General features: G+C 40.2%; 9 protein-coding genes and 2 long non-coding RNA genes across 19 annotated transcripts in view; 6 read left to right on the plus strand and 5 right to left on the minus strand.

Moving 5' to 3' along the window:
• Positions 1-7,824: 7,824 nt before the first annotated feature.
• LOC124271318 (uncharacterized transporter slc-17.2-like) lies at positions 7,825-21,348 on the minus strand. The gene is made up of 11 exons (XM_046706413.1): positions 21,303-21,348; positions 15,756-16,006; positions 14,420-14,662; positions 13,378-13,465; positions 12,425-12,520; positions 11,579-11,706; positions 10,966-11,115; positions 10,160-10,289; positions 9,827-9,977; positions 9,346-9,436; positions 7,825-8,295 (listed from the first exon to the last, which is right to left on the minus strand). Exons 1-11 carry the CDS (start codon positions 21,346-21,348, stop codon positions 7,825-7,827), a joined length of 1,845 nt encoding a protein of 614 aa, XP_046562369.1.
• A 19,081-nt stretch (positions 21,349-40,429) lies between these two features.
• LOC124271330 lies at positions 40,430-42,767 on the plus strand. The gene is made up of 2 exons (XM_046706424.1): positions 40,430-40,616; positions 41,888-42,767. The coding sequence occupies exons 1-2, from the start codon at positions 40,493-40,495 to the stop codon at positions 42,559-42,561; spliced, it is 798 nt and encodes a 265-aa protein (XP_046562380.1). The 5' UTR covers positions 40,430-40,492; the 3' UTR covers positions 42,562-42,767.
• Positions 42,768-46,853: 4,086 nt separating this feature from the next.
• LOC124271380 lies at positions 46,854-49,829 on the minus strand. Its single transcript, XR_006897028.1, has 2 exons — positions 49,370-49,829; positions 46,854-49,245 (listed from the first exon to the last, which is right to left on the minus strand). It is a non-coding gene; the product is annotated as an uncharacterized LOC124271380 (long non-coding RNA).
• Positions 49,830-53,775: 3,946 nt separating this feature from the next.
• LOC124271381 (lipoma-preferred partner homolog) lies at positions 53,776-65,066 on the minus strand. The gene is made up of 9 exons (XM_046706517.1): positions 64,936-65,066; positions 63,315-63,471; positions 61,644-62,240; positions 60,126-60,227; positions 59,509-59,576; positions 58,802-58,849; positions 57,483-57,613; positions 56,437-56,557; positions 53,776-55,857 (listed from the first exon to the last, which is right to left on the minus strand). The coding sequence occupies exons 2-9, from the start codon at positions 63,463-63,465 to the stop codon at positions 55,726-55,728; spliced, it is 1,350 nt and encodes a 449-aa protein (XP_046562473.1). The 5' UTR covers positions 63,466-63,471; positions 64,936-65,066; the 3' UTR covers positions 53,776-55,725.
• A 10,814-nt stretch (positions 65,067-75,880) lies between these two features.
• On the plus strand, positions 75,881-80,733 carry LOC124271331. The gene is made up of 2 exons (XR_006897009.1): positions 75,881-76,037; positions 80,520-80,733. It is a non-coding gene; the product is annotated as an uncharacterized LOC124271331 (long non-coding RNA).
• A 29,355-nt stretch (positions 80,734-110,088) lies between these two features.
• LOC124271384 (short transient receptor potential channel 6-like) lies at positions 110,089-175,468 on the plus strand. Of its 8 annotated transcripts, XM_046706518.1 has the most exons (13): positions 110,089-111,501; positions 131,477-131,668; positions 144,112-144,279; positions 145,071-145,254; positions 150,472-150,738; positions 151,775-152,036; positions 153,206-153,437; positions 154,475-154,678; positions 157,143-157,163; positions 166,354-166,440; positions 168,544-168,613; positions 169,244-169,252; positions 174,223-175,468. In XM_046706518.1, exons 1-13 carry the CDS (start codon positions 110,794-110,796, stop codon positions 174,666-174,668), a joined length of 2,850 nt encoding a protein of 949 aa, XP_046562474.1. In that variant the 5' UTR covers positions 110,089-110,793; the 3' UTR covers positions 174,669-175,468. The 8 variants fall into 8 exon arrangements, with proteins under 8 accessions (XP_046562474.1, XP_046562475.1, XP_046562477.1 ...); XM_046706519.1 differs by lacking the exon at positions 169,244-169,252; XM_046706521.1 differs by lacking the exon at positions 166,354-166,440.
• A 6,036-nt stretch (positions 175,469-181,504) lies between these two features.
• On the minus strand, positions 181,505-198,245 carry LOC124271387. Its single transcript, XM_046706527.1, has 5 exons — positions 197,828-198,245; positions 193,504-193,773; positions 191,182-191,197; positions 189,390-189,492; positions 181,505-182,652 (listed from the first exon to the last, which is right to left on the minus strand). Exons 1-5 carry the CDS (start codon positions 197,904-197,906, stop codon positions 182,197-182,199), a joined length of 924 nt encoding a protein of 307 aa, XP_046562483.1. The 5' UTR covers positions 197,907-198,245; the 3' UTR covers positions 181,505-182,196.
• Positions 198,246-198,612: 367 nt separating this feature from the next.
• Positions 198,613-210,692, plus strand: LOC124271319 (clumping factor B-like). The gene is made up of 11 exons (XM_046706414.1): positions 198,613-198,866; positions 202,585-202,872; positions 205,500-205,643; positions 206,161-206,304; positions 206,811-206,954; positions 207,336-207,479; positions 207,740-207,904; positions 208,152-208,295; positions 208,830-209,100; positions 209,840-210,037; positions 210,644-210,692. The coding sequence occupies exons 1-11, from the start codon at positions 198,725-198,727 to the stop codon at positions 210,690-210,692; spliced, it is 1,833 nt and encodes a 610-aa protein (XP_046562370.1). The 5' UTR covers positions 198,613-198,724.
• LOC124271385 lies at positions 209,437-225,887 on the plus strand. The gene is made up of 8 exons (XM_046706526.1): positions 209,437-210,112; positions 210,644-211,096; positions 211,983-212,115; positions 213,152-213,270; positions 214,195-214,329; positions 219,525-219,618; positions 219,955-220,010; positions 222,534-225,887. Exons 2-8 carry the CDS (start codon positions 210,706-210,708, stop codon positions 224,405-224,407), a joined length of 2,802 nt encoding a protein of 933 aa, XP_046562482.1. The 5' UTR covers positions 209,437-210,112; positions 210,644-210,705; the 3' UTR covers positions 224,408-225,887.
• Positions 225,888-234,144: 8,257 nt separating this feature from the next.
• On the plus strand, positions 234,145-246,794 carry LOC124271389. Its single transcript, XM_046706531.1, has 3 exons — positions 234,145-234,259; positions 239,552-239,679; positions 246,194-246,794. Exons 1-3 carry the CDS (start codon positions 234,185-234,187, stop codon positions 246,309-246,311), a joined length of 321 nt encoding a protein of 106 aa, XP_046562487.1. The 5' UTR covers positions 234,145-234,184; the 3' UTR covers positions 246,312-246,794.
• Positions 246,795-268,316: 21,522 nt separating this feature from the next.
• LOC124271388 (phospholipid scramblase 2-like) overlaps positions 268,317-274,460 on the minus strand; it is a 16,274-nt gene continuing 10,130 nt past the window's right edge. For both annotated transcript variants that reach the window (XM_046706528.1, XM_046706529.1), the window contains 7 exons: positions 274,139-274,215; positions 273,665-273,795; positions 272,118-272,238; positions 270,781-270,883; positions 269,945-270,003; positions 269,145-269,186; positions 268,317-268,440 (listed from right to left, as the gene is read on the minus strand). In XM_046706528.1, coding sequence (XP_046562484.1) covers positions 269,145-269,186; positions 269,945-270,003; positions 270,781-270,883; positions 272,118-272,238; positions 273,665-273,795; positions 274,139-274,215 — 533 coding nt within the window. In that variant the 3' untranslated portion in view covers positions 268,317-268,440. The remainder of the gene's footprint in view (positions 268,441-269,144; positions 269,187-269,944; positions 270,004-270,780; positions 270,884-272,117; positions 272,239-273,664; positions 273,796-274,138; positions 274,216-274,460) is intronic.

A 274,460-nucleotide genomic window follows, 5' to 3' on the forward strand; every position in this document is an offset into this window, starting at 1 on the left:
CAATTTATTCGGGATTCGTTGTATTCAGTGTAAGACTCACTTAGTCGAACCCATTAAGAACTCTCCTGATCTGATTTGTGAGGACAGGAGTGAGTGAGTGAGTGAGTGAGTGAGTGAAGGTTTTACGCCGCTTTTAGCAATATTTCATAAATATCACGGCGGGGGACACCAAAATGGGCTTCACACATTGTACCCATGTGAGTACAGGAGGAATAGCGGGGTGACCGTCGACTGTATAGATGGGACGTTACTGAGGCATTCAAAAACTGATCTATTCTGCGTTTCCCGAATATTTGCCGATTACTTTGTTGTCGAAGGGTACTGATTTGTTTGTTATGGGTGTGCAAGGGTGAGAGCTTTCGTTCTCCCATTTTGTCATAAATCACAACTGCGGCGGGGGAAATTGAGGAAAGAATATTTCTTTTATAAATTCACGTCGGAATGGAAATTCGGGCGGGAGAGTGGAAACACCGAAAAATACAGAAAAATAGACCCCTGATTCCGTATAGCAAAACAGATCTTGCAGTCTGAAAGAGTGAAAAAGTAACTGTCACCAATGTTCCTGCTATTTACAATCTGCAAACACACTACTCTTGCCAAAAGACCAGTATGGTTTTTATTGATTGCATGGTCAAGGAACGAGGATGATCAAATTGATCCCTTAAAGAAAGCTTAGCTCCTAAGCACAAAATAATTTTCATCCCGGAAATGCGGATTGCCTCTCCAAAGAATAACAAATTCATAACTAATATTCTCATATTTTATTTGAAATATTTCGGCACATATTGATGGGTGTAAACATTAAATCAATATTATTGATTAGTTAATACTAATGCTGATACCATTTTGTTCACCTAGTTTCTCATTCTCTGTTGTGTCGAATTGATTGTTACGTCGATCAGGTTCATATATACTTCATGTATGTGGAAACAATTTCTAGAAGCGCTAGAAATATTCACATAAATTAAACGATACTTTAACAGCATGATTCTAATTTGAACAGAATTCCAACCATTGCCCATCCGTGTATACATTCACACAGAAATGTACAAGATCACATATATGGAAGCGACGAGGTAAGTTATATCTATATGTATGTCAATACAAATTTTATTACTTGTCTTGCCACTCCCCTTGTGTAATATACATCCGTGCAGAAAATGGGCACCACCCTGTATTTTTACCAATAGGGCCCGTAAGTAGGTCACGGCACTTCGCGAGAGATTACGTAGTTTAGAACTTCCGGTGACAAACAACGTTTTTCGGCAATGGCGATAACACTGTTACATGGGGTATGCCGTGGATAATCATACTCGACACTCGCTGTGTGAATCAGAAACCTATGCCATGTAACAGACTATGGACTGCTAAAGCACTATGGCAATGCTGCATAAATAGCACGTGAATATTTGCCAAACAGACGCAGAGTTGTCACAGCGTCGTCTTCAGGCTGGCCCATTCATTAATCGAGGTAAGTTTGTTACATGGATTTCTTTGTTTTCATTTAAAGGCTGGTATTGTTTAAGCATGGCACGCACAGTAAGGGTGGAGTTGACATGTGTGCAGATTGGTGAATCGTTTGATTGCCTTTGATATCTTACAGTGGGATTTTATTGTCCCCCGGAGAGGGGACCTAATAAAATATGGCGAGGCAGGTATCCGGTATAATGCATGTGTACCCAAAAACTGTGTCAATAAAGTATCTTGCCGTTGGAATTATCAGAAGATAGTTTAATGTGCAATGAAAATTCAGGTGTAATTCTAAAAAAATAAATGTAATGAATTAAATAATAATTTAATAGCGCGTAAACAATGATGATTATATCCACACTTTGATTGATACCAATAGCTCTGAAACACTGAATAGGTGTCTCTCACAAATGTATTCTAATATGAGCTTGATTAATATGTTATTACAACCCCATTTAGCATTTGGTTATGGTGCAGCATGTTCAGTTAAACATAACATCCACATGCTTAGCAATGTATCAATAATATCTTGATGTCAACATTGTAAGGAACTGTTTACATTTTTATTAAGTATATCATACTTGGTCTCACGTGTGTTGTGTATTTTTTTCAGTTGGAACAGATGCACATCTTTAAGAGGAGAAAGAAGGAGGAATAGATTTCTTTATCACCACAATTACCATTGACATCAAGAGCAACACAAACTGAAACAGATCTTCAGATTTCTTTTAACATCTGGTGGTCAAGCAATATACTAGTACATTGCAAATGAAGAAACAGCAAGTCATTGAAGTGTTGTATATACAGTTATAAAACATATAAAAGCCCTACACATCATCCTTTGGACACTTGCTGGAACAGGAATGCTTGTAACCAGCAAGGTGTTGCGGAAAAGTCTTGTCACATCTTGGGACTCTCAGATAATTCAGTGAGAATTTAGATGAGTGACCATGAAAAGAACATTTTGTATTCCAGATGATACTGTTACAGTATTTTTTCAGGTTTAGCATCTAGGAAATGCGAAGAATGTTTGATATGTTATGAGTAATTATGTCTTTGGAATAAAATTGCAGAATAGTTATAAAACTTGTTTATTGTTTTAAGTGTGGATAAAAGCAAGCACAAACTGAATGGTTTGGAAGATTTCTGCTTTAGCCATGATATTGATTTGACAGTAAATATACAACGATGGATGTAGGAGATTAGATTTTCAGTGTATATAGCAAAAGGTTTCCAAGTGAGAGAGTTGGGTTTTACACCGCTTTTAGCAATATTCCAGCAACATCATGCTGGGAGAGCAGCTAGTGGGCTTCACACTTTGCACATGTGGGGGAATCAAACCCGGGCCTTCAGTGTGACAAGTGTCAACAGTTTAACCACTAGGTTACCCTACTACTCCAGTTTCCATGAAAAACATGCTTACCAATGAAAAGTTAAAGCTTAATCAATGGCATAGGCATGTGATTCTACATGACATGGAATTTTGTTGAAATATGAAATTCTTTGTTTTTATTTGCTGTAAGATTACAACACTGGTTCACTGCATAATAACCAGTACATTATTCTTTTCCATTATTTTAAAACATATTGGTCTAACTGTATAGTGGAAAATATGGAATGCCAGTTACCAACCTTGGCCTCATTGGCAGAATATTTGGAATATATAAGTTACTAAAATGGGTGAAAAACACTATATTACATGACAAGTAATCATACTCATGCTGCTGTCAGCCAGTGTCTGCAGAATCTACAGTCATGACATAGTATATATGCATTTGGTTTCCCCCATGTATTGATCAGTATATTTTGCAATACAGGAAATGTCTTTGGGTGATTACTCCATATTTTGAGTGTATTTGGTCTTGCATTTTTGCCAATTGTGACTTGAAGGTGCTGTGTGTTAACTTGCTTCATATTTTGCTTACAGCATAGCAGAACCTCACCCCTGCATAACCCAAGAACTAAGTAACACTCATGTACTTTAGATCATAGTACATAGTTCACTCTCTCCAAGACATCTAGGTACAAAGTGTAATAAATATTGTCCAACAACCAGTTTTATACATCACCTCTAAAATGATGTTTACATAATTTGATAAATAATTGTTTCATGATGAATATTCATAAGGCTGAGGGTTTTCACATTTTTGTTTTGAATATCTGACAGTAGTAACCAAATAATTGTAACCATGCCATCAAGGTTATTTGTCGAGCTGTTGATTGATTTGTGACACTATGATTTCTTGTGTGAATAAAAACGTCACCATAAATGGGAAAATTCATATATTTATAAAAAAAATTATAATGTTACAAGAACTGCTGTTTATTCCAGGCATTGGAAAAGACAGGCCATTTTGCACATTTGAATAAAAATGCCCCGTTAAAATTTTGAAGTTTACTATTGTTTTTATTTGAAGTTATTTTTACAATTACACTGCGGGTTTTGTCAGCACGAGCATTATTATTGATGATGACCTCGTCGACGTGTTCGTTGTTTTTGTTATTGCTATTATTTTATAAATTAAATTAAATTTAATGATAAATACAGCAAATAAGGCGTTCTTATGCTCCTCATCATTGCTCCATCCGCAGGCCAGATACTGAATAGGACTTCTCCCTGTCTCGCAACCTCGACTAACATTTTGTTCCAGAAGCTAAACGATCATATATAAAAATACATAATACAGTAACATCAAATGGCACCCTGAACACTACCACATTACAACCTTGCAATTTATTCGGGATTCGTTGTATTCAGTGGAAGACTCACTTAGTCGAACCCATTAAGAACTCTCCTGATCTGATTTGTGAGGATAGGAGTGAGTGAGTGAGTGAGTTTAGTTTTACGCCGCTTTTAGCAATATTTCATCAATATCACGGCGGGGGACACCAAAAATGGGCTTCACACATTGTACCCATGTGCGTACAGGAGGAACAGCGGGGTGACCGTCGACTGTATAGATGGGACGTTACTGAGGCATTCAAAAACTGATCTATTCTGCGTTTCCCGAATATTTGCCGATTACTTTGTTGTCTGAGGGTACTGATTGGTTTGTTATGGGTGTGCAAGGGTGACAGCTTTCGTTCTCCCATTTTGTCATAAATCACAACTGCGGCGGGGGAAATTGAGGACAGAATATTTCTTTTATAAGTTTACGTCGGAATGGACATTCGGGCGGGAGAGTGGAAACACCGAAAAATACAGAAAAATAGACCCCTGATTCCGTATAGCAAAGAGATCTTGCAGACTCAAAGAGTGAAAAGAACTGTCACCAATGTTCCTGCTATTTACAATCTACAAACACACGACTCTTGCCAAAATATCAGTATGGTTTTTATTGAATGCATGGTCAAGGTACGAGGATGATCAAATTGATGCCGTAAAGGAAGCTTAGCTCCTAAGCACAAAATAATTTTCATCCCGGAAATGCGGATTGCATATCTAAAGAATAACAAATTCATAACTAATATTCTAATATTTTATTTGAAATATTTTGGCACATATTCATGGGTGTAAACATTAAATCAATATTATTGATTAGGAAATACTAATGCTGATACCAATTTGTTCACCTAGTTTCTCATTCTCTGTTGTGTCGAACTGATTGTTACGTCGATCAGGTTCAAATATACTTCATGTATGTGGAAACAATTTCTAGAAGCGCTAGAAATATTCATATAAATTAAACGATACTTTAACAGCATGATTCTAATTTAAACAGAATTCCAACCATTGCCCATCCGTGTATACATTCACACAGAAATGTACAAGATCACATATATGGAAGCGACGAGGTAAGTTTTATCTATATGTATGTGAATATAAATTTCATTACTTGTCTTGCCACTCTCCTTGTAAAATATACATCCGTGCAGAAAATGGGCACCACCCTGTATTTTTACCAATATTTTGTCTGAAATGAAATTCTAAAGTATTTCCAAAAATATCCTCCATAACTACAACAGCATTTAACATTTCAAAAAAGAAAACATCATTAAAATTACCATGTACCTTAATTATGATAATAGCCTATATTTAAAACAGGTTTTGTTCTGTCCTAAAACAAGTTACCTTTTATTGAAAAGTGACAGTAATAATAATTGATTGTTGTGTGGCCTATAAGTGCGTTATTTATTGTGAATTGATGAAAGTAAAACTAAGTAAACTGAGATTTAGGAAAAGTTACAGTCAAATTTAAAAAAAAGTAAAATTTTAAAATGCAGTAAAAGTTCCTTTACAAACAAAACAAACATATTTTAGCTGTAATTATCATTATCCGGCAAGGAGAAGTGTTTATTCAATACAATAAACTCAAAATCATAAAAGATTTATTCAAAAATCTTATTAATGTGGCCTTTTTGAGTTTTGGTGAATTAGCAATCTGAATTGTTGGAAACAGGTCTGAATCTTTGTCATTCGGGTTCTTCCTGATTATGCATAATTAAAGCTTACTTGATGTGTAAATGTCATCTTGGTATATAACAGAATTGTTATTCTTAGACAAAACTTAATCAAATTGTGTAGTTTGAGCAAGAGAGGAATAGTTATTTTGGGTAAAAATCCAGTCCCTACATGTTTTCATCAACATATTCTTTCATAAAGAATAGATTTTGTTTTTAAAGGTTATGGTATTTGTAAAACTGTCAATGGATAAAGCATCTTTAACTACAGGTTGATTAAATTGATGGCTACACCCTAACTTGTCTGTAGCACCACATCTTATTTTCAAAATAGGGTGGTGCTTAATTGATGCACGGGTGTACATTAAGTATGGAATCCTAGAAGGGACATTGTCGCGTTGTCGCATCATCGCTCTATGGTTAATTTTGCCAGTTTGTGCTTGAAAGGACGACAATGCGACAACGCGGCAATGTCCCTTCCAGGATTCAACAATAAAAATATAACGATCGTAGTTTGGTGTTCCTTGTAACTTCACAACTGTCTGGATGAATGTAACATTGCTTAGACAAAAGGGGGCCGCTGTAGACCTTTGATTGTAAAACATACAATGTTTTGAACATGCATTACTACAACAAGATTCCAAAGCAAATGGACATACAATGATATCATAACTGGGCTACAGAGCACAACTGACAAGATGTTGAGGTCGTCAGTAAACTGTACAAACTACATGTATTGCCAGAGTGTTGACGACATTAGACTAGTATAAGGGGACAAGTGGCAGAGTGTAGAGGGGGCAATTGGTTCGTAGTTGGACACAAACTACAGAGTGTTAGGCCATCATTAGACAAGGGCACAAACGACAGAGTATTGGGCCATCATCCGACAAGGGACACAAACGACAGAGAGTCAGGCCATCATAAGACAAGGGACAAACGACAGAGTGTCGGGCCATCATTAGACAAGGGACACAAACGACTGAGTGTTGGGCCATGATAAGACAAGTGGTCCAAACAACAGAGTCTTGGGCCATCATACGACAAGGGACACAAACGACAGAGAGTCAGGCCATCATAAGACAAGCGACACAAGCGACAGAGAATCGGGCCATCATAACACAAGGGACACGAGCGACAGAGAGTCGGGCCATCATTAGACAAGGGACACAAAGGACTGAGTGTTGGGCCATGAAAAGACAAGTGGTCCAAACAACAGAGTCTTGGGCCATCATTAGACAGTGGGGCACAAACGACAGAGGGTCGGGCCATCAGGAGACAAGATCGGAAACGACAGAGAATCGAGCCATCATTAGACATGGGGCACAAGTGACAATGTGTTGAGGTCATCATTAGACCATGGGGCACATTTGGAATAAGGTTCCGTAACTCAGGGTGCGTGCCTGCTTCTTCCACAACGCCCAGTCTCCAAGGAGACAAATTCAGCATCTTGGCCTTGCATGGCGCTACAATGATGACACCTCGCCCAGCACCATGGACAGCATGAACCACGAAGAAAGAGGAAATATATACATTGTCGACAACAGACTGAGACAGTCTAATCAGCTGCAGTCTGGATCTCATGGAGTATATGGACAGTATATCACATCTCCTTGGTGACTAAGAAATAAATCTTGATTCTTGTTTTGTAAATTATGTACATTAGTAAATAAAGTATAAATTTTGTATCATATTTGTTTGACATTTATCCATCCAACTATGTTTGTTTATTTATCCATGTATATAATAAACCATTTGTTAATCTATATGTCATTCAATCTGAGTTTGTCGTTCATATATTCTAATGATGAAATTGGCACACTTACTTACATCCACCTGAACATAATTTAAGGACTCAACCATACCCAGATCACCCCGAACCACCCAGGCATAACATATCACCTAATTAGTTCTCGGTACAAAACGGGAAATGATTAGGTGAACCGGGAGGACACCTTACAGACGGGTGTTCTCCTCCTCGGTGTTCACGTCACCAATATACCCGAAATTAACACTCCCGTCCTTGATGTCTGTGTTTCTGTGGTTAACCTCATTGACAAACACGTCATCGTCTTCGTCATTGTCATCGTCCAAGAAATACGCCGACTTCACCACAACAGGAGCAAGGATAGCAGATGCGTTCGAATGGATGCTTCTCAAAGAATGGGTTGAAATAACGCTAACTTGTCGCTCAATGAGAATTCTTGCCGGCCCTTTTTTTATGGCGTCTTGACCGACAATTTCGTTTGCTGCACCATCCGGGTTCCGTTTGTCTGGTGCTCCCTCTGGCGGCTTTATTATGTCAACAGAAAGGCTCTTTCCCCAGGGCTGCAACTCGGCACTTCCAAATACGTCAAAAACTGTTACTCCGACAACATAGCACCCAATTATCATGAAGAACACAGATCGCCACTGATCCAGGGTACCCTGAATGCAATAAAACGTACATTATGATCATCGGTTCAAGTTGAATTATTGTATTCCATGTTAACATTTTTCAATAAAGATGTGATTGTCATTGGAAAAGTCGAAGTGAAGTGGAGTTTAATGCATTTGGGGTTGTCTCTTCTACTTCACTAAGGACAAATGATGCATTTTAGTTTTTCTCGTCTACGATACAAAGAATGCATTTGGGGTTTTCTCATCTACTTTCATCAGGACAAAAATGCATTTTGGGTTTTCTCATCTACTTTCAACAGGACAAAAATGCATTTTGGGTTTTCTCATCTACTTTCATCAGGACAAAAATGCATTTTGGGTTTTCTCATCTACTTTCATCAGGACAAAAATGCATTTTGGGTTTCTCATTTTCATCAAAAATGCATTTTGGGTTTTCTCATCTACTTTCATCAGGACAAAAAATGCATTTTGGGTTTTCTCATCTACTACTTTCATCAGGACAAAAATGCATTTTGGGTTTTCTCATCTACTTTCATCAGGACAAAAATGCATTTTGGGACTTTCACAGGACAAAAATGCATTTTGGGTTTTCTCATCTACTTTCATCAAAAAATGCATTTTGGGTTTTCTCATCACTTTCATCAGGACAAAAAATGCATTTTGGGTTTTCATCATCAACAGGACAAAGAATGCTTTCATCAGGACAAAAATGCATTTTGAGTTTTCTCATCTACTTTCAACAGGACAAAAATGCATTTTGGGTTTTCTCATCTACTTTCATCAGGACAATGAATGCATTTTGGGTTTTCTCATCTACTTTCATCAGGACAAAGAATGCAGTTGGGGTTTTCTCATCAACTTGAAGAATACAAATGATGCATTTCGGGATTCTAATATACTTTCTTAAGGACATGGAACGCTTCTGGGCTTTCCTCATCTACGTTAATATATACAAAGAAGGCATTTTGGGTTTTCTCATCTACTTTAATAAGGACTAAATCAAACGTTGCATGTTACGATATTAAAATGACCAGAACGTGTGATGTTAGCTTGTCGGTTCCGGATAACAATACTTACATCAGGTGTCAAACTGGACACGGTTATGGGAGCAAATATCGACACAAAGGCTCCCACCCCGACAAACATACCCGTGATAACGCTCGCTAATCTGTAATTGAAATAAAATATCTACATGAATTCGTAACATGTAGTTATCTTTCAAATGTCAGTCATCAAATAACTAACAGCGGATATTGTCAATAATGGAAACAAATATGTGTATACGTCATAACTGACTCGTCATAGGATTCTGTTGGGGTCAAGTCGGGTGACTGTTATGTACGCACTTCATGACGTCATAATGTGTGATGTGACGTCATTTGCTTCTTACGTCACATTTAACTAATAATTTTTCAACCCGAATTTCAATCTCTCATAAAATGATTGTGAACGGCCAGCCTCGTGTACGTGAGTTTATCGTGGTCAAATGATGATGATACAAGGTGATACGGGTAGACGCGAACACACTGTTGCCTGGGAGTGTCGACTGAATACCTACCTGGGTGCCATATCAAGTGGGACTATGGAGGATGCGGCAAAGGTGCAAGACTGGAAAAACATGGTGATAACAAACAGGATCACGCCGGTTACTTTCTTATCTTCGCCGATGTAACCAATACCCACAGTGATAACAGCACACGACAGAAATCCTGAAGAGGAACACGAGAGTATAGTCACCGATGGGCGTTTCCTGGAGACATATTATCCAAACACTGACCAGTTCATGTCAGTGAGTGAGGAGATCATAAAGGTCAATGTTCATCTCAATACAAGATTCAAAGTTGTTATATCTTCTTTTACATATTGAATATAAAGACCGGAAGTGTCATACCAACTGATTGGATGGTTTTCCTGTTGACCGTGGTGCTTATATTCCGTTCTGACATCTTGTCAGACACGAAGCCCCAGAAGATGACTCCCATAAACCTCGATGCGAAGGGCACAGAGGAAACGATGGCATTCTGGGGGGAAAGCATCTCAATGAGTCCAACAGTCACAGAATTCCCTGCCGTTGTGTGTAATATTGTGAGTAAGACAGTTATATTCTAGCTATTTGATGCAATGTCGTCGTGTGATGCTCTGGCAAGTAAATGAATGAATGAAACGCAGGCGAAACATAAGTAAAAGAGAGCATATCACAATTTCACCGACATCTCTTCCGAAAACACGCTCGCACACACGCACACACGCACGCACATTAAAAAGACACACACTAAGAAACACACCGGCACCCACATCACTATATCAGTACAATGATACTGAATGCGAATTTGAGTCGCAATTCTCTCGAAACTCGAAAGAAACTTCCATGTGCCAATGGAAGGCTGTCTGACGATCATTGTTTTGATGGATGGAATTTGGGATTGAAATTAATAAGTTAACTATGAACACAGTCAATGGTGACACACACACGTCGCACGCGCGCACGTACGCACGCATGCACATTTATCCATTTGTCTCTCTCACACACCCACGAACGTCGCCATAGAACAGGAATGACCTTGAACGCAACGTTAAGCCCATTTTACCTCAGATCACCCAACCCATTTCCCAAATCTGTCGTTACTGGTGTCAAACTTCTATACTGAAATGGTCGCTGAAAGAATTAGACTTCGACTTTATGTCCAACATACTTACTTGTTCTATGGGGAACCGGAGGACATCTCTCATGTACTTGGGAAGGTACGTGAAGAAGATGGTTGCACACCACATGTGTACTGTTTGGATACAGATGAACGCCCACAGAGGAACTGATGTTATCAGGCTTTTATACGGGATGAATGTGCTCTGTTTGCAAGATGTAGTACATTCATAACGACATCGGCAAATGATTGGTTGTTTGTTGCTGATTTAATATTACGTCACAATGCAATCCAGTGATCAACAACATGAACATCGATTTACACAATTGGGATGCGATGACATGTGTCAAAAAAGACAGCGAGCCTGACCACCTGATCCCGTTAGTCGCCTCTTACAAGCATGGGTTGCTGAAGACCAATTCTAACCTGCATCTTCACTGGTCACAATAACGTTTAAATAAAAAACTAACGTATATAACGAACTGCTGTATAGTTTAGCTGAAATTCCCATAACCATCTACAATTATAACGACATACACTATTTTATGGCCACTGTGGGTTCGTTATAACCCTTAAGTGTGGAAGGATAAAAATCATCACAACCAATAAGCTAAGGTTCAATCATTTAACTTCGAGACAAGGATGTTCGACTATACTTGAGTCATTACCTTATCTGGCACCGTTCTGATATTATCTTTGATATACTTCTTTTCGGTGTCCGAGATCCACTTGTGTTCGGCAGGAGTGTCGTAGACCACCAGCCACCACACCAAGCACCACAACAAGCTGACACCTCCTGGAACACATGGGTGAGAGAAAGATAGTGGGAATAGGTGTGGAGAAGAAAGAGGAGGGCGAGTGAATGAGGTTTTACGCAACATCCCAGCGTAAGCAGAACTTCGCTTCAAAGAATTGTAAAGATCGTCCCAATGTATTTAGCTATTACAACTGCTGCATGTTTAATCAGTTATGAACGCATTACTGTTACTCATCGTAGATATTATTCGGAGCATTATATATATATATATATATCATTAATATCATATATTAGGAATAAAAATTGTATTATGCGAGTCTTTGGCAGTAACGACTACAGAACCTCTGTCATCAATTCTTACAGAATCACCAATTTTGGGATTGGGGGCAGCCATGTTTGTTTACAAACAATGTAAACTCGCGACGACGTCGTCAATGAAATGTTAAAACGTTTTAGGATTCGCATGGAGTGTATGGAGTTTTGCGAAAGTAGTTCGTGGAATTACGTAATTTGCATAGTTATCAGATTTGGATACCAAGTTTATCAGATTGCTTTATTGCACTGATAACACCCTTCATTAGATGATGATATATGCATATGAGTATTATGAACGATGAAGTGGATTATCTTCAATGTATAAATCCAGGTATCGTCTTCCATTCATAATCTGTACATTATCCATTATGCATGATATTTTATTATATCAGTGTAACCTTTAAACTGATTTTAGTTATTGTGTACTTAGTGCGGGCATTACCAAACACATAGAAGACGAAAGGCCATCCATTGTCTATTGGGATAGTGCAGAGGAACCCGGAAATAAGGGAGGACACCAGACTCCCTATGTTGACGCCTGAAACAGATAACTAGTTATCAGGGTATTAGTACAAAAGGTTGTCGAGGTATAAGTGTCACTAAGTGCCAGGGTATTAGTGTAACTCGTCGTCAAGGTATATTATAATAGTGTTACTAGCTTTCTGGGTATTAATATAAGTAGTTATCAGGGTAGCAGTGTAACTAGCTGTAAGAGTAGGAGTGAAACTTGTTGTCAGTGCATGAGGGTAACTAGTTGTGGAGGTATTATTGTTACTAGTTGTCAGTATAGGAGTGTTACTACTTGTCTGGGTATTAATGTAACCAATTGTCATAATATTAGTATTACAAGTTGCCAGGTTAGTAATGTAACCAGTTGTCAGGGTAGTGCATGAGTTATTCTTTTTGTGCCATAATCAGCACTATCCAGAAGGTATGAACCAGGCAACTCTGATTTTAATCGTGTCATACTGGTGAGTGTGAGTGAGTGAGTTGAGTTTCACGACGCACTCAGCAATATTCCCGCTATATGGCGGCGGTCTGTAAATAATCGATTCTGGACCAGACAATTCAGTGATCAACAACATGAGCATCGATCTGCGCAAGTGGGAACCGATGACATGTGTCAACAAAGTCAGCAAGCCTGACAACCCGATCCCGTTAGTCGCCTCTTACGACAAGCATGGGTTACTGAAGATCAATATTTTAACCCGGACCTTCACGGGTTGTCATACTTGTACCTGTGTATGCTGCAATTGGAACCTAGAAATAACCGGATTTGAAAAGCCAAGTGACATGCACTTGAGAAACCCGTTAAATGATAATCAGTGACTGCAATAGGTGGAGCGGGTGCTTCTGGAATCAAGGCTTCATGGCCTGAATTGGTATTTTCCTTACCGGACAATGTCCAGGACACAAGCTGCACCTTCTCCTGGTCAGGGGCCCAGTGACCCCACAGCTCCTGGGTAGCCGGCAGAATCGTTCCCTGTAACACACAAAGTGTCTCCAGCAAGATCCCTAACCAACTTGTCCTAACCAATACCAGTGTGTGTGTATTTTCCATTACTTGATATACTTATTGTGTAAAGTAATGTCACTGAGACGTGGACTCAAACTCGAATGATGTCGATTTAGAAATAAACAATATCGTGGACAAGAAATTCGTTTATATTATTTAGACTAAAATATGCATTTTGAATTCATTGGGTCTTGGCGTGTGGTCCTCTGCATAGCGTTGAGTTCACAATCAGTTGAAGTTAAGCAACGTTGGGCGCGGAGACTCCTTAGATGGGTGACCGTGTGTGACAGCTTGACTCCTGAGAGTTTCTGGACTTCAGTGCTGCCCCACAACAAAGCACATATGATACATGTCATTTCACCCGAGGCAAGTGAGTTTGTTCAAAATTCGCCTGTGTTCATCCAGCAAGAAATGGGTACCCGATAAAATAAGTCGTGAGACAATTAACCTTCTAGCGCCTAACAGTAGGCTTGGGTTATCCGGGGTAATAATGATAAGAGTGTGCGCTTTGAGCAGGATATCTATAAATATTCTCATTACTATCAGAATAACTGTATCTAATCCAGAACGTTATTGGCTATGATTAGATATCTCTCTAAATATGGTAATATCTCTATAAACTTATGAACAAGGGACGCGTTCCACAAAACGATCATTGCTGGATGAAACCGTTACATAGGGTTTATGGAAGGCGTGGTCGCATTTGAGTTGAAAAAGTGAATGATTAATTTCTTCGGATTCTACTTTATTGTAGTTTCATCACTGCAGCAAAGTTTTAGCGTAGTTTCATCACTGCAGCAAAGTTTTAGCGTAGTTTCATCACTGCAGCAAAGTTTTAGCGTAGTTTCATAGCCACACCAATTCATTTACCTCAATCCGTGAAAGAGATCAAAAGTAAGAACCAATCATAAATCAGTATACCGAAAAGCAGCCAATGATGACCCGCATGCCAATGAGCAGGTACATGTGACCTCGGGCACCGAAGGGGGTGAGAAGGTTCATCACCGAACTGATAGTCATGCTGATTCCCACAACTCTCTTGGCGCCGAATTTCTTGGAAATGAAGCCACTGATGGCGGGAGCCAAGAAGCCAAAGTATAGGACGGATGAGAGGATGATGCCCTGGGTGGATTCATCCCAGTCGAACTCGCCTGGGGGTGGGATCTGTGGCAAAGAACGAAGAGTCATGTCAGTATTGATATAGCTCAGTATAGAGTATAGTTTTGCGTCATCTGTAGCAATATTCCAGCAATATCACGACGGAGGACACCAGAAATGGGTTTCACACATTGTACCCATATGGGGAATCCCATACTTGGGTTCCCCACCACTCCCAGTCGTCAAGGAGACAAACCATGGGTACATGAAACATTAAACATTGTATCACTAATATACATAGAACGGTAGTTCACTGTGGTTGGCTAGACAATTCGGAGCCCCAAATAGAAGGAATTAGCGTGCTCATGAGAGTTTTTATTATGGACATTAAATGATGCTACAAAACATCCACAAAGCATGGCTCATTTGTGAAAATTGTTTCTGAGGTTAATAAATGTAAGTGTCTGTGACCTAACAGACTACCTTGTGCAGGATGCAGTGATCGGGTATTTGCAAAGCACCAACAACCCGACAGAAGATACAGCTATAGCAACAGGGAAAGATGCCCTCAGCTATGTTAACTAGGTGAGTGAGTGAGTTTAGTTTTACGCCGCTTTTAGCAACATTCCAGCAATATCATGGCGGGTGACACATTGTACCCATGTGGGAAATCGAAAGCGGGTCTTCGGCGTGACGAGCGAACGCTTTAACCACTATGCTACCCCACCACCCAATGTTAGCTAAGAGGTGGATTTGCATTTTAAGCGGTGCAGGGAAAGCTTAGAAAAGTGCCAAGACGGCCTGAGACATCATCGTCCCACATCGTTACCAAACGTCCATCTATATGGAATGGGAATACATTGAAACACTTAGTAGATGTATATAATTTAGATGATTCCACGTAGGACTTTCTTCAACGTCAATCAAGAATATATTTAAGGACAAGGAAGCTTTTTGAAATGGGCATGTCTCCTTCTGTAAAGTAGCCAAGTGATTTGTCAATGTTTTTATTAATTTGGATACATATATCAGCAGAAACAACATTTACCATCTTTCTTGTTTCCTTTTTGCAATTTTGCAAAATGCAATAATGAATTTATGATGAACAGGTTTTGAATTGTTTTTTGTTCAATACATTGAAATAATAAAAGCCATTCACCGATTCATTTGATGTGTTTGATGTGATGTTCGTGGTGTACATCGACTGTTGGGTTATGTTCTCTCCCTCTCGGGGTCGGGGTGTACTTCCTGTCATGCACACCAGCGCCATGTTGAACGAGTTACGCATGAGGGTACTGGTGATGAACCCGAACCAGACAATCATGGCCGTCATCCATCGCCAGGACGAAACTTTCTGGCGGAAGGGCAGGGGAGTCCTTTTGGAGTTTTTGGCATGGTCTTGAGGACCGTCTGAAATGCATCATACATACAGTAAGTTTGTAGCAAGTAACGAAGTTAATTTGACTTGAAACTATCAAGATGTTTCCCCTGGAGGTCCCACTTGGTGACCAACTGGTTTTGTTTGCTTGTTTGTCGTTTAATGTCGCACTCAGCAATATTCCAGCTATATGGCGGCGGCCTGTAAATAACCGAGTCTGGACCAAGCAACCCAGTGATCAAACAGTGTCAAACAACTCAGCAAGCATCACAATCCCATCCCGTTAGTCGCCTCTTACGACAAGCATGGGTTGACCAATTGGGATTCTTGTTATACTTGGTCCACAGCAACCAGTGCGTGTCTTAGGAGGTTCCTTATTGGATTGGGTGGCCATGGTTTTGGAATTTGACGTTGCCGCGTCACCATTCATATTGTAATTTGTGATCTTTTGTAACATACTCAACCTACTAAACCACGCATGACAGTACATCCCTTGTTTCACAGAAATGTCCCAAGATACGGTTTCTTTTTGTGAAGAATTATTTTTTGCCATTGTCAACTCGCATAGTGTAAGGATGAATTACAAGTATTTTTGACATTATGTGTATTTCGAAATAATAGATTGCATAAATATATATTTTTAAATCTTCTTTTTGTGGAAAAAATATTTTTGCCATTATCAACTAGCTAGTATAAGGCTGAGTTACAAATATTTTTGACATTATGTGTATTTCGAAATAATAAATTGCATAAATATAATTTTTAAATCTTCTTTTTGTGAAGAATTATTTTTTACCATTATCAACTCGCATAGTGTAAGGATGAATTACAAGTATTTTTGACATTATGTGTATTTCGAAATAATAAATTGCATAAATATATATTTTTAAATCTTCTTTTTGTGAAGAATTATTTTTTACCATTATCAACTAGCTAGTATAAGGCTGAATTACAAGTATTTTTGACATTATGTGTATTTCGAAATAATAAATTGCACAAATATATATATTTTAAATCTTCTTTTTGTGAAAAAAATATTTTTGCCATTATCAACTAGCTAGTATAAGGCTGAATTACAAGTTTTTTTTGACATTATGTGTATTTCGAAATAATAAATTGCATAAATATAATTTTTAAATCTTCTTTTTGTGAAGAATTATTTTTTACCATTATCAACTCGCATAGTGTAAGGATGAATTACAAGTATTTTTGACATTATGTGTATTTCGAAATAATAAATTGCATAAATATATATTTTTAAATCTTCTTTTTGTGAAAAAAATAGTTTTGCCATTATCAACTAGCTAGTATAAGGCTGAATTACAAGTTTTTTTTGACATTATGTGTATTTCGAAATAATAAATTGCATAAATATAATTTTTAAATCTTCTTTTTGTGAAGAATTATTTTTTACCATTATCAACTCGCATAGTGTAAGGATGAATTACAAGTATTTTTGACATTATGTGTATTTCGAAATAATAAATTGCATAAATATATATTTTTAAATCTTCTTTTTGTGAAAAAAATAGTTTTGCCATTATCAACTAGCTAGTATAAGGCTGAATTACAAGTATTTTTGACATTATGTGTATTTCGAAATAATAAATTGCATAAATATAATTTTTAAATCTTCTTTTTGTGAAGAATTATTTTTTACCATTATCAACTCGCATAGTGTAAGGATGAATTACAAGTATTTTTGACATTATGTGTATTTCGAAATAATAAATTGCATAAATATGTATTTTTAAATCTTCTTTTTGTGAAAAAAATAGTTTTGCCATTATCAACTAGCTAGTATAAGGCTGAATTACAAGTATTTTTGACATTATGTGTATTTCGAAATAATAAATTGCATAAATATAATTTTTAAATCTTCTTTTTGTGAAGAATTATTTTTTGCCATTATCAACTCGCATAGTGTAAGGATGAATTACAATTATTTGTTAAGTAATGTGTATTTCTAAATAATAAATTGCACAAATATATATATTTTAAATATCACCCTGCGCGTTCGTTAACTTCATTGTCAGGTTTGTCTACAGGCGGAGAACTCTGTGCAGCTTCTTGGCAAACAATACTTCCATCTTAGGCACATTTTGTGAATGGCGTCTGCTACCGGTAGGGCAAGACATGCTCACCCTTTTCGCGAACAGTTGTTGACATCACTGATTTCCATTGATCCATTCGTATAAAGTTCACAGCTATTTTCCCTTTACACCAAACGGAATTTGTTACTGAGGACAGTCAAGACTGGGTATTGGTTGCGCTGACTTTCTATGTTTAGTCAATCCAGGCTAATCAAATGCATCGATTAACCCGACGAGATAGCAAATAGCTTTAGAAAATGGCATATAAACATAACAGCAAACACTGGAAATATAAGTAAGAGTGACTAACGTATATTTAGTTTATTGATATCCAGAATGTGATTCCAGGTCTTTCTGTATGGTAAAGAACACAACTGAAGAAAGGTCCACCTAGTTTCGAGACATGTATACATGAGTTACACGTATATATTTATGCAGGGACACATGTTTAATTAACAAGGACAGTGAAAACCGTCTGTAGAAATACAGCACAGAGTTAATGAGGATGTTAATGTCACGGCTGATGTGAACTGGTATCCAACTAGCGTATGAATAAGTGCATGTACATGTGTGATCATAAACTCTAATAATCCTTTTTTTCTGACTGTGTGATAAATATATAGAGAATACTACACGAGGTCTCATTACATACGAATTATACGAAACGAGTGTCCTTACTATTGTATCTGACCTCGCTTTCGTATAATTCGTATGTAATGAGACCGAGAGTGGTATTTTATGTATTACCCACGTCTTACGTGCATGAAATTGACAAAAAATGTATTTTTGTTAATATTTTGGTTTCAAACCGAAACCGGTTTCATAAAGAGGTTTCAGAAGAGTTTTGTACTGCAGTACAATATTTGCATGACGTCACTGTCTTGGTAACCGGCGTCACGATGCATGTCAATTGTCATCGCCTCGTACAGCCTCCTACAGTAAACTACTCCGTAGCACCCCGTTTCTTGGTTTGCAGTTGCTTCATTGGGCTAACATCACTGGTGGAAACATTGCGTTTATGTTTTTCGACGGATATAATGTCTCAGTTCGACTCACAATTAAACAGCGACACGGCAACGTTCGCAATGTTTACATTACCACAATGCATTTTTAAGTTGTAGAATGAATGAATTCGCGTGTTTGGTATGAATGAAAAAATAGTTACGTCAGAATGTGACCTAATTGAGATGTCATCGGTTATCCAATCAAATCGTTAAAATCTCAGGTCAAGTCGTTACGACACAGGTCAACGCGACACGACACTCGTGTGACGTACGAGATCAGTATGCAACTACCCATACGCTGACCTCGTGGGTAATAATAGTCAATACTAGAGAATAACCAGTGCCAATGTTTCAAAGAGGGATTTTCCGTTTAGTGTGTTAGGCATCATAACATGAACATAATATGATTTCATCACTGACAATCAGTAACGACTCAAGGTAATATCGAAAGGGATAAGCATTGTCATAAGTTTGTTCATAAGAAAATGCAAAACATTCTTGACTCTTTGATGAGCACATAATTATAGCAATACTGAAGAAAGCTATGACAAACTAAAATTACCGTTTTACAAATTTGAATACACTACAAAGCTCGACCCGTGAACATCCGGGTTAGTATTGGTCTTCAGCAACCCATGCTTGTTGTAGGAGGCGACTAACGGGATCGGGTGGTCAGGCTCGCTGACATTTTGCGCATGTCATGCTATCCTATCATAATGATAATGATCATAGCTGCAACTGTGAAAACATAAACCTGTCACTTTTATGTGCGCTTATTTCAACCAATATATTTTGTATTATGGGCCTTTGGCCTTTATACTGAATAAAATATCTGTCTGTCTGTCTGTCGATAGTCACTGGGTTTTCTGATCTAAACGCGATTATTTACCTATCGACGTCATATTGGTTGGGGGTATTACTTACAGCGCTGTTAAACAACGAACATTGTTCAACTAAAATGGCAGCTGAGGGTGCATAATGATACGGAGATTTGAACAGGGTGTGGTTTGATAGTGAGTGAGTGAGTGAGTGAGTATGGTTTTACGCCGCTTTCAGGCAATATCACGGCGGGGGACACCAGAAATGGGCTTCACACATTGAACCGATATGGGAAATCGAACCCGGGTCTTCAGCGCGACGAGCGGACGCTTTAACCATTAGGGTACCCCACCGCCCCTGGTTTGATCGTAGCCACATGCCACATGATGCAAATGTCCAAAATTGGCCTAGCAGCAACCAAAATGCTTGCCACTGTAAATGTTTGTCCGTTTAATTCTAGTACCCTTGTTTGTTCAGTGCCTTTGCGTTTGTGAGGGATGCCATCGTGCGGCATGACGCGCTAACCCTTCCGCGAACTATCTGTTATCATCTTTATTTGATGGCGATTCACATACGTGATTGTGAAAAGGGGAGAGTCGTTTTTAAAATTCATTTTGCAGATATGTCTTAAGAATATGGAATGGTTTTGTTGCATGTATTACACGTGGTGATCTTAATGAATTTATTGTCGCTTCCATTACTCCTGGTAACCTCAATGAAGGTCATGACGCTTTCATTACTCGTGGTGACCTTAATATACCGTCTGACCAACATTCTTGACCAGTGGCAATGGGTATGACTGACTAAATGGACTAATGAAACTCACATTTCTAGTATCATTCATCTTAATTTCATTATACATTTTCTTCGATGTTAAATATTTGTGTTTGTTTGTTGTTTAACGCTACACTCAGCAATATTCCAGCTAAATGGCGGCGGTCTGCAAACCATTGAATCTGGACCATGCTACTGATCACTGGATTGTCTGGTCCAGACTCGATTATTCACAGGCCGACGCCAAACCAAACACTGCAATGGGTCCCCAACTGTTTCTTTAGTGCTATTGACTAAACACTTATAGTGAGTGAGAGAGTATGGTTTTTACGCCGCTTTTAGCAATATTCCAGCAATATCACGCCGGGGAAACCAGAAATGGGCTTCACACATTGTGCCCATGTGGGGAATCGAACCCGGGTCTTCGGCGTGACGAGCCAACGCTTTAACCACTAGGCTACCCCACCTCCCCCTAAACACTTATAGTGTCTTTAAAGCATGTTTGCCGAAATGTTAAACAAAAACTATAGTGTAGGGCTAAAGCGTACAAATGTTCAAAATCCTTTAAACTTCAGTCTGTTTCCTTAAATCATTATACTTTAAGTCATTATTAACGATCATAAGCATTGTTTGCATACTTTCCCGTGTCACGTCCCGAATCCCATTCTCTTGCTTGGAAGCCATTGTAAGTGTAAATCAGCGCTGAACGAGGAGGGCCGTCCTGTCAGGTTCATGCTAGTCCAGTCTTTGACAAGCTCTATCTGTGTAAGTGTATAGTCCAAACTTTCAGGTGTGAGGATGCATACTTGAACGACACTCTTCACAACACTACGCGTTATTACATGTACATCAGAAACTTAAGAAGCTTTGCACGTGCCGATCCTTTCAGCTGTTCGACTCTCCGCTTAAGAATATGTGACTGTGAATGTTTATATTGCGTTACAAGTTTATTTAAGGTTTCAACTGTGTGACGTTCTTGGCTTGAGATACGAACATCAATTTGGCGTGAATACTTGGTACGCCACTCCCTCCTAATAGCAGCAATTTGTGTGATATAAAGTTAGGTCCAAATACAACAACGGGGCTTTTATTGAATACTTGGTACGCCACTCCCTTTTAATAGCACCAAATTTGTGGTAATATAAAGTATACGACGACGGTGCTTTTATTGAATAAATTCACCATAAGATAACCGTGTCTAGTTTGTTTCCCTCTTGACCACTATGACTGTGTACATTATTTTGCCTGTTTATATGTATAGGTCTTATGTATTTTAGTCAAGTCAACTTAATTTTTAATAGAAGCAATGACTCATATCCCACTTATATGACGTAAAAGGGAATTTGACACCTTTTTTAGGATCTTTTACTCACATAGCGCCGTGGAAGTACGTGCGTGTGCTTTGTTGACTTACGCCATTTTTCAGTCTTTGCTCACTGATCCTGAGATACGATTCCGAAGTTATACCTATGTCCGGCGCATTGGACTTTCCCCGAAAGTAGTCCTTGTTTCATCCCCTTAATGGCGAACAGCATTTGCAGAAATTAGGATACTGTTCTCAAAAACATGAGACAGTCCAAACTACGCAGGTGTTCCGAAAGTTTCCTAGAGACACACACACACACAAATACTTATGCATGGTATGGGTGTGCGATGAAAATGTGAATAAGTGATTGATGGTAAACTGTTCATACAAGCTGCACCTGGGGCCGTATTTATAAAAATTCTTAGAATTGGTAAGAATTCTTAAATCAATAAAGTTCTTAGAATTCCATTATATTTACACTTAAGTGTTAAGAATTTCTTAAGTCACATTTATAAAACTTTGTACTCTTAGAATTACTCCTAAGTATAACACATATTTAGGAGTGCCCCTATGGTACTCCTAACTAGTTAAGAATTTTCTTAGCTTGACAAACATGGCCGCTCGTATGCGTCGCTTGGGAGATTTTAGGTTAAGAAGAGATGTACTGGCAGTACAATACGGCCCCTGGTCTGAAAATAATCGAGTCAGGACCAGACAATCCAGTGATCAACAACATGAGCATCGATCTACGCATTGGGAATACGATGTCATGTATTAAGGAAATCAGTGACTCCGCCCACCCAAACCCGTTAGTCACCTCTTACGACAGGCATGGGTTGCTGAAGACCAATTCTAACCCGGATCACGTACGGGTACGTTGACGAATGTACAAGTCAATCGACATCATCGCTAATCTAGTGTAACATATATCTTACCAAATGATAAGTGAATAAGTATAGTTTTACGCCGCTTTAGGAATATTTCAACAATGGGGGGACACCAGAAATGGGCTTCACACATTGTACCCATGTGAGTGAGTGAGTGAGTGAGTGAGTATGGTTTAACGCCGCTTTTAGCAATATTCCAGCAACATCACGACAGGGGACACCAGAAAGGGGCTTCACATATAGTACCCATGTGGGGAATCGAACCCGGGCCTTCGGCGCGACGAGCGAACGCCATAACCACTAGACTACCCCATCGCCCCTTGTACCCATGTGGGGAATCGAACCCGGGCCTTCGGCGCGACGAGCGAACGCCATGACCACTAGGCTACCCCACCACCCCTTGTACCCGTGTGGGGTACCCTTCGGCGTGACGGGAATCGAACCCGGGCCTTCGGCGCGACGAGCGAATCGCCCCGCTTTAACCACCACTAGGCTACCCCACCGCCCCTTGTACCCATGTGGGGAATCGAACCCGGGCCTTCGGCGCGACGAGCGAACGCCATAACCACTAGACTACCCCACCGCCCCTTGTACCCATGTGGGGAATCGAACCCAGGGCGTTCGGCGCGACGAGCGAACGCCATGACCACTAGGCTACCCCACCGCCCCTTCTACCCATGTGGGGAATGGAACCCGGGCCTTCGGCGCGACGAGCGAACGCCATAACCACTAGGCTACCCCACCGCCCCTTGTACCCATGTGGGGAATCGAACCTACTTAATATTAAGATTAATGAATATCCAGTCCATATGGCACAGTTATGGTGTAGGCAAGATTCCGGTGATCACCTACACTTATGTCAAGCGACTATTACAGACATTACTAAAAGTCAGTCAGCAAGCCTACAGAATGGGATATCCCAATTGTGTAGATCGATGCTCATGCTGTTTATGGGGGCGGTGGGGTAGCCTAGTGGTTAAAGCGTTGGCTCGTCACGCCGAAGACCCGGGTTCGAATCCCCACATGGGTACATTGTGTGAAGCCCATTTCTGGTGTCCCTCGCCGTGATGTTGCTTGAATATTGCTAAAAACGGCGTAAAACCAAACTCAGTCAGTCAGTCAGTCATGCTGTTTATGACTAGATTGTCTGGTGCAAATTCGATTATTTACAGACCGCCGCCATATAGCTGGAATATTGCTGAGCGCGGCGTAAAACTAAACTGACTCACTGATGAAGGTTATTGCGGCGTTAAACAACAAACAAAACAAACAAGCACAGAATGTGAACATTCGAGAAAATGAAGCGCTCCATAAATGTCTGGGGCACAGTGAACTCCGTTTGTTGACGCATCACAGTCCTCAAAGCAAACAAGCACAGAATGTGAACATTCGAGAAAATGAAGCGCTCCATAAATGTCTGGGGCACAGTGAACTCCGTTTGTTGACGCATCACAGTCCTCAAAGCAAACAAGCACAGAATGTGAACATTCGAGAAAATGAAGCGCTCCATAAATGTCTGGGGCACATTGAACTCCGTTTGTTGACGCATCACAGTCCTCAAAGCAAACAAGCACAGAATGTGAACATTCGAGAAAATGAAGCGCTCCATAAATGTCTGGGGCACAGTGAACTCCGTTTGTTGACGCATCACAGTCCTCAAAGCAAACAAGCACAGAATGTGAACATTCGAGAAAATGAAGCGCTCCATAAATGTCTGGGGCACAGTGAACTCCGTTTGTTGACGCATCACAGTCCTCAAAGCAAACAAGCACAGAATGTGAACATTCGAGAAAAAATGAAGCGCTCCATAAATGTCTGGGGCACAGTGAACTCCGTTTGTTGACGCATCACAGTCCTCAAAGCAAACAAGCACAGAATGTGAACATTCGAGAAAAATGAAGCGCTCCATAAATGTCTGGGGCACATTGAACTCCGTTTGTTGACGCATCACAGTCCTCAAAGCAAACAAGCACAGAATGTGAACATTCGAGAAAATGAAGCGCTCCATAAATGTCTGGGGCACAGTGAACTCCGTTTGTTGACGCATCACAGTCCTCAAAGCAAACAAGCACAGAATGTGAACATTCGAGAAAATGAAGCGCTCCATAAATGTCTGGGGCACAGTGAACTCCGTTTGTTGACGCATCACAGTCCTCAAAGCAAACAAGCACAGAATGTGAACATTCGAGAAAATGAAGCGCTCCATAAATGTCTGGGGCACAGTGAACTCCGTTTGTTGACGCATCACAGTCCCTCAAAGCAAACAAGCACAGAATGTGAACATTCGAGAAAATGAAGCGCTCCATAAATGTCTGGGGCACAGTGAACTCCGTTTGTTGACGCATCACAGTCCTCAAAGCAAACAAGCACAGAATGTGAACATTCGAGAAAATGAAGCGCTCCATAAATGTCTGGGGGCACAGTGAATTCCGTTTGTTGACGCATCACAGTCCTCAAAGCAAACAAGCACAGAATGTGAACATTCGAGAAAATGAAGCGCTCCATAAATGTCTGCGGCACAGTGAACTCCGTTTGTTGACACATCACAGTCCTCAAAGCAAACAAGCACAGAATGTGAACATTCGAGAAAATGAAGCGCTCCATAAATGTCTGGGGCACAGTGAACTCCGTTTGTTGACGCATCACAGTCCTCAAAGCAAACAAGCACAGAATGTGAACATTCGAGAAAATGAAGCGCTCCATAAATGTGTGGGGCACAGTGAACTCCGTTTGTTGACGCATCACAGTCCTCAAAGCAAACAAGCACAGAATGTGAACATTCGAGAAAATGAAGCGCTCCATAAATGTCTGGGGCACAGTGAACTCCGTTTGTTGACGCATCACAGTCCTCAAAGCAGCACTCAGTATTCCCTGGATAGATAATACACCTACTCCTGTTTGTAAGCTATCGTTGGGCACGTGTTGTGTGGCGTAATTTTTTTAACTGAGAGTTAAATAACAATATGTAAGGAAACAGAAGAGAATATTCAAATATCTGTTCCTTAGTCGACAATACAGTTTTCGTAAACGAACCAAGGATATTAGACATAACCTAATTGTCACCTTTGATTCTGGATTACTGCAGGGACTCGTTTCACAAAGCTCTCGTAGCGCTACGACTATCGTAAGTCAATGTTACAGTATATGAGGTAGGAATGCTACGAGGAAAGTTACGAGATCTTAGACTTACAAGAGCTTTGTGGAACGGGGCCCTGGATGGTACAAAAATGAGTGTCAACCAAGTGAGGTGCAATGTCATATCGGCACAGATTTTCAACGAAAGGTCTAAGGAGACTACTACTACTACTACTTAATGTTTAAGTGCAATGTTTTGAGAAGAGCAACCTTTCAGAGTCCTTCGTTTGTGATGAAGTCGGCTGGACTGAAAAGTGAAGCAGCAGAACCAGTCGCTTACAATTCGAAACGGTTAAAGTATGATGTTTTGAAAATACAAAATTATGTAATCATATGTAATTATATGTGACAGTACTTTAAGACCCGTTCGCATGGACCCATTTGCACACCATGTAAATATACATACGTATGCAAATAAAATACACATGTGCAAATTTGCATGGTAAGCAAACTGGCCCATGCAAACGCATAATAACTTTACACGTGTGCAAAATAAACATATCTAGAAAGCTAAACTTTCATAAAACTTATTTATAGGCCAGAATTGCATAAGATCTATTTAAATTTTGGCGGGAATTGTTGCCGTCACTCTCATAGTGATTCTCTGTGCATCAGACTCCCAAAATGACAGAGAGGGTAAAGGGGCGGGGCGCGTCCTGGTCAGACGATGAAACATTAGCCTTGTTGAACATCTGGTAAGAGATGCATGTGGAGGAAAGCCTCGATGATCCTAAAACCAACAATACAAGTATTTACAAGACTATTTCTTCAGCACTTGAGAACTATGGATTTCAAATGACACCAGAACGCTGTAAGGTTAAAATGCACACCCTCAAAAGAAGCTACAGGATGTGTAAGGGAAAACTGAAGAAGAGTGGTAGATGCCGATCACTCGGCAAGCATTTTGAGAAACCTGATGAAATACTGGATGTTGACCTGCGTCCAAGCCTGTGAAGATTATTGAAAGCTCTACAATAGATAAAATCCATGATGACATAGATACTGACGTCTCTAGTGATACAGAAGTTGGTCCTGATGCAGAAGTGTCTGGGGTTACTGGTGATACAGAGGCTGATAAAGAGGATCATCCTCTTCCTTCTGACCATGAGCAAGAGCAAAGTCCTGGAATCAGTGCAGATAACCTTGAAAAAGAGTATGCTCTTCCAAAGATTCCAAATATAATGAGGAAAGTCAGAGTTCACAGAAATGGAACAAGAAAGCTAAGAAAAGCAAACTTGAGGTGGCCATGACAACTGTAATGTCTGGATTCACGAAAAGCAACGAGAAGATTGAAGATATGTTTGTCAACCTTGAAAATAGAACAATTGAGCTTGAAATAAAAAAACTAGAAATGGAAAAGTTGAAAATCGAAACGGAGAAAAGAGTGTTGATATATTTGATGTCAGAAGACACGAGGGTGACATTCTATTTATTATAGAAATATCAATCTTCATTAGTTTTTAATGAAAAATGTACATCTCTGAACACTGTACTGCTATTAGACTTGCATTGCAGTGATGTCATAGCATTGTGACGTCATCAAGTTTTATGGAACACAGTTTTGGATGATAGAAAATATTTACAGATCGCCTCCATTTAGCTGGAATGTTGCTGGATGAGACGTGAAACAACAAACAAACGAAAAACAAAACACACATCATATAAACATAGAAAGTAGATATATTCTAGATTCAGGTAATACAGTACACAGGCATGTGCTGATTTCAAGGTCATGCTTCAAAATTTGCAGGTACTTACCAGTGCTATATTTGGATGTTGAGGTTGTTTGGCTACCAGGTATTCATAGCTTTGCCAATTTACACTTGTTAGAGGGGTACACAAAGTAGGTGATCTGGACTACCAGTTGTCCGACGTCCATTTTTGTGGAAGCCTCGAGGGCTGAGTGGGTTAGATGTTTAACTTTGTGTGCCGTCGACTAGGTGCTTGACTGTGGGGCTCAACCTAACAAAAGCACAAGAATCTTTACTTTACTGTGAACGTAAACTCCCAAATATAATACATGTTATCTCAGATGTTCATAAAAAAACAAGTTGGTTATCATTTAAAAAATGCTTACAAGATGCGAAGGTTTTCTGAAAATCAAATGAGACCCGGGGTACTTCACGTCAACAAGGTAACCAGATTCTTTTGGTGTATCTACGGTATCGCTCTCAAACTGCCATTGTGAGTGAGTGAGTGTGGTTTTATGTCGCATTTAGCAGTATTCCAGCTATATCAAGGCGGGGGACACCAGAAATGGGCTTCACACATTGTACCCATATGGGGAATCGATCCCAGGTCTTCGACGTGACGAGCGAACGCTTTGCCCACTAGGCTACCCCAACGCCCCAAAACTGCCATTGTAACTAGCAAAAGAAACGTCAGTTTGGAATTTTCCTTCGCAGAAACGGATAACTGTAAACTCATCTAATGTTTTGATTGTATATTTTTGACAACATCTCCAACTGTACCTGAGCAAAGACATTCCTTCCCAAACTGGAAATGGAACCCAGGAAATGGTCTCAAAAAACGCAAACTTATCTCGGAGATGGTACGGTGTTCTCCATGTTTTTCATGCAACTCATGCTGCACGTGCTGTTAAAAATGTTCCCTTTGATAAAAATGTTGATTTTGTTGTAAAATTTGGATTTCATAGTAATGCTGACTTTATAACGTGTTAACGTAAATGGCTGTAAAATCTGATTTAAGAATAGCCCGACCCCCAACGACCGTCTGAGACACCCGTCCTGATTTTGCTTTTGAGACGACCCCTCCTACCTGTTTGATTTTATAGTGATAGTGAGACTCCATGGTAGCTAGTTTCAGTATTAAAGTTATCATTTGTATAGTCATCTATCGTTTATAATGAAGCTAAGTCTCATTTCAAAGTGGGCATTTAAAAAGTGTCCAAGTAATACAATATCATCGCACAATAATTTGCATAAAGCAATGGTCTGTTCGAAATAAGTCGCTTTGAATTTAGAAAAACAACTAAACATTGCTCATTTCTGCACAGATCTCTCCTCAGTAAAGTCCTTTTTCACGTTTGCTATCTCCCTACCACTGAGACTGTAGCTAGGCCGAACTTAGTTTATCACATTTTCACATATTAACTACATACATTGTAGATATAAATGTGTAAAAATCACAGCTTTTTCAATTTCCGACAGTACTTTAGGATTAGATCTGGGTTAGAAATGGCGTTCAGCAACCCATACCTGTCGTAAGAGGCGACCAACTGGTTCGGGTGGTCAGGCTCGATGACTTGGTTGACACAGTCATTGCATCCCAATTGAGTAGATCCATGCTCATGCTGTTGATCACTGGATTGTCTGGCCCAGACTCGATTATTTACAGACCGCGGCCATAAAGCTGTAAATACGAAGTACATCAAATGAACCAACCAACCAAACCAGACAAATCTGATGGTCGTACAATGGTCTGCAAGTGTCCGGGAGAACGGTGCAGAGACGTTTACGTTACTCAACGTTATCAGATATGTATTTGGAATGGCGTGACATCACGGGGGTTGTTAATGAGTGAGTGAGTTAAAATCAATGGGTATGACATTTCAGTTACGCTGCAGCATGAAAATTAATTGCTGTGACAATAAATTTCGAATACGTGTAACATTGCTGGACTACCAAAGCCAGCTGTTTGTATAACATAGATCATCTCCAGGATGAGATGGTAGGAGTGACACAACAGTACCGGAATCTGCCGGTAACGCTAAGTGAGTTGAAAAATCTTCGTTTGATACTTGGAACGATATACCCAAGACTGTTTTCAATCAGCTGGTGGCTTCAATACACCACTGGTGCCTCGCCTGTAGCAATGCAAATCGTCGTTACGTCAGGCGCTGTATCTTCTTATTGGGCACATCCTTTTGCATATGGCATTGTTTTTTAAGTTGCTATGACAAATGATTGATCAAACGACTGACCAAATATTACATGGTTAAATATCAATGGCATTTTTGGTCTTTGTTATACAGAGAAAGGATAGAACATTGTAAGAAATACACTGAACAAACAATCAACAGGCAACGTAACCTTGCGTGCTGAATTACATCGCCCTAACACAAGCCAAGGCAATAAATCGATATGCGGCTTGAATATGCCTATTTAATTCGTCAACAACAATCACATTTGCAGAAGCAATATATGGTTAGCATGTCAAAATATCACGCGGAAATGGATTCTACCCCGAGCAACCAAGGTCAATCAAAACGTGAGAAGAACAGTGGTGGCTAGTTGTACCCTTGTCGTACTCAATATCACACATATACACTGAGGGAAACAAATAAAGGAACACGGGAAAATTCAAGCGTTCCATTAATATTTTCCAATTTTCATCACCAGCTTTGAATAACAAGAAAAAATACTGCCATGAAGTGGTGTTCCTTAATTTGTTTCCCACAGAATATGTACAGATTGAGATGCATGTGTAGATATGCAGGAACTCTTTACTGTGATTTTCAATACTTGGCAACATACTAACGAGGATTAGTCAAACAATTCACATTTCTGGAAACATTGTACATACGCCTTGCATTGTAGGGACAAAAATAATTTGCTTTCCTTGCAAATGGTGTCGAAAAATACAGGTTGTTATTTCTATTAGGTTATTGTTGTTGGTTTGTTTTGTTTTAAAAAAGGAGATACTTTTTAGGCCCTGCTTATCTTGGGAAAACATCTGTCCAGTGGGTTTACACATAGTGCAGTAATGGCTGGAAATGGAAAGGGAAAATTGGTGATATCTAAGGACAACTGTTGATATACGAATCAATGGAGTGTCTGTGTATTTGCATTTTTAAACAGAGTCCATTACAAGATCGCCAAAGCATGAGCCTATGTCAGAGAGTGAGTGAGTGAGTTGGGTTTTACAACGTTTTCAGCAATATTCCATCAATATCACCGCGGAGGACACCAGAAATAGCTTATGTCAGTGAGTGAGTGAGTGAGTTGGTTTTACAACGCTTTCAGCAATATTCCATCAATATCACCGCGGCGGACACCAGAAATAGCTTATGTCAGTGAGTGAGTGAGTGAGTTGGGTTTTACAACGCTTTCAGCAATATTCCATCAACATCACCGCGGCGGACACCAGAAATAGCTTATGTCAGAGAGTGAGTGAGCTGGGTTTTACGGCGTTTTGAGCAATATTTCATCAATATCACGGTGGGGAAATGGCCTATGTCAGAGAGTGAGTAGGGCTTCATGCTGCATCTGGCAATACTCCAGCAATATCAACTGAACATAAGGGCTTTATGGAAGGTATCCACATGGGTAATCAACCGGGAAATACACATCTCTGTGCGAAGGCCACGCTTATGACATTGTTGGTTGGTTGGTTGGTTGTTGTTTGATGCGGCACTCAGCATTATCAGATATGTATTTGGAATGGCGTGACATCACGGGGGTTGTTAATGAGTGAGTGAGTTAAAATCAATGGTTATGACATTTCAGTTACGCTGCAGCATGAAAATTAATTGCTGTGACAATAAATTTCTGAATACATGTAACATTGCTGGACTACCAAAGCCGGCTGTTTGTATAACATAGATCATCTCCAGGATGAGATGGTAGGGTGACACAACAGTACCGGAATCTGCCGGTAACGCTAAGTGAGTTGAAACAATCTTCGTTTGATACTTGGAACGATATACCCAAGACTGTTTTCAATCAGCTGGTGGTCAAGCACCACTGGTGCCTCGCCTGTAGCAATGCAAATCGTCGTTACGTCAGGCGCTGTATCTTCTTATTGGGCACATCCTTTGCATATGGCATTGTTTTTAAGTTGCTATGACCAATGATTGATCAAACGACTGACCAAATATTACATGGTTAAATATCAATGGCATTTTTGGTCTTTGTTATACAGAGAAAGGATAGAACACTGGTAAAGAAATACACTGAACAAACAATCAACAGAGCAACGTAACCTTGCGTGCTGAGATTACATCAACCATAACACAAGCCAAGGCAATAAATCGGTATGCGGCTTGAATATGCCTATTTAATTCGTCAACAACAATCACATTTGCAGAAGCAATATATGGTTAGCATGTCAAAATATCACGCGGAAATGGATTCTACCCCGAGCAGCCAAGGTCAATCAAAACGTGAGAAGAACAGTGGTGGCTAGTTGTACCCTTGTCGTACTCAATATCACACATATACACTGAGGGAAACAAATAAAGGAACACGGGAAAATTCAAGCGTTCCATTAATATTTTCCAATTTTCATCACCAGCTTTGAATAACAAGAAAAAATAAAGGAATACTGCCATGAAGTGGTGTTCCTTAATTTGTTTCCCACAGAATATGTACAGATTGAGATGCATGTGTAGATATGCAGGAACTCTTTACTGTGATTTTCAATACTTGGCAACATACTGACGAGGATTAGTCAAACAATTCACATTTCTGGAAACATTGTACATACGCCTTGCATTGTAGGGACAAAAATAATTTGCTTTCCTTGCAAATGGTGTCGAAAAATACAGGTTGTTATTTCTATTAGGTTATTGTTGTTGGTTTGTTTTGTTTTAAAAAGCAGATACTTTTTAGGCCCTGCTTATCTTGGGAAAACATCTGTCCAGTGGGTTTTACACATAGTGCAGTAATGGCTGGAAATGGAAAGGAAAATTGGTGATATCTAAGGACAACTGTTGATATACGAATCAATGGAGTGTCTGTGTATTTGTATTTTTAAACAGAGTCCATTACAAGATCGCCAAAGCATGAGCCTATGTCAGAGTGAGTGAGTGAGTTGGGTTTTACAACGTTTTCAGCAATATTCCATCAATATCACCGCGGAGGACACCAGAAATAGCTTATGTCAGTGAGTGAGTGAGTGAGTGAGTTGGTTTTACAACGCTTTCAGCAATATTCCATCAATATCACCGCGGCGGACACCAGAAATAGCTTATGTCAGTGGAAGGAGTGAGTGAGTTGGGTTTTACAAGGCTTTCAGCAATATTCCATCAATATCATACGACACAAGCATGGATTGTTGATGATCAATCCAATGTCAGAGAGTGAAGGGCTTCATGCCCTGGATCTTCTGAACATAGAAGGGATGGAAGGAAAGGGTCGGTCATATTATTATCAGAAATTTTACATCCGCCACAATATTCACCGGCGGTCTTAAACAACAATAGCATTAGGGGCGGTGGGGCCTAGCCTATCCCGTAGAAGTCGTTAAGGATTGTTGATTCGCTCGGTCACACCGAAGAAGCCCGGGTTCGATTCCGCCATATTCACCTTTTAAAACAACAAAGCAATAGGGCGGTGAAGCCCATTTCGTTCGCTCGTCATCCGAAAGCCGGGTTCGATTCCCCTCCGTGAAGCCCTGTTCTGGTATCCCCCGCTGTGATATTGCTGGAATATTGCTAAACGCGGCGTAAAACCAAACGCACTCACCTTCAATAATAACATTAGGTATTTGTGGTCCGGTTGGTACGCCAGGTAGTTGATGAATTTTCTTTATACTCTCATGTCTATCAATCCCTACATTCCAGTTGCTTACAAAATAATCCAACTAATCAGACAGTCGATGGACTTATAGAATATTTCAGGGGATGTATTACATATCTATCCAGTTGTAGTAGCCGAAGTAAAGCCTTTTCGGCACGTTGACACTCAAGGTAGATCAGTGATGAATTCACTTAGACTCAACGAGTAAAGGGGCGGTGGGGTAGCCCGGTGGTTACATCGTTCGCTCGTCTCCCCGAGACCCGGGTTCGATTCCCCACATGGGTACAATATGTGGTATTGCTGGAATGTTGCTGAAAGCGGCGTAAACTGAACTCACTGTAGATAACTACAAGTAATATGAAGGCTAAAAGGCCTGTAGATAGCAGTCTCCTGAGTCTACTGACACTGAGTTTGGTTTTACAAACCTCTAAAAGGCATCACGGCTATAAAACCAGAAATATTCTCCTGAGTGAAGACTGATCCCTATATCTCTAAGTATTGACAACCTGTAAGACACCTCTACAATATATTTCTTGAGCTTATAAGTTTCCTCCTCAGTAACATCAGAATGTTGCAAATTTTGCAGAATGTCGAAATGCAGATTAAGCTGTAAATTCCGACCCCTTCAGAAACTTGTAGAAGTTTGTAGATGACTCAAAAAGGTGTGTACCCTAAGGCTTATACAAATATCACATATTACTTTGCTCGTAGGGTTGATACGGGTAGTAATTGAAAGTACTCGAGCACTCGCCTTCAACTACTCGCGAGTAGTCGAGTACTCATCAGGTGAACTGAGATCGCGTAGCGATCGAGTCTACTAGGCTCGTCCGGGGCTCCCTCCTCCCCCACCCCCTCCCTCTCCTCTAAAGCGTGTTTTCATGTTGACGTACACGTCGAGTTCATCCTATATAGTCCGTTTGTCTCAAAAGCGGACCGATGAATTGCAATCTAACGCGAAAACTAATAAACATAAAATACTCAATGAAACACTGATCATAATCAAAACGTCAGACCAACTCTGTGAAGCTTTTGCAGAATTTATGTCCTAAAAATAAAAAAGTTGTTTAACAAACTGTCATTAAAATATTGACACAGTTCACTATTTGTTACGAGGGAGGAGTGCAGAGAAAGGGACAGTCAGGTGTGCGAGAAAGGATGGAGACGGCACAGCACAGATTAATGAATCAATAGCTTTGTCGGCACTTGTGCATGTGCTTCTCGAACACCTGGCTGTCCCTTTCTCTGCACTCCTCCCTCGTAACAAATAGTGAACTGTGTCCAAATTTTAATGATAGTTTGTTAAACAACTTTTTTAATTTTAGTACATATATTCTGCAAATAAATCGCAGAGTTGGTGAGATGTTTTGATTATGACCAGCGTTTCATTAAGTATTATATGTTTATTAGTTTTCGATTTGGATTGCAATTCATCGGTCCGCATTTTTGAGCCAAACAATGGACTAAGGTAAGTCCAGGGGTCCTCCTCCCCACCCTCCCTCCTCCGAATTTTTTAGACTCTTGTATTTTACCTCCCGAGTAATGCTCCTACCCGCCTCGTACTCGAGTACCTAGGTAACCGTTTCAGCCCTACTTTGCTGTAAACTCATGAAAGGAAAATACGTTGTTTTTTGTCTTTATTTTCAAAGACAAGATTTCTAGATACCCAACTGTCGTGCGTTATGCGATTCATAAAAGTTTATTTCTTTCAAAGGTGGCGTAACATGTGAGCAGACACGCACGATTCAATGTTAATAAAAAGTTATGGTGTAAGTTTACAGATTTTATCAAGACCAAAAAACCTTCAAGGACGCGATGTAACGATGTTGTGGCACAACACATCAAATATTTTCAAGGTTCTCATTAAAACCGTCGAGATTTATACAGCCCTATAATGTATTATGCCACGACACTGGAATGTTATAAAAATGTTATAAATACCCACCGACCCATGTAGTTGTCGACGTTGCCTTCAGAGCAGCTGTGGTGAGTACCTTGTTTGTTTGTTTGTTTTTTTGTTTGGCGCAAGAATCTTTAGAGGGTAGAAATTGCTTGATTTTCGGAGGGAAAATAATTTCAGCTTGACGATAGTTAGTTTTTCCGAAAACAATAATACTGCCACTGTAAAACATGTACTTTTTCTTTATCAGTATTATATTTTTAAACCGTGCGGCATGAAGCAACGAGTTTCCATGACAAAATTATATGACACTTAAATTTACACAGAAACTGGTTTTAACGTGATAGGTATCGTTTCCAAAAACAATTTTGTTTTCCTGCATTACGTTTTATATTGACACAATTCGACCCAAAACTGCGAGTTTCCACGACAAGTTATTGTATACAAAACATTACGAAAACAATGAAATCAAGGTTCAGCGTGAAAATATGACCTCGATGTTAAAATAGCTTGGCCTTGTTATATCGACGTGGGAAGGGTGGTCAAATCGTCTGTGCAGAGTTGCGTCCCTTACGCGTGTCAGGGTCTCATGATTGTGGGTTCGAATCCCGGTTCGCCGTAGTTATGATTCCAGATTTGTCAGTACTTATGAGGTCCATCAAATAGTAAACATGCAAGAACGGCATCTCTTAGGGCTTTCCTACGATATACGTCTGACCTGCTTTGACTTGTTGGGGCGGTAGGGTCGCCTAATGGTTAAAGCGTCCTCTCGTCACGACTAAACACCCGGGTTCGACTCCCTACATGGGTTCAACGTGTGAAGCCCATTTCTGGCGTCCCCCGTCGTGATATTGCTGTGATATTGCTAAATGCGGCACAAAACTATACTCACTCACTCACTTTGACATGTGAATATTGAAGTGTAGGTGGGCTGGGTTAGTGGTTCGAGTGTTCTCTCGTTACGCCAAAACCGCGTTCGATTGCCAGTGGGTATACTGTGAGTTCAATCCTTTTGTCCCCCGCCACTTTAGCTTCCTATTGATACAATAAAATACTTATTATCTCTTACGACTTGCCTGAAATCGATAATTGAAACTTCGAGGCGAACAGCTTCCAAAGAGAGAACACTTCCCATACATGGAAATGTAAACAATTGCTCCGTACATCGAAAACTGTCGCACGCGGCGTTGTCGCACAGGCCCTCGTGTCTTTGCGAGGATTAATGATTAAAGAAATGTTGTTTTTGAGATGACTGCCGACTCGAAATGCTTCACAGTACAATACACCATAATGTATTATACTGTGAAGCATTTCGAGTCGGGGGTCATCTCAATTTTCTGTATATATTTTATACAATCTTTAATGCTCGCAAAGACACGAGGGCCTGTGCGTTGTCGGTGTTTGCCGAACTGGTTTCAATCACAAGTTGTGCGTATGATATTCGTAAAGAGCGCTCCAAGGGACATAACTATATGGGGTTCGCTTGAAATAAAGTTCGGCCGGTAGAGGGCGTTGCAACGTTGAATTAATTCATTCGAACTTTTTATTTTAATTTTGTAATCTAAATACGTAATTTTCTTGGGAATAAATTATATGGTAGCTTCCCTGAGGGCTGATAGTTAGTATTATTGAGAGAAATGCAATATTTTGCTGAGAGAAGTGCGGTGTGATATGATGCCTTTAATACTGAAAACCAAACGACATTAATCAGAACTCACTCTGACATTCTGCATATTTGAGATCATGACACCCTTTGTTCATTTTCGTTTTCAGTGACAATGGAGCTTCATTATCTGGCGCTAATGGTTGTGGGGGTCTGCCTTCCTGTACACGTGGTGACGGGAGGACAGGGTAAGTTCCACTACAACAATATTGTGTGACTTAACCACGGGTGGCTATTGTTCATTGTACGGCTGTGTTAATACAGACCTTTTTAGTTCGAATCCGAAATTATAGCTCTTAGTTCGTGAGCACCTCCAAATGAGGTGCTCACAAACTAAGAGCTTTAATTACGAGAAATAATAAAAACAGGATTGGCAACTTTCATGCTGGTAGAATTCAAGGAAATGTCAAATGTCCATTGCCTGCATCACGTTGGTCTATACTGCTAACAGATTCTTTCACACTTCTAAGGGTTTCCACTAAGGGTGGGTATTGCAGAGAATTTTCATATTGCGATGAATTGCGATGCGGAAGCATATATTGCGATATGTATTGCAATATATTGCAAGAATTATTTTTTTAACAAAAACTATTTATAATCGAGTTAATGCTTGATTATAAAGCAAAAACACGACAAAATCACTATGATTGATTAACCTTTAACAAAAACTTTTAATCATGACAAAATAATAATGTAAGTAACATTTGGCACTAATGAAACAGGGAAAAGAACAATTCAAAAAACGGAAATATCCGAAGATTTCCGAGTGTTACGAAGTTTTCCGAATGCATGTCAAAATACCGGTTTTCGATTAGCGTATCGCAATACGTATCGTTTTCATGTCTGAACCGGTAAAAACCGGTAAACCGGTTATATTGCGCAGCCCTAGTTTCCACGGGTACTCGAGTACTCTAGCACGAATCGGGTTTAGCTGGACTCCGAGTCCATTTTCCATTAAATATGGTGAGATCAAATATGGGTGCTATCAAATCTAATTTTAGTTGCCATTTTGACAATCTGGCGCTCATAGATAAAGGAGAATATACTCGAAAGACACTCCAGCAATTTTGCTGGGAGTATTAACAATTTTTTTTAAAGTTTGTTTTTGTTGCGAGCAGACAGACCCCCATACCAACAGAGAAAAAATTGTAGGTCAACACACTTTGAATAAAGGTTTGATGAAAAAAACGGTCTTTATGGCTTTGTCAATAGACACGTTTCTTAAGCGGCGGAGGAAATAAAGTGACTGTCGCTGTTGGCCTTTTTTGTAAATGTGATCGATATGTTTTGAAAACGAAAGTTTTCAATCTAAAATGACTTCGATATAATTGTAATTGTCCACTCTTTCATTTATTACATTATGAAATACTAGTATATAAGTGGGTGTAGAGATTCCTTATTTCTCTGAAAATCAACCACCATTAGTTTTAGTTTTCTTTACATTCAGAAAAAGAAAATCGTCTTTACATTTTTTAATGCCTTGGCGATAATTATGTTCAGAATCAGAAATTAGGCCAACAACAGCGGCGTCATCTGAGAATTTCACAGTAAACACGTCTTTTAATGACAAGTAACAGTCACTGGCATACAAAATGAAGAGTAAGGGTGAAAGAACACAGCCCCATGGAGCTCCTGTAGAGGTTGAGAGAAAAGACGATTAATAGCCATTGACACTGACATGCTGAGTTCTATGTAACATGAATTCTTTAACCCATCTGATAATGCTGCTATGAACATCTAGATTAAACAGTTTACTCATCAAAAGGTGTGGCTGGATGGTATTAAAGGCGGAAGAAAAATAAAAAAGGGGATTCTTACATAGTTGTTACAATTCTGCAGATGAGAGTAAGTATTATGCATCGTTTGAAACTTCACTTCTCAAAATGACTAGACAACTATCTTGACAATTGAACTGAATCCCGTGAGTGTTAAGCAAACATACTAATGTAGCGTTTTCGAGTTTGTCTCAGTAATTATTCAGCAGCCGTCCTTATAAATAGGTTGACAGACAGACAGGTATTTGATTTCACTTCAACAACACGGAGAATGCATAAACCGATTTAACGTCGGATACATTGTTATTTGCTGTAGTGAACCACAGAACTATTGAGTCGATATCACAAAGTACTATTCCCACCCGATTCAATGTTGGAATAAGTGTGAAACAACATACCTTTTGATAATCAAGGAAGGATACTAACAAATGGTGTCCGCGTGCGATTAACAATGGCCGTGACCTTTCATTAACTCAAGAGCAGATAATTTTAGTTTATGGGCAAGATGGGAGTGGTTTCTGGCCCATGCCGTTGCCGTAGAGTCTGTCATGCCCAATCGCAGAGTTCAAGATATTTTCTTTTCGGTGATGGAGTGATTTTGTCTTAGTTAATCATTAAAGTAATCAAAAATTAGATACAAGTTAACGTGCAAAATCAAGATTCAATTTTTAATTTCACTTTAGAAAAATATTTATCAACACAATAGGGTCATATCATTAATATACTGTGAATGAATATTTAACAATCGATATATTATTTGATATTCGTATTTCCCCGTCATGAATTTTTTTACAACACTTCTGTAGCCATATATTACATTTTCTTGTTATATTGTGAGAAAACCAATACTTCTAGGGTATATTTAGGATTTTACATACACAAAAAAAACAAAAAGGAAAAAAACCAGCTGTGCATTAAACAATGTCTCATTGACAACCAGTGGCAAATCGTGGATTTGGGTGTTATATCACCTAAATAAAGTAAATATTGTCGATATTTGATATATTATTATAATTTTCATAATTATTAAGTCACTAAATCTAGACCCAAATTTATGAATGTATATTTTCGCAGTTCAATATTTTCATAAAACATGGGTAGGTATTTCCGTGGTTGAAATATCACATTCTCAGTTCATAAATCAAGACAGTTAAAGTGTAGAAAAATATATGCTATCGTCCACGTAATCGTTTCCTTCGAAGATTTCTTGGAATGTTTTTCATGAAAATTCTGCAAAGTGCGATTGAGGGTGTAACTAAGATTGCTCTGTGCAAGTGGGCCCAGGTCGTGCAGGACATCCTTGATCTTTTCGCAAACACCTGGTGTCATCACAAACTGTCACTGATCCATTGATATGATATAATTCACATATTTTGCCATTTGCAATCTGCTTCTTCAGATAATCGGTTTGCATATTCTTTGGTGTTGTCATGTTATATGTATGCCAATCTGTAGCTCTCATATAACTGATTATGAAATACTCACACGAAATACAAAATAGCCCCTTAAAGCATTTCTTTAAACAAAATGACAATTCAAAAAGCTAATGTTTTTCACTCTTTTCCTCGAGGTCGTTGCTGCAATTTCTTTGGCACATTATCGGCTCCGTGTTTCAGATTCGTCTTGCTACTATGAAGACGCCGGCGAATGGTCTGTGTGTTATCCAAGAACAAAGCAGCAGACGATGGCTCAGTTCTTAGTTGATGGAGAAGACACCTGTGCACAGACAAAAACCAAAACAAGGCCATGCACACCAGAATCAGTAAATGAGGAAGAAACTGACGAAGAATCAAAGGACGAATCCAAAGGTGAGGATGGTCCTAAAGTTTAGAGGGTCAAAAACACGGACACACTCGGTCGTTTGTCTCAATAAATGCTCAGAACATGTCCTGATGCAGTGGATCCCAGAGTGTCTCAGTTATTGTTCAGGACACACAGTGATACACAATGCAGTGAATCCCAGATTGAGTCAGAAATTGTTCATGACACACAGTGATAAACAATGCAGTAGTTACCAGATTGAGTCAGTAACTGTTCAGGATACACAGTGATAAACAATGCAGTAGTGTGGGGTGGCATATCTGTGTTAAGGGCAACGCCCCTCTGTGTATTTGAAGGGAATATGAACAGTGAGCTGTACATAGATATTCTCGAGGGACATTTACTTCCATCTGCTCACGTGTTCTATGGAATTTTGTGGATATGACATTATTAGATATAGCCCTGACCTAAATCCAATAGAAAATGTTTGGTGACTTATGAAGGAAAGTGTCAATAAGAAAAATCTGACAAATATTGCTGAAATTAAAGAAGAGGTGGTCCGATATTGGGACAGCATGGACCACGACTTTCTAACTTCTTTGATCAGTAGTATGCCCCGCCGCATTGAAGCCTGCATTGCTGCCCATGGTGACTTGACAAAATACCAACTGTTCACCTGTCTTTGAATCTGGAGTTATGTTCTGCTAATATTCACATTTGATACGTAAGTACTGAGTGAAAAAAATATAAACAATACAATCTTTAAATTCTCAATGATTTCTGGTTGTACTGTATCTCTATCTCCTCAACACACGTTCCGATACCATTAGAGTGGCTCAGAGTAGTCCTCCTCCTTCTCCTTCTCCTCCTCCTCCGACAGTCTCACACAATGTGCAGTTTGAAATTGGCAAATTGTACAACATATTTTTCAGGAACATATATGCCTTTTTAAGAAATTCATATCGATCGAGAACTATCGGCCTTGCAGGACATTCTTACACTTTTCGCGAAAACACCTTGTGTCATCCCTAATATTCACTTATCCACTGATGTAGTTTTAACTGCTATTTTGTCTGTTGCACCTAGTACAATCTGCTTTTCCAGGTAATCGGGGCTGTATAGTTTTGGCGTCATGTTACGTTTAGGCTAATGTGTAGCTCTCATATGATTAATTCTGAAAAATTCCTACAAAACCTTTCTCCAACAAAATAGAAAATAGCCAATTAATGCATTTTTGAACGTAGCTCATTTATAAAAATTTTACTCGGCCCTCATGGTTGCAGTTTCCTTTGGCACCTTATAAGTTTCGGTGTTTCAGATTCGTCTTGCGAATATGAAAATACCGGGGAATGGTCTGCGTGTTATCCAAGAACTAAACAGCAGACAATGGCCCAGTCCTTAGTTGATGGAGGCGACACCTGTCCACAGACAAAAACGAAAACAAGATCATGCACACCGGTGACTTCCGAAGAATCAGATGACGAATACGAAGGAGAGGGTGGACTTGACGACGAAGGAGAGGATGGACTTGAAGACGAAGGAGAGGATGGACTTGAAGACGAAGGAGAGCGTGGGCGTGAAGACGAAGACTCAGACCCTCGACAATTTAGAAGGTCAAGGAGCAGGTTACCCCGGGACAAAAATATGAGAATGAGCAGTCATGGTAGACGCAATCATCATACAGGAACTGAGGGAGGTCAACATCCTCAAATAGAGTTTACACGTGAAGGTTTGTCGAGTATAATGAAATCATTGTTTAGTAGTAGAGGAAATGGAAACAGACGACGTGGACCTCAGAGACCCAGCCCTCAACATCAACATAACGATTGGTGGACTAGTTACAGAAGACAGAGAACCCAACCTGTATTACAAACACATCGTGGAAGTGAACACCACCATGGAAACGAACACCACCGTGGAAACCGTCGTCAACACAATCATGGACATGGAGGCTATGTTGGATATCATGGACAAATAAATTATGGAAAGTAGACTCCCCATACAGTCATCTTCAACTAAACGTACAGTCACTTTCAGCTAATAACCTGACATCTCAAGCCAAAGAAGATTACATAAATTGATAACAGATAGATATTTACAAATGAGACAAGAGACTGTCATGTGTCAGAAGGATTCGTGATGCAGACATACATATACTAACAGTCTCGTGTACGCTGGTAAATAATAATAAAGTCAGAGGTCGCAGTGTTTCGCCTTCTTTATTTCTGGAATGAAATGAGATCCTATCTGATAATAAAACTGAATGAGAACAAGCGGTAGGTGGGTTACCAATGCTTAAGAGGTAGCTAAATTAGAAAGCCATGGTATTCCTGGTGCGAATGCGGCCCCAGCAACCCTCGCCAGACGTGAGGTTCAACTTAAAAGATTTGGTTGTCGGGAACCTCTTGGTTTTTAACTAACAGAGAGTCTCAGACCTTTCCCCAAGACGCTGACAAATCCAGAAACATGATGGAAAATATGGGATTTGAACATTTGAACCTGATATCATAGGAGTGAATCTCACCACAGCCATGTATTATCAATATAGCCTTTCAGCACGTATGCCCCAATGTTTCAGCAACGTCACCGGTGTTAAAACACTTGAACATAATTTGTATTTCATCTACTACTTTTCCCTGGGTCAGAATATCTCCACAATATACCGGGTTAGAACTGGTTGAGATACATGTCATCGTTTTCGTAGATCGATGCTCATGATGTCAGTCACTGGATTGCCTGGTCCAGACTCGATTATTTTCACACCGCCGTCATATAGCTGGAACGTTGCCGAGTGCAGCGTGAAACAACAAACAGAACAATGTATCTTCTCTTCCTATCAGGTTGTTTCGAACTACTTGTCATGACAGCGCACCTGCTCAATTGTATTAGCGCAATATGTGCCGGTATAACATCGGAGATGAGTTATGATCATGGTCATAATAAGGACCACCTTAAATAGACTTCATCTCTTGTTATAACTTAAACAACTATTACTGGACCTTGGAGTCACCTTTGTGTGCAGACTCTTTCAGTGTTGTCACAACCCCTAGTGTACAGTACACAGCCCTGTGCACTTAAAAGAACCCACGAATCCGTTGGTAGATGACCAGATGGTGGCCACATGAATACGTGCAAACACCTAGTTGCGGGTACAGATAAGCGTTGGACAAAGTACTGTGACTAAGCGTCCCAGTCCACCCAGCTGTGAATGGGTACCTCGTAAGGATGGAAAAGCCACATTAACTTCTTTATTGCAATGGGTGTGATGTTTCGGTGTAGGTATCACTTGCTTGATAACGGTTTTAGTACCTACACCGAAACGTCGCACTCATTGCAATAAAGAAGTTCACAATACTATTACTGGTGATTGCTCGGCAACAAAGGTAGCGCCAAACATATGAACAGAGCCTCCAGTTAGTACAGTTAGAGGCTTAATTTGAACTCTCTACGTGACTGGCGTGTGAAAAATAAGAGTTATTATTAAACATCTTCTTCTATAAAAGCCTCACACCTGATCCAGGTATCTTCAGACAAGACTCCCAACAGTATCTGCATCTCTACAAGCAGTAGTCGCCTTTGAAAGTTGATCTCAATCATGCCAAGTGGTAGTACCAACGAAACATTCAAGATCGTTGTTTTGGGTGCTATTGGAGTTGGGAAGAGTGCCATCATCTCTCAGTTCCTACATAATGAATTTCTTGATTTACACTGGCTCACCATTGAGCTTGAATCCCAGACAACTCTGATAGGTGAGGAAGAACGACAAATGCCTCTGGAGATCGTGGACACGCCAGGTGGATACAAGAAGAAGGATGGCAATTGAGTCGGGTGATGCATTTATTCTAGTATTCTCTTTGGACGATGAATCGTCGTTCGAGACAGTGGCCATGATCAGGGATGATATCATTCGTATCAAGAGGAACAACAAATGTCCGATCCTTTTGGTTGGAAACAAGAATGACACGGAAGTTCATAACAGAATCACGGGGCAAACTGGTGCTGAAAGTTTCGCCAGACTAGAATGGAAAACCAAGTACATGGATGTTTGTGCCAAGGACCTCAACGGCGTAAAAAAGACATTTCAGGAGCTCCTTAAACTGGCCAAGTTGAAGGTCAATGTCAGTTCCAATGGACAAAGAAAAAGGAGAAGGTTTAGTTTGAGGACAGTGATAGAGTATGTTGGTACAAACTGTTGCATAAATGTTTCACATGCTGAAGGCATATTGAGAGACAATAGTGGTAATTTAATAACTCTTCAGGCAAGGCAATTGTTGAAGATATTACTGTCACAAATATATATTCGTTCTGCACCACGGGTACAGAAACATCTGTGTTATTTCTGTGTCCATAACAGATGTTAATCTAATTTGTCGGGAGTCGTCTCATTTGAAGTATGAACACATCATTGTATAGGTAAACGTTGACGATGTTGCAGTAAGATTTGATTTTGTGTACTATATCTGCATCAGTCACTTGTTTCTCAATCCTACAATAAAGGCAAGATGCTTTTCACTTATTCAGTGTAGTATGTTGTGACATTTCTATACATATATTTTACTGGTGTCAAGGAAGAGAGTCGATCGATATTACTTGACAACGGTAGAATGATCTCGCCAATTTCTGCTGAGGTGTTTTACACTGATGAAATAACTCTAAACATCTGACTGCCGCTCAAAGTGGATTACGTAACACACAGGGATATGTGGAAGAGAAAACGGTCTCGACACTGGCGGTACAAAATTATCAAAATTACATTGGATTAAAAATTCTGGATTGACATTTTCGCATGACGAGAGAAATCGGTTGATACATTCTGGGTTGATAATTTTTCAAATTGCGAAATAAGCATTTTATATTCTTTGCCAAGAGAGCCATGTTTTCTGGCACAGGAGGTTCATGTGAGGGATTCTGTTGAGTTTGATCATAAGGTGGCCAATCTATTACTAGTAACTTACTTATTATATGTACATGGTTCTGTATTTCGTTGAACATATGCCTCTTGAGTCTAAAATTTTGAGGTCACCGGAAGGATGACGTCATAGCGTCCCCATTCTGTAAGCTGAATGGTAAACGTATTTATACCCTGTCAATGGAAGTTACACATCCATATTTGGACATGTAATTATCCGGACTCTCTGACGTCACGGGTAAAATTCCATGATCGGGGATGACGGATTTGTTCGGGTTTACCGGTCACGTGGGGACGCTATGAGGTCACGGGTAAAACAAGTCAAAACATTGATTACACAACAGTCTCGTTTCCTGCTGACTGGGTTCCGTCCTCTTGCGCAACTTAGTACAATAACCAGTCCAGAATTTTGAGACAAATTCATTTCCTCACGTAATCCGATAATCCCATACTTGCAGGGTCTCTCTTTTAACTCGGTTACAACCCGGGAAAGCCACATTTAAGAAAAACGGAGTTGACAATGGTGTGGCTTAACTGGCAATGGATATGGTTGAGTGGTCGTGTGAATGTGGCTTTCCCGGCAATGCGCTATTAGCTAATCCGTGTTGCCGTAAATAATGTGAAATTTTCATTATGTATAATCTAGAAATCCAGTTGAATTGTTCGAGGAAAAAAGTCCACATCACGCACACTAGCTTCCTCGCAGTAGGTATACTCAGACCCCTTTTACGAATTAGCTATGGTTGCCTCAGTCAGTATGTTTACATTCATGCTAAAAACTCAACAACAAAAATGACCAGCTTGCTCGTAGCAGTGTCTCAAATGATTAGAAAATACTTGATTTTATGGTAAAATAAAGTTAACCTTTGTCTGACATGAACATATGTAAACGTGTTTTCGCTCATGTGACTATATATACTCTATGTGTAAATTACACACATATGTATATATTTTGTCCATATAATGGGGCTTCGGATCTGCATCACTTCCGCCTTTCCTGCCACATTAAGCTGACAAGCCGTGATGTACGTCATTATAACCTTGAGGTGTAGACACACGTGTTGATACCACGAATGAGTGAGTGAGTTGAGTTTCACACCGCACACAGCAATATTCCAGCTATATGGCGGCAGTCTGTATATAATCGAGTCTGGACCAGACAATCCAGTGATCAACAGCATGAGCATCGATCTGCGCAATTGGGAACCGATGACATGTGTCAACCAAGTCAGCGAGCCTGACCACCCGATCCCGTTAGTCGCCTCTTACGACAAGCATGGGTTACTGAAGATCAGTTCTAACTCGGATCTTCGCGTTTAGTATCCGGCAAAAGTAACAACGCAAACATTTTATAAAACGAAACACAAACTATGAAAACAGTTGGGTATATTTATTTGCTGTGTAAAATATGCGCTAAAGCACCAATGATGAGATGTCGATGTATAAACACTATGAGACGCATACAAATGTAAACACGTAGGGACTTGTACAGAACAGATTTAACACACAGTGAGAGAGTATGGTTTTACGCTGCTTTTAGCAATATTACTGCAATATCACGGCCGCGGACACCAGAAATGGGCTTCACACATAGTACCCATGTGGAGAATCGAACCCGGGTCTTCGGTGTGACGAGCCAACGCTTTAACCACTAGGCTACCCCACCGCCCCTTTAACACAGACAGGACCACAACGAACAAAGGAGAAGGACCTCACACAATATGCTGTACTAAAATGACAGTGACTTTTAACAGTTTAATAGACAATAGTATGAAATATGACACGGGGTTTGTCAGTAGCCATGACAAGTCCAGAAACACAACAATGATGATGACAGATAAAGAACTTGGCAAATCATTTTGTCAATCGTCAGGGGCTTGGTTCTTTGAAGGGAACACACTGTCACTATTATTTGCAAGTAATCTGGAAAAGAAATGGATTCAAGTAAGGCCGTGACTCATTCCATTCCGTTACCAGGCAACATTTTGTTTGAATTAGTTTGATTGTTTCTCGTCAGATTGCCTTCCATGAGGGTGAGAACACAATAAGATTTTGTCGATGTTGGGAAAAGAATCCACGTCACTGCCATCCAAGCCAAAATTCAGGATGCATTGTTCACCCAATCCATTTTGCATCCAATTCTTTTCTGGTAGACTCCTGAAGATCCAAGTTAAAACTGGTATTCCGCAACCCATGAGAAGTGAGTGACAGGATTGGGTGGTCTGGCTAGATGATATGGTTGATGTGTGTCATGGTATCCCAGTTGAGTTGATCGATGCTCATGAAATCAGTCATTGGATTGTCTGCCAGCCTTGACTATTTTTGATTGCCTTCATCTAACCGGACAATTTCGATCATGGCATTAAAAACCCCAAACATTTCTCATTAAGGTGCGTTCTCAGGGTGCAGCTTGCAGCAACAACTTGAAGCATGCAACACAGTTGCAACATGAGAACACCCAAATCGTAACGATTTGAAGTCGCAAACTAGTCGCAGCCGAGTTGTAATACATGGATTTGTCCTAATTCCTACTACAAGTCGGACCAATCAAATCGCGGAGAATCTGTGTCCACCTCAGAGTGACAGGTACGAGACACGACTAAAACAAAATGTCAAAATTTGACTTATCCATACGGAGAAAATTCTTCAGTGACCATGAATCTTCCTGATAAAGTTCTCGAAAAAGGCAATGATAAGCTCCAGCCGTGTTCCGCCGAAGAATCCAGTCTTCCTGCGAAATGTAAGACTGACATTAACGTCAGCGTTTCTTCTTCGCTCGACGGTTCCATGTTATCCAGTCATATGTGAGAATATCGTGAGATGTAAGTTGTATGCGACTTAAAAAGTACACAAATGCAGTCGTTACGATCTTGGTTGTTACTACAAGTCGTATGCTACAAGTTGTTACTACAAGTCTCACCATGAGAACGCACCTTCACAAAAGAGACACTGGTCATGCCTTTAACGCAGCTCCTTAGTTAGTGTCCAAACTTGTAAACTACTGTGGGATTTGTGACAGAAGGAAACGAAAGAGTGTTCCATGCAACCAACATCATTATTAACCGATCCACATCATGTAGTTGGCATAATAATGTCTGCAACCAACACTCCAGTCATCAAAACTATCTGTGTGTCATAACAGATATCAAAGGATATTTCCCAACATGTCCCTCAAAGCCTTGTGTCTACAATCTCAAAGTTTGATGGTATTTCAAAGATGAAAACTTGGTAGGAATTACACATGAGGTTTATGACATATATACAATGGATGGATAATGATATTTGCATACACTGAAATGATGGCAATATAGCACTATATACTTCTACCAGAAAAGCTAAAATAACATGTGTCCATTATATAAGTCCTTTACAAAAAATAACACATAGCACCTAGATCTCAATAGACTATTGTTGGGGGCATTTGAGTCGCTCCTACCGGTATATAAAATCTATTGTCAGTGACAAGATATGACTATATTTAACCAACACTGTACACATTTTTCCACTATCATCCCTATCTGAACATAAATGGATGTGATAACAGTGATACATGCACACCACACCACTGTAAGAACCACTGTTTACACTGGTCTATGCCATATTGGGCACAATTCGTGGAGGCCAGCCAGTGTGGGCAATCACAATCATGTTACAATTTGTTGTCAGTATTTCCCAAATGAGTGAGACATGAGTGAGCTTGGTTCAGTACCATATTTCAGCCAGGATAATGAGAAACCCGGAAACAAATCAGGAGGGTGTTGACAGACCTAGAAACACATCAGGAGGGTGTTGACAGACCTAGAAACAAATCAGGAGGGTGTTGACAGACCTGGACACATATCAAGAGGGTGCTGACAGACCTAGACACATATCAAGAGGGTGCTGACAGACCTAGAAACACATCAGGAGGGTGCTGGCAGACCTAGAAACACATCCAGAGGGTGCTGACAGACCTAGACACATATCAAGAGGGTGCTGACAGACCTAGAAACACATCAGGAGGGTGTTGACAGACATAGAAACACATCAGGAGGGTGCTGACAGACCTAGAAACAAATCAGGAGGGTGTTGACAGACCTGGACACATATCAGGAGGGTGCTGACAGACCTAGACACACATCAAGAGGGTGCTGACAGACCTAGAAACACATCAGGAGGGTGTTGACAGACCTAGAAACACATCAGGAGGGTGCTGGCAGACCTAGAAACACATCAGGAGGGTGTTGACAGACCTAGAAACACATCAGGAGGGTGTTGACAGACCTAGAAACACATCAGGAGGGTGTTGACAGACCTAGAAACACATCAGGAGGGTGCTGACAGACCTAGAAACACATCCAGAGGGTGCTGACAGACCTAGAAACACATCAAGAGGGTGCTGACAGACCTAGAAACACATCAGGAGGGTGTTGACAGACCTAGAAACACATCAGGAGGGTGTTGACAGACCTAGAAACACATCAGGAGGGTGCTGACAGACCTAGAAACACATCAGGAGGGTGCTGACAGACCTAGAAACACATCAAGAGGGTGCTGACAGACCTAGACACACATCAAGAGGGTGCTGACAGACCTAGACACACATCAAGAGGGTGCTGACAGACCTAGACACATATCGAGAGGGTGCTGACAGACCTAGACACACATCAAGAGGGTGCTGACAGACCTAGACACATATCAAGAGGGTGCTGACAGACCTAGACACACATCGAGAGGGTGATGACAACCCCAGGACCTAGAAACACAGACGGGGTGCTGATAAACCTAGAAACACATCTAGAGGGCACTGGCAAACCTAGAAACAAATTGACAGGGAGCCGACAGACCTGGAAACACTACTTAAGCTGAAGTAAGGATCATAAATGCATTGTGCGCAAAGTGAACATCATAACTGTAGCATATAAAAATGAGAAAATCTGTCAACTGCCTTAGCCATACAGCCCAAGACACACATGCATGTTCAAAAGGACTTCTAGCAAACATGACAATGAAATATCACGAGTCGACACTACCAATTGTATGTATAGTGAACACTTAATGCCAAATCAACATCCATCACATGTGCATCACCAAACTCTTCTGTGCCCAAAACATTCCCAAATGCAATTCACATTGCACAGCTTGTTACTATAGCACAACAATCATGGTTACATATGCGTGATCAAATAAATAATTCATACAAGGTATACATAACAATTTTTCATGGCAATATATAGAAATACCTTCCTGTGTGAAAAATGTTACATGTGTTTGGGGATGGGGTTAATGGAGAAAATGGTGCAGACCAAAGACCAAATTCTCTTCTACTGTCTACAAAAAATTACCAGTCCTTGGCCATGAAATTTTAGTGTTTTTGTTGATTATCGCTTATGATCAACAACATCAACTCTAGTCAGTATTGTCAACAACATTACTCCAACCTAATCTCTAAAGCCTGCAAGCAATGAAACTTTCTTCATTATATGGCTCACACAGTTTCTACTCGCCCGGGGCTCCTTTCATGATGCAACCTTTACTAAGGTTAACCTTAACTACCATTCTTTAACATTGCACTAAGGTTACCTTTGTGACTTAAATCACCTTAGCGCTTTGTCAAAGGAGGCCCTGGTCGAAAATTATTGCAATACACACATTCTTATTTGTTTCAGAATGCAGTCATTTGCTATTGCAAAAGGGAAAAAAATGCAAATTATATGGATAATGTTTACAGTGGACTACTTGCTCTATGCGATATGCAGCAGCCTCATGCAATTATTACTTTAAGACAGTTTCTAGATTTTTAACAAATTTGCACGGATTCTTTATCAGCTATAACGATAAAAACAATATCAAAACATGACTTCAACAATAATCATTAGACTGTCTTTTAGGATGGCACCAATCATGTGCCGGACTATGATGCAGTGAACAAGACTGAGGTTAACCCAGCAAAATTGTCCATAAAAAATGGTTAGGATTCATGTAAACTTTGTCAATACATACTGACTGACTGACTGACTGACTGAGTTTGGTTTTACGCCGCTTTTCGCAATATTCCAGCAACATCACGGCGGGGGACACCAAAAATGGGCTTCACACATTGTACCCATGTGGGGATTCGAACCCGGGTCTTCGGCGTGACGAGCCAACGCTTTAACCACTAGGCTACCCCACCGCCCCATAATACATACTGAACAAAATAGTCAGCTATCATGAATATTTTGGGGAAGATACTTTTATTGAGATGACTGTGCACACAATTTCATCAAGATTCATAAAAAGTTGGGTTTTTTTCGCAAATAGACTTATCTTGGTCAGCAAAGAACTGGCAGATGGGATAATAATATTTTTGAAGTACAGCAATATAGCCAACATTTTCATGCATGGTTTAGCATCTAATCATTCAGTGTGATTCTGTGGTTTGTTGAACAACTACAGTACCATTTCATTTTTGCTGATTATGCACAATCTGAGAACACAGGACGGAGTAACTAACACAGGGAAATCTTCTAATGCCCAGTTTGAAAATAGGATACACTGTCTTACATATTAAGGTCCAGTCAACTCACTTCTTTTATGGCCATAGCATTGAGTTTTATGCTGCTTTTAGCAATATTCCAGCAATATCACGGTGGGGGACACCAGAAATAGGCTTCACACATTGTACCCATGTGGAGAATTAAACCCGGGTCTTGCGCGTGACAAGTGAACACTTTAACCACATGGCTACCCCACCGCCCCCACAAGGACCATGCAGTATGTCACTTCTTGAGGTTCAGTATCATCAAATAATTTTGTTACAGCCAGTGGACTGATTCCAATGCCACCTCGAACTGGATTCCACTTCTGCCGTTTCAGCTTAATGTGGGGCGGTGGGGTAGTCTAGTGGTTTAAGCGTTCGCTCATCACACCAAAGGCCCGGTTAAATTTTCTGGTGACCCCAACTGTGATATTGCTGGAATAACACTAGAAGTGGCATAAATCTACACTCACTCACTCACTCAGATGTGGGAGGACAGACCAATGTGATGTAAGTCTTTAGCATTTACCATTTGATGAAACCCACAAATATGGGTATGGGGAAATAAATCTAGAAAACCAATTAACTGGGATTTCAACCTATCATCATTTTGCATATTCAAAGGGATGCACAACACAGCAAATTGTCGTGACTTTGCCTGAGCCACCCATGCCGTAACCATAAGAATTATCTCCCTTGGACCTGTGTAAGAGTGAGTGAGTGAGTGAGTTCAGTTTTATGCTGCTTTTAGCAATATTCCAGCTATATCATGGCAGGGAACACCAGAAATGGGCTTCACATATTGTACCCATGTGGGGATTCGAACCCGGGTCTTCGGCGTGACGAGCAGACGTTTTAACCACTAGGCTAGCCCACCGCCCTTACTTGTGTAAGAAACGAGGAAACGATGAGCTAATGCTTCTAAATGTACAGTTCAAGTATTCTATAATCCAGGAAAAGAAAATACCAGATATTGCAAAGGATGGAATATTGCCTTTTCAATTCCTTCTTAAACAAATATATACATTCAGAATACTTCTTACAAAAACTAAATGAAAAATTAATAAAACACGCCATACCACTTTTGTTAAGGATATGTTTTGTCTATCCTTGCTTCTCAAAACTAATTCTCATAATATGTCAAGTGTATATCTGTCTGTTCCCATCGAAACATCCATAAAATCAGAAATCAAAGTTTTGTCATTTGTATCTGGACAAGCACATTTATAAATAGGTGTATAAAATATCAATTGCTGAAATAAAGTACCTGGTAAGAACGTTTGATATGTCTCCATCCACAAGAATACCCACTTTCAACATCATTTCAACCCTATATATTATCAAAGATAGAAACAATATTTGAGGCAAAGAAATCTGTATATCAAGCACCCTCATTATAGGATATGGTCATTTGCAAGAATAGTCTCTGGCCATACAATCTCTTAATAAATGATATATACAATCTGAAGATTTTGATATATCTTTTTTGCAAGTAAATAATCTATAGATATCTGCATCACATAAATCAATCAGGATCATCTGTTTAAGGCCAACATCTATAATTTGCACATTTGTCATGAAATAAATCTAACAATGTAGATCTACTAGTCAAATCCAGAGGCTTCGAGTGGTAGTAGTGAGTTTAGTGTTATGCCACACTCAGCAATATTCCAGCTATATGTCGATGGATTGTAAATAAATGAGTCTGGACCAGACAATCTGGTGATCAACAACATGAGCATCGATCTACACAATTGGGATACGATGACATGTCAACCAAGTCAGCAAACCTGACTGCCCGATCCTGTTAGTCGCTTCTTACGACAAGCATAGGTTACTGAAGACCAATTCTAAAACGGATCTTCATGGGTCCAGAGGCTTAGATATTTGTATGGATGAAATATCATCTTCATAAACAAGGAGTCAAAATCTGTACATTACACCAAATTGACATCATCATATTTTAAATATTTGTTTTGGTTTTTTAAAGGGAGATTCAGGTCAGTAATCCCAACATGTTTGCATAAAAAACATTAAAACATCACTTTTCTTGTCTGCAAGCTCCAATTCCAGTTAAGGACTAAAAGAAGCAATGACTACACAGCGACAATATTTCCAGGACTCCCAGCGTCAACACCAGAATGAGAAACTTAAACTCTGAAACATATCTCTGGTTAAGTAATCTAAAACAGATCAATATTCTGTTAATACCAGATAATTGATCCACTGACCCCACAAATATATTTTTTTCCATTTCTGTCAAGTGTTAAAAATGGTTAAAAAGTCCAATAAATGAAAACCTATTTTTTACATGTAAAGGGACGTAACTCTTTCACATTTCAAATTAAACATATTGTATGCTACCACAAGGCTAACAATATATCAACATTAATATTTGTTCCAATATACTTGCACTAAACAAATGAGAACAAACAATGAATCTACAGACTACAGCAAAGCTTTCATTTTGTATACAGCATCACTAAGAATAAATATATGTAAGTTGCAAGCACAACAGCTTGAGCTATCACAATAATACGTCATATTGCATCAAATGTTTGGTAATATGCATACCAGGAAATAAGAGAAGAGCTACCACATTCTACACACATCACACCTGACGGTGAATAAACGTGGCAATTATAGTAACTTTGCTTGAGACAAATCGCAGAACAATTTCAATGAATTTATAAATTATCCATTGGGCATTTATGAATCCAAATGCTGTCATATTGGCTGACTATCTGTCAGTGCCCTAGAAAATTATCCAATTTGAAACCCTGTGATGGGCTGTTATTAAAGCAACCTTTAAAATTCATGATGGTCAGCTAGCCTGAGACTACCAGTTCTCACAGGGTCAATTTGGTTACCAACAGTAACTGTACAAAACTGAGAGAAAACATACAGTGAACAATTCTATCTCATTCCAATTGGAATAACTACAAACCCTTGGGGCCAGTGACTTGAGGCTTCCCCAATAGTCCACTGATTTTCAAAAAGCATATTCAGATTTGTCTGAATTACTCTGCAGACTTCTTCTCATGAAAATACTTGAAATTGTGTTTCAGTAATATGATAGAGGCAATAATGGTGTCGAATATGGTGTCACATTTGACAATTGCAGACTTCTTAGATAATGTCGGGTGAACATTTCTTTCTCATATAGGCAAATGTCATGTTATCTTTAAAAAGTCAATAAAACTGAAATATATTCGTTACATTTATGAATAACAAACATGAACATCATAATCATATTTGAAAATGCTTCCATATTTGTCCACACATCAATATCTTCAAATTGAACATTATTGAAAAAGAACACACTATACCTGTTCCTTAAATTAAGCCTGAAAATCAAGCTGTCCTTGTTTACCTAATTGTTAAATATTAAACATTTAGCGAGTCAAATGCTGACTGGGGCCTGAGCCACAAAACGATCTGAGCACTACAACAGTTGTAAATCTATGTGAAAGTATTGAATTATCAGAGCACTTTGATCAATTTAGGCATCGTTGAGGAATGGCACATAGTACCACAGAAAACCCCTCAAGGACTCCAGGACAACGTTCAAGTCTCAACACTACAAACACATCATGTGCCTCATATATTCAATTTCAATCAATTCTCTTTACTGTCCCTGTGAAAATGTTTGGACATGAAGATTGAACAGCAATCTGACGTAAACATCTCTGAACTTCTATCTGATGTTCTTCTAACGATCTCAAGCCTGTTCCAGCAGTCCTGATGCTTAAAGTTCGGTGGCCATCTTTGTTGTCATCTGTTGTATGCGTTTGGCGTTACAGTTTTTACACAGGATGTGCTCGTCCAAGGGGTAGCAGCCCCGGCCCTCAGCCTCCGAGGACAGCTGCATTCCACAGTCCTGGGGAAAAGTACAATAGTCATGAGTGAGTGTGTGATGTCTAGCAGGGATTTACATGTAGTCCTGAATTTGTGGGTCCCTGGGACTCATACTCTTAATTTTCAGGGGTCCTGGACAACAAAAACAATATTATTATTAATACTGTTGTTGAATTGTGTATCATGATCATCACATTGTTACAGTAATTAAATAATACCATAACCCAGCTAGTAGCAAACTCATTGAGAACTTATTGTCACTTGATTGGAATTTTGATACCATGACATGTGTCAACCAAGTCAGCAAGCCTGACCACCTGATCCCTGTTGTCGCCTCTTACAACAAGCATGGGGTGCTGAAGACCAATTCTAACATGGACCCCAACAGGGTTGCTAACAAGAGTGAATGAGTTTAGTTTAACGCCACTTTTAGCAATATTCCAGCAATATCCCAGCGGGGACACCACAAATGGGCTTCACACACTGTACCCATGTGGGGAATCGAACCCAGGTCTTCAGCTAACGCTTTAACCACTAGGCTACCCCACCTTGCTAACAAGACAATGAAACAGTGAGAGAGATCTGCCCCAACTGTTCCTACCTCACATCTGTAGCAGTCAACATGGAAACTCCTGTCCATGGCAACAATCCTCACAGTTTCGTCTTGCCCAGTCTCTGGCATTATCGGTAACTGGCAGCTACAGCAACGTGGGGCAAATTTCCTGCAAAAGTCGAGGTGTAACAAACTAATTGTCACATGACAAGACTAAGAATCATTGGCCAAAACAGGTAAATGGGCTTGGTTTCAGCCTGACAAACATTGCTCCAACTGTATTGTAAAGACAGTATCTAAAACAGGGACACCATGACATGGAGCCTCACCTATATATATAGTGAGTGAGTATGATCTTATGCCATTGTAACCAATATTCCATATAATGTGACCCCACAAACGGGCTTCACACATTTTGCCCATGTGGAGAATCTAATTTGGGTCTTCGGGATGACGAGCAAATGGTTTAACCACTAGCCTACCCGACAGGGATGACTGTATTTATAGTGAGTGAGTGAGTAGGTTTAGTTTTACACCGCTATTAGCAATATTCCAGCAATATCACGGCGGGGGACACCAGAAATGGGCATAACACATTGTACCCACGTGGGGAATCGAACCCGGGTCTTCGGCGTGACGAGCGAACGCTTTAACCACTAGGCTACCCCACCGCCCCACTATGTATTTATAAATATATAAACTAAAAACAGGAAATTAAGTACATTTGGGGACATTTTTGTGTTTAGTGAACATTGCAAGAACTGAGTATACAAGAAAAATGACATATTTAATTCATTAATTTAAAATTTACGAAAAATATCCCTAAAATATTAATGATCCCTTGCTATTTATGACCAGTATATATCAATATGTCACACATACTTGATATATCAATGACCAACAGATGTTTAAGGTCTTGAACAACAAACTGACTTCACAAATGGAGAACTTGCTCGACCATATTCACATCTTCACATGACAAATTGAATTTCATAGTTTCCCCTTTGGAATCATATTTTGTTCTTTGGAATCACCTAACTGATAATCGCCACATCTCAAAACCATACAAGGAAAAGTGTCAATATGTCTCTTACTTGTGGAAGTCCTCGATGCAATGTATCTGGTTTGTTGCGTCTACAGTAAAAGGGACACCATCTAGACTCTTCCCACAGACGACACACACAAAGCAGTCAGGATGGTATGGTTTGCCTGTTGCTCGCAGTAGCTGGAATGGAAGGACATTCGGAAACATTCTTAATATAATAATAATAATAATAAGCGTAATTTTATAGCGCATCATATATATCACTCAGGGACATGCTCTAACTAAGCGCATAACATATATACAGGTTCTATGTACAGGAAAGTTGGCGTTTACAGAGATTTCTTGAACAGATGAGTTTTAAGCTTGGACTTAAAGACTGGCAGTGATGGGGAGGTTTTAAGATCTGATGGTAGAGAGTTCCAGAGAGTGGCAGCAGCATGAGAAAATGAATTTGCACCAAAGGTTTTGAGTTTGTACATGGGGACAACTAGCAAGAGTTGATCACTGGAGCGGAGAGATCTTTCCAGTTTGTACAGTGTTATCAAGTCCTGGAGGAATGCTGTATGTAAATATGCAATGTTTGCAGTATTTTCCATCATGACATGATATGGAACACCAAGAAAGAGGTTTCAGCCCTGTATCAACATAGAGATTCAAACCTAGTTCCTGCAGGAGATGAATGATCACTTTAACCACTGGGCGAACCAGTCTGTATTGGAATATATTGCTGTATCAAGACATTTTCAAAACTAAAGTGTTTGACAATCATTCACACAGATTTTATGGCCGCTACATACATACATCCTACTTCCAACATACAAAAGTATATGTAAGGACATTTCATAATTTATGTGTGTGTGTGTTATGGAGAAGCATGTACAATGTGAATGACCCCCCTAAAATTTATGTGCAAAGTAACTGATCCCCCCTGCATGTCATGTACAAAACATTGAGATCCCCCGACCCCCTCCCATAATTTTTAAGCAGTTTCTTTTATATATTTATTTACAAAATTGCTGACACCAACCCAGTTCATGTGTTCAAAATTGACCCCTACCTCCCCAGAACAAAATGGGTGGACATCCCCCACCCATCCCCTAAAAAAAAAAACACAACAAACAAAAAAAAACAACCCCAAAAATAAAATAAATAAAATAAAATAAATAATAACAAAACAAAAACAAATTAACAACCAAAACATCATCACACCGACCCCCACACTGAAATCAACCCTATATATATTTTTTTGAATTACTTGTCCCAAAGTAATAATTAGTGCAAAACAATACATTGATATCAATACAATATGTATTAATGCTCAACAAGCAGTACTTCTCAAACCCAAATCTTGTGTGGTACACAACTTACCCTGTCAGTGATTGGCTTCGAACAGATAGAACATTTTTCCAGAGTATTCTGAAAGAAAAAACCCCACCAATATCAGTACAGAGATAAATACTGTTTGATACATGGGTTGTGAAAAATCCAAGGGATGCAACTCTGCACAGAGGATTGCAGGAGCTGTGACAGCATGGTTAGCATGGCAACATTGTCAGTATTGTATTTGTTCACTGAATAAAATATTTTGAAAAAAACCCCTTTTTTTCTCCTAAAATGGTACATTTGTGAGACAAGAAAAACAAGAAGACAAAGTCATCAATATCCCCCGCAATGGCAAAATACTCTTCATGAATATGTCTACGAGTAGCCGAGGCTCTCGTGTTGCAGGGGATAAAAAAACAGGAATAAAACAGTCAGGAAACTGTTTTGTGTTTCTTTGTGTTTTTATGGTATTTAACATCACCCTCAGCAATTATCCAGCTAGAGTTCTGTAAATAATCAATTGATGACCAGACATTCCAGTGATTGACTTCCTCTGGATCAATGTACTCCTTGGGATGAGGAGACATACATCAGTCTATCTACCCCATCATCTGTATGTGCCTTCCAAACAATTATGGGTAGCTAACAAATTTTAACCTGTATCTTCAGACATTTTTACATATAACAATCTTAATAAGTTCGATGTGATATGAGCATTAAACATGTTCAACACTGAAGCTGAAAACACTCACCATATAACAGATTTCACAGTATGGCTTGTTCTCAAGTGCAAAGAAGGATTTGCCTTGTAATTTCAGATCTGAAAATATTTTTGAAAATTTTAATATAAATTGTATATTTATATACTTATCCTATCTCACGGTATGCACTTCTCTCTCTTGATTCCACACTGAGTGGATCGATGTAAACTTTTTTCCCTCTGCCTCTCTTTTTCATCCGCCCAAGCACTCCATGCTACCCTCACTATAAGACAGCTTCTTACGCCGCTTTTAGCAATATTCCAGCAACATCACGGCGGGGGACACCAGAAATGGGCTTCACACATTGTACCCATGTGGGGAATCGAACCAGGGTCTTCGGTGTGATGAGCGGACACTTTAACCACTAGGCTACCCCACCAACCCCACTGACTAGGAGTGTTGACTATTAACTAGCCCGAATCCGATAGTTTCCATTCGCATACATGTATCTCAAGTTGATAAATAACATCCAAGTTCAAGTAAAATCACTCCTAAAATTAATGACTATTTTATTGTAGTGATTGTGAATAATGAATAGAATTTATAAAGTTATACATTCGATTCACCGAATACGTGAGTGAATCATAACAGTCCTAGTATCTACTTACTGCAGTTGACACAGGTAAAGCAGTTGATGTGAAACACCTGGTCCATGGCCTTACACCCGTTGATATCACCCACAACTTTCTTGCTGCATTTGGAGCACATTCCTGGAAAACATGATCATTTAACAAAAGCTGATTGATAGTTAACCAAGTTTTGTTTGTTTATTGTTCAATATCATACTCTGCAATATTCCAGCTATATGACAGAGGTCTGTAAATAATCAACTCTGGAACAGACAATCAAGTTTATTGAGGTGAGGTGAAATTGGGTTTAACGTCGTGCTTGAGAATATTTTGCTCATATGACAACTTGCATGCGTGTGTATGTGTATGTGCGGCTGCTTGTACTAGCCCAGACTTGAGCTGGTTTTATAGTGCTAGCCCACTGAGATACCATGCGGCAGTGAAACATGAATACCCCACTCAGACCCATTATACTGACTCTGAGTCGACCAGTCCTTGTTGTACCCATTAATGCCGAGCGCCAGGCAGGGACCAACAAGTACCATATTTTAACGTCTTTTGGTATGACGCGGTCGGGGATCGAACCTGCGACCTTCCGCTCTCCGGGCGGACGCCCTAACCACTACACCATGGAGGCGGTCATCAAGTTTATTGACATCATGAGCATCGAGCTACGCAATTGGGATACGATGGCTTGTGAGTGAGTGAGTGAGTGAGTTGAGTTTTACGCCGCACTCAGCAATATTCCAGCTATATGGCAGTGGTCTGTAAATAATCGAGTCTGGACCAGACAATCCAGTGATCAACAGCATGAGCATCGATCTGCGCAATTGGGATACGATAGCTTGTGTCCAGGGAGCATGACTTACCACAGCCTAATATGGATCTCCAACAGAGAAATGTTTAACAGGAACAATTTTTTATGGAAAGACAACTTCTTTATTGCAATGGATGCAACACTTATGTGTAAATGCTTACACTGTTATCAAGCAAAAGCAGGGGCGGGCCAGTTGGTCATAACATGTCAGTCTATCAGAGCTCGATAACGTTTTTGGTCATTGAGTTAGGTACTCGCTTGTGTGCATTTCAATTGGGTATCCTAGTTTTCTTTTGAGTAACCAAATAAATTGTACCCACCTTACTCGAACTCAGTTGGGTATTTTGCCATTTTCCAATAATTGTAAAAATATAATAAAGTCTAAATGTTGATTTACGTGTTTGTTATTTATATTTTGATCTGTAACATAAGAAACAATTAGAAAGACTGCAAGTTGCCAAGTTCATGTGTTGAAATCGAACCTCTCAATGTATGTCAGTAATTTCATCTATCCACCAGTACACAAGCTAAGATTTGACATTTTTGTGTGTGCTTTTAAGATCAAATTTATTGAGTATTTACAAAAATTCAAGCATACTTGTATGCAATAGACTTAATAGGAATTGAGTTTTTACAAAAATATGTGCATAATTTTAGAAGCTTATCTGCACCTCTGATGTATAAAATGAAATGTTTGGATACTTAGAGCATAATCAGTAAAGAATTCTGAAGACATTTACCAAAATAGTCGGGATCCCCTGAGGATTCCATGCTCTGCATGAGGAGACTTGTGAGAGCATCCACCTCCGCCTCCTTCTCAGAGGGTGGCACAGTACTGACCATCTGTTCAGATGAGGAGGGCACCTGTGGTCCAGGAACTGGCCTATCCTGGCGGCCCGGAGCAGGCTCGGCGCGGTAAGTACTGGGGGAAGCTCGTCCATAGTCATGTTTGCCCGAGACGATGTTTACGTTAGCGTAGTTGCTCTGTCCTGACATGTATGGCGAGTTGCGTCCCTCGGAGCCCCGGGAATATGCTCCAGGGGATGATCCGTACTCGTTGTAGGGTCCTGGGGAGTCCCGATACCCTACTTGGTTCATGTAGTTGGCAGTCTTTGGTCCTCCCCCATACTGGTTGTCCCTGTATTCGTAGCCTTGAGATTGCTGGGGTGGAGGTGGGGGAGGGAAGTCATCAAGTGGTTGTTGGTACATGTACCCCCTCACCTGTTCTGGGGGCGGAGGGGGTGGGTAGGCATGATCCTCGGAGTACCCTGTCTGTGGTGGGGGAGGAGGGAAGTCTTCGCCATCATGATAAACCTGTCTGAATGCAGCCTGGCCTCCTGAAATACCAGCACCGAGTGATCTACGTTAAATTCTTGGTACAACCATAACAGTGTGTGAGTGAATTTAGTTTTTTGACACTTTAAGCAATATTCCAGCAATATCACGGCAGGGACACCAGGCTTCACACATTGCACACAGGGAATCGAACCCAGAAAGTACTTTCAGTTACAAAACCAGCAAAGTCACATAAGCTCATGAATATATTCAGAGAACATTCTTTAGAAGGCTGAAAAAAAACATTTTTTTAACATTATCAACAATTTATTTCATTAAATCTACCTCCCAAGATTTTTCAAACAAACCACACAGTATTTTCATATTGAAAAAATATTAACTCAGACCGAAACCTGCCTCCAATAATTTCAACACGCAAGTCAATCTCAGATTTTAACTTCTAAGATGCCTAGCGGTTAGAACAATAAAAAAACACCAACATTATCAGACAATAAAGGTATAGTTTTTGATGACGTAACAATTGAATGACGTTATCCCGTCACTGCGCCATTCTAGTGTGCCCCCTCTTAATCGAACCCTTTTACATTACGTCACGATGTAAGCGACGTCACGATGCATGTCAGTTGTCATCGCCTCGTACGGCCTCCTACAGTAAACTACTCCGTTGCATCCCGTTTCTTGGTTTGCAGTTGCTTCACGCAGCTAACATCACTGGTGGAAACATTACGTTTATGTTTTACGACGGTTAAAATGTGTCAATTCGACTCACAAGTTTTCAGCGACACGGTAACGCTTGCCATGTTTACATTCCCACAATGCAATCGTGGAATGTCAGCTGACTGGATCTAAACTTACGTTGGTAGTAGAAATGCGACGTTCATATTGCCCCATATGGTAATGGTTTACGTTAATGACAGATGTAATTAAAATAATTCAGAGAAGATATTTAATCCGAAAGTGTGCTTTATTACTAATATTACACTATACATTGTGGTAGAGCGCACTGTACTCTTAATTCAAACACTTGTTACAGTCAAGATAGAGAAAGGTAACAAGCTAGAGTAAAAGAAGTAACCTAAATGAGATTGACGAGCAGGTGCTTGTTATCATCTCACCTTTCTGTTGTCCCTGGGCAGGTCGGTATGGCGCTGGGGCAGGGTTGTAGGGTTTGGGCTTGGGTGCGAGGGCAGGCGGGAGATGGATACCCCCTCTGTCCTGTACATGAATCTGAGCAAAGTCACGTTCCAATCCTTGCTGGTATGACATCTTAAACTGGAAAGAAAGATCTAGTGTTGGGAATTGGTTAAAATCTCATAATTGATGATTGGTTCATTACTACCGATCAATCATCGAAAATAATTGGTTAGCGTCATTTATGAAATTTGTTAATGCACATTAAAATAAGGGAAAAAAATGTAGTTCTTCTGGGGTTTTTGGCAAAATTTCACATCTTTAAAGGATGACTAGTATGTTAGGAACATAAATTTCTTGGAATCTTTAAGATAAATTCAATCATGACTTGAAACAAGCTTGTAGTGCTTACGAAATGTAACAGACAAAACCAACCATGTGAATAATATTGTTAATGAAAACAAGTGTTCCAGAATTGTTTGTGTTCGATTATGAGAAATTATGATCGATTGCTTGGTCGTTTAGTCACTCCGACCAATCTTCGATTATTTCAATTAATCGGACCACCACTAGAAAGATCATCAGTGGAAGTGTACAGAGCATGTTGGACGTTAATTTGAAGCAAGTTAAGTTTATAAGCAAGTTTATTTAATAAGCTTATTGTCATAGAAATCATTAGTGGCTGCACCCCTGGTACGGGGCTGTAACTAGTGTAAGCCATGAGCTGTGATGAAGGGTCATGTCCTAACATAGTCCAGCCAGCTAAACGTCTTGTTCCTACCAAGGTATACACCGACGTTTATGTTAAATTCTTGGTACAACCATAACAGTGTGTGAGTGAATTTAGTTTTATGACACTTTTAGCAATATTCCAGCAATATCACGGCGGGGACACCAGGCTTCGTCAGTGATACCTTGGTAGGAACAAGACATTTAGCTGGCTGAACTAGTCCTAACTGTATGGGACAGCATCGCGGCTCTCAGATAGGGTGGTGTCTAATTGGTCTAACTAATGAGCTTCAGTGTTCAAACTGGCAATGCAAGCTTGATGTTTTTATTTATGTGGTGCTAATTGAAATTCCACAAAGTTCGCCTGGTAAAAGGCAAAACTATGAATTTTTCGTGGGCCAATATTTAAACATGATAGAATTCTGAAACAAATTCACATTTATTTATGAATAATGTATTAAAATTGTGTTTCCCAATTAAAACAATTTGAAAATCAAGTGTACTACGCATAGGACAACCACAATCCATACTTGGGGCGAGTGGGGGGCTGAGCATGGTGAGTAATATCATATCACGAAATTACATGCACATGTTCGGACAACCCGGTTAACTAACCAGCGCCTGTCGACCCGACATACCATGAGCCACAGCTCGTATGATAATGAAAAAACAATGAACACAGGCTGGTGACAAGCAGATACTAGGCTTCTTTGTGCCGAGAAAGCACAGGCGCACGGGTCGACATGACACGGTTTTCGATTCGCGTCAAAACAAACTGCTGCTCAACGTGAAACTTTGAAGCTGGCGACTGGTTCATGAAAGTGGGTCCCAATCTCTCAAACAGGTGACGTTTTCAACACAGAAAAAGATACTCACCCCTCTTGGTTATTCTGACCGACAAGTGGTCAAATTGTTTCCGAAAGTGTCCTTTATTGCGTGTTTGTCAAGATTTTCTTCGCTTTGACTGATAGATGTACGAGCAACCATAAATGGAAATCACCACTTCCGTGTCGTCACTTCCGCCTTTGCACCCGGCACGCGAAATACGACATTCCCAACATTGCAATGCACCTTTGCACCCACGGAAATCTGATTTGAATCTGATAAAATATGAATCACACGAGTGCTCCTTAATATAAGATTATTTATAAGCAACGTGACACAATTTACGTTTTATAAATCTATCGCCCATCGTCTCTTATATGCTCTTTATATGAATAAAATATATTTTCATTGGATATTCAAAAGTATTTGACAATTTTATAAAATGTTAAAATCAAGATATGATGAATTGGTTATGATTCATATTTAAAGAAATGAACGATATTGGAGACATAGTTTCCCACTCCTTAATTTCCATTTGTTGATGAAAACAATGGCTCGAATCATTTTAAGCAGGCTGAGAAATTGAAATTAGTAAAACCATACAACATTATGTTTGTTAAGATATATACAATACACCTTACGTTCAAATTATGATTAAAAGTACAGTAGGAAATGAAGCATAATTAATGAGTGAATATGGTTTTACGCCGCTTTTATCAATATTCCAGCAATATTACGTCGAGGGACACCAGAAATGGCCTTCATACCTAGGTTACCCCACCGCCCCTGTCGTAGGACAAAAATAAATTGATAAAATAGTGTCATGATCATATGCGCATGCTGTTGATCACTGGATTGTCTGGTCCAGACTCGATTATTTACAGACCACCGTCATATAGCTGGAATATTGCAATTATTCGGCGTTAAAAACAGAAGTAGCTCAGTGGTTTAATTAAGCCTAGTGATTGATGCGTTCGCTCGTCACGCCGAAGATTCCCCACATGGGTACAATGTGTGAAGCCCATTTCTGGTGTCCCCCGCCGTGATGTTGCTGGAATATTGCTATAAGCGGGGTAAAACATAACTCACTCACACTCACTCACTAACTAAAAAAAAAAAAGCAAAAACAAACATGATTAGTATTTCTTTAAAAAAAGGCTTGGCTTGGCAAGGCTTTGAAATCCGCCTGCAGCAGAACTCGTCAACGTATTTCTCCATTCGCTGTATTTGTTGCCTGTTATCGTTCCACCAGGCCACGCTGCAGTATCTACACCAGCACAGCATGTTTTAAAACTTAATTTCGGAAACTCCGAGGTCGTCTAGTGACTCACATCAGAATTATCTCATCTGGTTCCGTAAACAGGACCTCGGCTGAGCACTGATAACAACTACAAAGAGTGTTTGAGATGTTGGGGCATAGCGTCACATGAGGCAGATGCGTTTCCTATCTTTATCACAAAAATATATTTAAAACTGTGAATCGAATTTAATCTTTATACATTCAATAGATATAATCCTGATATTTTGAAAGTTGTTTAAAAAAATGATTATCTAGTCGCTGAACTGAACTTATTTTACATATAAAGACAGTGTCTAAAATATATTTATAAAATATAATAAAAGGTGCTCAGATGCATGAACACTCAAGACCTTGAAACTGTGGTAATCTAGACATGACACATATTCTAGTGAGTGAGTGAGTTTAGTTTTACGCCGCTTTTCCAGCAATATCACAAAGTGAGTTTACTTCTACGCCGCTTTTAGCAATATTCCAGTAATATCACGGCGGGGGACACCAGAAATAGGCTTCACACATAGGGAGTGAGTGAGTTTAGTTTTACGCCGCACTCAGCAATATTCCAGCAATATGGCGGCGGTCTGTAAATAATCGAGTCTGGACCAGACAATCCAGTGATCAACAGCATGAGCATCAATCTGCGCAATTGGGAACCGATGACATGTGTCAACCAAGCCAGCGAGCCTGACCACTTGATCCCGTTAGTCGCCTCTTACGACAAGCATGAATTACTGAAGGCTCATTCTAACCCGGAACCACGGGTAACACATTTTCTAGATTGCATTTTCTAGATTGCATTGAGCGTATTTGTCTCAGGGTCTGCATGGCACGCCATTGAGGGGCGGGTGGGTGGGCGGGGGTTGGGTGTCTTGCCATGCCTGTAAATCAGGGGGTCATTTTAGGAGTAATGGAATAGGGTCTTCAATATTTAGCAGCATGTAAGCGGATGCTTGTCCAATGGCTCGACCAATCAGATTCCTTGTCGCAGGGTCACGTGATTGCCTCACCCAGACACAGCTCACTGACTCTCAGCTGACCATAGGTCCTTGTTTCATCCCATAGTGAGCGCCAGGCAGCGTAACAACAAGTACCATTATTAACGTGATTTGGTGTGATGCTGCCGGGGATCAAACCCCGGCTTTCAGTTCTCTGGGAACACGCTCTATACACCGTACCACATTGACCACAAGTCTCGAGGGCCCGATTTCACAAACCAATCGTAGCGCTAAGGTGATCGTAAATCCCATACTTTAATATAGACCTACGACAGTCGCAGCGCTTCGATCGGTAAAAATATGAAACGGGCCCCTGTGTTTCAAAACGTCCGATTACCAGTATGTCATGATTGTTGCCAAAGGCTAGGATGACACGCACTCGTCTAGGTCTTACATTGTAACCATCCGATACCCATTTCAATCGACACCTGCGCCACGTATCATACGTATTAACGTTGCATAGTCTTACAAATTAAATACCCACAAAGAGATAGAAACATATATGCATACATGATTAATATCATGAACTACCATGAAGATCCGGGTTAGAATTGGTCTTCAGTAACCCATGCTTGACGTAAGAAGCGATTACCGGGATCGGGTGGTCAGGTTCGCTGACTTGGTTGACACATGTCATGGTATCCAGGGGCGTAGCTACCATTATAAAAAAAAGCCCTGGCTTACACATGATTGTTGCTAAAAAGGTTGGGCAAGTCCTCAATACTATCTAAACTAAAAGCTTTGCAACCTATCGGGCTTACACGAAACAAATGGCTTGCTAGGCGCCTGGTATCTCATTTGCGTAGATCGATGCTCATGTTGTTGATAACTGAGGTGAGGTGAAATTGGATTTAACATCGTGCTTGAGAATATTTCGCTCATATGACGACGTGCATGCGTGTGTGTGTGTGTATATGTGCGGCTGCTTGTACTAGCCCAGACTTAACCTGGTTTTATAGTGCTAGCCCACTGAGATACCATGCCGCAGTGAAGCATGGATACCCCACTCAGACACATTATACTGACTCCGAACCGACCAGTTCTTGTTGTACCCATTAATGCCGACCGCCAGGCAGAGACCAACAAGTACCATATTTTAACGTCTTTTTGTATGACGCGGTCGGGGATCGAACCCGCGACCTTCCACTCTCCGGGCGGACGCTCTAACCACTACACCACGGAGGCGGTCTGTTGATAACTGAATTGTCTGGTCCAGGATTATTTACAGACCGCCGTCACATTACTGGTATATAGCCGAGTGCGGCGTTAAACAACAAACAAATCGCCATAAACCATGAAATGTTACCTCTACAATGTCATTTCATCACAAACCCGTAATGATCCGGGTTAGAATATTGATCATCAGTAACCCATGCTTGTAAGAGGCGACTAACGGGATCGGGTGGTCAGGCTCGCTGACTTGGTTGACACATGTCATCGGTTCCCAATTGTGCAGATCGATGATCATGCTATTGATCACTGGATTGTCTGGTCCAGATTCGATTATTTACAGACCGCCGCCATATAGCTCGAATATTGCTGAGTGTGGCGTAAAACTAAACTCACTCACTCACTATTTCCACACAATTAGAATCTTGTAAGATGATATATTTGACAGTAGAGCACAGAGAGCAATATGTCCCCGCCCATGAAAATTAGTTGCAGGTCCAGCCAAAGGTCAAGGTCCTAGAAACGGGTGATTTCGCTTCGATTCACAGCTTTACCCATTGTGATTTCCCGGGGTTATGACCCAGACCCATGCTTTGATTTCTCAAAATAGGTAAATGTCTACGACATACGCTATGATTACACAATGCCATTTAGAAAGTGGTAAAATGTCACACATGTTATATTTGGGATTACATTTTCTTAGTAAAGTACAGATTCTAGTACTTTTGCTGGGTTGAGTCCCATCCCATATTGTAGGTTGGTAGAATACAGTGTAGGATTATATATTGAAACAGCTGAAGATTTATGTGGCTTTAACAATGAGTGAGTGAGTTAAGATTTATCGTCACATCGGCAATATTTCAGCCATATCGTGACGAGAACAATTAAGTTTATACATAGTAATTAATGGTAAATTTTAAAAACCTGTCAACGAAGGACAGTAAAATAACTAGATTATCACAGGTTCGAATTTAAAACTAGTAATAAAATCTAAAACAGTTTAACTATAGATGACAATACAAGGTAAAAACAGGCTATATATATTGCCAACAACTGAAGGTAGATCACCATACTAGGGACCATGGGGACTTACAGTACATTTGCTTCCTGCATGGACCCTAGCTGGATTTACACCATCCCTTCAGCTATTGGCAATTTTTGATAATCTTGCCACAAATTAAACGAACATATATTCTACGATTAAAAAAGGGGAGAGTTTAAATTTACTTTGAATGTTTTGGGACTTATGTATCCTCCTTTAACAATGACATGGTATAGTTGTATAGCTGCCGCGCTTGTGATGTAAAGCATCTGGTACCAACTGTGTAAATATAAGATCGTGTAGTAAAACAGTCATGACATTAATTTGTAAAAGTTCACGAGATTCTCTTTTCATTTTAGATTTTCTAATTCAGAATTATTTGTGGAACGCACTTTTAATGAACGTTACATTTCCCATTACTCCAAACAGATTTGTTGCTGGATATATTCGGGACTGTGTGTACTGTTGTTGCTGATATGTATCTTTTACTGTCAGCCATGATCAATGTAATAAAGGGTAGTAACTCTGCTGGCTAGCGACCAGTTATCGCCGCGTACCAGTTATCGCCAACACCTGTCTGTAGCGCTTGCACAGACAGCTTGACTTGTATTTCCGTAGTATTTCACACATTGACACATCATACAAGCGATAGGATACGAGAGTTAAAATCAAGCTGTCTGTGCAAGCGCTACAGCCAGGTGTTGGCGATAACTGGTACGCGGCGATAACTAGTCGCTTGCCAGTAAAGACTTTAAAAGATGGCTGGAGCCCGTAAGGTCACGCATGTGACGTACGTATTTATGACGCACAGCATTAAAGAAATACAGCTGGCAGGCCAGTTTGAATGCCAACGAGGACACGACCAAGATTCCGATGTAATCACACCTCTATAAAGCTATATAGAAAAGGGAACCTCTTTGTATTGACCTCGTGCGAAAGTTAATATTGTGCTTGCGCTCCAAAAAGGATATCGATAAAAACATTAACAGATGTATGGCAACAGCCGGCACTGTAGCAAATATTGCATTTGTGTCGAGAATAAGGACATGTGCACCCTTTCAATGTCACTGAAAAAGAAAGAAATATTTGACGCCTTCAATATACCGCCTGTCAAGATTGAACAAGGGAAATGCAGTATTGGCATAAAGTAGGAATACTTATAGCCGACAAATATATACTAAGCAGCAAAAGAAACGTCAGTTTGGAATTTTTCTTCACAGAAACGGATAACTGTAAACTCATTTAAAAAATGTTTTGATTGTATATGTTTGACAACATCTCCTGAGTAAAGACATTCCTTCCCAAACTCAGAATGGAACCCAGGAAATGGTCTCAAAAACGCAACCTGATCTCGGGGGATGGTACGGTGTTCTCCATGTTTTTCATGCAACTCATGCTGCACGCGCTGTTCACAAGGACCAGCCCTATAAAATGCACCCCAAACCTGGTTGAAACATTCACATTAGAACGTCAGCAGGATGCCGCGACTCACGACAGCTCAGAGGTACCTGGGGCTAGGAAGACCACACTGCACAAGCCACTGCTAATCACTTTCAGGTCAACGTTCGGACCATCTACAGGCTGCAGCAACGTTTCCGGGCCACCAACACCACAAATGATCACCCCCGTACTGGCAGACCAAGGGTGACCACAAGACGACAAGACCGCCACGTTGTGCGACAGCATGTACAAAATCCCTTCATGCAGGCATCCGAAACAGCACGCCAGACAGTGGGAACACACGGAAGACCAATCAGTACTGATACAGTACGCCGACGTCTTAACAGCGGGAACCTCCATTGCCGCAGACCTTACCGTGGACCTATCCTCACCCCTCGTCATCGGCGTGAACGTCTACAGTTTGCCCTACAACACCAAAACTGGCGATACAGGCAATGGAGAACTGTTCTGTTCACAGATGAGAGTCGGTACTGCGTATCAACTGCAGATGGCAGAACAAGAATATGGCGACGACGTGGCCAGCGTTACTCAGACCAATGTGTTATGGAAAGAGACTCATGGGGAGGTGCAAGCATCATGGTATGGGGTGGAAAAGGCCTGAACCAGAGAGTGGGTTCTATGGTGTTCCAGAACCTTGGTCCAGGGAGAGGAGGCGGCATCACAGCGGTGCGCTCCAGCGCACCCTAACCAAGCTCTCATACCCCACGTCCTACCACATTTCTCACGTCACCGAAACAACATTTTCCAGCATGATAACGCCCGGGCCCATATTGCCAGAGCTACACGGGACTTCATACAACAGAACGGTGTCAACATTATGCAGTGGCCAGCCCTTAGACCCGACTTAAACCAAAATGAACATCTTTGGGATGAAATTCAGAAGAGACTGAATAATGTCATACCAGGGCCGAACACAGCCGATTTCTTGCGCCAGGCCTTTCTCAGAGTGTGGTTCCAGGTGCCAATGGCCTTCACCAATCGGTTGGTGCACCACATGCATAGACGCTGTGCTGCAGTTATTGCCGCTCGTGGTGCACGTGGTCACACTAGATACTGTAGTCATGGGTCCGAATAGACTGCAAACGTTAATGTCTTGAAATTGTGTTGAGTTATTCAATAATGTGTCAAGATATTGTACACAAAAAATGTTTGTGATCCGCTTATTATGTCCATTTCTGTAATGATTTAATTACAGTGCCTATCTAATTTTGAATTCGTACTGACGTTTTTTTTGCTGCTGAGTATATGTACACACCTGCTACCAATAAAGTACAAGTATACACAAAATACATAGTCTTGCTCTTTTACAACATAAAAGTTGTATCAATTAGTTTCACAGCCAAAACTTTACAGATACATATACACGAAAATAAACCTTTGGGTCTTGTACTTTTACAGCATTAAAAGTATTTACCTAGTAGTTTCTTAGCCAAAGCTTTACAGATATCACAAGTAACTAAATGTACGTTTGCATTATATCGATTCATGTTTTGTACTTTTCTGAGAGTCCTATTTCCATTTGACCTTAATTAACCCCCTGTTGACCTACCTCCTACCTAGTGTCTGGCCGTCAGCTGGTTAAACGCCGCCAGCTGGATAAATCTTATGTACCGCTCAGTGCTCCACTGTGATGACATCGCGACATCAAAAACGTATACATTGCACAAAATGTGTTAACTGTCTTATTTCTGTATACAGTGTAAAAAATTGTTAAAATTGTAAATTGTAAAATATTCATGATGAGTCAACTGTCTTTCTAACAGTTTCTTCTTTGTGAAAATCCAAAACATACATGTGTACGCACTGTATCAACATAGTCATCGTTCAATCGTACCAAAATTCCCCCTTCTCTTCAATCCACACCGTGATATCAAAAGAGGTGAGGTGAAATTGGGTTTACCGTCGTGCTTGAGAATATTTCTCTCATATGACGACGTGCATGCGTGTGTATGTGAATGTGCGGCTGCTTGTACTAGCCCAGACTGAAGCTGGTACCATAGTGCTAGCCCACTGAGATACCATACCGCAGTGAAGCATGAATACCCCACTCAGACACAGTATACTGACTCCGAGCCGACCAGTCCTTGTTGTACCCATTAATGCCGAGCGCCAGGCAGGTACCAACAAGTACCATGTGTTAACGTCTTTTGGTATGACGCGGTCGGGGATCGAACCCGCGACCTTCCTCTCTCCGGGCGGACGCTCTAACCACTACACCACAGAGGCGGTGGTATCAAAAGAATATCTAAATACATCACGAACATATGTGCACTTCCCAGTTTCGAATTCTGTGGGAATTCCCTCTTCTGTAATGTCATTCACATATTGCAAGGAGAGCAAATTTAGTAAAAACTGCATGCATCGTAAATCTTGCCATTTTTAACACGGATGAATTACAAAATCACCATTTACGGCATTATTTAGTGTATGTTTGAAATCTAAATAGCGCATATCCACCCGGATAACTGAATAACAGAACAAACAAAACATATCAGTGATCACGGGTACTTTGTATTCTTCATATCTCCTATGATATACTGAAACGTTGTCGACGTTTAATACAAAAGCATGTAATTCTAGTACAAATTAGCAGTGTTGTAAGAGTTTTAACCCATATCTAAACATATCATGTTAGTCCCATTGATCCAATATCCACTTCCAGATAAACCTATTTAGCTGCATCAGCATGAACCAGTAAACATGCAGGTTAATTAGGGAGCCCTGCCAGATAACTGGCTCATAAAGGAAACACGTCAAAACACTATCACTTCCTGTTCAGGGTGCCGTTGTACAAAACAACCTTAGCGCTAAGGCTGCCTTAAGTCTACGTTAATGAATGTGAGTTACGGTAACCTTAGCGCTAAGATCGCTTTGTACAACGGCACCCAGGACGTCACACGCCACGAACTGACCACATATACATATCAAACAAACCACAGAACATCAGGACAGTGTCTTTTCTACTGGCATAGTTTTCTTTTTATTTCATTGTTAAATATATTTTTTTATTCAAACATGGTAAGAGACATGCAAGAGAAGTCAGTACACAGCAATGAATACACAAGGCCACAGCACCTCAGCTGTTCCCATCAGGTATTATTGGATAATGTCCGAACGGGATGATGAACAGTTAATGCCCGATATCAGTTTACCACACGGACGACAGTTTCAGTCAACGTTTAACGCAATGTCAACGTCAACGTCATTTTTTTCGATTGGCATAAAGGCCACTGACCCAGAAACAGAAAAATTTGCAGGTGTGCATATTAATGTGTTATCCATGTACGCGTATGCTATATTTTCTGGCATGTATACTGAGGGAAACAAATAAGGGAACACCACTTCATGGCAGTGTTCCTTTATTTATTCTCAAATTTCCTTCAACAGCGCAATTCAAAACTGGTGATGACAACTGGAACATATTAAAAGAACGCTTGAATTTTCCTATGTTCCTTTATTTGTTTCTCTCAGTATATTTTTAAGTCAATTTCCTTGATCTGTCAGTCCTAATTTTATGTGTGAATCAACGACGTTTCTTAAACATAACTGCACAAGTACTGTCTTATAAAGTCCTTTCTTGGTGCCTTATGTGAACTGACATTGGGTTCTATATCTGAACGTGTTCTTAATTAACACATGGAAGTATGCGAATATTTGTGTTTTGATCAGACAACTTATCTTCCAATAGAAATATATGAATGTCGATGAAAATACTCAGCCTACACAGGAAAGTATCAGTGGAAAAGTGGTTCCCCATGCTATGTTACCAGTTACCTATTTACGTCACCGACGTTGATGCTGCTGGGTACGTAACGAGATATTGCTGGTAACATAATGCAGTTGTGTTACCGACCCATTAAAGTAAATGCTAATTTCCATCAATATGTTAGGAATCCATTACCTATGACCGAGCACTTAGGAGAGTAGGAAACATGGGATAAATCTAAACCTGATCATACACGATTTCAAGGGCATTTAAACCTGTGTCATAATGAACAACATTTACTGTTATTTCAGGCGTTGTAAATACGTGAGAACGATATATATATTTACACATCTTTGTCATATTTGTTCATAGTCTCCAAATGCTCTTTTGGTTCATGACCCGCAAAACAAACGCAAATCTGGCTGCTAAATGGGTAGTAGTATTATGTACATTTCAAACGTTGGTCATATTGGCCTCGGATGACAGATATATTTCCTCACAGGATTAAATTCGGGAAAACTTTCAGTCATGTGTTTGCGGATCTGGTCATCGTTATTGATACATCGCAATACGGAACTTTGTGAAAACCACAGACGTAAAAGTTTCAAACCACTAAATTGAGTATACTAATCTCTGCAGAATCAATATGTTCAGTCACATATTTTATAACCAGTGTCTCAGTGCTACAGGAAGGTTCCTGTCAGTATGTGGCAGAGATAAGGACAACCTGCCTGAAGATTCTAGAATCTAAATATATTTGATGATATCAACAGTTGGATTTGGGTAAATTCAGACCAACCTACATTCACACTCAGCACTTACATCTGTGTCCTTTAACTCTCGGGCCTTATTTGACGTTTTTACAAAAGTGGAAAAAATGATCAAATGCAATCTTTGTTATTCCAGTTTCCTTTAGATAAAAATATCATATTTGATTAAAACAACAAGTAACATTTTGGTCAAATCTCATTCCCGTCCATCGTCAAAGAAATGCTTCTTTCGAACTGCAAACTGCTGTAAAAAGGTCCTAAACAGAATAAGCAAACTACAAACCAAGTATAACTTAAATTGCTTAAGTGCATTGATGTCTTGCTGTGTTCAAATCGAAAAACAACATTCTGTGGTCTATCTGGATCTGTGTATTGACATTCAAAAGGAGGTCAATTATATATCTAGGATCAATGTTGTCTGCGTCATACAGGCACTGATTATTCTTTGTGTTTTTTAAATATTTTGCGCAACAGATGAGTTTGTGGTAAACAAGAGTATGCAATGCGATTGGCCAGCATATGCACGTGGTCCGCGACAGCTGTATAACAAACACGTAATGCCACTGATAAATGTGCAAGTAGACACATCAGCACAACATACTGACAAGGCATTCGGGAAATAGAGCGACTTATTGAATCTGCATTATGTTTTACAAATACCTTCTTCTCACTGTTCTTATTCTCCTCGTTGTAGACTGCCAAGGCAACCCCAGTAAGTATTGTTTCTTTTCGCTATTTGAGCGATACCTTTATATAATTGTCACTGCTATTTTTCCCTTTACACGAAAAGGAAATTTGTTTCTGAGGACAGTAAAGGACAGGTATTCTCTTGGACTGACGTTCTATATTCAGAAACACGTCCAGTGTCAGAAACCATCAAATAGTCTGCATGACAAGTGTTAAGTCAACTTTCCCATCACTGCTCGACGTTAAGGGGAATTTGAGTATAAGACAGTTGAGTTCATTCCTTTTATCATTCAGTTTTTAGAGGCATTTGTCGTCCTCAAAATGAATTCATATGTAAGATTTCGAGTCAGGTGAGAGATTCAGTTGAATGGAATAAGCAGTTGAGTTCATTCCTTTTATCATTCAGTTTTTGAGAGGCTTTTGTCGTCCTCAAAATGTATTCATATGTAAGATTTCGAGTCAGGTGAGAGAATCAGTTGAATGGAATAAGCAGTTGAGTTCATTCCTTTTATCATACAGTTTTTTGAGAGGCTTTTGTCGTCCTCAAAATGTATTCATATGTAAGATTTCGAGTCAGGTGAGGGAATCAGTTGAATGGAATAAGCAGTTGAGTTCATTCCTTTTATCATACAGTTTTTTGAGAGGCTTTTGTTGTCCTCAAAATGTATTCATATGTAAGATTTCGAGTCAGGTGAGGGAATGAGTTGAATGGAATAAGCTGTTTGGCCATTTCTGACGATATCACATTATCGTTATACCTGAAGCTCAACTTAAATATTCCTTGTCAAGATTTTGCTAATTTACAAATTCATGTTCATAAAGAAAGACACCAGAAAGAAGGGTTGCACAATTCTTGCCCATGGCGGAGCCAATTTCTTGCCTCAATGCCTTCCCACAGTTTCCCGCAGATGTTATCCCTGGGCGCCCATTTTTACTTCTTGTTCTCAGTATTCATCAGATTGGATTTTCATTTACTTTTGTTAAGTCATTCGCATAGAGATGTAAATATATGTACATGATTACGCCATGTAATTAGAAATTCTGCATGGAATAAGATTTATCCTAAAAGTGGTTGTGTGGAATATTATAACATGGCTGAAAACTCAAATCTCTGGCAAAATGTAACTTGTTCATATCTTTGATTGTTTGATTCAAGCTAAGACTCTGAGATTGTTAGCAAAACGAGGTATCAGTCCCACTTGGACTTGTCTCCAAGACTATGTTTAAAAGACTATGTGTAAAGACTATCTGTAAAGAAGTTCTTCCTTCGTTGCATTGACGATTGTCCAAAATCGTTGAGGGAGGTATTTAGGGCTATAAACAGCAAACTATCCCTCATTGTAGGGACAAATTGAAACTGTTGAATATAACTTATTTTACATACGTACTTGCACTCTGCTATTTCCACTTAGAATAGATTCTTAATAAGTCGTGATGAGAACAGGTGTTCAGGCTAACTGACTGTCGTGCACCGAGAACGTTTTTCGACGCTCATTGTATCAATCACTGGTTTCTCTGATCAAGCGATCCTAACATATACTGGACAAAATAAGTTAGGGATATTGGTATTTTTATGATTGACATTTTATCAGTGTGTCAATGAATAAATAGATCATTATTCATAATTTCAAAATTTACATATATCCCTAACTATGTTTGTCCAGTATATTTGTCGCCGTTATATACCTGAACCCTCGCATGTATCTTCACGCAATTTGTATTTTACTAATGTTCAAAGTTGTACGGAGTCTTAAACGGAAAAATAGGCGATTATTCAGGTTATACTTTGTCAAGATCGAATCTATTCAATAATGTCATATCATCATCATCATCATCATCATCATATCATCATCATCATCATCATCATCATCCTATATTACGTATATATGGCCAACATGTGTAAAACAGTAAGGTAAAGACATGCATATGTGCCACACTGAGAATGTAGATCTTATTACAATTGATACGATTATGTGTTCACAGAGATTTTTTGTTTCGATCGGAGAACAAACACTTTTATAAAAAAGATACAAAGTCTTAAGAGTCTATTCTTATCGCTTGTTCTCATCAATTCAATAAACATTTGAACATGAGGGTAATTACGACAGTATTCAGGTAAATATTTAGCACGATACTCATTGTAAAGAGGACATACTAATATAATATGGAAATCATCTTCTAGTTCAGTCACACAGGAACTACAAAACGCAGTTTCATAGTTTTTGGAGTATCTACACGAATTAGCATTAAAATCATGTACATTACAACGAAATTTTGTCAAACATCTCCGTAAATCTTTTGAAGTAATAGTTACAAGATAGTTATCAAAAAAATAGTCAGTATTTATGGTTGAATAGAACATCAAGGATTCGGAAAAAGCTATATATTGATGCCACTTTTGATTATACATGTCTTTGCAACGCTGTTTAAAATTCTCCAAAAACATTTCTTGTTACTAACATCTTGTGCTATCCAAACATAACCGAAACCGTATCATATATAATAACATTCTCACTTTTGATACCCAGTTCTCATCCCCATTGTCATCTAGTCTTTTTTAACATTTCATAACATTTCTTTGAATATCTGTATGGCGGTTGACGTAAAATCCTCCTCCAAAACGACAGAAGGCTGATATAGGCATATATGTCAATAGGATAACGGCCGCATTCTGCCAGTGCGGCTTTACTTGATGTCCTAGAACCAATCTGTAATACATATTTACAAAAACTTCAATGAACCTTTTCAATTTGTTTACGTTTTTCCCATCCCCAAAGCTCATCCCCATATGAAAGTATAGGCTTAATCTTGCCATCAAACAGCTTGAATGCTGCTTCTATTGGCAGATTTTGTATTTTGTTGATAAAACGTTTAATTGGGTAGAGTGCCTTTTCTGCTTGTTGGGAAAGTGTCTCACATGCTTTTGAAAACATGTTTCTGCAGGAGAATACAATGCCAAAATGTTTATAATAAGATGAAGTTTCAATGGACTGTCCATTAATAAACCATTTTTCATATTTCGATAAAAAGCCTCCCTTCTTAAACACGACAACTTTGGTTTTATTCTTGTTTATAGTTAATCCCCATTTTTCACACTCAGTATCTCACCAAAATATCTATTTTCTTTTGGAGATTGATATCAGAATCTGCAAATATAGATACATCATCAGCAAAAAGCAATATTGATAATGCTTTTAGGGATTCATCAATAAATATGCCACTGTCGTCAGATTTCATTCTTTCATTTACAAGTTCATCAATATGCATTATAAATAATACTCATGGCAATATACAACCTTGTCTCACTCCACGTATTGAACATGCTAGTCACATTGGCGATCCTACACCGAACTGAATCCTTAACGTTCTTGTAAATATTTGTTTAACGTTTATGGACTTTACCATGAATACCTCTTTGCAACAACAAGTAGAGCAATTTGCTCCTGTTCACTGAATCAAACGCTTTTTGGAAATCTACAAATCTACAATAAATGCTATAATATTCTAGCATAGTATGAAGTGATCTGTGATAGTTTAACTTGTCATCTAGATTTGAATAACTGCAGCACATTCGAAAAACAGTATCTTACACCGGGGGTTAGTCTTACACTTTGGGTGGTGAGTCTTACACTTGGGGTGGTGAGTCTTACACTTGGGGTTGGTGAGTCTTACACTTGGGGTGGTGAGTCTTACACTTGGGGTTGGTGAGTCTTACACTTGGGGTGGTGAGTCTTACACTTGGGGTGGTGAGTCTTACACTTGGGGTTGGTGAGTCTTACACTTGGGGTGGTGAGTCTTACACTTGGGGTGGTGAGTCTTACACTTGGGGTGGTGAGTCTTACACTTGGGGTTGGTGAGTCTTACACTTGGGGTGGTGAGTCTTACACTTGGGGTTGGTGAGTCTTACACTTGGGGTGGTGAGTCTTACACTTGGGGGTGAGTCTTACACTTGGGGGGGTGAGTCCTACACGAGGTTGGGGGGTGAGTCTTACACTTGGGGTGGTGAGTCTTACACTTGGGGTTGGTGAGTCTTACACTTGTGGTGGTGAGTCTTACACTTGCGGTGGAGAGCACCAGGGATATTCCTCGAGTCCTGTAGTTGAGGGTCCCTGGGACTCATACTCTTAATTTTCAGGGGGTCATGGACTGCAAAATCTGTGTCGCTGACACTTAAATATTATTATTAATATTATGTTGTTATATTGTTGTAATTCAGTTACTGTTATTGTAGTGTGTATCATGATCATCACATTGTTACAGTAATTAAATTGATACCATAACCCAGCAAGAAGCAAACCCAGTGATAACTAATCGTTACTTGATTGAAATTTTACAAATAGTATTTAGACTTTTTCTGTGTCCATGTGGACGTGCTGTTACATTTCGTTGCGCCCATTGTCAATTTTTACGCGTATAGGACGCAGGTCCCGTAAATTGACGTGAGCACAATCTACAGCACAGCGGGTTTGTACTTATGTTCTATATTGTTCATTGTACATATTTTCAGATGCGTGTCAAGAGCTAAGAGGAGAATGCATCTCGCCCAAGAGACCATGTGCAGGTTTCATGATGCAGGGTATATGTCCTGGAGGCATGTCATGCTGCATACAACCAACTTAGTGAGTCGACACCTTCAGTCCACGTGTGAACGGGATCTGCCTCATCGCTGCATCACCTGTTATCCGTCTTGACTGATTAAAGAATATGACTACATGTAGTCAGCATTGCGTTGTCAGAGTTTATGAGCGCTTCAGCTTGGGATCCAATATTTCAGTGAAGTGAAATGTTAGCACAATATTTAACTTAAAGATAAAAATTGTTTAGTTATATATATATATATATATATTTTTGCTAGACATTCTATATTTGCTAGATATTCTATATTTATCAGCTCCTATTGCATATCAAACGGAAATATAACAGATAAGCCACCTGCAATATACACCTGGAAGAAAGTTAAGCACCACGGTCCTTTTTACAAAATGTCGGCTAACGTCAGCGGCGTGCACGCAGAGCACGTTTGTAAAGCTGCATGTGTTTTCGTAAGACCAATCACTCTACAAAAAGGACAGTATCTTTCAACGTTGGTGCAATACAGAAATCACTCTTCAATGGTATGTGCGAAAATACGACAAACCAGTCAGGATACGCATAAGGATTGAGGTGGTACGATTAAACTGTCTCTGCGTTCTTCAATCTGTCGTGGCATTATGTGATTGTTTAAAAAATCATGAAAAATATCTGTCGCCATTTTGACATAACAGACCGCCTCCGTGGTGTAGTGGTTAGAGCGTCCACCCGGAGAGCGGAAGGTCGCGGGTTCGATCCCCGACCGCGTCATACTTAAAGACGTTCAAATATGGTACTTTTAGGTCCCTGCCTGGCGCTCGACATTAATTGGTACAAAAAAGGCTTGTCGGCTCGGAGTCAGTATAATGTGTCTGAGTGGGGTATTCATGCTTCACTGCGGCATGGTATCTCAGTGGGCTAGCACTATAAAACCAGCTTAAGTCTGGGCTAGTACAAGCAGCCGCACACACATATACACACGCATGCACGTCGTCATATGAGCGAAATATTCTCAAGCACGACTTAAAACCCAATTTCACCTCACCTCACCTTTGACATAACAAAGAACATAGGTAACAAAATTGTGTTCCACATTTGAAGTTTTCAATAAGGACACCATGGACGGTAACAGATTCAAATACACACGCGTGCGTTTCTTTTCATAACGGCTCTCATGGCTTTGTCTATTTTGTGGACTTATTTCGGAGATTTTTAGAGTGCTTTCCGACGGTTTTAGCTTATGTGATTATTAATAGCTCTAAGTTTCAAAACAATCTATTACCCTTGTGTCATGTAAGTTCGATCACTTAAGAACTGCCGCTGAATTTTCAAAGTTATATTCATATAATCTTATTTTAAAATCTCTTACCTCTAAACTTGTTTATTTATGTCAAACATTTCCAAAATCCAGGTATTTTTACTGCTTTTCACAATCGCGGCATGGCCACCCTCTCACTGTCAACACAAGTGACCCAGAAAGCTACGTCACATAAGTTCGATCATATGATTGGCTGGCGTGTCGCGTAAACAGGATGACGTGTATGGATGACCTCTTGTGTCAAATTCAGAGTTAGAGCAGTCCCAAGTAATTTTATGGTATTTGTGTCCTTGAAACGTTCATTTAATGTTTCAATACTTCTAAGAACGATGAAAAGTCACAAATATTCAGCTTATATAGAAGTATTATGCTGGGAATTATTCTTCAGGCTCATCGTGACAGGCATCAAACCCCCGAATGTCGACTAACACCACGAACTGGCTTGCAGAATCGTAAATGTGTTCTGTGCTGACATGTAGAGTGGGTACATTGTGCCCAGGTTGTATTTATCAATGAGGCAATAGCTCGAACATCATCAGGTACAAATTGACGGAAATTCTCAAAAAGCAAGTTTTATATAAGAAATGGCCCTTACTTATTTCCAAAGTTTTAAATTTTGACAAGGATATCACGTGTCTGGACAGGTGTGCTGTCAATTTACAACGTGTGAAATAAGTACTGTTTACATTTTATTGGATCTGATTATTGATCTAGGGTTAAAAAGTAGTTGTTTGCTGAATATGAGCTATAACTTACGTTTGGTAACTTGACACGAAACATTTTTCGGTCCAAACGAATGAAAGTGGTGTCACCAGAAGAACAAAGCTGCAGATATCGTAAGTTATCGCTACTATATCGCGACAATTACCATGGAGATTGGCAGCCCGCAACCGATTTCGAATGGTCTGTGAGGACAGTCGACCTCTAAACATCTCAGCCCTGGTTCGTGTAGCCGGCGGAAATCTGTCACGTAAGTGACGTAGGACGATTTGACGGTCTTCTGCTCGTGACGTCACACGTGGACGACCCGACCTTGGGCGGTGGTGCCAGTTTGTTGTAGACGACCTCGCAAGTCATACACAGTACGACGGCTGCATCCCATTGCTCTTGCAACGTCAATAACTGATTTTCCCGCTTGCAACATGCCAACGGCACGTTCACGTTTCACATTTGACAATCGTGGCATATCAAGTACCGTTAGAACTGTGGTTTAAAAGTGTTTTTTCAATTCTTGAGGCCAATGCAAACACGTGCATATGAAGAAAACTTCGATGCGAAGATCACGTGATCGACTGCACGTGCAAAACCTGATTTGGCACTAACGTCATTTGCACGACGAATGGATGGGTTTGAGTGGGTTTTGCTAACGTTTTTTTCTAGAGTCGAAAGATAGGGATCCCATTTCGGATACAAAGATGTATCATCAGAGAAAAATTATTCATTATTTTTCAAAAAACATTTTTGTGAAGTTTCTTTTTTTGACTCAGTATATTTGTTTCAGAGAATTCCTTTATAACTCCACCAGAGAGATGCAAGTTCAGGCTGTTAGAGACCGTGTTCATTTAATCATGATATGATATAAATTCTACGCTTCATTTCTTCCACCAACAAACATTCCTGTACTTTTTTAGCCTGGCTGTTTAATTTATTGAAGCATTCAAAGATAAGGCTACGAAGAGTGTTTCACAATTTGTATTTTTGTGGTTGTATTGTCCAGTAGCATGACAAGTTTCATGTATTGCTGACATTGACTGTGTTACGGTTTAGAAATTACTGTGATAAAATGCCTGTGAGTCCCCTTTAAACCGGCAAAATAGAACACAGACGAGTCTATAATATTCAGTTATAAATTGAATAAACAAAGTTACAATGAATGACAGTACAAATTTCTAATACAATACCATTGGGTCACTAACCTAAAATATGAACTAAATGCCTATAGTTACCAGACTTATGATCCTTGTAGATGTACGTTTGGAAGTTTGCTGTCAGCTGTTGAGGCCTCTTGAATGGTAGGTACGTATTGAAACGTTGATGTTAGCAGACGGATGAGCGTAAACCTAAAGTCGTCATCCTCATACATCTCAACAACCATCCCTTATATACCTCTTGTACAGTTCTAGAGAATTCTAACAAAAGCCATGGCACACCACCAACTTCTAACGCTTCCAGAATCCCACCGGAAGCAAAACAAACAATGGGAGGCCACTCCTCAGCCCACTCTTAACAGATGAAATTACATAACCTAAGTTCAAGATGCGAGTTCAAATCCACATTCATCGCTTTAAACTTTTGTGGCCCATGATAACTAAGAGTTAATTAATGTGACATGCAGTATAATTAACAGAAACACATCCTCATAACAACTATACGTGACAGTTAAAGTGCTCCTATTGAAACCCACCTATAGGCCGTCGGTACAAAACAAAGAGACGCCCTGATATTCTCACTGGCAGTCATATTGTAGATACAGTCTTGGTGTAGATACAACGATTTGTCAGTACCCCGCCAGTGCTTATTCCTATAGGTTTGATCAAAGTGGTTATAAGTTCTAAAACAAGCTGGATGCGTATTTTTGTGGTCATATTTTCCAGTAGCATGGCAAGTTTCATGTATTACTCACATTGACTTACATGACAATTAAAGTGCTCCTGTTGAAAGCCAAAGGGACGCCCTGATATGCTCACCGTCAGTCAGGTGTCAATATTACGTACGTGTCTAATTTTGAAGAAGAGGAACAGATGTATTTACAGATAGACAACTTCTTTACTGCAGTAGATGCGACGTCTCGGTGCAGATACAAAGGCCGTTATCACTGACTGACTGAGTTTGGCTTTACGCCGTTTTTAGCAATATTCCAGCAACATCACGGCGGGGGACACCAGAAATGGGCTTCACACGTTGTACCCATGTAGGGATACGAACCCGGGTCTTTGGCGTGACGAGCCAACGCTTTAACCACTAGACTACCCCACCGCCCTACGCCGTTATCAAGCAAGCGATACACAACACTATACTTTATATGTGCATGAAGGATATTCAAGTTTATAAAATTAAAGGGGTTGGTGTACAGTGTGTTCACGTCACTGATTGTTAATGCGATTACAGATAATGATTGAAGCCAGATAGACAAAGGGTAGGGACGAGTCATTCTTGATTGGCCTTGATTGGTTGTTTGTTGTTTACGCCGCACTCAGCAATATTACAGCTGTGGTCTGTAAATAATAGAGTCTGGTCCAGACAATCCAGTGATCAACAACATGAGCATCGATCTACGCAACTGGGATACGATGACATGTATCAACCAAATCAGCGAACCTGACCACCCGATCCCGTTAGTCGCCTCTTACGACAAACATGGGTTACTAAATCAATTCTAACCCGGATCTTCCCGGGATTATATTGTACTACATGTATGTTAACTCTTAACAATTTTGACATATTACAAAATCATCGTTTTGAAATCTAAATATCTGTAGCTCCCTAGCCACGTTGAATCGTTAAATATATAGAAACGGGAACCTCTCTGTAATGATCTCAGGCGAAAAGTAATGTTGTACTAGCGCTCCAAAAAGGACCTCGACAAAAAGATTAACAAGTGTATGGCAACATCCGGCCCTGTGATCAAATGTTTATATTGAATTTGTGTCGAGAATAATCACTTGACACAGCTGACAGCCTGCTTTTCGCCAAGAATTGCGCAGCTCAATTTTTGGAGAGGACATACTTTCAATATCATTGAAAAAGGAAGAAATATTTGACACCTTCAATATACTGCCTGCCAAGATGCAAAGAAAATGCAGTATTGTGACAATGTAGGACAGTATACCGACACATCAGATGCGACTAAGGTGCAAGAATATATAAAATTCTACCAAAACTGTACAGATATTACAAGTAACAAAATTTACGTTTGCATTATATCGATTCATATTTTGTGCTTTTACCTTTTTCCATATCACCTTATTTGGTCCATTTCACGTGATTCTTGTGACGTGCCAACTATTTACCTACCTCCTAGTGATTGGCCGTCAGTTGGCTAAATCTAAAGTACCGCTCCGTGCTGCACTGTGACGACGTCGCAATTTAAAATATGTATTCATTGTACAAAATGTGTTAAAACTATCTTATTTCTGTATCCAGAGTAACCGAATTGTAAAACATTCAACTTGAGTCGACTGTCTTTCTATCTAACAGTTTCTTCTTTATGAAAATCCAAAACATATGTGTACATACCAAATCAATCTAGCCATCGTTATATCGTAACGTATATGTCAGTCCTCTTAATTCCACACTGTGGTATCAAAATAGTACTTATTTTATTGTTAAACGTTATTTTTGATTCAATTATGGTCAAGATGCGCCCACCCAGATGACCATGTTTCGTTTTTTATTCAGTAGTCCATATTTAGCATTACCCGTTGGTCCGGACCCATTCGTAACTACTCGCCTCTTTCCGTGACGCCATCCGGCTTGCCGGAATGACACGAGTAGTTACGAATGTGTCCGGACCCAGCCCGCACTGTTTTCCTTGTCCCGAGCCCAATCATGCAACGTTTTGACCGTTTGGCCAATGACTGTTTGACCTCAATGAAGAAACAACTGGCTGAGGTTGTATGAAACGCTAACAAGGAGAAGGAATGTGAACTGTCGATACCTAACACACGAAAGGAGCAACCATTTGAAAGACTCACTGGTGGTACACTGGTATGAGTTTGTTTGACATTATCACATCATTGTTTCGTAAAATTTGCCATGATGTCAGTGTTTTAAACACTGAGGTGTTTTGACGCGTGTTTTGTAGTTGGAAACGAAACTACGACCGTAACTTTCATTCATTGTCACGGACTGCTTGTGGGTTGTTTCAGTTCAGGAACTCGTCTTCGTGCTTCGCCACATACATGTACATAAGAAAAGGGTTTTAGTTCAGTGCAGCAGCACACGTGGTGAGGACATTGTTGACAATGCTATGAGCATAGGGCGATCGCTCTTCTTGGTTTGCAAGAGACAGTCAGTACACAGTGAGTGAGTGAGTTTAGTTTTACGCCGCACTCAGCAATATCCCAGCTATATGGCAGCGGTCTGTAAATAATCGAGTCTGGACCAGACAATCCAGTGACCAACATCATGAACATCGATCTGCGCAATTGGGAACCGATGACATGTGTCAACCAAGTCAGCGGGCCTGACCACCCGATCCCGTTAGTCGCCTCTTACGACAAGCAAGGGGCACTGAGGACCTATTCTACCCCGGATCTTCACGGGGCAGTACACAGCAAGGAAGTGAGGTGAAATGGGGTTTAACGTCGTACTTGAGTATATTTCGCTCATATGACGACGTGCATGCGTGTGTATGTGTATGTGTGGCTGCTTGTACTAGCCCAGACTTAAGCTGGTTTTATAGTGCTAGCTCACTGAGATACCATGCCGCAGTTAAGCATGAATACCCCACTCAGACACATTATACTGACTCCGAGCAGACCAGTCCTTGTTGTACCTATAAATGCCGAGCGCCAGGCACGGACCAACAAGTACCATATTTTAACGTCGTTTGGTATAACGCGACTGGGGATCGAACCCGCGACCTTCCGTTCTCCGGGCGGACGCTCTAACCACTACACCACGGAGGTGGTTTACACCGCAATGAATGCACAGTGCAACAGCACGTTAGCTATTCCCCATCAAGTATCATTGGATTATATTCGAATGTGCATGTGTGCATATTAATGTGATATTCATGTGTATGTATGTCATATTTTCTGTGCGTCTCTACGCGACATAAGATGAGTTTCGCTTACTTTAATTTATCAATAATCACATTGGCATATATCATCAAGTCACTTACCTTAATCTGTCAGTCATGATTATATGAGTGTAGAGTGAGTGAGTGAGTGAGTGAGTTTTACTTAATGCCGCATCAGCAGTTTGGCAGATATCTGCAAAATTACTGTCTTACAAACTTCCTTCTAAATACGACGGCCTCCGTGGTGTAGTGGTCAGAGCCTCCGCCCGGAGAGCGGAAGGTCGCGGGTTCGATCCCCGACCGCGTCATACCAAAAGACGTTAAAATATGGTATTTGTTAATACCAAGGACTGGTTGGCTCGGAGTCAGTATAATGTGTCTGAGTCGAGTATTCTTGCTTCACTGCGGCATGGTATCTCAGTGGGCTAGCACTATAAAAAACCAGCTTAAGTCTGGGCTAGTACAAGCAGCCGCACATACACATACACACGCATGCACGTCGTCATATGAGCGAAATATTCTCAAGCACGACGTTAAGCCCAATTTTACCTCACCTCCTTCTAAATACCTTGTGTGAACTGACATTCTGTATCTGAGCCTTTAATAAATCATCATACTAAAGTATGCGATCATTTGTGTATTGTAAACGTCAGACAGATTATCTTCCCATAGAAATATATGAATGTCGATGAAAATACTCAGGTTACCAAGGAAACTGTCAGCGGAAAAGTGGTTCCCCATGCTATGTCACCAGTTACCTCTTTACGTCACCGACGTTGATGCTGCAGGGTAACGAGCCATTGCTGGTAACATTTTGCTAGTAATACTAATTTCTGTCAATATGTTAGAAATCTGTTACCTATGTCTGAGCACTTAGGACAGTATGAAACACAGAATGAAACTAAACCTGGTCATACACGATTTCAAGGGCATTTAAACCTGTGTCACCAATGGACAACATTTACTGTTATTTCAGGCGTTATAAATACATGAGAACGATAGACATATTTACACATCTTTGTCATATTTGTTCATAGTCTCCAAATGCTCTTTTGTTTCATGACCCGCGAATCAAATGAAATCTGGCTGCTAAATGGATAGTAGTATTACGTACATTTCAAACGTTGGTCATATTAGCCTCGGATGACAGATATATTCTTCACACGGTTAAATTCGGGAACGGTTTCTGTCATGGTTTTGCGGATCTGGTCATCGTTAAGGATACATCGCAATACTGAAGTTTGTGAAAATCACAGTCGTACAAGTTTCAAACCGCTAAATTGAGTATACTAATCTCTGCAGAATCAATATGTTCAGTCACATATTTTATAACCAGTGTGATGGTCATGTGCCTCAGTGGTCCAGGAAGGTTCCTCTCAGTATGTGTCAGAGATAAGGACGCCCTCTCTGAAGGTTCTAGAATCTAAATATATTTGATGACATAAACAGTGGAATTTGGTTGAATTAAGACCAACCTACATTCACACTCAGCACTTACATCTGTGTCCTTTAACAGTCGGGCCTTATTTGACGTTTTTACAAAAGTGGAAAAAACGATCAAATGCAATCTTTGTTATTCAGTTTACTTTAGATAAAAATATCATATTTGATTAAAACAACAAGGAACATTTTGATCAAATCCCATTCACGTCCATCGTCAAAGAAATGTTTCTTTCGAACTTGAACATGCTGTGAAAAGGTCCTAAACAGAATAAGCAAATTACAACCAAAGTATAACTTTAATTGCTTAAGTGCATTGATGTCTTGCTGTGTTCAAATCGGAAAACAACATTCTGTGGTCTATCTGGATCTGTGTATTGACATTCAAAAGGAGGTCAATTATATATCTAGGATCAATGTTTTCTTCGTCCTGCAGTAACCGATTATTCTCTGAATTGGATATTTTGTGCAACAGCTCATTTTGTTATAAAACAAGAATATGCAACACCATTGGCCAGCATATGCACGTGATCCGAGACAGCTGGACAAAAAGTAACAGGTGATGCCATTAAAAAATACGAGCCCAAATGTGCGAGTAGACACTTCAGCACTACCTACTGAGAAGGCACTCGAGGAAGTGATTGGCTCATCGAACTTGCATTATGTTGTACAAATTCCTTCGTCTCACTGTCCTTATTCTCCTTGTTGTCGACTGCTACGGTGACAGTAAGTATTGTTTCTTTACAGTGATACCTTTATATAATTGTCACAGCTATTTTCTCCTTTACAACAAAAGGAATTCGTTTCTGGGTTTAGTAAGGGCAGATATTCTTTTCGCACTATATTTTAAAAAAATGCCCAGTGTCAGAAACCAGTATGCTGAGATGTTTGTCAACCTTCGCATCACTGCTCGACGTTAAAGAGAAGTTGAGTACAAGACAGTTGAATCTATTCCTTTTATTTTGTCCTTATAAAAACAGTATGCATATGTGATATTTCTAGTGAGGTCAGTGAATCAGTGGCATGGAATAAGCTGTTTGACCATTTCTGAAGATATCACATCATCGTCATACCTGAAGCTCAACTCAAATTTCCTTGTCACCATTTTACTCAATTAATTCACGTGCATAAAAACTCACATCAGAAAGAAGGATAACACAATTCGTGCCCGTGTCGGAGCCTATTTCTTGCCGCAATACCACCCCTCAATTTCACTCAATGTCATCAGCGAGGGTACAGCATTACTTTTATTGTTTTTGCAGTAAACTTCACATGGAATTTGCATTTACATTTGACAAGTCGTTCCCTCGCCGCTCTTAAATATATCTATATGATTACCACTTTTAAATCTAAGGGCGGTGGGGTAGCCTAGTGGTTAACGCGTTCGCTCGTAACGCTGAAGATCCGGGTTCGATTCCCCATTTACGTACAATGTATGAAGCCCATTTCTGGTGTTCCCTGGCATGATATTGCTGGAATATTGCTACAGGCGGCGGTAAAATTAAACTCAATCACTTACGTGTATATTGTATATATTTTCAGGTTCCTGTGTCCAGATAGGAGGAACATGCATCCGGTACGGTGTCGAATGTGAATATACCAGGGTGGCGGGTTTATGTTCCGGACAGTGGAGTGTGTGCTTCGTAAACGTAAATTCCTGAGTCGACGACTTCAGTGGATGTGTGAAAGGGATCTGCCTCTGCCCTGCATCACCTGTAATCTATCTTCACTGATTAAATAGTTTGACTATTTACTGTGTTGTCCTTAATCCGTGATTCCGCATATTATTTTCAGTATTGCCCAGATGTTATGGGCGCTTCAGCTTGCACACCCGTACAAATAGATTTACTATACTACCCATTAAAGGTTTAGACTCACTAGTGTAAATATAGCCACTTACTTCAGTCAACTGTTCCAAACTAAATTTTGCAAAATATTCCATACTGTTTAAAGGTACTGTTTACACATGAACTGATGTATTGCAAAACAAATTCGTAACGTTGAAAAGGTTTCCTGTCATGAGTTCAAGAAATGATAAAACTGGCGAATTCTTAACAAAACTTTACACCAAAACGCAGCTGTTCACATGCATGATATTTGCACACGCTTTTCTGCGATTTGATGCATGGTCCTCTTGCAATTCATCTGCACAGGGTTTGCAGTTGGTTCCCCCAAGTTAGTGGAGAAATCAATCTTTGATGTAACCACATATATATCCATAACGTATAGTGAGTGTTTTCAGCGAATCTTAACTGATAGGAAGTATATTTACTGTGGTGTCCTCAATCCTATGTTGTCGCGTATCGTTGTCAGTATTGCAGAGATTTTAGGAGAGCTTCAACTTGCACACCATGATAAACCCTTACTTGGATTTAAAAACACAATGTACACAGTTTAATATTGCAAGTGTATCAGCATCTACAACTGGGGGCGGAATGTTTGTCAAGTGATCGCACACATTTTAAACTTTTGTGACTTTCTTGGCCAACGTTATTGGAATGAGAACTTGTACAATCTAGTACTTCGTCACATCCACTCCAATTCTTGTCATTTCAACAGAAATTCTTCAATTTACAATGTGTCTTGATTTTCAACTTTTCTTCTGAGAAACTTTTATTCATAAAAGGTGCGATGTTTAACATCATTCCTGAAGGGTTTTGTCAGATTAGGAATGGAATCCTTTGTCAGCCATTATTGATTGAGTGAGTGAGTGTTTTTTTACGTTGTTTTTAGCAATATTACGGCGGGGGTCACCAGAAATGGGCTTCACACATTGTACCCATGTGGGGATTCAGACATTATTGAATCGCTGACATGTTGCAAACGCATAAAATGGTTAATTGTTTATCACTAGTACTGTCACCTCAAAGATCAGAGTCTGACATAAACGCTATTACCCCAGCCTTAATACCTGTCAATGATTGTGAAAGTCACATGCGACATGTAACTGCAACTCAACACGGTAGGCTCATAGCCCCTGCCTAACCCTCTTCGCAGAGTCGATTGTACAATTTCATGATTCGCACAGATTTGAAAAAGCCTGAAATTTGGACATTTTACCTTAAAAGGCCCCAACTGGTTTTGGCCTTGAAAAGACCCAATTGCCAGCGATTTGCCCTAAAAAGCCCCTATATTTAGCAAAACATGTCGAGCTATGATTCTACAGGTAACTAATACATAATTAAAATACTTTGCAATGACAGTGGGCGATAATCCATCTCAAAGCAAAACTTGCCCATTGAGGCGATGTAGCTAAGAATTATTTCCTTGAAGGTCCGTCCCACATGTGACCAACCTTTTTTGTATTCAGCTACTTATGTGTTATATGTGTGTCTATAGTTCGTGTTGACTGGGCATTGAAAAGCCCATAAAAGGCCTTAAATTTGATGACAATCTGTGCAAACCCTGAATTCCGACGAGATCATGTGCATTATTAGTTTATGAATCACAAAGAACCAATGATCAACATACATGTAAGCTCACAATGTAGTTTGTCCAACTCATTCCTCTTTAAGCAAATATTTTTCATACACATGGGAAGGGTTTTGTCATTTTTCTTTGTAACTTGCAGTATTCAAATCAGAAGGAATGACGTTAAGAGAGGCTTGCATGAAGAGACATTGTATGCTCTGACTTACTGTGTGAGTGAGTGGGTGAGTTGGGTTTTATGCCGCTTTTAGCAATATTCCAGCAATATAACGGCACGGGGACACCAGAAATGGGCTTCACACATTGTACCCATGTGGGAACTCGAACCCGGGTCTGCGGCGTGACGAGCGAACGCTTTAACCGCAAGGCTACCCCACCGTCCCCGACTATACAGGAATATAGGAATACTTCAGTGGTTTTGCAGTGGATGTGTAGCACAAATCTTTCCACTTTCCCTTCCATAAAGCACATATCCCGACATTTTACCTTTCAGAAAAGCAAGTTTTTCGTATAAATATGGCTTCATCATTTCTTGTAGAAAGTCGTGAAATGTAACAAAGTTACAAAGTGTTATCCCAAATAAACGGTACCAATCGGTCCATAAGTGATATTATATTTTTATTTTGTGAATGATGGTGGAAAATCGCTCATGTGAGTGACATTTGACATTCAATATTGACTCATGGTTGTGTATCATCATCTCCATTTGAATGTTTAGCTGATATTTATGCGTTGTGGTTATCCGAGTGAGTGAGTGAGTTGGGTTTTACGCCGCTTTCAGTAATATTCAAGCAATATCTCGGAGGGGGCACCAGATATGGGCTTCACACATTGTACCCATGCGGGGAATCGAACCCGGGTTTTCGGCGTGACGAACCAACGCTTTAGCCACTAGGCTATCCCCACGCCCCGTTGTTATCCGAAGTAACATAGGATCACTATTTTATGCTTTGACATATTAGTATTCTTTATATACGCCTTATTTAATGTTTTTGCGTGTAATACTAAATTGTGAAATTGACTAACATTTCCAATGACATGTTAACTTGCTGTGGGCAGCTCTTTTCCTCAAGATGAGGATGTTATAAGGTAAAATGCATCTCTGAAACACGAGAAAATTATAACAAACCCATTGTTGAGAACTGCGGTTACTTCGTGATGGATAAACAGGAATGATCCGAAATTCTATATTTGCTAGACACTCTATATTTATCAGCTCTCATTGCATATCAGAGCCGATATTAAACGGAAATATATCAGGAAAGCTAAATACACACCCGGATAAGTACCACCGTACTTTTTACCAAACTTCGGCTAACATCAGCGGTGTATACCCATAACTTACCTTGGTAAAGCTGCATGTGTGTTTTTGTAAGATCAGTTTCCTTCAACGATGAATGTTATGTGCGAAATTACGACAACCAATCAGAATGCGCGTAAGGATTGAGGTATTGCGATTAAAATGTTCCCGCGTACTTGAATCGGTTGTGGCATTATGTGATTGTTTAAAAAATCATAAAAATATATTTCGTCATTTTGACATTACAAAGAAGATTGCAAACAGCGTTGAGTTCCATATTTGAAGTTTGTAATAAAGATACCACGGTAAAAGATTCAAATACATACGCGTGCGCCTCTTTACATAACGGCTCTCCTGGCTTTGGCTATCTTGCGGGCTTGTTTCGAAGATTTTAAGTGTGCTTTCCGACGGTTTTAAGTTATGTGATTACTAATAGCTCAAAGTTTCAAAACAATGTATTAGTATACAAGTAATCAACATTAAACTTAAACGCTGTGCTTACATGTATGGGGTGATTTTGATTTAGAACATTCGTTATTAATTCCACCAGGGGTATGGCACCAAGGTCACTTGCAAGTTCAGAAAACTGGAAGACACCGCATTCACTTAATCATGATATTTCTGTCCACGAATTCATAAGTTTGAGAAACATTTATAGTCATTTTCAAGTACACACACACACACACACACACACACACACACACACACGCACGCACGCACGCACGCACGCACGCACGCACGCACGCACGCACGCACACACACACACATATACATGTAAAATGGAACTTTTTACAGCTGAAATGCAATGTTATTGTAAGTGCCTTTTCAGGACAAAATTTTAATTTCGACACTTAGTCCATAATTGAAATATGCATTTGCAAATATATGGTGAACAGGTCGTAATAATGATGATCATCATTAGAACCGTTCTGACACATGTTTTTAGGCAGTTGTCAGTCTCGTCGTGTGAGGTCGGGCGGTTGGCATATTTGAAATATGAAATATGAAATATGACGTTTGTCTGTTGCATAATGGGATAGTCGGGTGGCCACAAGCTTTCATCTGAGTAACGTTGTGTCGTACCATTGCCCTGGCCGTGTACTTGATCTGTTCTACCGGTGTGGGAAATGGCTGCCCACATCAATACGCTATCGTAACCAAACCTGTCTACTTCCTGTTGGCATTTTCGACCAGGACGTCTGTAAACACGGACAGCTTAGTTGTTATATGCAGTCAATGTCAATAATGCATTAAACCTGCCATGCTACTGGAAAATATGATCACAAAAATACACAGCCAGCTTGTTTTAGAACTTATAACCACTTTGATGAAACCTATAGGCCTAAGCACTGGCGTGGTACAGACAAATAAATAAACACGGTCGGGTCGAACCAGGATTCCTAGGTTTCTGGCGTGCCAAAGGTATTTATCAGCTGTACTGCCATAACTGGCTGGTTCATCAGTGCATTTCTGACATAACGTTTTAGACATCCGCTAGTCTTCTTTACCGTTATATACAGGAGGGTATTCCCAAAATGAAGTGTCAGTAAAATATCAGCATATATCTGTCATTCATAGCAAGAATGGTGAATATGACACCTTTTCCGGTGGTAAAGATATTTAAGTGCAGTGTATTAGATGATATAAAGATACATACAAGGGAGGCCTTTTATAGTCTTCGTAAATCATACAACATAAGATTACTGAACTTTAAAACATAATTCCAAATGATTTGCAGCCTAACTGCCCACAGAATCACACAGTCCCTGAACCGCACTATTTCTCCTACTGTCTTGCCCTCAAGCGGCGCTAAAGCCCCAAATGAAGCAAGTCCAGATTTCCTCAGGTTCTGAATCACACAGTCCCTGAACCGCACTATTTTTCCTGCTGTCTTGCCCTCAAGCGGCGCTAAAGCCCTAAATGAAGCCTGTCCAGATTCCCCAGGTTCTGAATCTCCCATCTCACATGGGCTCCTTTTCAAATCATATGGGATTATTTGTTACTATAAAAAATATGTATTTTCAGAGACTAAACGTTTGTCTATGGAAAACCCTTATCTTAACATTAGTCACATTTGAAATTGACCTGAGAGACATTACATTGATGTATGCATCCTTAAAGTTGTTCATATTACTTCTCCTAGAGGCATTTAGAAGTTGGATCATGCGATATATTGATGAACATATTTTTGTATTTACAATAAGGGGTTCTAAAATCGTTATCGCGCCAGTAATCACTTATATCTCATCCTTCCTGAGCTCCTATTAAATGGTATCATTTGTATATTGATCGGACAGGAGTATTGAATGTATCAGAATTATGGCATCATGGGTGTTATAACATTATAAGTGACCATCACTTGTTAAATAGAAATAATTTCAGTTATCACCCTTGGACGTGACCGAAACGATGAAACCCTGGTCAAGCACCCGTAGCCCAAGCTTTACAATGCTGCAATAAATTAAACAGCCAGGCTAAGATTTGGTTTGGTTTGGTTGTTGTGTAACGCCGCAATCAGCAATATTCCGGCTTTATGGCGACAGTCTTCAAATAATCGAGTCTGAACCAGACAATCCAGTGATCAACAGCATCAGTGAGTATCGATCTACATAATTTGGCCGGGATACGATGGCATGTGTCAACCAAGTCAGCGAGCCACCTATTTCATATCTTGATAAAACCAGACTTTGTTGCTGACATTAAATGTGTTGCGCGCATTTATTATGAAATATTGTCATTAAAATTTGCATTTCTATTACAACCCATTGATCGAGAGCAGCTTTTAATTGTCATATTTGTTACATTTGGATTTTAGATATTATATAACTACTACCACTATAAAGTGACATTTAAATTTGCATTTGTATGACTTAATTATGTACTTTTTATTCAAATATAATACAACTGCGATGGAGTATTTGCATTTGTATGGACGCCCCGTGATCTGTAGATAAAATTATATATATTCAATATATTCAATTTGGAATGAGACTTTCATAAATAATTGGATTCATTTCAACTCACATGAATTTTGACTCCTGATATGTGATTAATTGAGATCAACGCAGTGTGTTTAGTAATGGTGAAGTGAGGTGAAATTGGGTTTATCGTCGTGCTTGAGAATATTTCGCTCATATGACGACGTGTATGCGTGTGTATGTGTATGTGCAGCTGCTTGTACTAGCCTAGACTTAACCTGGTTTTTATAGTGCTAGCCCACTGAGATACCACGCCGCAGTGAAGCATGAATACCCCACTCAGACACATTATACTGACTCCGAGCACACCAGCCTTTGTTGTACCCATTAATGCCAAGCGCCAGGCAGGGACCAACAAGTACGATATTTTAACGTCTTTTGGTATGACGCGGTCGGGGATAGAACCCGCGACCTTCCGCTCTCTCCGGGCGGACGCTCTAACCACTACACCACGGAGGCGGTCGTTTAGTAATGGTATTTGGCTACATAACCGGGTCACAGTTTGCGGAACATTGTGATTTGTGACCGACAGTTAGTCTCCATTAATCTATGCTGCTTCTACGATTTGTTTGTTGTTTATCGCTGCACTCAGTAATATTCCAGCTATATGGCGGCGGTCTATAAATAATCGAGTCTGGACCAGACAATCCAGTGATCAACATCATGAGCATCGATCTTCGTAATTGGATACGATGACATGTATCAATCAATTCAGCGAGCCTGACCACCCGATCCCGCTTCTTACGACATGCATGAGTTGCTGAAGATCACGGTTCTAAGAAAATATAAAATGGATGGGGGAGCCGGACTCGATGCTTGGTTGCGTTATATTGTGCCCTAGCAGCAAGGATCATTGCTCACACGAACAATCACTGGTTTATCTGGCCCGATTCTGCTGTTTTTGGAAACACAAGTGTTCCTAACGCTAAGGAAAGAATGTTTCTCTTGTTATCGCACTCACTCACTCACTCACTCACTCACCGCAAGACACTGACCAAATTCGAAGACGAGGCACCCGTGCAAGAATTCATGGGAGACAACTCTTCACGCCCACGAAGTAAGCCTGAACATATTCTAAAATAGCCACGTTGGAATGGGCGATTAAAGCCCATCACAGCCGTATTTTGTTATGTTCATGACCCTTGCAACACAGCCATATGCATCCCTTTAAGACCCATGGAATATAAATCCTCCTGTCTTATAACGCATGCTTTCCGGATTACACTTCAATCGCCTTGTCGGGGTAAAATACAGGCAGTATAGCACATGGCTTACAATACCGCTCATAAGTTTATCTTTAATGTCCCAAGAATGACATGCATCGACCACACCCGATCGGTGACCTTTCAAAATCAGGTTTTTAGGCTGAACGACATTGCCGGGCAAAAGAAAGCACAACTTGAACATTAGATTAGACCAACAAATTGCAAATGTATGAAAAATTGCTAGACTGAGAACAGCCCGCGAAATACGCTAGGGCCACATGGAGCCGCTTCAAATGCATCATCATCGAATGACGATTTGTGCACTGTTTACTGTTAGACGTCATTAAACATTGGGGTATGCCTTCTTTTGTCCGGCAGTTTACACACAACAGCGTACGATGCTGCCTATTTCTTAAATACCACGGGGATATTTAATGCATCCCCAATATATGTTGACAGAACTCCACAACCCAAAAGTGTGTGAGCGAGTATGGTTTTACGCCGCCTGTAGCTTTTAGCAATATTCGAGCAATATCACTTGAAATGAGTTTCACACATTGTACTGGAATTAAAACCGAGTCTTCTTCGTGACGAGCAAATACTTTTTAAAATAACCACACGGCTACAACCCTTTCCATCCACACACACACACACACCAAAAGAGTAATATTAATGTTGTCATTGGTGTGGATAAACACGCGTGTTGGAGCACTTGCAATATATATTCATCATACTGTCATACTGTTTTTTACCTACATATCTCCAGAAAATTCACCAATTTATAAAAACAGTGACTGTGATGGTCTCGATTATCTTGAGGAATGCCTCCATATTATTTCTTCAGATCACCCAGATAAGGATATATTTCTTGCTGGAGACCTAAATGCAAGAACTAAAGATATTTTGGACTATATTCCAAATGATAACAGCTTTTATTCAACATGACATAGATGGTTACCCAAGTATTGAAATTGACATCCCCAGATCCAATAAAGATCAATTTTTGAATAATTATGGAAAAAAAACTGGCAGAAGTCTGTAGAAGTTTTGGTATACATATATAGATGGTAGACTGTTAGATAAACATGGATAATTCACCTGTTATACCTATAATGGTTCAAGTGTTGTGGACTATGTGATAGCTTCAGCAAAGCTATTTCCATACATAAGTGATTTTAAAGTGGAAGATGGTGATGACTCCAATCATTTTCCAATATCATGTTCATTAAAAACTGGCTTCTACTCAACATGTGACTGTGAACCGAATAGTGATGGTGATACACAAACAGATACCACACTACATACTAGTGCCACTGTACATGAACAAACTTCACATGATTGGATAAAGTTTGTATGGGACCAGGATTCTTCGGACAATTTCATTAGTAACTTTAAAGATTTAATCGAAACTGAACATGGAACCCTGTGTGATAAGATCAATAACAATATCGACGCAACAATATTAGCTATCACAAACATTTTCTAACAGTCTGCAGACTTTGCTAGGAAACTATGTAAACCTAACACAAGGAAACTTCAAACCCAGCCTCCATGGTGGGACCAAGAATTAGGAGAACTTAAATGTAAGAAATATGCTGCTCTTAGAGCTCACAGAGACTATGGCGTTGATTTTAATGTGTTCAAATCGCTAAGATCATCGTTGAAATGCCTTTTTAAAGTGAAAAAGAGACAATACTTTGAACACAAGCAACACAAACTTGTGGAAGCCAGGAAGGACCCTAAAATGTTTTGGCACTTACTAAAGTGTACTAGGAAAACACCTGTTATAAATGTTAATATTGACCCATGTGACTGGGTCAAACATTTTTCTTCTTTGTTGACTTGTGATTGGGTCCAACATTTTTCTTCATGTGACATTCCAGGTGCAGTGTGTGGTACTGTGTGTGATAAGGACTTAAAAGATGTCATAACTGAACAAGCTGAAAAACAATAAATCTCCTGGGCCTGATGGCATAGCAGCTGAAGTTATTAAATCATCAAAACCATATTCTGTTCAGAATCTTACATTATTTTTTAACTGAATATTTAATACAGGCTATTTCCCAGCTGTGTGGGGTACAAGTATTATATGCCCTCTGTTCAAGTCAGGATTAAGGCAAGACCCTAGTAATTATAGGGGTATTTCTTTAATAGATTCACTTTGTAAAGTGTTTACTTGCATTCTAACATCTAGGCTGCAGAAGTGGTGTGAGAGTAATAACAGAATTAGTGAGTATCAAGCTGGATTTAGAGCTAATTATAGCACTGTTGACCATATGTTTTCATTGAATGCTGTTGCATAAAGGTGTGCTCATAAGAAAAGGGGAAGCTTTTATTGTGTTTTTATAGATTTCGCAAAAGCATTTGATACAATTAATCATAAAGTTTTATTTGACTGTCTAAAGGATGTTGGAATAACTTGGTAAATTTTATAATATCTTAGTGTCCATGTATTCAAAATTGGTAGCCTGTGTTAGGACTTCAAATGGCCTCACTGATACTTTCAGGTGTAATCAAGGCACCCGTCAAGGCTGCATTCTGAGTCCCCAGTTATTTATTATCTTTATCAACAAGGTCTTTTCAGTTAAGGAAAGTTTTGCAGGAAAAGGTTCTAATATGAATACTAGTATTAATAATCTCTATGCATTAATGTTTGCTGATGATGTGTCAGGAGTTGCAGATACTGCAATTCAGTTGCAGAAGAGGCTAAATGCACTAGAGTTATTTTGCAGGCATACTGGTATGAAGATTAATTTGGACAAAACCCATTATGAAAATTGGTTCTTCGAAGGTAATCAAATTGACGTTGTGTCATTTTATAGGTATCTTGGCATAGCTTTTACTCCTAGGCTGTCATGGACTAAGGCTCACCATTGTCTGCTCTCTCAGGGTAATAAAGCACTTGTATCTATCTATTCCTTTCAAAATTTTGGTAATCTGTCAGCTCAAGAACTCTTTAAGTTGTTTGATTCTGTCATTCTGCCTATTCTGTGTTATGAATCTGAGGTTTGGGGAACATCATATTGTAAAATTATTGAAGGTCTTCAGATTAAGATTTGCAGACAATATCTCAGAGTTGGCAGAAATGTAAGTAGTAGTATGGTTCTAGGGGAATGTGGCAGGCTTCCATTACAATTTAATTATATGTCTAGAGCGGTTAAATATTGGTGTAGGTTTAATTCAGTTAGAATCACATCGACTCCCATTTCACGGTTATAATATGTTGAAGTCGCTTGATGATTCGGGTAGGACTACATGGGCTACAAATATAAAAAATATCTTATTTACATTCGGTTTTGGGTTTGTATGGCTCTCACAGGATGTCGGTGATAGCAAGGCATTTATGCAGCAGTTTAACCTCGGCTTTCGGATAATCTCAAACAATCATGGTCTGCCAATGTTCATAACCATTCAGAGTGGTTAAAGCGTTGGCTCGTCACGCCGAAGACTGCATGGGTACAATGCGTACCCGTGATGTTGCTGGAATATTCTAAAAGCGGTGTAAAACCAAACTCAGTCAGTCAGTCATAACCATTCAAAGATTCATTTGCCTACAAACGCTTTAAATCATTTGGGTTCATTAGGTATCTCTCCCTATTTATAATCTCTCCTAGCAAAGTTCAGGGCAATTTTGGGTTAAGATATAATGAAGATATAATGGCTGACAGAGTTCTGTTTTACTGTAAATTAGATAATATGAACTGTATTGAAGATGAAACACATATCCTTTTTGATTGGAAATTATATAATGATGCTAGAAACAGGTTTATTACTCCATTCTGTGTGATAAAATCAGCAAACAAAATGTAATACACATACTTAACAGTAAAGATAAAAATAGTATCATAAATGTTTGTAAATTTTGAAATGTATACATAAAGCTAGAGCTGCAACTGTAAGAACATAAACCTGTCACTTTTATGTGCGCTTATTTCAACCACTTTATTTTGTATTATGGGCCTTTTGGCCTTTATACTGAATATCTGTCTGTCTGTCTGTCTAAAATAATTGATAGTAAAAATAATTTTGAGAAGAGTAGACAGATTATCATTTAATCATAGCAAAGTTCTATTTACAAACAATCAAACTTCACAGTAACGAACCTGTTTCAGGCTCACCCTACTCTACTCACTGGACAGTGGACTGTTCCATTATACCCGTAGGTGTTACCCTAATTACACCTTCTAGTTCAGTGTCTGTCAGTTGACTGTCTGTCAAATGGGTGTCTGTCAATACGTGTACGTGTGCGGTAGAATAGCAATTATATTAATTATCTATACTAGCTGCATACGTAAATAATACACTTGGTGAGCTTTCGCATTGTCACTTTGACATTTTGTTTGTCAGCAAGAAACAGTTATATTTTACAGTGAAATCATTTGTACAAACGCGTTAAATCCATGCACGGTCACCTGTCGAGTCACCGAAGCGTCCCACTGTACAAGTAGTGAGTTTGTAATTATCCCAACGAGACGGAATCAATATACCAGCTACATATAATTTATTCTAGATTTTAACAATAAACCTTTCATGCCTAAACATATTAACAATGAAATATAGAAAGATAATAAAAATTAGAAATTGCGACTGTTTTGAATAATTGTAGTCAGGTTTGCGACAGCTGGGCATGTTAGCACAATAGCATAGCTGTTTTGAAAGGAACAACTGTTTCATATGCTGATTCTGTATTCCGATGGAACATTTTTTAGCTACATCTGACAAAAACAGAATGTTCTTACATGCTTTTCCTCTGAGGACACCAGAAATTGCACCACAAATTGTATACACGTCGAGATTCAAACCGGGACTTTGACAAGCTTAAAAACTTCCGCCGAAGAGCTTAATAGTTCGACAATGTACCCGTACTCCTGTGAATATGAATGAGTCCTTACGATAAAACAAACTGTCGAAGAGGATTGAAGATCGTGTATATATACACTCTTTGAAAAAGAAACTTGACTTTTACTCAAATATCTGACAGAATCCCAACATGTGGAGGAATGGTTGCAGACAACAAAACGTTTAAAAAAAGAAACGTTGAACAAAAGTGTAACGTTACACTCACGTTTGTAGTGAATCGCTAAAACGCTTTAAAACCACATCAACGGTACTCCACATGTTTGCTTTAAGCCACTATAGACGACAAAAGAATGACAAGACTGACAGAAGTTTAACGTCAAAACGCCAAAGGCTGTTTAGGAGGGGCATCGGAGTATGAAGTAGCAAGGCACTTGTCCAGACAGACCATTTCAAACCTATAGACCCGATACTACAATACTGGGAGTGTTAATGACAGACCCAGGTCAGGTTGACCTAGAGTAACCACCGCCGCCCTGGGCTTACATTTTCGAAGCTCTCTTAGCGCTAAGATAGTCGTAAGTGCCATACATTAACATTAACTTACGACTATCTAAGCGCTAAGAGAGCTTCGAAAATCACTACATCCGGTTGAGACATCTTCGTTCACGCACCACAACCGCAACATCCACAACAACCCAAATCCCTGGATTGCACGTCTTGACACAACGTCACCGGGCAGAACGTCTACAATGGTGCAGACAACGAGTGAGATGGCCGCGGTTTCCTCTCAGACGTACTGATGTACGTTCACGTGTATACAGACGTCGGAACGAACGTTATGTCGATAACGGTGTACAGCAGGTCGATATATTTGGTGGTGAAAGTGTCATGGTGTGACCAGGTATCCATCATAATGGCCGGACAGCTCTTGTGCACCTTGCAGGTGTATTGAATGGGGGTCGCCATAGAGACGAGATTTTGCAACGTCACGTCGTTCCCTTCATCAACTTCAACGGTGGATCTTTCCAGCATGCCAATGCTCGACCTCACGTTGCACTTGTTTGCCAGGACTTCCTCCAACAAAACAACGTTCAGATGTTACCATGGCCTTCTCGGTCACCCGATTTGTCCCCCATTAAGCATCTATGGGATACTCTTGATCGACGCTTGCACCAGCGTAATCCACCACCTCAGACACTACAAGAACTGCACGCAGCTTTTCAGCAAGAGTATCAAAACATTCCTCAACACAGCATTCGGCATCTCCTTTCATCTACGGGCCGCCGCTGCCAAGCTGTTATCGATGCTCATGGTGGTTACACCAGATACTGACATTTTACTCTGACCAAGTGGTTTTAATATCTCTCTGTGGTTTTACCGAACACTTTCTGGATAATCATGTTTTGGAAATTTGTAAAGTGCTGATTTTACTGTAATTTAGCAATGATATTATGTTTGAGTCAGTGATATGCACTCAGTAAATAAACTCCAAAACAGCATGTCAAGTTTCTAATTATTTTTAAGCGTATACAATGGCTATTTATAAAAAAAACATGTTTCCACCGGGTGCGTGCTCAAAGCGCTAACGCATTATTACCCGGGCTAACCCAGCTAACAGTCATATGCCTTTTCCCACCGGGAACCCATTCACTGCTGGGTGAACAGGGGCAGTTCACGAACTAACTCACTTGCCTAACGTGAGACCACATGTGTCACGTGTGCTTCGTTTTGGGGCAGGACTGAAGTTCGAGAAACTCTCCGGAGTGAAGCTGCCACTTACGATCACCCATCCAAGGACTGTTTGCGACCGACGTTACTTAACTTCAACTGATTTGTGACCTTATATTGCGGTATAAGGTGGGATAAATACCAAGAATAATACGTGCCAGACAGCTGGGATATGCTTAGAGATTCGAACAGATGACAGTGTCCCTTTAGTATAATGAAATATACGACGGTTTTTAGAAGTCTGGCACATTTGCTCCAGACGTCACAAAGCAACATTCCAGCCACATGTTCCACGGATTCCTGTAAATATCCGAGATTGGACCAGATAATCAAATGATTGATCAGTCATCAATCTTTTCCATTTTCAAAGCGATGCTTTTATAATTAAGTTTAATATCATGAAGCGAATGTTGATATTGACTGACACAACGGTTTAAGGATTCCTTATAGAACCATCAGTAAAATTCGTAAACAAACAACATATGTGGACTGTAGGAACATTTTTATGTTGTAACCTGTAAAGAAACTGGTGACAGTTGGCATTCAGCGAACCAGTGCATGTCGGGGTCGAATCGAAATGGCTTTGATCAATGCTCATGATGGCAATTACTGCATTGTATTGTTGAGTTTATTTACAGACCGCCGCCATATAGCTGGAATATTGTTGAGTACTCATGAAACCAAAAAAACAACCGAAACTAGATGGAAGGTTTGTTGGTCTTGTACTGAGACCAGATAGAAGGTTTGTTGGTCATGTATCGAGACCAGATTTAAGGTCTGTTGGTCGTGTACAGTGACCAAATGGAAGGTTTGTTGGTTGTGTACAGAGACCAGATGGAAGGTTTGTTGGTTGTGTACTGAGACCAGATAGAAGGTCTGTTGGTCTTGTACTGAGACCAGATAGAAGGTTTGTTGGTCATGTATCGAGACCAGATTTAAGGTATGTTGGTCGTGTACAGTGACCAGATGGAAGGGTTGTGGGTGGTGTACCGAAACTAGATGAAGGTTTGTTGGTCTTGTACCGAGACCAGATGGAAGGTTTGTTGGTCTTGTATCGAGACCAGATAGAAGGTTTGTTGGTCGTGTACAGTGACCAGATGGAAGGTTTGTTGGTTGTGTACTGAGACCAGATAGAAGGTTTGTTGGTCGTGTACTGAGACCAGATGGAAGGTTTGTTTCGTGTGAGGTTGTTGGTTGTGTGACCAGGAAGGTTTGTTGGTCGTGAGACCAGATAGAAGGTTTGTTGGTCTTGTACCGAGACCAGATGGAAGGTTTGTTGGTCGTGTACTCGAGACCAGATGGAAGGTTTGTTGGTCTTGTACCGAGACCAGATGGAAGGTCTGTTAGAAGGTTTGTTGGTCGTACAGTGACCAGATAGAAGAAGGTTTGTTACAGTACCAGATGGAAGGTTTGTGGGTCTTGTATGGAGACTAGATCTAAGGTTTGTTGAGACCAGGTGGAAGTTTTGATGGTCGTGAACCTAGACCAGATGGAAGGTTTGTTGGTCGTGTACAGTGACCAGATGGAAGGTTTGTTGGTCTTGTATGGAGACCAGATCTAAGGTTTGTTGAGACCAGGTGGAAATTTTGATGGTCGTGTACCTAGACCAGATGGAAGGTTTGTTGAGACGAGATAGACGGTTTGTTGGTCACGTATCGAGACCAGATGGAAGGTTTGTTGGTTTTGTACCGAGACCAGATGGAAGGAGGTTGTTACCTCCGCCGGCTGCGCACGTCAGTGGATATGTTCATGAATGTTGCAGTGGGCTGGAGACGTGTCATCGATGTATCACTTTTATGACTCCGAATCAAGACGAACTGTTTGGTAATCCATTATCGGCACACAGATATTACCCTATACAATACCTGGCTTCGTCATGGCTTCCCACAGGATAACGATGCCATTAAATATTTACTTTTGCGTTATTGCAGATAAAATCCCCTTACTACCCCATATACAATCTACACAAAGGGTGGTATTTGAAAAAGATTCTCATGGTGAAACCGGGAGATTAAAATGCGCGATGAATTGAATTTTAATACATCCTCCATTCAGGTCTGGTAAGCACGTACCAAACCAATAAACCATAAATGCGCGATATTTAGATGCCACCAATTCACACCACCATCTGTTGGCGATAAAGTTAAGACACCATGTTACCATCTTTGAAACATTTCAATAACTCTAGCTGTCATCTTTCATCAAATACCTATCTTCTCCTCTGCTGTTGACGACATCTATCGGAATTGCAAGGGCATCGGCTAAGTCACATGACAGTCAATGGGTATTTCTCGATAAATAGGTTGAGCGTCCGCGTCCGATCGGAAACAGCTGCAAATTTTCGAGATTGTTCATGCGTCACCAAAATCAAAATCTTATCAAGCCGATAAACGCTTGTTGACCTGGACGAGGTCCTCATGTGAGCGGGACAAAATGTGAAACTCCCATCTATAACACCTATATTTATCTATCGTAAAACTTTAAATTGTTATCCATATTGCAACACATATGAAATAGTACCACCCTTTGTTGGAGTCTTTCCTGGCTCGTGAGTCGTTAGAGATAATTTTTGGGTTCCACTAAGTCAATGTGTCATTTTCCGCGAAGTAACCCATACCCATGTCCGTTTTCAACAAAGTAATACTTCCTTATTTACATCGATTTTGTTTGTTATGGTTGACACCATGACGAAATATATGGAATACAGAAATGTCCAGTTAATTTGTCGATGTTGGCTGCATGCAATTACCCCAGAAAAATAAGTATGCTGGATAAACACAATTAAGTAATTTTAGTGGACCTTGACGAAAGATAACAACGGCACATGTACGGCGTAATATCATCCTCCAAAATGAAATATTCATATTGTTTTGTTGACAATGATATTGCAAAAAGTCCATGTAATATTCAACATTTAATGAAAACAGTCATAACTCAGTGTGCATGTATCGCATAACATGAAATCAAAACATGTTCATATTTCGTATTTCCTGGTGAACTCACTGCATTTGTTGAAATTATCGACACATCTTTCAACAATCGATTACGTATCGAAAATGTGTTTCTATGACCTTTGTTTATATTGTATTCCGATTTGGAAGACATTTTTCTCAAATATGAGTGAGTGAGCTTAGTTTTAAGCCGCACTCAGCAATATTCCAGCTATATGGCGGCGGTCTGTAAATAATCTGCACCTACGCATGTGTCAACCAAGTCGGCGAGCCTGACCACCCGATCCCGTTAGTCGCCTCTTACCACAAGCATGGGCTACTGAAGGTTCATTCTAACCCGGACGTTCACGGGTTTCAAACATGAACATGATGAGGTATCCAGAGCCATAGTGAGGGGATGGCTTAAAGTGACACATAACATCTGATTGATAGTAGCCTGTGTGTGCGTGCATGCGTGCGTGCGTGCGTGCGCGCGTGCGCGTGGTCAGTCTGACGATGAACATGGTGCTGAAAAACTTAAAATGATAATCAGGACCAGGGCGGATTTGAACCCACGATCTGTCTTGGCGTGCCCACTGGGAGCATGTCTGCACAGTCTTAAGCGACGGAGAGCATAAGGTAATGTTTGATTGGACATAGTGGAGGGCCATCTGTAAGACGCACGCATAGATCCATGCTCATGTTGGCAAGTCCATTGGTATGGCAGATTGATGTACTGCGTCACTTTTAGCGTTATTGAAGCCATATCACGGCGGGGAACAGGGGAAGTGGGCTTCACGCCTTCTATACATGTTATGAAAACAGGCGCGTTTTTCTGCATTATGAAACTCATTTAGTAAAGATAATCTTATGTACAATTACATCATCTGGTCTGGCGAGGAGCGTTCTTTCACTGCGCTGAAGATCAGTTGATGGCGCCAACACCAAAACCTGGATCAATTGGAACTGATCTGTTGTTATTCCTGTAGACAGGAATGTGTGTGTGTAAGTGAGTGAGTGAGTGTGTGTGTGTGTGTGTGTGTGAGAGAGAGAGTGTGTGAGTGAAAGTGTGTGTGTGCATGCATGTGAGTGTATGTATGTGTGTATGCGTGAAAGTATGCATGCATGCATGTATCTATGTTATGTTAAGTTTCCCTCGGTGACTCTTGGTGAGAAAATAGTTCCCAGCCACCCAGCCACGTAAGAGCCGACGTAGTGGATAAGGTGGTAAGACTTGGCAACTTCGTTGTTTTGGTTTAATCGTGCCCAGACGGCTTGGAATGGTGCTCATAATATCATCCACTGGTTCATCTGGTTGGGACACTATTACTTACAGATCAATCACCATACAGCTGGAATTCCTGAGTGCGGTGCTAAGCAACAAACAGTCACACTGCTGGCCCTGCAAGAGTCTTGGTTTAATATCACGGTGTGTCGGCTTGGCGTTCATTTATGTGAGTGAGTGAGTTGGGTTTTACCCCGCTTTTAGCAATATTCCAGCAATATCACGGCGGAGGACACCAGAAATGGGGTTCACACACTGTACCCGAGTGGGGAATCGAACCCGGATCTTCGGCGTGACGAGCGAACGCTTTAACCACTAGACTACCCTACTGCAGTTGAAGCACAACGTGACCTGAGACGTCTTCTATTGCTGACAGAACCAATCATCATTCAAGGATTCGAACCAACAACCAGTGAAGTTTTACCGGATTCATGATCGTTTAACTTGTAAGTCACTGCTGACTGGCTCAGTACTGAGGTGTACGATTGACATGCCCTTACATGTGTTTGTGATGTCTGCCAAGATTAATTTTATCAATATATGACAGTGATTAATAAAAATATACACATGACATAGCCGGAATCGTACAGTGGGCTCAAGCTTCAAGCAGATATCCCTTATGACTATGATTCTCGTGTCCAACGCGGTGATATTGCTGAAATATTGTTGGCGTAAAACCAAACTCACTCTTCTGTTCTGTGGAATGTCACTATTGACTTCCAACCCCCGGCTGACACCGCGTAACATGACTTCAATACTGTTCAAAAGTACTTTTCTCTAGTTATTAAATTTCCAATATTCTTGACAGTCATAATACGTCATTTACATACTCGCTATGTCGCGGTTGAGACGGGATGAGGATTGTTTGGTGGCTAGATATTTCTTTTCAACTACAGCTGCAAACCCAAGTATGTTTTCTTTAAAATAATCAACCTGAATATGTTTTCGAAAAATGCCTCCTTACAACAAAGCATATTTGACAATTTTCAACAGTATGTAGCATTAACCATTTTCGGGAACAATTTGTGTAATTCGATAAAACCCCAGAGTCTGCAAGAACATAAACTGTTGGCTGCTTAATGAAAGAAGTCCAGTTTGAATTAAATGTCTGTGACGTTAACAAAAACAATCCTTTTTGGAAAAGAATCAACCCAACAGTCCATTCTCTACGTCACAGCTCCAACGCCCTGGCACAAATGACTGATTCTACACATCAGCTCAACGTACACTGAGCCATGACATCGCCCTGCTATCCGCCACGCCACAATAGTGTACAGTGCGCATTGATCCGTACTTGAGACACGGGCAGGCCATTATATATCGGCATTACATGCAACATGTTACTTGTGCACTGCACGGCGTAGAGAGTGCCAGCCAGCATAAAGCCCGGCGCTCCGAGGGATACTGCGCCAAGCCCGGGGGGCCACAGTAACGGTGAATTTGTGTATGTGTCACTTCAGCTTGAATGCCAATACTTCGGATTTCTGGGACCACTTTGTCACCGTGGCGTTCAGTTTGAAAGTTCTGGAGTTTAATAATTCAACTCTGAACAAAATAATTTGAAAAGTTTGTTGGATGATTTTAGAAAGGAAGTTCATGTGATACTGACGGATTCAAGGTACCGGTGAGAGTGTGATCGTATTGTATTTTCCTTCTATAAGGCGATCCATAAATCATAAAGGATATAGTTTTGGTTAGGAATTAGTTCTTTGGAATAGAACTTGACTCCGTGTCATATTCCTAGACAATTATATTCGACCGGATTGAGCATTTCGATCTGACAGAATGACACTGACTAGTTCCGATCAGCGGTGACGGATGTTTGATGATGGAGATTAAGTGCCCATGTTTGACATTCGAACTGCTTCTATGATAAGGTTGATCTGAGTTTTTAAAATTGTCAACTTATATCTGCGCATTGAACTGTGACAGGGATACTACTTCAATGAGAGACGCCTGGGAATAATTGGTCTCTGCTTGTCAATTCTGCCTGATCCTTTAATAACCACAATTAGCATTCCTCCTCTCTATCAACTGTACAAAGTTCGTTTCCAAGATGGCGACCAAGAACCAGCGGAAGCTGAAACTTCTGCAGGATCGTATGCAAGCGGGTTTGACAGAGGACGAGAGGGATTTCTTACAGGCCGCCGAGCTCGGGGACATCGATGCTATCAAGAGTCTTATAGAGACAGAGACTGTCTCTGTAAACTGTGTGGATCCACAAGGACGTACTGCTCTAGAAGCAGCTGTAGCGGCTAATGATGAAGACATTGTTCATTATCTTCTGGGTAAGGTGAAGGACAAGACCGTCCACAAGGCTCTGCTGTGTGCCTGCGACAATGACAGGGACAAGATCAGTGAGATCATACTTCTGCATCCTCTGTATCAGGAGAGGAATGTTTCAGCAACCCATGAACAGATCTGGAAGATTGGAAGTAAGTCGACGTCTGATCATCCTCAGGTTGATACCCTTCTTAGAGAAGCTCTGCTCAGGGCGGCCAAGAGGAACAATTTCCAGATTGTCAAACAGCTGATGTTGATGGGGGCTCATTTGGACCCTCCACATGACTACTTCTGTAACTGTAGCGAGTGTACCACCCAGAGGAGTGAGGACTTTAAGGTGTACACCAACAAGCGTCTGGACACGTATAGCGCCATGGCTAGCCCTGCATATATCTCTCTGACGGAAGAGGACCCCATAATGTCTGCCTTTAAACTCAGCCAGGCCTTCAAGCGTATGGCTGAGATTGAGTCAGAGTTCAAGGTAATATGAAATGCTTGCAAATAGTTTTTTTCAGACTTTAATTTTCAACAAACTTATTTAACAAATTTATGTAGTTGTTACTCTTTCATTGGTTCAGCCATAACGCACCCAGAACCACCAATAATGGCTTTCTGATTATACCCATGTCGGAATCAAACTCGGGTCTGAATGGCGAACTAACGTTTGAACCACTGGGCTACTGTGGGAATAGATTTACATGGTAAAGCAAAGCTATAACGTAAGTAGTGTCCGGTGTAAAATAAATTCCTGCTATGAAGAAGTCGCATACGACGACAAACTGTCCGTTAAGAAATCTTCAGAATTGTCATCGAAGACCCTTCTCCCAACATTGATCACTTTCATCCAAGAGCTAGAAAGAAGTTTCATGAAGAAGGATTTGGCTCAGGGCTGATAATAATCAAATAACTGTCTAGAATGATAATTGTTTTGGACGAATAATATATAGTTTCTGTTCGTCACAGAAGTAATTTAACCTCAGAAAATGATATATGTTGGCCACCATTGCAGGTATTTATTTTGTTCACACATTTTCATATATTCCTAAAGCATGTGTGAACAATGTGTACGCCCCTCTTAGATTTAGGCTACCACACAACATAAAAGCTGAATATAAAAACTGCCGGGTACAAGGCAGCATACATTTTCAGAAAAGCTGTCTCCGAATTTGCAACCGTCTGTTCCTTGCGGTGTCATGTTTATGTTTGTGAGAAACCCATTGCTAAATGCATGCAATATCGCCTTTTATATCCGAATTAAGTACACAACATGGATGTACATGTTCTCTATCACGGCAGTTGACTTGGAATGTTGTTCAGAGCGGGTTAAACATAATTCACTCATTCATTGGCCCAATTATTGACCCATACGTCCTGTGCGTTCCTCTGAATTACGTCTTCGATGAAATAATCGGAATATTTATTATTTGTGTTAACCAAAATTTCGTTAATCCATCTTTTAACATAACGGGTTTGTTTTTCGAATCAATGTCATATAAGCAACTGTTTTAACCTGGTAGTTTTGTTATTGTGTCTAAAATATAGCAGCATTTATTTTTCGATTATTTTATGACAAACGTGAACTTTGAAAAAATACTACAAATAGAAATAACTGCTAGCAATAACATAATTGTTTAGTAAAACAAAACAGTAAAGTGTGATAGTACGGAGCTTTTTGTCACAGCGAATACCCACAGACAAGGTTCGCTTGAGAACGTACAAAAACAGTTGTATCAAAACAGATTTTTTCGTATATTGCTTTAAATGATCTGTGTAACAATATGTTGATCTGCGCAATTGGGAACCGATGACATGTGTCAACCAAGCCAGCGAGCCTGACCACCCGATCCCGTTAGTCGCCTCTTACGACAAGCAAGGGTTACTGAAGATTCATTCTAACCCGGACCTTCACGGGTCTAGAAACTATAGGTAACGCTAGTGGAACAAGCAAATGACCCCAAGGGTTACAGAGTGTAGTAATCGCCTATAACAGGTGAATGTCAACGCCAGAGAATTATCAGTCTGAAAATCAATGGATGCACCTGGCGGTTAACACGTCTTAGACAGAAAAAAAACATCACTAAAACAACATTGATGCATCCTTCTCATACGTGGCATTTGTAGCTGAGTCATGGCTTCGCTGTTTTTGCTCTTAAGAAAGCCAAACGTTTCGGGGAGATCCATATTGTCCAGCCAATCCTATTTCTTTCAAGATCGCATTTTACAGACATTTTCGAGAACATTTTCGATGATATGCAATCAACTAGTTTGCACAGCCTGACCCGAGAGTGTCTAGCAGTAGCAGTAGCATCATGAGTTGCAGTAGTTGTAGCGGTAGCAGCTGAAATAGTTGCAGTAGTAGCAGCAGCAGGAGCAGTCGGATCAGTGGCACCAGCAGCAGCAGCGGAAGCAAGTAAATCACCTCTGCCCCGCCATGTTTAATGATGTTAGTAGTTGTGTGGATAATATCATATACACTATTAAACTGATTTTGTAAACACTGGTAAGAACATCACCTCTGTCCCGCCAGGTTCAATGATGTTAGTAGTTGTGTGGATAATATCATATACACTATTAAACTGATTTTGTAAACACTGGTAAGAACATCACCTCTCCCCGCCAGGTTTAATGATGTTCGTAGTTGTGTGGATAATATCATATACACTATTAAACTGATTTTGTAAACACTGGTAAGAACATCACCTCTGTCCCGCCAGGTTTAATGATGTTAGTCGTTGTGTGGATAATATCATATACACTATTAAACTGATTTTGTAAACACTGGTAAGAACATCACCTCTCCCCGTCAGGTTTAATGATGTTAGTAGTTGTGTGGATAATATCATATACACTATTATACTGATTTTGTAAACACTGATGAGAACATCACCTCTCCCCGTCAGGTTTAATGATGTTCGTAGTTGTGTGGATAATATCATATGCACTATTATACTGATGGTTTAAACACTGGTAAGAACATCACCTCTGTCCCGTCAGGTTTAATGATGTTAGTAGTTATGTGGATAATATCATATACACTGTTAAACTAATTTTGTAAACACAGGTAAGAACATCACCTCTCCCCGTCAGGTTTAAACATGTTAGTAGTTGTGTGGATAATATCATATACACTATTATACTGATTGTGTAAACACTGGTAAGAACATCACCTCTGCCCCGCCAGGTTTAATGATGTTAGTAGTTGTGTGGATAATATCATATACACTATTATACTGATTGTGTAAACACTGGTCAGAACATCACCTCTGCCAGGTTTAATTATGTTAGCAGTTGTGTGGATAATATCATATACACTATTAAACTAATTTTGTAAACACTGGTAAGAACATCACCTCTCCCCGCCAGGTTCAATGATGTTCGTAGTTGTGTGGATAATATCATATACACTATTAAACTAATTTTGTAAACACTGGTAAGAACATCACCTCTCCCCGTCAGGTTTAATGATGTTAGTAGTTGTGTGGATAATATCATATACACTATTAAACTGATTTTGTAAACACTGGTAAGAACATCACCTCTGCCCCGCCATGTTCAATGATGTTCGTAGTTGTGTGGATAATATCATATACACTATTAAACTAATTTTGTAAACACTGGTAAGAACATCACCTCTCCCCGTCAGGTTTTAATGATGTTAGTAGTTGTGGATAATATCATATACACTATTATACTGATTGTGTAAACACTGGTCAGAACATCGCCTCTGCCAGGTTTAATGATGTTAGTAGTTGTGTGGATAATATCGTATACACTATTAAACTAATTTTGTAAACACTGGTAAGAACATCACCTCTCCCCGTCAGGTTTAATGATGTTAGTAGTTGTGTGGATAATATCATATACACTATTAAACTAATTTTGTAAACACTGGTAAGAACATCACCTCTCCCCGTCAGGTTTGATGATGTTAGTAGTTGTGTGGATAATATCATATACACTATCATACTGATTGTGTAAACACTGGTAAGAACATCACCTCTCCCCGTCAGGTTTAATGATGTTAGTAGTTGTGTGGATAATATCATATACACTATTATACTGATTGTGTAAACACTGGTAAGAACATCACCACTGCCCCGCCAGGTTTAATGATGTTAGTAGTTGTGTGGATAATATCATATACACTATTATACTGATTTTGTAAACACTGGTAAGAACATCACCACTGCCCCGCCAGGTTTAATGACATTAGTAGTTGTGGACATCCTCTCTGCACCTATAATATAATCATATTGGTAGTTGTATGGACAATAGCATATATTTTGTTAAAGATATTGTAAGTATTTGTAGGGACAGCCGTATGAATTTTTCAGCTACCAGTCCTTACAAATGAAGCGTTCAGTAAAACAACACTAGTGCATTACACACTATCATACTCTTCCATTTCTATTTTCCATTCGATTTCCACCTGTGTATAAATTAATATTTACGTGAGTGAAATTCTGTGCATCTTCAGTTATTGTGTATACTGATAATCAAACGATAATAGGTGCCGGAATTTGCGTTGTTCAATTATCGATCATGAAGTTTGTAGTCACAACAGGCTTATTGTCGTTATTCAACACAGAACGAATCGAACAATGCAACAGAACGCTCTGTATGTAAAATTGCAACACTGTTCATGTATACGTAAATTGAATCACAATGGAATATCGGTATCATAACTCATAACCTGGAGCAGTGTTATAATGCTGTTTAAGTGTTAGCGACATGTCGTAAGTCTTTTTAGGTCACAATTATGAAGTCACTATGGCAGCTGTACACCAGTTCAGTATGATATTTTAAAGATTGTATTCTCTAGAAAAAAATATTATCAATGCAAGTTGTAAAATATGACGTCTTTTCATTTCATTTTGTGTGATGCTGAAGATAAGGATTGCATCAACGTGTATATGAGGGGATGTATATTCAATAACGGATATATACTTAATGTAACGTGGTGTTCTATATGATGATTTTGTCTATATTAGTCATGTTCAGTAACCGCTTTACTTCATGTAACGTGATGTTCTATATGAGGATTGTGTTTATATATAAGTCATGTTTAGTAACCGCTTTACTTCATGTAACGTGATGTTCTATATGAGGATTGTGTTTATATTAAGTCATGTTCAGTAACCGCTTTACTTCATGTAACGTGATGTTCTATATGAGGATTGTGTCTATATTAAGTCATGTTCAGTAACCGCTTTACTTCATGTAACGTGATGTTCTATATGAGGATTGTGTCTAAATTAAGTCATGTTCAGTAACCGCTTTATTTCATGTAACGTGATGTTCTATATGAGGATTGTGTCTAAATTAAGTCATGTTCAGTAACCGCTTTACTTCATGTAACGTGATGTTCTATATGAGGATTGTGTCTATATTAAGTCATGTTCAGTAACCGCTTTACTTCATGTAACGTGATGTTCTATATGAGGATTGTGTCTATATTAAGTCATGTTCAGTAACCGCTTTCTTCATGTAACGTGATGTTCTATATGAGGATTGTGTCTAAATTAAGTCATGTACTCAGTAACCGATTTACTTCATGTAACGTGATGCTCTATATGAGGATTGTGTTTATATTAAGTCATGTGTTCAGTAAACGCTTTACTTCATGTAACGTGATGTTGGAAGAACAGCCAGGTGTACAATTTCACTGCACGCGCTTGTTGATTATCTGGCTGTTACCAGCAACCAAGAAGAGTACTGCCGCACTATAGTCGTCTTCTCCAAGATCTCATTTCTACCTGCTATACATTGATATTTCCGTACGTTTCTAAAATAACCTAAAATCAAGAAGGAATATTGATGTATTTCAAAGATCGCGTTAATTTCAAATACCTTTCCGTCTCTATGAATTTAAATATGTACATCCAATACAAAAATATAAAAACTCCAATTCACCTCCACATCCTTCACGTGACATCTGTGTGTAAAATGTCAATACAGATTTTGATAGGCACTGACGTACTCGATCAGGGCGCTATTATACCAACATCTGATTGGGAACCTGCTTTGACACGATAACATTATACTCTCGCGTTGTACGAGACTTTACGTCATTATGTACCCTCGTACTAGGATTACACGTATAACATTTGGCCTCGTTGCAAAACATTTTTCTCATTCATTCATAGTGATAATTCGATGTCGGTGGATCTGTAGGACACATCAGTCCCAACCGCTGCCCTAACTGAGTGATTACAATAATGTGCAGCAATTGTGTCTGTGTTGACATTTAATCATCGAAGTTTTGTGATAAACCGTCAATTTGAATTTTTCAGCCAAATTGTTTTCCTTATATAGGTTTTCATAATTTTCATTACTAGTCATTATATCTGATCATGTGTGATCTAAAGTGTTTGTGACATATGTCAGTAGCAGTAATTATGGACGGTGATTCGAGCTTTGTGTTCGCGTTAATACAGATAAGCTTTGAACAGCATTTCAGTTATATCCCGGCGTGGGAGGGAAGCTGGGAATGGAGTAGCGTTATGTGTTTATTGTAAGAAAATGACAAATACATGGTTCTGAGTGAAGATTTTCTGCTCCACACTCAATTATTTTCAGACCGCATTCCTATGTCTGTAATATTGAGTGTGGCGTTGAAAGCAGTATTTCACACCACACCTCTATAAAAATAAATAATGCATTTCTCTCAATAATACTAACTATCAGCCCTCAGGGAAGATGCCCTATAAATTATTCCAAAACTAACTACGTATTTAGATTACAATATTGAATTAAAAAATTCGAATGAATTAATGTTGCGTTAACGTTACATTAAATTGACTCTCACGGTTGTTTACATTCCGTATATGGCAAAATGTTCTGTGTTTGGAAGCTGTTCGCCTCGAAATTCAATTATCGATTTCAGGCAAGTCGCAAGGGATAACATTTTTTTGTGTGTGCATCAATAGGAAGCTAAAGTGAGTGTATATTCCCCCAATATATATAATATAGGCCGAAATATTGTCAGTGATGTGTGAAATTGTGCCTTTAATCAATCAGCACACAGTGTTGGGCCGGACCGCAACGAAACTCTTTGTCCAGCATTCCTAGCCATCAGCCCATCAGCCCATCAGCCATCAGACATCAGTATTCACCCATCCCGGTACTCTCCGCCGCCGGTGATACTTACCTTCACTCATGTGGGCGGACAACTGCACGGTATTACCGGTATACCGGTAAACCGCAATACGAAATTGTAACAATTACGTATCGCGATACGTTTATGACGTACCGGTATACCGCCAAAGATTTATTTGTTCAATTTTAACCCATTCAACACCGCACACAAGACTTCCGCCCGTATACCCCCTAAATTTTAATGGTGAGGAAAAAGATATATATGTATATTCAGGTAATATGGGTGGTGGTGGTGGGTGGGGATTGGGCGGAAAGTCTTTCCAAATGATTGGCAACGGGTCCACTTAAAAATTGTCAAAGAGCAAAGTATGGACGTTTCGAGGAAATCATTAAAATTGAATAAACTAATGAATAAAATCAACAGTTTTCATAAAAGTTGTCAAACGTACATCTAAGTTACTATTTCCATCTTTTCGTGCGATCATGTTATGTAAGTCAAGTGACATCTCGGCTTTCGTCACCTCGATCTTCATGCTCGGACACGATGTTTAATGAGAAAACATTTGCATAAAGAATATTTGTCACAGGTCGCCACCTAGCACGATACGTCCAATAAGTTCCATAATTTACGTATATATGGCGATTTGTTGCTTAACACGTTCAGAATAGCATTATTGTACCCAAAACCTTTGTCTAAAAGTTTTCGTTTATGCGGACGGTATCCATTGCTGTAATATGATTGGCTTACGAGCATGATTTTTACCAATCACGAACCTTATAGCAGACTGTGGCGAAAAAGCGTCATTAGAAACCAATCTTTATCCAATAAAATCGCTTCTTACAACTGCGAAAATACTCCTGGTAAGGTGTTGTTCATACGGAGCTTCGAAAACGGAGGCATTTCCCAATGTTGTGTCATGTTACCGGATGAAAAGCCACGGCTATCGGGAAATAGGCGACCATACAGATTATTTAATTAATCTTTATATAATAATTTTCTGATTACGTAAAAATGAAAATATTAAAGACATGGGTAAGAGGATATTATGGCATCTTACAAATGGATTAAAATAGCGGGAGTTTAGTCTCCTTCGTGGTTTATATGGACATTTTAAGTGTGTAAATTTGTATTACTATTAGAAATAAATTTATTTAAGTTGAAGTTGTATTATTTGAATAATATGATAAACATACCTTTAGTATTTATCAACAGTTGGATTAGACCCAAACAATTTAAATGGTGTATGACATAGCAATTAATGTTTCACGAGCTGATATTTTCCTTGATAAACGTAGGCTTCTATCTTATTATAAGGTTATGTTTCTCATGTTTCATTTTTTTTCATTATTCTATTCAGTCTAAAGAAAGTGTACTTTACCTGATACAGAGTGACTTTTGCCCATCGTGAGTGTTTTGTTAAATCATTTCTTTATGTGAATGTGTACCAAACGTCATTCATGAAATAGGTAATGTTAATAATACTTTAATTCAAAGACAAAGGTGCATAAATCATCGTTTTGATTAGAATGTGCACTTCAAGATCATGTCACATGATTGTGACTGCAATTAAATTTTTCTTGAGTAATACAGATGTGTACAGTAAATTCTTTAACTCTTTAAATTATTTGAAATTCAACATCCTCTGCTGTTTAAAGAAGTTAAAGTATATAAATAGTATGGGTGGGTCGATGGAGGACATTGTGTAAGCTAGTTTCAGTTGAATTTGTCACATATATGAAATGAGCAATCATACATTTATCTGTGTTAACTTTCCTTTGGACAGCAGTTACAAGTACAATTAAAAGAAAGACTTGTTGAAAGTTTTTTATTGCAAAGCGTAGGGCTAGTAAGTTTTGGAAAGGACTAGTGACATAAAAAATCCAATAGCCCGGAGGGCCAGTTAAAATTTTGTAGAGAGTGTCGATCCCTGCTGTTTTAAAATAAAAATATAAACAGAAGAATGTTCTGGATTTTCCTTTTTTCACTTTGAAAGAAGCTATACAATGCACAATGGTTACTCACATATACTGTGATTCAATTTGAAGGTAAAAGAATATTACCAAGTGGACAGATCTCAAAAACTGTTCTTTCACAATATATTGCAATACGTATCGCAATACAGAAGAGTGTATCGCAATATATCGCAATACGAAATTTGGGGCAATACATGGCCTTGGATGCTAGATAGAGATGCGGGAAGGCTGTGATGCTTGCACAACGTGACAGTACACTCAATGCCTCCACCCCCTGAAGGAGTGAGTAAGTGAGTTTGGTTTTACGCCGCGTTTAGCAATATTTCAGCAATATCACGGCGGGGGACATCAGAAATGGGCTTCACACATTGTATCCAAACTCCTGAAGGAAAGGTGATATTCAGGAACATACCCAAGGTCGTTGTTCTAATCAGACATTTAATATGATGGTTCACATTTTACCTATATCTAGCTGACACCCCATTTTAATAACTAAAAAATGTCTCACAGAAACGTGACATCAAATCAACTCATTCATCCAAACATTCACTCATTCAAACAGTCATTCACCCAAACATTCACTCATTCAAACAGTTATTCATTCAAACAGTTATTCATCCAAACATTCACTCATTCAAACAGTTATTCACCCAAACATTCACTCATTCAAACAGTTATTCACCCAAACATTCACTCATTCAAACAGTTATTCACCCAAACATTCACTCATTCAAACAGTTATTCACCCAAACATTCACTCATTCAAACAGTTATTCACCCAAACATTCACTCATTCAAACAGTTATTCATTCACTCCAAACATTCACTCATTCAAACAGTTATTCACCCAAACATTCACTCATTCAAACAGTTATTCACCCAAACATTCACTCATTCAAACAGTTATTCACCCAAACATTCACTCATTCAAACAGTTATTCACCCAAACATTCACTCATTCAAACAGTTATTCACCCAAACATTCACTCATTCAAACAGTTATTCACCCAAACATTCACTCATTCAAACAGTTATTCACCCAAACATTCACTCATTCAAACAGTTATTCACCCAAACATTCACTCATTCAAACAGTTATTCACCCAAACATTCACTCATTCAAACAGTTATTCACCCAAACATTCACTCATTCAAACAGTTATTCACCCAAACATTCACTCATTCAAACAGTTATTCACCCAAACATTCACTCATTCAAACAGTTATTCACCCAAACATTCACTCATTCAAACAGTTATTCACCCAAACATTCACTCATTCAAACAGTTATTCACCCAAACATTCACTCACTCAAACAGTTATTCACCCAAACATTCATTCAAACAGTTATTCACCCAAACATTCACTCATTCAAACAGTTATTCACCCAAACATTCACTCATTCAAACAGTTATTCACCCAAACATTCACTCATTCAAACAGTTATTCACCCAAACATTCACTCATTCAAACAGTTATTCACCCAAACATTCACTCATTCAAACAGTTATTCACCCAAACATTCACTCATTCAAACAGTTATTCACCCAAACATTCACTTTATTCACCCAAACATTCACTCATTCAAACAGTTATTCACCCAAACATTCACTCATTCAAACAGTTATTCACCCAAACATTCACTCATTCAAACAGTTATTCACCCAAACATTCACTCATTCAAACAGTTATTCACCCAAACATTCACTCATTCAAACAGTTATTCATTCACCCAAACATTCACTCATTCAAACAGTTATTCACCCAAACATTCACTCACTCAAACAGTTATTCACCCAAACATTCACTCATTCAAACAGTTATTCACCCAAACATTCACTCATTCAAACAGTTATTCACCCAAACATTCACTCATTCAAACAGTTATTCACCCAAACATTCACTCATTCAAACAGTTATTCACCCAAACATTCATTCACTCAAACAGTCATTCACCCAAACATTCACTTACTCAAACAGTTATCACCCAAATATTCACTCACGCAAACAGTTATTCACCCAAACATTCACTCACTCAAACATTTATTCACCCAAACATTTACTCACTCAAACAGTTATTCACCCAAACATTCACTCACTCAAACAGTCATTCACCCAAACATTCACTCACTCAAACAGTTATTCACCCAAACATTCACTCACTTAAACAGTTAATCACCCAAACATTCACTCACTCAAACATTCACTCACCTAAACATTCACTCACTTAAATAGTCATTCACCCAAACATTCACTCACTCAAACAGTCATTCACCCAAACATTCACTCACTCAAACAGTCATTCACCCAAACATTCACTCACTCAAACAGTCACTCTTAACTTCCCAGTAGTAATCTCCCATAATACAGGGTGTACAGACTGACAGGGTCCGGTGTGGGGAGGTTTCACTGTGTGTAACTTCCCAGTAGTAATTTCCCATAACATAGGGTATACAGACTGACAGGGTCCGGTGTGGAGAGGTTTCACTGTGTATAACTTCCCAGTAGTAATCTCCCATAATACAGAGTGTACAGACTGACAGGGTCCGGTCTGGCGAGGTTTCACTGTGTGTAACTTTCCATGGCCAGTAGTAATCACCCATAACATAGGGTATACAGACTGACAGGGTCCGATGTGGAGAGGTTTCACTGTGTATAACTTCCCAGTAGTGAACTCCCATAATACAGGTTGTACAAACTGACAGGGTCCGAAGTTTTCATTGTTTGTGACGGTTTGCAGCAGAAACCGCCAGGAACAGAGGGTGTCCACACAGGCATTGTCCGATGTGACGAGGTTTCACTTCATTTGGCAAGTGATTGTGAATGCAGGAATGATAAACATGATTTATTGACAAATGGGAATCTATTCTCAATGCATCTATTTTGATACATCGAGGGTCAGACCGTTCTCGTTGCTCGCGGGAAGACGAACCTCACGCCTCAGTTGTTCTTAGATATGAATAGAGACCCTCGGGAAGGATCTACCTAATGGCGCAGCTCTCATGGGGCATCGTTCATGACAAGCATTAAGAGAAACGCTGAAGCAATGTTGACCATTGCCAAACACAGAACACAATGGCCATCGATTTTCACAATTTGTGTTTAATTTGAATATTTTGTTGTAAATAATAATGGATATACAATTCACTTACCGAAGTACATGCACCTGAATACATATACACCAAGTACGATGTATGTAACTTGTCAGAATTACATTTAATTATTGGCCGTTGTGGTTTACTAAAAGGATAATGATAAAAATCGACACAGACAGTACATTAATATTGACAAACAGCTGATATGAAATTGACATACCGCTGATGTCAAATCGACATACAGCAGATATAAAAAGCCACACAGTGGATGTCAATACTGACTTACAGCGAGTATCAAACAAATATATAAAGGGATATCAGGACTCACGCATAAAGGTAATCAAACTGATACATATAGAACATTGATACTGATATTCAAATGATTTCGATACTGACATAGAGCAGATGTCAATACTAACGGCGAGTCAACCAAGTCAGCGAGTCTGACCACCCGATGCCGTCTGTAATAGGTGAGGTGAGGTGAAAGTGGGTTTAACGTCGTGCTTGAGAATATTTCGCTCATATGACGACGTGCATGCGTGTGTATGTGTATGTGCGGCTGCTTGTACTAGCCCAGACTTAAGCTGGTGTTATAGTGCTAGCCCACTGAGATACCATGCCACAGTGAAGCATGAATACCCCACTCAGACACATTATACTGACTCCGAGCACACCAGTCCTTGTTGTACCCATTAATGCCGAGCGCCAGGCAGGGACCAACAAGTACCATTTTTTAACGTCTTTAGGTATGGCGCGGCCGGCGATCGAACCCGCGACCTTCCGCTCTCCGGGCGGACCGTCTGTAATAAGATATAAAGGTTATTAATACAGAGATTGCGGACTATCAATACTGACGTATATCAATACTGACATATATAGTAATCAAGACCTTAAGACAACGGATACACATGCATATATACACAGGTTATCAATACTGACATATAAAGGATATTATATTCATCTAAGTAAGAATCCAGTAACCTATCATAAATATTTCTAATAAGGCATGTGATGCCTGTTGTTTTTACTAAAGGGATAATATAATTCATCAATTCGGGTACAGGGCATTAATAGTGACATACAAAAGAATATTGATACTGACATAAATATCACAATCAACACACAGCATATCAATAGTGACATGTAAAAAGTGTCAATACTGACATAGATTATCAATACTGACGTAAAACTGTTATCGATACTGACATACAGCTGATATCAATGTTGACACATAAATGATATCGATGCGGACATAGAAATGATGCTCACACTGTCTTGTGGACGACAGCACTTTTAGAATCCACGCCGACACCCGTTTATAAAGTACTAGATGGGGTTCGTACCAACGTATATTCAGGTGTCCTCCCATTACGCAGACAGCCAGTTCGCAGACACCTCAAAACAACAACATTTACGGTTCAGTGAACAGATTATCTACTACCTGTTACCTACACATTAGTATGGAATAGTCCAAATAAAAACACAGGAACAAACTGAAGCTAAATTCTTCAAAGGCATTTAGAAGTTGGTGTAGTAATACAAGACAAATCTTATGGATAACATAAATCAAGAAATTGTTATCCATAAGATTTGTCTTGTATTAAAACTGAAGCTATATTATTTATTTTGAAAGATGGACGAAAAGACAGTAATTTGAATTTTTATTGCTGCAATATGAAAACAGTTTTTCACAAACATTTCGGTTTTACCTTCTAGTCTAACAGGAGTCGACATCATTATATTGAAAACATTAGCTTATCTATTAGAAATGCGACACTGATGTATCATATAAATCAATTAAGACAAATGTGAACCTAAGTATTATTCATATGGAATAAAGAAGTTATATGTTTTGCACACAGTATTCAGATATATGACGAGTGCACTAAATTACGATTTATTTAGTATAAATATTTAAAATATGACACATCATGTCAATGTGGCCATGGATATGAGAATGTTTTTCATTACTTCCTTGAATGTCCATTGTATACTACTCAAAGACATAAACTGTTACAATCTTCAGAAAGTATTAAAATTAGAACACTGATTGGTATTAATCGTTTCTTACATGGCAACGCAGGTGTCTCATTTACTGCAAATCAGAATGTTTTCAAATATGTACATGTCTATATCTCTCCAACAAAACGTTTTCTCAGTTAACGTCTGTTGTACATATGTCATTATTGGGACTATCAATAAACACAATCAAACCTCTTAGTGACAAACCTGTTTTTATATTCGATAATAATTGATAGTAAAAACAATTTTGAGAAGAGAAATCATTTATCATTTAAACACAACAAAGTTCTATTTATCTACAATCAAACTTCTCAGTAACGAACCTGTTTCAGGCTCACCCTGCTCTACTCACTAACCAGTGGACTGTTCCATTATACTCGTAGGTGTTACTCTAATTAACCTTCTAGTTCAGTGTCTGTCAATTGGGTGTCTGTCAAATGGGTGTCTGTCAAATGGGAGATAACCTATATTCATACCAACGGAAAACCGTCTAAAATACCTCAGAATTTAATGAATTTGAAAATAGGTGTTTCTAATGTTCCCTTGTTCGAACAATTGACTTGCCTTTGCATGTGTTTGTGACATACGCCACTGACATGACATGATACGATTACCTATTCGGGAACACCTGAAATCATTACTACGTGATAGCGATTCAGAATCACAATAGATCCGGAATCGTCGAACAACCAGTATAAGTATGAAAAGGCTTTTGGTGCTTTGTTTCAAATGTTGTCGAATATCTGTACCCGTTGAACCACCACTGACAGATGTAGGTTTAGTTACAAGCTTAGGAATCATAACAACCTATACTCAGATTTAGTGTCGACGCTCTAGTGACATTAATTCCATGTGAAGCAATAACCTGATTGTCGTTAATTGCCCTTTATGTCCGTGTAATAGGGATGAAATAGGCTCTGATTCTCTACTTCCTGATAACGTGAAGATATAAGTCAAGTGTGCATCATTATGCATGAGCTGTTCCGTTCAATGAATTTATGTTGCGATAATATCTGCAAATAGTGGACTGGAAACCTGGTTGGTGATGACCGGAGAGCTTCGGTTGTTTTGAGGGTGCCGTAATTGATATAAACGTAATGACACATCTGCCAAGATACCTTTTTGTTTGTTTATTAATTTCAATTATTTGGGACGAACACAGTTAATCGTCTCATATTGTTTTAACTGTTTACACATATCCTGTCAGAATGTTCCCTGTGGAATTGATGGCATCGAACTAGGTTATGTTAGGCTTGGTTGACAAGGATGCGGTTTCTCGCAATTAGAACGTACAGCTTTAATTATTATCGGTTTTTATTTACAATATTCATTAAGAATATTCATCAATGCTGGTGTGTATTTATCAAGCATATTCAAATACAACGGGAAGGTTTGCTTATACATTTGTATTGCAACTGTTTTGTCAGAAAACGTTCTTTGCTAGCTTTGTGAATACGTATTTTCGCTGACTTTGAATATTAATATTATGAAACATAATACCAAGGTAACTATGGCAGTTGAGTTGTCATTGAATTATCATTTTACATGCCCATTTTCAGTATTCTTCGGCCTACGATAGTTACGAAAAACAAGGATGTTAAGTTTATTAAATTTAGCTTTCAAGCCCCACTTTGAACAAAATATTAACAATGTATCTATTCTTTTTGTAAATCATTAACACTGAACACAGACACAAATCATTGGCATGTAATGAGTAAAATGATTTTCAAAATAGAAAAAACCCTCTCGCGCCGTGGTGTTGTAACTCATATGTAGGTTGGGATATTAACAGACAGAATGGAAGAGGACAACCTTGCCGAACACCACCCAGAACAATCACATCATACAGAAATGCTAATAATTGATAATTAAACAGTTCAAGGTGTTTAGCTCAGCATATTGCTGCAGTAGATCTCTTTTAATAGAATCGAAAGCTCTAAAAGTGTACTAATACGCAATATACATCAACCCTGTCGGGTAAATATATCCTCATAGGCAGCGTTCGAATAAGCCACAGCCCTATAGCCAAATGCTAGATGATTGTGAATCGGGCCAGTTATATATTTCTAAAGCTATCCCTACTGGCCAGCTGAAAATCTCAGATAATTTGTTCTTATTTAGTGTACATGATTATGATGAAGTCAATTTTATTAAGGTGTTAAAAGTCCGTCCGCAAAAGATTCGTGATATTTATTATATCTTGTCACACGAAGATCGATATATAAACAATGTTCAAATACTAAAAATCACACCAAACATCACACCAAATCTGACCGATGTCATTTTGATACTGATATTTTGATGGACCAGTGAAGTATGATGTGGGCAGGATACAATTTTATTTAACTAACCCTCCTGGCCATTGACTTTTCAAAATTAATTTATACACTGCTTGTAATACAGGTAATGACAGTGTGAAAATATTTCAGTTTTAGACTAGCCAGTATAAAATCCTGCATGATGTCAATTCAGGGTTTTGGTCACTAACCGGCGCATCAATGCACACATACAATATACATATTCGTCAATATACAGTCATGTGACACACGCAAACACCTTTTGTATTGACCAAAATATCAATATTTAACTGTTAAACTGTTAGATTTCTGAGTTAAAAGAAAACATATTGAATGACAGCCTTGTCAATATCAGCTGTAGTTTTGACATTTCAATACAATACTGAATGCATGTCACATCTTATTTATACAGTAGGTAATACGAAGATTGTAATAGATTAAAAAGATGCAGTAAGCAGTACCCACAAGAGCAGCTGTTAGAATCATGAATACGTCTATGATATTGATATCCATTGAACTTTCTAACATTCTAACCTGAGGTGAGATTGACTACGTTGACTGAAACGGGTACCATAGTCATGTTATGTATTTGTACATCAAACATGTAATACTATCAATGATGTTGTAATTAGTGATAGATATAATAATACTGCAATTAGTGATGCATATGTCTAAAATGGACTGTACTACAGCCCCAATCCCCCACGTCATGACCCCACCCCTAGGATTGAGTATGTATTTGAAATCAAGACGGTGTCCAAAGAACACGTCATCTGCTTCAGTATGTATATGAAATCAAGACGTTGTCGAAAAACACCTTATGCCCTAAGTATGTATGTGAAATCAAGACGGCGTCCAAAGAACACGTCATGACCTGTGTATGCATATGAAATCAAGACGGTGTCCAAAGAACACGTCATGACCTAGTATCCATTGAAATCAAGACGATGTCCAAAGAACACATCCTGCCCCTAGGTATGCCTATGATTAATCAAGACGGTGTCCAAAGAACACGTCATGACCTATGTATGCATATGAAATCAAGACGTTGTCCAAAGAACACCTCAGGGCCTAAGTATGCATATGAAATCAAGACGGCGTCCAAAGAACACCTCGCTGCTTCAGTATGTATATGAAATCAAAACGATGTCCAAAAAACACCTTATGTCTGAGTATCCATTGGAAATCAAGACGGTGTCTCAAGAACACCTCATGGCCTAGGTATGCATATACAATAAAGATGGTATCCAAAGAACACCTTGTGGTCTGAAGATCCACAGGAAATCAAGACGGTGTCCAAGGAACACCTCATGGTCTGAGTGTGTATATGAAATCAAGACGGTGTCCAAAGAATACCTCATGGCCTGAGTCCGTCTTGGAAATCAAGACGGTGTCCAAAGAACCCAATGCCCGCTGGACATTGTATCCTAGGATCAAGTCAGCGAATGAGTTTTAAAAAAAACATTCCAGCAGTATATTTTCCGTAACACTGGAAATGACCTAATGACTTCCGCACATTGTAGCCATGTGGGGAATCGAACTTGACCTTCGTCGTGACGAGAGAACGCTTTCACCATCGTGCTACCCAACTGCCACCTTGATCTAAAGCAACGGCCGCACAATAGAACTACTTTCAGGGATCTTCATGGCATTGCAGAATCGAGCTACTTTTTTCCTATGGGACAATGAATAATTTTACACTGGCAAATTACATACATTGACCTCAGGTGTTCGTTAATTCCACCTCCTGCGTAGAATGGTAAAAAATTCCACACTGATTGCATCATATTACCGCTGTTGATTGCCCATAATCAGCATGTTTTACACCGCATGTTGCATCCATATACATAAGTAAAGGAGTAACCGTTTCCTTGGGCCGTGATATAGGACAGCATACAGTTAAAACAAAAATCGTCACAGCTGCCTGTCTCGTTTTGTCCTGGTATCTCGACATCTGATTGTCTGTCCCGTTAAGTCGAGTCCTGATATTTTGGCCTGTTATGTAGACAATGTATGCAAGTCCCACCCTGTCGACTTCTGATAGTCCTGTTATGTCGACTCTTGGTAGTCCTGTTATGTCGACTCTTGGTAGTCCCGTTATGTCGACTCCTGACTACTAGTCCCGTTCTGTCGACATTTTATAGCCCTTTTATGTCGACTGTTAACGGGACCCTTTTACCTTGCATATTGTCCCATAAACTTCCCTTGCACAATACACTACCATTATGTTCCACTTTGTACCATTAACTCCCGTTGTACTAAAAGTTGCAATACCTTTACACCTGACACTAAAAACTGCCGTTACCTTGCACTCTGAGCCATACATTACTTAGCTTTACAAATTATGATATTACCGTACTTACTATTGTACACTTCCGTTTCGTTACACCTTCTCTCCTAAATTGCAATGTACCATTACCTTTTACCCTGAGCCTTCAACTACTCCCGCTTTGCAAATTATAAGATATACCCTCCCTAATTTTGCTCGTTCTATTATCAATTACTGTTACTTTGCACCTTGTATCATAAACTACCGTTATCCTAATGTATACATCAACCCAAAACTGCTATAGCTTCAAAAGTTAACATTTAACTATCGTAACTTTGCACCTTCTACTATTCAGTACCATTACCAAGCACCTTGTGTCCTAAATTAACGTCGACCTTCACATTGTACAATAGTGAGACTAGTGAGTGAAAGTTTAACGCCGATTTTAGCAATATTTCAGCAATGTCACGGAGATGGATACCAGACATGGGCTTCACACACTGTACCCATGTGGGGAATCGAACCGGGGTCTTCGGCGTGGCTTTAACCACTAGGCTACCCCACCGCCTAATTTGAACAATAAACCCCCGCACTAATAATGACCGTTACGTTACACCTTGTTGAGGAGATCACTTGAAGCCGACGTTTGTATAAACCGACACCTAGCATTCTAAAGCAGAATTCCGTTACATATAAACCAACGGCTACAATGTCACGGCAGAAAGGTTGGGTTTTTTCGAAAACAAAAAAGCATCACGTGTTCGTGACAGGCCGCTAATTCCAACCCCTGCATAGTTCCATGTAAACTCTACGATAATTGCATGATATTTCCGCTGTTGATCACACACAATCAACACGTTCCTTGTTAAGTATACACATAAGTAAGTCAAGTATAGTTTTCTTGTCACGCTAAAGGAGAATACTATTAATATTAAACTTGGTTACAGTATTTCAGGTGCCAGTGAATATCTGGTTTAAATTTCTACTATTACTAATGTCAGTAGTTAATAATAAGTAAAGGTTACACATAAATTTATATTTCTGGATCTAATTAAAACAATTAAAAGATAAATAGTTATTGGAAAATACTTAACTTTTATATAGTTTCGTCTTCAAACTAAAGAGACAGTGTGAGAAGAGCCAAATATCTAAATACTTGCCATTTATCGAAACTGATGCCTTTTCTGGGACATTGGCAGATGTCGTTTATTCCATGTAGACACAGAAGGACTTGATTGTAGAAAAGATAGAATTTTGAGAAAGGGACAATAGTAACATGTTTTTGAACCTTTTCAACATGTTTTTTTCTATCTTCCATGTATACAATATTCAAAATTCCCTCCCGCGATTTGTCATAATCCGATGTATTTCTACGGTGGATTTTCAACAGATTGTAATTATAGAATTTTATTTTTGTATGGATAATGACAACAAATCATGTTTTTTTCTCTTCTGGACTGAGGGGCGGTGGGGGTAGCCAAGTGATTAAAATGTTCGCTCGTCACTCCGAAGACTCGGGTTCGATTCCCCACATAAGTAAAATGTGAGAAGCCCATTTTTGGTGATCCCCCCGAAGTGATATTGCTGGAATATTGCTTAAAGAGGCGTTAAACTCACTCACTCATTCCTCTTGGGTTGAGGACTATACTCAATATGTTCTACAATGCCCATTTTACTCTAACAAAGAAACAAACATTTCAGGTGATCTACAACGACCTTGCAAATCAAGTCGAAACATTCACCTTGGCCTTGCTAGATCAATGCCATAGTTCAGACGAGGTCAAAGCCGTTCTGAGTGGCAAGCCAGATCTACCTGAAGAGGACGCTGATGATGATGAAGAAAACGACATCCTGCCGATGCTCAGTACTGCAATACGAATGGAGCAGAAACGGGTAGGTACCTTTATGCTCATGCTGCTGATCACTGGATTGTGTGGTCCAGACTCGATTATTTACAGACCGCCGCCATATAGCTGGAATATTGCTGAGTGCGGCGTAAAACTAAACTAAACTCACTCACTCACTATATGCACGCATCATTGCTTCTTTGACACATTCGCGAATAATGGCTATAATGGGATTTTGTTGTAAGAGAAGAGGGATGCAGATCTATAAATTATATCTGCATCATAAAAGGTTAGGATGGAAACAGTCAGGGAACAGGAAAGACAACCAGGCAGGTTAGTTTCTGTGAGGAAAATGCAGAGACGGTTACCATATTTTTGTGACAAGAGAGCAGGGAAGTTATCCAATAAGCTATGCTTTTATGATAAGGGTGAGTGAGTGAATCAGTGTGGTTTTACGACGATATTAGCAACATTACAGCAATATCACTGAGGGTTTTCGTGATAAGGTTGGTTTGATGTTTAACGCCGCACTCAGCAATATTCCAGCTATATGGCGGCGGTCTCTAAATAATCGACTCTGCATCAGACAATCCAGTGATCAACATCATAAGCATCGATCTATTTGAATACGATGACATGTGTCAACCAAGGCATCGAGCCTGACCACCCGATCCCGTTAGTCTCCTCATACAACAAGCATGGGTTACTGAAAACCAATTCTAACCCGGATCTTCCCGGGTTTCGTGATAACGTCTCTGCGATACCAAAGTATGGAAGCTACAAAAATAAGGTACGTTTCTCTGATAAGAGAGTATGGTGGCTACTACAATAAGGTATGTTTCTCTGATAAATGAGTATGGAAGCTACTAGAATAAGGTATGTTTCTCTGATAAGAGAGTATGGAAGCTTCTAAAATATTGTACGTTTCTCTGATAAGAGAGTATGGAAGCTACTAGAATAAGGTATGTTTCTCTGATAAGAGAGTATGGAAGCTACTAGAATAAGGTATGTTTCTCTGATAAGAACGTATGGAAGCTTCTAAAATATTGTACGTTTCTCTGATAAGAGAGTATGGAAGCTACTAGAATAAGGTATGTTTCTCCGATAAGAGAGTATGGAAGCTACTAGAATAAGGTATGTTTCTCTGATAAGAACGTATGGAAGCTTCTAAATAAGGTATGTTTCTCTGATAAGAGAGTATGGATGCTACTAGAATAAGGTATGTTTCTCTGATGAGAGCGTATGGAAGCTGCTAAAATAAAGTATGTTCTCTGGTGAGAGTTTATGGAAGCTACTAAATAAGCTACTAGAATAAGGTATGTTTCTCTGATAAGAGAGATGGAAGTTACTAGAATAATGTATGTTTCTCTGATGAGAGAGGATGGAAGCTACTAAATAAGGTATGTTTCTCTGATAAGAGCGTATGGAAGTTACTAACATAAAGTATGTTTCTCTGATAAGAGCGTATGGAAGTTACTAACATAAAGTATGTTTCTCTGATAAGAGCGTATGGAAGTTACTAACATAAATGGTATGTTCCTCTGATAAGAGCGTATGGAAGTTACTAACATAATGTATGTTCCTCTGATAAGAGCGTATGGAAGTTACTAACATAAATGGTACTGAAATATGGTATGTTTCCTCTGATGAAGAGCGTATGGAAGTTACTAACATAAAGTATGTTTCTCTTTCTCTGATGAGAGCGGATGGAAGTTACTGACATATGGTATGTCTCCTCTGATAAGAGCGTATGGAAGTTACTAACATAATGTATGTTCCTCTGATAAGAGCGTATGGAAGTTACTAACATAATGTATGTTCCTCTGATAAGAGCGTATGGAAGTTACTAACATAATGTATGTTCCTCTGATAAGAGCGTATGGAAGTTACTAACATAATGTATGTTCCTCTGATAAGAGCGTATGGAAGTTACTAACATAATGTATGTTTCTCTGATAAGAGCGTATGGAAGTTACTAACATAAAGTATGTTTCTCTGATGAGAGCGTATGGAAGTTACTAACATAAAGTATGTTTCTCTGATAAGAGCGTATGGAAGTTACTAACATAATGTATGTTCCTCTGATAAGAGCGTATGGAAGTTACTAACATAATGTATGTTCCTCTGATAAGAGCGTATGGAAGTTACTAACATAATGTATGTTCCTCTGATAAGAGCGTATGGAAGTTACTAACATAAAGTATGTTTCTCTGATGAGAGCGTATGGAAGTTACTAACATAAAGTATGTTTCTCTGATAAGAGCGTATGGAAGTTACTAACATAATGTATGTTCCTCTGATAAGAGCGTATGGAAGTTACTAACATAAAGTATGTTTCTCTGATAAGAGCGTATGGAAGTTACTAACATAAAGTATGTTTCTCTGATGAGAGTGTGCGGAAGCTACTAAATAATGTATGTTTCTCTGATGAGAGAGGATGGAAGTTACTGAAATATGGTATGTTTCTCTGATGAGAGAGGATGGAAGTTACTGAAATATGGTATGTTTCTCTGATGAGAGAGGATGGAAGTTACTGAAATATGGTATGTTTCTCTGATGAGAGAGGATGGAAGTTACTGAAATAAGGTATGTTCCGTGATGAGCTATCCAATAATGTATGTTCCTCTGATGAGAGAGTATGGAAGCTTCTAAAATAAGGTATGTTTCAGTGATGTGAGTATTTGGAAGCTGTCCAATGAGGTTTGTTTCCCTGATGAGAGAGTATGGAAGTTACGCATATATGTTTGTTTCTGTAATGAGAGAATTTCTCTAATGAGAAAGAATCTACTGAAATAAAAAAGAGAAAGTATGAAAGCTACCCGATAAAGTTTGTATGGAAGGTACTGAGTAAAGGTATTTCCGTGATGCGAGTATGGGAGCTATACAATGCAGTTACTCTATAAGTTTGGTTTCAGTGACAAGATAACAGGGAAAGTGGCATGTAAGTCATGTTTCTGTGACAAGAGAGAATAGAGGTTCCCCAATAATTTATGTTTCTGTGAATGAGTGAGTGAGTGAGTGAGTGAGTGAATGAAGGTTTGCGCCGCATTTAGAAATATTCCAGCAATATCATGGCGTGGGACACCAAAAATGGGCTTCACACATTGTACCTATGTGGGGAATCGGACCCGGGTCTTCGGCGTGACGAGCGAACGGTTTAACCACTAGGCTACCCCGCCACCCCATCATGTTTATGTGACAAGATATCACAGAGGCTATCCAATAAGATATGTTTCTGTAACATTAGAGTCAGACACTGTTCAACAGGATATGTTCAATAAGATATGATATTTCACAAGAGGGCAGGGAAGACGGGCAGACAAGAAATACATTCAATACTCGCGCCGCAATGTTGCTGGAATATTGCTAAGAGCGACGTGAAGCTAAACTCGATCACTCACTGACTCATTTGAATGCCAAAGGTCAAGTTTTAAGTGGATCCTGTTGAGCGAGGCTTCTTACTTAGGCAGTTTTTCTTGTGACATGAGAGCAGAGAAGCTAACGAGAGGCGGTACCCAGGATCACTCAATCATTTTTTATTACCACAAGTTTACAAATACATTATGGGGCTATTTTTCAGACATATATCACTTATGAAACTATGGCTTGAAACAAATCCAGCAATTATGTACAGGTAAACTAATCATGTCATATTGACAGACATTATGATGGAAAGAAATGTACATAGATTTCGTAATTGCTTCACATTATGATTTTCAAACAGGGCTGACATTTTAAAATAGGTACGATTGTTTACAAAATAATTCTTTAAAGACACATTTCTGGAGGCATTAAATTTATACATTGAAATGTATAATGAAATTCATCTCCGAATTGGGAGTGACATGATGGACACAATCGTTTATTTGAGGTAATAGTTTCCCAGCGACATGTTTCTATGGGTAATTTATGGCTGGCGGTTTTAAATTTAATTATAATAATGATGATGTGGTTTTGTATCCCGCTAGATTCCATACTCTCGAGTATGCTCAAAGCGGCTCATAGTTCAAAGGTCATAGTGTTCACGGAATAGGAAGGTCTTTAGTCGGGATCTGAAAGAGTCAAATGAAGGAGGGAGTTTAATGTTTAGAGGCAGTGTGTTCCAGAGTCTTGGGGCATGAACACAGAATGACTTATCACCAAAGCTTGTGAAGTTGTACTGAGGAATAGACAGAAGGTGGAGGTTGTCTGAGCGCAGTGAACGTTGTGACTGGTGGTGATTTAGTAGACAGGATAGATATGCTGGAGCCAATCCATGGTAGCACTTGTACGTCAGGCACAGAACTTTGAATTTCAGTCTGGCTTCTACAGGAAGCCAGTGTAGTGATTGAAGAACTGGTGTAATTGGGGAGAATTTGGACACTCTTGACACCATCAGTGCTGCAGTGTTCTGTACTTTCTGGAGCCTTTGTAGTAATGATTTCTTGATTCCAAAGAGGAGGCTATTGGCATAGTCAAGCCGTGAAAGGACAAGGGAGACGGATCTGGCCGATGCATCTCAAGTGAAAGTAGCATGTCCTGCAGAGACTGTCTACCTGCTTCTCCATGGTGAGCTGTGAGTCTAAATAGACACCAAGACTCTTCACTTCGTCCGAGAAATAGATTTCAGCTTGTCTAATACTATCATAAGCCTCATCCACTGACTGAAGTTGACGCTTAGACCCTATCAGTATAGCCTCGGTCTTGTCGTCATTAAGTTTGAGTTTCCTACCAGTCATCCAAGCCTTAATATCCGATGTACATGCTGTTGTGCGATCCAAAGCTTGACTTATGTTGCTTGGGTAAAAACTATCAATGAGCTTGGCATCAGCAGCAAAAGACTGGTGTTTCATCCCATGGTGATCCGTGATATGAGCAAGATGGTTTGTGTAAATGACAAACAGCACAGGGCCAAGGACAGAGCCTTGTGGAACACCAGAGGTTAGTCCGACAGAATCTGATTGCTCTCCCTCGGTTTTGATGACCTGTTGCCTTCTGAAAGAACTGGAGAGCAGTTCCATCTATCTTCATATCAACCGCAAGGGTGTTGATGAGCTGCATGTGATTAACAGTATCGAAAGCCGCGGACAGTCAACGATGACATGTGTCCTCTGTCGGCCTGAGACCGCAACTCATTCACGACTCGCAGCAGAGCTGTCTCCGTGCTATGATGTGCCCGGTACGCTGACTGAAAGTCATCCAGTAGACAATTGTCAGATAGGTGTGGTTTCAGTCTGATGTTGGCATCTTTTTCAACAATTTTGGAAAGGAAGGGAAGGTTTGAGACTGGTCGGTAGTTTTCTGATTATCCGGACCTAGGGTAGTTTTCTTTAGGAGTGGTCGGATGACAGCCTTCTTCAAGACATCAGGAAAAGTGCCTTGCTGTAAACATAAGTTCACAATCATTGATATGACTGGTAACAAAATGTCCAAGTATTCGAACAAAAGAGTGGAGGGAATTGGATCCTCAGAGCATGTACTTCTCTGGATGATTATATAACTTTATCAATTTCACTGTCACTGAAAGGTTCAAATATAGTTAATGGATCACAGTGCAGAGGCGAGTGACACGCATGCGAGTGAGGGGCTTGGACTGTAGGGAGATTATCCACAATGGCCTCAAGTTTGTTGACAAAATAAGAAGCAAATGAGTCAGCTAGGGTTTTCTTATTGTCATGTCTAGGCAATGATGAACTTTTCTGCCTGCATAGAAGTGTCTTCATGAAGCTGTGGAATTTTCGTGGGTTCTGAGACATGTCATCTATCTTGGATTTAATTAAATATCTTTGTTTAAACATTACAGTGCTTTGTTCCTAATTTATGTTCCAGTAAAGAAATATTATAATGTGATTTCAGGACGATGCGTTTCGGCGACAGCAGAGAGGCTTCTCAATTAGGCATTTTATTTTGTGACATTAGAGCGAGACACTGCCAAATAAGTTATGTTTATTCACAAGATATTGGATAACCACGGTCCACTATAAATTTTAACCTGTTTTAAGGCGTCGATTAAGAGCACTGTTGAGAGAGACTTTTTAATAAAGCGGTTTTTATATTAGAGCTACGCACTGCCAATAAGTTATGTTTATTTCACAGGTGCCAAGCAGAGACAGACAGGCATAACGAGATATTGAATAACCACGGTCCACTATAAATTTTAACCTGTTTTAAGGCGTCGAGTAAGAGCGCTGTTGAGAGAGACTCTTAATAAAGCGGGTTTTGTGACATTAGAGCTACGCACTGCCAATAAGTTATGTTTATTTCACAGGTGCCAAGCAGAGACATGTAAAACGAGATATTGAATAACCACGGTCCACTATAAATTTTAACCTGTTTTAAAGCGTAGAGTAAGAGCGCTGTTGAGAGACTTCTTTAATAAGGCATTTTTGTGACATTAGAGCTACGCACTTCCAAATAAGTTATGTTTATTTCACAGGTGCCAAGCAGAAACAGACAGGCATAACGAGATATTGAATAACCACGGTCCACTATAAATTTTAACCTGTTTTAAGGCGTCGAGTAAGAGCGCTGTTGAGAGAGACTTCTTAATAAAGCGGGTTTTGTGATATTAGAGCTGCGCACTGCCCAATACGTTATGTTTATTTCACAAGAGGGCAGGGAAGACAGGCTGTGAAAACGAGATATTGAATACCCACCGCCAACTTTAAAGTGGAACCTGATTTCAGGAGTATTATAACTGCGCAGTTGCAACAACACCTGCCGCTGATTTTCTGTATGACTATTGATCCGACCCTGTGCGTGTGAATTCCCGAGAGATGTAACCTTTATACGCTCGGTTTGGAAATCCATAGCGCCCATTGTATATGGTTCTTGTAGGAGGATTTCCCGAAACTTTCTGCTGGCCAGTAGCATAGTCTGAAGAAATCTATGAACATTAACTGACTGTTAATTGGTATACCTCTCTATTGCCACGTCAAATAAAACATTGCATTGTATAAAAGACCCTTTGCCTCCAGACAGTTCTAGAAACGGGTTCATAGGGATATATTCATTCATGCTTTGTTCTCTGTGGTTTGGGGCGGTGGGGTAGCCTAGTGGTTAAAGCGTTGGCTCGGGTTCGAATCCCCACATGGGTACATTGTGTGAAGCCCATTTCTGGTGTCCCCTGCCGTGATGTTGCTGGAATATTGCTAAAAGCGGCGTAAAACCAAACTCAGTCAGTCAGTCAGTCAGTCTCTGTGGTTTCTTTGTTTGATCTCAGAACAAATCCAGCTGTATGAAGGAGTCTTTAAAATACTATCAGAGTTTGGTCAGACAAGCCAGCGATTGGCATCATTACATTTATGTAATGAAGATGCATATATAATCACAGTATCACATTTTGGAACATTAAGGAATACGTGAACATACAAATCATAGCAGTGATGTTTATAGCATGGATGTTAAAATGATCAAAGTAGATTAGGGTAAACACGTTCCTCTCCTGTATTGATAAACAAAATCACATAATCTTAATTAAAATCTCATTCCATTCCTTTGTTTTCACGGTTAAAGCGCATATATACACTCTCCAGAAGCCGTGTGTGCTGGGTTGGAGCTTCAAGGGGAACATTTACCAATATTTCATGGAATGAACATCATTGACCTTCAAATATAGGGTATTACTTCGTAAGCCATTGGGGAAATGTTTATATTTCGTACAGTCAGTGTATGAAATAAGGCCCGTCCGACCGCCCGAGACGGGCTAAATTTCTGCCGGACGGTCTAATTTTACAGCTAACCAGCCCGAAGGACGGGTGACAAAAATATTCAGATAACGTGTCCACTGGCACTGTCTATATAGTATTTAAGAAGCACTGGTTAAATCTCTTCTGGGCTGGTAGGTTTTTGAAGTTACCAGCCCAGATGTCTGGCTGGGTCTTTGGCTTATTTCATACACTGGTAAAGTCCATTCGAACCTCCATATCTCATGATCTGCGGTCATGGGTTCGAATCCCGGTCCACCTAGTTCTAGGTTTGCCTGCGCCATAGTCGTGCTCGCGGGTTTCACAAACGTGAACGTCTGACACGCCGTCATTTGACTGGAATACTATTTAAAGCAGCGTAACATGCAGGGATTGAGTGATTGAATATAGTTGTATGCCGCCTTTAGCAATATTCCAGCAATATCACGGGGAGGGACACCTGCAATGGGCTTCATACATTGTACCCATGTGGGGAATCGAGCCAACGCTTTATCCGATTTTGATGACTGCCTTCTGGAAGAACTACTAACCGCAGTCAGTATTTCATGGTGAAATTTGGTTATGTACTTTCGACAACAAAAAGTAAAGAAGCTGTACCTGAGGTATTTTGATACTTATTGTATGGAGTTCAATTAGTTGATGTACACGCCTCAGGATTGAGACAGCACAAGATCACCGCTCTCTTAATTACCCTGTGTACATAGTTCTTATATTACCTTCCCTATCGAGATAATACTTCCAACTTTCAAGAGGCTTTGGTTCTTTTAACCCGTAATTCATCAACGTCGGAGTATCCATGGTTACCAGACTATAAGTAGCGTACAAACGAAAATATGTACAGGAATGTTTGATGATTCCAAATGAAACAAACAATGAGTGAGTTTAGTTTTACGCCGCACATACTCCAGCTATATGGCGGCGGTCTGTAAACAATCGAGTCTGGACCAGACAATCCAGTGATCAACAGCATGAGCATCGATCTACGCAATTGGGATACAATGACATGTGTCAACCAAGTCAGCGAGCCTGACCAACCAATCCCGTTAGTCACCACTTACGACAAGCATGGGTAACTGCAGATCAAATTCTAACCCGAATCTTCACGGGTTTGAAACAAACAAGAAGTTGATATTCAATGGTAATGCATTTGCTGCAAGCATCAGAGGTGATATCACTTGCAGTTATTAATGAGCATCGCACAACAAATGATGTCCACATGACGTTTCTACATACCCGGAGATCGCAATGTCAGATCTAATGTTAAATGGTATACTTTCTATTGCAAGGTTGCGTATCACTGATGCGAGCATTGTCATACCGTGTAACAGTGTTTGATTCTTTTCGTTCCCATACTTATTCGAGTAGCATTTCATTGCTGAACAAAAATATCCATTATTCATCTTAAATCTCACGATGAATAAAATAATGCATGGCATATTATTATGCTGTTGTAAAGACACCCCATTGCCTGTATCAGATTCTGCATGGCTCCCAGTCCCGTGAGCATAGAGCGGGATCAGAATTAATTATGAATGTTCTGAGGAACATATCCATTTGAGAGTTGTCTTCGTTGCGGGTGCTGCGAAAGGATCAATGGTTTATTGAAATTTGTTTTGTAAGAATATGAATATTGTAGCTATTTTGTATTGTCGCCGATTCTATTTACGATAGTAACCAGAGATAACACTTGTCATCGCATGTTTCTAATACCTTCAGGTGAATTCCAATATTATTAAACCTGAACCCAGCCCGTGGTAGCGCGTAGTCCAGTACAATGGGCATGAATCGCGTGAAACTAAGTGTGGCTCAGAGAGTCACTGGATGAGTAAACTTTAGGGCTGCGCAATATAACCGGTTTACCGGTATTTACCGGTTCACACATGAAAACGATACGTATTGCGATACGCTGGTTGAAAACCGGTATTTTGACTTGCATTCGGAAAACTTCGTATATTTCCTTGTTTCATTTGAGCCAAATATTCTTCACATTTTTATTTCATCATGATTAAAAGTTGTTATTAAAGCTTAATCAAGCATAGTGATTTTGCTGTGTTTCTGCTCTATAAATCAAGCATTAACTCGCTTATAAGCAGTTTTTTGTTTAAAAATACTTCAGGCAATATATTGCAATACATATCGCAATACATGCTTTCGCATCGCAATATATTGCAATATGAAAATTCCCTGCAATACCCACCCCTAGTAAACTTGATCGTCATTTTTATTCCTGGAGCTTTCTAGGGCTTGGGTCATGACCCTCAATGATTTGGTTGGTTTGTTGTTTAAAGCCACACTCTGCAATATTCCAGCTATATGGGGGCGGTCTGTAAATAATAGAGACTGGACCAAACAATCCAGTGATTAACATCATGAGCATCGATCTACGTTATTGGGATACGATGACATGTGTCAACTAAAGCAGCGAGCCTGACCACCCGATCCCGGACCCTAAATGAAGCACATGTATCACATGTGTTGTCTTGTTAGTCAAGCAGCTTTCTTTAAACTTTGCATCTGTGAATGGGTACCCGGTAGAATGAGATAGAATGAAACGTTAACCGTCCATCGACTCACAGGCTGTTCTGGCTGTATAGTCCTTATGCAGATAAAAGGAACATCATATGTACACTGATCTACTGATCATGACTGATGTATTAATAAGATACGTTATAAGTGCATTTCAGCAAGTATAAACTTGATTGTGCGCTATCAAAGCTAATAATATATCTTTAAAAACGTGTCTTTGTTCTTACTTTCACCCTTATTTAAAACAATTATGTAATGTGTTAACTGTTACTACTTCACGATTTCCATATCAGCGTAGAGTGTGAACCGCTCTTGATGCCCCGATATTTAAAAGATTAGAATAAAATATATAGCGAGGTTCGGGTGGCCCGGCATTCTCAGGCACCACAGTTGATTGTTTTATTTGCCCTATGTTTCTTGTTTACTAGTTCATATGAATAAACTCGTATTCCAGCCAAGGCCTACGTCGAGCAAACCTTGGTATAGTGCAAAATCGTCTAGTTATATGCTTGACTACTTGTTTACTTGACTGTGGGTTCCATAAAATTTCAACTTGTATTACTAAGGAATTTTCCTTTCATCAACTGTGATGTACTTTGAATACTGTTTCGATCGGAATTTAACTAAACATACTCATTCTATGATTACACAATGCTATTTTGAAAGTGGTCAAATGTAACATATGTTATATTTGGGGTTACACTTTCTTAATAAAGTACAGCTTCTAGTACCTTTTGAGTTGAGTCCCATCTGGGATTCGAACCCAAACCTAATCGCCAGCCGCCTAACCCGCTCAGCCAACGCTGTGTAATCATAGCTTTCGGCCGTGGATCCGTGCCAATTTACGCTTATCAGAGGCGTACACAAAGTCCGCAGTCTAGACTACCAGTTGTCCGACTTCCATTTTTGTGGAAGTCGCAGTGGCTGAGGGGGTAAGGCGGCTGAGTTTGTGTGCTGGCGATTAGGTGCCTGACTCTGAGGGTGTGGGTTCGAATTCCAGATGGGACTCAACCCAAAAAAGTACTAGAATCTGTATTTTATTAAGAAAGTGTAATCCATATATAGCATAATGTTACATTCTAATTCTATTTCATTACTGCAAACTTTACCAATTGTTATTAACTTCGTCTAATCTGATCTGATGGGGAGAGCGAACATGGACGGTTTGAATGGGAAGCCTGAATAACAGTCGGGAAATGTTTTTTTAATTACTTAAAATATTAGGTGATCTGTGTGTACTTCGGTATCAAGTACACTTTGTTGACAAATACCAGGTTGTATTGACTGGGTATGGCAACATCTTTCACGGTATTGATCAATACGTGCACGGTTAAAAACTCCTGAATAATTGCGCAATGTAACATGGATTTAATGTAGACAGGTTGCACAGTACGGATACTTTAAAAGAACTCTGGTATTCACAGACTGTGACTTTCGATCTGGCTCTTTTGCTTTCAAGATGTTTGAACTTATAAAGCAACGAGCCTCATTGTTTGAGTAAGAGAGAATACACACACACACACACACACACACACATACATACATATTTATATGAATATTCATAATGAAATATTGAAATGGTTGTTGCAATTCAAAACCGATAATAAACAAAAATAGACGTACTAATTACGGGAAACCGCACCTTTTTCCAACCAATCCTAACATTAATTATTTCGATGCCATCAATGCCACAGGGAATATTTTGACTGGATATGTGTAAACAATTCGAACAATAAGATAAAAATAACTATGTTCGTCCCAAATAATTGACAAACAAAAAAGTATCGAGGCAGATGTTTCATTACGTGTACACTAATTACATATACTGAGAGGGAGAGAGAGAGAGAGAGAGAGAGAGAGAGAGAGAGAGAGAGAGAGAGAGAGAGAGAGAGAGGAGAGAGAGAGAGAGAGAGAGAGGTGGGGAGAGATAGAGTGAGAGAAATGCATGCACACACATATATATACACATGTATGCATCTCTCACGCACTCTCCCCCTATGTATATGTATGTTAATTATATATACGCATTAGCATTTAAAATTTATTATCTCTGCGTACGTTGCTTAAGTCGACAATCTAATGTTTGTGATGGACACAGGGATTATTTAGCTTAGTATTTGTTTTGCATCATATTTACAAATTCTTGTGTGTTTCACCAAAATCGTAAACGTCTAAGACCTGCTTCACTTCGGCGTTTTCCTCCGATATTATACTGATGTGTACAAAGACTGGAATTGAATTCAATGCAGCATATAACTCAACCCACACACTGTTTCAGTTTGTCGCCCACCCTCAGTGTCAGGCGCAGATAGCAGAGCTATGGTACAGTGGTGTACCATTTCTTCGGTACCTGAACAGGTTCACCTACCTGATGCTAGCCATCCCCGTCGGCATCGTGATGGTTCCAATCCTGTCCATTATCTACCTCATAGCACCGTGGAGCAAGGTAAGTCGAGTTATTTTCATGTTGCGTTCATATGCTGCGCAAAATAGTCAGAATTCATGACAATTTGGGGAATATTCTCGTAGTGAAGAGCTCATAATTTTCATAGAAATATCCCGCAAAATATTTGTGATCCCTATCATTTTATATCCGTTTTGTTTGTTTATTTTTTAACGCCGCACTCAGCGATATCCAAGCTAAAAGACGGCAGTCAATAAATAATCGCGTCTGGACCAGACAATCCAGTGATGAGCATGAGCATCGATCTGCGCAATTGGGATACGGTGACGTGTGTCAACCAAGTCAGCGAGCCTGACCACCCGATCCCGTTATATTAGTCTTTTGTTCAGTAGAAATCAAAGCTGTTTTCGTAATATAGCTTTATCTGTTGACTTGTTGAACCAAAAATGAGAATATTCCAGAAAAGGTCCAGTAGATAATTTTTCAATAATTATTTAACCGTATTTGACGTAGATATACGCCCAGACACGATATCATAAATATTTTGACTTGATGTCCGATGCAATTCCCAAATGATTTGTACCATATGGCGAAGAATTGACTTGCGTTGCATTTGTTTGTGACTTGTGCCACCGATGGGGCAGCATACGCTCTCTTTTCAGCGAACAGCTGTTTTCGACACGACTTAATATTAAGTTGATAGTGACACAGTGTCGGCTGACAGTCTGCAACGGACTCTTTTAGCATACATATGTTCAGATTATTGAAGTGGGTTTTTTCAGTTTTACATATCAAGATATTATTATCATTATTATATTATTATCATTATTCAGGTGACAGTCATCCTGGACACTCCTTTGATGAGATTTCTCAGCTACACCTGCTCATACCTGTCCTTTTTGGTGTTTGTCATGGTAACGAAACTGAAGCTGACAGAGGCCTTCGACAGCTTTGCCTGTGACGAGCAGCATCCGTATGTGTTTGCTATCATCACCATCCTCCTTATGTGGATCTTTGGTAAATATAACTATCTCCATGCAAATACTAGCATCTACATCACACAATGGTTAATACTGTACACTACGGTTATGCCGAACTCGCTTATACCGAAGTTGACCGCCTCCGTGGTGTAGTGGTTAGAGCGTCCGCCCAGAGAGCGGGAGGTCACGGGTTCGATCCCCGACCGCGTCATACCAAAAGACGTTAATATATGGTACTTGTTGGTCCCTGCCTGGTGCTCGGCATTAATGGGTACAACAAGGACTGGTCGGCTCGGAGTCAGTATAATGTGTCTGAGTGGGGTATTCATGCGTCACTGCGGCATAGTATCTCAGTGAGCTAGCACTATAAAACCAGCTTCAGACTGGGCTAGTACAAGCAGCCGCACATACACATACACCCGCATGCACGTCGTCATATGAGCGAAATATTCTCAAGCACGACGTAAAATCCAATTTCACCTCACCTCACCTATAACGAAGTTACGGATATAGAGAACGAGAGTATTTCTTCTTGACTAGCCACTTGCTAAATATGTTCTTCAAAACGAACTACGGTCATAACGAAATGGAATGTGTGGACTTAATATATATTCCTCGTAGTTTATTGTATTGCTCAAAAGTAGACTTAAACACCAATTCTATGATAGCTACAGCTTTGATAAACGTCATTCATTGGTATGATTCTTAAGTTGTGCATTTATGATAATTGATGTAATTGTGTTGGGAACATTTTATAAAGTTTAGATTTAGTTCTTGTACTGTAGCATTACATAACCACGGTATATATATAAGTAAAATACCTCGCTGGGTTTGCATGGGCGATACTGCACTGTGGTTGCCCATTCAAAGATGTCATCATTTGTGCGCCTTTGTGTCCAAGGGCGGTACAGGTACATATAAAACTATAGCAATACTTATATACCTATGTCCAACTTAAAGAACAATGGTTTTAGTAATAACCAATGGGGAAAATTCGCTTGTTATTTGCGCAAAGATAAAGTCAGAAAGCATGTTTACGCTTTCAGCAGTATTCAAGCTATATACCGTCAGGGATCACGAGAAACTGGTCTCACACATTGTATTCATGTTCACAATTAAACCCGAGCAAACGCTTTTTGCTTTCTAGGCTACCCAGCTACACTTAAACACTAGGAAACTTGTGTCCAAGGGCGGTACAGGTACATAAAAAGCTATAGCAAGACTTATATACCTATTTCCAAATTAAAGAACAATGTTTTCAGTAATAACCAATGGGGAAAATTCGCTTAAGCCTTGTTATTTTGCGCAAAGATAAAGTCAGAAAGCATGTTTACGCTTTCAGCAGTATTCAAGCTATATTACGAGAAATTGGTCTCACACATTGTACTCATGTTCACAATTAAACCCGAGCAAACGCTTTCGCTTCTAGGCTACCCAGTTACACTTAAACACTAAGAAACTAGCGGAAAAGGTTGTTATGGACAAATGAAAATGCAAAGTTTTCTAACGTATCATAGATGTTTTGCCATCATGGCCCCAGAAGCAAATATCAAACATAATTTTATATTCAAACCAACACTTCGGACAGACAACCATCCTTGCTGAATGGACATTTCGTTCCCGATTATTATCTACACTTATGCGAACATGACAATTGATAAATACAAATCAATAATATATATAATATATACACAACATATAATCTCTACTGTCCTGATCATCTCAGCTGAAAGGTGTACACATTTAACTGCACCTCTCCATAAAATCTTTTCATGCAAGTAACACTCTGTGATCGATCATGCCACAGGTTGCAAGTCAGCCAGGGGTGTAGTGACAATAGATGTGAGATTGATACCGCAACACCTGTACTACATACAGCCGATCACTCATAGTAACACAACAATTATTCCCTTATTGATTATAGGTATAAATTTTACATGAGCAAGTGGCTTGACACCTCAATGGGAGAAGGTCGCTGGTCATGTTTGACTGCAGCGTTGAGTATGAACCTGTTGGGAGTTTGTGTTGATGTTGTATATTTCGCAAGCGCCGTCATCCCCCTTCAGAGAATCAGAGCCATGCTAAAGTGGACTTAATATAGACACGTCAATCGTATATACTTAAGTGCGAAAGACCAACTTTCTGAGTTTGAGAAATGTGATATTTTCAGTTCAGTGAAGAAGGCCAGAGTTTATGTGTGGTTGAAGCATCGAGAATGAACCTGTTGGGAGTTTGTGTTAATGTTGTATATTTTACAATCGGCGTCAGCCCCACTCACGGAATCACAGCCATGTTAAAGTGGACTTCATATATTATATTTTATATTTAAGTGCGAAAGATCAACTTTCTGAGTTTGGGAAATGTGATATTTTCAGTGCAGTGTCAGATTTGTCTTATGTTCATTGCAGTGAAAACATCACTTTGTCGGAACTATTTTATGGCTCAATAAACATAACTCTAAATGGCAATGTAATCATATGCATTTCATCACTTGTATTTGGTCTGGAAGCATGGGCGTAGCATAGCATGGGCAACCTCCAGCTGATAATACTCGCAAACGTCAGCTGATGGCCGACTCATTCTGCGCACCCGACTGAGCGGTAGCTATGCTAAAACAAACAATAACTTGTTTCTCTAAATGATGTATTTGATGCGGGTGTCCAAGATGTGGTTTGAACCTTAAATAGACATTGATTCAGCGAAACCTTCCTGCCTAGTTAGATATTCATTTGTAATGTTCGGGTTAATATCGAATTATTAAGTGTATACTTCAAAGCCGTTTATTCAAACTCGTTAGCGGGTTCACAGTAAGGTGAACTCAGAAGACATGACTGATACACAAGTATCTATCTGCAGTGATAGTAAGCTTCCAATAACTGTATAAAACAAATGATAACATAAAATATATGGTGAATTGGTTAAAAAGAGAAATTTGCGTGTAACCATGGCAATCATAACAGAACTGCTCCATTATTCCCGGGACATTACTTTACTTAACTGGACCTTTCAACTTTACTTACACCTAACTGATGTGTTTTTACCTATGCCATAATATTGATAATATTCTAGATAGCATACAATCATCTTGATTAAATAGAAACAAACCGTTTTTCTTTAAAATCACATTTCAGTTGCTTAACCATAATAATTAATGAAATTATAAAGCATAAAATTTTAAAACAGTTATGAAACATCGTATTTCGAAGGGTAAGCCTTGTGGTTAAGGCGAACCCCGAAAACCAGGGTCCGATTTCCCACAGTGGTACAATGTGTGAAGCCCATTTCTGGTGTCCCCCGCCGTGATTTTGCATGAATATTGCGTAAACTTCACTCACTCACTCACTCACTCACCCACTTACTCACTCACTCACACGCTGCGTCAGGGTCGCGCACTGTAACACCTACTTTTTTAACTGATATGAAAGAATCAGTGTTGATATTAGGAGACCGAGCGTATCGACAAGCAAACCAATATACTGAGTGCGTCCGTATTCTCCTCCGCTGCCCTTGTCTTCGTAAAACAAGCACTACACAAACATATTCTCCATTAAAACATGTTCTGTTGTTTGCATTATGTGTAAACGTATCAAATATTAACAAGTACTGGTTTTCAGTCAGGGAAATGACTGAGCCGCGAGAGATGGATCCCCAGGGTTTTAAATTGTTAAGTGTCATCAGTTATAGTGATGTGATTCAATGACTCTTCATCACACAGCAAGTCTCCAGACAGCTTTAAATGACACCCCGTATAAAGCTGGTTAGATTAATCGTATCGTTTATGCTCTTTATTGATAAAAGGGACGCATTTTCTGCAGCTAAACAACCATTTGTGAATTGTTTGTATTGGGTCCTTGCACTTTATGACTGCACTCAAGCTGAGCATCATCACAGGAAATCTGCTTCTGCCTGGAGAGCAAGTGCCGTTGGTCCGATCTCGCCAGCGTCATAACTAAAGAGAGGGAGCGGTGGGGTAGCCTAATGGTTAAAGCGTTGGCTCGTCACGCCGAAGACTCGGGTTCGAATCCCCACACAGGCACAATGCGTGAAGCCCATTTCTGGTGTCCCCCGCCGCGATGTTGCTGGAATATTGCTAAAAGCGGCGTAAAACCAAACTCAGTCAGTCAGTCAGTCAGTCATAACTAAAGAGGGGTACTGAGGTAGCTATAGCCTTTAGGGGTCTGCTCGTCACGCTGAAGCAGGGTATGAAACTCCCCAAAAAATTCAGCCAGACCACAGGGCTGGTTAGATGTAAACCTTGCCAGCTCTGACCAAAACTTCCTGCCCACAAAAAAATAATAATATACATGTCTAAATTTAACCTGACCGTCGGGCAGGTGAATTTGAAATCTGGCAGTCCGTGTTGAAAATACCCCGTCCCGGACGGTCGGGCAGGCAGGTCACTATATCGAACGCTGGCTGAGGAACCGGGTTCGATTCCCCACATGGGTACAACGTGTGAAGCCCATTTCTGGTGTCCCCCGCCGTGATATTACTGGAATATTGCTAAAAGCGGCGTAAACCTAAACTCACTCACTCACTCATAACTAAAGACGTGAAAGGATGGCACTTGTTACACTTCCTGCAGTACAACATTTGGGATGAAACAAGGACTGGAGTTTAGGAAGCTTAGTGGTTAAAGCGTTCTTCGTCCTACCGGAGGCCCGGGTTCGACACCCCTTGAACCACACGCACTCACCTATTTTTAAATGTGTACTTCTAATGTCATGAAGTTTATCATAACCGGAGATGACGTCCACAACTGCAAAGGTGCATATGCAAGTCGATTTATCTCACCCACAGCGCGTATGACCTCTGTACTAGATACAATAATAAATCGGTTAAGCTTCCTCCCATTCATCGTATTTTGTAATTGTTCAAATGTTTTGGGTCTCATGTGAAAGACGCTTGTTCTGTAATTAAATGCTTTCCTTTATATATGGCCGCCAACATGTTTGGAGTTGTTTGAGAAATTGTGGGGTCTCATTTGTCACTTCGCTTGTATTTTTAGTGGCCACTTACGGATTCGTTATAGGTGACGATGGTATGAGGTGTTTCTCGAGTCGTGTTCTAAGCAGATTAGGATAAACGATTTTACCACAATGTAATGATGATTCAAGTGACACGAATCTTGTTCTAACGCGAAACTAAACATTTCAGAAATATACTGAAGAAAATAAACGTTTACATTTCAAAAAGTAAACATTTGAAATCAATATGTTCTCGATATAGTTACCGGAATGGTTTTCTCAAACAGGTTTGATATGGGAGGAGTGCAAACAGATCTGGTCCGCAGGCGCAAAAGACTACTTCCGGTCTCTCTGGAACGTTGTCGATTCTCTGATGTTGAGCATGCTGTTAGCATCCTTTGTCTTGGAGATCGTCACACCGATCAGATTACACCAGGTGATCCAGGGAAGCAGTGAGAACGGCTCGACAGCCACGCCCCTGTGCACCCTCATCGCCGACGGCGACATGTCATTGGTTGAATTCTGCACCATTGGCAGGAAGGATAATGTATCAGGTAGAGTATTCGGTGTTGAATATATCTTATCGTTATGACAAGCTGGTTACAAAAAGCATATGATGGTGAGGCTTATGTTGTTGCACACCCTTGAAGATCCGGGTTAGAATTGGTCTTCAGCGACCCATGCTTGTCGTAAGCGGTGACTAACTGGATCGGGTTGTCACTGATCTGGTCGTACCCCAACTGCGCAGATCGATGCTCATGTTGTTTATAACTGGATTGTCTGATCCAGACTCGATTATTTAAAGACGTTGGCGTTGGTCTGTAAATAATCGAGTCTCGACCCGACAATCCAGTGATCCACAGCATGAGCACCGATCTAAGCAATTTGGGATACGATGGCATGTGTCAACCAAGTCAGCCAGCCTAACCACCCGATCCCGTTAGTCATCAATACACTATGAAGTATTTGTGTACAAGAAACCTATAATCGTGGGTTCGAATCCCAGATTCGCCCTGTTTCTATTTTAGGTCTGTCAGCACTATACGCGAGTTCGTGGGCTTCCTTATACAGTTAAACGTCTGATTTTCACACTGTCCATAGCTGCGTTCAATGACACTTGAATATAAGGTCATCATCTGCTTGTAAGAGATGACTAACGGGATCGGGTGATGAAGCTGGCTGCCTTGGTTGGTGTGTGGCATCGTATGCCATTTGGGTATATCAATGGTCATGATATCAGTCATCGGGCTCGCAGATCCAGACACACCCCCTCTCATATAGTTGAATATTTGGTACAATGTGAAGCCCCTTTCTGGTGTCCCACGCTGTGATGTTGCTGGAATATTGCTAAAAGCGGCGTTAAACCAATCTCACTCACTCACTCGATGAAATATTGCTGAGTGCGGAACAAACACATACAAATGAACCTTTCACAGCAGAGTCATCATTTACACAAACCCCCAGTCATGCTACATGATAGTCACATGGGAATCTAAAAACCCGAAGAAACAACAAAATAATCACATGAAAAATAGAAAAGAAACAAATAAACAACAACAAATATATCTTTCTCCTGTTGTTTTTTTCCAGTGATATGGGAGCCGGAGTGGATACCAGACCCGGAGCTACTGTCAGACATCCTTTTTACATTTGGCACCATCCTCAGCATTGGTCGGTTCTCCTTCATCATGCCAGCCAATGAGGCCCTTGGTACCATGCTGGTGTCCTTCCATCGGACAATCAACGACCTGCTGAAACTGTGTGGAATGTTCATCCTTGTTCTTATAGCATTTGCCTCGGGATTATCAGCATTGTACGCCCCGAGCAAGTGTAGGAATAGAAGCTTTGGCTCGTAAGTGTCATTTAATTAAGATAGATATTTTAATAATTTTAGTAAATATATGTAAATAATCATGGTTACATTTGCTGAATTTTGACGAATTCTTTAGGATAAAGCAGAAAGCAATATCCCTAAAGTTTGAAATCATAAACAATCACGTTGTATAGCATTATATTTGCACGAGTAGTCCCTTTACGAATGAATGTATAACGTCAACGCAATCACGCTCGTTTATCCGAGGGGCGGTGGGGTAGCCTAGTGGTTAAAGCGTTGGCTCGTCACGCTGAAGACTCGGGTTCGATTCCTCACAAGGGTACAATGTGTTAAGCCCATTTCTGGTGTCCCCAGCCGAGATATTGCTGGAATATTACTAAAAGTGGCGCAAACCCATATTCACTCACTCACTCGATTTGCCGACAAAACAAATTCCATTTGGTGCAAAATGTAAAATAGCCGTGACAATTACATGAAAAGACTAGTCAAGCCATCAACCTATTCTTGACTCAAGTGTCGAGAGAGAGAGAGAGAGAGGTCGAGAGAGAGACAGAGAGGTCGATAGAGAGAGAGAGAGAGAGAGAGAGAGAGAGAGAGAGAGAGAGAGAGAGAGAGAGAGAGAGAGAGAGAGAGAGAGAGAGAGAGAGAGAGAGAGAGAGAGAGAGAGAGAGAGAGAGAGATGGGAGGCCCCATCCACAGATGAGAGAGAGAGAGAGAGAGAGAGAGAGAGAGAGAGAGAGAGGAGGAGAGAGAGAGAGAGAGAGAGAGAGAGAGAGAGAGAGAGAGAGAGAGAGAGAGGAGAGAGAGAGAGAGAGAGGTCGAGAGAGAGAGAGGTCGAGAGGTCGAGAGAGAGGTCGAGGAGAGAGAGAGGTCGAGAGAGAGAGAGAGAGGTCGAGAGGTCGAGGTGAGAGAGGTCGAGGTCGAGAGAGGTCGAGAGAGAGAGGTCGAGGTCGAGGTCGAGAGAGAGATATAGAGAGAATGATAGAGAGAGAGATAGAGATAGAGAGAGAGATAGAGAGAGAGAGAGAGAGAGAGCAAAAAACATCTGACATGGGTCTACATGCTGTATCAAATGAGAATCACATGAAATTCACTTGAAATTGGTTGCGTTTGAACCAAGTTTTTCAGGTTATTCAAATACTTAGTTTAACTCTGTACTCTGTTTGACATACGTGTTTTAAATCTAGGTTTGAGGCCACTATATCCACCCTGACTTGGAGTATGTTCGGTATGGGAGATTCCTCGGCCCCAGCTACAGATGGTCAGGGGCCACTGGCCTCTCTCACCAATAACCCTCACAGGGACGCCGGCGTGACGACAATCGGCTACTACCTGTACGCCATCTATGTATTTGCGGCCATGATAGTACTGCTCAACCTCTTGATTGCTGTCATGTCCAACACCTTTGAAGAAGTTCAGGTAATGGTTGTTTAGTATGTGATGTACTGGGATTTAAAGAAAATATACTACTGTGTGTTCCATGTATCTTTGGGGCGGTGGGGTAGCTCATACTCACTCACTCACTCCATGTATCTTTTACAATTATTATACCATTATTATCCTTATAATCTTTATATTCTTCGGATGCTGTGAGATTTTAAATATTTTAAAACGTCCATGTGTCTATAGGATTTGAAGATGTAAAATGTTTGCAGGTTAAACATTCTAATTGAATATGGTGCAATACGACTCAAACATATTGTACGACCCACATGTGTGCGCATGGAAATAGCACAAAAAAGGATTGTATTCATCATCATCATCATCATCATCATCATCATCATCATCATCATCACCATCACCACCACCACCATCATCATCATTATCATCTTGGGCGGTGGGGTAGCCCAACGATTAAAGCGATCGCTCGTCACGCCGAAGACCCGGGTTCGATTCCCCACATGGGCACAATGTGTAAAGCGCATTTCTGGTGTCCCCCGCCGTGGTATTGCTGGAATAATGCTAAAAGCGGCGTAAAACTAAAGTCACTCACTCCTTATCATCTTACATTCTTACTAAGATAATGGATACATACATTTGTATAACACCACTACAGATAAAGCGCCAGAATCATTCCTATAATCATAATAATCTATTTAACTCCACTAAATCCAAGCATCTCGTTGCACCATTCCTACTATATCACACTCGTGTATTCACGAGTTACTATCAAACACATCACATTTCGTCAACCATGAACTAGTTTCATTGTTTGTGTCTTGAAGTGCTTTCACATTAAACTAATGACATATCATTACATTGATCGGTATGTGAACATACATGCACCGGACAGCCTCTAATCAAACCTTATTAGACCAAACGCAATCTAAAGCCAGAAAGGGAATTACCTACATCGTAATGGCTGGGCTTCTGGTGTGTGAAATCGCCATTCACATTTCTATGTATAGATCAAACGTATGACACAATATATGCCATGGTTTTCACTACTATTCCAGGGCGTGAGTGATGTGGAGTGGAAGTTTGCCCGTACTGAGTTGTGGTTGACCTTCATTGAACCCGGAAGTCCCGTCCCGCCGCCATTCAACGTCATCCCAAGCCCCAAGAGCATTGTCAACTGCTTCCGGTACTGCTTCTCCTCCTGTTCCTGCGCCAAGAAACCGGAGCCGGAACCCAAGACATTTAAATATGCTGCTGTTCAGGTGAGTACGGTGTTCCAGTGGGCGGGCCCCGGCCGGAAGTAGCCATGACGCATCACTTCCTCCATGTCAAAGTTGTTCGCAAAGGACTTCTGATCTACTCTATGGAACAGTTATAACGTGAATTGAACTGTAGTTTGTAATTTGCCGCATGGTCTGCAATTCCTGATTCTGGCTGTCTAAGGCCATTTATAATCTTCTCCTTATGTACTTTGTTTATTACAGACAATAGAATATTTATTATTATTATCAATATGGAGACAAAAGCACATATTGTAAATACTTGACTGTTTGGTGCAATCTACCCTCTCATAAACGTCTGCTTGCACAGACAAACCAAGCCCCTGTCGTAAATTTTAGCCTCACTGGTCAAATGTATCCTGTTCTATCCTTCAACTTGTCTTGAAAATCATATCATTTACCACAAAAGCCTTTTTGGTAAAATCTACGTCTTATAAACTTGTATAGAAAATCCCAAGTCAGATGATAGGCCACATGTATGCATATTTCATTCCCTTTTCAATTACCGTTACTTCTTTAGTTTGTGAAATATGTCTTCGTTTAATATAGAAATAGACACTGGCAATCAAGAACAATGATCAGTTCTAAGTGTCAAGTCAGTGCTGGTAAGAATGTATCAAGACAAAGTAAAGCAGGAGTATTGTCCTCATGTGTCACTTTTGATCTAGCTTAATGCACGCAATCCACAGAGCTTTGTGTGGCATCACCTACGCACATATCCACAAGCTCACTGCACTTGTACAGCCTGCATGTTGCTAGATGCGATTTGATTATGTGTGTGTTGTCGTGCACTAAATGTACAGCAATTTTTTTTATTATTATTTTATTTGATTTTTTTTATTTGTACAGCAATTGATCACAATGTATTATTTGCTCATCAAGACTAAATGCATATGTTGGTTACGCAACGTAATGTTTAGACTTAAAACCATCTGTGTAAAATTGTACTGCGAGGAAAGGTAGACCAACTGAGGGATGGAGAGAGAGAGAGAGAGAGAGAGAGAGAGAGAGAGAGAGAGAGAGAGAGAGAGAGAGAGAGAGAGAGAGAGAGAGAGAGAGAGAGAGAGAGAGAGAGAGAGAGAGAGAGAGAGAGAGAGAGGAGGGGGGAGAGCAAAAAACATCTGTCATGGGTCTACATGCTGTATCAAGTGATAATCACATGAAATTCACTTGAAATTGGTTGCGTTTGAACCAAGTTTTTCAGGTTATTCAAATACTTAGTTTAACTCTGTACTCTGTTTGACATACGTGTTTTTAATCTAGGTTTGAGGCCACTATATCCACCCTGACTTGGAGTATGTTCGGTATGGGAGATTCCTCGGCCCCAGCCACAGATGAGAGAGAGCAGGAGAGAGAGAGAGAGAGACAGAGAGTGAGAGAGCAGGAGAGAGAGAGAGAGAGAGAGAGCAGGAGAGAGAGAGAGCAGGAGAGAGAGAGCAGAGAGAGAGAGAGCAGAGAGAGAGAGAGCGAGAGAGAGAGCAGGAGAGAGAGAGAGAGAGAGAGAGAGAGAGAGAGAGAGAGAGGAGAGAAAAATAGGGAGAGTAAGGGCGAGAGAAAATGGAGAGAGAGCATCAAAGTGAGAGCGTTTGTTTGTTGTTGTTTAACGCCGCACTCAGCAATATTCCAGCTATATGGGCAGAGACAATCCTGTTGATCAGTGATCAACAGCTTGAGCATCGTTATACTCATTTTGGATACGATCACAAGTGCCAACCAAGTCAGCGAGCCTGACCACCCGATCCCGTTAGTCGCCTCTTACAACAAGCATGGATTGCTGAATACCAATTCTAACCCGGATCTTCACGTGACAGGAAGAGAAAGGGAGAGAGCGAGTGTGAGAGAGAGATAGAAACTGAGAGCGAGACTAAGAGAGAGTGTGTGTGAGAGAGAGAGCAACAGGGTGAATGAGAAACTGTGGGTTGACGAAGAACAGAAAGACATTGCGTGACGGTCTGTATGGAACAGAAGACAGGGAGGAAGATGGAGAAAGTTGCAGAGCTGAGCAGGGGTCAAAGTGGATACATGGAGAAATGACTGATAGAATGGTGGAGTATCTAGAGTGAAAACGAATGAGAAGAAACCTCCCTCTTCCGCATTGGCTCTCACATTCACCTTCTATCACTCTTGCAATCTTTACAATCTTCCTTTCTCTCACCCCAAATGCGTTGCTCCATCTCTCACCTGTCAGAGAGACGAGTCACAGTACCGACTCGAGACTGAATGTATTCATGTTGGAGAGGCAATGTCAGAGTGTGTCGTGCGTTCGTGATGTATATACTCAGCTGTGAAATAAACTAGTTCATTTTTTTCCCCACACTTCATGCGTTAATACACGTAATTAGGAGACCCAGTAACCTGCAGACTGTGATTAGTCTTGATGAGTGTTAAATGCTTCTGATACTGGTGATAGTTGACAGTGGGTATTATATATGGCGTATCATTCCAGGATTACCACTCATTTGACGAGGTACAGTACATTATGTTTTTGGTTACGGGAATCAATCTTACTTAAACCCAAACCCAACTACTTCCCAATTTTCGGGAGTAGGTTTACCCACAAGTCTTTGCTATGCATATACCATTAATCCATGAGTATTTGCCAGGCATATTGCTTAAAATATTCTTACATTACATTTTATATTTTGCACATGCTGGCCGTGAACAATTTTATGGGTGTTTGATTTATGAATATTTGCCCGCCAAGGAGATTGTTTTTGGTGTTTTTTTCAACTTCCCTCATAATATTGTTTCATTTGGTTTTTCCAAATAACCGTACTTTTGCCTCTTTGGTCTATATTGAATACATTTGTACCGTGTTCCTAAGATGTGGTAAATTATGTTAGAAAAGGGCATTTAAACGATATGATTCGTTAGTACGTTGTAGCTTAGATGATCTTTGAAAAGACTTGAAAAATGCATTTAGCAAGGGTAAAGAAGGCGAAAAATAACCACCCACTGAAAACGTTTGATGATGCCACGTCCAGTAATGGAACCGCTAAAACAGTGAGTGCAAAGATAATTGATGGTAATTTTGTAGAAATGCCAATTTTCTGGTAAATACCCACTTTTGCCACAGTTTTGTCCATACACATACATTAGGAATTTGATACAATACATCTCGAATGGGATTTGGTCGTTAGCTGCTATGTCACAGCCGTTTGGGCTTATCATGACATGCACTAATAGACATTAATTGGTGGAAATTATGCTATATGGTATAACAATGTACAATATGACCACTAATTATGTTTAATTCCTGCTGACTGTGATGGGAGTTAGCGCCATGCTATCAGTGTGTTAGTCACCCTGGAGGTGCTGAGCCGTGCCCAGGTCCACTGGTGACCGGGTTTGAATCCAAGATCGTTGTGATGATGATCCTTTATCTGTTTTCAACATAGTGACAAATTTCCACGCCTAATATCTCCTTAAGAAACGGTACACAAAACCACCAGTAGAATGCATGGACTCAAGAATTAGAAGCTGAATTTGAATAAACCCTTACTGTCCAAGCCCGCTGTTAGCTTTCCTAAAGTCTGTATATAGAAGGTTAGTAGCTGCTGCCACTGAAAATTCCTTATATTCTACATTCGTTGTATATAACTGTCATTACATGCTTATTCCATCAAAGAACGTTGTACATGTAACATAATGTCACAAATAAGGCCAGTATGTTCACTGGAAAAGGTCCAGTCAGTATCTACCTTTGACATGTCCATTTCTCATTTGCATTGGATTCCAAAGTTCCATTCCAATCCGCACGAAAGGATATATATTGCTGGGTCCAACAAATATACCACCAAATACCCGATTTGTTTGATTGGCATTCTAGAAGTTGGGTAGATGAATGATGAGGACTATTTTTATGGATATACAACTTCTTTATTCTGTATAGGCGACGTTTCGACATAGATTCTAATGTCGTTGTCAAGCAAGTGATGACAACGACAACTTGCTTGACAACGACATTAGAATCTATGTCGAAACGTCGCCTATACAGAATAAAGAAGTTGTATATCCATAAATATAGTCCTCATCCTTCAAATACCCGATTACCCATAATAATTAACACACAGTCTTTGAAGGACAATGGATATGATTAAATCAATTCAAATGTGACCGGACGTTTTTCAACTTTGCATGCAACTTTTGGCCACAAGCTGACGTCGATCCATTGTCACTTAACCCAGTGACTGAAGATACGCAAACCTCTTTCTAAATGAAAGTGAATATCATATCGCGTTAACCGATGAATCAAGCTAAATATATTACATCCCTATAAATAACATTTACACATATCCGAAATTTGGTAAGGAACATTTTGGACAACAGTTCTTCCGGAAGAATGTAGGAAAGAGGCATGAATTCAACTTTTCAAAAGTCAACTGTACCTACTGTTTGTTATGGAATATGACAAAGCTGGAACTGTTGGAATATTGCTCGACATTATGTTGAATATCGGAAGACTGAAGTCATCCCCCACTTCATCACTGCTGTGGAGAGATCTTTTCATTCTTAATGTTTATGTATATATCTGAACGTCCAACAGACAATGGGGCGGATCGTTCGTCAAATGGAAGACTCGGGTTCGATTCCCCACATTTCTGGTGTCCCCTGCCGTGATATTGCTATATATTGCTAAAAGTGGCTAAAGTCATTCACTCACTCACTCAACAGACAAGAATGTTCCTTTGTTTTGTTTGTAGTTCGAAAGGACTATTTTTCTATTTTTGAAGGATATCAGGTCATTCATAAAGTAGAGTTATACTACTTGGCCAATCTCCCTTGTTTTCAGTTTGCAAATCCAGTATTCTGAGCAAATATTCCGATTTCATGAAGAGAGACATTAGTAAAGAGTTAACACAAATTGTGAAATTACATATTCGTGATTCCACTTGATTCCTGTATCTTGTCAATCCTTTATTGTCTTAACGGTTATGCTTAATGTTGGGGACATTTGCTGGATCCAGGATTTTCGTATTTTATATGGCTGGAACTTTGGACTCCAGTACAAAAGTGGAATTGGCATGGCTTTAGGTTGATAGCACTGTTGTGGTTTAGTAGAATTTCCCTAAATTAACATTCTGACCTTATATTGATGCAGTGCTGGTGTTGTGGGAGGGACGATATAGATGCAGTGCTGTTATTGTGGGAGGGACGATATAGATGCACTGCTGGTATTGTCGGATGGGACATTTAGATACATTGCTGGGTACCGTTGTAGAAAACAACATTAGCGCTGAGACTAACTTTTGTCTGTTTTGTAGAATTCCTCAGAGTATTTTAAATAATGAGGTAATAGGTAAATTCTATTGTATATTTGTAGATTTCCAAAAAGCGTTTGATTCAGTAAACAGGAGCAAATTGCTCTACTTGTTGTTGCAAGGAGGTATTCATGGTAAAGTCCATAAACTTTTAACAAATATTTACAAGAACGTTAAGGCTTCATTTCGGTGTAGTAAAACAACTATGACTGGCATGTTCAATACATCATGTGGAGTGAGACAAGGTTGTATATTGTCACCAGTATTATTTATAATGTATATTGATGAACTTGTAAATGAAATAATGAAATCTGACGACAGTGGCATATTTTTTTATGAATCCCTAAAAACATTATCAATATTGCTTTTTGCTGATGATGTAGCTATATTTGCAGATTCTGTTATCAATCTCGAAAAAAAAAAGATATTTTGGTAAGATACTGTAAGAAATGGGGATTAAGTATTACTCCAGCAGAAACATGTTTTCAAAAGCATGTGAGACACTTTCCCAACAAGCAGAAAAGGCACTCTACCCAATTAAACGTTTTATCAACAAAATACAAAATCTGCCAAATGAGGCAGCATTCAAGCTGTTTGATGGCAAGATTAAGCCTATGCTTTTATATGGGGCTGAGCTTTGGGGATGGGAAAAACGTAAACAAGTTGAAAAGGTTCATTCAAGTTTTTGTAAATATGTATTACAGATTGGTTCTAGGGCATCAAGTAAAGCCGCACTGGCAGAATGCGGTCGTTATCCTATTGAAATATATGCCTATATTAGCCTTCTGTCGTTTTGGATGAGGATTTTACGGCAACCGCCATACAGATATACAAAGAAATGTTATGAAATGTTAAAAAGACTAGATGATAATGGGGATGAGAACTGGGTATCAAAAGTGAGAATGTTATTATTTAGATACGGTTTCGGTTATGTATGGATAGCACAAGATGTTGGTAACGAGAAATGTTTTCTGGAGAATTTTAAACAGCGTTGCAAAGATATTTATTATCAAGAGTGGCATCAATATATAGCTTTTTCCGAATCCTTGACGTTCTATTCAACCATAAAGACTGACTATTTTTTTTTGAAAAATATCTTGTAACTATTACTTCAAAAGATTTACGGAGATGTTTGACAAAACTTCGTTGTAATGTACATGATTTTAATGTTAATTCGTGTAGATACTCCAAAAACTATGAAACTGCGTTTTGTAGTTCCTGTGTGACTGAACTAGAAGATGAATTCCATATTACATTAGTATGTCCTCTTTACAATGAGTATCGTGCTAAATATTTACCTGAATACTGTCGTAATTACCCTCATGTCCAAATGTTTATTGAATTGATGAGAACAAGCGATAAGAATACACTATTAAGACTTTGTATCTTTCTTAACAAAGTGTTTGTACTTCGATCGAAACAAAAATCTCTGAACACATAATCGTATCTATTGTAATAAGATCTGCATGTCTTTACCTTACTGTTTTACACATGTTGTACTGTTGGCCTCATGGCCATATATACGTAATAAAGGAAATTATTTGTGCTACAGACTGAAGTTACAGTGTCTAGGCTTGAGTTGCGTCAACAACAGGATATTGAAATGCATGTGATACATATCCGGGCTGAAGGTTCTGCTAAAACTATCGTAATCGGATCGAATTTTGAACAATAGCTATGCTTTGATAGGCCGAATCAATAATTTAGATATATGGGGATAAAAGTGGTTTTGTGTTTGCCGTTGAAGTGAGATGAGAGTTAATCGATTTAGTTGGGAAGAAGACTTTGTCAGTTTGACGAAACTGATTGATTCCTGTTGATTGATGGTAGGCGACTGTGGTACTTGGCAACACATGTCGCCTGCAATAACGTACCTGAGAGATGTTGTAGTGTGGCGCGGTGTTGTTGTCGTATATGTTTAAGTAGAGGCGTGGGCAGGGATATGTTGGTAGAGTGCTCTAATTGAAGCATTGGCGGTGTAGATGTTCTGCTGCTTTTGTGGAACTGACGATGTAGAATTTGTGCGGGTATTGCGAGACGGGAATATAGATATAATGCTGGTTTTGTTGGAGGGGCGATGATCATACATTGCTGGTATTGTGGGGGGACAATATAGATGCAGTGCCCGTATTGTAGGATTAGAGCCATAGATGCAGTGCTGGTATTGTGGGAGGGAGGATATAGATGCAGTGCTGGTATTGTGGGAGGACGATATAGATGCAGTGCTGGTATTGTGGGAGGACGATATAGATGCAGTGCTGGTATTGTGGGAGGACGATATATATGCAGTGCGGGTATTGCGAGACGGGAACATAGATTTTATGCTGGTATTGTGGGAGGGGCGATGGTCATACATTGCTAGTATTGTTGGGGGACGATATAGATGCAGTGCCCGTATTGTGGCATAGACGATGGAGAATTAGTTCTGGTATTGATGGATGGGCGATATAGATACATTGCTGGTATTGTGGGATTAGCGCCATAGATGCAGAGCTGATATTGTGGGATGGACGATATAGATTTAGTGCTGGTATTGTAGGATTAGCGCCATAGATGCAGAGCTGATATTGTGGGAGGGACGATGTAGATGAAGTGCCCGTATTGAAGGAGGGGCGATGTTGATACATTGCAAGTTTTGAGGGAGGACGATATAGATGCAGTGCCCGTATTTTGGCATAGACGATGGAGAATTAGTTCTGGTATTGATGGATGGGCGATATAGATACATTGCTGGTATTGTGGGATTAGCGCCATAGATGCAGAGCTGATATTGTGGGAGGGACAATATAGATTTAATGCTGGTAATGTGCTACGGTCAATGGAGATACATTGTTGGTATTGTGGGATGGACGGTGTAGAGTTAATGCTGGTCTTGTGGGCGGGACAATGAAGATGCATTGCTTGTATTGTGGGAAGGGCGATATAGATTCAGTGATGTTATTGTGGGAAGGCGATGAACAATTACTGCTGGTACTGTGCGGAGGGCGATATAGATTTAGTGCTGGTATTGTGGGAGGACGATATAGATGCAGTGCTGGTATTGTGGGAGGGGGATATACATGCAGTGCTGGTATTGTGGGAAGGAAGATATAGATTTAGTGCTGGTATTGTGGGAGGACGATATAGATGCAGTGCTGGTATTGTGGGAGAGGGATATAGATGCAGTGCTGGTATTGTGGGAGGGATATAGATGCAGTGTTGGTATTGTGGGAGGACGATATAGATGCAGTGCTGGTATTGTTGGAGGGGGATATTGATACAGTGCTGGTATTGTGGGAGGGGGATATAGATGCAGTGCTGGTATTGTGGGAGGACGATATAGATGCAGTGCTGGTATTGTTGGAGGGGGATATTGATACAGTGCTGGTATTGTGGGAGGGACGATATAGATGCAGTGCTGGTATTGTGGGAGGACGATATAGATGCAGTGCTGGTATTGTGGGAGGACGATATAGATGCAGTGCTGGTATTTTGGGAGGACGATATACTTGCAGTGCAGGTATTGTGGGAGGACTATATACATGCAGTGCTGGTATTTTGGGAGAGGGGATATGATGCGGTGCCGGTGTTGTGATACCGATGCACTACTGATATTGTGGGAGGAACGGTGTTGATTCAGTGAAGTATGTGGCGTAGGCAATGACGATAAAGTGTTGGTATTTTGAGAGAAGTGATGTACATGGTGTTCAAATAAGCCGTACAGACAAACCCGTTTGTTCGTGATGCGAAACTCGTGTGTGAAAGACGCGTGTCATTTGAAGGAATTTGTCCTAATAATTATCACAGTGAAAACGCTCCATGGGAAAACGATGTGATCAAAAATAACATCATGCCGCTATTTGTAACACTTTTAGTTTCACACACGCAGTTTACCACAGTCTGTCAACTGGGTTCCTTGTCTATATTTCACTGGGATTCCATGCCGCCACAAAGGCGCCGCACGTTAAACAGATCAATTAGTCAGAAACTGTCCACCAAGCTGCTCCACGGATTCAGATTGCTCGACCGTCGGCGGTTATATAAGGGCAACACTGAGTTGATGAATGCAATGCCTGGATATATTCTGTTCACTCATTGGTAGGCCCATTGATTGTTCTTCATGATACTGCGTGATTGGGACTATAGTTGTGACATACTTTGGAATCAATTTGTGAATGACTGTTGTGACAGGAATATTATATGTACCGTTAATTCATTGGTGGACATTCTAAATCGGTGTACAGTTGAATCATTTAGAATAGAGGATGTACTATGTGCTAGCCTAGCTTTCAGTCATCGAGTATTGGTGTTTTGATTTGCTGGCCTAGATGTAGGTCGAAGATTGAGTGTTTGATTGTAGCCTAACTTCAATTCAAAGTGTACTATTGTAGCTTTTCTAGCATAGATCTTGGTTAAAGATTATGTTTTTTGTTTGTAGCCTAGCTTCAATTCAAAGTGTACGATTGTAGTTTTTCTAGCCAAGCTTCAGATCAAAGAGAACGGGTGTTTATTGAAGCCTAGCTTTAATTCAAAGTGTACGATTGTAGTTTTTTTAGTCAAGCTTCAGGTCAAAGAGAACGGGTGTTTATTGAAGCCTAGCTTTAATTCAAAGTGTACGATTGTAGCTTTTCTAGCCAAATTTCAGGTCAAAGAGAGCGGGTGTTTATTGAAGCCTAGCTTTAATTCAAAGTGTACGATTGTAGTTAATCTAGCCAAGCTTCAGGTCAAAGAGAACGGGTGTTTATTGAAGCCTGGCTTTAATTCAAGTGTACTTTTGTAGTTTTTCTAGCATAGATCTTGCTTAAAGATTATGTGTTTTGATTGTAGCCTAGCTTCAATTCAAAGTGTACTATTGTAGTTTTTCTAGCCAAACTTTAGGTCAAAGAGAACGGGTGTTTATTGAAGCCTAGCTTCAATTCAAAGTGTACGATTGTAGTTTTTCTAGCCAAACTTTAGGTCAAAGAGAACGGGTGTTTATTGAAACCTAGCTTTAATTCAAGGTGTACGATTGTGGTTTTTCTAGCTAAGCGTCAGGTCAAAGAGAACGCCTAACTTTAATTCAAAGTGTACGATTGTAGTTTAGCTAGCCTAGATTCAGGTCAAAGATTGCGTATTTTGATTGTAGCTTAGCTTCAATTCAAAGTGTACGATTGTAGTTTTCCTAGCCTAGATTCAGGTCAAAGATTACGTGTTTATTGTATTTCAGGCCTCCGGCCCATTAACATCGAAGTTACATGCATTATACAATCATATAGAGCTTGAATAGAGAGATGATTTTAACAGAATATCACGCTTAGACATGCATTGTAAATGTATTGTGATAGTTTTAAGTTGAAACAGTTGTCATAAGTAGACAGGAATTGTTTAAATGCTACAGTAGGTGACTTGGAGAGGTAACATTCAGGAATATATTGTTTACGTAAATCTATTTAAGATGGACAGACAATTAAAAAAGATTTCGTTTAAGATATGTAAGAACATGTTTCTGAGTATGTTTCGGTACAAAAATTAATATGGTTAAAGATATGAGGCACAACATTTTCTTAAAACTGTATTTGTAGACACAAATATGTCGACTATATGATCATGCATGTCTTGTACATTGTGAATTCTAATACAATTTGTGCATGTCATGAATTATAAACTGTTTACAGCACCATATGAATGTATGATAATACTGATATAAACTGTCGGGCAAATGAAAATATACAAATGAAAATAATATGTGTAAAAGCTTTACAAACGTTAACAAAACGTACTTCATTGAAGAAGAGTCGACAAAACATAACAAGCCTAAGATCGAAATCACAACTCTGTTACCCATTTGAAATGCATCACTATTGAATACCCGTTTCTTGTTTGTATCATTTAAGCCACCATCAGTCATCAATGTATATTTTCATTGACCGGCGGTATATTTTGCATATCTGAATGACCAAAATATTGTTGCTTATGTTGAATGGTTATTATATACTGGACAAGAAAAGTTAGGGATATTGGTATTTTTATGATTAATATTTTATCAGTGTGTCAATGAATAAATACATGTAGCTCATTATTCATTATTTCAAAATTTACATATATCCCTAACTATTTTCGTCCAGTATATATCATTGTTGCATATGGTGATTGATGTTCTATTATTGCATATGGTGAGTGATAGCTATATTATTGCACATGGTGATTGATAATGCCATTATTGCATACGGTGAATGATACTATTATTGCATATGGTGAATGATATATATTATTGCATACGGTGAATGATAATACTATTATTGCATATGGTGAATGATATATAATGTCATTGCATACGGTGAATGATAATAGTATCATTGCATATGGTGAATGATATTTTTGCATATGGTGAATGGTTCCTCCACTTTCGCCCCTGTTGCATGTCTTATAACCTTTCAGACAAGTGACCTTGAGTTATCCAATATCGACAAAAGTGATACAAAAAGCGAATGTTCGGTCAGCTCCATGAAGCAACATAACAGACAGGTAAGAATGGAAACAGGCATCGCCATGGTAACATGAGCCATTTGACGTCACACAGTACGTAGTTGTGAAATACAATCCAATATATGAGTGATGGAATAAAATGGCCATCAATATTACATTTCTGTATATTACATTAGTAAACGTGTTTTCTATAAGCATTTCATGACTGATTACTCATGTAATGACGATGGTGAATTGCAAAACATGAGTAAGGTTAACGATTTAATTATCTGCTTGAATAGTTTTTACCCTGTTTGTCAGGAATTGTTCGGAAACATATGGAGAGTTCTCGTTTGTACAGTAAATGCATTGACATATTGTGGTGAGGTGAGGTGAAATTGGGTTTTACGTCGTGCTTGAGAATATTTCGCTCATATGACGACGTGCATGCGTGCGTATGTGTATGTGCGGCTGCTTGTACCAGCCTAGACTTAAGCTGGTTTTATAGTGCTAGCCCACTGAGATACCATGCCGCAGTGAAGCATGAATACCCCACTCAGACACATTATACTGACTCCGAGCCGACCAGTCCTTGTTGTACCCATTGATGCCGAGCGCCAGGCAGGGACCACCAAGTACCATATTTTAACGTATTTTGGTATGACGGGGATCGAACCCGCGACCTTCCGCTCTCCGGGCGGACGCTCTAACCACTACACCACGGAGGCGGTCTGACATATTGTGGTATAGGTGTACAACTGAACATGTATTTCTGTTTTATCAACTTTTGAATAATAAAAAGTAAACTTTATCATAGTGACGTTAGTATTTCATTGCAAATTGCTTAAATGCTGGCCTTGAACATACGAACATATATTTGGCAAGAACATACAAAGTTTTTAACATGTCTAGCACGGCCCACCCACACGGTCTGCGTCTAAAGCTGTATTGGGGCGGTGAGGTAACCTAGTGGTTAAAGCGTTCGCTGGTCACGCCAAAGATCCGGGTTCGATTCCCCACATGGGTTCAATGTGTGAAGCCCATGTCTGATGTCCCTCGGCATGGTATTGCTGGAAAATTGCTAAAAGTGGCGTAAAACCAAACTCACTTACTTAGTCAGTAAAGTTGTACGACTTGTTTCATATATGATAAACTCAAAACTATATACCACCACTGAAATTTTCCATTTAATCTTATTATCTTTGGGAGCTTGTTTACGTTTAAAAGGGTGAAAACTAAAACCTCCCGTCTCTTTCAAACTGGATTTATCTTTAATAGATTATAAAAGTGATAATAATTTCATTACAATATGTGTAGTGTAACCACAGCAATAGCTTGGAAAAACAGAATTTGCAATTTTGGATGTTGTCAAATTTAAGAAAATACCTGTTACCTATTCTTCTATAATGCATAATGCGATACATGTAAACACGATGACACTAACTTTTAACATGTACGAGGAGTATCGAATGTATTTTCCTGGTAGTCACATGTACTGATGTTTGACATTAGACCATCCTCCTTATAAAATGTTGGAAAGAATTACAATTATAACAAATACAATTTGGTGCTGATTTCAGCTCAAAGTGACTATCATTTTTAAACAAAGGGATATTGTTAATATTGGAACCTTCATATATTAACACACATTGAATAGGAATACAAATGTAATGGGTGCAACCATCGTGAACCAGACTTAGGCCAGACCCTGATTATCCAGAAAAACATTGATCGGTACACTTCACTACTGATGGGGATGTCTGTATATCTAAAATGATTCGTGATCATTAATCTGTGTTATTCCACCTGCACAGACACCGTCTTGATAGACAAAAGCTTGAAAATTGTTGTAAACTGTGCGAAATGCAAGCTCAGCTTCTACATTTATGTAACGTTTAACTATCTGTAGAGAAGCGAACTATCAGAGACCGCATGGAAGTGAAATCGCAGTGAAGTGAGACCAATGAAAAAAGACTATTTGGGGGTTCGTTTGATCACTCGTTCTGGCCAACATTTTCGCTATCCATGTATTAAAAAGGATTAAGAAATACACGCCGTTCGGTTTTCTGTTAGCTGAATAATGGATGTTGTTTGAGCATGGTGTTTTGTGAGAAGTTTGTCACTATGTGGTCCGCAATGTTTCATGGACTGCTTATTCCACAGGACCTGTACTGTATCCTAATCAGACGCTACACAAGAGATGTTGAGAGACAGAGAAGTGAAGGGGATGACGGTGAGTCACAAACGAATACATCCACAACATCACATCAGAATCCAATACTTCCAAATAAGTTATAAATCCATACTCACCTTTTATGAACGAAAGGGATTATTATAGCTTTCTTAGATAGATTTATGACTTTCTCTCATTTTTCCATAGTAACCTTACAAAATCCTTTCTGTAGAAACATTTAGTTTTGTCAAATGAATGTTCTGATTATTATCAGTTGTAAGCATGCCCTGTGTTGTGTTCTGATTGTGAAATCCACCTTTGAAATTAAATTGTATAACAACAAGCTCTTGAAGACAAGTAAAACTTTCCAAAGGTCAGTTTGGCATTTGGCATTTTACCATAGACGCCGTCATCTTATTTGGCGTCTGAATATACGAAACACTGAATTGAACTTCTTGTTTGTTTATTGATGGACAACATGGCTGTTACATCAGAACAATCTACTATGATTTTTTAGACTTTTTAGAAAACAATAGATTAGCACAGCAATATTATACTGTGTCTAATTCTGGTTGCGGTTTTCTCGAATACATTTGTAAAGATTTCTTGGTCTACTTTTACAACATGCCATATTTTACATATATTATTTAATTTGCCTGATTATCAACGTTTCAATTATTTGACTTCCAGCACCACACGGTTAGTATATCGAAGAAGCAGTGAGGTAGACAGTAGTTATGGGAATAGCATCCGGACACAGTTTCACAAACATGAGAAAGATGCGATGCAGCACTGTTTTCGTGGCATCGAACGACAACAGTTTTATGGCGTTGACCGAATACAACAACTCGTCCATTAAACATTACATAAAACAAAGCACAACCCGAGTTCAGTCAACTAGTACGCATGTATGAGTTTTAAGCATCAGAAGGGGTCATGGTACCCGATGGGGTTCTACCAAAGTATACTTGCGCTAAGTCATCTTACGATGATCGATGATCATAGCTTTTAGGACCAAGAGCAGTGTATAGGGCTGCAATTACTCTGTTTAAGAAGCCGCTAAGGTAACTTCATCTCTTACCATTTATCAGTTAATACAGTTCGAGCTAACGATGTCTTATTGTACAAAAATTAACAAACAAGAATATAAAGAATCTGTTAACGTATCACAATGTCGTAAGAAAAGTACTCGTAATTCGTACTTTGTTACTGGTATGAACATGGAGTACTTTGTAAACATTTGATCACACATTCATTTTGGAAATGAACGCAAAGAAAATCACTCAATGATAGTCAATACCGGTATATGGAAATCGGTTCCCCACAATGATCTGGAAACACTGAAACTAAAGTCGTCGTTCCACGATAACAGGTTCTGCAAATTTTCATCAATGTCATGGGTGCTCAATATAACTCATGGAAAGTGTATCTTGATTTATCTTAATTTTCTGAGGACCAGATGTGAAATGTCAACGCAAAATAAAAACTAGTTTCTGTTTCGAGACAAAATAGTTTCCTTGTGACGTAAAAGGACAAAATAGCATTGATGATTACATGAACTGATTACTGAATATCGGGGACGAAACCATGTGTTCGCATCTTTCTCTCTTTGTGGAACCGTTACCTCAGGGGCATGTTAATGCACATTTATTCCAGGCCTGTGCATAGCTGCGGAGGACAATTTATGCACATCCATTTGGTATTTGGTATGTATTAGACATATACATGCACAGCTTCTTGCCCATTCAGAACCACTCGTGCCCTTCCGGAAGACTCTACGAGTTATTCTGAATGGCACGAATGGTTAATTGCTTGCCAAAACAGTGCCTAGCAAACGAGTAATCGTTCCATGTTCGCTTGATGCCCTTCCATGCACGATATGCCAGAAGAGTTACCTCCCTTTATATCGATTTCATTCGATCAGTGAATCGTTTTATGATGTCTTTTGGAACACAGGGGATTTTTTCTAACGTTTGATACGTAATATTTGAAGTTAACATTCAGTTTGGGTGGCCATAGAGGGATAAAACTTACTTGAAATTCGGTAAATTCGGTGATGTTAAGGGGAGATCACTCACCTGATTTAATGTTGTCAATAATGGCCGGAGTAGTTGCATAGAATCCCATAGAGTGACTGGTTATTAAGTGCATCCGGGTAAGTTACGGTGTATACATATATGTCATGTGTGAATTATGTTTTATTCAACCCTGTAAATCCGTATGTTTTCTATTTACAAGTATTCCAAAAAATATATAGATTCTGTTAATGACACTGTCTTACACAAATGTTTGATAGTAGTCATGAGTGAGTGAGCGAGTTTAGTTTAACGCCGCACTCAGCAATATTCCAGCTATATGGCGGCGGTCTGTAAATAATCGAGTCTGAACCAGACAATCCAGTGATCAACAGCATGATCATCACTCTACGCAGTTGGGATACGATGACATGTGTCAACCAAGTCAGTGAGCCTGAGCTCACAATCCCGTTAGTCGCCTCTTACAACAAGCATGGGTCACTGAAGATCAGTTCTAACCTGGATCTTCACGGGTAGTTAGAAAATGAGCAAACATTATCGAGGTAACAGCTCGTGGTACAAATGTGATTGACAAGATCACTTGAATAATGTCTCATAACAACTCATGTACCTACATTCATTACATAACAAAAGATGCAAAGAGATCACACACGGTTTGCAAATGACCTAAGGTTTTATTAAGGATTCAGAATTTAGTTCACTGAGCAGGCCGGAAACATATGATCGTGTTCGAATCCAGGTTAAACCCGATAATGTTTCTAGGTGTTTAAGCACCACACCAGTGCTCGTTCATACAAAGCACCATACTAATTCACCTACACTAAGGGCCTTCGTCCCTCGTAATGGTGACACACCCTGATTTAACTTGAATACTGTTCCAAGAGGACTGAAACGAAACTCAATTACCCAATATTAAGGATATTCACAAGCGTGTCTTAAAATACATGTATGTATTATACCATTCTAAAAAGTAGGGTGATATTGGATTTACAAGATTGATAAAATACAAATGATGACGCCAAGGCGGAAACAGATGATGAAGAGAAATTAAGGGAAAATGAGACAATTTATTCCATTCCTTTGGAAATGTTTCATCTGAATGGATATATATTACTTTTTCTTATATGCATTGGCATTGGCTAGTGGTATGCTCGCAAAATGGAATATCCCCAACTTATTTTAATGGTATATTTATGGACCTGTTGTTCCCTGTCATTATTAGGGACATCTAAAGGAGTGCCTTGCAATGCCCCTGTTATATTTATGGACCGTTTGTGTCCATCACTATAAAGGACATTCAGTGGAATGTCTTCAAATACACGTATGGTATATTAATGGACCGGTTGCTTCCTGTCACTAATAAGGACATCCAAAAGAGTGCCTTGCAATGCCCTTGTTATATCTATGGACCGTTTTTGTCCCTCTGTGTAAAGGACATTCAATGGAATTTTTTGAAATACGCGTATGGTTTATTTATGGACCCGATTGTTTCCTGTCACTAATAGGGACATCCAAAAGAATGCCTTGCAATGTCCCTTTTATATCTATGGACCGTTTTTGTCCATCACTATAAAGGACATTCAATCGAGTGTCTTGAAAAACGCGTATGTTTTATTTATGTCCCTTACTATTAAGGGCATCCAAAAGAGAGTCTTAAAATGCTCCTTTGTCTAATTTATGGACCGTCACGGTAAGTTTTTTACTAGATGTGCAGTTTTAGAAAATAACCAGCCTAATACGAATGGCACTGGGCGTATTGTGGATAATTCCTATGACAACTGGCGCATGTCAATAAACAGCACCAACACACACTGTAACGGAACACATTTGGGACTGAGGTCATTGGCATGCGCAATAATATCAAACATATATGCACTGTTATGCTGTGAGGAAAACGTCCAATCATGGACGGGATGCATGTCTATGTTAACGATGCACTTAAAGTCACTGTAGGCGGACATCCGCAAGTCATACACAGTCACAATCACATTTCATTCTATGGATTCTTTAAAGAAGGTTGTTTGCATACAAAAACACCATCACTGCCATATTAAATGACCTTGCCTTCAACACAGTTCTATTTTCCAGTAGCCTTTTGAATAGATGTCTTAGCTTTGAATGTACTAAGAGCACAGGTAGTCACAAGAAAAGGTCTGGGACAATTATATGCACCTGCATAGAACCACGCCATGTATGTTTAGCTCTAAAGAACATTGTTTCAATAAAACTTGAAATATGATATCATAACTGTAACTGATATTATTATGTTTAGCGCTGAAGGCAAATCTTGGTATTGATCGCTGCATAAATTGAACTTGCTTACTTGAGAAATTATGAGTGAGTGAGTATGGTTTTACGCGGATTTCAGCAGTATTACAGCTATTTATCGGCGGTGGTGGAAACACAGGAACTGGGTTTCAGGCATTGTAACCATGTGGGTTACTGAAGCTTTCGGCATGAACGCTTTCACGACAATGCAACCCCACTGCCCTCAGAAATTAAGAAGCATGGGAATGTGTTGGCAGGGGCGAAGCTACCATTACGAAAAAAAGCCCGGGCTTACACATGATTGTTGCTAAAAAGGTTGGACAAGCCCTCAATTCTATTTAAATATAAAGCTTTGCAATCTATAGGGTTTACACGAATAAAATTGGCTTGCTACGCGCCTAGTTGGTATGGGTTGTGTTATTGTCACCAGCTTTTGCTGAAACTGTTCTTTGTCAATGACCGAACGGATGACATGTGATCATATTAAACGTGGCCACACCCTGATATCTTTATTACTTTACCTTCATGTATTTTACAAACTTGAGAACAGGAGACAAAATCAAACTATATTTATTGGTACAGCCGAAAAAGTTATTGAATATAACCTGAAAATATTATTATTTTAATGATAAGTAAATATGTAGTGGATTAACTTGCATTAGTCTTTTATCAATATGCCAATTAAGAAACAAACAATTATTATATTCTAAATAAAGCAAAAGCCACAATACCCTTTCTAGACAAACCTTGGCTCAAAACAGAATCGATTGTACGATTGTAGATTGTAAATTCATTTCTATGTTTTTAACAAAATCTTTTCAAAATGCATGTGTATCAATATGAGTGTAAACTGCACCAACTGAGGGTACTATACTACCCATCAAAAGTTTATAGTCACCTAAAGCACTCACTATATGTTATGTATGTATATATGGTTACATCGAAGATGAATTTCTCCACTAACTTGGGGGAACCAAATGCAAACTTTATGCAGATGAATTGTACGAGGATCATGCATCAAATTGCTAAAAAAACATGTGTAAATATCATTCATGTGAACAGCTGCGTTTTGGTGGAAAGTTTTGTTAAGAATTCGCCAAATTTCACTGATTTTCATCATTTACTGAACACATGACAATAATCTTTTCAACGTTACGAATTTGTTTTACAATACATTACTTCACGTGTAAACAGTACCATTAAACTGAATGGAATATTCTGCAAAATCAACTTTAGAACAGTTGACTGAAGTAAGTGGCTACATTTACACTAGTGAGTCTAAACCTTTCATGGGTAGTATATGTTAGTATGATTGGCCTTTGATAACAGATTTTACCTGCATTGCCATTTAACTGTTTCTTTCAGATGCCTCTGACGATATGTTGCGGAAACTGATCGAAAGGGTGACCTCCAAGATCGAGAAGAAGATAGAGGAGCTCTATTCTCGTGTCACGAATGTTGAAAGCAACGTGAACAACGTCCAGGAAGGCGAAGGCGACATCGTGAAGCTCCAGGTGGAACACACAACCCTGATCAAGGACGAAGGCCGAAAGAGGGAACTGGAAGTTGATAGGTTTGTCCATATGCTGGATCAAGCCAAACTGGAGCTTCTGTCCCGCATGGAAGCAGAAAGAATCGAAGTTATACGAATCTGGGAAGAGCAACTACGGGAAGTGCTGCGTCGACTCGACGATAGCAGAAGACGGGTGGCTGATCGTGTGGCTGATTTAGAAGCACTACACGCAGCGGATGAAGCTGCTAGAAGAGCATCAGGGCAACAGAGACCCCGTAGAACTGGACACGATGAATAGATTATGTTGCTGTGGTTTACAGGACATAGAACAGCCGTAGACTGATGTTACAAAGTTATTTCGAGGAATCGGACTCTAGAGTGTTTTGGGACTGGATGTAATTTTCTTCCGATAAGGCGTTATTTGACAATTTATTATAGTAGTTCTCTTTCAGACAGTTCTTGCACAGTTTAGTTCTCCGCATGGGTAGACTCAATTTTATTTAAACTCATAGTAGTTCATAGATGTTAAGCTCACATTACTAAGATTATGTGGAAATCTTTAAGTATCCGTTGCTAAGTCTTCATGATCCTTCTGCGGACATTTAAATGCATTACATCCTTCGAGTGGTTTTTCGTCTGTAATAGACCATCAATTCAATTGCTCTGTTCTTGACCAAACAAAGAACAGGAGAGAGATACTAAATTATGGAAAACGTAAACACTTATGGAGTTAAGGCAACACAAATTAAAGACATAATCCCCAATACGTTTGCATTGTAATATGAAAATATGTGTAGCTATTTCTGTTAGAAGTGTTCACATATCCGATACTTTTGTAGCTCTCTGGTATTTCTAATGGTAAGCCAATGTGCGCCTACACCAGTGATGAGATGTTCAGTCAACATTGCACAACTAAAAGGTTTTACCACTTTAAGCGGATATATAGTATATGTTTTCAATTCCTTTTCTCAAGCATTATAACTTTCAATGTTTAACTAAGGCTGATTATATGATCAAAATAATTTTATTTTATGCACAAATACTGTACATTCTATATGTGTTGTGTTGTTTATGACAATATCATTGTTATACACGTTTTATGTACATTTTACCCCTTAACATAAGCGATAATGCCAGGTGATTTTCAATGAAGTAAAAATAGTAAAATGAAGTAAGAGTAGCCAAATTGCAGAGTTTTAAGTAACTGGATACATAGCAAAAACTAGAATGAATTGTTTAAATAGAAGAAATTTCAAGTCAAATAATAATATATTTTTCACGTTGTGTCACACAAATTAGGATTTTTTGTTCTGATTGTATTCTGATACGTCTGATGTATTTCACACTTACTAACCCAAGAAAAAGAAGTACAAAGGTTTCGGGCTCTAACGGCACCAAACCTGGAAACCGGAAGCCAGTAAGGCCACATAAAAAATATTCTTGTTTCTCATGACGTTTTTAAAAAAAATATATTTTTAGATTTTATTTTATTTTAGGTCCAAAACCCACTGATTTGTGTGGAAATTTAATTTCTCTTGTGTTAAAAAGTAAAAAAAATCTTAGGGTCGGGTCGAATTTTTGGATCTGGCGGTAGTGAGAAACAGGAATATTTTTATATGGCCTAACATATTACAAGACGCAGTATAAAATTGACAGAGATGGTATTTTTGATATTATTAAATGATGTGAGGACGGGGAAGTGACAGAATGTTTGTGTGATAAGGGAAGGTCCTGTGTTGATGTCGGAACATTCGATTGTCTATCGGTTACTCACCGAATTGAATTCCACTAAGCGTAAAAGGCAAACTTATGAATAAGACAGAAAATACTAGCAATACAAGTAAAGGGAGACTCAAAATTTATCATTAAGAAAGAATCCTCTACATTACGACACATACATTGCTACTTTTCAAGTTTCACTTTTAAACCCCAAAACAAATAACAGAAAATACAGAGTATTTGCTTATGTTTGTGACATAGAATGTGATCTTCATAGTCTTATTTTATAAAATATCGTGGTATTTAAAGTGAAGGGAGGTAATTTCTAAAAGCGTTGTGTCTCTCGATATTGAGTCTATATTTGAAAACAAAAACAACTATGTTATTTCAAAATTAAAAAAGCATTTGCTTTCGATATGAAGTCTATATTCTAAAAATCCTACGTTATTTCATCATTAAAATAACATATGCTTCCACGTCAACCTCTTGGTTCCATTGTAACATTTTGGTGCCGTTACTGCCATCGTCCGTGTACCCAGATTCCTGGAAATCCACAGGGGAAATCGGCAAATGGTGCCATTATACCACACATTTCAATACTCCGTGCCTTAACATTAGATACAGCCCTCCGGGCTTTGATGGCTGCTTGTTTGCTTCTGACATTTCACCTCCAGAGAACGTGTCAAGATAGAAATTGATATTACACACAAATATACGATTTCTTTGTTATTTTATTGTGACATTCAAACTTAAAGGTTTCTTTTAATTTAAAAGATAAAGTTAAACGTGTTGATTTCATGTTCACAAATTTATAAAGGTCAGTATTTCTATTGTCAGATATATTGTTGATACACTTTGCCGTGATTTTGTCAATATCAATGTCATACATGTACTCGTTTTGAAGCGTGTTTATTAATATATCCTCTGGTCTTGTTTACCACTACACTGCTAAAATTGCATCTATTCGTGTATCGATTTTATGTGATTCTGCTCAAGGATATGTTATCAGTTATGGACTATGCAACTGTCAAGCTTTATTGTTCATAGTTTAACCATTAACCCCGTGTGTGTGTTACTCTGGAAAATGTTTGGTCTATTTCCGTTGGGATATTGTACATATATACAAGTGAACATTACTTCGAACTTATTATTCATGATTCTATTATATACTCTAGAAAACCAAATCTGCTGATCAGTACACGACTGCATAGATCATATTTGGCCATTATTTTAAGTTTGGTTTGATTGTTTTTTAACGCCGCACTCAGCAATATTCCAGCTACATATATATGTATATGGCGCGGTTTGTAAATAATCGATTCTGGACCAGACAATCAGTGATCAAGGCAATGACCATCGATCTACACAACTGGGATACGAAGACATTTGTCAACCAAGTCAGCCAGCATGACCTCCTGAGCTTACCACAAGCATAGGTTGCTGAAGGTCAATTCTAACCCGGATCTTTAAGAGTCCATTACTTTAAAAGGCTTGTTATTCAAGATAAATAGCAAATATAAGCATGTCAGTAATGTCCAATATCTGCCTTGGACCTTGGTTAAATACCTTATACATCACAGTACAATTTTTCAATTCTAAAAATATATCTTGGAACTGGAATATGTTTTAATAGGGGATCTAACTCAATACCCAGTGTCTGGAATGAACATATTTCAAGGATCGTAAAGAAAATGTCAGATAGAATTTCCACAATATTTAACCAATTACGGGGCAGGGGACACATTGTAACCAGGTACAGAATAGAAACCAGTCATTTCATGCGATGGACAATAGCTTTATCCATACGGCTACCCTGGACTAAACACAGCATGTACACGTGAACGCTGTAACAATGCGTGTAGGTTTAAGCAGATTGGTTTTCGAGAGCATGGCATCATCCTGTCGTCTGTACATAATATCTGGACCATCTATCAGACGCTGAACTACCTTCAGGTGATATGTTTCTGAACATGAAAGCCATTTAATCTATCGGTTTTGTAGATCGCGGTTGATCATGTGTATTTTACCATATATGTTATTAGTTATCATGCAGCTGGTAGATTGAACTGTCTTGTAGCTGGCTATGGTACTCCAGTATACTAGGTCACATACTGCATCGGCAATAAAAGGTCTTTTCAAATCTAGTTGTTGTGATTCTGTTCTGTAAAACAAAGATTTATGTCCTAGTGTCATAGTTTCTAGAGTGAGTGAGTTAGTAAGTGAGCTTAGTTTTAAGCCGTTTTTAGCAATATTCCAGCAATTCGGCGAGGGACACCAGAAATGGTCTTCACACATTGTACCCATGTGGGGAATCGAACCCGGGACTTCGGCGTGACCAGAAAACGCTTTAACCACTAGGCTACCCCACCACCCCTTTAGTTTCTAGAAGTAACATTTGTATTGCAACAAAACGCAAAATATATGTGTCAATGCATGGCCAAAGCGCCTCATTGTTACTCCGTCTATGGGTCCAGATCACTGTGCAGTCAATTGTCATTCTCATCTCCTTGAGACCGCCTCCGTGGTGTAGTGGTTAGAGCCTCCGCCCGGAGACGTTAAAATATGGTACTTGTTGGTCCCTGCCTGGCGCTCGGCATTAATGGGTACAACAAGGACTGGTCGGCTCGGAGTCAGTATAATGTGTCTGAGTGGGGTATTCACGCTTCACTGCGGCATGGTATCTCAGTGGGCTAGCACTATAAAACTAGCTTAAGTCTGGGCTAGTACAAGCAGCCGCACATTCACATACACACGCATGCACGTCGTCATATGAGCGAAATATTCTCAAGCACGACGTTAAAACCCAATTTCACTTCACCTCACCTCATCTCCTTGAAGAAGGTATACAATCCATGCTGCATTATTGGGCGTTACAAGGTTAACAGTCGCTTTGCACAATTACGATCTCATCCCACCGGGTACTCATTACATGCTGGGTAAACAGAGGCGTTTCGAGCAAATTTACTTGCCAGGGGAGACACCATTATGTGCTTCTGTCTTGGCCTGGACGGGGGCCCAAGGAACTCTCAGGGGTCAAGTTCCCCTGGTTTATTAACCATGCATGCTATCTTGGTTTTTGTTCGCTCTAACCTTACATACGCTGTTTTTATTTATTTCTTTCTTTATTTCATTTATTTATTTATTTAATAGAGAATGAATGTGCCACAGCAAGCAATGCCCCATCTTCACCAGGCAAAATGTATTCGACTCTGGGCCATTGAATCCAGTTTGTTAAACATGAGCAAAGATACACAATACAGGAGCAAGTGAGTGAGTGAGTGAGTTTAGTTTTACGCCGCACTCAGCAATATTCCAACTGTATGGCGGCAGTCTGTAAATAATCGGGTCTGGACCAGACAATCCAGTGATCAACAGCATGAGAATCGATCTGCGCAATTGGGAACCGATGGATGTGAGTAAGTGAGTCAGCGAGTGAGTGAGTGAGTTAGTAGCCTTTACGACAAGACTATAAATAGCAATGTTCAAACGAAACCTTGTAGAGGAATGTTTGATGATTCCAAATGAAACAAACAATGAGTGAGTTTAGTTTTACGCCGCACATACTCCAGCTATATGGCGGCAGTCTGTAAATAATCGCGCCTGGACCAGACAATCCAGTGATCAACAGCATGAGAATCGATCTGCGCAATTGGGAACCGATGACATGTGTTAACCAAGTTAGCGAGCCTGACCACCCGATCCCGTTAATCGCCTCTTACGACAAGCATGGGTTGCTGAAGACCAATACTAACCCGGATCTTGACGGGTATATATATCATCTAAATAATATTATATATAAGAAAAGAACTGCACTTAGTAGCACTCAAAGAATACCTCAGTATCATATTTGTACTTAGTAGTTTCACTAATAACTGGGGCGGTGGAGTAGCCTAACAGTTAAAGCGTTGGCTCGTCACGCCGAAGACCCGGGTTCGAATCCCCACATGGGTACTATGTGTGAAGCCCATTTCTTGTGTCCCCCGCCGTGATGTTGCTGGAATATTGCTAAAAGCGGCGTAAAACCAAACTCAGTCAGTCAGTCATTAATAACTTTAAAAATTATATATAATACATAAATCGTAGACAGCTTTTGTTTGGAAAATCAATGAATATGTATTCGCACAAATTTACATTAATTTTATTGTTAGATGTCATGTTGTTCCAAACGTGTGTGTTTTCCAATTCAGCTCGGTGTGCATGTATATTCGAACCCGGAGGGGCAAGATGACTCACGGTTAAGTTAGTTAGGAAGTGATCAAATGCAGGCTTTCTCTTAGGACAATCGTCGCTATATAGCTGATATAATGCTGATGCAGCGAGTGGCCTTGACTCTTACGACAGGTACCGGGGATCTATTGTATTCAGGGTCCACATGACGCTAGGAGAAAGTACGATCCATTGGCTTCCGTAAATGAGTTGATATGAACAGCGATTTAACGCAGGACAAAGGACTTGACCACTGGGCAAACTACTGACAAGACCATAACCAAGGCGAATCTGGGTTCGAACCCGGAAATGAAGTAAGGGTGTCTCATTGCAAGGCTCATCGTGTCAAATTAACTGGCGGCGGTCTGTAAATAATCGAGTCTGGACCAGGCAATCCAGTGATCAACAGCATGAGAATCGATCTGCGTAATTGGGACCCGATGACATGTGTCAACCAAGCCAGCGAGCCTGACCACCCGATCCCGTTAGTCGCCTCTTACGACAAGCATAGGTTACTGAAGGTTAATTCTAGCTCGGACCTTCACGGGTGGTCTGATATAAAAGTATTGGGTTATCCACCACATGGAGAGTCCTCAAATCTTCACACACTGGGTACGGCATCGGAGTAAATAGTGATATGTTAATGAGACTGTACATCGTAGAATAACACAAAGGCCTATGAGAAGCAGGAGGTGACAGAGAGGTTGGGCTCAAACTCGAGTGTAGGTTGACCACCTTATTCCAGCAAACGTTATTCCGACAAAGTGGTGAGTGAGTATGGTTTTACGCCGCGTTTTGCAATATTGCTGCAATATCATGCCGGGGGACACCAGAAATGGGCTTCACACATTGTACCCATGTATGGGATTCGAACCTGGGTGTTCGGCGTGACGAGCGAACTCATTAACCACTAGGCTACCCCGCCGCCCCTCCGACAATTTGAGTTGGTGAGATAGTGCGAGACTATGGTAACACACCACTTTAAGTAATATTCTTGCACTATCACGGTGGAGAACACCAGAAATGTACCTTTGTAGGGGATCGAACTGAGGTTTCCGGCGTTACTTTACCCATAAGGCCAACCTACCACCCTCTTCCCAACAAGATAGTGAATTGAGCCAACCGGTGTCAATACTGATCATGTTATGCAATCAAATGACATGATATTTATCGCGGCCCAAACAAATATAATGAATACATAATATTGCGTAGATGACAAAATATTTGTTTAATGAATCTCTCATAGACAATAGTGTATAAAACATATCACAGATTACAGGGGTGACCAAACCGAACCTCCTCTCAACTACGGCTTGCGGTCAGAAGTCGCTCCATGATAGCGTGGCCAAGTGGAGCAAGGTCTGCTGGCCCTCACGTCACCTCCATGAAGTAGACAGAACGATCCTCTCGATCGCCGTCAGCTAGACGTCATAATACCTTATCCTCATGAACCATTTATGGTAGCGTCTAGTTGAAGTTGACAAAACAAACGACGTATCAACAGTGGCCTGTCAGACATCACAACCCTCCCGATGATAGAGTTCTTGACGAGGCAAGCTGGACAAAACGAACGTCTTCTCGATGGCCGAGCCGAGCCAGTCACGAAATACACACACGATCGAGTCCGGGACGATTTAGACAAGACAAACTTCACATTAATCTCGACTGAGCAGCACTAGACAAAACAAATGTCCCAAAACTCGCAGCCGAGACGCAATTGGCAACACAATTTTGAGTCTGACCTCCCACCAAACACACTCACTTTCCCCTACACCCGAGGACGTTTGGTTTGATCAGCTGTCCATTTGAGAAAATTTGTAATAGTCCGAGGCAGAGGAATGTTTTACTGTCAAGTTGTTAAATATTCGGTGGACATATTTTTTAACATAAAACATATATGTCTATTTTAATCTTTTCTCTGCCAACTTGTCTTTTTTCTTCCACCATTCCACAATCGGGTCGTCTCTTCCCAAGGGTTTTACCACGTCTTCGGCCATTGGATAATATATGGTGTCTCTTATATGGTATTCTCTCCCAGAATTCCTGAATCCAACCCGAATCTTGTCTCGCACGGTTACGGGACATTCCCATTCAGTTGAAGGGGTGTCGGGTGGCAAGTCGTGTTGAGCGAATGAAATCTCTGGCTGGAGGGCGATATAACAGTTATCACACTCGAATCCGTATCGGGAATTATCGGCCGGGTAGCAAGGTGCGAATGTGGTGATGAAGAAAGTTATTTTATTGAATTCAAAGACCCATCCCTTTCGTCCGATGTAGGACTTGTCCATACACCGCCACCCTGTTGGGTCGTGGTCGGATATCTGTTTGAGCACACGCCTCACGGCGTCTCCAAATATCTGAAATAGACAAGGCAAATGTAGAATCACTGAAAACTGATACTCAAATATACTACCCACACTTTAAGGATCACAAAAATTCACAACTTTACTTAAATGTAGATTTATAATTTGAAATTGTATCCATTTAAAACTGGATAAATAATGATATGGTAACCCCTCTTTAGGCAAACAGCCACTTTAATCTAACCTTATGCACTTGATACATGAGTAACCATAAAAATGGTTTTCATGGCACCAATCAACCATTTTGCAAATCATGGAACGAGTCATTGACAAATAAACAACACCTGTCAATAGCAGCTATGGGATCCACAAGATGCAATGACATACTGAAACCTAGGATCCGTGCTGACAATAAGCTTAGATATTTAAACCAAATTTGACCGCACATAATAGTTTTCTGTTGAATCCATGAATTGATCCTTAGCAAAGTGTGAATAGTATAGATATCTGGGCTTCAACAAAATTGTTACACAAGTGCATATCAATGTCCTCCGTGGTTTGTTTACTCCAGCAAAAGCAGATTCGAGGAACGAATGTATTTTAGATATGCAACATAAGTTATATTTAGGAGATAGAGTGAGTTAGTGAGTGGTGAAGTAGCCCAGTGATTAAAGCGTTCGTTCGTCACGCTGAAGACCCGGGTTCGATTCCCCACATTGGTAAAATGTGTGAAGATCATTTCTGGTGTACCCCGGCATGATCAACGTCGGGAATCGTTTGACCTTTTCAGGTGAGCTAAATACCTGATTCCACGCCTCCTGAATAATGGCACCTCAATATTAGATACACCAATAACGCCTATATGTGTCAGAGATCAGTATCAGCTGAATCCAGTCTTGTTTACGCCGCTTTTAGCAATATTCCAGCAATATCACGGCGGGAACACAAGAAATGGGCTTCACACATTGTTCCATGAAGGGAATCGAACCCGGGCCATCGGCGTGACGAGCGAACGCTTTAACCACGAGGCTACCGAACCGCCCGACAATATTAATAGAACTGAAACGGGAGAATCGACATTTTTAAAAAGAATTTTCTTGTTTTCCAGTTCATTACTATTCAAATTAAATGGGTTTCAGAACACTTCTGTGGCAACTCAAATAGATATAAGTAACTTATTAAATATTCGTTGTCGAAACATTGAAACCTCATTTGCAATAAAAGGACATCGGTTTTTTAAAAATATAGCACAATCAAACATTTCGCTTTTTCAACTGCACATTGTGTTGCATTGCTTGCGCTTCGGTGGGCGACTGATACGCATCATACAGTGAGTGAGTGAGTGAGTATGGTTTTACGCCGCTTTTAGCAATATTCCTTCAATATCAGGGCAGGGGACACAGAAGTGGGCTTCACACAATGCACCCATGTGGCGAATCGAACCCGGGACTTCAGCGTGACGAGCGGAAGTTTTTAACCATCAGGCCACATAAATATATTACTTGTTTCTCATCACGTTTATTTTTTTTTTAAATGGGTAGGTTAGGCGGGTTTTATTTTTATTTTTTCATATTTTTTCTGATTTTCTATACAATGTTAGTCGAAACCTTGGATTGCCGGAAGCTGAGACGGATTGAGGAAGTCTGTCGGCTTGATACAAGCAAATTTACCAGTGCAAAAGTGTGTGCTTTTAAAATTAGGGTCCGGCCAAATTGTAGGGTCGGGCGTTAATGAGAAAAAAGAAATTATTTTGATGTGGCCTCAGGCCACGACAAACATGGGTTACTGAAAACATCAGACAACATGATGACACGCAGTCAAAGCACGTTCCATGATTGTCGGCCTGATATAAAGTCTGCACCATGTTCCAAAATTGCAGTTATTGTAAACTAAAATTGCAGAGAGTGACACAGGTGAATAGTCTATAGTCATTCCATAAACGTTTAATCTCACATCAACTGTGCAGTAGAAAACCATAAGAACTTGCGTCGTTGTGTCATTGGCTTCAAGAAGGGCCCAGAAACAGTTCAAAGCCATGATCTGTATTGCTGCAAACATTTGTGCAATGGCGCATTGTCCTCGTGTAAAGTACACCGTTTCTTGGGATTCCAGGCTAAATTTCATTAAGTAATTGCCTCAGAAGTGTAGCAAAATCTGCTCCGTTTAGCAGCTGGCCTTTCGGAAAATAATTTTACATGGTGATGCACTCGCCTTCCAAAACCACGGCCAGCCTTCCCTTGTGTCAAATTCATGTGTTCACAGATGGAGTCCGTTTCCTGCCGGTTTTTGACAACTCACGTTCTTCAAATTTGCATGTTATCCACAAGCCGCAGGCCCGATTATATAAAACAGACTTGTCAAATCGGAACAATTAGCTCAGTAAACCCATGGCTATGAGGCTGCATCTCGACATCACATGATATTAATAACAAAATATCTGTCTGTTCGATCTGAGGCTCAGGATTTATCAGTCGATTAAAGTAGTCGAAGACATTTCAACATGTACTCATACTGAGACCACCACTTCCTCTTTCATAAGAGTTAGTCTAGTGGTTAAAGCGTTCGCTCGTCACGCCGAAGACCCGGGTTCGATTCCCCACATGCTTACAATGTTTGAAGCCCATTTCTGGTGACCTCCGCAGTGATATAACTTGCATATTGCTAAAACCGGCGTAAATCTAAACTCACTCCACTTTCAAGGAGACATTTGTTGACAATAAATCTATATCATATTTTAAAATTGACCTAAGTATAACAGGCATGTGATCACGTAGCTCCATTCATTGACATTCACCACCACTGACATTAACCATTACAGACACTTACGCATCTCGGAAATAAGGTCAGATGACGATGATTCTGTTTTAAGTCGGTTATCATAATAGGATTAATAAATTGTGTTAATCATACACTTAAGGTTCCGATGCAATTTGGGCTATTAGCGTTGTCCAAAGACCGAAGATTTGTTGACCCTATCCAGTTGCACTGGTTCTCTCCGCCTAATAGCGATAATGCTGCATGACCAACTGATACGTAATAAAAAAATCTCTCGTAGTAATAACAAAATAATTTCAACTCATTAATAACGACTTAAAAATGGTTTTGCTTACAGCTAAATGCAATAGACATGTGAGCTCTGGCACTTTGGTACGTAACAACATAGATCAACAGTCATAAACAATATTAACCATAAATGAGATATATGTAATGTTGACGGGAAAAACTGTTCCGTGGACTGTAATTGATGAGAAATTATCCACTGGCATTACACTGGGTTGGCTGGTCACCCAGACGCACCCCCTCGGCGCTGATTACTGTTAACTGCGTTGATTAGAGTAATTGGTTGCGTGTCAAACTAAACAGAGCGACTCTGTCTCGCGAACCACTCACGTCAATCTATGTATTCCCATCGTAGCAATTTCGAGTGGAATGTGACAAAGAATAGATGTAAAAAGTCATATGAAATGTTAAATCACCCCTTTCCGGTGTATCATTTAGTTGGGGTTTTTTGGGGTTTTTTGTGTGTGTGTGTGTGTTTGTGTGTTTGTTTGGGTTTCTGGTTTTGTTTTGTTTTTTTGTTTGGTTTTTTGTGTGTGTGTGTGTTTGGTTTGGTTATGTGTTTTGTTGGGGTGTTGTGTGTTTGGGTGTGTGTGTGTGTGTGTTGTGTGTGTGTGTGTGTGTGTGTGTGTGTGTCTGCTGATGTTTAACACCGCACTCAGCAATAATCCAGTTGAATGGCAGCGGTCTGTAAATAATCCAGTCTGGATCAGACAATCCAATGACCAACATCATGCCCATTTAAAGTTATTAATATCTGAGCCCATTCACCACAGTATATATATTTTCTATTCAGAAGAGGTGTCACCGCCTCCATTACATTTATCAAGGGGCGGTGGGGTAGTCTAATGGTTAAGGCGTTCGCTCGTCACGCTGAAGACCCCGGTTCGATTCCCCACGTGGGCACAATGTGTGAAGCTCATTTCTGGTGTCCCCCGCCGTGATATTGCTGGAATATTGCTAAAAGCGGCGTAAAAGTAAACTCAGTCAGTCAGTCAGTTTATCAAAGTGGTCGAGGACAGAGTAGATCTCTCTCATGGGTGAGTGAGTGAGCTGGGTTTAACGCTATTTGGAACAGTAACTGAATTTAAGTTGAGTCACAGCGTGCCGGCTTAATATTACTTGGGAGGAAAGCCCTGAGTTAATGAAGGGCTCAGTCGTTTACCACATTTGTGAAACCTACGGATATGGTATTTTGCTGACATTCAGATACATAATCAAAATCGGGCTAATCGGGATTCGACCTGATCGAAGCTTTCTGGTGTGTTGAAGGGAAAAACCTCTTCACAGCTGGTTGCGTCACCATAAATACTAGGGCTGCGCAATATAACCGGTTTACCGGTATTTACCGGTTCACACATGAAAACGATACGTATTGCGATACGCTGATCGAAAACCGGTATTTTGACATGCATTCGGAAAACTTCGTAACACTCGGTAATCTTGATGATTGTGGAAACTGTGGTGGTGGGGAATGATCGTGGTGAAAATTACATTTAACTGGATTGTTAAGTTCTTTTCCTTGTTTCATTTGTGCCAAATATTATTTACATTTGTACTTTGTCATAATTAAAAGTTTTTAGTAAGGTGAATCAAGCATAGTGATTTTGTAGTGGTTTTGCTTTATAAATCAAACATAACTCGATTATAAGTAGTTTTTTGTTAATAAAAACATCTTGCAATATATTGCAATACACATCGCAATACATGCTTTTGCATCGCAATATATCCCAATATGAAAATTCTCTGCAATACCCACCCCTAATAAATACTGGGGGCCCCCGGGTTATGGTGGCCCTACTCTCGTTCATGGGATCAGACTGACTGGATCGGGATACAAAACGAAGTAATGACGGCAAATGTGTCCAGACTATTTTTGACGTAACAGAAAAGTACTTATTCTAACGCTTGGCAAGCCTCCGCTTCATTTGCCTCGTGGCTCATTTGTAATATTATACGTCCGCTTCATTCATATCAACGTGTAATGGTAAAGATATGTGTCAGAAACCACTAACTTTTGTTTCGGTGTTTAACGCTGCACTCAGCAATACTCCAGCTTCACAACGGCTGCTGTAAATAAACGACTCTGGACTAGACAACCCAGTGACTGACAACATGAACACCTATCTGCGCAATTGTACGATGACATGTCAACCAAGTCAGGATGTCTGACAACCTCACTCCTCATTCGCCTCTTCGCAAGAAGACAAATTCTAATCCGGATCACCACTGGTACACGGAAGACTGACTGACTGACTGAGTATGGTTTTACGCCGTTTTTAGCAATATTCCAGCAATATCACGGCTGGGGACACCAGAAATGGGCTTCACAAATTGTACCCATGTGGGGAATCGAACCCGGGCCTTCGGCGTGACGAGCGAACGCTTTAACCACTAGGCTACCTCACCGCCCGGTACGAAGAAGGATAAAGAGTTGGTTAGTGTAGTAATTAAGTCATGCTTTAAACTTGTTGAAACACTTCAGAACGTGTAACATGAAATCAATGTTTGTGTTGTTGCTTAAAAAATACTGATTTATTAAAATTCTTAGAATACGTGTGAACAAGAGTACACTTCCTTGTTTCACGATGTTATGTATATATGAGTGAGTGAATGAGTGAGTTTAGCCTTACGCCGCTTTTAGCAATATTCCAACATTATCACATCGGGGGACACCAGAAATGGGCTTCAGACATTGTACCCATGTGAGGAATCGAACGGAAAGTCATCATCATCTTGATACCCCATAGGCGGATCCAGACGAGGGGGTGCAGGGGTGCGCACCCCTCCTTTGGTGCTGAAAGTTTGTTAAATGACCATTGAAACTCGGGTGAAAATGAACTGTGCACCCCTCCTTTCTAAATAGAGTGCACCCCCCCTTTCTCAAAAAGCTGTATCCGCCCCTGTACCCCATATTTGCGAAGACAGTGCGGGCCACTGCTGTCATCGACAGATGTGCAAACACACCCCTTTCTCAAAAAGGTGTATCTGCCCCTGCATTAACAGAGATATTCACCAATGATTCCGCCAACAACCAGACGCAGTGAGCTCTTGAAACGCATGCGTTTCTCCGGATGCAGTTATCCCCGATTATCACCTACTGATGCCTCGTGCGCCTCATGGCAGGAAGCGCACATAAAATCTCAGACAGCCATTTCTCCCTGATTTTATTTCATACAAAAAAAATTATTTATTTTTTTTATTAGCATAGGGAAATATGTTACATATCCGATGCATAAGTACATATATATATCAAGATGTTACACTGCTACTATGTGAATACAAATATATCCATTTCACATAGCGATGAAGATCTTATCCACCGATGTGAAAGTAACATCCTCCAAAATGTACAGCATTTGCTTTACATGCTATATTGAAAAATTAGGGCCATACAATGTAAATGGCATTAACAGTAACTGTCATTGAATCACTGTCTGTGTTGTCATCTTCTCCAAGCCATTTCCTGAACAGCAAAGTATTAACATGCACTGGGTGCAGGTTGGTATCAGTATAAGGTTGAATTTTGCAGTTTCGCGGTCTGCACCACTGCAAGCTCTAAATGCTCCAATCAAGCCCAACTCCATATAACCGAAAAGGAAACAGCATAAAACACAACTCAGTCATTGTTCATTATATAATCCATTTAACCGCCATAAAAAATACATATACAAGAGCAAGTGGTGTATGAACAGCTCACGCCCAGAAATATATTATTGCAGTAAATGACTTACATTCACATCCTTGCCATACTCCTCTCCTGGAAGTTCTATCAGAAACATGTCCAACCCAAGGTCTTCACAGACCATGCTGAACTTCAGTAGTGTGGGAAGTGATCTGAAATGAGGTCGAAAGTTCATGGTTATACCTTTTGATTGTGTTTTTGGCTGAAGCTTGGTAATAATCCCCAATTGTGCAAGTTTCAATATCAAATAACACTTGATGTAGTAAACACACATGACAACTACCATTATTGCTCTTGTCCTTCCAGATATCCATCCATCCATAAATCTTTCAGTCCATCCATCCATTTTTCCACTTACCCATTCACAAACCCTACACACTAAGATTTCATGGACTCATGGAATAAGGAGATTGGTTGGTTTGTTGTTTAATGCCGGTGTCAGCGATATTCCAGCTATATGGCAGTGGACTGTAAATAATCAAATCTGGACCAGACCATCCAGTGATCAACAGCATGATCATCAATCTATGCAAATGGGATACAATGACATGTGTCAACTAGTGTGTTCCGATTACTTGAAATAATCGAAGATTGATCACAGTGACCAAACGACCAAGCAATCGATCACATTTTCTCATAATCGAACATAAACGATTTTGGAACAACTGTTTTAGTCTTTGAAATACTTGACAGTGGAACATATCGTTGAAGTTGTCAGGGCATGAAACCGTGTTTAATTCTTAGAAAACCCACTTCACTAGCTGAAAATCCATGACTGAATATTTCTTGAAGACTCCGGGAAGTTTATGTTCATGATATATTAGTCATCACTTTAAAGTAGCAAGTTGCATCATGTTATACATATCTGCAATAACAATCTGGATAGGAAAATCTGAAAAAATGACGCTAACCAATTTTTTTCGATGATTGTTCGTTGGTAATGAAACAATCATCAATTGTGAGATTTCAATTAATTCCTAACACTAGTGTCAACCAAGTCAGCAAGCCTGACCACCCATCTCCTTAGTCGCCTCTTACTACAAGTATGGGTTGCTGAAGACCAATTCTAACCCAGACCTTCACAGGTGGAATAACGATCTACTACAAGGTAAGATGCTATCAGACAAACCAGCAATATTAAATCAGTCACCTGGTAAAACAACAAAGGATTAACTTAGAAACCGCTTCGGTCATGCTTAAACTGATGAACAGTTTCTGTGAAAGTACAGAGTTATGTCCCTTTCACTTACAAGTCATAATGTTTCCAGTGTATATTTTACAAATAATTACTCATGACTCGATCTTTGAGCAAAAGCAAGGAACCAACCCCTAGGGTAGTCCATCAGCACTGAGGCTTCAATCATACCTACCTCAGTACCAGCCAGACCCAACTACCCAAATGACCTGTCCCAGCCCCTGCTTAAGAAACAGATACTGTGAGGTGAGGTGAGGTGAGGTGAAATTGGGTTTAACGTCGTACTTGAGAATTTTACGCTCATATGACGACGTGCATGCATGTGTATGTGTATATGCGGCTGCTTGTACTAGCCCAGACTGAAGCTGGTTTTATAGTGCTAGCCCACTGACATACCATGCCGCAGTGAAGCATGAATACCCTACTCAGACACATTATACCGACTCCCGAGCCGACCAGTTCTTGTTGTACCCATTAATGCCGAGTACCAGGAAGGGACCATCAAGTACCATATTTTGAGGCCTTTTGGTATGACGCGGTCAGGGATTGAATCCGCGACCTTCCGCTCTCCGGGCGGACGCTCTAACTACTACACCACAGAGGCGGTCCAGATACTGTCTCAAAACAATACTAAACACAAACTTACCTGTAAACATTCTCCTCTGTTCCATGGTTTCGTTTTGGGTAAAAGAAAAACAATAACATTATAATGTTCATTTTGTGCAATGGAGTAATCTTTTAAAGCTTGACACAAAATAAGAATGGTTAAGACATGTTAGCAACTCAGCTAAGTACACTTATACTAAAGCATAAAAAAGGCTATAGACATCATCTAATGTTTTCCTTTGTTCTTTGAGTATGTTTCAGTTTTCTTTATATAAACCTGAAGGGTGCTTCTCACTATATATTAAGCATCTCTTGTTTTCCCGGAATAACCGCATTTGAGGTTTTTGTTTGCTCTCAGGTTTTACTTTTTGTAAATAAGACCTCTTCCCAGGTTTTACTTTTTGTAAGTAAGACCTCTTCTAGGTTTTATTTTTTCCTAACTCTATATGAACATCAACATTCAAATGATATATGAGTGTTTGAAATCAACTAAAAAATATCGTCCAAGATCAATTTCAAAGTGCAAATGTTTTCCCAAGCAGGATTAGAACCGCATCTATCAGGTTAATAACCAGATGCTTAGTCTCTCGTACAGACCCTGAAGCAAATATATCCAAGAAAGCCCACGCAAGTCCAGAAAATGTGGCAAGTCTAGATTTCCACAGCTTCAGGGAAGAAAGTCTCAGGGCTCCTTTTCATTATATATTTCTTTTTTACTATGAACGTTTTTTTCAGTAAAATATGTTCATTTCAGAGACTAGTTGTTAGTCTACCAGATGCTCTACCTCACAGCCACCAAGCCAACAAGGTTGCTGGGGTTGAATTATCTATTTATAGTTACTGTCATTAAATTGATTTTACTTGTGCTTCAGTTATTGTTATGTAGCTTCATTAAATGATCATCTACATTATAATTATCCATCACTGACGGTTTATATGTTAGGGAAAACACTTCCTCTCGGTTTTGGTAGAGAATGGAAAGCCCCTCGGGATTTCCCTCCTACCTCGGTTCTACATTCTCTACCAAAACCTCAGGGGCGTGTTTTCTCCTGAGAGAGTGGGTGAGTGAGTGAGTGAGTGGGTGGGTGGGTGGGTGAGTGGGTGAGTGAGTGTGGTTTTATGCCACTTTCAGCAATATTCCAGCAATATCATGGTAGGTGGCCTCAGAAATCTGCTTCACACATTATACCCAAGAGGGGGATCAAACCTGGGTCTTCAGCAGGATGAGCAAACCCTCTAACCACAAGGCTACCCCATCACTCTCCATACCCTCCTTAACAAAAAACCTTGGTAACTTAATTTTAGCGTCTCAAAACTTATTTTGACAATGAGGTGATATATAAGTTTCTCAAAGTTTCTAAGAATATGCAAATTAGAACTGACCATTTATGCCAACACTGCTAGTCTTAGACTAATGATAACTATATATTAATAACTTAATATTCACCAGAATGTCCCAAGAACTTTGAGTTGACATGATTTACTGAATATGGGGTTAACACAGCCATGTCTATGATGTTTGACTGGGAGTCCTTAGCATGAAAATTGGTAAAAAATAATGACATGACCAAAAATTTGAATAATTTCATGTCCATTAATTCTGATGATTTGGGAAATTTTCATTTCAATTGGGGATTATTTGCTGTCATTTTCTGAAAACTGTCCAAAATGAACAGGTCAAGATCAAGATCAAAAACTGTAATATAAGGGTAATGCTATTTTGAGGGCATTATCATTTGCAGAAGCCTGAGGTCTTCCATTAAAAAGACCGAGGGCTTCTGCAAATCATAATGCCCTCAAAATTAGCATTACCGTTATTATTGCTAAAATACATGGAATTTGTGTTGAAAAGAAAAAGGAAACAATGAAGGAATTTGACTGTAACTTTACCCAAATCAACTTCTGATGGGGTTGACTGCCCGAATGCAATTACGTCATCGAACAATTCAAGTGACGTCACAACAGAAAGTGACAATATTCGACCTTGGCCTTTGACAAGACCATAGCCTGCAACATGTCAAACTATGTCAGTGTTCGGTTTTGGTCCATCAACAGCCTTAATAGTGCAATTGTTGGTTAGCACCAACAAGAAAGCCAATATTACCGCTATTTAAAGCGGGAATTCGGGTTGCTTTGACTTGTTTGACCCAGAATATCTGCCAGTCGAAAGCCAATTAATGTCGAATGAACCGTAAGCCCACGCACCCACTATGACTTCACTTGACAACAGAACTGATAGTGGCCCGTCGTTAAGGTTGAGCGGTCCAATATCATTTGCAGCGGCCCGCACATTTCTGATAATGGGAGGGCCGTTTCATGATAATTCCATGTATTTTAGCTATAATGACTGTTAAACGGGTACCTATACTGAGAGCAGTGTTCCAGCTTGTAGAACCCCACACTCTCGCTTTCTTGGCAAATATGCACTCGGTGTTCTGCTTGATTGGGTTAAAGTTGACCACGCTGTCAGCATTCTCAGCATCATAAGTTACAAAACTGCACACTGCTTGTTCCACCTCCCTCTTCTTCTTATCAGACAAGACTGGACATCTTGGCTTGCCCTTGAGGGGGTTGTCCTTCAAGTCAATCCCTCGTACAGTCAATTCCACAACTGGCCGGATAAGGAATGATGCTATGGAAATGAAGGATGACATGCGTTAAATATTCATGATGTCTGAGAAAACAACATGATATATCACACTGGCTTGCCACACAAAGGTGGGAGGATCTACACTGCTTCGACATTATGATAAAGAAGTTGTAATCCATTAATTGTGTCTACTTTGTAATTTGTCAGCTTTAAGGAAATGCCAATCAAACAATTTTCAAAGAGAAAGGATCACTTTTCTCCAAACTTTTACCCATGAATATGTTGAGTGAGTGACTTTAGTTTTACACCACATTCAGCAACATTCCAGCTATCCATATATATAGATAACAGAGTCTTGATGAGACAATCCAGTGATCAACAGCATGAGCATCTTTCTACACAACTGGGATACAATGACATGTGTCAACCAAGTCTTATACCCGATCCCATTAGTCTACCCGATCCCATTAGTCTACCCGATCTCATTAGTCTACCCGATCCCATTAGTCTACCCGATCCCATTAGTCTACCCGATCCCATTAGTCTACCCGATCCCATTAGTCTACCCGATCCCATTAGTCTACCCGATCTCATTAGTCTACCCGATCCCATTAGTCTACCCGATCCCATTAGTCTACCGATCGATCCGATCCCCGATCCCATTAGTCTACCCGATCCCATTAGTCTACCCGATCCCATTAGTCTACCTGATCCCATTAGTCTACCCGATCCCATTAGTCTACCCGATCCCATTAGTCTACCCGATACCATTAGTCTACCCGATCCCGATCCCATTAGTCTACCCGATCCCATTAGTCTACCCGATCCCATTAGTCTACCCGATCCCATTAGTCTACCCGATACCATTAGTCTCCTCCGATCCGATCCCATTAGTCTACCCGATCCCATTAGTCTACCCGATCCCATTAGTCTACCCGATGCATTAGTCCATTAGTCCACCCGATCCCATTAGTCTACCCGATCCCATTAGTCCACCCGATCCCATTAGTCCACCCGATCCCATTAGTCTACCCGATCCCATTAGTCTACCCGATCCCATTAGTCCACCCGATCCCATTAGTCTACCCGATCCCATTAGTCTACCCGATCCCATTAGTCCACCCGATCCCATTAGTCTACCCGATCTCATTAGTCTACCCGATCCCATTAGTCTACCCTACCCGATCCCATTAGTCTACCCGATCTCATTAGTCTACCTGATCTCATTAGTCTACCCGATCCCATTAGTCTACCCGATCCCATTAGTCTACCCGATCCCATTAGTCTACCCGATCCCATTAGTCTACCCGATCCCATTAGTCCACCCGATCCCATTAGTCTACCTGATCTCATTAGTTGCCTCTTATGACAAGCATGAGTTACTGAGACCCATGAATACATAACTGAAAGATGTCTTGTATTACTTGGGTGTTGTGACATATTGTGTGCTGACACTGTTTTCATTAAATCATTTAATTGTGAAAAAAAATCCTGGATTCAGGAAAGTAGACAAAAAATCATTTCTTCAATTAAAATAATATTATGAATTCTAAAATGGTTGGATCTAAAACAGCTGTTGCCTATCTGACATTATACCAGATATTTAATATCAGTAAGAAACAACTGAATTATGCACCTAAGTGAGAAGAAATAATTAATGCATATATGAATATAGGGATTTAGACGACGCGAATTCTGCGACCTATACACATTAAAATTGACAAAGGACACAATAAAATTTATTAGCACATCCAAAAGTCTAAATACTTTTGTAAAAAGTCCAATCAAGTAACAATAAGTTATCACTGAGTTTGCTACTGGCTGAGTTATGGTATCATTTGCAATTTGATTACTGTAACAATTAAAGTGTTGATCATGATACACAATACAATAACAGTATAAGTAGTAATATTTAAGTGTCTGGTCCCCCCCATTTTGTTGTCCAGGACCCCTGAAAATTATAAGCATGAGTCCCAGGGACCCTCAAATACAGGACTTAAGGTAAATCCCTGTGAATATCAACTGGAATCATTTGTTTGTTTAACACAAGGCCTGAAGCTGATCAGTTATGTAACTGAAACACACTATGTAAATAGACTATATACTTACATCACTATATGCTGCATTCAGGTGACTGTGGTTCAGCTTTATACCACTAAACATTCAGGGAAAAGAAATTTAAGTCCTAAAAGGGTGTGACCTTGTCCCTGGATCATGCACTTAATTTAATTTTAAAAGCAACCTCGAGATCAGCGCTATGTCACACTCGTAAGTCTATGCTAAGGTATGTGAGTTACGATCACCTGAGCACTAAGATAGCTGTGTACAATGGTACCCAAGTCTGTGAGTCCAAGAAAGACGCATGAAACTGACTTTTTCCCATTCATCTACTCAGGGAGACTCTATAAGGGGGAGTGGTCACTCCTCGGAAAACCCCCTAAGCTATGCCTCAGCTCGTCACGTGACCAGTGTAGCCAATATGGCGGCAGCGTAGTTTTTAAGATTGAGCCCGGTTTATTTTCAACAGCTGATTACATACGCTGAGTGTTGTGACAATTGAAAACCTACATGTAGAAGATAAGTTACCTATTCTGTCACTTCATTTTAAGTCAAATAATTGTTATTAGTGTCAGTATTAGTACAGTAGATTTGTAGTAAAGTTTCAAGTCGGCATGTTGTAGCTCACTGGCTTCAATTCTCAGTACACAGCGAAGAAAGACTAAATTCGATCGCTAAAGACTTCTTTCACATATTCGTTTAATTTTTATGAGGGGAATATACCTTTAGTTCAAAGGTGTTTGCAAGTAATAGTGATAGTTTTATAACTAAATTTTTTTGTTAGGGTGTATTTGAGGTGTGTGAAATATATGACATATGGCCGATCTACCATTGAAATACTACAGGGCGTTGTTTGAGTGTTTCTAGTTATTGTTCTAAAACATCTTTCACATATACTTTTAATTTTTATGAGGGGAATATACCATCAGGTGAAAGGTTTTTGCAAGTAATAGTGATAGTTTTATAATTTAAATTTTTTTTGTTAGGGTGTATTTGAGGTGTGTGAAAAATATGACATATCGCCGATCTGCCATTGAAATACTACAGGGCGTTGTTTGAGTGTTTCTAGTTATATGTTCTAAAACATCTTTCACATACACCTTTAATTTTTATGAGGGGAATATACCATCAGGTGAAAGGTTTTTGCAAGTAATAGTGATAGTTTTATAATTTAATTTTTTTTTGTTAGGGTGTATTTGAGGTGTGTGAAAAATATTACATACGCCATTGATGCTTGTGATGCTTGAGTGTTATAGTTCTATTTAAAACTTCTTTCTTTCTTGTTGATCAGAGTATTTGACAAAACTGGAAAGGTGTTTACAACGCTTTGAGATAGTTCTAAACTTTCTGTTTTTGAGGGGTCTGTGACAGTGTCAGTTAACATATCAATGCCCATGTCATTCCACACATGCAATAAGATATCTGAAATAGTTACTAATGTAAAAAAATGTCTCAAAGTAGATTTTTTTTAAAAAGGACAGCTGATGTTAGCACATGTGTTCTACCGATAGTTTTGCGTTCTTTAACATGTTTGGGGAAGGATGGCCGTGGTGTATCATTTATTCTTTCATTCATTCACATATGTTCTTTTTATTTTGTTCTTTTTCTTTATTTCTTTCATTCATTCACATATAATTCTTGCTCTTAATTAATTCAATCATTCATTGTAAAATTCCGACTGATACCATACACTGGCTGAAGTACTGTTAAACGCAGCTGAAGTTGCGCTGGGAACGAACCAAGTCACTGTGTGCGCTGGAGCATGACGAGGCACACCCTAATTAGTACAAATGGTAAAGAAAGCCAGCGAGTGACCTATCCCTGTTGTAGAGTATCCCTGATCTACTGAATGATCAATGAATGAATGAATGATCAGTCAATCAATTAATGAATGGTGAAACATATAATACATATACATAGATACATAACATGAATAAATAATACATGAATTGAAAGTTGTACAACTTTTAGAAATAGCGTCTTGATTAAATTGAATATTTAGAAATCTATGTATATGCAGTTCGTCCAGTTTACTCACCAATAAATGAAAATACTGAATGAAAATACGATGTTATTATGCTGAAAAATGTTCTCTCTTTCTGGTTCTTTCCGTCCATTCTGTGTTGACGACTGTCCAAACACCGTTTCAGGTCTGATAGTTACGACATTAGTCTACGACAACGCACAGCACGTTTACTGTTAAGCCACGCCCACACAACAGGAAGTTCCATGCTGTTCAGTTTGACGATGTCAACATGGGCCCTCTGGCCTTATGCCTTCACACGTCACATGCCAAATTTAGGACATGTATTAAAATGCGATATATATGAATTTTCATGAAATTCAGAACCGGAATGAAGTCGGCATTCTGTCAAAAAACAAACTACAACAACGACATCTTCGATCTTCTTTCGACTTCGATCACCACGTCCGCGTGTCAAAAGCAGATCTTTAAAAACATAGAAGTCGTGATTTGTATTTACGTTATAAGAAGGAATATTCATAGGCAATAAACATTTTGATAAGATAACTTTGGCGATAACTTTGCGGTTTATGACACACACTTATATCTTTAACCTACAAATCTGACACACACGACTGTATTCAACGACAATCGGAAAGCGGTATCAACGAAATGGCGGGAAATGCATTCATTACAAATCGAGATTTAATGCTCGTTTTTCAAGCATGTAAGTGGGTATATGAATGCAGTACGATTGAAACCACACGACAAATGTATAAAATTACGTTTTAATTCGTAATACACAGAAATAATCACTTTGAATTGAAATGGTGTTTCTTGTGACGTAATCTTACTTATATATGACGTCACGTGAGTGTCATAGCAACGACCGCGGACAAAATGGTGCTCATGTAGTGGATTTGAACGTTATTACAGAAATGGCCTTCTGCTGCCTATCGCAGAGTAGATAGGATGCACAAGATGAAAATTTCGACTCTTCCACGACACCACACTTTATTCATAGTCTCCATTGTCGTTTTGTTTGTCGTTCCATCGTTTGTAAGCTCAGGAGTTTCTGAAAATGATCGTGAAATTGAAATCACAGAATCAAAACGTAAGTCTATCTCACGCAGATTATGCCCAGCTCGGATGCACATTAGTTTAAAACGTAACAGCGTAAGAACAATCAGTTGAATCAGAGACCATATTTTATTATATGATCACAGTTTGAATAAGATTAGATAGTAATCTGGGACCTATTGTTATGGATAGAAGCAGAGCTGTTTGGTAAATATTCTCTTGTTGGAAGCTTGTGAAGCTTGTAAACTTACCGAAAATATTGGGGACGGGTGGTACAGAACAAATTTGGGGACCGGTGGTTGGGTACAGAATACCGGATACCTACCAGCCATATTGTTTAGTGTCAGGTCGCCCTAATCCGAAACCTTACCCTAAACCTATACCTTACCCTAACCCTATGTAAACTCGGTGCTTTCAAAGATGGCGGAATGTATCTGGTATTCTGTAGCCTTCCCAGTGGTTGGATTGGGGATGGGTAGTTCAGATGTTGGTACACCTACAGAATACCCTAACCCTAACGCTCACCCTTACCCTTACCCTGACCCTGACCCTGACCCTTACCCTTACACTATAAACCCTAACCAAAAGTAGACTTGTGTGCTTTAAAAGATTGTGGAAAATATCCAGTATTCTGTAGTCTTACCCCCTTCCAATGCTTTGCATCTTTTTGACTGACCCTCCCCACGTCCCTTTAATTTTTTCATGATCCTCCCTGAAAAAACACACTTCAATACAATGTTTTGTTTTGTTTTGACCAATCATATCATGTCCCTTTTCCATGACCATTGCCAAATATTTGTTTTAAGTTATTTTATGACCCACTCATGAGACTGTCATGTACTTTGGCAGTCTTAATTACCAGAGCATGGTCCAGTTAGACAAGTTAGACAAGTTCAACATGTTTGATATAAACCTAGTTAGACCTAGTTAGACCCAAACGATTAATTTCAAATCAAACAGTGAGAATGTAAGTGTCCAATAAAGTAATGAAATGGTGTAGAGTACTGACTGTGTACTGCAAGAACTTTAATTGCAGGAATTTTTGTCAAGATTATTTTACAAGGAGGGAATGTTATTGTTGTCATGTCTGTGCTGTGTAAAACCAATGGTAGTTGTCAAGGGCCCAGTAAAATGTTACTCAAATTCCTGTTAAAGTTGGTATATCAGAGTAGGGGTTTCCTGTGAGGCACAAAACTCCTGTCTGACTGGACAACCAATAATTACTCTCATAGGTGCTTACATTAAATGTGAGTATCATCATACCCAAGCCTCGATTTAGTGCTTTGTTACTTGCACTGGTGCAACCCAATATTACAAAGTGCAACCTAGTTATTAGTCTAACATGCACCAGGTGCAAGTAATTTTTTGAGACTTCAGCTGGAAAACAGAATGATGAGGAACTGACTTGGAAGAGTGACTCTGATGACTGTATGAGCAGTGACTGAAGGACTTACTGTTCATGAAATTTTAGGAAGTATGATAACTTATCTTATCAGTCCCAGATTTCTTTTGTTATAATGTTCTAAACTATCATTACCACCAAAACTCAAGCATCATATTTTATACAAGATTTTATATTGAGCAGCAGGTGCAACCTTTTTTTGTCTGATGCATCAAGGTTTCTACCTAAGGTTGCACTGGGTGCAAGTAGGTTTCATTTCTTTTAATCGAGCCCTGATACACTAAGAAAATAGGGTGGTGCACTGTACTGTAACATGAAAATTACTTTATTTGCTTGACATTAATATTTCTTGTCAAGAATTTGATTCAGCGGACAGGGTAATGATTACTGTGCATCTCTGGCTTCTCATATCTTTTGTTATCACCACCATCATCATCACTGATATTAAGTTTCAATTGAGAATTTAATAAGTAATTGTGGTTTAACAGAGCTTGTTTTAGCAGAATGGATTCACACAATGTTAGTTAGAGACATGGAAATTGAAGTAATATATTTGCCTTGACTGCCACCTATTTCCAGTATAGAGTGTAGTAGGGCCTGGAGATTGTGCACCTTTCCTTGCAAGCAATTATTATTTTTTGTATAGAAATGGGATGCATTTGGGTCCAGGGTTTTATTTAGCCACTGGTCTGTTGGCCAATGGCCAGTTAAAACATGAAAGTGCCAGTACAATATAGCAAAGTAACAGGCCTGTGTAAAATCAAACTTTTAGCCCTCATAAACAGAACTGATAATCATTTTTTGTTCCTTCTGAAATCACCTCCCATCAGTGTTTGTCTGTTGGTGACTTAAAACTTCTATTTGAATGAAGAGGCCAGTTTAGAGAAATTTGTCAGTACACATTATAGAGATTGATAATCAGCTATGTATAAATATTGGAGAAACTTGGAGCAAAAATATATATTAAAGTACAAACAAAAATTCTATGTGTTTCATGTCAACAGTGAGTGATGACACGTTTCTGCAGGAATTACAAACAAAAAGGCATTCTGAAAATATTTTAGAAGTGGCCCATGTATAAAGATGTAGCTTTGTGTAATACATTATTGATGATACAGATTTCCCATCAACACTATTTCCAATAATAGTTTTTTTAGTCAGCCCAGATAATTGTATAATAATGTACATGTTCGGGATCGGCATTTATGTTAGTTCACTGAGCTTGTTTGCCAATCCCTTTTCTTTACAACATAACTGTATAACCTGTTCTTGTCAGTTTTAGGGCAGTGTAAAAGCGTTCACTTGTCACGCCGAAGACCTGGGTTCGATTCCCCACATGGGTACAATGTGTGAAGCCCGCTTCGAATGAGCTGGGGTGGTGGGGTAGCCTAGTGGTTAAAGTGTTCACTCATCACGCCAAAGACTCGCGTTCTATTCCCCATATGGGTACAATGTGTGAAGGTCATTTCTGGTGTCCCCTCCCGTGATTTTGCTGAAATATTCCCCTCCGATTTTGCTGAAATATTGCAAAAAGCGGCATAAAACTTAAAAGTGGTGTAAAACTCACTCACTCGCTCACTCAGTCTCTCACTTGAATGAACTCTGGACTAGAATAATATGACCAATGGTGTCTACCACTGAAGTCACTTGCTAATAAGACTAAAGACCCTACCCAAATGTGGACATTTGTATCAGATAAGCAAATTGGTTATAATTATGTTTCAAGATCAGGCCCAAAAAATATTAAAACCATCCATTTTGGGCACAATAATTGCTATATGCCAAGTAGTATTTTCACATCTGTTGCCGATTGCAAGTTTGGCTCCTATTTTGAAGACCAAGTCTAGTCATATTCTGTTTGGTCTGGTATAATCAGCAAATATAATCCATATCATAACAGGTGGAAATAACCCATTGCCCGACGCCCGAGTCCAGTGTTTTTTTCTGTCGGGCAAGCAAATTTGTATATCACACTGTACCGGTGTCCAGTTGATAATCCAATGTTAATTATGTTGTTTATTTAAAAAGTCAACAAGAAAATGGCCAGTATAGTGGAAAAATTGTCAGGGCAAGTGATTTTACATGTGCCACTGTACCAGAGTACACTAGCAATTTTAAAGTTATTTCCACCCCTGCATAACAATATATTTGATAATTTCACCAAAAGTTATGCCAAAAAGCGCCAAGATAGTGCAGGTATACTCAAGTGTTTCAGGCACTGACTTTATATGAGCTATTCTGGTATTTTGAATCAAATCATTTCAGTTTTCACTTTGTATTCTGTGTGCCATAAAATCGCTTGTTTATGCATTTTACTTTTATAATTAATTTTATGTTTTCAAAATGACAGAATCCAGAAATGAAGGTGAAACAGATGGTATTAGTGATACAGGACCTTCCCGTCAATTCGTGAAAGACGAAGAACACGATAACTACCAAAGACAAGGCGTGACAAGAGACAATGTGTCTAAATCTAAAGAAGATCCTGCCCAAGTATTCTTAACAAAGAATAAAACAAATGTCCAAAACAAAGACCAGGACAACCAAAGACCTGTGAATGATTCAGATCAGAAGGACTTAGACACTGAAGATGAAATACCTGACACCCAGGGCTCTGACACTGGCATCGATGACGAAGGTAAGGAATTAGATCCTGTCCTTGTAATCTTGAAGCACGAAAAGCACCACATCACAAACATTGTATGTTTTAGGGTTTCCCCTAAAGTATTATTACCATCCATTTCATAGACCATATTTATTATCCATATGGTGAAACATAACCAGTGTCATTAATATCATATGTGCACATGCGCACGTATTACTTTTTTGCAACCATTGTTTCTGTGTTTCGTCGTCTGTGACGTCATTAAACAATTGAACGTGACGTCAATGAACTAGGCAGTCACACTTGCTTACCTTGTTTTACTGCACAAATGCACATGAATAAAATGGATAATAAATTAATTATTACACTTGCAAGTGTACCACACGACTTATACGAAACTCGTGCAAAAGTTTGTTTTATTCGTATGACACACTTGTTCGTGTAATAATCTCTATTTACTTTATCCGAAGTACTATTTTCATAATGCTTGGTGTCTGCAAGTTTAGCTTCTAGTTCGAAGCCCAAATCTAGTCATATTCTGTTTGGTCTTGTATACTCAGCGAATATTATCCAGATAATATCATTTGTTGAAAATGATGCCAAGAGCCTAGATAGTGCTTGTAAACTCAAATGTTTTAGGCACTGTCTGTTATTGAGTCATATGTTACCTGAATCAAATACTTATATACATACATACACAGGTGCCGGTAACAATAAATCCTCCAACATCTTGTAGCTCTCATCATGTTTTATTTGGGTAGGAAGTGACTGGAAGTAATGCGTTACTCTCCTTGTTACAGCATAGACATTTGTGTACTCATGAATCTGCTACATAGCAGTAATCATATCATTAAGATTTAGATATATAGGTAATGCAAAATTGAATCATTCATCATTTATCATTCTGTTGAATGTATTTTATACTGAATACTTGTTATGAAAATATGCTAGAAAAATATTTATGTTACTTTTTAGAATCAGTGACATTATTTTATGGTGCAACCAAAATTTTGATGGTAGAGCCAAACCTATAAGCCAGGTTGCACTCGTTACAGGAACTGCAAAAAACCCCAGATATTGCATACTTGCATTATGTACAGTTGTCCCCCGTTTATCTGGACACTTGTGTTTTTCTAAATTGTCCGGATAAACAAATTTCCGGATATCTGAACCACAGAAGATATGTAAAACGACATACAAAGAAACGAACATAATAGATCTCAGACGTAATCTTTATTGAAAAGACATCAACAAATAACGATGCATACATAAATATCATCTTGTCAAATAGAGTAGTCAAGTCAATAACACGTGCGAATATACCTGTACATGCATCTGTCTGTCAAATGCTAGCAACCAATCACGAAACAGTTCGGATGTCATCCACGCATTCGCATTGTTGCTGTACCTAACATAAACTTCCGGATTAAAGTCACTACCAAAACAACAGGGAAGTCTTGCCTTGCCAATCACAACTCAAAATTAACTCAGTATCACCATGCTAATTACAGGTAGTTAATCGGATTTAATAAGGAAGTACTCGCTGTTACGACTAAACACTACTGATTGCGGATGATAGTTTCGAATCAAAACATACTGAGAAGCGTTTTTTTTTTTCATAGTGATATGTGATGATATGCCCTGGTCGGATGTCTCGAAGTTCGGATAACTCGATATTTTTTCTTGGTCCCATGAATATCGAGACAACGGTGCTCGACTGTATTCCTACACAATTGGGGTAACGCTGTTTTTCAGGGCATTGTCATTTGCAGAAGCCCTTGGCCAATTAACTCCCCTATCCAGCTAAAATGGGTGGAATGTGTGTTAAAAAAAAGACAAAACAGTATCATAAGTTTAATTTTAGGTTTAAACAACTTAATCGCGACGGACTGTTGACCCAACACTGTTAGATCATGAAACAAGATTTATGACGTCATTATGGAGCGTGACGTCATTTCACAACAGAACTGATAATGGCCCGTAGTTGAGGTATCGGCGGGCCACTCATTTCTGAAAACTAGAGAATGGTTTCATCATAATTCCGTCCGTTTTATCTGTAACACTATCATTTATTCATCATTGTCAGATTTAGACAGTGCACGTAATAAACATGTTGAAGTTTGAATAGGGAACTACTTTTTCTGGCAATGGTGTAAGTTCAAGGAGTGATATGATTAACCTTTGACCTAGAGGAACTTTGACCTGGTTTAAATAATAAATTTCTTTCTCGAAAAAAACAGCGTAAAACGAGTTGAATTAGAATGGGGATAACTGTACTGTGTTTGACGAATTGGGGACGTATGCCGGTGGTTATATAGCCGCTTACGCGTTGTTGTTATGACTAAATTTGTGTCTATATAACCACCGGTATATGTCCCCAATTCGTCAAACACAGTACAGTTATCCCCTAAATCTACTGAAAATGGTACCAAGAGCCAAGATTAGGGAAGAAAACACAAACGGTTTTGACAGATTGTCATTGGGACCTTCTGAGTCTGTATTATTCTACTGACACAGCTGCCATATCGCAATCGGGCAGAGAACCAGATGCTTTCACCAGTTCATGTGTTATGAGGAAACAAATATGTCATTTCAGTTTGTAGTTTATTTTGTATCCAACTTCCTATTATGATCAATGTTTTGTGATTGCAAAATTACAGATTCCAAACCTGAAAGTGAAACAGACAGCAAAGATGAGGACAACCAAATACCTACGAATGATGCAGAGGATTATTCCGAGAACCCTGAACCTGAGGATGAAACACAGGAGTCCCCAGGCTCTGACAGTGGCATCAATGAAAAAGGTAAAGAAACAAATCTGTCCAGGTTTTTTAGGGGAAATATGTATAAAGATATTTGCATTTATTTATTGTTGTCTAAAACTTTGACTGTTAATGAGTCATTCTGAAGCTATATTTAGACAGTTGTCATAGCAGAAAACCAGTTACTTCCACCAGTTCATGTATTACGAGGAAACAAATATGTCATTTCAGTTTGTAGTGTATTGGCAGTGTATGAAATAAGCCAAAACCCAGCCAGACATCAGGGCTGGTAACCTCAAAATGTTACCAGCCCAAAATGGATTTTAACCAGACCAGACACCAAGATATGGTGAATTTACTCAGATGTATGGAACACCTAAACTTTTTACCAGACCATCGGACTGGCTAGCTGTAAATGTACACTGTCCGTCAGAATCTTAGCCCGTCTTGGGCGGTCGGACGGGCCTTATTTCATACACTGCTATTGGGCATAAAGAAAATTTTGTATCCAACTCACTGTTATAATTATGATCCATATTTTGTGATTCCAATATTACAGATTCCAAACCTGAAAGTGAAACAGAGAGCAAAGATGAGGACAACCAAATACCTACGAACAATGCAGAGGATTATTCCGAGAACCCTGAACCTGAGGATGAAACACAGGAGTCCCCAGTCTCTGACAGTGGCATCAATGAAGAAGGTAAAGAAACGAATATATCATGGGTTTTTTCTTACATATATATTTTATTGTTGTCTAAGACTTTGACTGTTTAGTCATTCTAAAGCTATATTTAGACAGCTGCCATATCAGAAAATCAGGCAGAGAACCAGTTTCTTCCACCAGTTCATGTATTACGAGGAAACAAATATGTCATTTCAGTTTGTAGTGTATTGGCAGTGTATAATAAGCCAAAACCCAGCCAGACACCAGGGCTGGTAACCTCAAAATGTTACCAGCCCAAAATGGATTTTAACCAGACCAGACACCAAGATATGGTGAATTTACTCAGATGTATGGAACACCTAAACTTTTTACCAAACCATCGGACTGGCTAGCTGTAAATCTAGACCGTCCGTCAGAATCTTAGCCCGTCTCGGGCGGACGGACGGGCCTTATTTCATACACTGCTATTGGGCATAAAGAAAATTTTGTATCCAACTCACTGTTATAATTATGATCCATTTTTTGTGATTCCAATATTACAGATTCCAAACCTGAAAGTGAAACAGAGAGCAAAGATGAGGACAACCAAATACCTACGAACAATGCAGAGGATTATTCCGAGAGCCCTGAACCTGAGGATGAAACACAGGAGTCCCCAGTCTCTGACAGTGGCATCAATGAAGAAGGTAAAGAAACGAATATGTCATGGGTTTTTTCTTACATATATATTTTATTGTTGTCTAAGACTTTGACTGTTTAGTCATTCTAAAGCTATATTTAGACAGCTGCCATATCAGAAAATCAGGCAGAGAACCAGTTTCTTCCACCATTTCATGTATTACGAGGAAACAAATATGTCATTTCAGTTTGTGTATTGGCAGTGTATAATAAGCCAAAACCCATTAGACACCAGGGCTGGTAACCTCAAAATGTTACCAGCCCAAAATGGATTTTAACCAGACCAGACACCAAGATATGGTGAATTTACCCAGATGTATGGAACACCAATTTTGTATCCAACTCACTGTTATAATTATTATCCATTTTTTGTGATTCCAATATTACAGATTCCAAACCTGAAAGTGAAACAGAGAGCAAAGATGAGGACAACCAAATACCTACGAACAATGCAGAGGATTATTCCGAGAGCCCTGAACCTGAGGATGAAACACAGGAGTCCCCAGTCTCTGACAGTGGCATCAATGAAGAAGGTAAAGAAACGAATATGTCATGGGTTTTTTCTTACATATATATTTTATTGTTGTCTAAGACTTTGACTGTTTAGTCATTCTAAAGCTATATTTAGACAGCTGCCATATCAGAAAATCAGGCAGAGAACCAGTTTCTTCCACCTGTTCATGTATTACGAGGAAACAAATATGTCATTTCAGTTTGTAGTGTATTGGGTATGAAATCTTTTTTGTATCCAACTTACCATTAAGATCCAAATTTTGTGATTCCATCACTAAAGATTCCAAACCTGAAAGTAAAACAGCCAGCAAAGATGAGGACAACCAAGGACCCATGAATGATGAAGGAGATTTTTCCGAGAACCCTGAACCTGAGGATGAAACACAGGAGTCCGCAGGCTCTGACAGTGGCATCAATGAAAAGGTAAAGAAACAAATCTGTCCAGGTTTTTTAGGGGAAATATGTATAAAGATATTTGCATTTATTTATTGTTGTCTAAAACTTTGACTGTTAATGAGTCATTCTGAAGCTATATTTAGACAGCTGTCATAGCAGAAAAACAGTTTCTTCCTCCAGTTCATGTATTACGAGGAAACAAATATGTCATTTCAGTTTGTAGTGTATTGGGTATGAAATCTTTTTTGTATCCATCTTACCATTAAGATCCATCTTTTGTGATTCCATCACTAAAGATTCCAAACCTGAAAGTAAAACAGCCAGCAAAGATGAGGACAACCAAGGACCCATGAATGATGAAGGAGATTTTTCCGAGAACCCTGAACCTGAGGATGAAACACAGGAGTCCGCAGGCTCTGACAGTGGCATCAATGAAGAAGGTAAAGAAACAAATCTGTCCAGGTTTTTTTGGGGAAAACAAGACAAATCTTTTTCATATATTCCAAAAAGGAAGAAAACATGAAGACCAAACACATCTAAGTAAATGTCATTGCAGAAATTCAGTCTTGCATGATGCTCCATCGGTTTCTGAGGCCATATTTTCCATAAGCTGAGCATCATTTGCATCAATGCATTTTGCACTTAGCTGGTAGTCCAAAGCCAAGTGTAGTCATATTCTGTTTGGTCTAGTACACTGCTTATGATATCTATAATATAACAATAAAATCTATTGCATATGATGCCAAAAATATGTTTGGTAAAGTGAAGTTGGATGTATTTGGCACTGTTATTATTGCTATTGCTGCTGTTCTGAGAATCAGTCTGAGATCCAGTTCTTGCACAAGTATTGGCACAGGTTCATTTGTTATGATCAAACAATAATGTTGGATTTATTAGTTTGTAGTGTATAGGCATAAAAACCTATTTTTGTCCATTTTACTTTTATGATCCATTTTATGATTGCAACATTACAGATTCCAGAATGGAAAGTCAAACACATGATATTGATCAGACACAGTCTACAAAGGAATTCTTGAAGGACAAAGAGCGTGATAGCCACCAAAGACAGGGTGTGACGAGAGACAACTTCAAATCTAAAGAAGATCCTGATGACCAAAGCAAAGAACAGGACAACCAAGGACCTATGAATGATTCAGATTATGATTCCGAGAACCAAGGACCTGAGGATGAAATGCATGACTCCCCAAGCTCTGACAGTGGCATCCGTGATAAAAGTATGGAAACGTATCCAAACCATGTCTTGAAGAACAATACACATCACACACAAAATGGCAGAGATGAGAACTTTGACAAAACAAATCCAGTTCATGTATTCTTGAAGGGCAAAAAGCATCACAGACATAATGGCATGCACGAAAAGGTTGACAAAACAAATCCAGTTCATGTATTCTTGAAGGGCAAAAAGCATCACAGACATAATGGCATGCACGAAAAGGTTAACAAAATAAATCCTGTTCATGTGTTTCCAAAAGACAAAGAACATGAGGACCAAACAGATTCACAAAATGGTTATGGAGGAAATAAACATTCCAGTCATGAATCTCGGGCCCAATGAAAAACAAAATACATCGACATGATTTCCATGGCTCAAATAGCCATAAGGGTCATAAAAAGGACAGATATCTTGTTAAAGAATTCTTAAGAGCCAGAGGTCACCAGAAACATTTACATAAGTCTCATGGTTTTGAAGGAATCAAAGGGTCTTCAGGTCTTGACCATGGTGGTCACCACTTACGTAAAACAGATCCTGGAAAGCACACCGATGAACATGATAGGCCAAGGGAAATGAAGTCACCGGAGTCAGTACTTATTCCTCAGGAATCTGTCAAAGTTGCGGATCTACTACACATATCCACTGAAGTGAAACATTTGGACACTGTTGTCAACAGGATATCAGGTTTTGTAAGAAAAACCCTTGCTGACATTCAGAATAACATGCATAAAATGGCAAGTATGGTATCAGCTGTGCATCCTATTGCTCCTTCTACTATGAGCCATATGATAGATGTAACAATGACCAAAACGGAGAAAGCAGTACGGAAACTGTGCCTGGAACCCATAAAGAAGAGTCTCAGCATTCCACCCTGGTCAGCATGGACCTCCTGGGGGAAGTGCTCCCTGACTTGTGGGAGCTGAGGGTACAAGCTGCGACATCGTCAGTGTCAGTCGAAGTCTCATCGTCAGTGTCTTGGCAATAATTTTGATCTCTCCCATTGTGTGCTTACTCCCTGCCCAGGTAAGAATATAATTTGTCAGATTGCTAATTTGTTAGAGGACTCTATTTAATCCTGTACTTCGGACAAGTGGCTATGGTCACAGACTTGTGTGGTTAACTGATTTTAAGAAATTATTGGTTTGTTGAAAAATTGGGATGTCAGGCCAGGGTCTAATTAGGTCACTCTCGCATGTGGTTGATTGGGATTCATTGTGAAATTACAGCATGGATCTTTGCTGGGTAGCTTTTCCCACCCTAAGTAATAATCAGACAGTGGAACAACAACACTGACTTGTAGTATGACCGTTGCCACCAGATAGATGGCAATTTCGTAGCAGATTGTTTTTGCAGAAACTAGTGAAGATACCTCAGGTACAATTCTGTAGTGCTTGTGCCGACAACAATCCCCTCAGCAAGATTTGCACAAGTAATGCGATGGTTACAAAAGCCATAGTGCAAGTTTAATGAAAAGAGACTGAATGGTTACTGGAACCATATTTTCCCCAATTGTTGGTGACCTGGATGCACATCTAGTTGTTACTGTTCTTTCAGCAACATGGCAATCCTGGAGCCAGTGGACTCCCTGCACAGCAACATGTGATAATGGCCACCAAATGAGAACCAGGATGTGTCTGACTTCATCTGTGAGAGTCCACTGTAAAGGAACAACATCTGAAATAAAACTTTGTTTTTCACCTAAATGCGAGAACTCAAGTCGAAAGAGCACCCTCTTGGGCCATCTACTTTTCCACCGAAAGTCTGGAAACAAGGTCAAATTACATACGAAGTTTGCCATGCAAGGGTCATCCAACTCCACGCACACATCATCAGGATACGCGTGGTCAGCATGGAGTGGCTGGACATCATGTAAAGAGTGTCGGAAGGGACACAGGGAAAGGAGTAGAATATGTGTGAATTCTCTGAAGCAACCGTTGGACAACAAGACTCTGTGTCCTGGAGCTGATGTAGAGTTTGGACCATGTATTGGCGTAGTATGCAACCTGGGTATGTTGTCTGCATGATAGACAGCTGCACAAGCTTTACTATCGTTTACAATGTTTCATCCTATTTTCATGTTCTCTTCATCTCAGTAAACACCACATTCATGCCTCAAAATTTAAGGAGGGGGTCCTAGGTTTGCTCCTATTATATTCAGATGTAAGTGCCTCTACCCCACAAACCACACCCACCCCACAACACACATACCCCACCACCACACACACACCACAACACACACACCTCACCACACACCCACCCCCACTACACCCACCACACCACACACACACCACAACACATACACACCTCATCACACACCCATCCCAAGACAAACCGACCCCACCGCACACCTACTTCACCACACACCCATCCCCAGACAAACCGACCCCACCACAGACCCACCTCACCACACACCCACCCCACCATAAACTGACCCCACCGTACCATCCACAACACACTCACTACCTCTAAATCTTTACCATTAGGCCCATGACAAAAAACCCTTTACTTTCGTGCTTTATTTTAAGCACCCATAAAGATCTGGGTCTGAACTGGTCTTCCGCAACCAAAGCTTGTTCTAAGAGGCGGCTAACGGGATCGGGTGGTCAAGCTCGCTGACTTGCTTGACACGTCATCATTCCCTTAACTGTGTTAATATACTGATGCTCATGCTGTTGAATACCAGATTGACTCGTCCAGAGTTGGGAGGCCATATTTAAGATATTGTATTATTTCAGACACAGTAATATATGTTTAAAGGTAACAAAATACCCTAGGACATATATTGTTGTGTCTGAAAACAGCTGTATTTGTCTTAGAAGATCATGGGAAAATCATGGAATGGTTTTTTTCACAAAAATGTGGGAACCCTGCTAGTGTGTTTTGTTTTATTTAGATAATGCTGTGTATGTGTCGGAAGGCAAGTCTGTGGAAGTAAAGTGTGCAGTGCCACCAGGCCTGGTCCCCTACAGGATTTACTGGATCACGCCCAGGAACCAGCGCATCTCTCACCTCAGGAGCAGCAAAAGGTTGGCCTTGTCAAGGGGTGGTTTGGTTGAGGCAGGGGGAGGGTGGGAAGATTTTTATTTTTAGTTCTTGTTCAGTTGTCTTCTACTTGTAAACTTTTCACAATAACCAGTTCTTATTTTCGGATGTTTGAAGGGGGATAACTCTCATATTGACTGACTGACTGACTGAGTTTGGTTTTACGCCGCTTTTAGCAATATTCCAGCAATATCACGGCGGGGGACACCAGATATGGCTCTCATATTGAACATGCATGACAGAATAATACAGATTGTAGGAGCTTTGTGGGCCATAACTTTGTCTCAGGTAAGTAAATTCTGCAGGGTTGCCATTGTCTTCTAATTTGTGACAAATGTTCAAACAGCATGTTTAGTCTGGTCTCAGTGAGAATACATGAGGCCAGTTCTCATTTGATTTTGATCAAGAGTGACTAGTGTGGTTTTTTTCTATGATACTGATTTCTGTTAACATCGGTAATGGATAGATGACAAAATAATTGCACATGTCCCGATCATCAATTCCCACTGAAGTGAGCGATGTAAAAGGCTGCTTGATATCTACTTGCAATTCTGAGGTGTGGAAATCAGATAAACTGAGACTTTATTAACAATAGAGATGACAAAACTCTATGGATGATCAACTTCTATATTTTCACATTATCATTTTCAAGCATGATCATCCATAAAGTTTTGTCATCTCTAAACCACCAACTTATAGAATGCCACTCAAACAAACTATTAACAATGGGATAAAGTTGCCTGATCTTAAGCACAACCAATAGATGCTGGGAACTCAACAAAACAGCAAAATTGCATAACTGTATTGTGTCTGCAGCAAAATACTATGGGGCATCTTTACTACTTCTTGTACTTTTGTTGGGGTGAGTCCCAACCAGGAATCAAACCCACACTCTCAGGGTCAGGCACCTAATCGCCAGCACATAAAGTCAGCCATCTTACCCACTCAGCCATAAATATGATCCATAAACCATTTAATTGAAGATACAAGGGATGTACAGAGAGATGTGTTTTCTTGCAGGATGCGTATGTCTGGATCATCTCTCCGTGTTGCTGATGCGAGATACGCTGACCAGGGAGTGTATCGTTGTGTTCTACTACTTAACAACAACACTCACCATATAATACAAGACACTCTCAGTAAGTCTTCTCAAGGTCATTCATAACTCAGTGGACAGTGGTATTCAAGGATAGAATAGATCCTCGCTACGTCTTTGTGGTCTAGACATTTTTTCAAACTATATTTTATTCCTCCACCTCCTTCCCTCCCTCCCCCCCCATTGAAATGTGCAAAAGTATCAGAATAGAAAACAAAGTTTTTATGTGTTTTGTGAACCAGAATGTGTTAATAGAAACTATTTTTAGCTGTCTATATAATATAGTAAATTATTACAATTGCAAAGTCATTACCTTTTAAAAAGCTCCTGCCTCTACTATATTTCTTTTAAATGTTCTTTTTCCAACCTTATGTTTTGAGAACGGATGCCACAATACATTGATGCATCAATACTTTTTCTAAGACCATACAATTATCGATACATTCAAAACTGTATCGATATTTAGTTTTGAAAGTATCAGTTTAAATATGTTTATGTATCGTTTATATTTTGCAATTTTATCATGTTTTTTGATGTTATGAGAGTTTTAAATGATTTTTTTTCATGCACAAAGATGGGAAATTAGAACTTTTTAATTTCATGGACAATTATAAAATATGAAATGTTAATGTTCAAAATGTAACTAAATTTATGCAATAATGCCGTAATAATATCGAATCGTGACATGGGTATCATGATACGTATCAATTCATGAAACTTATGTATCGTGACATCCCTAATTATGAGGAAATCACTATTTTTGCAAAAAAGAAAATTGGGTGCCAAACATCTGTGACACACCCACCCGAAAACAGTGTGTCATAGCTGACTGTCATGTACCCCATTGATGTGAATTGTTGCGATTGTTATGTCAGGTCCAGGCTCAAATATTTAAGCTGCTTTGGCAAAGATGAAATATTGCTGTCTGTATGAAACAAAACAGGACAAAGATCTATGATTGTTCTAGTGGTGGACACCTGTAAAACCCATCACTGCCAAAGCGGAGGAATCTGCCAGACTACGCAAGACCCTGAGTTTGACGGCATCATGAACTACAAGTGCAGATGTATCGGAAAGTACAGAGGCCCTTTCTGCGAGATTGGTACGTATTCTGTTCTCAAGTAAATATTGGCAATTTTTATAATGAGCATATGTTGTTTGTGACTGGTGGAGGAGGGAGGTGGATTGAAAATCAGTAATGTCGATCCTCATCCTATGGATTCAGAATATGTTACCTGTTAAGCATCCAATGGAGTCGACCCATGAAGATCCGTTTTAGAATATTGGCCTTCAGTAACCTATGCTTGTCGTAAGAGGCGACTAACAGGATCGGGTGGTCAGGCTTGCTGACTTGGTTGACACATGTCATCGGTTCCCAATTGTGTAGATTGATGCTCAGGTTGTTGATCACTGGATTGTCCAGTCCAGATTCGATTATTTACAGACCGCCGCCATATACCTAGAATATTGCTGAGTGCGGCGTAAAACTAAACTCACTCACTCACTCACTCACTCCAATGGAGTCGTATCCTGTACTCACTCCTATCCCATTCTGACTGAAAAGAAGACCTGTTGTAAATATGGTGACAGCTGATTTCTTGAAATCCTTTCTTCATACTATCAACTAATGGTGTCTCGTAGGATTTGATCACATACATATTGTTAACTGAAAATCAACAATTGATCACGCTTTGTACAACATCTAGCATGCATGAATTTGCCAGTTGTGTTTGTAGGCCAAATCTATCTGCTTATCCACGTAGACAACCCAAACCTCAAAATTCATTGCCGGCATCGACTATTTGCTCCAAAACTGCCAACACAGAACAAATACTCAACAATACCAACACAATACCACAAACACACAGCATCCACAATCATACACGCACACACCCACACACAATGCCACACAAACACTCAATGCCACACCCACAGCAACACACAACATCCACATTCACACACACATAAGGACACAACCTGCAAACTCACAACCACATCAACTCCCAACGCTACACCCACACCAACACTGAACACCCACTACAACCACAACACTCACAACCTAGACCAACACCCAAACCGTGAACCGACCACCACCACCGATAACACACACCAAACATGACACCCACACCCAATACAGAACATAAACACACACACACAGCCCTCACCAAACATACACACCACCAAACACCCTCAGCCAGTACATTTACCTCACCCATCAACCTCACCCTCATGCTTGCCCTCACCCTCACCCTTACCCACACCTTTACGCTTACCCTCACCTCACCTCACCCTTACCCTCACCTTAACCATCACCTTCATCCTCTCCTCACCTATACCCTTACCCTCATCTTTACCATCACCCCCACCTTTACCATCACCCCCACCTTTACCCTCACCATCACCCTCATCTCACCTTTTTACCCTCACCATCACCTCACCTTTACCATCACCCCCACCTTCACCCTTACTCCCTCACCATCACCATCATCCTCACCTTTTACTTTTTACCCTCACCCTCACCTCTCATTTTACACTCACCATCACCCCCATCCCCGCCACCACCTTTACCATCACCCTCACCTCACCTTTACCCTCACCATCACCCCTCACACCTCACCTTTTACCATCACCTCACCTCACCTTTTACCATCACCATCACCTCACCTTTACCATCACCATCACCTCACCTTTACCCACACCATCACCCTCACCTCATCATGTTTACCCTCACCATCACCTCAACTTTACCATCACCATAATCCTCACCTCACCATTACCACAACCCTCACCTTTACTTTTTCCTTTACCTTTACCTTTATCCTCACCTTTACCCATCTGCCTTATGCTTACCATGACGCTCAGCGATCACCCTTACCTAACACCATCACCCCCACCCATCACCCTTACCTAACACCCTCACCCTCATGCTTACCATCACCCCCACCCATCACTCTTACCTAACACCATCACCCATCACCCCCACCCATCACTCTTACCTAACACCCCACCCTCATGCTTACCATCACAATTCCCCCACCCATCACTCTTACCTAACACCATCACCCTCACCCCCACCCATCATTCTTACCTTAACACCCTCACCCTCATGCTTACCATCACCCCCACCCATCACCCTTACCTAACAACCCATTCCTCATGCTTACCATCACCCCCACCTATCACCCTTACCTAACACCCTCACCCTCATGCTTACCATCACCCCCACCCATCACTCTTACCTAACACCATCACCCATCACCCCTACCCATCACTCTTACCTAACCCCCTCACCCTCATGCTTACCATCACCCCCACCCATCACTCTTACCTAACACCATCACCCATCACCCCCACCCATCACCCTTACCTAACACCCTCACCCTCATGCTTACCATCACCCCCACCCATCACTCTTACCTAACACCTCACCACCTCATCACACCATCACCCATCACCCCACCCATCACTTCTTACCTAACACCCCTCACCCTCATGCTTACCATCACCCCCACCCATCACTTTTTACCTAACACTCATCACCATCACCCCCACCCATCATCATTTACCTAACACCCTCACCCCTCATGCTTACCATCATCACCCTTTATGCCCCATCACCCCCTTACTCAACCCCCTTTACCTATCACCATCACCCCTAATTACCATCACTCCCACCCATCACACCCTCACCCTCATGCTTTACCATCACCCCCACCCATCACTCTTTACCTAACACCATCACCCATCACCCCTACCCATCACCCTTACCTAACACCCTCACCCTCTATGCTTACCATCACCCCTACCCAATCACCCCATCACTCTACCTACACCCTCACCCTCATGCACCCATCATCCCCACCCATCAATTCTTACCTAACACCCCCACCCTCATGCTTACCATCACCCCCCTAAATCCATCACTCTTACTCTAACACACCATCATGCTACCATGATCACCCCCACCCATCACCCTTACCTAACACCTTCACCCTCATGCTTACCATCACCCCCACCCATCACCCTTACCTAACACCCCCCCACCCTCATGCTTACCATCACCCCCACCCATCACCCATCTAACACCATCACAGTCATGCTTACCATCACCCCCACCCATCACCCCTTTTACCTCAACACCCTCACCCATCACCCCTTGCTCACCCCCACCATCACCCATGCTTACCATCACCCCATCACCCATCACCCCTTACCTAACACCCTCACCCTCATGCTTACCATCACCCCCACCCATCACCCTTACCTAACACCCTCACCCCTCATGCTTACCATCACCCCCACCCATCACCTCTTACCTAACACCTCACCCTCATGCTTACCATCACTCACCCCCCCCACCCATCACCCTTACCTAACACCCTCACCCCTCATGCTTACCATCACCCCACCCATCACCCTTACCTAACACCCTCACCCCTCATGCTTACCATCACCCCCACCCATCACCCTTACCTAACACCCTCACCCTCATGCTTACCATCACCCCCACCCATCACATCACCCCCACCTTTACTTACCTAACACCTCACCCTCATGCTTACCATCACCCCCACCCATCACCCTTACCTAACACCCTCACCCTCATGCTTACCATCACCCCCACCCATCACCCTTACCTAACACCCTCACCCTCATGCTTACCATCACCCCCACCCATCACCCTTACCTAACACCCTCACCCTCATGCTTACCATCACCCCCACCCATCACCCTTACCTAACACCCTCACCCTCATGCTTACATGATACTTCCCCACCCTCATGCTTACCATCACCCCCACCCATCACCCTTACCTAACACCCTCAACCTCATGCTTACCATCACCCCTACCCATCACCCTTACCTAACACCCTCACCCTCATGCTTACCATGATCCCCACCCATCACCCTTACCTAACACCCTCACCCTCATGCTTACCATGGGCACAATGTGTTAAGCCCATTTCTGGTGTCCCCCGCCGTGATATTGCTGGAATATTGCTAAAAGCGGCATAAAACTAAACTCAGTCAGTCAGTCATGCTTACCATGATCCCCACCCATCACCCTTACCTAACACCTCACCCCCATGCTTACCATCACCCCCACCCATCACCCATACCTAACAACCTTTACCCTCATGCTTACCATCACCCCCACCCATCACCCTTACCTAACCATCACCCTCATGCTTACCATCACCCCCACCCATCACCCCCACCCATCACCCTTACCTAACACCCTCACCCTCATGCTTACCATGCATAAAATCCCCACCATGATCCCCACCCATCACCCTTACCTAACACCCCTCATGCTTACCATCACCCCCACCCATCACCCTTACCTCACCCCTCATGCTTACCATCACCCCCACCCACCCTCACCCTCATGCTTACCATCATCCCCACCCATCACCTTACCTAACACCCTCACCCTCATGCTTACCATCACCCCCACCCATCACCCTTACCTAACACCCTCACCCTCATGCTTACCATCACCCCCACCCATCACCCTTACCTAACACCCTCACCCTCATGCTTACCATCACCCCCACCCATCACCCCCTTACCTAACACCCTCACCCTCATGCTTACCATCACACCCCACCCATCACCCTTACCTAACACCCCTCACCCTCATGCTTACCATCACCCCCACCCATCACCCTTACCTAACACCCTCACCCTCATGCTTACCATGATCCCCACCCATCACCCTTACCTAACACCCTCACCCTCATGCTTACCATGATACTCACCCTCATGCTTACCATGATCCCCACCCATCACCCTTACCTAACACCCTCACCCTCATGCTTACCATCACCCCCACCCATCACCCTTACCTAACACCCTCACCCTCATGCTTATCATCACCTTTTCCCCCACCATCGCCCCTTACCCATCACCCTACACAAATACCAAAACATCCAGGCCCTGCACAACCCCAAAGTCAGGGGCCTATTCCTCAAAGCAACCTAAGCGCTATGATAGTCGTAAGTCAATCTTAAAGAATTGGAATTACAGTCAACTTTGTGCTAAGATTGTTTAGTTGAAACCTTGGTACTAGTCAGATGTTCTTAGATAGTAGATTTTCAGGCTTTTTAGCTGTTGTATGTTGTAGCTGTCTTTGTCAGTAAACAGGTTATTTGCATTGCATCTTCATGCAACCTACACTCAAATGTATATGACATAACATGTGCTAATTAGCGAATCTTTTCAGCTTTAGCAATGACTGATGTTGGCCTTGATAACCTTTTTCTGATACAATGTACCACTGTCTTTTGGTTTCAGGTCCACTAAATTCACACAAATTTATCGGGGCCGTCATCGCATTAATCATTGCCTTGGTGGTCGTCTTGGCGCTTGCCTTGTGCCTCCTGAGAAGGTAGGTGTATAGTGTTGGAAATCAACACAACTAAACAGGCAATATTGGATCATATGTCATGGAATGGGTGCTAGTCCTATGTACTAGTGTGTTGTAATTTTCATTTGCCCATAAACTGAAACACAAAAAACAAATGTCTTAATATTGTAGTGTTTGACCATTTTTCATCTCTAGCCCACCAAATATTTGTGTTTCCTGGCTTGTCTCACTGTCTAAGACATGGGTTATGAGAAGAATGAATGTTATGTGATTCACAGATTTTCCAATACAATTCACAAAGCTTAAGGGTTATTCAATTGTTGTTTTACATGCTTATGTGACCTTTCTCGTTTCCAGGTCCCTGCATAAAGCTAAGATTGATTCCCCAAAAGAAATCCAGTGTAAAAAGAAAGGTAATCCTTGCAGAAGACAATATCCCAAGTCTCATAATAACTGGCTGTACAAAAGATGGCATTGACTTGAAATTTACTGTTGATTTGTGAAGAATGTGGTCAGTATTTTCTCAGAAATAGTGAATGTTCACAAACATAATTTTCTGTCTGGATGAAGACAGTGTCCATATTTTAAGTCATTACATTTATAAGAGTTTGGTTTTACGCTGCTTGTAGCAATATTCCAGCAATATCACAGCGGGATACCCCAGAAATGGGTTTCACACACTGTACCCATGTGGGGAATCAAACCCGGTCTTTGGCATGACGGCCGAACGCTTTAACCCCTTGGCTACCCCACAGCCCCTTAATTCCAAGAAATTATAGGCGTTCCTGGTACCCTCATTTGTTTTCTTCTATGGGACCGTTCATAATCTATAGGTAGGGGGACGAGGGTGATTTTAAGGAGGGGTCACCCATATTGTTTTGGGGAGGTAAGGGGGTCAGCTATTTTGTACTCATGTACTGGGGGTGGGGTGGGTGTCAGCAATTTTATACATGAAAATACTTTTAAATTATGCTTAAAAATTATGGGAGGGGAAGGGGTCATTGATTTTGTACATGACATGCAGGGGGGGTCATTCACATTGTACATGCTTCATCATAAAAATCATCATCTTTCCCCCACCCCCAACACACACACACACACACACACACACACACGGACATATATTATGAACACTCCCTTATTGACTTCTGTTGGTTCTGCAGAATGATTTTTTTTATGATTTTGTACAGTGTCTTTCATACAGTAAAAACCATTCCAGGTTGTTGATAATGGTGCTTAAAACTGCATATCCCTTTATTCTTGGAAGTTCATTTGGCATTTTTTTCCTTAAAGGAGAAGTATACAGAAAAAAAATCTTCTTTTTTTTCTTTTGTGAAACAACATGGAATTTTAGAATTAGTTAATATCAATGTTTGAAAATATACACTCATTTTAATTTTTTTGATACCAGTAAATATCTCTCAGAAGTTGTAAATGTGGTGTTGAAAAGACAGGTTGTATTAATTTCAAGCTTTTAGTATTTCTGAATCTTCTCAGAAACCAGGCAGGAAGAGCTCAAACAATGCAAAGATGGGTAGGTCTGTAATTTGACCTTTAAATAAAAAATACTGACTTAAAATCTTAATTTCAGCTTACCCACCTACTGATGACTAAATTAACTGCAATTTTAAAAAGTTGACATCCACAAAGGGTTTCTTTTGTAAATCAAATTTTGTGTTGCAGTAAATTATGAAGCATGTGGTTAGGGAGAACTTTTGTATGTATCAATGGTTTTCTGACTCAACTCAATCTAATATGGCTAAGAGGTGACTAACGAGATCGGAAGGTCAGGCTCACTGACTTGGTTGACACATATCATTGTATCCCATTTGCTCATGCTGTTGATCACTGGATTGTTTAGTCTAGACTCGTCTATTTACACACTGCCACCATATAGCTGGAATATTGAGTACGGTGTTATACAACAAACAAACAAGACATTCTTATACTGATGGGGTTTATTCATAGTAAAATTGTGGTGATAGAGCTGGTACTATTGATTTTAAGTCCTGGTAGGAATAGACGAAAATAATTTTTAAAAAGTTTCATTTTCATTTCGATTTCTTGTGTGATGTTAAAGTTTTTTCGGTTTAGCAATTATTATTATTGATGATGACAGGTATTGCTTTATAGGTATAAATCTATGACTGTTTATCACCTGTCACTTTCAGACAGAGAAATGATAGTGATTGTAATTATTTTTGTTTGTTAACTAGTCTCAATAGTAACTGAAAAACCTTCAAACATCAAGTTATGATATAGCTGTATTCCCATATTTGTGATATTTAAGAATGATAGATTCCCAAACCAAGCAACAGAAAATATTGTCTAAAGTTTATCCAGAAGCATCTTAGAGTATGTCCTATTAATTATGTTATTCACTAAATGGCCATGTTCCTTGTTTCATTGTACTGCAGCCATCAGCTATTGATTATACTGGCCAAGACTGATGTAGATTTCCTGGGTCCTCTCATCCCTTGTATGTGAGACTGGTGCAGTCATCAGCACCCAGTGAAGTGCAATTCAATCTCCATGACAGACCTACACAAGTGTGACCCTAGCAGTTGATTGGTTTGTTTGTTGTCTAACACCGCACTCAGCAATATTCCAGCTATATGGCGGCGGTCTGTAAATAATCGAGTCTGAACCAGACAGTCCAATGATCATCAGCATAAGCATCTATCTACACAATTGGGATGCGATGACATGTGTCAACCAAGTCAGCAAGCCTGACCACAGGCCCTGGTTAGTCGCCTCTTACAACAAGCATGGGTTACTGAAGACCAATTCTGACCCAGATCTTCATTGAGCATGACCCTAGCGAGTGTCCAGTAAAATCCCCACAGTTATTATCCCCAATCATGAAATACCCAGAGAATAAAACTAAAATACTACTCTGGCAAAACTGCATTTAATTTATATGTATTTTCTTGAAGGGAAATCACAGACAAAGAAAAAACCGAAGTATGCCAAAACAGATAATAAACCTAAACCAGCGGACAGGCCAGAAGACAAAGGCGACATCTCCAACGCAAGCATTGTCAGTAATGATGGATCTTTTGTTGAGATAACTGAACATGATTATGTTGACTTTGATGGTTTTAACCTCTCCCAGGAAGAGAAGAACCCTAGAGGAGGCTATGAAAGTGGTCATGCTTCAGGTGGATATGAAGGCAAATTCTTGAAATATCCAAGTCCCCCGCACAAACATATGAGTCAAAATTATCAACAGAATGAGTCTGATTACATGACCATGGACACACTTCCAAAAAATTTCATCATCCATCAGCATAATCCTGCAGGATCCTACGATGAAGAATCAGGCTACCAGGACATGGTCAGTGGGAAGGTTGAAAACATCTATGAGAATCTACCCTCAGGAGAAAGAAGGGAGCCAGTCTACACTCCCACATCAAAAAGTGAACAAGAATATATCGAGACACTGAAATACAAAGCTAGTTTAAAACAGCGAAGAGCTTCTGTTGAAAAGGAGGCACTTGCCCAAGAGGCTCTAGACATAGTTGCGGAGAATCTCACAAAGCAGTGTATGGTTGAGATCGAAAATGAGTCACAGATTTCAAACAAAGTTGTGTCCACAGGTTTGAATTCATCTCAGATGAGATCTGATGCTGCAAGGCTTAAATCAAATCTTCCTGTTGCCAAGGATACCAACATGACGGACATATCATCAGCACAAACAGAATCACCAAACGGGAATGTGGAGATTGCAAAATCCCCCAGAAGGAAAACTAAATCCATCAAACAGACTAAATCCCCCCTAAAACAGGAAACTGCAAAGTTGACCAAATCTCCAAATACCGGAATGTCTGCTGGTCATCAGTCAGTTTCTGGTAAGAAAGCACCTGGTGAAACTTCTGATCCTAAAGGGAACAGACCTGTTGTTAAGACTGGAAGAGTATCTCCAACAGGATCCCAGGGTTTTAAACAACAGCTCGTTACACAGACAGATATGAGAAGTCCACATGTTTCAAAGGACAGGAAGCCTGTACCCAAACCAAGGAGAGCTGAAGACACTAGCAGGCAGCTTAAGATCAGACCTCCAGTCAGCCCAACTCATAGACAGTATGCATTTCCAAAGACACTGACAATCAAAGACGGGAATCAACAGGCAGCACTTCACGAGCACTTTGATACGGCATTTGTCACCCAGCAAGTAAACCCTAGTACCAGTACACCGAAGAAAGTTGATAAGATAGCACGTATGAATATAATCATGCCTTCGGATATTATGCAGGCAGATGAGGATGAATCCTCCCTGACTTTTGGCAGGAAGAAGCACTCTAGTGAGCTGATGGTGGTCACGTCTAGTAAAGTCCTTGGCAAAACTGAAGAGGGACCTGTGAATCTGGGAAGAGGCAACGTCAGCAGTAACAACAGACAAACCTCTGCATCAGAGTTGTCTTCTGGGAGTGAAGTGTTCTCAGACTCCTACTACCAATCCCTGTCTCAAGTTACCGAGCCAACAGATGGGAGTAGAGGAACCAGCTTCCGGTCACTGGACACATCAACATCATTACAGACAATGCCGGATCTTGACAACACAGTCAGCTTTCCTAAACTGACCATAAGTTATCAGGAGGAGGGGATTGATCATTCAGCTGGACCTGCCACACCATCTGAAACTGAACATTGCTATCCTGGGCGAAACGACAGCCTTTTCCAAGGGGAGATAACTGAGTCGAGTTTGTATTTGAGTGACTGTAACTACACGCAAGGAACGCCTGAAAGCAGTGAGCTTTCGGAGAGTGAGTGTAGTTCTGACCGGACATCTGATGTGGAGGAGTCCTGAGACTTAAATATGGCACTCCGATGTGTGTCTGAAGTAGACAGGGTCACACTGTAATGTAATGGTAGTGTGATAATGATGATATTTTGAAGAGGTATCCAACGTGAATCGTTCATGAAGAGTGTGATTATAAATAGGAGGATGGTTTCTGTTGACAGTTTGGGTGTCATTTCTGAGGCACGGTACTTTATGATTTATCAACAGACCTGTCTGACCTTGTTTTTTTCTTCAGAATGTGACTAGTGAGAATTATAACCTCGACATTTCCAGCATTCACTTGAAGTTCCTGAAAACAGCTCTTGAATCTAAAATAATATCGAAGATAGAACCAAGATAAATCTTATTTTAAGTGTGACACTGAACTTTTGTCAGACTGTCTTAAGAAGCCTTGAACATTGCCGTCTTTTACATGACAGAAAGGGACGAATTTGTCCGCTAAAGAATGTTACAACATGCACATCATTCAACCGTAAGTAATATAAACTACAGAGGGGCATTACTTGTCCCTTTAGGAATTAAAACATGCGTTTCATTCATTGTATGTCATGTGGTCCATCTGCCATTGTTAATTTGTGACAGACAGCATATGACTTGGGGCCAAAAGAAAGAAAACACTTTATTTTTTATGTAGTTGCAAACTGAAGCAACTCTTTTTCGAATTTATATGTCTTTTTAATCATCAATTTTTAAAGCTACCTTTTAGAAAGTGGAATTTGTGGCTGGGTATTGTGTGAAAATAAATTGTTTCAATGAAGATTGGGATAACAACTGAATTTGCAACAAGACCCTTACCATGTTTTTGAAATGTTGCAATATGTTGCCCCAAAGACAATTTATTGATTTGAAAGATAAGGTGTGTAGGACACCCATTCACTGTCAATATTTAAAAGTTTTAAATAAAACCATATAGAAGTATTCTTTGTTGGTAGGTACAGCTCATTGTATGTAAGTTAAGAAATTTTCAATTATTATGTGAACGACTGATAAAATCAACTGAGTAGCTTGGTTTCTTTCGCTCCTCATTTCAGCTGTATTTATGGTGTTTGTTTGAATGTGCATGTGTAATGTTCTTTTTTAGAAATATGTAGATACAATTTTGTTTTCCTGTTGAATCTGCTATTTTTTGACTGCTTACAATACAAAGTGCCAATTGTTATTGAGAAGAGGTAACTTCAATGGTTAAAACAGTGTGAGATGGTTAAAGTGAAAGAGAAACAATGGCCATCACTTAAGGTTGTTGTTTGTTGGTCCAAATGTTTCTGTTAGAAGATGTGTGACAATGGCTAGAGTAAAAGATATTCATTCAGGGTGTTCATGGAGATTGGAGTTTGAAAACTAAGAATATTTATGTAGTCTTTGTAACTGAATACATTGTAGTAGGTGTACTGTACATTTGTAGATCATAGAAATAATGTTATGAATATGTTTGACAAATTGTTATGTTTGAGTCACAAGTTGTTTACAAAATAAAATGTTGATCTTTTCTGAAAACCTTTACATTTGGAGTTGAGTGCACAGTGTAGAGGAAAGACGGGCATTGAGTTGATGAAGAACCACAATTGACTAAAGACGGGCATTGAGTTGCCCAAGAATCACAATTGACTAAAGACGGGCATTGAGTTGACGAAGAACCACAATTGACTAAAGACGGGCATTGAGTTGCCCAAGAATCACAATTGACTAAAGACGGGCATTGAGTTGACGAAGAACCACAATTGACTAAAGACGGGCATTGAGTTGAGGAAGAACGACAATGGACTGAAGACAGGCATTGAGTTGACGAAGAACCACAATTGACAATGTGTCCAGTACGGGGTCCCTTTGACAGAGTGATATTTAGCAGTGCTGGGAGAGGTCATGCCTTTCAGAAACCACTTGTAGATGGATTCTGAACTCATCACTGGTTCATGAATGAATATAGTTTTATGCCGCATTTAGCAATATTCCAGCAATGTCATGGTGGGGGCTGCAGATATCGGCTTCAAATTGAATCTGCGGGGATTCGAACCTGTCTCCGGCAGGATGAATGAACACACAAACCACTCGGCTACCCCACAGCTTCCTCCTCATTGGAAGGGGGTTGGATTTATTCACTTCGTTTGCTTGAACCCATGACCAAGTTGTGTAAAGTAAGACAATTCCATGTGGAGACTTGATGAAAGTGGTGGAAGTCTGAGACATGATTAGAATCTTAATGTTTCACCTGGTCAATCTGACATTGTGATAAAAGTGAAGTACGGTTCAAAACCGTTTAAGAATTCTGCCATGTTTAAGAAGCGGCAGTAAAAGTAACGACTTCATACTCGCTTACATACTGAGCACATAGACGTTTTGGGCTAATAAAGAATATATAATTACATGGCAGTTCGAATTGTCGTCGGTGCTGAAGAATAAGTAGATGTGTACGAATGCTGAGGTAGATTTGTAATATTAATCGGTTTGCTCCTAATATTTATCGGATTGCTAACACTGCACCACAGCGAAAACCTACTTCAGCGGAGAAAAAAAGGACACCTTATTTCTTATACCGAAGCATCGAACCACCCACCCACAACCCTCCCCATTGATGACTAAACATTGCATTACTGCCACATGCAATTTACATATCACGTGACCGGATTTCCCCTCGTTTGTAAACAGCAACATCGAGCATGGCGATCTTTATACAATCCAGTTATAAAACGTTCGCTTCGCCAGCTGTCCATAGTGCAACATGAAGTCCAAAGGTTAGGATGAAATGCTCCTCTGGGAATTTTTTATGGGGAGGGAGGCACCCACCACATACAGCTCAGGACCACACACCACCATATTGTAACATTGTATGTGTATACAATGACAGGCATTGCTACGAGGTAAAGTTATGAGAGAGTACGTTGAATTATTTCTCGATGTGTCAGCATGGTGGAGGAAACCCAGTGAATCTGTGAACATCGCGTACAACGTATCGTATCGTGAACAAGATATTGCGATGTCGTGTCTTATTATATAGGTAGTATTTTTCCTGTACCACCTATATAATAATAATTGTATAATATAGTGACATTCATAGATTATCTACATCTGTATCAGGATCAATAAATCGCTAGTTTGTTGAGAAAATGTTATGCAAAAATTGAAAACATGCATCGTATTTATTCCGATAAGATTAAGTTTTGTTTTACGTCGGTTGTAGCAATATCCAGAAATATCACGGCGGGGGACACCAGATATGGGCTTGTACCCATAGTATGGGGAACAGAACCCGGGTCTTCGGCATGACAGGCAAACGCTTTAACCACTAGGCTACCCCACCGCCCTATTCCGATATGAACACTGGAGTAAATGTTTATTAATGGGTTTGTCTTTATTTTGTTTCCCACGTGCATTTTCCGAAATTCTGTGGTTATTTTCGCCTGGTATATTGTTTATCAAACTACTACGCATTGTATCTGTGTTCGTCAAAAAGATCGTTATTCATAAAAATGTTATAGGAGTGGAAGTTGTGATCTTATCGATAATTCAGCGAAGCTGAAAAACATGTTTTCTGAACCTATTTTAGCTGCATAAAAATTAAAAGTCTAAAACGAGATACAAAACATTTCATTAAGGAAACCCACACCCTTTCCATGATGCCTCCAAACAGCGAAAGCATCAACTTCGAAAATGCCTGAAAGGAAGTTTTAAAAATATTATTAAAAGATCCCCACAACGGAAAACAGGTCAAAGACTGAGCGACTTCATATATACTACCACAGAACATTGAAAGATCAAAACCAAAGTCATTTCTGAAAAGATATCAAAGCGCCTCTGTTTATCTGAAGAACACATTAGCAGATGTTGTAGGTAATCCCTTAATTCCTGATGCAGAGGCTGGCGAGATGGTTTCAGTCCGTCTCATTACCGTGGATGTAGGTTTGCCTTGTAGACAGGGCATGTTATTGTTGTCTATAAACTGAAATCTGTATGGACCTCAATGTGAGTACTTAACTTGTCAGTCCAGATTAAGGGAAAATCCATTAACAGGTACGCGTCGGATTAGAGCGCTATGTTTATCACACGAGGAACTGGAGTACTGGTGTAAATATCAAACACTAATACACAAAGATCTTCGTGGATCAAAAGAAAATGTTCGACTTGTTAAGACCATTTAATATGCCGAATCTTGCTACGGGTGGTGTACGTGATCTATCTGCGAATGAGAAAGTAGAATTCGGTTGAACACTGCCAATTAGCACAAAACTGAAACTCACACATTTCAACCTGAACTGGGGCGGTGGTGAAGCCTAGTGGTTCAAGCGTGCGCTCGTCACGCCGAAGAACCGGGTTCGATTCCACACATGGGTACAATATGTGAAGCTCATTTCTGGTGTCCGCCGCCGTGATATTGCTGGAACTTTGCTAAAACCGCCGTAAAACCATACTCACTCAACGTGAACTGGTCTTGGGCTAAGATCATTTAAGAACTAGTCGGCTAATAAGTCGATACTTCGAGGTCAATATCAGTTCCGTAGGTCCCAATAATGATTATGTTGCCCGCATTGTTGTCAATAATTGTTTATTACATTCATACATAATTTAAAATGAAACAAAAACAAGAATATTTCAAATTAAAACCAATATTTGAATCAGAAGTCACAGGAGATGGTGCACATATAATTCGCTTTCTCTGATTTTACTGAAAATATTTCTCTTCTTTGGCCTTTGGCTGCTTAATCGCGGAGGACAATACCACTTTTGATAAATAAGGGGAATAGTTTTATGAACATACAACGTCTTTACTACAATATATGCAACGTTTCACTGTAGATAATAACACATTATCATACAACTGATTTCCAGTATTGTATGTAAAGCATTTATATACATGGGTAAAGTTATGTTTATATAGTTAATGTACATGGTGATATTATTAATTGATGATAACACAGCAGATGATGCTGATGTACAAAGTGCGGTGGATATATAAACATTAAACATTAATGTTTACACAATGCAGAATTAACAAGGGGAGGTATCAGACAATGAGAATAATAATGAAAGATGGGGTTCAATTGCCTTGTGTTGAGTTGATGGTGGACAGTGGGAATGTAATGACCTTTGTATTTGTTGATGGCTGGTTGTAGTCTCAAAAGAAGTTGAGCTAGAACTCGCTCGCTTGTTCATCCCACCAACTTCTAAATGCCACTCAAAGAAGCCACTATTGATCGCTCACGGCAGGACCAGTGCAATATCCTGTGTTTAGTCAGATCTTGTGACGTTTCCTCAATAAAAGACTGACTGAAGTTAGTTTTACGCCGCTTTTAGCAATATTCCAGCAATATCAGGGCGGGGGACACCAGAAATGGGCTTCACACATTGTGCCCATGTGGCCTCAACAAAAGAAAAATACAATCACGATTTGTAACTGTAACAGTATAACAGATAATCCGAACTTGCTCTCACAAGATATATCGCATGGTAAGAGCGAACCATATCGGACACAATAAAATCACGATGTTTTACAGATCCAAGTGACGCTATCGGTTGCCATCGACGTGACGTCATATGGTTTGGTTTTTAACGCTGCACTGGGCAATATTCCAGCCATATGGCGTCTGTCTGTGAACAATCGAGTCTGGACCAGACTATCGTCAAATTATATCACTCCTACCCTATCACGATATTACTTTTTACACCCGAAACACTGGTCACTCCTGTTGACTAGCTTTAAACGTTAAAATATTAATTTGGACGATGCACAGAAGTTAACCCTTGTGTTGTTTGATATCCCCTCCCACCGACCAGACCCGTGATGATCCGGGTTAGAATTGGTCTTCAGTAACCCATCATTGTCGTAAGAGGCGACTAACCAGGTCAGGTGGTCAGGCTTGCTGACTCGGTTGACACATGTCATCGTATCCCAATTGCGTAGATAGATGCTCATGATGATGACCATTGGACTGTCTGGTCTAGACGCGATTATTTACAGACTGCCGCCATATAGCTGGAATATTGCTGAGTGTGGTGTTAGACAACAAACAAATCAATCAACTCGGGTGGTCAGGCTTGCTGACTTGGTTGACACACGTAATCAGTTCCCACTTGCGTAGATCGATGCTCATGATGTTGATCACTGGACTGTCTGGTCTAGACGCGATTATTTACAGACCGCCGCCATATAGCTGGAATATTGCTGAGCGCGGCGTAAAACTCACTCACCCACTGATATCAAACTAGACGGACGTGATGTTTTATACCCGATTCTAGTCATTTACACAAGCACTTGTGGGATGAGGTGAAGGCTGGTTGCTTTTCTGACCACTGATGTCAATCACTGGATTAGCTGGTCCAGACTCGATTATTTACAGATCACCGTCACAACCCCGCACTGTTGCTAAGTGCTGCGTTAAACATCAAACAAAGATTCATATGCTCTCTGGGGATCAGTTTAATCCGGATTCCCCGTGCGGCTTGTCGATGTGTACAAGATGTGACATCTCCTAATGACAGGTATCTTTGTTAATACCTTGTCAGCGTCTTGACATTAAAGGACGACGTATGGTCAGTTCGTCATGACCACTTTTCATTCTGGTACAAAAGAAAATGTGTCAGACTTTGTCGTCACTGTTTATCGGTCACATCTAAATGTGAAGCGAGCCATTTGCTGATTGCTAATATGTATTTGAGTGCGTGGGTTATGAAAACCGTCAGCAGTTCAGTTATATCAAGGAGTGAGTGAGTGGGTGGGTGGGTGAGTGTGTTAAGTGATATTAAGGACAAGGTATTGAAGGATTACAAATAATTATTAAAAGTAATAGATTTAAACGGGAAGTAGACTTTGTCCACGATGAACGTTTCATGATAAACTTTTCATGTTTAAGATTTAAAACAACACAAAATGCATACCAGGCAACTCTAAGCTTTGTCAGACAGCTGACTCAGATAGCCAGAATGAACTGTAGGCACATTGGTTCCAACCAGTGTTTGCCCTTAATCAGGAAAATCTGCTGGCCCTAAGGACCCAGAACCATAAAAAGTTGCGGGGTCTGATCAGAATGTGTAGGCCCTATATTTTGATATGGAAATAATACTCTTAGTTATAGGGGATGAGAAAGCTGTCGGTCATAATGACCTGCAGAAAAACAAAACCTTTGAGTCCGAGTGGTTTTCAGTCGGCCTTAGGATCGACGTTATTTTCGAACGATGTCTAGATATATAAAGAGACGTATGACCAATAGTTTCTATCTGGTACCCTGGCTTGTCTGATGATGTTCATCCCAATAGCAATGTATATTTTCACATTTCTGCAGTAGGCTAAAAGTAATACATGACAAACAACACATATTTTTGTTATAGATACACGTATAGTGGGGTAGTTGTGTGGTTAACGCGCTCTCTTGTCACGCCTCACCAGGGTTTGATTCCGCGGTAGAGCCTTGCTGATGTTTTACGATGTCTCTGATCTTTCTGACTGACTGACTGACTGAGTGGTTTTACGCCGCTTTTAGCAATATTCCAGCAACATCACGGCGGGGAACACCAGAAATTGGCTTCACACATTGTACACATGTGGGGATTCGAACCCAGGTCTTCGGCGTGACGAGCCAACGCTTTAACCACTAGGCTACCCCACCGCCCCTGATCTTGCTGAAAAGACAATACAATACCGAAATCGTTCAACTGCACAGAATAATATTCTCTTTCAAAATATTTCCGATGAATCAAGTTAAGCCATGTTTTGATATCATGAACTTCATTTGTCTACTTCCAGAAAGATGCCGGCGAACTGGTGAATAACAGTTGTATGATCCCCAGGGAGTTGAGATTGATCATATGTTGTGCCGTTTCAGATTGACATCAGATGATCGAGGAGGGAAACACAGCGCCTGTGAGCAGCTGAGATGGATATTGGCGCTAAACAAATACTAGCATAATAATAATAGCAGTTTGGTTGTTGATGGTATATTACTGGAGGAAGGATAACACTAGCCAAAAGTCTACGATCGTCATATCTTTAAAAGGGGCGGTGGGGTAGCCTAATGGTTAAAGCGTTGGCTCGTCACGCCGAAGACCCGGGTTCGAATCCCCACATGGGCACAATGTGTGAAGCCCGTTTCTGGTGTCCCCCGCCGTGATGTTGCTGAAATATTGCTAAAAGCGGCGTAAAACCAAACTCAGTCAGTCAGTCAGTCAGTCATATCTTTAAAATTTAGGAAATGAAGCACCAATTGTAAATATTTGCATATAATATGTAAGTGGGCCTGAGGCCTTATTACTGAAATAAATGAATGAATCAAAATCACTCATACAAGGTCTGTGACGGAGACAAACGAGGTTAGCGAATACTGTCCCAGATTGTCACAACTCCGCTCGTCGGAGCCAATCACTTCCGGTTTGCTCTCAGTTAATACTTCCTGTCACCAGAGCGAAGCCGTACACTTCCACTGGGTGAACTTCATTTGCTCCACAGCCATACATTTGTTACAAAACTGTGTCATTCGGTCGTGTTGTTTTACATAACAAAATGAATTTTCAACTCGGGAAAATCTGTCCAACAATAAAATCCATTCCCGGCAGAAGAGCACTTGATAGCATGTTCAGGGTCACATAAAATATAAAGTCTAAACAGCAAAATCAATAATTAAATTTGTTTTTATATTTTGCCTCTTTTGTCATTTTCTAACTATCATAATAGACAATAGACTGACATGTAGTCAAGAAAATACTTATATATCTAATGAAAATATATACATGCTTGACAACGGTACAAGAATCTGTATCGAAACGTCGCACTCGCGAATAAAAAGAAGTTGTTATCCATAAAGTTTGTTCTATATTGAAAATATATACAATCCGAAATGAGCCCCGACCAATTCTATATTTCAGGAGGTAGTGGCATTGTGGACGTGTCAAATTTCTAGACTTAAGTTGGACTCCATTTTTCACATTTTTCTCTGGGGTTTGGTTGACAGACTAAATTGATAATAATGCGATTGATTAGCCACAAAAGTTTTAGAAGGATTAAGTCGAATACAAACGAAAGCATTACTAACCAACTAAAATTTGAGGACTTAATAAAATGTATTTTATAGCAGCAGCCTTGAAACCACTGACTATATGTACAACAAAATGAACAAGCGGTCTCTTATCGCTGTAGTTGTTTACCTGGCGTATAGACCAAAGACGACGGAGCCAGTTTTGTTCAGAAATCAAATATTTGAGTGATTTGCTTTATTCAGGAAACCATTTAAGTTCTGTTGATCAGACACTTGGATTCAAGCACAGACACACCCGGGTATCTCTAACATAATAGAAATAACAATGTTTTTATCACATTTCGTTAGCTTCTATTTTGTAACCTTCTAACCAACAGATTATAAGCTGATAATGATCTGTGTCATTCGAAAAGACATGGCCGTTCGCAGTTCGAACAAAAATCACGATGTTGGTGAAGAATATTCAGTAATCGATATGACACTTGATGTTTGTTAAGTATGAACCATATCTGAGATACAATTGCGTTAGTTACAATTATCATGTCTTAGATTCTTGTTTCCAGTGATATTCCTACTTTATTGTCACTGTCGCAACAAAGTCCAGCACCTATAATTGGCTTTTCCAAGCGCCTCCCTATCACCACAACGTTGACCGGCGTCAAGGTTTCTGTGAGATATCCAATCCTCACGAAGAGAGTCACAGATAGCACAATTATCTATGTCCACCAAACATGTATAAAAGAGGGTGTTGATGAGCTGCTGAGAGAATAAAAGTGGACATCACAAGCACGCTTACCATCAACATCGCAGCCTACCAGTTCCCGCCATGAAGTTTTTCACCCAAGTGCTGTCGTTTCTTCTGTCAGTTTTGCTCGCAGCTCAAGCGAACAACCTAAACACGGTGAGTTGCTAACTTTTCATTTAAAAAATCAGAAATTAAAACCTTCAGAATTAAGGGTTTCCCAGTGGTCAAAGAACTCGTAATCCAACGTGAGTTGCGTCCCTTTGCTCCTAGGATCCGTTGGTCCAGGGTTCGAATCCTAAATTGTCTCAGATATGTTAGCGCGAAAACCGTCTTCATGATTTCATAAAAAGGAGCATGATTACTATTGGTTGTCTATTATGTCTTTGAACGGCATTTAGAAGTGATACACATAAAATGTGAGAATTCATTAATGTCAGTTTCTTTGATGAGGAACAGGACGCTTTTGAGCATAGTCTTACTCCTTCATCAGGTGAATGAAAAACTAGGGTGCAGATAAGTATATAAGTACATGTTTAACAACAACAGTGATAAGATAATAATAACGGACACTTAACAAGGGAAGTAGGTTGGTAACTGGTGCTGATTGGTAGGGGTGGGTATTGCAGAGAATTTTCATATTGCGATATATTGCGATGCGAAAGCATGTATTGCAATATATTGCAAGAAGTTTTTTAAACAAAAACACTACTTATACTCGAGTTAATGCTTGATTTATAAAGCAAAAACAAAACAAAATCATCATGTTTGATTAAGCTTTAATAAAAACTTTTAATCCTGACAAAATAAAAATGTAAATAATATCTGGAACAAATCAAACAAGGCAATATCCGAAGATTTCCGAGTGTTACGAAGTTTTCCGAATGCATGTCAAAATACCGGTTTTCGATCAGCGTATCGCAATACGTATCGTTTTCATGTCTGAACCGGTAAATCCCGGTAAACCGGTTGTATTGCGCAGCCCTACTGATTGGTAATGGCTTCTATTTGTTCATTTACATTACCAAACAGCGCCAGTTGACCATTGACATCAATAAATGTTCCCTTTTTGGGTTCTCTTTTGTTCAAAGTCGAAATCAGCGATGCTCTAACAATATGACGACGGCCTTTAATTTTTCGAGTCAGGATAATGCAAATCGTTGATCGAAATTGTGATCAATGATCCAAGCCAAGGGGTACAACGCCACTTTAACAACCAGGATATCTAACGGCACGGAGTTATTGTGAAGACGGAACATTGTAAACCAGTTGACTAAGGGTGACAAGTAATCCATTTGGTAACCTTTTGACCAATTTTAATCCATAATACCAAGGGCTATCAATCATACGGTGATGCGGCGTTAAACCGAACCCATTCACTTATATATAAACGAAAACTGAAGAAAAGTGAAAGGCTTCAAATGTTGACATTACATTCTAAAAAGATCGTATTTGCCATTTGACCAATTTAAAACCAGAATCCCAAATGGTATCAATACTGTTAAACCGAACTCATTCGCTTATATTTTAACTAAATGAACGAATTGTCACGTTGCACGCAAGAAAAATATATATAACGGTTTCAAATGTAGACATTATATGATTAAAATATCTCTTTGGCTTCCATTTTCATATACAGGTTAATACCTCTGTCCGCTATATGTTTCTGAATCGGCCATGTTGAATAGTAATGCTCAGGTGTAGGATGTGGGAGCACCTATTTTTGCATAAATTATTGTTGACTTACGGTATTCCTGAGTTGAAGAGAAAGTGGACAATTTCCATCATCCAAATCTCACCGTGCCGTTAGATAAGGTGGTTAAAGTGTCGATTTGTGGAACCCATTTCTCATATTGCTGGAATGATGCTCAGGTAGCATTACAGCGTATTTACTCTCTTACTCCATAGGGCCGGTGGGGTAGCCTATAGGTTAAAGCGTTCGCTCGTCACGCCGAAGACCCGGGTTCGATTCCCCATATGGGTTCAAAGTGTGAAGCCCATTTCTGGTGTCCCCCGCCGTGATATTGCTGAAATATTGCTGAAATATTGCTAAAAACGGCGTAAAGCTAAACTCACTCACGTTTACCTTTTCTCACATTTTATGCGCTTTGAGCATGCACCTTGTGGGTGGATACAGCGCTTTATAAATACTCATCATTATTATTCTTTTTAAAAATGACACAAACACATCAAAATGAGTTTTCAATGGTGAGCATGTATTTGTTTGGGATATCATGGCTTGGGTTTGCTGTGTTTTGGCAGTCTGCATTCAGACGAGCTAAGTTTTAATAATGTTTATAATGTTCTTAAATTGATCAACAAAGTTACATGTGTTTTTCTCACCTCAAATGGAAGTTTTGTAAATTGTTCGAAATAACCAAATATTTTTAAAAGTATTTATGATTAAGATATGAATTTAAAAATGGGACGAAAATAGCTTTAGTATTCAATCAGTGACTGACATAGATGTATCTTTTCGAAACAATCGTATTGATACCTATTGAATATATCCCCATGATCATCATAGACGCTGACCATTATAATACAAGACCGTTCAGAGTCATAAGTAACCACTGTTCTACTCATCTTTATTAGGGATTGTACCCGTGAAGGTCCGGGTTAGAATGTTGATCTTCAGTAACCCATGCTTGTCGTAAGAGGCGACTAACGGGATCGGGTGGTCAGACTCGATGACTTGGTTGACACATGTCATCGGTTCCCAATTGCGCAGATCGATGCTCATGCTGTTGATCACTGGATTGTCTGGTCCAGACTCGATTATTTACAGACCGCCACCGAAAAGCTGGAGTGCGGCGTAAAAGTAAACTCACTCACTCACTATTATGGAGGGTCATACAAATATCATCAGATAAATGTACGAAGCAAGTCAAAGTGCTGTTCAGTTGTGTGTTAAAACGAAACATTTTTATACCCACTATGACTGTAACCTGTCAAGACATGTATTTCATGTACACGGGCGCTCTGGTGTGTTTTCGGTAACTTTATAAATGCAACATTTGGAATTACGCTTTCTCATTGTTTTGATTAGCATTCTTGAAGATGGTGAGTCAATAATCAAGCATACGACTTTATGAATAACAACCATGAAGAACGACATTTTTATGTAGATTCAACTTAGCTTGATAACGGTGTAAGAATCTAGTACTTTTGTTACGTTGAGACCCATCAGGGTTTAGAACCCTCTCACTAAGATTCAGATTTTCGAAGCTCTTTTAGCGCTAAGATAGTCGTAAGTGCCATACATTAACATTAACCTACGACTATCTTAGCGCTTAGAGAGCGTCGAAAATCTAGGCCCAGGTATCTAATCTCTATCACGTAAGTCAGCGATCTAACCCACTTAGCCATAGCGGCTTCCACATTTGACCGCTTTCTAAATGACAATGTGTACTTATAGCTTTCGGCCGTGAACGCCTGCCAATATCCACTTGTCAAAGAGATACACAATGTACGTAATCTCGACTACCAGTTGTCCGACTTCCTGTGGAAGCCGTGGTGGCTCAGTGGGTTAGATCGCTGACTTTCTGTGCTGGGCATTTAGTGCCTGACTCTGAGACTCCCAGATGGGACTCAGCCAAACCAAAATACTTGAATCGTTACATTACTGAGAGAGTGTAATCCCAAATAAAACCCATATTACAGTTGACCACTCTCTAAATGCCATTGTGTATTCACAACTCTATAAATCTTTCACATTTCATTATTTTTAAAAATCGTTACCCATTTTCCCAGTTCCATACAATCATTCAATCAATGTGACATAGAACATGTTCCTCAACTGTTAATCACATCGTTGACATCCTATTGATGATGGGGGGCGGTGGGATAGTCTAGTGGTTAAAGCGTTGGCTCGTCACGCCGAAGACCCGGGTTCGAATCCCCACATGGGTACAATGAGTGAAGCCCATTTATGGTGTCCCCCGCCGTGATATTGCTGGAATATTGCTAAAAGCGGCGTAAAACCAAACTCAGTCAGTCAGTATTGATGATGGTTGCCATATAATGATGTTTGACAAACTACATACCTACGTGACCCTTATATAATAGAAGCTAACACCGGGAATAATCGATTACAATCACGATGTGCTTCTATTGTATTCTCCACGTGGATGCGATAACGTACAGCAGAAAATGATATGATTAGCACTAATGACGCTTCACGGCCGTGTATTGAATATAACAGCGTGAGGGATGCTGGCCACGGGATGTATTGTCTAGTTTTATAAATACGTATATGTGAGCTATTGAATGTTGAGTACAGCTTCTTTAGTCCCATTATATGCATTATATATACTGAGCGGGAAAAGAAAGTGCATGTATACCGAGCTGAAAATGAGTAAATACACACGGATGCAACAACATGACATCTAATAAAATAAATAAAATAATAAATAAAATAAAATAAATTTTTTTATATAAATTTATATTAAAATAAAATTAATGTAAATTTGTGCCGAATAAACAAATGTATTGATTTCCAAATATGAGTTGTCTGCGATTTATGTATCATATGTATTTCTGATGTTATTAATGAAATTATTTCATACAAATATGATACTGAGGTATTCTTTGAGTGCTACTAAGTGCAGTTCTTTTCTTATATATCATATGACTAACATGATATATATACCCGTCAAGATCCGGGTTTGAACTCATCTTCAGTAACCCATGCTTGTCGTAAGAGGCGACTAACGGGATCAGGTGGTCAGGCTCGCTGACTGGGTTGACACATGTCATCGTATCCCAACTGCGTAGATTGATGCCCATGATGTTGATCACTGGATTGTCTGGTCCAGACTCGGTTATTTACTGACCGCCGCCAAATAGCTGGAATATTGCTGGATGCAGCGTTAAGCAACAAACAACATGATATATTTCACTTGAATATCAAACACGATATCGAATCAAGAAAGATGTTGCGGTTTATTTCTTTTTCTTTCATATTGTCACTTCCTTAAAAATAATATATTATGGTCATTTAACATTAAACATCAAGGTAATGCACAAATAAATATGCTTATTAATAAAAATAGTTCCAAACTTTATTTAACCTCCAAAATATACACGTCAACAATGGGGCTCGTTCCACAAAGCGATCTGACCCCTACGCCGGCCTTAACTCCAGTAGTTTAAAACAGACTTACGACAATCCTATCGTTGTGACAGCTTTGTGGAACGAGTTCTACGACACAACTACGATATCCCAAAATTCTACCACAAACTAACAACCATTTCTATTTGTTTCTTTCTTCGCCATCGGGGTTCGATTCCCCACATGGGTACGCTGTGTTAAACCCATGTCTGGTGTCCCCGCCGTGATATTGCTGGAATATTACTAAAAGCAGCGTAAAACTAAACACACTCACTCTTAGCCATAGGGGTATATATATTTTCACCCCACAGTTTTAAGTCGGGATGTATATATTCCAGGTGTTAGGGCTACCCGCGGCTGTGAGCACCCGTCAGTGTGGGTCGAGTACCCCGTGTATGTGGGCAGTCTGCAGATGGCGAGCGGCACTGCGGGTGGACGAGACATTCTGCGACTTCCTCGACTATGAGTAAGTATATATCAATGTGTGTTTGTATGTCAAACATCAGAAAAATAAGACATAAACATAAAATATACAATCAATTTATGACTCTCTTTTATTCAACAAGACCGCCTCCGTGGTGTAGTGGTTAGAGCGTCCGCCCGGAGAGCGGAAGGTCGCGGGTTCGATCCCCGACCGCGTCATACCAAAAGACGTTAAAATGTGGTACTTGTTGGTCCCTGCCTGGCGCTCGGCATTAATGGGTACAACAAGAACTGGTCGGCTCGGAGTCAGTATAATGTGTCTGAGTGGGGTATTCATGCTTCACTGCGGCATGGTATCTCAGTGAGCTAGCACTATAAAACCAGCCTACGTCTGGGCTAGTACACATACACATACACACGCATGCACGTCGTCATATGAGCGAAATATTCTCAAGCACGACGTTAAACCCAATTTCACCTCACCTTTTATTCAACAAATTTGTTCGTTTCCTATGTACCTCGGTTAGATGACGGATGGCTGTCTGTAAATAGTAGAGTCAGGACAAGACAAGCTAGTGATTGACATCATGGGCATCGATCCATGCATTCAGGATACAGTGATATGCATTAACCGTGAAGATCAGGGTTTGAATTGGTCTTCAGCAACCCATGCTTTTCGTAAGAGGCGACTAACGGGATCGGGTGGTTAGGCTTACTGATTTGATTGACATATGTCATCGTATCCCAGTTGCGTAGATTGATGCTCATGATGTTGATCTCTAGATTGTCTGGTCCAGACTCGATTATTTACAGAGCGCCTCCACATAGCTGGAATATTGCTGAGTGGGACGTTAAAGCATAAACCAACGAACTACCAATCGTATGACAAGCACATATCTTTGAAGTTCAATTCTAGCCAGGATCTTCACGACTGCAGTAGTAAGTCAGTGAATACACAGTGCCATTTAGAAAGTGGTCAGATATAACATACATGTATGTTATATTTGGGATTACGCTTTCTCAGTAAGGAACACTTGAAATAATCGCATGTCAAGGTGAAGGTCATCTGTTTTCAACATCTTGTATGGTCCCGTGCTAGTCCAGAACTGCCTTGAACCAATCAGATTATGAATGTGGGTAAGGCTCACCCACGCTTCCTGCAGTGCTTGTGTCAAAGGTTCAATGTCTGTTGCTGACGTGATGGCTTACATCGATCAAGAACATTGTCGTGTTGCTTGTTGCATAATGCGAAGAACGTGGGGACGAAGAATTTCATGTACATAACGTTCTGCCGATAAATTGCCATGGACGTGTACCACGCCTGTTCTATCCGTGTGGACATCATTACACTATCCCCACCAAACCTGTCCACTTCCTGAATGCAGTTTTGAGCATTCCACGAAGATGGAAGTTGGACATTAGGCAGTCTAACTTTTTCTACTTTGAGTTTCTTTTTCTGCTATGGTTAAGAACAAACTCATTTCCACAGAATCAGCATTTTATTTCACTGACGCAATACAAAACAATATTTCTTTCATAGGCGGATCCATGTGCTGAAAGTTTGTTAAATGACCATTGAAACTCGGGTGAAATTGAAGTGTGAACCCTCCTTTTCTCAATAGTGTCCACCCACCCACCTTTCTCAAAAAGCTGTATCCGCCCCTGCCTTTAATATAATGTTTTTAACGGATAATAACACAGGGACTCCTGAAGAAATTCAACCAAAAGGACAAAACATTTTTGCAAAGCCACAAATCATCATCCTGTACGTGGTACGTAAGTCCCCAAAACTTTCAAAGTCAATTTCGCTCAACCATACGTTTTAATCGTAGTATTTTTGTTATTTTAAATTTCGGCTAAATCTTCCTACCATCGCCAGTGGCTGAAGGGATGGTGTAAGTCCAGCTAGGGTCCATGCAGGTAGCAAAAGTAATGTAAGTCCCCACGGTTCCTAGTATGGTGATCTACCTTCAGTTGTTGGCGATCTATAACCCGTAATTTATCTTCTTTAGTTAAAATGTTTTAGTTTTACATGCTAGTTTTATATTCATATCTGTGATACTCTAGTGTTTTTACTGTCCATCGTCGACAGGTTTTACTCTTCGAAAATGTTTTCATTTCTTATTGTATGAATTGTTTTCGTCACGATATGGCTGAGATATTGCCGATGTGACGTTAAATATTAACTCACTCACTCATCCTGTACGTTTGTCTTACTGGGGTATACATTGCACGGAATATTCGAGTGGCGTATTTCAAATTGGAGCTGTTTGTATTGTGTTTTACGTTGGTATTCCTCCGAGTATTTTCAGTATATCTTCACGATGTTAAGGATGCACAATATGCTTAAGACCATGTCAATATTTCGATTTGATAGGTCTAGAGTATTCATTTATTTAATATCAAAGTTCCTTCATCTCCTGATGGGGGTGTTGTCTCGTGGGTAGCCCAGGTTACAAGACAGTTGAAATTAGGTAACGTTGGTCACGGAAAGTCCTTGGATGGGAGGCCATGTTTGACCCCACAAAGATACACACGTAATGGACATGGTCTCACCTTGAGCGTGTGATTTTGTTCAAAATTGCCTCTGTTCACCCAGCAGGGAATAGGTACCCCTTGGATAAGTCATATGACGGTTAACCTTTTGTACAGCGAACACAGGCAGAATGGGTTAACCGGGGTAATAATGTCATAGCGCAATGAGCTTACATATGCGCTTAAGAAATACCCATTATTATAATTATCATCATTATCATTATTGTTGATTCGCGACGTCACTGATCAATTCCGCTTTTATGTAACCTTCATGATAACATCATTTGTCTCGAGGTAATCCGGCGTTAAATATATACGCCACGTGATTTACATACCACCCCCTACAACGCCCCCAACTCAACCCCCACTTGCCACGTCGTCCTTGACGTCATCACCGCCGTGTAGCTGTGATTAGCCAATAATATGTGTAAAGTACAGACACATCCGTGGGTAACCCTATTACCACGGATCCAGCGCCGGACAATGAAATGGCCACCCTCCCCCGTACGCAGCGTTAACCCCTTCTGGAGACAATGGTAATTGACGGTAGGAAAGCAATCACCAGCAACAAAGGAGGATTATGAATATTCTGTTGGGAAATATTAACAATGTCCATTTCGACCCAGGGTATTAGAGACTTTTGATGATGCTGCGTATATGGAGTGTATGACTTCAATGACCTGACACATTGGTTCAGAATCCCTGATTTTTGTGTGCTTGGTGCTCTTTCATCAAAATGATTAGATACGCTGTGTGAATGAGAGTATGCTGGTATTATCTTTATTAGCCTGGGTTCAGTACTCGGTCAGTACATTCATTTTCATGAGTAATTTATAAGACACGATAAAAGTACTTTACTAAAAGTGACTGACTGACTGACTGAGTTTGGTTTTACGCCGCTTTTAGCAATACTCCAGCAAAATCACGGCGGGGGACACCAGAAATGGGCTTCACACATTGTACCCATGTGGGGATTCGAACCTGGGTCTTCGGCGTGACGAGCCAACGCTTTAACCACTAGGCTACCCCACCGCCCCTACTAAAAGTGAGCATTTACTTGTTTTGCTCTTGTTCATTGGATGTGGATCTATTCATTCTGAAAGAATCCAAACGGTTGCGTAGTGATACTATGTGTCAGTGTGTGAGTGAGTTTATTTCTGTTCTTCATTGAAGTTAATGTACAAACAAACGTGCAGCGTTTCGATGCGTTATTTGAGTCAACTCTGATGTAAATTCACTGTTTGTATCTTTCATTGAAGCCTACATTATCGCGTGAGAGTGATTGAGTTTAGTTTTACACCAGTTTTAGCAATATTCCAGCAATATCACGGCGGGGGACACCAGAAACGGGCTTCGCACATTGTACCCATATGGGGAATCGAACCTGGGTCTTCGGTGTGACGAACGAACGTTTAAACCACTAGGCTACCCCACCGCACCGGTACTATGTAACAGCGACCATTATGAAAGCGGTAGATTGCTGACAATTGACAGCAACATGTTTAAACACAGATTCATGTCGGAGCGGAAATGGCGAACGATCTGTCTACCCATGGAAAAATATTGAATGTGAACACAGAGAAATAAATTAAACTTAGCTCTGTATAATCAGTCTCCTCTTTGAGAAAAGATTTTCCAAAAGAATGTTCATAAGTAACACATGTTAAATTTGGGATTACACTTTCTCAGTAAAGTACAGGGTCTTATAACTTTGTTTGGTTCAGTCCCATCTATTGTGTCAAGGTTGCTGAGTGGGTTAGATGGCTGACCTTGCATTCCGGCTGTCCCGGTGGGACTCAACCCAACAAAAGTACCAGAATCAGTACTTCATTGAGAAAGTGTAATCTCAAATACACTTTTAAAATCCGAAACGCATATGTGACTTTGAGAATATTGTAGCTGCGGCAAAAACAATACAAATATACTAATTATTTCAAAAACGTCATTTTGTGTCATTGCAAACAGTTTCAGTGCCAAAACGCGGCAATTTTAACTTTCCCCGTTGTTTTAGAAGCGTTTGAAGAAATATTCGCCAAACGTCACCGAAGAAAACATGCAAAGCAAAATGCACGTGCAAGTAAGCGGAAAAGCATGCGACATCAATCACTATACAAAGGCAAACGTTGTGTTTAAGTTTGTGGTTCGTCTTTGCCTGGAAGGACCGCCTCCGTGGTGTAGTGGTTAGAGCGTCCGCCCGGAGAGCGGAAGGTCGCGGGTTCGATCCCCGACCGCGTCAAACCAAAAGACGTTAAAAAATGGTACTTGTTGGTCCCTGCCTGGCGCTCGGCATTAATGGGTACAACAAGGACTGGTCGGCTCGGAGTCAGTATAATGTGTCTGAGTGGGGTATTCTTGCTTCACTGCGACATGGTATCTCAGTGGGCTAGCACTATAAAACCTGCTTAAGTCTGGGCTAGTTCAAGCAGCCGCACATACACATACACACACGCATGCACGTCGTCATATGAGCGAAATATTCTCAAGCACGACGTTAAACCCAATTTCACCTCACCTCACCTCACCTCACCTCACCTCACCTTTGCCTGGAAAGGAGGAAATCATCATGCCGACACTGTTTCCCGACAATCGAAACATCACCATAGGCCGCCTTGAATCTGGGGAGTCGCAGTCTGCACTTGCCCGACTTTTCAACGTTCTTCAGAGCAACATATCTCGCCTTTGAGGTCGTTTCCTGCAGACCAGTTCCGCCCAAGATCGCCCGAGAAGCGGCCGTCCGTGAATTACCACCCAAGTCCAGGACCGCTACATCCGGGTTGCTCACTTGCGTCATCGTCTTGGCACAGCCGTGGAGACTGCACAATCCCTGGTTTGAGAAGAATTTCCGACCAGCCTGTCAGGAATCGATTGCGTGAAGTGGGGATTCGACCAAGATGGCCAGTTGTCGCCCCTGTGTTGCGGTGGTGTTGTCGAGTCCGGAACTAGAACCTTAGAAACCGGAGGCTAGTCTGGTTCAGTGATGAATCACGGTTTCTTCTTCACCGGCGATACCCGTGAAGGTCCCGGTTAGAATTGATTTTCAGCTACCCATGCTTGTCGTAAGGGGCGACTAACGGCATCGGGTGGTCAGGCTCGCTGACTTGGTTGACACATGTCATCGGTTCCCAATTGCGTAGATCGATGCTCATGCTGTTGATCATCACTGGATTGTCTGGTCCAGACTCGATTTTTTACAGACCGCCGCCATATACTATTGTTGAGTGGGGCGTAAAACTAAACTCACTCACTCATTCACTCTTCACCGGCGAGATCGAAGACAGCGTGTTTACCGCCGGAGAAATGAACGTTTTGACCCTACTTGAGATAGAGGTAGATGTGGTGTCATGGTGTGAGGTGAGATATCAAGCACACAAAGATCTGATTTTGTGGTTGTTCAGGGGAATTTTACAGCAGATCGGTGCATCAACGAAGTCCTTGCACATGCTTCCGACTATGGACCGACAGAGAGAGTTGTTCCAGCATGACGGTACCTTACCAAATCTAACGTTAGTGTCTTGCCATGGCCTTCCCGATCACCAGATCTAAATCCGACAGAACACCTACAGGATGAACTCGACGTGTACGTCAACGTGAAAACACGCTTTAGACACATCCACAACTGCTATCGCATTTCAGGAAGAGTGGGAAAGAATTCCACAAGTCATACAAAGTATTGACTTTGAGGCCATCGTGTGTACTCAAGTAAACTGAAACGCAAAGATAAAGGTTGCTGTTGTGTTGGCGAACTCGTTGTCTATTGACGTGCGAATTTTCCATTGAAATTACATGAAATAATTGCTCTTAAACTAACGCAATAAATTCTTCTAAAATTGGCTTATGCGTTTCTGTTTTTGAAGAGTGTATAACACGTATTACATATGACCACTTTCTAAATGACATTGTGTATCCATATGTGTCAGAACATGATGTGGGAATCTTTCTTGTTATTTTCGTGGAATTGAATTTGTAACAATTCTGATATCTGAATGCATTTCAAACATTTTTGTAATTTTCTTTCTTTTCAGCTGTCAGTGTCGCGAGGGGACGTCCTGTCAACAGACCGGCAACATTAAACCAGGTCCCAGCAGCGTCCTCACCTACTCATTCTACTGTCTTCCCAACGGTTCCGGGAATCAGAATTAAGGGGACGCAACTCTGCCTAGGGGACGCAACTCTGAACGCTATTTCGTGTCGCCATCTTGGAATTAGACGCCATATCTTTTCTCTCGAACAATATTTCTTTTCAATATTGCAGACCTATGGCGATGCTCTTCTGTGGAGATCGAACTGTTCTTCTCTTTTTTTCAGGTCGACATTTGTCTTATTTCATGGAGTCTGTTCAAAGGCATCTGTGATGTTCTGTAATATGTTTTTCATCTTTTTATCATGGGGTGTGAGATATCACCGATGAGTGTGCAAAATGCGTAAACTATAACCCGTTGAAATTAATCTTTGATTGGGAAAGAGCAATATCTGCGTGGAATGTTATGTAGTTATAGACGAAACCTTTACCTGAGCAGTGTAAAGAAATGACCTTTTAATGAAAACGGAGATTAAATGTGTAAACAGGATTAGCTGTCACGGTGCATAATGGCTATGATAATAAAAGTCCTTGTTGTCACTTCATCACTATTTCTTTGTTTTCCTTTAATGCTTGCGACCGCCTCCGTTGTGTAGTGGTTAGAGCGTCCGCCCGGAGAGCGGAAGGTCGCGGGTTCGATCCCCGACCGCGTCATACCAAAATACGTTAAAATATGGTACTTGTTGGTCCCTGCCTGGCGCTCGGCATTAATGGGTACAACAAGGTCGGCTCGGAGTATACTGTGTCTGAGTGGGGTATTCATGCTTCACTGCGGCATGGTATCTCAGTGAGCTAGCACTATAAAACCAGCTTCAGTCTGGGCTAGTACAAGCAGCCGCACATGCATGCACGTCGTCATATGAGCGAAATATTCTCAAGCACGACGTTAAACCCAATTTCACCTCACCTCCCCTCTTTTAATGCATGCTGTGGTCAGACAGGGTTCCGTGCCCTGGGCCGGCTCATCAAAGCGATCTTAGCACCAAGTCAATCGTAACTCCCCACTTTAACATAGACTGTCGTAGAGCTAAGATCGCTTTGTGTAACTGGCCCTTGCTAGTGTCCTTTGCTTGGACCACGTTGCATGAAATGAGCGTAGTGTAATGGTGATCCTAATCCCGTAGTTTAACACAGACTTACGACTGTCGTAGCGCTAAAATCGCTTCGTGAAACGGGGCCATGGTTGTGAAGCATTATTATCTCCTATACTTTAACACAGACGTACCACAGTCGCAGCACTGTGGTCGCTTCATGAAACGGGGCCTTATTATATCCTATACGTTAACATTGACTTACCACAGTCGTAGCGCTAAGATCGCTTCGTGAAACGGAGCCTTGCATTGTGAAGCATTATTACCGTGGTGCACGCTCATGCAGTTGAAATATTGCCCCTTACTCCCCGTAAAGCTAAAGTTGATGCATGTTATATCAATGTTCATGAAGTCAATCACCTGATTGTCTGATGCCATCGCATATCTGAAATATTGATGAGTGCGGCCTTAAACTATACTCATACACATCAGGATCCGGTTATTGTGGGGTATTTCGAAATGATAAATCAGGTTTCATAATGCTTATGCAGTCGTGACGTCGTCCAGTAGCGTCTCATAACCACGCTGATGTATTATCTAAAATGACGTCCATTCGCTCATAGTCCGAAGCGCAGCTTCCCGATACTAGCATGGCGTCACTGTATGAAATTACCCGTGAAGGTACCGGTTAGATTGCGTCTTCAGCAACCCATGCTTGTCGTAAGAGGCGACTAACAGGATCAGGTGGTGAGGCTCGCTGACTTGGCTGACACATGTCATCGTATACCACTTGCGTAGATCGATGCTCACACTGCTGATCACTGGATTGTCTGGTCCAGACTCGAATATTTGCAGACCGCCGCCATATAGCTGGGATATTGCTGAGAGCAGTTAAACCACAAACGAACAAAACTGCATGAAATTACGAAAATATACATTTAATCAGAGCCAACACACACCGAAAACAGAACACTTTCCGGAAACGAACTATAATCAGCCCGATCGACATACAGCATCAGTAGATGTCTTTAGAGTTTATATCGTTGGATTTGACAAAATACATATATTGATTTTGGTATATTTGCGGTAAGCCTGTCAAGTTGCTTGAAAGGTTCTGAGAATGTAAGCAAGGTTATATCTTTCAATAAGGAAGCGCCCCTCCTCCTAAGTCACCGCCGAGGCACTTACATACACCCTTTCAGAGACAATAGACAATTGATATTACGGTATTACGGTATTAGCATATAGATTGGCTCTGTATAATCCGTCTAGTGGGTTTAGCTCGCACCGCGTGCGTTGTCACAGAAACCTCACTCCAGTGTCACAACTTAATCACGCCCATTGTTGAACTGTTTGGGTCATTCGGAAACGCTATCCTTGATTAAACGTGCAATCTGCTTCTCTGATTATCGGGGAAGAAACCAGCTAATATCAGTCGGAGGACACGAGGTGCCATACAGGAATATTTCCCACTGTACTTGGCTGTCCTGGATAGACCTGGGCCCCGTTCCTCAAAGCGATCGTAGCACTACGACTGTCGTAAGTCTATGTTAAAGTATGGGAGTTACGATCACCTTAGCGCTACGATCGCTTTGTGGAACGGGGCCCTGTGCCTAGATTTTCGAAGCTAGTCGTAAGTGCCATACATTAACATTAACTTACGACTATCTTAGCGCTAAGAGAGCTTCGAAAATCTAGGCCCTGGGCCCCGTTCCTCAAAGCGATCGTAGTGCTACAACAGTCGTAAGTCTATGTTAAAGTATGGGAGTTACGATCAACTTTGCGCTACAATCGCTTTGAGGAACGGGGCCCTGGTCGTCAGCAGCCAAGGCTTGCGATAAGAATCACCTAACGGGATCGGGTGGTCAGACTCGCCAGCATGTCATTGTATCCCATTTGCGTAGATCTATGCTCATGATGTTGATCACTGGATTTTCTGGTCTAGACTCGATTATTGACAGACAGCCGCCAAATAGCTGGAATATTGTTGAGTGAGGCGATAAACAACACAAACACAAACAGATATTCTGGTGGCTATGGGTAGTCCAGTGTCTCTAATGTTGTGTAATATTTCATTCACACCCTCTGGGGTTTGGGTGAACAAGGTTGGACCTATATCGCTGTGCGTGTGTGCGTGCGTGCGTGCGCGCATAGGGGGGTATGGGGTATGTGTATGCGTGAGATGTATGTGTTTTCGTCTGTCTGTCTGTGCGTGCGCCATGCGTATTTGCTGTATCTACTTGCTCAACATTTACACCATGTTGGAGCAAGTAGTAGCTCAGAATTGTCGTGATACATAACAAGTGTGTCATGCAATCATGTTCTTTCAACTTCTAAATGCGTAATTGTAGCCAGTCAAGAAATTGGAAACAAATTGCAGTCCGACCCAAAATTCGATTCAAGTTAAAGATGACAAAATGATAGTTTGATGCATCAATTTCTCTTTATTGTCTTTGTTCTTTGAATTCGACGCAATCTGAAAAAAAAATCACGTTGATAATTTTTAAGGAGTGAGTGAGTTTAGTTTTAAGCCGCTTTTAGCAATATTTCAGTAATATGACGTTGGTGGACACCAGAAATAGGCTTCACACATTTTACCGATGTGGGGAATCGAACCCGAGTTTTCCGCGTGACGAGCGAACACTACCCCACCGCCTCAAAATTTAACATCAATTAGAGATTAAGTATGGAAAGCTTTGTTGGACTGACTGAGTTTTGGTTTTATGCCGCTTTTAGGAATATTCCAGCAACATCACGGCGGGGGACACCAGAAATGGGCTTCACACATTGTACCCATGTGGGGATTCGAACCCGGGTCTTCGGCGTGACGAGCCAACGCTTTAACCATTAGGCTACCCCATCGCCCCCCTTTGTTGGACGTAATGATGATTTAACTTATGTAAATATCCAAACTAGGTTTAGATTGACATACCAACTCTCGTTGATCCTCAAACAGTGCCATCCTTCGCCTCTTCACCTTGTAAAACATCGAATACAAGTTGTGTTAATGAAATACCTTTTCCATGTGTGATGGTCAATGCCACGTATTAAAGAGTGAGAGTGTGAGTTTAGTTTTACGCCGCTTCTAGCAATATTCCAGCAATATCACGGCGGGGAACACCAGAAAGGTGCTTCACGTATTGTACCCATGTGGGGAATCGAACCTGGGTCTTTGGCGTGCCGAACGAAACTTTAACCACTTCGTATTTAAGGAAGTGAACACATATTTACACGTGTCTTATTTACAGTTGAGTCTGTGATTGATTTAGTCGCCAGCACCTTACGTTTGACCTGCATGTCCACACACGGAACTGAGAAAGTGTATAGTTCGGTGAATGCGGCCTTTATCAAAACAAAAATGAGAAAACAATAAACTTACGTTTATTCAAAATTCTTTGAAGCAGCTGTTGAAGACCACTGTCCAGCATGGAAATTTGTCGGCTGTCAAGGTCTCCTTCGTCGAACTCATCGACATCGCGAGTCAGATGAGCAGTTTTGTGATCTAAACAGCATTTGATAGAAGTAAGTTCATTCAATATGTCAACCACAGACTGATATAATTGCTTTATTTAACAAATTGAACACATTGAACAATGAATTAATGCGTTAGTTTTACGCCGCAAATATTCCAGCTATATGGCAGCGGTCTGTAAACAATCAAGTCTGGACCCGACAATCCAGTGATCAACAACATGAGCGTCAAACAACGCAATTGGGATACGATGACATGTGTCAACCAAGTCAGCGAGCCTGACCACCCGATGCAGTTAGTCGCCTCTTACGACAAGCATGGGTTACTGAAGACCAATTCTAACCCGGATATTCATGGGTCACGCATTGAACAAACTAATAAACGTTAGTAGTTTACATGTGACCTTTGCATGTCGAAGACAAGTGGTATAAGTCTTCGACCAGCACACTTCCTCCAACATTAAACTGGCTGATACTCTCCTCGGCAGCCAAAAATCCCCCAAATTCACTCACTCTAGGATAGGCTAGTGGTTGAAGTGTTTGCTCATTTCAACTAAGACAAGGGTTCCATTCTGTACACGTTAAAACTGTTTCTGGCATCCCATGATATCACTTATGATATTGTTACATTTGGCTTTAAAATCATTAAATGGTATTTTCAACTGTAACAGAGAAGACATACCATCAGAACCGTCCATGCCCTCTGGGAGAGAGCGAGGTTCAATTTTTATGATGCATTCATTTCTTCTGCATTTAATTTTAATCTTCGGCCTCCTCATCTCATATTCGGCAATCAAGGCAGCCACCAAAAGAATTACGACCAGATACTTCATGATTCTGTAATGTATAGCGTCATATCAGTCCAGTATGATTCTTAGAAGTGATGCAGTCCGAATTCCGAGACGAAGTTTCCATAACAGACAGTAGGGTTATGTGTGTTTTTTTGTTATGACATATTGTTATAGGGGGGCGGTGGGGTAGTCTAGTGGTTAAAGCGTTGGCTCGTCACGCCGAAGACCCGGGTTCGAATTCCCACATGGGTACAATGAGTGAAGCTCATTTCTGGTGTCCCCCGCCGTGATATTGCTGGAATATTGCTAAAAGCGGCGTAAAACCAAACTCAGTCAGTCAGTCAGTATTGTTATAGGGCAGTTATACGTTGTGCAACAATGTTTCACCTTTTATACATTGTACGTGTTGAGTTAGTGAGGGAAGTAGTTTGCTATTACGTTTAGTTGCACATTGTTAGACAGAGTGCTGGGATGTTCTAGAACCTTCCTCTGATGCAATGAACATTAAAGAAAGATCTGCATTAGCTTAGAATTTTTTTGCAAAGTGTTTTGTGTCGCTATTGCTTCAGATCTCACAACCAATGCACAATATTCCAGCTATATAGGGACAGTATGTCAATAATCGAGTCTGGACCCGAAAATCTAGTGATCAACAACATGAGCATCGCTCAACGCAACTGGGATATGATGATATGTGTCTACCAATTCAGCGAGCCTGACACCCGATCCCGTTAGGATTAACAAAGGAATACGAACAATGGAATGGCGCGTTAAGTCCCCTAAGAAGTAATATCGCAGTGTCATCTAAGTAGATGGGCTGATGATTTCAATACTAATTACATGTCAGCAATGTATTACTGTCTACTGTCAGCAGTGGCTAAGAAGTTGATATGTGTTGATGCTTTTAGAGTGTAATCAGGAATGCTTTTGACCACTCCAGATGATATAAACTTTATGTTGGCACATGTCTCTATCATCTCATATAAAAAAAACAACCAAAGTCCCAATTCCCAAAACCAAGTCCCATATACGTTATGTAAATATTGTGTTTGATGCATAGAGAAGATAACTCAAGATAACGCTGGTCAGTAAAATACGAACAAACATATATTTAACAGTATTAACAAAACGGCATATGCAAAGTAACGTTTTACTTACCCAGAATGGTTTTCCCCTTCCGATGACATTTTCCAGAGAAGTACAGCTGTATTTATACTTTCAAAGTGTGGTTTGGAAATGGACAATCACACATAGAAAGCTGTGAAATTATCACTGTCAATATGACACGCCAATATCAACTGAAGGTTTTACAAGCTGTTAGCTTTCAGGTATTCACTGATAATGATCAGTATTAAAAACATCTGTTACCACCTATTATGTAAGAGTTAGTAAACGAACACCTACCACCTGACACACACGACATCACACCACCCCACAACATCACACCACCCCACAACATCACACCACCCCACCACAACCAAATCACACCACACCCACATCACACCACACCAACATCTAACCACACACACATCACACCACACCAACATCACACCACGCCCACATCAAACCACACCCACACCACACCACACACACAACATCACACCACAACCAAATCACACCACACCCACATCACACCACACCAACATTACAAAACACCCACATCACACCACACCAACAACATCACACCACACCCACAACATCACATCACACCCACAACATCACACCACACCCACAACATCACATCACACCCACAACATCACACCACACAGGGAACATCACATCACACCCACAACATAACACCACACCCACAACATCACATCGCACCCACAACATCACATCACATTAAACCCACAACGTTACACCGCACCACACCCACATCACACCACACCCACAACATCACACCACACCCGCAACATCACATCACACCCACAACATCACATCACACCCACATCACACCACACCCACATCACACCACACCCACAACATCACATCACACCCACATCACACCATACCCGCAACATCACATCACACCCACAGCACACCACACCCACATCACACCACACCTACAACATCACACCACACCCGCAACATCACATCACAACCACATCATCACACCACACCGACATCACACCACACCGCACAACATCACACCACACCACATCATATCACACCCACAACATCACATCACACCAACATCATACCATACCCACAACATCACACCACCTCCACATCACACCACACCCACAACATCACATCACACCCACAACATAACACATCACCCACAACATCACACCACATCAATCCATCACATCACACCCATAACATCACACCACACAGGGAACATCACATCACACCCACAACATCACACCACACCCACAACATCACCTCTCAGCCACAACATCACATCACATTAAACCCACAACGTTACACCGCACCACACCCGCAACACCACACCACACCCACAATATCACACCACACCCGCAACACCACACCATACACCCACAATATCACATGACACCTATATCACACCACACCCATCATCACACCACACCCACAAATATCACATCACACCCACATCACACTATACCTGCAAATATCACATCACACCTCCATATCATCACACCACACCCATATCATACCACACCTACAACATCACACCACACCTGCAACATCACATCACATCACACCTACATCATCACACCACACCCACATCACACCACACTGCACATCACACCACACTACATCATATCACACCCACAATATCACATCACACCAACAATATCACAACACACCACACCCCACAACATCACACCACTTCCACATCACACCAAAACCCACAAATATCACACCACACCATATCACACCACCACTTCCATATCACACAAATACCTACAATATCATATCACACCCTACAACAGCACACAAATATCACACCACAAATATCATATCACACCACATCAATATCACACCACATTCACAATATCACACCACACTGCACATCACACCAGAACATCACATCATACCACACCGCACAACATCACACCAGAACATCACATCACACCACACCCACAACATCACAGCACACCCACAACGTCACAGCACAACCACAACATCACATCACACCCATAAATATCACAGCACACTCCACAATATCACATCACATCCACAAATATCACAGCACACCCACAACATAACATCACACTACTTCCACATCACACCACACCCGCAATATCACATCACACCTGGAACAACACACACAACACCCACAATATCACACCACATCTACAATATCACACCACACCTGCAATAACATCACATCACACATCACATCACACTACACATACATCACACTACACTCCACAAATATCATATCACACTCTACAATATCACACACAACACCCACATATCACTACACACAAATATCATATCACACCACATCCATTATCACACCACATTCACAAATATCACACCACACCTGCAGTATCATATTAAACCTTACAACGTTACACTGCACCACACCTACATCACACCTACACCCACAATATCACACCACACCTGCAAATATCACATCACACCTACAATATCACATCACAACACCCACATCACACCACACCTTTATCACACTACACACCTACAATATCACATCACACCCATATCACACCATACCTGCAATATCACATCACACCCCACATCACACTACACCTACATATCACACTACACACTTAAGCAAATATCACACCACACCTGCAAATATCATATCACACCCACATCATCACACTACACCAATATCACAATTCACACTGCACAAATATCACACCACACCCACATCATATCACACCTACAACATCATATCACACCAATATCACACTATACCTACAATATCACACCACTATCACATCACACCACACCCACAATATCACATCACACCTACAACATATATAACACAACACCCACAATATCACACCACATCAATCCATCACATCACGCCCACAATATCACACACACACAGGGAACATCACATCACACCCACAATATCACACCACACCCACAATATCACCTTCTCACCCACAATATCACATCACATTAAACCCACAACGTTACACTGCACCACACCTGCAAATAATTTACACCACACACACCCACAACATCACATCACACCACACATCACACCACACCTACATCACACCACACCCACAACATCACATCACACCCATATCACACCATACCTGCAACATCACATCACACCCATATCACACCACACCCACATCACACCACACTCTAGCAATATCACACTATACCTGCAAATATCACATCACACCCACATCATCACACCACACCTACATATCACACCACACTGCACAAATATCACACCACACCACATCATATCACACCCACAATATCACATCACACCAACAACATCACAACACACACTACACCTACAAATATCACACCACTCTCCACATCACACCAAACCCACAAATATCACACCACACCACATCACACCACTCTCCACATCACACAACACCTACAAATATCACATCACACCTACAATATCACACAATACCTACAATATCACACTACAACATCACATCACACCACATCCATATCACACCACATTCACAATATCACACCACACTGCACATCACACCAGAATATCACATCATACCACACCCACAACATCACAGCACACCCACGTCGTCACAGTACACACCCACAATATCACATCACACCCACAATATCACAGCACAATTCCATAAATATCACATCACACCCACAAATATCACAGCACACCCACAACATAACATCACACCACTTCCACATCACACCACACCCGCAACATCACATCACACCCGGAACAACACACAACACCCACAACATCACACCACATTCACAACATCACACCACACCCGCAACATCACATCACACCCACATCACACCACACCCACATCACACCACACCCACAACATCACATCACACCCACAACATCACACAACACCCACATCACACCACAACATCACATCACACCACATCCACATCACACCACATTCACAACATCACACCACACCCGCAGCATCACATTAAACCCACAACGTTACACCGCACCACACCCACATCACACCACACCCACAACATCACACCACACCTGCAACATCACATCACACCCACAAATATCACATCACACCTACATCACACCACACCCACATCATCACACCACACCACACAACATCACATCACACCCACATCACACCATACCTGCGCAACATCACATCACACCTACATCACACCACACCCACATCACACCACAATTCCACAATATCACACCACACACCTGCAACATCACATCACAACCATCTATATCATCACACACACCAAATATCACACCACACTGCACAACATCACACCACACCACATCATATCACACCCACAAACATCACATCACACCAACATCACACCATACCCACAACAACATCACACCACTTCCACATCACACCACACCCACAACATCACATCACACCCACAACATAACACAACACCCACAACATCACACCACATCAATCCATCACATCACACCCACAACATCACACCACACAGGGAACATCACATCACACCCACAACATCACACCACACCCACAACATCACCTCTCACCCACAACATCACATCACATTAAACCCACAACGTTACACCGCACCACACCCGCAACACCACACCACACCCACAACATCACATCACACCCACATCACACCACACCCACATCACACCACACCCACAACATCACATCACACCCACATCACACCATACCCGCAACATCACATCACACCCACATCACACCACACCCACATCACACCACACCTACAACATCACACCATACCCGCAACATCACATCACACCCACATCATCACACCACACCCACATCACACCACACCGCACAACATCACACCACACCACATCATATCACACCCACAACATCACATCACACCAACAACATCACAACACACCACACCCACAACATCACACCACCTCCACATCACACCAAACCCACAACATCACACCACACCACATCACACCACCTCCACATCACACAACACCCACAACATCACATCACACCCACAACATCACACAATACCCACAACATCACACCACAACATCACATCACACCACATCCACATCACACCACATTCACAACATCACACCACACCGCACATCACACCAGAACATCACATCATACCACACCCACAACATCACAGCACACCCACGTCGTCACAGCACACCCACAACATCACATCACACCCACAACATCACAGCACACCCACAACATCACATCACACCCACAACATCACAGCACACCCACAACATAACATCACACCACTTCCACATCACACCACACCCGCAACATCACATCACACCGACAACATCACACAACACCCACAACATCACACCACAACATCACATCACACCACATCCACATCACACCACATTCACAACATCACACCACACCGCACAACATCACACCAGAATATCACATCATACCACACCCACAACATCACATCACACCCACATCACAGCACAACCACAACATCACATCACACCACACCCACATCACACCACACACACAACATCACACCACACCACACACACAACATCACACCACACTTACATCACACCACACCCACATCATCACACCACACCCGTAACATCACATCACACCGCACAACATCACACCACACCCGCAACATCACATCACACCTACAACATCTCATCACACCCACATCACACCACACCACAACATCACACCAAACAGGCAACAGAACACCATTCCACATCACACCATACCCACAACATCACATCACACCACACCCACATCACATCACACCACACCAACATCACATCCACAACATCACACCACACCCACAACATCACACCACACCCACAACATCACGCCACACCCACATCACATCACACCACACCCACAACATCACATCACACCACACCCACATCACATCACACCACACCACACCCACAACACACCCACAACATCACACCACACCCACAACATCACACCACACCCACAACATCACACCACACCCACAACATCACACCACCTCCACAGTACAGCACACCCACAACATCACAGCACACCCACAACATCACATCACACCCACAATATCACACCACCTCCACCACACTCACCAGAACAGAGAGAAGAGGCCTATGTAGAGGGAAGAATTATTGAGTTGAATGTAAATGGTGTCATAAGGCCAAGAAAGAAGTACAGGCAACTTGATGAGAGACTTGAGATGTTCAAGGCAGAATTTGTAATGTTTAATGTCGTATGTTGATGCAGCGTCTCATGTGATAGATTTTTTATGTATTATGCTATTATCTAGAATGTATTTGTATGTACATATGTGTTGTGCTGACGCTAAAACGAGTGCTAATTGACAAAAATATGTAGATATATGAGTTTTCAAATATGAATGTATTGTTTTGATTTTGAAATAATATATTGTGCATATATCTCACTTTTTGTCTTTATTAACCTTATATTCTTTTGCGAGGGTTGCAATTCTGACTTAACGGCGACCCGAAGTCTGATACGAACTTTTCCTTAATTGGCTATAGAAATGACCCGATGGTCTTCAATGTTTATTGAATGTTATATCTGATTATGCAAAAACATGGCACCTTAGGTTTAATGCTGGTAAAAGTGCCTTCCTTCTGTTTGGTGATTATCATAAACACGAATGCCCAGAGCTATTTTTGGGTGATCATGTTATTAACCGCAAAACCGATGTCGTATATGCGGGCCTGTACATAAACACCGCTAAATCTACCCTTAATCGTACTGTTTTAATATGTGAAAAGCTTAGAAAGCTAGTCAATGTTAACCACAGTCATGGATTGTATGTTGGTGGTTTTCACCCTATGCATGCTGTACGCATATGGGAACGTATTGTACTACCCTGTGGTCTATTTGCCTGTAATATGTGGTGTAACATATCAACTAACGAATACGATTTTCTCCCATAGCCGCACCACCGGTGGCACCCATCCCATGTCACCTGCTACTGCGCTGTTTGGCGTGGACTTCCTCACTCCATAAAATACTTTATAGACCTGTTATGAACTGCGTTGATGGCTGGAATGTGGTGCTGCACTATAGTCTATCGTCGCCCATGCCATGGAGTCATATAGCTTAGTAAATGTACTCTACTGCATTCCTCCTAAAATCTTGCTCTTCGATATGAGGAGTCCCAGAGCTCGACTAGCCGCACCTGCCACAGCATTCCCCATCCGAGTGTAGTCTAGGTGCTCAGTAAGCAGTAGCCCAAGGTAACAGTAGCTCTCAACTACATCCAAGTTTATGTCACCACACTGGAATAAACAGGCCGTTCTGCTTACTGAATGGCTCCGGAAATGCACAATCTTCGACTTGTTTGGGTTGACAGACATCTTATTCACAGTACACCACTGACTAAGTCCATAAAGAAGCACATTTAGATCCTGTTCACTCTCAGCAAGGAAAATTTGTCATCAGCGTAGACAAGAACACAAATACAATTATCGTCAACAATATCTAAGGCGTTCCAAGAAGCTAAGAGACCATTAATGTAAAGATTAAATAAAAGTGGCGAAAGTACACTTCCTTGACGTAGTCCACTCTTAATGCTGAACCAGGGTGTACAAGACCAGTGTATCCGGACAGATGCCTTCATATTCCGATAAAGAGACACAATAGCGTTAAACATGTTTCCTTCCTGTCTTTTCCAGTTTGTTTCATAATATACTGTCAGTGGCCAAAAGTGAGTTCGCAAAAATAGTTGCGCAGTGTCGGGTCACAACGTTTGACTATTTATAATGGCTTCGCGTCTTGGCAAATCGGCAACCATTGCTACGAAATTTCGCATGTGTTTTCTTAATGGTGTGTAAATGATAGCGAGTATATTTTTGCAGTTATTTCCCTTTGCTTACCTTCGGAATATCGTCTGCTTGAAGATGCCCTCTCACGGCTGTCAACTTACCCCTGATCAGAGAGATGTTATCATAACTTTATCACAGCAAGGTAAATCTAGTTACAAAATCGCAGATTTACTTGAAATTAATCCAAGAACTGTACAAAAATGTATCAAGCGTTATAATCAAGTCGGATCGAACGAAAACAGACCAAGAAGCGGTAGGCCGAGAAAATCGTCATGAGACTTTAGTTTGCAAATATTGCCAATTTTCTAATTGTTTCTAGTTTATTGCAGTGGAAAAGCCGGTTACAGCACACTGGATATGTCATGTGGTAGAGGTGGAGACTACTAGATTCAGCGACAGGTATTGATTTGATCGCTACATTGATGCGCCACTGAAAGTGCACATACATACATGGAGTTCCGGTTCATGTGTTACCATCCATTAACACCTGTGCCACGTGTGGCCTTACGTAGTTAATGCTACATGTGGAGCAGTCAGGACATGATTAATTTTTTTGCGAACACCTGTTGTCACCATAGATTTTCGGTGATATTTGCACCTACCTGTCGCAGCTATTGTGTCACTTACGCCCATACAGCAAACATTAATTTTTCTTTGATGTTTACATTGACGTTGACGCCATACTGCCCAAGCTGTGTTTGCTTTCACATACACGGAAAATATACACATGAAAAACGGCTTTAACCTTTATACTCTGGTGGATGTGAAAAGGTGTTAATATACATACACGTTGTGTATGTTTGTTGTTTAAAACTGCACTCACCAATACAGAAAATATAATAATGAAAAACGACTTTAACCTTTATACTCTGGTGGATGTGAAAAGGTGTTAATATACATACACATTGTGTTTGTTTGTTGTTTAACGCCGCACTCAGCACTATTCTAGCTATATTGCAGCGGTCTGTAAATAATCGAGTCTTGACCAGACAATATAAACATTGGCATCATATTAAGCAATTGGGATATGATGACATGATACCAAGCCAGCGATCCTGACCACCCGATTCCTCCTACGACAAACATAGTTTGCTGAAGATCAGTTCTTACCTGGATCTTGACAGGTTGGAACTTTATAGACGAGTGCCGTGTAAAAAAGCAGCTGAGTTATATTGTGCACATCCATCAAGTGAGTGAGTGAGTGAGTTTATTTTTACGCCGCTTTTAGCAATATTCCAGCAACATCACGGCGGGGGAACACCAAAAATGGGCTTCACACATTGTACCCATGTGGGGGAATGGAACCCGGGTCTTCTGCGTGACGAGCGAACGTTTTAACCATTAAGCTACCCCACCGCACATCCATCAAGAAGATTTGGTACAATTTCTATTCATAAATGGATGAGAGAAAGATACATTGGCGACCGTCTGAGTAAGTAATTTTTTAAAGTTTCCTTGGTCGACAATATGTAATTGACATCCATTATATGATGAGTGATTATTGAATAAGGCTTTACACTGCTTTTCGCAACAGCCCAGAAGCAATCCGGGGAGCACCAGCAATGGGAGCAATTGCTAAAAATGGCGTAAACCTCAACTCACTCACTCAATGGAAAAGTGAGTTCCAGTGGGATTTATTATAACATATTGGTATTGGGTTGTGTCAGATATGCAAACATATGTCGCATTATTGCATCCAATCTGCTTCACATGGGTACAATGTGTGAAGCCCATTTCTGGTATCCCCCGCCGTGATATCACTGGAATATTGCTAAAAATGGCGTAAACCTCAACTCGCTCACTCAATGGAAAAGTGAGTTCCAGTGGGATTTATTATAATATATTGGGATTGGGTTGTGTCAGATATGCAAACATATGTCGCATTATTGCAACCAAGCTGCTTCACATGGGTACAATGTGTGAAGCCCATTTCTGGTATCCCCCGCCGTGATATCACTGGAATATTGCTAAAAACGGCGTGAACCTCAACTCACTCACTCAATGGAAAAGTGAGTTCCAGTGGGATTTATTATAACATACTGGGATTGGGTTGTGTCAGATATGCAAAGATATGTCGCATTATTGCATCCAATCTGCTTCACATGGGTACAATGTGTGAAGCCCATTTCTGGTATCCCCCGCCGTGATATCACTGGAATATTGCTAAAAACGGCGTGAACCTCAACTCACTCACTCAATGGAAAAGTGAGTTCCAGTGAGATTTATTATCACATATTGGGATTTCAGTTTGTGTCAGATATGCAAACATATGTCGCATTATTGCATGCAAGCTGCATTGCACATGGGTACAATGTGTGAAGCCCATTTCTGGTATCCCCCGCCGTGATATCACTGGAATATTGCTAAAAATGGCGTAAACCTCAACTCACTCACTCAATGGAAAAGTGAGTTCCAGTGAGATTTATTATCACATATAGGGATTGGGTTGTGTCAGATATGAAAACATATGTCGCATTATTGCATGCAAGCTGCATTGCACATGGGTACAATGTGTGAAGCCCATTTCTGGTATCCCCTGCCGTGATATCACTGGAATATTGCTAAAAACGGCGTGAACCTCAACTCACTCACTCAATAGAAAAGTGAGTTCCAGTGGGATTTATTATAACCAGGGAGACTATATAAGGGGGAGTGGTCACTCCTCTGAAAACCCCTAAGCTATGCCTCGGCACGCCACGTGACCAGTGTAGCCAATACTGTGGCAGCGTAGTTTTTAAGATTGAGCCCGGTTTATTTTCAACAGCTGATTACATTCGCTGAGTGTTGTGACAACTGAAAACCTACATGTAGAAGATAAGTTACCTATTCTGTCACTTAATTTTAAGTCAAATAATTGTTATTAGTGTCAGTATTAGTACAGTAGATTTACATGTTGTAGCTCACTGGCTTCAATTCTCAGTACACAGCGAAGAAAGACTAAATTATATCACTAAAAACTTCTTTCACATATTCGTTTAATTTTTAGAAGGGAAATATACCTTTAGTTGAAAAGTGTTTGCAAGTAATAGTGATAGTTTTATAACTAAAAAAAATTTGTTAGGGTGTATTTGAGGTGTGTGAAAAATATGACATATCGCCGATCTGTTCCGATACGCCATTGCTGCTTGTGCATGACGAGGCACACGTTAATTAGTACAAATGGTAAAACAGGCCAGCGAGTGACCTATCCCTGTTGTAGAGTATCCCTGTTATAACATATTGGGATTGGGTTGTGTCAGATATGCAAACATATGTCGCATTATTGCATGCAAGCTGCATTGCACATGGGTACAATGTGTGAAGCTCATTTCTGGTATCCCCCGCCGTGATATCACTGGAATATTGCTAAAAATGGCGTAAACCTCAACTCACTCACTCAATAGAAAAGTGAGTTCCAGTGGGATTTATTATAACATATTGGGATTGGGTTGTGTCAGATATGCAAACATATGTCGCATTATTGCATCCAATCTGCTTCACATGGGTACAATGTGTGAAGCCCATTTCTGGTATCCCCCGCCGTGATATCACTGGAATATTGCTAAAAACGGCGTGAACCTCAACTCACTCACTCAATGGAAAAGTGAGTTCCAGTGGGATTTATTATAATATATTGGGATTTGGTTGTGTCAGATATGCAAACATATGTCGCATTATTGCATGCAAGCTGCATTGCACATGGGTACAATGTGTGAAGCCCATTTCTGGTATCCCCCGCCGTGATATCACTGGAATATTGCTAAAAATGGCGTAAACCTCAACTCACTCACTCAATAGAAAAGTGAGTTCCGGTGTGATTTATTATCACATATAGGGATTGGGTTGTGTCAGATATGAAAACATATGTCGCATTATTGCATGCAAGCTGCATTGCACATGGGTACAATGTGTGAAGCCCATTTCTGGTATCCCCCGCCGTGATATCACTGGAATATTGCTAAAAACGGCGTGAACCTCAACTCACTCACTCAATGGAAAAGTGAGTTCCAGTGAGATTTATTATCACATATTGGGATTGGGTTGTGTCAGATATGAAAACATATGTCGCATTATTGCATGCAAGCTGCATTGCACATGGGTACAATGTGTGAAGCTCATTTCTGGTATCCCCCGCCGTGATATCACTGGAATATTGCTAAAAATGGCGTAAACCTCCAGTACTCACTCAATAGAAAAGTGAGTTCCAGTGGGATTTATTATAACATATTGGGATTGGGTTGTGTCAGATATGCAAACATATGTCGCATTATTGCATCCAATCTGCTTCACATGGGTACAATGTGTGAAGCCCATTTCTGGTATCCCCCGCCGTGATATCACTGGAATATTGCTAAAAACGGCGTGAACCTCAACTCACTCACTCAATGGAAAAGTGAGTTCCAGTGAGATTTATTATCACATATTGGGATTTGGTTGTGTCAGATATGCAAACATATGTCGCATTATTGCATGCAAGCTGCATTGCACATGGGTACAATGTGTGAAGCCCATATATATTCCAGCAATATCATAGTCGGGGACACCAGAAATAGGCTTAACACATTGTACCCATGTGGGGAATGAAACCCGGGTCTTCGGCGTGACGAGCGAACGCTTTAACCACTAGGCTACCTTAACTAATCCATATGGTAGCACTAGATCGATGATCATGACGTTGATCACTGGATTGTCTGGTCCAGGCTCGTTTATTTACAAACCGCCGCCATATAACTGGAAGCATTGTTCTGTGTGGCGTTAAAAAGCAAACAATACATATGGTCGCTAATGAGTTTTACTTGTGGAACGTTTGGAAATTTCAATACTTGAGTATTCACCTCTTGAAGTAGGTACACCCTGATAGGTACGTCAGTTCAATGGCTGGTTCGTTGTACTGTCAGCACGAACTCAATAGACAAATAAAATATTGTTTATTTAGGTAATGGGGCCACGAATGACCCAGTTGTCCACGTCGCCGCATTTCGCCATGCAGAGTTGTGTCTCCTAGGCACGCCAGTAAACTGGGGCGGTAGGGTAGCCTAGTGGTTAAAGCGTTCGCTCGTCACGCCGAAGACCCAGGTTAGATTCCCCACATGGGTATAATGTGTGAAGCCCATTTCTGGTGTCCCCCGTCGTGATATTGCTGGAATTTTACAAAAAGCGGCGTCAAACCATACTCACTCATCCCCAGTAACCTAATATTGGGTTCGAATCCCGAATCGTCGTGAATATGCACCCAACCTTAGTGCTCAATCTTGTCGATGTCATGGCAATAATATAAACAAAGTTGGGGGTCACGACTGAAATCTGAATTAGCATAACAAAAATACTCATAACAACATAACTAATAAGTAACTGCATAATGTTTTAGGTCGCAACCAGCATTATTCCTACCAGTATAGTCTCTCAGAGCCTGGAATAGATGAAGAAAATATTCCAACTCAGGTCCAGAATAACTGGGCAAGCCATGTTTCTATATATATATAACTATATTTCTGGGACTGAATGTCAGTCTGCAACTAGACTCCTGCTGCCTTTAAACAACGGGCTAGATAAACCAGTGACTGATATTATGAGCATATCCTACATCGTCGGCCAACCACAGAACGCCCACGACACTCTTTACTCCAGATCAAAAGTGAACCACCTTTATCTTTGAGTGAGTGTGGGCGGTGGGGTAGCCTAGTGGTTAAAGCCTCGGCTCGTCACGCCGAAGACCCGGGTTCGAATCCCCACATGGGTACAATGTGTGAAGCCCATTTCTGGAGTCCCCCACCGTGATGTTGCTGAAATATTGCTAAAAGCGGCGTAAAACCAAACTCAGTGAGTGAGAGAGTGAGTGGGTGAAGTTTGAGTGAAGTTGTACACCGTTTTTAGCCGTATTTCAGCAATATCACGACGGGGGACGCCAGAAATGGGGTCTCACACTGTACCCATGTGGGGTACAATGGGTGACGCCCACTGAACCACTGGGTCACCCTGCCGCTGCCAACCTTATGATGGTGTTAGTGTTTAAAACATGCTTCAGCGGGTGAACCTTAACGCATTTCAAGGATACATTTTATCATTCAATTTATCATTTGTAAGAGCTATCGTAATAGTGACAGTAGTAGTTCTTGTAGTAACAGTAGCAATTGTAATAGTCTAACCCGTGAAGATCCGGGTTAGAATTGATCTTCAGTAACCCATGCTTGTCGTAAGAGGCGACTAACGGGATCGGGTGGTTAGGATCGCTGATGTGGTTGACACATGTCATCGGTTCCCAGTTGCGTTCATACAGCTGGAATATTGCTGAGTGAGGCGTTAAAACAAACGAACCAAAAGCAGTTTTCGATGCACTTGTTTCAGATGGTTAACGGATTTTCTAGAATGATTTTACAGCGCTTCCAACTCCTTTTATTCGACACAAATTTCACCATTTGCAGTTTCTGATGCGGCTTCATACAGAACTTCAGGTATCCTAGGTGCCGTTGTGGGACCCCATGCGACAACTGTCTATTCCAGAAGAAAAGGCAACAGTTGATTCATAGACATTCTATATTTATTTTCATCAATGTGGTGTGACATATTTGTAAAAATAGTTTCTATGATATAAAAAGGCGAAAAGATATGCAACTCGGAAATAATTACACGTCACGTAGCTTGGAACATGTTTATGGTGATATATATATTACATCTGACAATATGACTTAAACTGGGCTGATACAGACAGTATGTTAGTTCTAGTTTACAAATTAGCTATGGCAACATATGAAAACGTGTTTTAAGTCCATTCGATAGGGACTCTCACTAAGCATAAACACACTGAGGAAATTTTGTTAAATCTATGGATTTTAGCCAAAATAACGCCACTCTATCTCCTCTCGCTCTTCTTTAGCTCTGCGCCAGAGTGTGAAATGACGCATGTCATTTGGTCGTGACGTCCTATCTATCCAGCGTGACGCTAAGTCTCCCACACAGGTGCAGGAATTTGTCTTAAGAGAAACCTACATCAGATTTCTCGAAACAAACTTTAGTTTTTACCCAAATTTCAAACTGACTTTGACAATTTGAAACAGCTGAATTTCTAACTAAAATTTAAAAGCCAAAACAACTCAAGTGACCTATCTATTAAACTTAATTTGTCTATGATTGCGTTAAGTATCGATTTCAGTTTATTCTCGGAAATGCATTTTCCCGCGTTTTCTCAAATTTGAGTTTAAAACGTTAACTTAAGTCAAAACTCAGAACTATGTTTGTTTCAAGAAATCGGTCTGCTCAAGCCCCTACCGCCGACTGAATATGGAAACTTTATATTCAATAATATAGTTCGATTAAGACGTCTATATCATTACAATATATTCATATATTTCGATTTCTTACATGGCAAGATGAACAAGTTTCACATAAATCACTCTGCTTTCAGTCACCTTTGAGTTCTCCGATATCCACGAGAAACCCATGTATTTCTCATACAGCTTCGAATAAATAAACTTATACCTATAAACAACAACGCTTGGAGAGGGATTCTTTGGCCAAAATGCTTAATAAAATCATACACGTACTGATTGGGTTTTCAACATAACAAAATGATTGGATGATTGTCGTGCAGACGAAAAGAGAGCAGAAGCGACACATGGTCGAGACACGACAAACAAGGATATATTAAAACGACAGGTATTCATATGTTAACAGTGAGTGAGTGAGTGAGTTGAGTTTTACGCCGCACTCAGCAATATTCCAGCTATATGGCGGCGGTCTGTAAATAATCGAGTCTGGACCAGACAATCCAGTGATCAACAGCATGAGCATCGATCTGCGTAATTGGGAACCGATGACATGTGTCAACCAAGTCAGCGAGCCTGACCACCCGATCCCGTTAGTCGCCTTTTACCATATGTTAACAATACAAGTGAATGTAATAGCAGGTAATTGATTCAATAGGAAGCCTAAATATACAGTTAGAATACATGTGTTGGAAAATTCTTAGACTCCTGATGACTTGTTGAAGACTTTTATCGATCTGAAAATATGAAATATACAAATTTAAACATACTGAGCATATGAAACAATGACATTTTTCATATTTTTTGTTTTAATGAAGAGTAAATACTCAATGCCTTATGCATGTACTTAATTTCACTCATGTCATATACACAGGGTCTCTGATGATGAATGGTGCGCAGTGGTTATAGCGTTCACGCCGAAGACCCGGGTTCTATTCCCCACATGGGTACAATGTGTGAAGCCCATTCCTGGTGTCCCGCGCCATAATGACGGAAGAAAGGACAGCGCAAACGCGAACAGCACGTACATTGTACGCGTCGTTCGTGACTGATGCTGCTCATCATTCTGATGTGAAACAGTTGTATGATTTCGAAACAAACGGACTATTTCATAAATGGAACAGAGAGGTTTAACCGTCAAAGATACTGTACTGGTATACAACACTCACTCACATTTGACATAAACTGCAAAATAAGTTATACTCTTGAAATTCGGAATTCACCCCCTTCCCCGCCAAAAAACGAGAAAAAACACGAAAAAAAATATAATAAGATAAAATAAAACAAAAAACCCAAAACAAAACAAAGAACCCCCAACCAAAAAAAACAACAAAACACACACGCACGCACGCACACATTTAAAGGCTGATTGTCTGGTATCTGTATATCTCATATGGCAAAACGTATTCTAAATAGTACATTATATACTGTATATACTCACTTAGCTGTTATGTGACTCTTCTTGTTCGTAATACATGAAATGCTGTAAGGAAAGACATGCGGTCATTATCGATCCTTGATCATACCACTGTGACCAATACCATGAATCCATTTGCTAGCATGTCATGTTTTCAGAATATTTTTCATACATGTTCTCCAGCAAATTACACGTTCTCTCATGAACATCAGACTCAAAATGAATCTGAATATCTACGGTATTTGTTATGGTATGTATGGGCATTCGTGACCCACTCGTGTTATTCCGGGACAAACCAAGTTTACGGAAAGGGGCGAGTGGTGACGAATGATGTATGGGAGGTATGACACCCGAGAACACCGAGAATGGTCACTATTAGATGTCAATGAGAATGTTTTGGAGGTGTCTTATGCGACTTGTTTTAGTTTGTTGTTCAACGCCGCATTCAACAATATGGCGGCGGTATAAATATTTTAGTTGGACCAAACAATCCAGTGATCAACAACACTGGCATCGATCTACGCAACTGGGATACGGTGACATGTGTCAATCAGGTCAGCGCGGGTAACCGCCCGATCCCGTTAGTCGCCTCTTACAACAAGAATGAGTTGCTGAATATCAATTCTAACTCGGTCTGATGTTCGACAGCTAATGGAGGTGGTGGGATACCCTAGTGGTTCAAGCGTTCGCTCGTCACACCGGGTTCGCTTCCCACATATATATGAAGACCGTTTCTAGTGTGGTATTACTGGGATATCGCTTAAAGCGGCGTAAAACCATAATCGCTGACCCGGAAGCTAATGAAAACGTGTTCCAATACTTACGATGAGGAAGACAGCGCCCATCAGCGTGGCCTTGACCTTCACATCGAGGTCTTGGGGAACTGAAATATTCAATATTATTCCATACTTTGGGTAATGTACAGCCTTTAACATTTTCAGGTTTGTTTGTGATTGCTTTCGTTTAGTGTAACGCTACGTAACAGTAATATTCCAGCTGTACAGCGCTGTGTATAGAATCGAAAAACCCACAATATCCGGTGACTGACATCATGAGCATCAAACTATAGAGTACGATGTTATGACCACCCGATCCCTTAGTCGCCTTTCACAACAAGCATGTGTTACGAAGCACATGTGATTCATGTGATCTCACCTTTGGCTAGTGAATTTGTTCGAAATTGTCTCTGTTCACCCAGCAGAAAATGGGTACCCGGCGGGATAAGTCATGTGACTATAATCTTCTAGAAGATTGAGTTATATATACTGAAAACATGGGCAGGAAGTGATGTTCCGATTTTTTTTACCAATGTGTGTACTTCGGAGGGGTTAATCTAACAAATATGTTCGGATTGTCCAAGTGTCATACTCATTTTAAAAGGCGACTCTGGCCCTTGACCCGTGAAGATCCGAGTTAGAATTGGTTTTCTAACTGGATCGGGTGGTCAGGCTCGCTGTCGTGGTTGACATGTCATCGTATCCCATTTGTGTAGATCGATGCTCATGCTGTTGATCACTGGATAGTCCAGACTCGATTATTTACAGACCGCCGCCATAGAGCTGGAATATGGCTGAGTGCGGCGTAAAACCAAACTCACTCGCTCTAACTTCACTTAAAGCCCAAAAGCTGATATATATATTTCGAGAGGATTCTTACTCACATGTGACCGAAAATTTCTCCGAATCGGTGAAGAGTTCCCTTGCTACACCTCCCCATTGCTTGCTGATCTTGGACACAATGTTGCCATCCTGCATGGATCGAACCTGGAAATATAACAAGTTATATAAGTATACTCAGCAATTTTACAACGCATTAGTGTTATTTTATGGAGGCCCAGAGGAGTAATCGCCTCAACGACGTCATTATTTTGGGCGCAATAAAACCACGTGACGTGACGCTTCCCGAGGTGAGTGGAAACATATCAGTTGATGACATGGTGTTGGTCCACTTCAGAATGCTTATGGGCGTTAACGCGTTAAGTCGATATCGCTCAATTATTAATAGGTTGTGGGTATCGGCAGTTTTACCATGATCAATCATAAGAACGCCATCTTGTTACAGAGGCAATCTTCATGGAGTGAGTGAGTATGGTTTTACGCCGCTTTTAGCAATATTCCAGCAATATCACGACGGGGACACCAGAAATGGACTTCACACATAGTACTAAGTTTGCGAATCGAACCTCGGTCTTCGGTGTGACGAGCGAACGCGTTGACCACCCCACCGCCCCTCTAAACCATGGGCATTCACTGTCACAGGGAAACTCGATATCGGTTGCGTGCATATATACTCATTATCTGGCAGCCACTCGGATACTAGACATCAGCGGTATTACTACCATGTCACAGACATACAGGAAACTGCTACCATTGCTATCATTTGTCACAAACATACCGTAAACAGGCATACTGGAAACTCGACATCGGCAGTATTATCATTATCAGACACTGACATAATGGAAACTCGACATCAGCTGAATTACTCGCATTATCATTATCAGACACTGACATAATGGAAACTCGACATCAGCTGAATTACTCACATTATCATTATCAGACACTGACATAATGGAAACTCGACATCGGCGGTATTATTATCATTATCAGACACTGACATACTGGAATCTCGACATCAGCTGAATTACTCGCATTATCATTATCAGACACTGACATAATGGAAACTCGACATCAGCTGAATTACTCACATTATCATTATCAGACACTGACATAATGGAAACTCGACATCGGCGGTATCATTATCATTATCAGACACTGACATACTGGAATCTCGACATCGACGGTAATACTATCGTTATCATTATCAGACACTGACATACCGGAAACTCGACATCTGATGAATTACTATCTTTATCAAGCACTGACGTACCTGAATATCGACACCGGCAGTATCACTATTAACACCTTTGTTCGTCACAGACTTACATGAGATACATGAGACATACATACAATTAATCGCTTTCGTTTCATTTGTACATACCGGAAACTCGACATCAGCTCTGCAGCACAGTCCCTGGCAACCACAACATGGCCCCCAAATCTCCATCATCTGGTTTCGACTGCTGTCAAGGATACCATAGTGGCCCTTCCACTTGGACGGCCTGGGGAAACATCATAAATTGATTACTTTGTGCTTGTTTATCGCTGCACTCAGTACATTTTGTAGCTACATGACGTCAGTCTTTAAATAATCGAATTTAGACCAGCGAATCACCTGATTGACTGATTTGCATCGATATACGCAAAAAAAGAAGGAATCTGTGGCTTAATAAATTTGTGCATAAAAAATAATTAGTTAATTATGTAAATGGAACTACATGTGCAGCCACACTACCCTAATTATTTTTGACAACAGAAAGGCAACTTCACTGATTTTCAAAGACTAAATCTCTGTGAGGTTCTTGAGGGTCTATAGAAGTTGGTATTCAAGTATATAATGGATGTCAACTTCTACTTTGTTGTATACACAACGTTTCTGGGCTTTCCTTGGCCCCTTTTGTCTGTGATTTCCATGAGCTGTTGCGCAGTGAAATAAATTGTTTATTTCTTACTCTGAATAATTTCAAATCAAGTTAATCTGAAAGCAGTTCTTTGAATGCTGACACAGTTCATTTTTAAAGAAATAGTATTCGTTATTTTTTCAAAAAAAAATCAAGGATATGCATAGAATTTTTAATCATCCGACTTATTCAGTCGCTTCGTATTACAAGCATTTATTGCTTTGGACCTTCTCTAACTGGAACTGCCCGACGTGCCGAGAAGTCGACGTACAGCTGTCTGACATAAGCACGATATGGACATGACTGACTTAAAGGCACTATTTCACACCATTCTTCTCTAAAGATAAATAATGCATTTCTCTCAAAATACCAACTATCAGCCCCCAGGGAAGCTACAATATAATTTATTAAAAAAACAACACGTTTTTAGATTACAATCATATTAAATTCAAAAGTTCAAATGAATTAATGCAACGTTGAATTAATCGACTCTCGCGCCCTCTATTGACCGAACATTATTTCAAGCTAACCCCTTAGAGTTATGTCCCTTGGAGCGCTCGTTACGGCTTTACGAATATTCTACAACTCATTTGGACACTGAACTCAGTACTAGACAAAAAACATACGCGCAACTTGTGACTGAAACCAGTTCGGCACACACCGACAACACCGCGTGCGATAGTTTTCGATGTACGGAGGTTTACATTCCATATATGGCAAGTGTTCTCTGTCTGGACGCTGTTCGCCTCGCAGTTTCAATTATCGATTTCAGGCAAGTCGTGAGAGATATTAAGCCGTTCATTGCATCAATAGAAAGCTCAAGTGAGTGCATATGCCCCAATAATTATGTATAGGTCAAACTATTGTCGAAAGTGTGTGAAAATGTGCTTTTAAGCAGCATATAGACTCACAATTGCATCACGAAACCGATTTATGGATAACGGAACCTAAATAAGGCCATACTGCTGCATGAGGTAACCTTGATATTGATATATTAATACATGACGTAACAACGATATGGACTTACAACTGCCTGACGTATCCCAGCGGTTCCCCTTCTGGTGTTTCCACAATCACTTCATGAGCTGCGCAGTCGGCATCTGCGCACCAGCAACATCCGCCACAGCACTTGAAATCACGGCGTATGCGCAATACTTCCTGCAACGAAACATAAACAATGAAACATAAACAAAGAAACTTAAACAATGAAACTTAAATATGGACAGAAAAGACAACTAAGTAGTGTATTCAAGGTTCCTATCTGCATGGAGTATCAGTTGTGAACCCATTATCTTTTCATACTTTTGAATGGTAGGGTAGCCTAGTGGTTAACGCGTTCGCTCGTCACGCCAAAGACCCGAGTTTGATTCTCTGCATGTGTGAAGACCATTCCTGGTATCCCCTGCCGGGATATTGCTGGAATGTTGCCAAAGGCGGGGTAAAACTAAACCTACTCACTTTTCTTACTTTAAACTGAAGTGAAACTTCTTGAAACGCATACCTTGCCAGAGTTGTCAACCACGTGAATCTTGAACCCACGATCGGAGCCACAGCACAGACGCATTAAAGAATCGGTTTCTGAAACATGAATACGCCATCAGGATAATTCATCACCATTTACGGAAACAATGCGTCATTATGGGCTTAATCAATTTATCCGATCTGAATCGGGTATGTCTACCCAGCATGACACAATACCTTTATGAATTGTGAGACTGTGGTTAGCCAAGCTGAAACAGCTAACATGAATGTCAGGCTTCTCAATTTCTAATAATCCTTTGCATGTTTGTTATTATCGGGGGCTTATTTCCTTCGGCCTTGCA

This window comes from Haliotis rubra, unplaced genomic scaffold (assembly GCF_003918875.1).
Source record: "Haliotis rubra isolate DU_JTF1 unplaced genomic scaffold, ASM391887v1 Scf16, whole genome shotgun sequence".
Classification (NCBI taxonomy): domain Eukaryota; kingdom Metazoa; phylum Mollusca; class Gastropoda; order Lepetellida; family Haliotidae; genus Haliotis; species Haliotis rubra.

Excerpts from the sequence above, each read along its gene's own strand:
- LOC124271319 (XM_046706414.1), top strand. The coding sequence starts at position 198,725 with ATGCACAAGATGAAAATTTCGACTCTTCCACGACACCACACTTTATTC. Across the intron at positions 202,873-205,499 it reads CACTGGCATCGATGACGAAG|ATTCCAAACCTGAAAGTGAA; the intron begins GTAAGGAATTAG and ends GCAAAATTACAG. Across the intron at positions 205,644-206,160 it reads CAGTGGCATCAATGAAAAAG|ATTCCAAACCTGAAAGTGAA; the intron begins GTAAAGAAACAA and ends CCAATATTACAG.
- LOC124271318 (XM_046706413.1), bottom strand. The coding sequence starts at position 21,348 with ATGGCTTCCAAGCAAGAGAATGGGATTCGGGACGTGACACGGGAAA. Across the intron at positions 11,707-12,424 it reads TTTCGTCTTCTATGTGTTTG|GAGGTGTCAGCTTGTTGTGG; the intron begins GTAATGCCCGCA and ends CATGTGTTCCAG. Across the intron at positions 11,116-11,578 it reads TCAGAACGGTGCCAGATAAG|AGCACATTCATCCCGTATAA; the intron begins GTAATGACTCAA and ends TCTTGCAAACAG.
- LOC124271387 (XM_046706527.1), bottom strand. The coding sequence starts at position 197,906 with ATGGACGGAAAGAACCAGAAAGAGAGAACATTTTTCAGCATAATAACA. Across the intron at positions 193,774-197,827 it reads TTCAGTATTTTCATTTATTG|CATCATTCCTTATCCGGCCA; the intron begins GTGAGTAAACTG and ends TCATTTCCATAG. Across the intron at positions 182,653-189,389 it reads AGTATGGCAAGGATGTGAAT|ATATTTGGAGACGCCGTGAG; the intron begins GTAAGTCATTTA and ends TGTCTATTTCAG.
- LOC124271385 (XM_046706526.1), top strand. The coding sequence starts at position 210,706 with ATGAGAACCAGGATGTGTCTGACTTCATCTGTGAGAGTCCACTGTAAA. Across the intron at positions 212,116-213,151 it reads CACCTCAGGAGCAGCAAAAG|GATGCGTATGTCTGGATCAT; the intron begins GTTGGCCTTGTC and ends GTTTTCTTGCAG. Across the intron at positions 220,011-222,533 it reads AATCCAGTGTAAAAAGAAAG|GGAAATCACAGACAAAGAAA; the intron begins GTAATCCTTGCA and ends ATTTTCTTGAAG.
- LOC124271330 (XM_046706424.1), top strand. The coding sequence starts at position 40,493 with ATGGCTCAGTTCTTAGTTGATGGAGAAGACACCTGTGCACAGACAAAA. Across the intron at positions 40,617-41,887 it reads ATCAAAGGACGAATCCAAAG|ATTCGTCTTGCGAATATGAA; the intron begins GTGAGGATGGTC and ends TCGGTGTTTCAG.
- LOC124271384 (XM_046706518.1), top strand. The coding sequence starts at position 110,794 with ATGGCGACCAAGAACCAGCGGAAGCTGAAACTTCTGCAGGATCGTATG. Across the intron at positions 144,280-145,070 it reads TCATAGCACCGTGGAGCAAG|GTGACAGTCATCCTGGACAC; the intron begins GTAAGTCGAGTT and ends ATCATTATTCAG. Across the intron at positions 153,438-154,474 it reads ACACCTTTGAAGAAGTTCAG|GGCGTGAGTGATGTGGAGTG; the intron begins GTAATGGTTGTT and ends CTACTATTCCAG.
- LOC124271381 (XM_046706517.1), bottom strand. The coding sequence starts at position 63,465 with ATGTCATACCAGCAAGGATTGGAACGTGACTTTGCTCAGATTCATGTA. Across the intron at positions 59,577-60,125 it reads CTTTACCTGTGTCAACTGCA|ATCTGAAATTACAAGGCAAA; the intron begins GTAAGTAGATAC and ends AAATATTTTCAG. Across the intron at positions 56,558-57,482 it reads TGCATCGAGGACTTCCACAA|GAAATTTGCCCCACGTTGCT; the intron begins GTAAGAGACATA and ends CGACTTTTGCAG.
- LOC124271389 (XM_046706531.1), top strand. The coding sequence starts at position 234,185 with ATGAAGTTTTTCACCCAAGTGCTGTCGTTTCTTCTGTCAGTTTTGCTC. Across the intron at positions 234,260-239,551 it reads AAGCGAACAACCTAAACACG|GTGTTAGGGCTACCCGCGGC; the intron begins GTGAGTTGCTAA and ends TATATATTCCAG. Across the intron at positions 239,680-246,193 it reads TGCGACTTCCTCGACTATGA|CTGTCAGTGTCGCGAGGGGA; the intron begins GTAAGTATATAT and ends CTTTCTTTTCAG.